Here is a 288,358-nt window from a genome sequence, read left to right as displayed (position 1 = left end):
GTCAGACCCCTCCCCAGCGATCAGTGGGTAGGGCTGCAGGGAAGGGAGGAAATGTCAGGAAGGTCCTCCGCCCACTTTCAGGCCACGTCCCTCCCAGTACAAGCTGCAGCTGGTTCCCCTCACACGGTTCTGATACACTCCCACACCCACTGGAGAAAACGTCTGCCAGCGGGGGACAGGCCCGGCCTCCACTCAAAACAGACATGCGAACATCCTCCAGGTAAAGGGATATATGCTTAATGCCATTTCTTGGTTTGGCTTTAGATAGTTTTTTAAAAGAAGATGTCAAGATAACAAGGGTATCAAGCACATAAATGTGACACAGAATTTCTTTGCCGCAGCATCTCCTTAGCACAGACAAACCCGAGTGGGGATGAAGCTTACTTCACACTCCCGGTCCCCGCTGCGTTTTTGTCCCGTGTCCTCACAGCACGACGTGTTCAACGATGTCATCCAGCATTCCAGATGCGTGCGCTCTCCGAGGGCAGACAGACAGACAGACAGTCTCCTATCCATCCCCGTGTCCTCCCTACACGGAGAAAACGCTGATAGCTGCAGGTGAAGAGAGACATGGCCTGCGGGGCAGCCCACACCTCGGCGAGCGGGCCTCCCCGTCTCCTGAGCCCTCACACACAGAAGCTGCCTCCAATCCCCTAACATTGTCCTGGACCAGATTATACCCACTTTGGCCACGTCCCACAGGGCCACCTGATCCACAGGCAGTCGGTCCACTACTGGACAGCAGCCTAGAATTTGAGAACTGTAGCTAAGATCAATAGTTCTAATGAATCAAACTGGTGAGGGTCTCTCTCTTGGGAAGTTGACTCCAATACACAGAAACGCCATCAGCTAGTAGTGATGGGCAAAATTAGAAAGGCACTGAGGAAAAGGCAAACAACAGGCCATGAGACAAAAGAGATCGTGGTGCGTTCTAGTAAACGCACATCGGGCAGAAGAAGAGAAGGTGAGAAGGTAAGTTCTTAGAGGTAGAAATAAGAATTCTTGCTTCTGGTGGATAAAAATATCAGGCATTCACTACAGCTTCCTTGGATAATGATTGGCCAAGAGTACATATTTCTTTAACGAAATAAGAACTCATGTTCCTACCATGTGACAAATACAACATGAGTTTTCGTGGTGAACAAGACGAATCTACTGCTCCCATGGATCTTTGAATCTAGCATAGAAGCTGAGACTGGCAATAGAAGACTGATATTGATTAGTAGAAACAACTGTGATAAGCATTACAGAGAAGTCATGCAGGCTCTCACAGAAACACAGAATGTCTGTTATATGTCCCATTGCTCTGTTTTTCCTAAGCTGCCTAATTATGTGGTCTTTCCTGAATTTTAAGAGGCTTAATTTACACCTGGATTCTTCTCATGCTTATTTTCATTTGTAACTGTACATGAAAAGGCTAGTTCCCAGGGCCCACAAAATCTTCAAAATACAAATTGGCTTCAAAACACAAAGAGAAAATTATAAAATATAAATCCATACATGTATTATCCACAAAATGCAGCAGCGCCAATTGTAATGCAGTTCAATGCAACCCTCACTCCCCCTACAAGGTAACACTTACGTGGTGTCTGTACTCTGCCAGACATTGTTCAAAGTGCTTTAGAAAAACCAACTCATATTAATCCTCACAGCAACTGTCTACCGTAAGATCTGGTATTACAATCCTCGTTTGACAGATGAGGTCACTGAGGCAGACAGCGATTATGTGACTTGGCCAAGGTCAACAGCCAGTGAGAGGCTGAACCAGGATTTGAACCCAAGCAGTCTAGTGGTAGAGCCTTTACGTTCTTCAGTCCAGGTTCAATTTTACTTAATATGCTGATGTAGGTAAGTTTTCTTTCAAAATATCATCCAACAAATATTTATTGAGCATCTATTCTATGTGGGTGCTGACCTAGGTGTTAGAGACACAACAGTTGAACAAGGCAGACCAAAACATCCCTTCCTCGTGGAGGGGATGCAGGGAACATACAAGAGAAAGAAGTAAATATGAAGTACATTAGATGGTATAGATGCTATGGAGAAAACGAAGCCCGGAAGACGGGTGTGGAGTGCTGGGTGAGATGGTGGGGACAATTCTAAATAGGGTGGTCAGGGAAATGACCTGGGTAGGTGACTCCTGAACCATGACCTGAAGGAAGTGACGGGAGGAGCCATACTAAGTATGTTTTATGCGCTACTGGGAAGAGAAGAGCCCTAGCTCCGTGCCTGGACCCGGGACAGTCTTTAAATGGCCCTGGGTTACACTAGTGAGCTTCTGGGGTTTGCAACATAAAGAGCTCAGCCTGCACAGCGAGCTTGATGCTGCTAGCTCAGGAAGCGCAGATGATACCACCGAATGAGCAGGAAAGACGCAAGCCTCCTCGTGTACCCTGAGCTGGGACTTGTGTAGGGTGATTTTATGAGGTGGCAGCGCTGAAAACTTAGGAACTTTATTCTTCCCAGTTTCTGAAGTCAATACGTCAACTGTTCTAGTCTGCCTAGGTCACCATCTGATGTGGTTCATTCTGCAGCTGTTGGGTGGATTGTTCCACAAGTCTCTTAGGTCTAATGGTTCCCAGTGCTGTGCAAATCCTCCATTTTCTTATCGATCTTCTGTCTAGCGCTTTTACCCACTACTGAAAGTCTACCTAACTTTCATTTGAAATATCGAAATGCTCAACAATTATTACAGGACTGTCTATTTCTCCCTTCGAGTCTGACCATATCTTCTTCTACATTTTGACTCAGCATTGGCTTGTCTGCTATAAACCTTTGTTTCCAGAGTTCTGACAAACTTGATTTGGATATTTTCTGCTTATTTCTCAGTATTTCTGGGGAGAGACAGGAGGCTGGGAGTTGCCTAGTCCACCATTTTGAACATGGGTCGCCCAAGGTGACTTTTTGACAGCTCTCACCAGTGCAGACAAAAAAAAAAAAAAAAAAGGAAAAAAAATCCTTTTTTTTTCTCTCTCTCATAGGGATATTTACAGATATGAACATAAAGGCTGAGCTTCTCCAGGAGGGCTGAAAGCCTCCTTCCAGCATCTATCTCTTCCATTCACGTTGGCCCCTGAGTTTCCCAAGGAATCATAGAGCTCCTTGAAATGTATCATAGATTGAAAACCAGTTTAGAAGTCATTATAATCCTGATACTTACATATCTTGCGCCTGTGCTCTCATGTCAGAAACAGTGACCTAGACTGTCTTGCCTTTCTAATTTACCTGTTTTCAAAAACTTTCTTCCCAACTTCTAATTAATGTATTTTCATTGAGAAAATTTGGAAAATGTGAAAAAGCACAAAGAATAAAATGATCGTGAACCCATCTCCTAGAGACGTCCACTCACCGTATGGCTAACGCACCAATTGCAAAAAGCTCACATTTAACTCGTCTCTGGCTCCTTCCTATGTCATGCTTTCTCCTTGGGGAGACAGTTATCTTCTGAAGATCAAAGCAGTGAAGCATTGTTCCCTTTTGTTTTTAATCCTTCCTTCTGCATCAGTTATTACCCTTTGCATCCAGTAATGGCCATCTATTGATGAGGCTGTTATTGGATTGACCATTTTCAAACTTTCTCTACTTTCTCTCTTAGCTCAAAACACACTGAAATTTTCTTGACATGGCGTCTGGCACGTTGACTTGCTTTGTAGCACAATTGTATGTAAATTGTCTCCCCATCAGAGTATTAAGTATTCCTTAGGAGGGAGATTATATTGTAACCATTTTTGCAGCCTCCACAGTACCTCAAACAGTACCTTGAATGAGGAAGAAATTATTTATTCCATAATATTCTGTGTATTATGTAACCACTAATACAATCCTGTTAAAAAAATACTTGTTGAATGACCTCTTTTGTGTTAATAACATAACAGTGTAACGATACCACTAAGCTGTCACTACTCATCTTTCTCTCTCAGTGGGGACAGTTCCTGAGGTGTCTTACAAGTGCAGTAATGGGTGCCCTAGTTGCTTCCCGCATTTTGGAGTCTTGACCTTTAATTCCAGTGAGTCATCTGTGAGTGTAGCAGGCCGGCGCGGCGCGGTGAGTGGAGGAGCCACAGGAGACGCAGTCACTCAGTTCATTGGCAGTGCTGGCCGAGGACACGTCCCAGAGCAAGCGGGTGTTCAGAGCCTGTCCCGGAGCCCTGAGGTTCGGCGGCATGGCCTGGGCGAGGGGAAGGCCAGGCCGGACTGGCTGTGAATAGCCTCCTGCCCTCTTCACCCTGCCGGCTCACACACGTGCACACTTCAACCATAAGCTCTCAGTCTTCTTTATTTCATGCTAGGGTTTCAGAAAAGGTTTTCTTTTAAAGTAAAGCAGCCATTCTGTTGCCTTTCAATGTTTAAAACAACTTCAATAGGGCAAAGTTTACTTAATTGGTAGGCACAGATGACAGGGATGTTGAAACTCATAACCTTGAAATATCATTATGCTAATAATCAACAGAGTGAACAGCCTGTTTTTGTTTTATTGAAAGGTGTTGGAGGCACAGTCATTTAGGGTGGAGAAGGAAGGGTTAGTCAATACGTGACATGTCCTCTCTCATAAAATTATATGATAGGCTTCCAAGAGTAGACACGACAGTGTCAGCACAGGCGTGAACTAGAGTAACAGTGTTAAGTAAATGGATGCCAAGGTGGAAACTGCTATATATAAAATATTAACCAGAATTTATCAGTGTGAGAAATGTCAACATGTTAACAGCAGTTATCTCTAGGAGATGGGTTCACCATCATTTTATTCTTTGTGCTTTTTCACAATTTCCAAATTTTCTCAATGAAAATACATTAATTAGAAGTTGGGAAGAAAGTTTTTGAAAACAGGTAAATTAGAAAAGCAAGACAGTCTAGGTCACTGTTTCTGACATGAGAGCACAGAAGCAAGATATGTAAGTATCAGGATGATAATGACTTCTAACCTGGTTTTCAATCTATGATACATTTCAAGGAGCTCTATGATTCCTCGGGAAACTCGGGGGCCAACATGAATGGAAGAGATAGATGCTGGAAGGAGGCTTTCAGCCCTTCTGGAGAAGCTCAGCCTTTATATTCATATCTGTCAATATCCCTGTGAGAGAGAAAAAAAAAAAAGGATTCTTTTCTTTTCTTTTTATTAATTATATTATACCGGGTCTTATATAAAACCGGGTCTTATATTAATTTTTGCTCCAAAAAACACACTAGAGCTCACTGTCTGGCTAGGTCTTATTTTCAGGGAAACACAGTATCACTATGCAAACATCGTATAGGTAAGAGTACAAAGGAAGCCCTTCAATCAGAAGTTAATAGTTAGGGCCGGCCCGGTGGCTCAGGCGGTTAGAGCTCCATGCTCCTAACTCCAAAGGCTGCCAGTTCGATTCCCACATGGGCCAGTGGGCTCTCAATCACAAGGTTGCCAGTTCAATTCCTCGACTCCCCATAAGGGATGGTGGGCAGCGCTCCCTGCAACTAAGATTGAACAGGGCACCTTGAGCTGAGCTGCCACTGAGCTTCCAAATGGCTCAGTTGGTTGGAGTGTGTCCTCTCAACCACAAGGTTGCCAGTTTGACTCCCGCAAGGGATGGTGGGGCTGTGCCCCTGCAACTAGCAATGGGCGACTGGACCTGGAGCTGAGCTGTGCCCTCCACAACTAAGACTGAAAGGACAACAACTTGACGTGGAAAAAAGGCCTGGAAGTACACACTGTTCCCCAATAAAGTCCTATTCCCCTTCCCCCAATAAAATCTTAAAAAAAATATTAAAAAAAAAAAAAGAAGTTAATAGTTAGCCTCTGTTGTACTCTATAATCCTCACCTGGACACACTGACATCACAAAAAGGAAGATACACACCCTTTGCTGAAGAATACTGCCTCTGTGTAAGTCTCTTGGGACAAATAGATGCCAATCTACCCCCTTTGAAGGACAAGATAAACACTCTTGATCAGATAAGAGGCTCAGCCATTCTACGGGACTGACCTATTCCCAGGAAGGGAGACTGATTTAATGGGAGGTGGGGAAACATGCTTAGATGGTTATTTTCTGTTTACTCATTGTGGGGACAGAGCCAGGAGTGCAGTTTCCAGGCTCTCGGCCTCACGTGGAAAGGTGCTGGCTCAGGTAGTAAATGGCCATCAACTGTGATTGGATGGCCATCAGCTGTGGCTAGTTGGCCGTCAGCTGTAACCAGTGAGCCATTGGCCACTAACATAACTGCTGTGGCTACAGTAGCAGAAAACGGGGGGCTAGCAAGAAGATGGCGGCTGAGCCTGTAAGCGGTGCAGTGAGGGTTGCGGACAGTGTGGCTCCTGCTCCCTGTGTCTCCAGCCCAGCCGCCAGCGAGAATGTAGTGGTGTGACTCCCCTACCTACGGCCCCGTGGGTGTTCCTTTTTGGCCTCACCATGTCGTGTGTTCTTATGTGGGGAGCGGGACCAGAGACCCCACCTGACACCCCGCATGACACTCATTCTCACCTCTACTCTTGTCTCCCTTTCCAGGTCTCTTGCCACTCGGCCACAACCCAACTCTCTCCACAGCCACAAATTCCATTTTTAAGTGAAATTTCTAGGGACGTTTCAGACAGGGGAAACGAAGCGAGCCCAGAGTATGTCACCGCAAAATACGCCACTTCGGCATGTTGATTATTTTGAATTAAATGCACGTGAGACGGCAGGTGAGCGAAGGGCACGCTGACCTTTCTGTTTCTTCCTGAAACAAGGAGAGAACACTCCCTGTGAAGGGCCCTTCCTGTACTAGGAGGAAGAGAAACATTCTTATCACAGAGATGGGGACTCCAGGTAGGAAATCCACACAAACCAAGCTCCTGGGACTAACCCTTATCTTTCTTGTCGCTTGTCCACAGTTTGCCACCCGAGTGTCACGCAGGCTGTCCGGTCCCGCTCTCCGCGGGAGAATGCAGGGTATGAACCCCCACGGAGGACCCAGGGCCTTGGGCGGGGTCACACCACGGTACTCCCGCTGGCAGCTGTTGGGGACACGGGAAGCGGCTCCACGCCGCGCACAGTGCGCGGCCCTCTCCGTGCCGACCCACCGAGCGCTGGCCGCCCCGGCACGTGCTAACCAGGCCTGCTCATCATGCCACGGGCAGCGCCACTTGCCAGCGCGGCCACAGCAGTGATGCGGGTGGCTAAGGGCCGGCCAGTGCCAGCCGACGGCCACGTGCCACCCGAGCCAGCACCTGTCCTCTTCCTCGTGAGGCCGAGCGCCGGAAACGGCTCTCTGGGCTCGGTCCGCGCTGCGGCGCGGTTCGTCGCCTAAAAGACGTCAAAGCTTTCCGCTCTGGCTGCTGCTTCAGGCCTCCGTGCTCTTCGGAGGTTGTCACGTGCGCGTACAAAACGAAGCCCGTCGCTTCGCGCCCGGTAACCCGTGTCCTCAGTTGCTCGTGGCACCGGGACGCCGCAGACGAGCGGAGACGGAGCTGGCGGAGGCGCCCGCCTCCCGCGCCACCGCCGCCGGCCGCTCGCTCCGTCGCAGGGCAGCCCCGGCCCCTCGGCGGGCCCTCGCCAGCCTGGGGGGCACAGGGACAGGAACGGCGCCCCGCGCAGTGCCAGGCGGACCGTCCTCCCACGCGAATGGGACGTGACGGGGCTTCCGGCCCCGCCAGGGCAGCTCCTCCAGCGGAACCTGAACGACCAGCTTTCCGCCGGGAGGCTGCAGGCGGAGCGGGCGGGGAGCGCCCTGCGGCTCGCGCCGCCTGACCGCACTCACGGAGGCCGCGGGCGGCGCCTGCGCGCGGGGAGGGCGGCTCGGCCCACTTCCGGGGCGGGGCCTGCGCGCAGGGAGGGCGGTTCGGCCCACTTCCGGGGCGGGGCCCGCGCCTGCCCGTGCGGCCGCGCCCCGCCCTGTTCCTGGCCGGGGAACGCGGAAGTGCGCGACGCGCGGGGCTTCCAGCTGCTCGCACGGCGCCGCGCGGCGGGTGCGCGATGGAGGGGGGCGCGCCGGCGGGAGACGGCGGGGACGGGCCCCGGGAGCGGCGAGGCGGGGGCGACGCGGCGAGGCCGGAGCAGAACCACCGTGTGCAGCCGCGGTCCGCGCCGGGCCGGTTCTCCAAACACTCCTACTGGCTGGACCTGTGGCTCTTCGTCCTCGTGGACCTGGCGTTGTTTCTGTTCGTGTACCTGTTGCCCTGGTGAGTCCTCTGAACGCGGAGGTGAAGTGCTGAGCGGCCTGGGGACCAGGTCCCCCCGGGGTGCGGGGCACCAGGAAAGCCCCGACGGAGGGCGGTGTCCGAGGTCGCACGGCCAGTGGTGGCGGCCGGGCGGGTGGCGTTGGACGAAGCCAGGTCCTTCCCGGCACCTCACCGGGGTCTGAAAGAGGCTGGCTTCCCGCGGGTGTTCTCTGACGGTTGGATGAAACCGCCTGGCTCTGCGGTTCACGGCCCTAAGGAAGTTCCTTAGCGCCCGGACGCCCTTGTCACGCCCCGCGTGGGCCGGTGCGCGGTGACCGGGCGCCGCTGGGTGCGGGGGGGACGCGCTGAGAGCCAAAGGGCTGCAGCCCCGCCCCGCCCCGCGCCAGGAGCAGGCCGCGCGGCGCCGGGACGCCCGACGCGGGACTCGGACTGCGCGCCACGCGCGCCCGTGTGTCGGGTCCCCACTTCGGTGAATGGGAGCTGTACCCACGCAGTAGTCCTGCCGGAGACCTGGCGCCTCTGTCACCCCCTCCCCGGCCCTTTCCACGCACACCAGCACATCCCCAAACAACGATAAGTCACAGACTTCCGTGCAGTCCACTTGCAAAATCCATCCTCCCCGTGTTCATTTCCATTTAACTCGGAAAAGACACTTCTGGCGGGGGATAAGGGACGGGAACACACAGAAGCAGAACAAGAGGGACCGGCCTGAGACGGTAAGGGACACGTGGAGGAGGGAGGCAGCGAGCCAGGGGGCGGTGGACGAAAAGCAGCCGGTCGCTGCCACCTAAGCAGCTTTTCAGACTTGGGCGGTGTTTGTGCACCATGTTAACCTCTCAGTCGTCACGCCTATGAATTTGCACCCCTTGCTCGGGAACTGGGTCTTCTTTCCCCACCTCCGAGGTCCGGCAGAGACTCGGGTGTAAGCTCATTGTATGTGAGGCCCCATGTGGCAAATTAGAAGACAGAGGGTTGAGGGGGGAGAATGGAATAGGTGAGCCATTTGCCAAGGCTCACCTGTTCTCCAGCTCCCCTCCTTTTCTGGTGGAGACTGATACCTCACTCAGTATAGTGACTTTCTTTTTAATGACCTGAATTTTCAGCTCTGGGTAGGAAATAGAATCCTTAGGAGGAATGGTCCTGACCGTTTCTTTCATTGCTCTTGTCAGTATGTAAATCATTTAGGAATAGGCAAGTAACTAAGTCAATTTCAGAAGTTAGCATAAAGTATTAAAATGGGAAGAAACAGTAAACATTCTTGACAAATACTCGGTTTTTACAGAATGGTTTGCCTGACACCTAAATTAAGAAGTTGGCTCCTGGATTGGATTGACGACGACTACAACTTCTTGAACAAGGAAGACAGGATTGTGTAACAGAAGAATTTCACACTCTAAGGGACCTTCCTTTTATACATTGTGACTCACTTGGGGACTATATTTTATGGGTAATAATCTCACCCATTCATGGCGAAATTCTCAAAATTAGACTCTGATTCAGGTTTAATGACTTTTTTCAAACATCTGATGGATTTACGGAAGCTGAACTAAAATATACAGGAAGCTTTAGTGTAGTCATTAAGAACGATAGTACCGTGTTTCCCTGAAAATAAGACCTAAGACCTAACCAGAAAATAAGCCCTAGCACGATTTTTCAGGATGACACCCCCTGAACATAAGTCCTAATGTGTCTTTTGGAGCAAACCTTAATATAAGACCTGGTCTTATTTTGGGGGAAACACGGTAATGTCTAACATTTTAAGGGTTGGATAGGATTTAGGATGATGCAAATAATATATAAAGTACCTAAAAAATAAATAAGTAAATTACTCAAAAGCAAAGGAAGGATATTGAGAAAAGGATTTAAAAGCTATACAGAAAATTCAAGTCCACATAATACTGGCTGTTTTAAGTGCCAGTTTAATTTTTAGACTAAGTGGGCCTGTTGTAGCGTACAGATTGATACGATCTTAAAAAGAATATGTAATACCCAGTGTTGGGAAGCTCTTACCCGTTGCTTCCCCTCTCTTTTAGGCCCTTGAACTCCCTAAAATAGGACTGTGTGTTTTCAAACCTGTTTTTATTATTGGGGTTACATTAAGAATGCTTGTGGCCAAGACATGTTTATTTTCATAATTTCTGTTACTTAAATACTTCAGCAGTCAGTATATTCACTCATTCAACAAATATTTGAGCACTTACTATGTACAGGTACCACAGTGAACATAACAACAATCGTTGCCCTCATGGAGCTTACCTTGCCCTTTTATCTAAGTAAGAAAAGAATTGACATTCCAGGAGTGCCCAGCTGGTGACCCTGCCAAAGCAGCCACTCGAAGCCCTCCGAAGTGATTCCTTTTATAGGGCAGATACTCCTTCTGCAACAGATGTCAGAGATAGCCCCTCCTCGCTGACATTGGTGGCATTTGATACATGTGAATTGCGTACTTATTTGGGGGATGTTCCCCTCTCAGAATCAGGGCATAGATCTGGTAAACTCTACATCCTCTGCCTTTTAGAATGGCACTTAGGGTTAGAGTGAAATCTGGGGTTGATTTTTGGAGGATTTTACCTGCCAGCTATAAGGTGAACGATGACGCCTTCAGGGCATTGCGGCATCTGTCTGAACATACTTTTATGCAAAGGGTTGAAGCATCCAGAGAAACACAGCACTGGGATTTCCTTGAGTATACCAAACATTGTATGCAGTGTTTTCGTGCTGCTTGTTAATTTGTCTAGTAAATGTTTATAGCCAAATGTGGTGTGATTTGCATTTGTTCTAACAGATTATTTGTTACTGAGGCTGTGCCAGTATTAACAGTTCTCATATAGCTTAATGTTAGCAGAACCGCAAAGATTTACAAGCTGTGCTACCTTTCTGGGCCTAAAATCAACCAACAACCACAACCATCGAACATTCTGAGAATTTCTAGTACAGGGAAGATGGAGGAATCTTACTGTTACATAGAGCATGGCTGTAAATGGTGCACAGAGATGGTGGCCGTGTGAGGGTGGACTCTTTCCTGTACATGATGAATGAGAGATTGTGCCTCGCACTGAACTGTGCCATCTCAAGTACTGTGACTGCTTAAGTCCCCACAGTAAAGGCCTTTAAGAAGTGGATAAAGGGGACACCAAGCAAAGCTGGCAAACTTGTCAAGACAAAAACAGACATCAAAAGAATAACATCAATGTGATTTTAATCTGGTAAAGTTCACAAACATGATTTCACATAATAGCCATTTGAAATGAACTGACTGATTAGCAAGTGTGAGGAAGTCTGTTAGGGGTCTGTTAACTGAAAAATTTTAGGACATCAACTGCTCCATGTACCTAGTCCCTAAATGTCATGGGAATACATTCAGAGACCACAGGATATTTAGGCTCAGTAAGGGCATTCAGTGTAGGTAATGCTCTAGGACAAGGGTCATCAAACTATGGCCAATGGGTCAAATCTGGCCCACTACCTCTTTGCAACACCTGTGAGCTAAGAATTATGTTTATGTCTTAATGGCTGAAAAAAAAGCTTTCATGATGTTAAATGATGTGAACTCCCAAATTTCACATCTGTGTAAATGACATTTATAGGTTGGTGCAAAAGTAATTGCAGTTTAAAAAAATTGCAAAAACCTCAGTTACTTTTGCACCAACCTAATACTTGTTTAGGGCTGTTTTCACCCGATACTGGCTGAGCTGGGTAGTTTGTTAACAGAGACTCCATGGGCCACAAAGCCTAGGATATTTACTGTCTGGCTCTTTAGAGACAGTCTGCCAACTCCTGGCGGAGCCCTGCTGCAGACCTCCCTGGAGTTGAACTCTTAGGAGCCCTCCTGTGATAACATTTTATGATCAGTGATACTCTCAAGTACCTCTGAACTTGAAACTGACTTACATTTTCCATAAAATACATAATCCACACGGGACAGAGGAAGCCATAGTTCACGACAAGAAATGCAAAGGAAAGCCCAATTATATCAACTTAAAACTCAGTTCATCTGAAAAACAAAACAAAACTAAACAAAAAACTGGAAAATGATTTCATGTGTAAATCGAACATTTGGAAGATAAGTATTCTGAACATTACAACAGCTGTTGGTCGCATGATATCAAGTTATAATAAGCTTATAACAAGAAGAAAATCCCTATAAAAGTAAATAGGCACTCTAGAAATAAAAGTACATGTGATGATTAGTTACTAAATATGCATTCAATCTACATTTGGAGTGCTGAATCAACATAAACACAAAGGGTCAGTTTCTAGTTTGTTAGTACAATTACATGATTCAAGAGGTTTCAACTGGACAGTTCTTAAAAAGAGCCAAACTTGAACATTTCTATTTGATGTTTGCAACTCAACTTTGAGTTGAAAATACAAATCTATGAGATTGTTGTTAAATATCAGAAATTAACTTTCAAATAACACATTTCTACTGGGCATCTTGACCAAATAGAAATTAAACAAAAAAAACAGTTTTTGAAAGTTACTAAAAATACTTGAAGCCCATTTTCTAATATTTTACAATATAATAAAAGCAATATTTAAATACACTGATATTTCAAATACAATTTTACAAAGTTTACAATATTTACAAATGCTCCATACTAAAAGTTATGTTAAAAATAAGCTTTCTTAAAAGATAAAATTTAATTTACTTGATATTCAAGTATTTCTAAATTAAGAGAATATAAGGTAATAATCACTTATAGGTAAAAAAGACTATTTAAAATTTCTCTGGATAGAAGATAAATTTGACCAAGATTTGGTAACTGGGTGAAGTCAGATTTTTACAAGCAATTATTTTCTATTTGTCTAGAAGTAGTTCCAATCATTTACATTTTGGAATGTTTTAACCATTTATGGAATTAATCAAAATGTTAAATTTACTAATTAGTTTATATAATTATCAAGTTATATTTATAAACTTGATAAACATAAGGAAACTTAATTCTATAATTCTCAGTTGTCTGCCGTGGACAATATAAAAAACGAAACCACAATTTACTAGCTTAGTACAAAATAAAGTGACAACTAGTGAAATAAGGCAATAAAAGTAACATTTTCATACTTGTAAGGTTATCATAACAATGGAAAATTATTTTATTTAAAAATAAAGCCCTCTCCATGAAAGTAGGGTAAAATGAGTTTGTTTAGAGTTAAAAAAAGGAGGGAAAGGAGGGATGCTCAAAATAATACACTTTATTAAAATTAAACCTGTATATGAAAGGCAGAAATTTAATCTGGAAGCCCAGAAGGTGTTTCAGATTCAAGAATCAGAAAAATCAAGACAGGCTGACAACTTATAAACAGGTAAGATTACAGCAGGGAGAATTTAGGCAGTCCCAGTGAGATTCCTAGTAAGAGGGCACCAGGTGAATTCCTAACACTGGTTATTAGCAGCCCGAAGTAAACTGAACCCAAATAAAACCCTTTCACATTTCATATAAAATTAGAAAAAATGTAACAGGATAAATAAATATGCTAAAGTATTTTAATTATGTTTAGCTTACCTGGCTGAAGTAATTGTTTATGCATATGTGTAACAAAGGCCTAACTCAGGTGTCCTGAAGATAAAAGCTCTAGGAGCAAAATTAAATTTCTTCTGTTCTGACCTTGAGAATTGACTTGAAAAACTTTATCATTACGGCTTTTTTTTTTTTAACACTTTCAATTTCAAGGGTCAATTATTTTCTGAGACACAGAGGTCACATGTAGCAGACTGTCACAGAAGTCAGAAACACGAGTGTTCTTTTGGTTCCCCATGAGAAAGTGCTTCATGAAAAAAATCCCGCTTTGATTACACAAACTGTCTCACCTGGCATTTTTTATGAGCATAGTTTACCATAGTTTACCATAGTTTAATGAGCATAGTTTACCAGTCTACATACATGAGGACTGGTTAGTACTTGTGGGTCTGCCAACCACAAAATGAAGGGACGGATTCCATTTGCATTCAACAGCAGCATATGGGAAATGACTCTGTGTACACCCTGATACTCTATTTTTCGAGGCATGCCAAGACTTTTCAAAGGGATTTCTAAATTTCCCAGTAAGTTGATTATCACAAAATAAAAAATATAGAGAAAGTTAGTGATTAATGACTTAATAAATGCCATGGTTTTAATTTTATTTTTCACTAGGATTGGTCAGTCGATTCCTCTTCTATTTTAATGGCCTCTGAGTATTAGCATGCCGGTTTCATAATTCATCGATTACAATGGATACTGGGGTTGTATCTTTGCTCAGAAGGGCAGTTTGAACCAAGACTATTATATGACACAGGTCCCAGCCCTCTTTCGCTCTGAGCTGTTGAATTCTCATTACAGAGGCCAGTGCTTTCTGGAAAAGAGAGCTTGGGCCTCTGATGGTATTTCAATCTGTACGTATCAGTCATGCAATTATCAACTGAGAAATAGGTAGTTAATGAAACTGTGTCACTTGGGCAGGTAGCACTGGAGTCTCTTTCTGGATGGCACCATTCATCGACAACTGCACCCATGTGTGCCTGGAAAGCATCAGCTGAAGAGCTGGCCGTGTAGTTCGGTGAGTTGCCCACTCGCTCTTTCACTTGAAATGTTTTCTTGAGTCTTCCATCACTCGTGTCTGTACTCTCTCCCGAACCTGGTTCTGAAGCTGCACTGAAACTGTGGTCCGGAAGACTAGAAGAGTTAGCTTTGGACAGCTCTGTAAGTCTGACATCAGGTGAACAATCACCTTTCTCTGGCTGTGGTACCCTGCTTATGGCGTATTGTTTTGGTGGTAAAGGGGGCGGTGCACTGCGGAGTTTTGGCATCTGACAACCATCCGACCTGCAGGCGGACTGAAGTCTACGTCCGCTAGTTGGAGAGCCGTCAGAATGACACTGCTCCATCCCAGTCTGTGGCTGGATGAGAGCAGCAGTGTCTGGCTTCAACCCAGCAGTTCTCACGTGTGAGGACCATGATGACGATGGCGAGACTATTTCATCACAGTTCATTCTCTTTCCAGAAGCAGAATTGTCATTGGTGTGAAGAAGTAAACCTGCTCTCTCAGAATTTTCTTTATCGAGCCGCTCAGAAAATTTGCATTCACTTGATTTTTCAAGTTTCTGTTCATCTGACTGGTGGATGTGCTCACTTGCTGTATGGTCCTTGAGTACCTGTGGACTGGACGAAGGCAATGACTTTCCATTGGTTTCACGTACATGAGGCCTGAAATATAAAAGCAGAAACAAAGCTAAAACACCACATGCAAACACTGACAACTGGAGGAAAAACAAACACTGGTCCTGTAATTGAACCTCCCAATAGGCTGTTATTTTTGTAACATAACAACAGAAAGGGGAAATATTTGCAAGCATTAACATTTTCTACTCTCTGAATCCAAAATCTTTATACCAGAATACATGAATGCTTACCGGAAACATCTGTCACGACTAAAACTAAAGCTCTCATAATTAGAAGTGTAATTTAAAAACAACTTACAAACACAGAACTGAAATTGCATTTATTTGTGACAAAATGTAGCATAGGCTGAAGGAAAATGCCATAAGCAAACACTTCAATTCCCTAAAACACTCCCCAACCAACATAAAGTTTACAGCAGTAGAGGTTCTTTAATTTTGATACATAATGCTATATTGATAGTGTATTGATTTAAAATAATTTAATCAAGACTACCTTTATTTGGGTATTACTTACCTCTATTTAGGTAATAATTAATTTCTAGGTGAGGATAAATGCCATCACGTTGCAAATTATTTATCGTCCTCTGATTACTTTTACTGTGTGAGCTCCACGGGAGTCAATGAGAGCAGAATGATGAAAAGAGGCTTCTCTGGGTAGACGAGAGCTACATTCAGCTCCATTGCTTTGGGCAAATGACTTAATCTAGGCCCCAAATTTTCTGCTTTGTAAATACCACCTACCTCCTAATGCTGTGAGGATTGAGACAACCGTGTAATACCTGGGGCTCCGCAGGCCCTAATCCTTAGGACTACATCCTTGAACAGTCCCCAATAAGACATGTGTCCTGATTTAGTGGACCCACTGCTTTCAGGGTAGTTAGTAAGCATGCCTTTCTGATAAAGTGTTCTTATAACACATGCACTCAATAAAAAAGATTTTAATATTTCCAAATATCTTTGATTACCTTTTTATCAAATGATTTTTTATTGGGAGATGTGATTCTGGATGGAACTCATGAGATTTACAGCCTACTTCCAAGTTTCCGAGGTCTTTTCTAACGCCTGAGGAGGGAGAAAAGCAAAATTATGTAAATGACCTTTAATAATTTACTCTATTTATAGTTCTCCATAATTTACATAGTTTTCTATAAACAGGTAATTCTCTTCCAATTAACAAACAAAAACTAACTCTTCAAGCTCAGTTCAAATAAATACCTCTTTTTTGAACCCTTTATACATAATGTTTTTTCTCTCAATTTATTACACTTGAAAGTATCATCAGTGCTTGAGTAGTGCTGTTTCCCCTGGATTGTGTGGAGCTGTGAGTCCCCTTCACAGGAGACGCACTGCTGACAAAGGGGCGGGGAAATCCTGCTTTGAGGACAGACGCCTTGGGTTGAAGTCTGGATTCACTACTGCTTGGCTGGTACCTTGAAGCCCCTTCACTCCTTACAATCTCAGCTTCCTCGTTTCTGTGATAAGATAATGGTATCTACTTGACATACCTCACAGGAATATTAGGAACACACCCGAAATAAAATGGGTGGGTATTATGATAACATGTAAAATGGTATACCACCACGAACTGGTTACCATTTGTTAACTCAAGTTGTAAAAAGTTGGTAATAGTTATTTCATCTTTAAAATTGAACACCATTTCTATTGAGAAGATGAAAAACTTTGTCACTTCAAACAACGACAACTGACAGTATTTATTGCCAATGAGGAAATTCAAACTTTTAGATGAGAATGAGAATTTTGGAAAACTAGTATGCACCACGAATTTTGTAGCTTCCCAATAATTATAGACTTTCTGCTAATATCTATGGTGATATTAACAGGTGTGGTTTTAAAGATGACATTACATAAAGAAATGTACCAGCATTTGGAAGACTTGCATAATTTATCAAACCAGTATTTCCCAAATGAGGATACATGGATGTTACAAAATCATGCTTACATAAAATAAATTATTCTTTCAATGAATAAAGTTTTCAGATGTAATGCCTAATACAATCACTTAATAGATATAACTATAGAAACAAAAGCTTTTTGAGGTCCCCGACATTTTTTAATAGTATAATGATATCATGAGGTCAACAAGTATGAAAACCACTGTTCTAGTTGATTTAAAATAGCTGCCGCTTTAAAAGCTCAGCCATAGCTTTTCTGTGAGCACCTTTTACACCCCAGGAAGTTAAGTGACCTACCCATGCTAACCAGCCCGTAAGGGGCAGCACTCACACCAGCCGAGGGTTACCTCCAACCCCAGCGCTCTCCCCACCACCAGAGGGCGCTCTGGTGCACCGGCCACCGGCCACAGAAACACAAGGTCACCATGCAGAATCTGATGAAACCAGGCCGTTGGTTTGAACATCAAATGACATGATACACTTTAATGTGCTGGTACCCACAGAAGATAACAAAATATGTGGCAGTAGCTTGAATTGTCAATCAATTGCCTATACTTCTGTACAATTCTACTAAGTTTTTCTGTCGTCTCATTTTTAGATGAACTTTTCATCGTTTTATCTAGTTTCTTCTCGTTCTCGTGCTTCTGTTTTGGGCACCAAATCTATGAATTGAAGACTGCAAAGTAAATTAAATCAAAGGTATTAAAGCAGCAACTTTATTTTGTAAACAATAACAGTGAATTCTATCTTAGACAACCTTTTTAATCCCTAAATCGATTTTCTCGGTTTGTTTTAAAAATACTACCCTGTCTCTCAAAATTCAGTTGGATTCTATAGTGGATCAAAACATCTAAATATTACCCTATGGAAAACGAAATCTATTATTTGATTTTGATCAGGCTCTGCAAGTTAAGTCTTGACACAATTTCCAAGAAAGAACTATGAAACACACATGAGGATGTAAGGCCCTAGCTGGACGGCCACACAGTAAACCACACTTCCCAGCAGCAGAGACTTCAGATAGGCCAGTGCTGGGAACTGCCAAGTCCGGCGTTCATTTGTTTCAGACTGAACTCTTACTTCCACCCCATCGCAGTAAGCTCCTTACTGCACTGAGGTGTGTCCCTGCCTGTCACTGGCTGCTCAGTGGCTAGCACAGTCTCTAGCACATAAAAGACATTCAGTGAAAGTCTGTAGAACGAATAAACAATTGCATGAAAACCATACTGGCTTTCTTCTTTCCCGTCACCACACCCGTCCACCCTGTTCCCAACTCAGTGATGCAGGACCAGACAAGCATAAAGAAGACCAATTCTTCTTACCTTCCCGGCCACCTATTTCAAGTCTCTCGAGTGCCATACGAACACAATCACAAAAATAAAAGACAGTGTAATTTACTCCAGTCCTACTGGCTCGTAAGCTTGACACACTGCCCGAGGCTCAAAACTGAAGCCCCTCTCTCGACAATTACTTTATGGTTTGAAAGCATAAGGTCAAACAAAACCTTGATATTTTTTTTCAATCTTTAAAGCCTGAAAAATTCATAAGCTGAAGTTACATTACATTTTCCACCCACTTTGATTTTCACTTTGGAATGTTTACTTTGCTTCTTAACTTATCCATAATTTCAAGTTTAATATTCAAAAACACAAGCAGCAGCAGTTAATCCTTAAGGAATTCTTTACTTTTGTCCAAGTATCCGTACAACGTACAACCGGCAGCAGGCGGCAGCAGAGGCTTTGTAAACACATTTGAAATTCTAATATCACTATGGCAGGCATTCAACCACATGGTCTGACTTCAGAATTCCGACTAACTTAAAAATAGATGTGTTATTTTTCTCTTCTGCTGACTTAGACATCCATGTGTCTTTACGGGGAATTTTGGCTCCAGGTTCTTTGCAAATCTAAAATAGCCCGATTTTAACACTTGGCACAGAAGATACCTCAATGTCAAGACAAGAAGCTTCAATTAATAATGCTGATTTTACATTGTATGTAAGAAATCCAAATATATACTTCATCTGAAAAGATGACCTAGGTTTAAAACAATTATGAAGCAATAAAATCAAACTGCCATTTGAGACAAAGTAATCTTTACTCCTGTTGTGTAGGGAGATTTCAGATTATAATAGTAGTACCACAATTACAAAGCCTAAACATTCAAGAGCAATAACCTAAGTAATGATCTCATTTACAATAAAAAACATTTTAATAAAATTTGAATACTTTAGGAAAATCACAAAACTTTAACTAAATAAATATTTCTGGCTAAATTGACCATGTACCAAAAGGAGAGAGATACTTTAATATAAATAATCTACCCTAAGAGATAACTAAATTTTGGGTGATACAAAATAAAAAGGCAGGGATCAGTAACTTCTTTTGTCACTGGAATTATAATTTAAAGAAAAAGCAAATAATGCTACTTTTGCTACAAATTAAATTTCAATACTGAAAGTTTATGGTTTTAAAAAATACATAGATAAATATTTGGTGGTGCTGGGCTGCAGCGACAGAAGAAATTTTGTGTCGATAAACACTGCCTCTCAACAGTCTGAAACGCTTAGAAAAAATAAATTTAGTAAGCACAGAAAAAAAACCAACTGTAAAAAGGACCTCTTTCTCTTGATACACTTCGTAATGTATTTAGTTTCAATGAACATACTCTGTAGTTTACAAAAAAAAAAAAAATCCCACAGGATCATCAAACTTATGCACATGAACAAACCCTTCCAATAAAACATTTCCATTTACTAATTCCAGGATTTACAGAGTTAAGGGTGATCTGTCTCCCTTGAGAGTGGAGGAACAGACTCTTTTATTAAGAAATTAAGGGCATTAACAGATTTTTTGACCACTGATTAACTTCTTTCACTGTAATTTCCAAGATCAGGATTCTCAGTTTGAACTAATCCTGACTTCTACAGTCAACTGAGATTAAGCCAAGTACCACAGACTCCAAAGCCAATGGCAACGTTTCTGAAAGACCTCATAATAATAATTCCTCTGAGATTTGTTAGGTGTAATCTGTAAATATCACAACGTATATTGATTTCAGTAGATAACCTGCCCTCAGAGAAGGGAGGCCGTGAGTGGGCACACTCAACTGTCCGTCTAGCAGTACACACCGCAGTACACACACCTCTCTCTCCCATTACAGAAAAGCTACGTTCCCTTCGCAGCGTGTCCCTCTCCCAGCCTTGTTTCACTCTCACTCTCCCTCCAGAGATGGCGCTCCATCCATCATTGTCCTGTTCTGTCCTGTTCACACGTCGCTCTCCCTGTGACACCCTGAGCCCCTCACCTGCTGTAACACAAAAGCACACCTAGGCTCCTGGCTTCATCCTGCCCTCCCTGCACTGCTTTGCTACTCGCAGCACAGTTTTGACAGACGTGCTAAATCCATTTCTTTACTTCTCATTTATTTACTTTCTATTCTACTGTAATCTTTTATTTTAACTTTTTACTTGGAAATAATTTCAAAAAGTTCTGAAAAGCTGAAAGATTAAAATGTGAACAAAGAATACCTGTGTATCATTTGCCCAGACTCACCTATTATTACCATTTTTGCCCATTTTGTTCCCTGAACCATGTGTGAGTTACGAACCACGTGGTGCTTCACTTGGAAACACTTAGTTCCACCTCAGCCTTGCTTCTAGTTCTAGTGCTCCTCTAAGATCACGTTTACTATATACCACTGATGACTAGCTGCCAAATCGAACTGGTACTTTTCAGTCCTTATTCTGCTTATTCTGTGACCACTTCTCTTCTGGAAGCTCCCCATCTTCCTGGTTTCCAGCTACTCCTTATACTTCCTCAAAGTGGCTGTCCTCCCCACCCTGGGCTAAGCTCTCTTCTTCAGCCAGCTCCTGGTTCCTTCCTTTGTCCATTTTTTGCCCTGAAATCTGCACTTTTCCTGAGTGATGCAGTCCATGTTTGTGGCATTCAATACCGATTTATGCGGATGTCACCAAATACATGTTTCCTGAGTTCTAGACGTATGCTCCTAACTGCCTAATAAATCTGTTTACCTAGACCTGGTGGGGGGAACACACCCAGATAGCGTCACACGTCAATGGGAACTCAGGCCAAGACCAGCTTCAAGAACTATGGCAGGCTCTGGAGTTTATTAAATAAAAGATAATTTTAACATCTGCAACTTACATAGTTAAATAAAGTGGGTTACACAAAACCACAATAAGATACCATTCCACACCCATTAGGATAGCAATGATCAAAAAGAACAGTGTTGGGAGGGTGTGAGAAGTCGGACCCGTGGTGCCGAGGGTAGGAGTGTAAAGGAGTGCAGCTGCCGTGGCGGTTCCTCAAAGCATTAAATGCAGGGGTACCAAAGGAGCCAGCAATCGCGCTTCTGAAGGACTGAAAACAGCGTTCGCAGACATTGTCCATCAAAATTCACAGCAGCATTATTCACAGTGGCCAAAAGGGGGAACCACCCAAATGTCCATCAGCAGATGACGGAGAAACACAATGTATTGCATCACACAATGGAACATTCTTCAGCCTTAAAAGGCTGAAGATTCCTGCTAGACATGGATGAGCTCTGAGGATGTTACGCTCAGTGAAAGAAGCCAGTCGCAAAAAGACAAATACTGTGTATGATTCCACTGATCTGAGATTCCTAGAGGAGTCACATTCAGAGAGGCAGAAGTAGATGGCGGGGGCCAGGGCTGGGGGGAGGGGCACTTGGGGAGTTAGTGTTTAAGGGGACAAAGCTTCAGTCTGAGAAGATGAAAGAGTTCTGGAGATGGATGGTGGTGACGGTTGCGTAACAGTGTGAATGTACTTAATGCCACTGAACTGTCACTTAAAAATGGTTAGAAGGGCAAATTTTGTTGTGTGTGTTTTACCACAATAAAAAATTTATTTGTGAGTGGGTTACATACTTACTCTTTCGTATTAAATGGGGAAACGTACTACAGTGCTCCCTAGCAATGCACTCTTGACCATCAAAATCTCTATGAGCTTGTGTTTTTATTACTTTCAGGAAGCAAGCATCCTTTCAGAAAGAGCACTGCATTGGCAGGTATTGTTCAATCTCAGCAACTTCTGCTGCTGGTTTCTGGCCAACCCTTCACTGTTTCCTGTAATGCTCGGCTGCCAGACTTTTATCAGATCTTTAAACAGGCGAGACATTTTATATGGGAAAGGAAGGTTATTTCCTTAATATAAGTGTTTCCTTCTGATATTATACCATTTGATGAAAACAAAATAATTTAGCACTTAATCATATCAATGTCTACAACCTGAAAAATAATTTCCACAAAAGCCTGAAGGACGAAAAAGATTAAAAACAAACTTCAAAATTTGTTTTTCATGGCTTTTTTTTAATTTTGAAAAAATTATATCCCTTCTAATCCTCTGAATTCTAAAATTTCAAAACATCTTTGAACCCCAGTAATCCCCTTGGGTATCATTTCCTCACCCCGCTCCCCTGCATCCTTCAGGTAGAGTCTCTCAATTGCACTCCCGAATTCTGCGTACGTCAAATACCTAATTTACTTTGCTTCTGGGCTGGTGTGTGCTGCTAACCAGTCACCTAGAGCAATGCCACACAGTTACATGTTCACTGGTTCCAGCTGGCTGGTCGCTTCTAATTGTCCATAATTCCTACGGTAGACATTCGGGCTGTTCACACAGATTTCCGCTCAGCTTCCAGGCACCCATAAAAGGGCACTCTTGCACCCTCTTTGAAATGAGACCCAACAGAAGGACTTGCCTTGGCCAACGAGATGTGAGTGGAGGTGGGTGTACCACTTCTGGGTGGAAGTTTTAAGAACTTACACGTGGTTCTCCTCACTGGGTCCTCCTAAAATCCCTTCTCCCCTGAATAATCCACTCATCAAATAAGCATCTTTGGAAAGGGAGTCCCATCGGCCTGGGGACCTGTGTGACTACCAGGAAGAGACAGCACGCTGACCTCCACTGGACATGTATCACGAACAAGAAAACAGACTTGTGCTACGACACTGAGATTATGAAGCTCTCACAGTCACTGCATAGCCTGGGACTTAGCCTCCCGAGAGACACCCCCCACTACTCACATCACGATATGGCTACTGCCATCCTTTACAAGGCTTCAAGCATGTACTCTCCCAGCTTCTGTCCTCATTACTCCTAAACGTATCAGTAATTGGACTGTTGTTAGCTTCTTTACTCGTTACCACAATTTATTCTTTATTGGTGCTATTACAATACATTTAAATAAAAATTTTACCTTCTAAGTGGTTTTTGCTCTGTTGAAAGGTACAATTCACACGTTCTATATTTAGGTTGCTTGTCTTAATCTGGTCACTAGAAAATAGAACAAAACACACCAGACACATCAGCTATCATGGATTATTATGTTAGTTTAAGAAAAAGAAAGGAAATAGCATTTGTTAAACAATTAGTATATGCCATGTGCTGTTCTAGGAGCTGAATGCACGTTATTTAATTTATATCTCACAATGACACTTAGTAGTTATCATGCCCATTTTAAAATAGGAGATGAGACTGTGAAAACCAAACGAATTTGCACAATAATTAAAATGCAAGCCTACCTGGTTACAAAGTCCTGATCTTTCTACTACCCTAAGCTATTCCTTTCCAAGAAGTATGATGAAAATACCCTGCCAAATAAAAAATTTCCCTGATTGTTTTAATAAAACATGAGATGGGATAATGAGCACTCAACAGACTGAAGAACTAAAGTCTGACTGCCTCTCGCTTATGACTGAGAGGCAATCAATTTAAATCTCTGCTTTACAACATGTAGTAAGTATATACTTTTGAATTTCCTAAAAATAAGCAGTGTGTGTTTTTTTAATCTGGAAATAACTACTAAAAATAGAAAATTTGAAATATCAAATAACCTACAATATCCCAGATTTCTTTACTCTGAGCTCAAGCTCTTTCCATGACACTTAACTGGCCCCAAACTGAAAATTAAGAAGAGAGAGTGGTGGGGGCGGAGTGAGGGTCACTCATTTAATTCGTGCATTACCTGAAGGACGCTGCCTCTTTAGCACCACCTAGCGCCATTACGGTACCGTTTCCATGGAGAACGGGGGAGTCCAAATTGGCAGATCCGTTGCTCACGTGATCACTGCTCTCGTATCCAGACTCAGTCCTTTGCATCTGCCAGTTGTCACCGTGAACTTTAGTCTCTCTGCCGCCTTTACTTTTCTCTGCTCCTTTCCCATCACATTCAAGGGAACTCCTGCTGCCTAGTTCCTGCTTCGTTTCGTCTTCATATATGGTCATTAAACATTTTTGCTTCGGATTCTCCTTTGGCCAGTTGTTAAAACCCTGGTCTTTGCTGCATTTAGCTTTGTTACTGATATGTGGTTTATGTCTTGGGCTGTGCTGTCCTCTGTCACTTTCATTAAAAATGCTATCAACATTTAGTGTTTCTCTCCTAGGTTTCCACCCTCGGCTCCGGCTTTTACTGCTGCCATTATAGCTGCTTCCTTTATCCCTTGAGTCTTGGCTGCTGTCTGTGTCGTATCCGGTGCCACTGTCACTCTTAACTTTGCCAATTATTTTCTCGGCTGGCACAAGAATCTGGGGTTTGCTTGAACTTGGTATCTGTGGAGAAGCTCGACTCTGGTGGGGACCTTGGTCATGCCTGGATGGCGCTCTTCCTTGACTGTGATATAGATGGGGACCGCCATGTTGTCTAAAGCCACTGGGGGCAGGAGGTGACCCAGACTTGGAATGTGGAAGGTCTTCATCAACCAGATCTTTAAAAATAAAGAGTCAATAGGGACACAAATGAACTACTCTTCAGAGCCACCTTTTAGTCACAAGCCGAATACCTGGCTTGAGAAGAAATGTTACTCAGTAATAGGTAAGTGATAAGTATTTAAATTATATCACACAGTGTTTTGTGATTGAAAAGTGCTTTTTCACTCCTATGCTTAATGAGAGGCATTTATAAAATAAATGGCTATAAACTGATTTTTAAAAATAATCTCTAAAGTCGATTATAAGATAATTAAAGCAGTTTAAAAAAACAGTATTCTATCTGACTTATAATTCATGAAAATCGTAAAAATAAAAATATTTTCCATCTCTTACATTGTAGAGATTTCAAAATGTGTTAAACCCACTGCTGCTGAGATATGAGTACACATGTCCAAAACCTGCTGGGGGGAGTGCAGACATGCTTAGTCTGTAGAAGGGCAACTGAGCCACATCTAGCAAATGAGGAATAAACACGCCCTAGCCCAGCAATTCCGAAAGCACCTGATACTACGGCTAGTCACGCAAAGTACACAAAAGGAAATGTGAAAGGATGGCACTGAAGCAAAAATCTTAGGTCAATTCTAAAGTCTAGCCATCTCGATTAAACTATGGTCTGTCCATAAAGAAAAGAGCATAAAACCACAAAGAGTAGGATGGCTCATGATGAATTGGAAGTTAATAATAGGACCAGACAGGTCAGGGGGTGCAGGAAAAGAAGCTTTTTCACTTAATTGTATAACTTTTCCTTATTAGTTGAATGCATCACATGGGTGAATTGAATTGATAATTAAAAGTTAAAACAGCAAAACAAGTATTCCAGGCTACAGTGAAATCAGAATGCGGAGAACTTTACATTTATAGATTTAATAGGTATATTAAAGATATATAATATATAAATACATATATTTTAAATTACATTAAATTACATGTAATTAAAATGTTTAGTTTTAAAATAAGATTTTAGTATCCCCTTTTCAAATGAATGCTGTAAGTTATTAACTCACCTCTGTGTTGACCCAAATCTCTTCTTTGTCCCCTCTCCAAATCTCTCCTTTGTGAGGAAAGTAAGTTTTTCTGTTCAATGGCTTTTTGAGCACATTCTCTGGAAATATCTTTGATTTTTTCCCTTTGATCATTGTGACTTAGCTTAACTGTAAAAGAAACCATTCTTATAATAATGATGCAGATCCTTTTTCTAATTGCTCAATAAAAGTACAAACTGAACTGTGTAAAACATTTAAGACGCTATATATTAAAAAGCAAATATAGATTAAAGTACACAATGAACCCATTTTTATGCTTATATAAAGCTCCTAAAACAAGTATAAAGGGAACAGAGACCTTCTATTGAAATGACAGCTAAAGGTCACTGAGTAGTCACTGTGTGCCAGGCATTATTGTGTCCTTTAACTCATTTCATTCTTGGAGGTGAGTATAATTAATGTGTCCATATTGGATCAGGAAACAGAAGTTAAAACGTGCCCAAGTTCACATAACTTGTAATGTAGAACCAGGATGACAGACCCAAGTTATCTGTTTCCAATATTTGTGTTCTTTAATACATACACAGTTTCTGGACTTAAAAATACGTTTCTTTTGAAAAGACAGATAATGGCTTTATCTAAGAGTGGCACTGACATCAGAGGGAAAAGATATAGTACTATTAAGAATTTTTTAAAGCATTTATTGCAGTTCTTAGTTGATCACTGTTAATTCTGAATCTCAGCACCCTTGATTATGGGTTATTTTTATTATTTTATTATTTCATTAATATATTTAAAAGTTATTTAAAAATCATCCGGTACATCCACCCAGTTAAGTTTTAAGTCACAGAACTTGGTTTGTCAAAATCAAAGTTGTAGGATGACAGTAACAAGAGAGAGTTGAATAAATACGAGGTTAAGAATAAACTACAATACTAACTTTGAACTACTGTTGCATTTACTAAAAGTAAATTTAATGTTAGCATATGGGCTCAATTATTAACTCATGCTTTTCCTCTCCAAGTTAATAAGAAAAAACTTGACGGAAAGGCCACATTACAGGTTGCTTTTTTAGTAATACTCCACATTTTGGTAATACTCCGGCAGCCTACTATGGCTCGGAGAGCATGGAGAAACTGAAACACAGGTCCAGTCAAACAGTTCAGATAAAACTACAGGTCTCAGAGAAATGCATACATCAAAGACAAAATTTCAGTATCTACTTGTTACTGTCCTGTGGCCAAGGAAAGCTAGTTATGCCCCCTCCTTCTGTATGGTCCTTACCTGGGACTACAGATTCAGTAAGTGAAGAAAGGGGGCAGCCTGACTACTCGGGACAATGTAAAAGTGACAATTTAAACACATACCTGGTCCTTTACCACCATTTGTTTGAATGTAGCTCCGACTAATTGATGAAATATTAGCTGTTTGAAATTTCTGATTTTCTCTCTGTTTTGCCTGATCGCCAAATCCATTTTCTTTTGCATTATCTGACTTATAAATTGAGGGCTTTTCACATCCTGAAAAAGACAAACAAAAATGTATCATCCTTATCCCCTCCCGCTAGAAGGAGAGACATTCGAAACATCTTTTCAGACATTTTTAATACTGTAAACAAAACTACTTAAAAAATCAGAGGTCTGACATCTTTTAAGGATTTCGACGTGTTCTATAATGCACCCAAGAATGGCCTCGCTGCTTTGGACTTTTGCATTGTACCAACTCACTTTAAATCTTGATGTTTACCGTGAGAAAGAGCTATTGGCCAGGTTCCCCCTCCTCTGCCTGTGAGCACAGTGGTGGGTGGCTCCTGCAGGGCTCGGGAGCCCACTGCAGAGGGACGGTGTTAGTATATAAAGACTGACTCAAAGTCCTGGAATTTTCCTGAACTCTGCCTTACTGCAACTACCTTTGAGATTAGCCTCAACATTCATTTCACATTCAGGATATTAGTATCCCTAGTGTGGCTGTGATCAGAGAAAAACACTAAAAGGAATTTTTAGAAAAAGAATTACCCATATTCTCTGCAACGGATTTATAATGTGACCAGTTGATGACCTGCCTGAGAGCATCTTCAGTAGAAACAGCCGTGCCATCGGGGTTTGCGTAGAACAGAAGCAGGGGCTGGAAGTGGCATCGGATGCACTTGGTCACCACGTCTTTCCATCTGGTTCCAACCTTTTAAAACAACCACAATGAATAAAAACAAAACAAGCCTGTAATCACTGTGTTACACGAAAGGGCAGACACTGGATTAATTGGCATATTAAAACATTTTAGACATTCAGATGCTAGCAGTGCAACTGTTCATATTATAGGATTAATTTCATTTTGTTTAGTAACTAGTCCAAATACAAATCTTTAAACATTTATCATTAAGAAAATTGGTGGGCAAAGTTATACCCTTTCTATACCAAGACTTAGATTATCAAATTTTAAAAAAGTTTTTCACATACATGGTTGACTGACTTTTGACAAACATTTCACGACAATTTAATGGGGAAATAAATGATACTGGAACAACTGGATGGCCATACGAAAAAATAAACTTTGACACAATTAGACATAAAGCACAAAAATTAACAGAATGAGTCATCATGCAAAATCCATAAAGTTTATAGAAAAAAAAAAACAAAAGAGAAAATCTTAATCTCAGGGAAGGTAAAATTTTCTTAGGACATCACACAAACCATAGAAGAAAAAAACTTATAAAATGGGTTTTATCAAAAGGAATTCATTTCTGCTCTTTGAACAATAGCATTAATGAAAACAAACAAACAAACATACCCAAGCCACACACATCTAATAAAAGACTGGTGTGCAGAATAAAGAATTCGTACAACTCATTAACAAGAAAATGGGCAAAATATCTGAACAGACACGTCCACCAAAAGATGTAAGAATGGCCAATAAGCACATGAAGAGATACTCAAAATATTACTAATTATAAAGAAAACAGTAAAACCACAGCGAGACATCGCATGTGTACTGGAACCAGGGCTAAAATTAAAAAGACTACCAACAGGTGGCGATGCTGAAAACGCGCTCGGGGCAGCGAACAGAACTCTGGAAAGGGCTGTTCTATTAGGAGCGAAAATTGGTGCAGTCACTTCGGAGATCAACTTGCCAGGTCCCCATCAAGTTTGACATACACTTATCATACAACCCAGATAATTCTACTTCTGGGTATTATTATTATCTAAGAGCAATGGACAAAAATATGTCCACACAAAGACTTCATACCTCAACAGGTAAACGGATAAATTGTTACATAGAGCCATACAGTGGAACACAATAAAAATGAAGCACTGATAAACTCAACAGGAATGATTCTTACACAATATCATGCTTAGCAAAGGAAGCCAGTCACAGAGAAATACACACTGTAAGAGGCCATTCACAGCAAGTTGCAGAATGAGCAAAACTAATCTATCGTGACCTCTGATGTCCTGGGCCCAAGGTGGGCTGGGGGAATGACAGTAAAGGGACATGACGGAAGTTTCTGAGGGATGAAAATGTTCTACACAATGATTGTGGGGGTTACATAGGTGTGTCTACAACTGTCGAAGCTCAAACTACATAAAATGCATGCATTGTAATGTTTGTAAATTATACTTCTATAAAGTTGATTTAAAAACTAAATAAACCCAGCCAAACAAAAACCAACGCATTCTAGAATCTTGGCTTTGCAGGGAACGAAGGCACCTTTTGAAAGTCCTGAGGAGCTTTATCAAACTACACATATTTCTCTGTTTACCCTCCTCACCTGAGATGCTGAGATATTTGAGAAACTAGAATAATTTGAAAGCAAAATAAACATAAAACTCATAGGATGACTATATACCTACTTCTTCTTTCAAATTTTGGCAATTTAAACTACGTGGACTCAAAGCAGGAGTTCCAAGATGTTGCTACATTCGGACTCAAGATGGAACTTCTTAACCAACTGCTGTAACAAAGCACTAAGTAATTCGAGCAAAGTGCTGATGTTAGACTATAAATCGCAGAATGTTTCACTGGCTTTACTGAGCATATTGACATGCAATAAAACCACCCAGTTATAGGGTGCAGGCCAATCAGTTCTGACAAATGTAATACTCACCCTAAAACTTCCATTCCCCCTTTTCAAGTGCCTGACAACCAACCATGCGATTTCTGTTACTTTGGTTTTTACTTTTCTAGAATTTTCTGTAAGGGGATCATAGTGTTTAGCTGTTTATGTCTCCCTTCTTTCCTTTAGCATAATGCTTCTGTTGCATTTATTGGCAGTTCACTCCTTTTTGTGGATGAGTACCCCATCCCATCGTGTGGTCATACCACAACTCCTTTATCCACCCCCGGTAGCCATTTGGGTTCCGGGTTTTGGTTACTGTGAATAAAACTACTGGGAACATTCAAGTGCAAATTTCATGTGGATACTGTCTTCAAAGGAGTGGGACTGCTAGATCGTCTGGTAAGTGCATGTTCAAACTGATAAGAAGCTGAACGACGTTTTCTAAAGTGACTGCTCAGCTTTGCATTTCCATCAGCCTGTGTCAGAGGTCCAGCTGCTTGACAGCTCTGCTGAGGTCAATCTTTTCTATTTTAGCCATTCTAACAGGTGTCATGGAATCTCACTGAATTGAAAGGGTATTTCTTTTGTGCCTAATCATGTATTCATCATTTCAAAGCGATTCATACATCTTCCTTGGTGAACTGTCCAAATCTTTTGCCCATTTTTAAATTGATTTATTTGTCTTTTTATTATTGAGTTGTAAGAGTTCTTTATGTATTGTGGGTAGAGCCTTTATGAGATACACGCTTGACAAATATTTTCTCCCAGTCCGTTCTCCGAACAGTGCCAAACTGAGGAGCGAGTTTTCAGAAGTCCAGTTGATCGGTTATTTCCATGGTCCATGTTCGTTGGCTGTTATCTAGTATCTGTCTAAACAGCAGCTTTCACATTCTTGTCTGGTTTTTCCATCTCTATCATTTTGTTTTTAAGTAATTTAGTATCAGAGCAGGCCTGGGTCTGACCTTGGAGGAGACTTCACTTTCGAGGTGCTGCCTGACGACGAAGCTCCTGCGAGAACAGAAAGTGTGCTCCATTTCCCTATCTTGCTTCTGCACCCTGAATACCACGAGACTGGAACAGACTGAGTGGTGGAGCGGGTCTGCTTTCATTAATACTCCTTCAGGGTGTGGGTCCAATAGTCCTGCTTCTTTGCGTACATGGTCATTTTATTTCGCATGCTACTTTATTGAAATCGTATTGAACTTTACATTTTGGGTGTAGAGTTTTGCTGTGTTCCTTTGAAAGTATCGGACTTCGCTTCTGATGTCAGGTCTGGCGTGTCTTCAGTCTAGGGATCATTCAGCCCCACTGTTCCAGTGACGTCTCTGAGGATTCCACTAGACGCCCCGTGTATCACAGCACAGCACCCTTCCACTCTTGCTGGGACCATGCCGACGACTGTCGCAGACCTGTGTGAGTTTGGGGAAGTGTCTGACTGACTGTTTCCCAGTGGTTCTGCCCACACCTTGGCAGATCTGCCTGCACATGGCAGATCACTATGCAGCAAAGATGAAAGGGGACTCCTCTGCCAATCTCTAGAAACTTCCCTTTCTGCAGCTTTCTTTCCGGTAGCCTGTCAGGCAGATCGAGCCACTCTGGTCTTGCTGAACTCCAATGTCGGTGTCCTCAAGTCAGTGAGACGGCTGGGCTTGGTCTGGGTTCCCCTCCATGCCCCACAACCGGGAAACTACCTCTGGGCAGCAAGTGGGGATAATTGTGGGGCTAATCTCGTTTGTTTCCCTTTTTTCTGTCAACTGCCTGTTGTCCAATGTTTGAAAAAGGTGTTTTATCTATTTGGCTTTCTGATTTTTAATATAGGAAGGGCTATTTCCATAGCAGTTAATCCTTCATGGGCAGAATCAGAAGTCCAATAAATACCAAATATTTGAAATTTTATTGACTTACTACTAAATAGTAGTGCTGATAAATGGCCTTTTGTTATATATTAAAATGAAAGTAAATGGAATTGTACATCATTTGCTTATAACATGAAACAATTTGTGTTTTTCAATCCACTTGCTGCTTAGTAATAGGATTCTCACAGCCAACGAGCCTGAGAACCGTATAAAGAAGATCGCAAGTGTTCGCCTGTGGCGAAGTCTGACTCACCTGTACAGCTTCAAAACAATTCAGACACCGGACCCTGTACCACCAGCCAATCGATAATTCAAGAGCCAGGGCAGGTAAGTTTTTTAAAAGGCTCCTAAGGTGACTGTGACATTTATTCTTTATTAAGAACCATGACTCACTAGTTTTCTACATGTTATTATAATGTTTGAGTAAATGACTTACCAAAAGATGTAACAGATATACCTAACTCCAAATACCACAAACACAATTTGAAGACAGTCATAATAAAAACAAAAAACGAGCAGATTTTCGTCACTGTTTATACAACGCAGTTGTAAATCATCCATAAAATAATAATACATATAGCAACCATGTATCAGACAGAAGGTCATACATATAGATACCTGACAGTCCCATATGTGTATAGTAATATTTATCAGTCGCCTTTATATTATTCAGAAATGGACTGGCTTAATCAAAAATAAACCAGATTTCAAGAACTAATAAAAGGAAGTATGAACTTAATGATGCTATTTTATATAAGTATTTATACATAATGATCATTTTATATCATTATATATTTATTTGGTCATTATTATATTACATGTAATTATGTCACTTATTCCTAAAAAGTGAAAATCACAACAGTCGTTCTAGTTCATGAAAGTGTCACTCACCTCTTTCACATTTGCATCATCAAAAAACACCCACTTGGCACTCTTGGTATGGAGCGCGAAGGCACAGTAATGGCGGCTGGTGTAGCAGATGAGACCGACAAGGTGAAGCTCACTATTTTTGGCATTTTCATCAGTAACCCTATAAAAAAGCTGTTTAAAAAATTAATGATGTACATTTAATACTGTAGCCTTTAAAAAATGAATAATTTGATTGTCGTGTATTTGGCTCTATAAAAAATATTTCTCATGCACACAACCCTGATCCAATATTATATTTTATGAAGACACCACTGACATTGCTTTGTTAACAGAATTACTACTTTTAACTAGTCTGTAAGCCACATTTACTCCAATAAAATGAACTGTGAGTTAGCTCAGTCATACAGTATTTGCAGTAACACAGAACTGACCTTGACATACATAAACTCAAAACGTGACACAAATCACATATTGTCTGATAATTCTTGATTGAATCACGTATTTGAACAAACATTAAACATATCTAAAAGTTTAATTGTAACATTAACCAATTCGCAATATATTCAGATGGTAATGAGCATATTAAGGTATCAGTGCTGTAGATGAATTTTAAATCTTAAACCTTTCCAAGTTAATAATTATATTTATATATCACACACACACACCCCATATCATCATCTTTCAAGAGTGACATGGGATACAGCATGAGAGTTTAGTTTATAACCGAAAGCCATTGCTAGTCTATGCAAGAAAGGCATTCCAGCCAGTCTGATTTGGTTAATTTTATCAGAGTACATCTGAATAGTATTTCCTTTAGAACGAAAATATAGTTCTGAAAAACAGAGTGTATTATAATAGACTGAGATGTTTCAGAAGAATTTACAAATAAAAGGGAAGAGAATGAAAACAGCTGAGATACCCCAGGGAGGTGAAGGTGTGTTGCTAGATTCCGAACAACGTCTTCGGTCAAGTCAGAATGCTCAGAATCCCAGACTAGACCGATTGTCACAATCTCGGGGCAATTCATTAAAACACGGCGGATTTTTATTTTTTGGCCACAGTTACTCTAAAGAAAAATACAAAAGGCACATTTTGAAATTGTTGAAACAGATGTCACAGGTAGTGCCTTACAGAGTTTGTATTGTGAAATAAGTCTTAAGATGTACTGGAAATTTATTTATTCAGCATACTAAAATGAACTTTGAACAAACTATTTGTCTTAATTATTGATTAAACACGAAGTTTATTTTAAGTCAGAGTACTTTTCTTTGGTATTTTTGTAAATCTGTTAAAACAAGAATTCAATCTGAAAAAATCAGAAATAGAATCTCTGAAGTCATTAATAGTATTTACATGACAAAAGAACGGTACCATTTGTAACGTTTACTTAAAGAAAAAACAACCAACTTAGTCTTTAGTCAAATGATAGATTTCAGAACTTTAAAAAAATTTATCAACTTAAGTTATCTTAAATTCTTCACAAAGTTTTTAAAGAAATGGTGATGAGATAAATAGCTCACATGGTATAGTTACCTAAAATAATATTGAAAAAATAAATTCTTAAAATTGATTCCATATCTAGTTAATATTTTCCATAATAATTTCTGGATGTCTATTTTCAAACTTACAAACACAGAACCATACTAATATCCTCCAAATTATACTTACAGGGCATTTCCTATAGTCATCAGTAGTATTTGCTGCTTGCAGCAATTCTGCAAACATTTCAGGCTTAAAACGTTCATGCCTTTCCATCATTCTTTCAACTTCATTGCTATAAAAGAAAAAAAGCAGTCCCAAGTCTGGCTTATGAGCTTCAAAAAGATCTGATAAATTATGCGTTAAAAATATTAAGTTATCAGTATAGGTATGATCGCTTTTTCTGTCTTAAAATATGTTTTTGTCTAAAAACGTAACCATAAATTTCCATAACGTGAAAAAGCATAGTATTTGGCAGGAAAAGACAGAGATTGGGTCAAGAAATAGAAGAAAATAACACAAAATTATAGCACTGTTTGGAAATACATGAACGAGATAAGCTGCTCCATGTGAAGTCAAGTATTTCTTTTACATTATTACTTAAATGATTACTAAGGGACTTGAGTTGAAACATGGGCCTGACAAGAACGACAAATCATAGGGAAAGCCTCCTTTCGGACCTGAAGCCTCGGAAACAAAGTTATCGTTTTCCGCTACGAGACGGGCCTGTGCACACCGAAGCAGGCGTCACCAGGGAAGCTGCGTCAGCCAGGCCATGCCTTCTGCTTCTGTCACAGACGCTAATCATTATGGCGTAGGAAGGCATCTGGGCCCCTTTTTATTCAACCTCCCCTCAAGTCAAATATTTACATATAGAGGTATCAGGTCTCTTTAAACAGCTATTAAACATTTCCAAAAAGAAAAGCAATGTAAACTCCGATACTGTTACTAGTTTCCGTTCTAGATGTTCTGGTTCTACGTAATATAACTAACTGTCCAAGAGCTGGATATTTTAACATTCAATGGTTTCAATGCCAGACAATACCCAACAACAACTGGAAGTGGCCATTCTTGTAAAGCACTTCGCAGGTATACTAGAAAGCACCGCAGCCGACAGGCTCATCCTAACTACTGCTGGCTGTGCAGAACTCACAGCATCCAAGCAGTGACTGGCCCGACAAACGGTGAATTAAAAATGAAACCAGACGCAAGTTTCAATCTTAGTTTGTCCGTTTACCAGATCGACCTTATTAACTATTTCTTCATCAATAAAATGGTTTTTGTTAAAAAGTGACAATTTACTTAAAGCCTAGAACATAGTAAAAGCACTCAATAATTGGTGTTCAATACTAAAAACCAATAAACTGAGAGATTGTTAGAATTCAAAGTGTGAGCTCCTGCAGTTTGTGGGAGCTCTGACAGAGCTCTGCTTCTCATTGCAGAGGAGACTGCCTCAGAGCACTGTCATTTTACCCAGGGTTTCAAGGAGACAGAGTTTTACAATTCTTTGTGCAATCTCTCCTTGTTCATCCTACTGTTCATACAAAGTAAAAAAAATGGGGCTACAATTAACTGCAGTTTAGGAAATGTTTTTCTTAACCAGTGTTCTCCAAATCTGCATATATAAGAAAGATACTAAACACACCCAAATAAGCAAATTGTTGTTATTCAATAATCTTTAAGAAATAATGTGCTATATCCAAAAATCTGGGAAGTTTAATAACAGAATGAAATGGATGAGCAGAGGATATTTACTTTGTACAATGATAAAAATATTGGTAGCATTTAGTAACTAACTGTTGTACTGACGTATTCAGAATGAGAATAATCGATCCAAGTTTTGCTTTTGTATTAAAACACCTGCAAACATTTATGATGTTATTCAATGTTTATCAAAATCAAATATTTATACTCTCCAATGCCTGTTAGAAAGTGTACAAATAATTCTAATTACGTCAAGTCTAGGGATCATTTTTGGATCCCTCACCAGCTGTTTCACAGGCAGTCAGGGAGGGAGCTGGCAGGAAAGCAAGGCAAATTTGTATTTCAGGTGACTGTTGAGGCCTTACCGGCAATAAACCTAACGGAAGGTTATTTTCACTTTTTCTGTCTTTTCTGCCTACCCTAGATACCATCAGCACGAAGGGACACAGTGGAGATGACAGGAAACGTGTTTACTACAAAGTGAAGGCCTTTGCAAAAATGAAGAAATCATGGGTAGTTCCTTTTACCATTGAGCTTGTCATTTTAAGCTCTCCTTCACAGTTCCAAAAGCATGCTATAAATATAAATGAATTGACTAATATTTTGTACATGTCATTTGGCTACCTCAGAAATCTCCAACTGAGACAAACACCACTTAGCACCTCTCGCGGTGGCGTATTTGTTAGTCCCAGACAGAGAGCAGACATTCACATGTGTTCTGGTTTATGAACGAAATGCTCAGTCCGTTAAGTATGCTCCTAAATCTGTGGTAAATGTGCTTTCACGAATTCTTACCATAGGGCTGTTGTCGAAATGTACCGCACAAATTCTGTAAAAGGCAGAGGGTCCGACGACGCGCCACAGCTGCGACACACGCTCTGCAGGAAAAGAGTGCGTTTAATGACCGGCTATAAACGTACACACAAGGTCTCCTAAGAGGGGAGCCGCCTCACCTGCTCGTACAAAGTCATAGCAAACTTCCGGTGAGTGACACAGGACTTAGATGTGCACATGTCTGCGTCTCTGCTCGGCACTATGTGAAAATGGATCCTCTCCAATATGTTTTCCTAGTTTCAAAAAGAAGACAGATGAGTTGTGAATCTGGCAGAGGACACTTCAAAGTACATTTTTTAACTTTACAAATTTTAAAACTTTTTAAAGATTTTCCACTGTGTTAAGCTTAGGAGGGCCATGCATATTGTCAGCTTTTCAGCTTTCCTCTTTAATCGACACTTCTAATGTTTAATTATTCACCTGTTGTAGTGTTAGCTTTTAAAAAATTTAATGAAAGAAACACCATAACATAACGTATGATCTTAATAAAGATTTTAAAAATTCTTTAAAAAAATCAACTCTTGATGGCTGACATCTAGAATTTAATATAAGAAAACATAGTGTCCTATGTTTTCAGCATTCTCACAATGAGAAAAAGCAGTTAATTGTTTTTTGAAAATCCTACGTGGATCATCTGGATAGTCTCTATAACCTGCATCAACATACCAGTGACAAGTACCAGTAACACCTGCACTGACACCTAAGGCAAGGGATCTGCTCTGAAACACATTTCACTGGAAAGCTCAGATTTCTAATACAGATCAATACGCGTACTTGTTTCTTTAACAAATAATCCTTTTTACCAAAGCTTAAAAAATGGATTCTTTTGATTAGCTAACTTCCTCCATCTCGGGGCATTTAAGCATTCACTAATTTAAGCCTAGGGATATAGATATTCCATGAATTATCATAGCATCTTTAGTACATTTCATTTAAGTGAAACTATAAAGATCAGTGTTCTGCCAAATATATTTATCTTTTAAGTAACGGATGGATGATTAACATGAGAAATGTGAAAAGCATGTTGCATGACTGTGTGCTGTTTTGACACATTTTAATCACAGCGACAAGTGTGCTAAACAGTGTACTAGTCAAGCTGTCCATCGAGGAAACCCTAAAGTGCTCAACAAAAAACAGTAACAACACACAAGAGCCCAATGGATTCTACAGAAATTCAGAGAACTGATTGGTGTGCTTTGATCACACCTTATCTCCTAGGAGTGACTTAGGTTGAACCTCAACAAATGACAGGTTAGAAATATTTTAAATATTTCAGGACCTTGAGCAAAGGCTGTAAAAACAGGATTTAAAAGACTTGTTTGAAGAACAAAATGCAATCATCTCACTAGGAGGGAAAATTCTGGAGGAAGCAAAGAGATAAGCTGGAGTTTAACTATAGGAGCCTCAAATGTCAGAAGAGAGTCTGGGTTTGAATCACAGAAATATCTGAAGACAAAGCACTAATCTTAAGAAAATTATATTAATCTGGTGGCCATTAAAAAACAGACCGTAAGGCTGAAAGGATGCTAGTAAGGAGACTTAAATAAGCTGAGCGTGGAGGCCTACGCCAGGAACAGTGCTGACAGGGAAATAACATGGCAAGGAAAACCTTAAAAGGGTTTCTGATGGAACTCCAGAATTTGCTGAGTAGACACAAGACTAAGAGAAGAAATGGTTACGTCTTAAACATGGGTGCTACCGTATCACTGAAACACTGAATAACCACATACACATTCTGGAAGGGGCCCGAGGCCCGTTACAGATCACAGGAATGCCCCACTCACGAATGTGGCGGTGACAGAGTTAGAACACCCACCGCAGGCAGTGAGCCATCGGGGGCGAGGGTGTCAGAAGTGCTGCCCTGAGGACCGCTCACCAAGGGCCTCTCGTCCCCAGTCACTCATCTCCCAGAAGCTACAGCTACCCTGACCAGGTGACACTGACTCCATGATGGAGTTTAACTCAATGAACCTGCTGCTCCGACAAATACATCTGAAAACACTCGTATTCCAGAAGCCTAACATTCAACAAAAATTAGAGCAGCACAGATGATCAAAACCAAAAGTCCACTAAACAGATGGCTTTCAACGGAGCCTTGAAGGAGGGACCCGAGACGGATCAGGTCGGATCCTTTTCCACGGCTCTAAATTTAGGTTTCGTCTGGCTCACAGTCTGGCCAGTGAGAGGTGCAGACCACTGTCCGGGCACAAGGGTCAGCCCAGCCAGGTCCTTACAAAGCACTCAGCGGCGTCGTCCATGAGGCCCAGCTGGAACCGCTGCTCGTCCCGGAAGCTCTCCGCCAGCGCGTGCCTGATGTTATCCGAGGGTAGGGCTTTCTCCCGACTGTGCTGAAACTGCGCAAATATTGTCTGGGAATCGACAAGAACATCCGAAAGTTTAATGCCAACAGCTACAAAATAATTTCTTTACAGCATGGTGAAACTCCAACCACTATGCCCGGGAACTAATACAAAACAGTCTCTTGCTCTAAAATTCCACTGAAAAGTAATTCTACGTTATCAGTCGTATGTAGAAATGGTTGCACCAGCCTCTACATCAAATGGCAGCATGTGTAAGAATGAAATGCAGAGTCCTCAGGTCCCATCCTCAGCACTTATTCTGACTGAGTGAGCCTTAAAGGGGTTGTGGGGAGGGGCATTTTTTAAACTGTTCCCCAGCTGATGCTGATATAGGTTTAAATAAGAGTTTTGAGATAAGGTGCTTTAATTCTAAAATTATACTCTAGGAATTAAAATTATGTTAACCAAAAATAAACATCTAATCACATAAAATCAGAAACTCACTAGTTTTATTTTAAAAAAAAAGCTAAAATAACCTAAATCAACTTGAAGAATTTTTTTCTTCTTAAGTAAACCTCAAAAAAATGACAAACTGTTTTAAAAACAAACTAAAATTAGACAACTTCAATGGAATGACAATTTCCCACTACTATTAAATTTGCTTTTAAAAATGAAACTGTGCATTTTATAAGAAGAATCAAAGGTTAATATTAATTTTTTTAAATGTTTGTTTTCAAGTTATCAGTTTTCCTCACTGAGAATTATCTCTATCGTAAGCCTAGGAAACAGTGGAAATATCATTCCAGGACATGTGATTCCAGGTGTTAATCTGTTTTTCCTGTTTCCCTTATGGAATTTCAGCAAGAAAAACTTTTAATAAGTTCCAGTTTTATGACAATCATCTTAAGTCAGGAAAAGTAGGGAAAAAGGTTTTCAGCGACAACTCACCAAACGGATTAGTCATATTAAGATCTGTATTCATTAGCTCAAGAGGTATGTCATTTCAAAAAACATTTTTTTAAGATCAATAGACAGCAGGCTATGAAAGTATTTCAAAAATCTGTTCCACTACTATAAAAAAATTATATTTACAAATAAATAAGAAATTTAAAAAGAGATGCCAAATGATATTAGCTATCCAGAACTAGACTTTTAAAGCTATAATTACAAATACTAAAAAATGAAAAATATTTTTAGTTGTCCTTATTAAGGCAACTAACTTTCGGAGGTAATGTTTCAGACAGTCATTGTACACAAGACTGTCGTTCATGCATTTGGCACCCATCCATTTTTGGATTGTCTAGTATGTGCGAGGCATCGTCCTACACCAGAAGGCCAAGACCACGCCCTCGTGGAGCATCCATTCTAACCGTAGTGCTGAGGAGAGGAGTCATTATATACATAGTATGTCAGAATGTGGTAATTCCAATAGAGAAAAATAAAGAAACATAAGAGAGAAACAAAAGAAGAGTAACAGGGATAGAGAAGCTGGGGATAGGAGAGGGAGGGAGCTTACCCTGGATCTAGTGCAGTCTGGGAAGGCCTCACTGATGGAAAAATAACATTTGAGGAGAGGTGTAAAAAGAAAAAAAATAAGGATGTTAACCATGAGGACATCTGGAAAAAAGCATTCTAGACAAAAGGAGTAACAATGAAACCACTCAGAAAAGGAAGCCAGCTCTGAGAAATTGCAAGGAGGCCAGTTTGACTAAAGTACAGAGAGAGAAAGGGAGAGAGGAAGAGAAAAAAGAGTGAGAAAAAGAAGAGGGAATGTGAGTGTATGTGAGTGTGTGTGAGTGTGTGTGTGTGTGTGTGTGTTTTGTGGAGTGGGGGAGGCAAGCAGGGGAAAGAGGCAGGTGATTTGTAAGGCTACAAAAGACTTGGGCTAGGAAATCTAACTATACGAGTTTCTATAATTAGAGAAAATATTTAAAATTTATTGCGGAGTAAATAAAATGTGATACTGTAACAATAACCCTATTTTGCCATGTTCTAAAAAAGAAAATCCATGATGATTTACTCAAACAGCCTTTTCAGGAACATAAATCAAAATAAAGCATGAAAATGGCTTTTTATTTTCCTATGTGTGTGTGTATGTGTCAAGAATATTCAAGAGTACCAAATGAAATGTTTATCTCTGAAAATGTATTGAAATCCTAAATGGTTGGACAAAGATTTCAATGACCTAAATGAGTTGCTAATTATACTGGACTCCCTGTTTCTGCCTTTGTCTCTTTTATTTATTCTCATCCAAGTAGCCAAAGAGATCTAGTCCCAACAGTACACCTCGTTAAAACAGATTAGATCAGTCCTCCACTCAAAACAATCCCACTTCCTACATCACTTACGAGAAAAAGCCAGGGTCATCACGAAGGCCCAAAAGGCCCTACAGAATCAGGACTCCTGTTCCACTTACTTATTACTCCATGACAGAGCACCCCAAAACTTAGCTACTAAAAACAACATTTCCTTTGATGACAGATCTGCAATTTGGGTGGAGGGCGCGATTCTGCTCCACGTGGTGTCCTTCGGGACAGTGGGCAGGCTGGGACCTTGAGTCATCTGAAGGTCGCTCACCACCGTCCGCAGCTGACGCTGGCTGCGACCCCTGCTGCAGCTGTGGCCAGCTCCCTGCCTCTCTTCCAGGAATGACCCCCGACAGACAGAGCCAGGTGGAGCTTGGTCGCGTTTGCTACCCTCACACATCCTCAGGAACTACAGCAGTGCCCAGAATTCAGCAGGAGCTCAAAAGCATTTGTTAAAATACAAAATTAATTCAAAGTAATGAAAAATGTAATGTTCCTAACATTTAGAATATTAATTTTAACTGTTCTTACATAAAAGTAGGAAATGAAAACATAAACCTCATTAACTCATACTTTTAAGAATTCATCTTCAAAACTAAATCACTTGACAATGAACTTTTATTACACAGAAGTGAGCCAAATATGTCCAATAAGCTAAACTAACTACCAAATACAATTCAATTTTTGGAGAGACAATTGACAGTAGTTCTTTAGAACTATTAATTAAAAGGTTACCTTCAACGCACAAAATATGCAGGCATCTCCCTGACAGACATGTCCAGTCAGAACCCGTAAGCTTCTTCGGAATATATCCAACTGCCATAACACCTAAGAAATAGGGAAATGTGAAGAAATAATACAGTAAGATTTTTCTCACCGTGATAAAAGAGATTTAAATGTTTTTAAAACTGCACAAGGCTAGTAACTCCTTTGAATCTCTTGTACATAATCAGACATATACAACCACTGAAAACAATAGCATGTATAAAACTGCTACACACATGTAGCGCATACACACAGGATGGATTCAGAAAAAATTCCTATTGGTTTGCATGTAAAAACCACGACAGGCACAGAGCAAGGAAAAACAAATTCCTCCCTCGATGAAAGACTTTATGGGAAGAGGAAACGGCACTGAATGGAGGACTTCGCAGGCACCTGCAAGAGGAAGTGATTATTGTAATACTTGGAACAAACCACAGTTTACAAAGGAAATATAATTGGAATTGAAAACCAGGGAATACCGAGTAGGGTCAGCATACAGTGGCAGAGGCCTGAGTGGTCACTGTATACTGAGAGAAAAGGCAGGCATCTGTGTGCTAATGGGGATGACACATTATGGTAAGAAGCAGCAGTGAAGAAGTAACCGGAATATTTTTGCTGTGATTATCCATTCATCATTTGCTACTAAAAGACAAAAACAAAATACACAAAAATAACTAATTGTTTAAGTAAACCAGTCCGGTACTTAAAATCATTCTGAACACTGAAACCTGCACAACGGGGACGAGTGTGGCTGCCTCGCAGAGTCCTCGTAAGGATTAAATAAGTAATACTGTGGAAAGTGTTTAGAGCAGTGCCCAGTACATAACGGGCAGGCAATGAATGCCAACTACTCGTTGTTGCTATAATTATTATGACGACTGACTATATGTGTAAGTGGAATCCCCCCAAAAGGGGAGAGAGAGAAAAATTTTAATAATGGTCATAGTTTCCAAATTTGATTTTAACTATAAACCCACAGATCCAAGATGCTCAATAAACCAAATACAAGAAACATGAAGAAAAATGTCAAATCACAACATAACCAAATTGCTTTAAACCAGTGAAAAAGAGAAAATCTAAAAGGCAGCCAAACGAAAAAGGACATATTACATACAGAGGAACAAACACAAAAAAGTGACAACAGTTTTCCATTAGAAATAATACAAGATAGAAGACAGAGGAGCAAAATCTTTAAGGTACTGAAAAACTGTCAACTTACACCTTTAAAAAACAAAATGAAATAGATTTTACCGCAGACACACAAAAGCTGGAAGAATTCATCACCCATAGGCTTGTACTACAAGAAATGTTAAAAGAGGTCTTCAAGCAAGGAAATACCAGTTGGGAAGCTGGATCTACATAAAGGAGTGACGAGCACAAGAAATGGTAGCTACGCAGATAAGTACACATAATCTTCACAGTAAACATCAGTGGAATGTACATTTTCTTAAAAATAATCCCATAGGAATACTTCTCCATTTTCTTTACCATGTAAGTGTCCTTACTCAGAATTTTCTCGTGTTATGTTTTCCATCTCTCTAAACTCTGTGCAGTATTTTGAGAGCCAAAGAAAAGAAACAAAGGGAAATGTAAAAAAAGAACTGGAAAGAGGTAACTGGAAAAGCCTTGAAATGACAGAGCCCTTTGTCTCAGCTTCAGTCAATCAAAAGGATTTCCCAGTCTTTCTGTGTATGACAATTCCTTGTATCTAGTGCCCCTCAGAAATGATTTTCCTGCATTTCTCTCAGCACTGAATGCCAGTGCGATCTTCCAGCCAGAACGAGGATGGTGACTGCCATGGGAGGGTCCCAAAGGGAATTAGAATTCATGCTTTCATAGTACAAAGTGCTCTGCCTTCACTGGGCGAGGTACAGAATTCTCAGGTTTGACATCTGTGCCAGACAGAGGGCAACTGAGAACACAAGTACGTCAGATTGACACTGGGTCTGACTGGCACATTCTAGATGTGTTCACTTATGAAATAAGTTGATTAACCAGTATTTCTCTTTCTATTCTCAGTTTTTAGGAGAAAAAATAAGCATTGGACAATATGTGAAAAATCATTTATTTTAAACAAATTCTTCTAAGGTATATTCTAAGGTCAAGAGAACATCCCAGGAGTCTAAATCTTTATTTTTAAACAACGGTCAAAAGGACACAGGATCCCACGAAATCTGGAACTGCTAAATAAATAATACATCAGACATAAGAAAGGACATTTATCTAAGAAAAGCAGGTTAATACATACTTGCTAATTTCAAGGAGAATTGAAGCAAAATGGATTAACCTTCAATTTAACTAAAACAGTGGAGTCCCCATGAGGATTCCACAGGGGTGATTTAAGGCTGAAGTGGGGGTGAACAAAGTTTGAGCACTGAGATTAAAAACTGCATTCTCATTTCAACCCAAACAGATTTTTTAATTTCAGTTTTTTTGTTTGTATGTTTGGGTTTGGTTTTTTCTAATGCTGTCTGTAGGGAATTCTACTGGACTTCTTTAAAAAAAAGAAAAGTGGGGAGAAGTAGATCAGCTGGTTCAAAAAATTATTTTACATATCTTAGAAACACATTCTTAATTTATTAAGAAATCATTTTAAATCAAAACATATTTTTATATCATAGTAACATATGATTCTGTTGAAAAAAACCATTTCCATTTGTCACAAAAACCAAAATGCCCAGCCAAAATACTTTTGCCACCATTAGAAGTGATATTAAAAAGTCATTCTAGTCAATAACTTTATTCTTAATTTACAAGTTACAGAAGCATTAGGCAAAAGAATTTGCTGAAAAGCACTTCTTAAAATGTAAAAGCAATGATGGTCTCACCTGTACAGCACTGTTCAGAAAGCAGCTGTTCTGCCCTGGCTCATTTAACAAGCCTTTGGTGGGTGCTAGGGACAACATACTCCCAGGCTGGTAGACTTTTCCAAGGTTGCCACCAGGCTTCCGTAAGAATTTCACCCAGGCCATTTTCAAGCAACTGTGTTTGCATGAAAGCTAAGAACTATACGCTCATGTGATATTTCTGATGATGAAATGATTGGGATCTTGAACTGTCCACTTGAATTCACTACAGTCTATTAGAATAACATAAGTTTCCAAGTCCATAGCGTTCCTGATTCTGTGAATTTTAAGGGCTTTGTCAAGTAAAAACAAGGTACGTGGTTCTAAAAGCTAAAAAACAAAAGCTATTTTAAACGAGGCCTTACAGATTTTCATATGTGTTAAATTTTATGAGAGTTGTATAGTTTAAGATGAAAACAATTTTCTTTTAAACTGCTGCAAATAATGTTGGTGAACAAATCATTGTCTTTAGTGCACAAGCCATTTGTCTTGATGGTTTAAAAAAGATGGAGAATTAGCATCTGGCATGATTCCTTTGGTCATTTCCTTTCCTTATGGTCTTTTAAGAAGAAAGAAGGCTCTTCTCTTTCCCTTCCCAGGTGAAGTTAACAAAGGTGACTCCACATTTCATATCCATGTGACCTCAAAGCAAACCTACAAGAAAGAAAAGAAATGTTTACATAAAGGTAAAGGCTAATCAAGAAAATCCCTAGTTTACCATTTAAACACAAATATTGAATATACATTTAAAATTGTGAATACATAATTGTAAAAGAATCTAATTCTTTTATGAAATGTTCTATGAAAGCTTGTCATTAAATTTTTAAAAAAAATATCAATGTGACATCAAACATTACAGAAAACAAACTGATGGGTTGCCTTTGGGAGAGGTGTGTAAAAAAGGTAAAGGGATTAAGAGGAACAAACTTCCAGACATAAATTAAGTCACAGGGAGATAATGTACAGCATAGGGAATGGTGGCAGATGGTTACGAGACTTACTGTGGAGATCACGTGTCAGGTACACGCATGTCGAAACACTACGTTGTAGAACTGATATTGTACAATAATGACATTGTATGTCAAGTATAATTTAAAATAAAATAGAAGTACACCATTTTTGCCACATTGAAAACAAGTCAGTGGGTGATAAAGATTATTTGGTTCCACTTGTTAAGAGATTAAAATCTGTACAATACTAAGTCTGGTTTAAAGCACTTCTAAGTTTCAAAAACATTTCTGCACGTGTTACCACGCTACATCATTTTAAAACTAATGAAATCTAGTATAAAATAAGAATTTTCAGCTTTTAACATAAACCAAAGACGTTAAACTTCCCAAACACTGTCGAATAAAGTTTAAACGTGAAAACAAAAAACAAACAAAAAATCACTACCTACTTTCAATAGTTATAGATGGAGTCATAAGGAAAATATTCTACAGAAAACTAGAATTAAATTAGTTTTCAGGTAGTATTTTGAAAAATACGAACTTTGCTGTCAACACTAAATTGCTTTGTTTATTAAAACAAATGCATATTCAGAGACTAGACTGCTATATATCTTACACAGAACCATATTATTTTCCTAAAAACAATCAGCAGATTTTATGTAAATTGATTTTATGTAAATTGATACACATTAAAACTCAGAAGGAACATTAAATTGATAAACAAATCTTAAAGTAAATTTCCATATTATTTACAAATACAGGCTCCTGGCTAAAAGGACTTTAAATGTTCAACTTCTTAATTAAAAACAATCAGGAACTACCAACAAAATTTTGTTTAAACAATTCAACTTCATCATGCATTCATTCATTCATTAGACAAAAATGTTGAGCCGTGTACTATGCCAGGCACTGGAACTACCATTATAATAAGGAAGGACAGACAATAATACAATGAATGAGAAACTGTAGTGTAGACCGTAAGAGTTATATGCTACCAGAAAAACAATGCAAGGAAAGGGCTTAAGAAGTGTACACAGTTGACGCAGAACTACTTGGGTTTGAATTGCATGGTCCACTCATGCGTGGATTTGTTTCAAAAAATTTAAGGTTGGCTCTCTGTATCCCTGGGTTTCGCATCCACCATTCAACCAAGCACAGGTCAAACAGTAAATTTAAGGTTGGGAATCTGTGGACGCATAGCGTCAACTGTATGTATTGTTCTACCCCGTTTTATGTAAGGGACTTGAGCATCGCGGATTTGGGTATCTGTGGGGGTCCTGAAACAATCCCCCATGGATACCAATGGACTGCAGTGAAGTTTTGGGGGAGTCAAAAGTTGTACATGGATTTTTAACCACAGGAAGGGGGTTGGCACCCCTAGCCTCTGCGTAGTTTAAGGGTCAACTGTACAATGTGAGATGGTTTGCCCTTTCGCATAGAAGTCACGTAAAGTCTAATTGAGAAAGTTACCCCTGCACAAAGATTTGAAGGAGGTAAAGGTGCCACCTTGGAGAAGGCCTTCCTAGCAGAGTGAACAGCTTGCTTGGCATGTTGGAAGAATAGTAAGAAGCCCGGTGTGGCAGGAGAAATGTGAACAGATAAGAGAGTAGATGAACAGGGAGGGTGGGAAAAAGAGATCGCACAGGGCCTCAACGCCCTTTGTAAAGACTCCGGGTAAAGTCACTGACTTTCATTTGCACAGCACAGAAAGATGAGCGATGGAATGGCTCAGGTCAGGTCAATACCTGACCGATCAAATACCCAGTAAGGCAGCAAAGCCTTGAGCAATAAAGAAGGAAAGCATCAGTCTCTCAAGAATTCAAGTCCAGAGACTTTTGTCTCCAGACCCACACATGAGGCCACCACTTACCAGCTGCTGGGTTTTAGACAAGTCCTTGTCTAAAGGATTCGCAGCTTCTTCATCTATAAAATGGGGTAAAACACTCGCCCTAATGACCATAGGTTAGAGGTTATAAAACACTATATTATGTTAGTTGTTTTCTTCTTTTTATTTTAACTCTACGGGTTGCAACCTCCTCTAAAGGGAACAAAATGATCCCCAAACTTTTCATACAAAGTAAGTTTTTAATAAATGTAGTCACGACTTTTAACATTAAAGGACCTCTGTATTGATGGTAAATGCCCATTTTTAACGAAAGAATCCTTTTGAAATAAATTATTTCACTAATCATGTGCTAGGCACCAAGTTTGTGCCATGAACTTGCTGAGGTCTGTGGAACCACCCTGCCCGGAAAGCCTCCTTGCTGAGGGCCACAGACACACAGACACACACAGACCATTTTGAAATATTGAGGCTTCCTTTCCTCTTCAAGATATCAAATTAGCGTGGGCTCCTGGCCCGCCTCCGACCCAACTCTGGAGATGGTACAAAGGCGACAGGTGGGCTAAGGAGAAACAGGGAAAACTTTAAGGACACTGAAAATAACTGGCTTCTCCGGTGGGAGGGGAACAATGGCCAAGACACAGAGACAGGGTACAGGGTTACAGACGGGCAAGTGCTTCCCAGTTGCGACCTCTTCCATTTCTCACGCCGCTCTGGACAGACTGTTCCCGTCCCAAACACCACAATGATCAAAAGTCAAAATTTAAAATGCAGTTTCTACTGAGTGTGTATCGCTTTCATACCATCGTAAAGTCGAAAAATCCCAAGTCAAGGAAAGCATCATTAGCCAGAGACTGTCTGTGCCATTGAAAAGAATAATAATAACCAAGTAGGGTTTATTCCAAGAATGCAAACGTGATTCTGTATTTATTCTTTCAAGAAATATGTGGGAGGCTGAGCAGAAAGGAGCTAACACAGCAACCTTCTTAACAGCTAAGCGGTGGGAATAGCCGGAGGGTTCATCAGTGATGAGTGGATAAGCAAAACGCGCGCGCACAGGTTATCGGATTCCGGCCACACAAAATGTCAGAACGGAGACGTGAACAGACGCTAGGAGACGAGCGGTTGCTCAGACTGGCGGAGTGGGGCTGGCAGAGAGCGGGGGTGGGGAGCCATGTAAAGGATATGAGGATTCTTCCTGAAGTGGTAAAATGTTCTAAAATTGTGGTGATTGATGTACATTTCTGTGACAATACTGAAAAGTACTGAAGTGGACACTTTAAATGAGTGAACTGTATGGTATATAAATTATATTTGAATAAGCTACTTTAAAAACAAAAAGAAAAGACAACACAGCAGGCCAGAAACGGCGATCCTCAGAAAAGCCTGCTTCCAGACCTGGGAGCTCTGGGAGGATCACAGGGACTGACTGGTCGGACTGGTCACTGCACCCAACTATGCAAACAATGTGGCCGGTCCCAAACACCTGCTTTCCTTCAGGAAGTCTGGAATTTCAATGCGTCCTAGGCAGAGGATGTCTATGTGACCACACCCAATAAAAACCGAAGGCACCAAGTCTTCAAGGAGCTTCCTGCTCCGCAGCACTTTGCCCGTCTTCACGGTTCATTGCTGGGGAAACGAGTGTGTCCCGTGGACCCCACTGGAAGAAAGCTGGTGCCTGGTTTCCACCAGGCTTTGCCCCATGACACCCCTCCCCCCATCAGCTGACCTTCTTGGTGTCCTCTCGCTGTAACAAAGCAGGGCAATGCCCACAACCACACGCTGAGTGCTCTGGGTCTCCTGAGAAACCCCCAGCCTGGCTGTGGAAGGATCTAGGGGCCACAGGGGCATTCCGCCAGTGCTCTGGGAGACCCTATTCCACCTAAAATAAAAACGACTCTCTTCCATACTCTCATACCACTTTTGAGACCATATGTGTGGGTTTTCCCCACAACAAGCAATTCTCCAGTTCTCAGTGGAGAATAAGATACACCGATGGGGTATCTTACAATTTAACGCGATTCTGACACGACCTACGTGGAGTGAGCGTCAGGTCCCACAGGTCAAGGGCCCAGTCCCACTGGACCGCCCTCCCACTTCAGAGACCAACCACAAGTCCCAATTTGTCACCTGTACTGATCGACCACTTATAAATCGGGGTTCTTGTGACCTCCTCCATCGGTTCGAGTAGTTTGCTAGCATGGCACAGAATTCAGGAACACAGCGTGCTGACTAGATTTCAGATTTATTATAAAGGGATACAACTCAGGAAAAGACGCATAGAGCATGGCAATATGGGGAGGAGCGTAGGGCGTCTGTGCCCCCTCCGGACATGTCACCCTCCCAGTACCTTCACTCGTTCACCAACCCCAAAGCTCTCCGAACGCCTCTGGTTAGGACTTTTTATGGAGGCTTCATTACGTAAGCACACGGTTAATTAAATCATTGGCCATTAGTGATTAACGCAACCTCCACTACTCTCCCCTCCCTGGAGGTGGAGGGGGGAGGCTGAAAGCTCCATTCCTCTAATCACATGGTTGGTTCCCCAGGCAACCAGCCCCCAAGCTGAAGCGATATTTCCAGGAGCCCCAGCCACCAGTCATCTCATCAGCACACAAAAAATATTGATCATTTCTGAATATTCCAAGGGTTTAAGAAGCTGTGAAAGGAAATGGGGCCAGAGACCAAATCTGTGTTGCTTATTAGGCCACACCTGCCCACCCCTCGCTCTAAAGGCGTCTCTAACCACTTTCTCTCCACTTTCTCCACTTGTGCTACATTGTTACTCCTGAGCCACATGCAAAAGCCGCTCTGAAGCCTGTGCCTGGAACGCACTTCCCCTCAGCGCCCGCATGGCGGCACCCACAGGGCGGCACCCACACGGCAGCACCCACAAGGCGTCGCCCGCACGGCTTTCCCCAGCTCCATTCATGAACACTTTGCTCAGAAATCACCTTCTAAATGAAGCCAATACTTACCTGCAATTGCGACCCACACCCTCTCCACATTCCCAACCCTGCTCTGCTTCCTGTTGTCCTTGGCATTCTTCGCCAGCTGGTACACCACGTAACTGACTAACCATGGTTACTATAGTGTCTTCTCCCAATCCTCTTGGATTGTAAAGCGGCTCCAAGCACCCAGAGCAGCACACAGGACAAGGCAGGTGTTCATTAATACTGACTGAACGAAGCTCAGTCAACAACCCCTCTGAAATCAGAGTTCTACCAAAGACGCCCGAAGCACTAAGAGCACAGGACAATTTCCCACCACCTGGCAGTGAGGTCGGCGCCAGCACGGCACTGACCCAGAGGGAGAGTGACCTCTCAGGCCCGCACAGCAGGACGACACGGGAGGAAACGCCTTCGCGGGTCCAAACTGCCTGTTCACCTACAAGTGGAGAGGGCCACCGTGAAAGAGGCAAGAGTTTATTATGCAGGCTGAGAAGTTTAGAAGAAGCCAAAGCCTAAAGTGTCTGGGGGACAAAGATGGGTTCCTGACACGGATGGAACCCGGGTTCTGATACCTCAGGATTCCCACAATTACTTATTCCACCTCGGGTTAAGTTTCTAGCAACACAGCGTACTACTCAACTACTCAATCAGTAAAATCTTAGCAGTTCCAACATCTATAACCACGATCTATATAAAAAGGTCCACAGAATTGTTCTAAGAATCATAAATCATGTATAAAATACCTGAAAAGTACCCCAAACATAGCAGGCACCTACTAAATGCAAGCTAATTATAATGACAGCAAAACAATATCTTTAATGTAAAATGATTTTAACAATATAAACAAATATTTGAATAAAAAGTAGATGCTGTACTACGTATTTTATATCCCATTTTGCTGTCTTTCTCCATTTCCTTAAACTGACGTATCAATCTTGACTATAACCTTAATCCAGATTAGTGGGGTCAGATAAACTGTACAATAAAGTATCAATTTCTAAATTTTAAGTCTGTTAATAAGTCATTCTTAGTAGAAAAACAATTTCATTTATAGAGCTATATACTTCTTTAAGAAAACGTGACATGTGACACGGTGTCAATTTTTAACAAATCTTTAACAAAAGAATGTACAAAATATAGTGGTAACACAGATAAAGTAACCTACACAGGCTCCTTTACTAGATAAGAGAATACATCCCAGGTATGGTGTGGTCACTGGGAAGGTGAAAAGAGAAGAGAAGCAGCATCTTACAAAGAGACAATTTATCTTTGGAAACTCAATGCAGGTGGGGGAGGATTGGGACTAGCCAGAGATGAGGTTAGAAAAGAACTAATATTTCTGACCACTTGAACGTTGTCTTATTAATTTTTGAATCTCTACTTCCTAGAATACAACTATAGGCCAATAACCGTTCATTAAATAAATTTGTTAGCTTGGAAAAGCACAAAAAACGTGAGTAAAAAACTTCCAAATTCCAAAGGAAAAGTGCTTCTTCAAACTGCTTTCTGCAGGTCAGTATTTGCAAAACAGAAGACTGATGGAATTATTTCCAAATTAATTTCAAAATACTGTGACAACTCAGATAACTGATTTTGTTCATTAAAACAGCTAAGATATTCAAACATGATTTATTTGCATAACATTTTATTTTCTGATAAATTACAAATATGAATATATGAAGCAACTTTTCTGAAATGGAAAACTAACATTCTTTTACCAGATGCAATAGTTCGTAGCATTTTTGTGTGTATCATATACACCTTTGGTAGCCTAATGCATTCCTCAGAATAATGTTTGTAAATACATAAAGTTAAATTCATAGGATTAAATAGAAAAAAAAGAAATCATAAGATCACAAATAAAACCAACTAAATTAAAATTCAGTTCTAACCACAGACCACAGTTCTAACCATGATTCTAACCAGTTTAAAAAGTCCTGATGGAAGATGTTTAACTTGGAAAAGCAAAGAACAGATACTTTTTGCCTAAATATTCTATCTATGGAATATTCCTATCAAAAATAAAACTCACAATAACTTGCCAAGATTAGGATTTTACATAAAGTTTAAATAACCTTCGAAAATTTTATCTGTGGTAGAACGTGTCACATCCCTTTCTTGCTCCTGTGATGTACAGATATTGTAATGAAAATGTTTCTAAAATCATTGCATCTGTACAAAATGAATAATATACTAACTCTACAATTGTATCATCAGTAATTTCTAACTCGCTCTCAAAAGATGACAAAAACTAGCACATTCCTCCCTTAATCCAAGAGGTCATAAGCAATACTAGTCTAGACTGACAATTTCTTGGGCCCTAGTATACCTAGCACATTCTGTGCTCAAAATACTTCCAGATGCAATATGTAAGCTACTATCTTGCTGTAGGTTGTCTTGGGGTCTATAATTAAGAAGCACCTTATAGTTAAAGCTGTCAATTAACAAGATCTGCTAAGTGTTTTAGTAAGTAAACATCTCTGTAGGATAGCTTAATCTACCACTTTACAAATTTCAAACATTTTTGGAAAATTGTAGAGTAAAAGCTATGTTATCTCTAAAATGGTAGGTGACTGAGTTCCAAACAGTTCCAGCAGGGAAAATAACTCTGGTTTTTGACTGTTAAATGTGTACATCACCTACAAATAGGTCAGAATTTTCATACGGTAACTCTTTGTCTTCCTAAACTAATTTTAAACCATACAATTCCAAAATTGTATGTTGATACTATACACTTTAAACATGTATTTGACAGTAAATAAAAAATATTATTAAATCATCATACATACTAAATTTATAAGAGTTTTGTGATTTCCTTATTTTAAGGAAAAGAATAATCTAGGTGAGAAAGGGTGCTCCTCCCCCATTAAAATAGCTATCTTTTTAAAAACTATTTTTTGTACGTTCTAGAGAAAATAATATTAATGGATTATGAGTATCAAATTCCATGAATAATTTATAATCTACAAACATTTACAAATTAGTTTTGTCAAAAATTCATAGGGAAAAAGAAAAGTCTGTTCTTGTTCACTTATTTTTTACACTGTAGGAAAAAATACACATAACTACCAGTAGTTTAATTTCAGAACCAATTTAAATAAATCATTTTTATGGTTTATCACAAGTAATCATGAACTTAGTCAAAATGTCCAAAGAGCTAATTTTAAAATCCTCTAAAACTCAAAACAAAAACAAAAACCTTGTTTTTCCAGGCTATAATTAACTCCTACCTACAGTTTGTCTGTTTGGCATTCTTACAACAATGGTAGATAAATTGTATACTACTTTTGCAAAATAAGTTTTGCTTCCTTTCTCCTTAACAGGACAAAGGATCTTTGCGTAGACCATCATCACGGAACTTAAAAAAAGAGAGAAAATAAAACTAACAAGTGTCAATTTAGTCAAAAGTTCATTTCAATCAGAATTTTTGTGTAAGCAGTTGCTACTCCTTTTAAACACTGAGAATTAGCAATGCTTTTCTTTAGAGACCAGAATCAAAAGCGAATCCGACTCTGCTCACAAAGAACTTCCTAAGTTTACTGCTAAACATCCCTCAAAAATAGCCTTGAAAATTCCTTGCAAAAAACGTGGTTTTTTTTCCTCCAGATAAAGAAACAGTTGGCAAACTCTGCTGTCTGACACATAAAGCCTTGCAGTACATTGTGCAAGCGTTAATCAGACTTCGCAGTGATAAAGAAAACTTTGTAGCGGGATAACAAAACCTCAGGACTTGCTCAGATTGCAGCTCTGGAAACCCTCCCTGTATCACCTGTGCAAGTACTTCCTGTTCTCCAACGACGTTTAAAATCCTTTAGTAAATGCCCCAGAAGCGACCGTTTAGCAGCTAAACATTAACTTAGTAAATCACTAGCACCCAGAAACCACCAGCCCAAAGGTTCCCACGGATCAGCCATCGCCCGTCTGCACGGAGGCCCCCAGAGCCCCGAGGACCCTTTAATCAGCGGCCGCTGGCGGGAGGCGGTGGCGGGCAGGCGAGGGGCCGGCGCCCGGGAGGCGCCCCCGTCCCGATCCCACGGCGCCGCGGGACCCCGTGGGACTCAGGGCCGCCCTGGCCGCCCGCAAACGCAGCAGCCTGACCCCCCACGACCCGGCCAGGGCGTCCTGGCGGAGCGAACACGCGGGCAGGAGGTGACCCGGGGGCTGCGTGACCGCGGGCGCGGGGGCCGGCCAGGAGCCCGGAGTCGGCCCCGGGATGGGGGCCGCGGGGTGGCGCGGCAGGAACAAAGGTCGCCCCGCGCGGCCCGTGGGGGTCGCGGGTCGTGGGCTCTCCGTCCAGGCACCAGTTCCGGAGACTTACCTGCGCTCTGCCCCGCGGCCCGAGCAGCGTGCGGTGCAGCCCCAGCACTCCGGGCCTCCGCCTCCCACGGCGCCACCTCCGCCGGCCCAGCGACGCCCACGCGGACACCAGGCTGCCACGCCGACCGCCGCCACCGTCCCCGACGCTCGCCGCGAACTGGCGCGCGGGCGGCCGGGCTCCTCCGCTCGGAGCGCGACCCTGCGCACGGAGCATGCGCACACGCCCGGCACCGGGGCCGGCCGGGCCGGTGACACCTGCGATCAACAGGTCCCGGCAGCCCCGCCCCCGGGCTGGCCCCGCCCCCGGCAGCCCCGCCCCCGGCAGCCCCGCCCCCGGCAGCCCCGCCCCGGGCTGGCCCCGCCCCGCGCGCGACTTCCCGGGTTCTGGACCTGCCGGCCTGTGTTCCCGCGGGGGTTCCGTGGGGCGCGCGAGCCGCTTGCCTCACTGCGCGGCGCGAGATCCCGCGAGAGCAGGAGCTCGAGTGTTTCCCCGGAGGCGGGCGCGGGCGCGAGGGTAGCTCGGAGCCAGGTGTCTGCAGGTGGGGCCGGTGCGGGCACGAGGCGGGAGGTGCCCTGGAGGCGGGCGTGCGGCGCTGTCGGTCGGGCGCGCGCTGTCGCCTACGTCGGGGCCACCGAGCACCGCGCTGGGGGGCCGGCGGTGGCTCCCGGGAGAAGACCGCCGACTGCCGTCTGCCGCCAAAGCCCCAGGCAGGTAACAGTTCCCTATAGCAGTTTCGGATTCACGACGGCGTTTGCAGCGAAACGGCTTCCACGGGCAGGACCGTGTGTCCCCCAGTTGGTTGTTTCGTGACTCAATGACATGGAACCCTAAAACACGGATTGACCCGGTTAATGGTTAACTGTGGTAAGAAAAATCTGGCTGCCTTCTGACCGTGCTTTCGAACAGGTTTTAAATTACATGCTACTGCTCGGGAATTGGGCTAAACGTAGTTTCGTAATAGTTTCTTGGAAACAGTAGTCAAAGAAAAACCCACTGTCATCTTTAGTATCAAAAATCCCTCGCGGTAAGTAGTAAATCAGGTTCTGGAACGCATTCCAAAGCTGGTCTACCTAGCACGTACAGGTTATAAAAATTCAGTAAACCCGTAGGTAACTCGGAAAGTTCATTTGAAGACATAAAATGAAGAAACATTCTAAGTTGATATGGGTGAATGGTGCTTGAAGGTGAATCAATGAGACTTTATTGAGCATTTACTATGTTCCCTTTACCCAATTAGGCACTGAAGGGAATGCAATGAAAATTAAGACATGGTTCCTGCCTTCAAGAAACGTAAAACTTTTGAAGGAGGAGGAAAGAAATCTCTTCATTTAAAAAATAGTAATCACACCATTAACTCTCCCCATGGTTTCTCCCATCTTAGTACTAAGCAGGCCCAACACTGCGCGTTCAGGGTGGTATGGCTGCAGACTTCCCATGGCTTCTCTAGTGCCACTTCCTTCTGGTTCTGCAACTGCCTTCCTGCTTCACTTTATTTTTCTTCGTCTCTGAGCCCGCTCTTTTCCCAGCTTCTCCATTTTTGTTGTTGTTTAACATTCCTCCTCTTTGCTCCTCGAGCAGTCTTTTCGCTGCCTCGGGTTACCTACCAGGCGTCCTGTGCACCAAGGGCTCCCAAATCTGTATCTTCAATCAGATCCTTTTAAGCAACAGCATAGCATCTTCATTTGGATTTCACACAGTTACCTTAAATATGTCCCAAATTGACACTGGCACGTTTACCTTTCCCTACTCGTCGCTGTGTCTCTGCGCCCCCGTATGTAACCTAGCCCGTTTTCATTCCCTATTTTAGAGAATAGCACTCATTGCCCAAGTCAAAAATCCATGCGTACCCCTATATTACATTTCTTTATTCCCTCTGTCCTAATACCAAATTCTATTGCCTCATCTTCTTAAGTACATCTCAAATCCACCCCTCTTTTAAATCTCCACTCTTACCGTCTTAATGCATCAGGTAATCATCACCTCTCCTGACTCATCTCCCTTGGACTGTTACCATACACTCTAGTTACTTCCCATTCCAGTCCGACCTCCATTCTCTTAATAATTTTTCTAACGTGAAAATACGATCTTGATATTCCTCTGCCAGGATTTTGTTGGGGGCTCCCAATGGAGCCCCTCATGATCTGGCCCCACACTGTGAACCTCACCTACCATTCTTGCCCACTTGCTCCACAGCCATCCTGAGCTCCTTGCTCTTCTGTGATGCACCTGGGTTCTCCCAAGATCCTTCAGGTCTCAGGTGATCACTTATCTCCTCCGTGGACCCTTTCATAACTTTCTAAGGCAGACTTGCCCTTCCTCCACCCTTTTGGGACTTACTTCTAGTCTGACAATTATGTTGTACTACAGTTCTTTCTTTGCAGGGCTAACAGAGCAACCTCCAGCTCCACTCTTGAAAAAATAATTTGAACTATGGATATTAAAAACTCATGCTATCTCCCTTCCTCGTTTAGAGATTACAGAAGAATGCCTATGCAGTTCACCCTGCTCAAGAATTTGACTGAAGGACCGGCCCAGTGGCTCAGGCGGTTGGAGCTCCGTGCTCCTAACTCAGAAGGCTGCCCGTTCGATTCCCACATGAGCCAGTGGACTCAACCACAGGATTGCTGGTTCAACTCCTCCAGTCCCGCAAGGAATGGTGGGCAGTGCCCCCTGCAACTAAGATTGAACACAGCACCTTGAGCTGAGCTGCCACTGAGCTCCGGGATGGCTCAGTTGGTTGGAGTGCATCCTCTCAACCACAAGGTTGCCGATTCTACTCCCGCAAGGGATGGTGGGGCTGTGCCCCCTGCAACTAGAAACGGCAACTGGACCTGGAACTGAGCTGCGCCCGCCACTACTAAGACTGAAAGGACAACAACTTGAAGCTGAACGGCACTGCCCCTCCACAACTAAGATTGAAAGGACAACAACTTGACTTGGAAAAAAGTCCTGGAAGTACACACTGTTCCCCTTCCCCAATAAAAAACTTTAAAAAAAAAAAGAATTTGACTGAAATCTGACTGTACACTTTCTGCCCGTTCCTGGCATATCTAAGTACCGAGTTTTAAATGGTAAACTTGTAATAGGTCACAAGATAAGTGTCATGAGGTCAGCCTGAAGGAAACAGATGTAAAAAAAGCAAAATTGGCATTGGATAGTAGGACAGGAGTTGGTCCCAGAAAACGTGGAAGTTCGCAATGTCAGAACATAGGTTTTAAATGTATTGCCTCTGAGAATTACTGTTTGTCTTTGAGGGCTATGTGTATGTGTGTTTGATTCAGTATTTGTTGGTGGACCCAAATTCATGAAGAATGATCTCTGCGCTTCACACTGACCTGAGATCATGAGAGGGACAGGCTTGGAGCACCAAATGCCGGCTTATCTTGATCAGTTGAGGCCTGGCCAGAGGTGAGTTACCCCACCCGCACTGCCACACTCACCCACCTCTTACCATTATTCTGGTGATTAGCACTCCATCCCTGGGAAACACTGCATTGTGGCTAGACCCACCCTCTCACTGAGGAGAGGTAGGTGTAACAGTGTTCTGTCCTGAGGATCTGTGGTCCAGTATTTCCGGGAGGTGATCAACAGCTAGAGGCAGGACAAACTGTGACTGAGCTGGGTGGGGCAAAGTGACATGAGGCGTAGAGAAGTAGTATGTGAACTGCTGACTCAGGATTACATACTAGACAAACTCCTGTTTCCCTAAATGTACTCAGGAAACTGAGGGCTGACAAGTTTGATTTCCTTACAAAAAATTGACCAAGTTTTACTTCCTTAGCCCCTAGTGAGCAGGGACCATGTTTTTCCATTGCTGTATTTCCAGAGCGTAGCCCAGTGCCTGCACAGACACTAATAAATTCATGTTCAGTGGACAGAGTGAAAATTGGAAGTTATATTGATTTTTTTTTTTTTTTAGAGAACAGAGACCTCTGTGCTGACCAGGATGGTTGGGGAAGGCTTCTGTGGAAGAGCGAGTATGAGCGTCAGCGTGGGGGGTTCATAGGTGGGCATATCTGAAGGCACTGATGAAGAGACATGGCTGTTTGAAGAGCAGAGTTTTAGAAACAGCCATCATTTAGCCAGTGCAGGGCTTTAATGGGAAGCCTTTCCATGTTCCTGAGCACAATGATTAGTTCAGAACTATACACAGAAGATCTGTGGGCGAAATTACAGTGAGGCAGGAAGATAAGCTAACCCAGCACAGTTGCAGAGACGTCTTCAGGCTGAGACTTGATGATGTCACCAGAACAAGATTGTCACCCGCCACTATATCCTCCTCAGCACTCACACCCCAGGTGTGACACCATGCCCTCCTGGCTCTGCTCCAGCCTCATTGGCTGCTCCTTTTCCATCTGCTTTCCTCTTACATTTTCAGTCTACTTTTATCTTCTCAGTGATAATGTGCCTCCGTGCCTGGCCCTAAGAACTCATTGTCCTGTCGATTTGAATCAATTTCCCACACAGGAGCCAAAGTAGTCTATGTAAAATGTAGACATGTTACTCCCCAACATGTTACTCCCCAACTTAAAATTATTCAAAGACTTACCATTCACATAAAATCCACATTCTTGCCGAAGCCCACAGATTCTGCATGAGCTGCCCTTCCCTCCCTAACAGAGTCTCACTCTATTCAAGCCTTCGGATTCTTTGTTCCCTATGCCTAGAACTGTGGTTCTCAACGGGGTGATTTTTGTCACTCAGGGGACATTTGGAAACGGCCACAGTCATTTCCGGTTGTCCCAGTTGGGGGTGGGGGGAGATGCTGCTGTTGATACCCAGTGGGTTGAGGCCAGGGGTGCTGCAGACATCCTCCTGGGCAAGACAGTTCCCACGACAGAACTGTACAGTCCAAAATGTCGGTAGTGCCAAGGCTCAGAAACCCTGCTCCCCAACACTCCTCCCGGGTCTCCAAGTGGCCGACTCCTTCTCATCCTCCACGCCTCAGTTTTAACTTCACCTTCGCAGAAAAGCCATCCAAGAACTCCTGGCTTATCTCTGTCAGTGTGCTGTTTATTCTCATATCATTCATCACAATCTGCCATTGTTTTGCTTATTTATTTGCTTACTTGCTTATTGTCTTTCTTAGTAAGAAGAAGATTCTGTGAAGGGCCTGTCCCTCTTGACTCACTCCATAAAGTCTGGTGCAGTGGAACAGCGTAGGCAGCAATAAGGAATTGTTCACAGCGTGACTTCTGTGTTTCCCGGAAATAAGACCTGGCCGGACAAGCAGCTCCAATGCGTCTTTTGGAGCAAAAATTAATATAAAACCCAGTCTTATTTTACTATAATATAAGACTAGGTCTTATAATGTAATGTAATAAAATGCAATATAATACAATACAATAAAATACCAGGTCTTATATTAATTTTCTCTCCAAAAGACGCATTAAAGCTGATTGTACTGCTTGGTCTTATTTCCAGGAAAACATGGTAGTGTCTGCAATAAGTCACTGAAAAGAAGCTTAACAATAAGACTTTCTTTTATTCTTTTTCCTTTTTTCTGTAAAATTAAAATACACAGTTTACCAAGAAAACAGAGTGAAGACACTTGGAAAGAAGCTGTCGTGATCAGTGCTTCCTGGAAGGCTGCAGGTTTGCTGTCAGAATTCAGACACGCTTCATGAACACCTTTTCGTCCTGAGTAGCTTCTCACCATCAGAACCAGAAGCAGAGTAATATCATGGCCAAATTACTCTCTGTGAGATGATAAAAATCAGTCGGGAAGGAAAGAAAGAAGGTAAGGGACAATAATACCAAAACATGAGAACAAATGATAGTATTTTTAATCATGTGATATCTTAGAATGTTAGAAAACCTAAATTTTCATTATGCATACAGCTGAAAAAAGCTGTTTCAAAATGTAGTTGGAAGTGTCTGGTTAACATACATTTCAGTTCTTTGAATTAAGGAAATTTCTATTGTGGACATATACTGTTTTTGTTAATAGATCATACCACGTAACCACAGGGTGGGATAATTCCAGGTGAGGTACTTCACCCTTTCTGGCTGAAAGGATTGGTATGGGGGAGATTCAGGCTAATTAGCATCCTTTCCCAGGGATTTTCAAATTAGGGCTTGCAGAAAAGATCCTTTTTTTTCTGATTGCAAAGCTATAGAGTTGTGAGCTCCAAGTGGCTTGTGGCTGCGTGCCTTTCTGTTGAGTGTAGCTGCTCTGAAAGAATAAGGCAGATAGGGGAAAAAGAGGGAGAGACAAAGATGGTCACTGAGGGTCCTCTCTCCTCTTATAAAATAGGGAATTCAGGACTCCTCCAAGCTCGGCAGCTGATATTTCGTTAAACATCAGGCGATCAGACTCAGTCAGCTCTTCTTTAGCCGGAACTTTGTTGACCATGCGTCCCGATCTTTCTAAGCCTCTGCTATACCAGAGCCACCATTTGCTAGTTAACCATAGTTAGTGGTTTTACCAGTGGACTCCTTAATTTTCGCTGACTTCCTGCCAGCATAGGCGATTTCATTACCCTTGTTTGTTGTTTCACTTTGAAACATCCTAATTCCTTATCTGTAAAATTGGGATGAGAAATAGTACTTATATATGATGTCTTTTGCTGATGCCCCAGATAAAAGCAAGTGCGAAGTCCCTGTGCTGTGTCATTACGGCCGTCAGTGCTGTTATTAGCATGGCCATCCTGGCGTCGTCGAGGCTAATGATGCTTTGAGAACCTACAGACTGTTTTCCTTGCTGTAGCATGTACTTTATTGCAATCGCAAAGATGCAGGAGGCTTCAGATGTCATCTGGTCCAGCTTCCCACTCACGGAAGAGTCGTCTTCGCCAGGGGTTGTCCAGCCTTTATTCAAATATGGTGACAGGGATAGAAGATCTAACGCTTTGGGGGCAGCCGATTCCTGTTAACACTTCCTTAACTGCTAAAGAAATTTTCATCACAGTGAGCTGAGTTCCACCTCTCAGTAATTTCCACACACTGGTCTTATTTCTGTCCTTTGTAGCCACAGGAATCTCTACTCTCTTTTCCATTGGACTGTTTAACTTTGAAAACATCTTTTGTGTTTTCCATCAAAAAATACCCAGTTCTCTCAATTTTTGAAGGCCAAGTCAATATTAAACTAATCTGTTCAACTTCACCTCATCCTATAAGCATCTTAAGTAAAATCTTTTTTAAAAAATGAAATAAAGTGAATTCTAGCATATAATGTAAAAAAGTGGTCAGATATAAATAAGAAACCAGAATCAGAGCTACAGAAAATTACAAGGAAAACATTAAGAATGAGAACAAAAGAACAGAAATATGCATGAGCCTGCAGCTTAACCCTGTTTGGCTCTAATCTGAATCAAAAGTGGATTTGAGATTTCAGTTATCAGTAACAGGAAAACATTTTTCTGTCATCACCTAAAGTGCTTTCCCCATGTGGGCCTTTATCTAAGGAGGAGTCTCTTGTTCTTGTTCTGTCCGTTCACTGAAAATGGACTCACGCAGGCCCCTGGGAAATGCAGCCACAGGCTTCATATACCATCCATGGAACTGGATGCATGAAGCTCTTTTGTTGTCCCCTTCTGAAAAAACGTGACACCCAAAAATAAAAACATATTTTTACAATTAGCCTGACTGTGGTTTGGGGAAATTCTATCCTCTCTTGGTCCAGACACTGATTTTTCTCAAGACAGTTTAAATAAGATTGCTTTAACTTATTCTGCAAGTATGTCACTTTGTTAGTCAATGTAAATTTATGTTTAAAATACTGATTTTTTTGTTTGATTATTTTGTTTTCATGAATTGATGTTAAGCCAGGTTTCCCACATCTTAATGCCGTTAGTTTTTTTAGTCACAGATGCTTATACTGCCTCGGAACACAGAAGCGGCTTCATCATGTTTCTTTCATTTCTTTAAAATTTCCTGTTAGGTTTTGAAGTTTTAATCCACATCTCATAAGATTCACTATTCCTAGATTTTTGTGCTGTCCAATTGATACCTTCTTTGTCTTCCACTAAATCATTGAGGAAATGTTGAAGAAGGCTGGATTCCTGATATTCAGCCCCAGCTGTGGCCAGAGTTAACCTGAATAGCAGCATTAAAACTATTTAGAAAGCCAAGAAGAGACCATGCGTAAGGGCAACATAGTATCATAAAAAAATGTGGCCATTAGACCTGGACCTAGGTTCAAACCCTGACTTTACCATTTAGTGTTTGCGTGTCCCAAGCAGCTGTTAACTTCTCTAAATCTCAGTGTCCTCATCTGTATGTAGCAGGGGACCCTAGCTGATCCCTAACTGGATCGCAATTAGCACAAATAGTAGGGATGCCAGCCAACCCCATGTGGGCATTTATTTGCACGTTTTTTTTTTCGGGGGGTGAGGGGGGTTGTGCTTTCTAATCTGAGAGAAAATGAAAGACAAAGACTGTGGAATTGCTGGTGTTCAGAAGCAGCCTGATATGAAAGAAAGAACCTTGCATGAAGAACTCTTTTCTTAACAAGTAGCTGTGTGGCTTCGTGCTGGTCAGTTCACCTCTTCATAACCATCTTTCCTAATCCATAAAGGAAAGGATTGGACCACCTGCTTCCAAATGCTAAAGATTTGAAATTAAGGGGTCTGTTTCCAGTCACTGTTTAATTCCAAAACAGGTGTCAGGAACTAAGTGCTTTATGCAGATTGTTTTACTTAACTTTCCCAACCACCCTAAAATATTAATATTAAGTATTATTAATATTCTTCTTTTAGAGACAATGAAAGTGAGGTATCTCACTCAGTGTCTGGCATGTAGAAGGCACTCAGTAAACATAAGCGGAATGACTAAAGAAAAGAACATGCCAGTTAAATGTGCTGTCCAGTTGCAGCCATGGAAATAAAGTAAGGAGAAATGAGGGAAGCCTTGCTATACTAATAGATCCAGGCTTAACGGCCAAAACGGAGATTCTGTCATTAAGCCATTCACTAGGATTTCTGTTCACAAATATCCATGTTTTATATATAATATTCGCTAGAATCTTAGCAATGGAAAGGCTCTCAGAGATTAGTTTGCTAAGATCCTTCACTGTACAGACAAGAAACAAACTCGGAGGTGAAGCTACCGAAGCTCATGACAGACACTCTGGAATCAGGACTGCACCCAGGACCTACACGCTCGGAATTGGCTTCCTGTGAAATATTGTCCCGGAAAGAGTCTGCAGTTTCATGAGCGACGGTACTCTTAGCGGGAAGCAGAGTTTCTTCTGTCTTCAGGCACTGGCACCTTGTTCATTTCTGAAAGCCAATGGAAAAGGAACATGAGGAGCAGGTTCAGAGCATTCTACAGGTGAAGATTTCCTCTTTCTGAATTGCGATGTCCCTGGCAGTCCATCCTCTGACTTGAGGGAAAAGCCTAAGGGTTTGGAAATTTACCAAGCGTATTTTCTCACCCCTCGGGAACCTGACAGATCTAAATCAATGTGACATGTACACACACACACACACACACACACACACACACACACACACCACTGTACATCTTGGACTGACTTGTGTTTAAAGTAGTTCTTTAAGGAATCCCATAGTAAATCACACCGGTCTTCTGCCCATACAGCGTATTGGCTGAGGCACTGATCCCAAAGGAAGTTGCCCTGGAGAGCACATTTCTTTGTAAAGATGACAAAAATATTCAGGGCACCAGTGTTTTCAAGTTGAACTTCCTTGTTGAAATTCACTTCAAAGTCAAAAGAAAGGCGGGAAATAAGACATTTTTGATAGAGTAATAAACGTGTTGGAAAATATTCAGTGATAGAAATACATCAAAGAATTATCGGTGTACATAAAGGCAGAAATTCTGGAGTACTGAGTTATTTCTACTTCTGAACTGTTAGTGCTCTTGAGTCTTTCATTCTCTTATCTATGCAACAAGCCCTGAAATTGTGCTGGAAAAAAACTTACTAACTCTTGGCCCACAATTGCACTGGGTATCAAAGCTTTTTTCTGCATTTTTAAATCAACGTTTTCTGCTTAAGTTGTTTTCTACAAGTTTTGTTCTGCTACTGTTTCAAATTCTTTTAATTCTGAAGAACTCTATCAAATTAGTTATAATAGTTTTAATGTGATGTAGAACAGCCACTTCAGTTACTAAAAGCAACGCTAACATTTCAATTTGAAACAGCAAGCAGCGTAGTGCACATTATGGTCCAGTTGACAGGTACGTATATAAAACAAAATCAAAAGTTCCTGAAATAGCATTATTACTGTGAGTGATCTACTCAGATATTATTTTACTTTATTTTATTTAAAAAGCTACTGATCACAACCAACTGAACTGATTTCCAGACTCCTTAGCAGAACACAGCTATAATTTGAAAGACATGAACCAGAGGTTTTTAGAGGAAGGAACAATATTTACTCCTTTCTTTAATACAGTATGGAAATTTACTCCCAGTTAGAAAAGAGTATTCATTTTAGTTTGATATTATCACCATTAACAATTTCTCACTAATAAAAATAAAACTTCTTAATGTTGTAAAAAAGGCTTTTACTTCTCTGGCACCACCTTTTACTAACATTCCCCCTTATTCGTATTCTCATTTCTTTATTGTTAATAAGTAGGGTATACCAATTATATAGGGCTATATCTGAGCAGATAGAGGTAAATATGGAATTGCTTACAGTAAGTCACCAGGAGATGTGTGGATTGTTTCCAGGTGGATGAGACAGGAGAGAGAATAAGATAATAGAAGGAGTGTTAGCTCACAAGCACAATTCTTGGCTCCTAACTTGAGACATGCAGTATGAGATTGGGCTACTTTCTTCTCTGATCTAAGTTTCCATTTTGGAAATGAGGGACTTGATTTAGAATACTTCAAAATAGCATCTAATTCTAAAGTTCTCTGATTCTAAGCAAATGGTTGTTTATTTAAATCAGAGTGTTTCATTGTGCTATTTGCACAACACTAAAGGGTCATTTTTGGCAAAATAATAATTTGTTCTTTGCTCATTCTTATTATTATATCCAAAATATTAATATCCTTTTGCTATGTTAACAAGGACACGTAACTAAATATCCGGGTATGGAATTGTACAAGAGGCATAGTTTAATATATTCTGATAATCATGATTAATAACTATAATTGACACATTTATACATATATGTATCTGAAAACTATGTGTCTTAGTCTGTTCGGGCTACTGTAACAGAATACCATCAACTGGGTCGCTTATAAACCACAGACATTTATTTCTCAAAGTTCTGGAAGCGGAGAAGCCCAAGATTAAGGCAACAACAGATTGAGTGTCTGGAGACAGCTTGCTGCCTGCTTCACAGAGGATGGTCGTCGCTGTGTCCTCATGTAGGGAAGAGGTGAGGGGGCTCTGTGGGGTCTCTTATAAGGGCACCAATCACATCCATGAGGCCCACACCCTCATGGCCTCCTCATCTCCCAAACGCCTCACGTCCTAATGCCATCACGTTGAAGTTAGGATTTCAACATATCAGTTTTAGGGAGAACACACACATTCAGCCTATAGCATTATAAACGTGTACATTTAATGTGTTTTTAATAGATTTTATGAGTTTGTGATGAAACTTACTGTAATTAATCACATACTATGTTCACATCTCTTTCTATGTGTCAGAAGTAAAGGATATGTTTCTCAAATAAATGTGGTCCATGTGGGTTTGCGTTCTGACATAGGTACTGAGCCTGGAGTGCTGTGTGGCCCCGGAGAGAGCCGTTCCAGGAGCCCTGGGACCTGAGGCACAGCAGCTATGTTTAAATCTTCATTAGCACCAGTTTCTCACAGAGGTAAACTGAAAGTAAATGGATGTTAGGAGTTTTAAAATTAAGCTTGAGAGTGGAGATTGGAAAATATCCCTGCCTGCTTTTTCAAGGTAAGGGAGAAAAGAAGAAAGGGTTATTTCAGGTTGCTTGCACTTGGGTGAATTTTCCATTATTTTATAGAAGAATTATCTTTCCCTGGTTATGACTTCCAGATGCATAATCTCTTTAGGCAGGATGGACTCCCCTCCTCCCCCACAAGAGAAAGGAACTTGGAGTGACTGTTTCTATTCATTACACTCCAGAGGTGATTGTGCCAACACATTGGAGTCCAAGTGTAGTATGTTTCTTGATTCGAAATATTACAAACAGGTATTTAAATGAAAAGCCATTTTAGTTTTTTTTAAAAATGCAGGGTTCTGTAGCTAGCAATTCCATGGGAATTCCCTTCTGATTGTGTAAAACATATTCTGAGGAGACAGGGTATACTGATGCAGGAACGTGTCCCCATATTGATTTTTTCTCAAGTGACAGAAAATACGTGAATGCTCACAAGAAAAAGTATTTTAGCAGGATTCTAAACAGGCTGCCTTTGTTGCAATTTTGAGTCTGGAGAGCGGAACTAATGCTAATGTTTATCCTAAAAAGTAGTCAGGCTTCTTTAGTGTTTCTGACTAGGTTATATTTAATATATTCATTGCTGCGACATCTATTAGTTCCAAATCAGGGCCAAACGTGTTTATCCCAAAGTAGTTCCAATGTAACCTTGAATCTATTTTAGTTCTAAATGCCTTTGCCTTCTTACAAATGTGTAATCTTGATAATTTTTTATTTTGATAATAACAATAGCTAACCTTTATCGAGCATTTACCTTTTATTGGACACTGTACTTTATAAGGCAGTATTTTTAAGATAGACACTAGTAGTATTTTCCCCATAATTGAGATACATTTATTTATGTAACAAATATTTATTCTTTATTATGTACCGGCTCAGAGGACACAACAGTTAAAAAAAAAAAAAAGAAGCAAAGTCCCCACGCTCAGAGGGCAAGATAAACAATCGAAAACAACACCCAATTATGTGTGGCAGCCAGGGCCCTCCCTCCAGCGACGTAATGAGCTGTTGTGTGGCACTATGGCCTTCATCCCGGAATCCTCTCCGAGGCTGCCTCACTGTGTGCTCCCAGCCAGTGACTGACAGGCCAGTGACACCAGGGCAGCCCTGTTCCTGGAAAATGCAGGACCCCTGCTGCAGGTGGCTTTGGCTCAGAGATCCCCGGACAGCCTTGAGAAGTCTCCCCCAAACTGCACAGCAGTCCAGGACACGTCCATGCACTCCCGCTGAGGTCTCCTGGCTCGCCCAGCCTTGGCTGACTCTCCCCCTTCACTCTCCTGTGGGCAGTTTTCCTAATGTTAGGGAGTACTGAGGGCTACAAAGAAAAATAAATGCACAGGAAGAGATTACAAGTGTGCTCTCCGCAATAAGGGTGGTCGGGGAAGGTCTCAGGCAGAGGTGGCCTTTGCGCCACATGAAGAGTGAAGTAAATTGTTGAGGTCACATTACTGCTTTAGGATAGATCAGCTGAGTCAGCACTTTAAATACACTACTTTCATGTGTCATTTGCAAGTGAGGGATGATAAAGAAAATGTAATGAGTGTACCTGGGTGACAAGTCGCATCTGATAATTGTGTATATGTAGAACAAAACTCCTTCGGAGGCGAATGGCTCCAGAAACCCATCAGATAACACAGCGTCCCTCAGCCCCGCTTACGTCTCCCCTCTGCTGGCTCCATTCTGGAGTTCCGTTTTTCCTGTTCTTTTATATTTGTTTTGCTGGTGCTGCAGCTTCTGTACTCATTCTTCAATCAGCAGTTTTAAAATAGGGCATGATACTGAATTTATCTTTTTTTCTTCTGACTTTTTCCAGCCCTGTTTCCTGAAACGTCTCTATCGCCTATACCGCCTAAGTTGTTATTGAAGTGTATTTCAGAATATTGCACAGTACTGGTGAGTGAGCCCATTCTTTCTGGATCGGAACTACACTATCATAGAAATAGCTTTTTCCCCCTCTCTGTCCTTATGTACCAACTCTTCCTATTGAAATCACATCATACTGAGAAGCCACGGCAAGTTCCTGTCCAGCATCAAAATCTAGCTCTTCTATTTAAGGACCTTAAATAGGAGCACACCCTTTTATTTATCTACTAATACTTCAGCTTAAGCCATTGAAGTACGTATACAATTTTACTTACTTTTTTCTTAGTTCTGAGAAGTTTCACCTTTTAAAGCATACTTTTCTAAAACTCAGTTAGTGATCAGTTAGTTTGAACAGATTACCCTTGCTTGCTCTTTTGGCAAAAGCCTGGCACTCTTCCACCTTTCATAGTAAGTGAGCTGTCCCTCCTTCTACAGGATTGTAGTGCATGTGGAGGTTGAAAGTATTTTTCAGAAGAAAAGGGGTATTCAAGGCAATACTTTCCTAAGCTTAATAAAAAGCAGTCATGGCTGAGAAACTGCAGTGATGTCAAGTAAGTTTCATCTTGCATAAGCGGCGGAGTGAGGAAATTCCAGAATTAATAAGTCTGCTGGTACAGCTGTGCCCTGAGTTGGAAAGTTCACGGTGTTCTTTTCATACTCACGACTGGACATTTTGCTCCACTTCAGCCTTTGTAAGAATAATTGGCTCCCTCCATTTCCAAGCTGCTAAAGCATTTATAAATGGGTCTATTTAGAAAATGTAAAATTTTAAGTGACTGTGGCAAATGGTCATTTTGACTAAAAATTATTTTCCATATTTGCAGTTGATTCTGTAATAACCAATAATTAGTTATTTTTAATTATCAAGTCCTTTCAGATACTGCTTTAAGAAGTGGAAAATGCTAGCTTTGAGAAGTAGTTGAAGGGAGTGGAGAGTTCCAAGCCAAGAATAATCTTTTTAAACATAGCTCTAGTTATTAATGGAGCTGTAGCTGTTATCTACAGAACAGTAGGCCAGCTGATCATCAAGAAATTGGCAAAATAAAACGGGAGGTACAATTTCATGACTTAGAAGTTTGTTGAACGGTATAATGGAAATTGAGAGTTTCCTTTCAAGTTTTGAAAGGAGAAAATATTTAAAGGAATGTTTGTGGTGTGTTATCACACTAGAGGATTTCTTTCAGCCTTATGGTTCTGCGTGCCATGCCTTTCTTTCCTCTTTGATTCTTCTCCTTTCCCCCTTCTTTGACCTTACAGGGGAAACAGAAGGAAAGTTACGCGGATCAGAAGGACTCATGGTGCTGTGCAGAGATGAGCAGGTTTGATCAGAGTACACTTTTGTGCTCCTCTGATTTTGTGCTTGAACATGCATTATGCTGGCTTTATTTAGTTCGCTTTCAACACAGTCTGAGAGTTCAGCATTGTATGATTAAGAGTGCGCGAACGACTTTGGAGAGTGACTCTAAAATACCGCAGTTTATAGCTGTGTTTGCCCAATTAAGGTCATAGAGGGTTTTTTTTTATTATTTTGTCTAGACGTAATAAAATAGTTGAAGGCTGGATTTTATTCTGAAAGAGAAGTAATGGACATGAGGTCTTAGAGCATGTATTGTTGAGCCAGGGTCACCAAGTTCTTCCCTTTTGAACTAGAATTAAGCTAATCATCTTTGTTCTCTGAGGCTCGATTTTCTTATAGGAAATGGAGCTTATTTACAATACCTTCCTCACAGGATAATTATGAAAATAAACTAGTATTTACAAAGTTATGTATATATATATATTAAATAGCCTTAATAAAGTGTGAGTGCAGTGCTTGGAGTTTAATTCTCCATCAACAAATATTTTCATCCCTTTACTTTTTCTTTCAACTGTCTTCTTTTTTCCATTTTTCATGTATAAACGTGGATGGGAAAAAGTGTCAGTCTTTCTGCTGTTCTAAATAAACTATCATATTTCTTCAGACTTTGAAAGATTTAGCTGCCCCTCATGTCAGTGGAAACCCCATTTAATAGTCCTTTTGAATTCTTAATTGTACAGCAACTGGAGTGTGAAATTTTGGCATTTCTAAAGGTGTCAGACAGATGAGCTAGAATTAATAGACACTTCTAAGAAAGGAAGAAATACAATAGTGAACAGAGGATTATTTCATCATTTTCTACCCAATCTTCAAGAAAAAGCGCTTAGGATTCTCCCTTTTTAAATACTGCTGTATGGTGTTGGGGAGTACTGCTCTGTAGCTAACACACGTAACTGCTGACTGCCTTTTGGTGGGTGACAGAATGGTGACATTGGGCATAGATTTTGTCTATTTAGAGATAGTGGAAACCACGCAATGACATTCCAATTTAATGAAAGATAGTAAATCATTTCAAACTGCTGATGTAAAAACTAAACCATTACAGCAAAATGCATAATAGAATATGACTAATTTTTATTTTAAAAAGATTAAAATGAACGAAAAAACTGGCATGATGAGAGCCTCATATCTAGAGTTTATCACAGATGCTGACATTGTTACTTCAAAACAGGTACACACCAAAACATAAATAAAGCTAAGGTATCTTAAAGATATACAGAGGGTGCCAAAAAATGTATACACATTTTAAGAAAGGAAAACATTGTATTAAAATTATAATACAATGAATGACACTGGCACTCATTTGATGAATGCCATCTTTTGAGCATACTACATGGTGTTACTGTAATTCAATTGAACTTCGAAAAGTAATACATAGATAACATCTCTTAAAATGTGTACATTTTTTTGGCACTCCTGGTATTTTAAATTATCTACAATGATAATATGTATAAATACAATACATTGATGTTACTTTCTAGGGATTGCATTTTTCATAAGAAAAAGATGAATTTCTCTACTTACAAGTTTAGGGGATGATTAAAACAAGCAGCAATCCCAACACTACGTACAGATTCCTTGTAAATATACAGTGTTGCTACTTAGCATTTTCCTTATGCTGTTATATATGCTCCTTTTTCCTAGCTCCTGAATTTAATCTTGTAGATAGTTTTCTCTGGATGGAATATTTTCTTTCCATTTAAACATCACAGAATTCTTCACTGAAATGAAATAGGAAGAACTGATATTTATTTCTTACCAGTTCTATATTATATACTCCCTCAGTCATATTTTAAGGTATATCTGTAACTTTATATTAGTTTGACTCTTTTATACCAGTATATTCACATATTCTATGAGAGAGGTGTGCTACATTATTTTCAGATATCTTTGTGCTCTTCTGTTTCTTGTTTCTGTTTGTTTTATAGCATGTACTCCCTAATACTTAAGGATTTGAGCAGAATTTAAAGATTCAGTGAAGACAGCTGCCAATTCAAAGTACTCTCTCTTCCTCTCTCATGTACTTATATTTGTTTATATGTATATTAGTGTGTATTTTATGTGTTATTAGTAGTGTTCTAAAAATGTATACATGAAATTGAACCGAATCAACACACAGCTTTGCAATATGTGGAGCTTCAATTCTGAGGATACCTTGGTCTTTAAAAGTGTAGTAGCATGACATTCCTTGAGTCATTGTACCAGTCTCCTTGACTTAATCCTAAACTAATGTAACACCCCCGCTGGACGCTGGAGAATGTCTGGAATGATTACCTAATGATTCAAACAATGCCAAAAAAGACAAAGCCCTTTAGAAACTGTAAAATGACTAATGACAAGACTTCATCCAGACATGTGGCTTTATCATGGGCTCCAGAAAGGAAGGACCCAACCCTTTTCTCCATCAATAAGGTTTGCACATGATCTTCAATTGCTTTCATCCCTTAAATAAAACTCTGAATGAGTCTAAATATCTTGACTATGTTTTGATTCCAGAGTCCATTTGAAAAACTTATTCAGGAATAACTCGTATGAAAGGAAACAAAGATGAGACCTTTTGTTGTCGGTTTTTCTTCTGGGCTTCCCCAGTGAGAAGGCTGGGTTGTTTAGACCAGGTGAAAACAAAATTATAAATAAAGACAAGTGAGCTAAAAGTTTTTAAAACAATGTTTTCAGTTGTTTATTATTTGTATTTGATCTGAGATTGAGATTGAGATTAAATGTCGTAAAAGGAAAATCGCTAGATTGCCATTAAGATATTGCTAGTAAAGGAGAGTGAGTGGCTTTGCCAGTGAGTAGGATGATAAAACAGCAACATGTATGTTCAGGGGTTTTGCGGCACATACAGCTTTCTTTTCATAGGTCTTCCGATTCTGGTACCGTGGGGTCCTCTGCAGGTTCAGTTGTTATCACCACAGGGATGTTGTCAGATATCCATCCCTTAGGAGCCCTATTAAAGGACCGTCTGCCACACAGAGGGTTGGTGAAGGCCATGAACCTGGAATCTGTTAGAAGTAGTAGCTCAAAATCTGGAACCTTGAATTTAACCATTTTTGATGCTTTTTCAAAACCTCCAAATGGGGTAGCAACTCTGTAGGGAAAGAAAAAGGAATAAATTCATTTTCAAATTTATTTGCTGGAAAATAGAAAGCAACTTAATTCATGATTTTCCAGGCATGTTGTTACACTCTATTCTTTGTACGCTTTCCAGTTTTTGACGTCTGAGACGAGCATTTCTATTTAAGGGCTGTGCCTTTCGGATAAAACATAGTTGGTAACAGTAGCGTTGTCATGTCCCTTTGTATGTGCTCTTAGTCTGGGATTAAACTAACCTATTGCCTGTACCCTGAGATCACCCCAAAGTGTCTTGCCTTTGAGCCTTTGCCGGCCCTGTGTCTTTCCCCTGCGAAGGGGTCTCCTCCCTGCCTTCACTCTGCCTGTAAGTCCTAACATCCTGCCCATCTGTTCCTTCCTTAGCCAAATTCCTGTAGCATTGATTGTCGTATGCAGTCATTCAGCGCTTAGGAGAGGGTACTTAAAGTGCCTGTAATCTCAGATATTAATCAAGGATGTCGATTACCACCCAGGTGCTTTATGAATTTTAAGCTGCAGAAAGCACAGTAATGGTGAAAGCAAGCAGTTATGGACTGCGTGCCATGCACCAGCCACGTTGTAAGAGCTTCTCACACTGAATTGGGACAGGATTCACCTTGGGCCCTTGTTGAAGTGCAGATGCTAATTTAGTCAATGTAGTGTGTGTGTCCTGAGATTCTGCATTTCTAACCAGTTCCGGGGTGAGGTCACAGCCGGTCTGTGGGGTGCACTGGAGTACAAGGCTTTCCTGATTGTCTCATTAACTCCTCAACAACAACTTTGTGAGTTGCTTCTATTAATATCCCTATGTAATAGATGAAACTGAGGCACAAATATGTTAAATGACTTGCCCACAATGGCCCACCTATTAAGTTGTAGAACCAGGATTGAAACCCAGGCCAATAGGCTCAATGGAGGCCTGCTCTTCTAGCCACTACCCTATTCCACACCACGACGAGATAATTCTTAAGGGGTATCGGGCCTGCTGACCTCACTTTCTAAGTAAAGCCGTGTGTTTAGGAATGTCAGCCCATGTGGACTGTGTCTAAATGTCAAGCCACAGTGCTGTCACATTCATGACGCAACTAGCTGATTCAATGTCCTACATTTTGTCATTTGATTTAGTGATTTAAAATGGACTCAAATTGGATACAGTCCATAAGTGAAACATTATTTTTGGATGTCCAAGATTTCCAAGACAATATTTTATCATTTTAGAAACTCACCATCATATATAGTTTATTCGTTTGTTGACTCATTCATGTATTTATGCGACAAATAAATTATTGCTTGTTATATCTAGATACTCTGTTATGTGTTAGGAATTCAAAGATAGACTGTAGTAAGTCTTAACTTCTGTGAGCTCACAGAGAAGCAAAGAGAGAAATGTGAGGAAAACAGTAGCACATCGTGGAGTAAGATAGTTACTCTAAGGGAAGAACATCCTGGATGCAGAGGAGCTTGGGGTAAAAAGCCCCAGTCTCCCTGGTCGGTCAGGAAACGCTTCTGAAACTCAGCTTGGGTTCAGCACCCGCTGTGTAATTTGTAGGGCCCCGTGCAAAATGAAAAGTCTGGGGCCCTTGTTAAAGATTGTTAAGAATTTCACAACAGAAACAGCAGAGCATTGAGCCAAGCATGGCCCTTCTAGGTGTGGGGCTGTGCAATTGCACAGGCCATCCACTCCCGGGAATTTAAGAATACATGGTTATCCACTGGATACAAGAGGCTGCACTTGAACATTTCTAGAATTAGGCTGAATTTGGTCAATGAATCTCGTGTTTTATGAATTCCAGAAATGAATTTTACTTAGTTTTGTTTTTTCTGAATTAAATCAAAGAAGAAATGTTCCTCTGCCACTGAAATCCACTGTTTGGGTTTGGCACTTAGCACACTCCTTCTTCCCTTTTCGTCCAGTTCTGTGCTGTGTTTCTTCCTCCCAATTTGCAGGTCAGTTTCTTCTCTTGTAAACGAAAACATTCCCTTCCGGTCCATCACCCATCTCCTACCTCCTACCACTGATCCAGCAAAAGGTTGCTGTTTGAAAAACAGAGTTTTCTTTTCTTTGGCACCATTGAGCCTATATCCTGTTTGTTTGAATTTTTATTGCGCTCTGCACACGAAGTAAAGGAAGTCCATTAAGAGATGTTAAGCATTCAAAGTGAGATATTTCAGACCTCTGAAAATAGGTTCAAGTTTTCGTCAAAGTTAGTGAAGCATAAATTTCCACTAAAAGATTTGGAATATTCTACTAAAAGATAACCGTGTATCCCTGTAACTCGCATAACACAAATTCTTCAAACGAAGGTCTGACTTAAAATGATTTTTACACGTTGTCTACGCTATCGTGAATGATAAGCCTGTTCCACTCAGATGAATAGTTAATAGATGATTTTTTGTTTGAGTTTTGACTGGTAATGGGATTGCATTTGTACAAATTAATAGTGCTGGACACACAATACACCCATAATAAGTACTGACTGTTCTATGAGGTAAAGAATAACATAAAATGATTGTATAGAACTTACTCTACTAACTACCCAATGTATGTAGCATATTTAAAGGTACTTTCATCTCATAATCATAGAATTTTACAGATGAGGAAATTCATACAAGGAGAGGATCAGTGACATAGTCTCATCGCTTTTTGAAGGAGAACTGGAAACCTTGCTTCTAGTTTAATTTCTTCCCTCATGTGTCGTGTGGGTTTACTATAGTATTATTTGAATATAGTGTAGTATTTACATATGCTCAAAAGGAGAACAGGAATACGAAGTTGTATTAACTGTGTGGGCCATTTTGAAATCATGGCTAGACTTGGGAGCCAGTTCTCATCCAGTCATTATCCCCGATGGATGCTACTTGACTGCATCTCACTCTGAACGCTTCAGTGACAGCATCTAGTTATTATGTGTAATGATGGGGCGCCACCAAGTAATATTATTTTACTCATTGCAAAGGACTATGGGAATATTTGGAAACTATTTCTTTCTCTTTCTCTGTTGCTGTCATTTGTTTTGCAAAAATCTGAAAAGAATAGATATATTAAAGTCTTAATATAATGTTGAATTATTTAAGAAAGAGAAGGAAAAATGATATTACATGGCATTTTAGAAATGTGTATATATAATAGTTGTTTGAGGAATTAAATTTCTGGTCAAATTATTTTCTCATAACCTTGAGTTGTTTGATAAAATAAAATCTTGTTTAAATAATCTACAGCAGATATTATTATTTAAAGGTACTTCAATCTTATAATCATAGAATTTTACAGATGAGGAAATTAATACAAGGAGAGGTTCAGTAACATAGTCACTGAAGATATTAACCCAATTGTACCTGGAAATTATTTTAACCTCTTTTTTTATTTTCTTTGAATTGCTGGAATATGTTCTGGACTGATTCAAAGAATGGTTTTTGTCACAATTTATAAAGACCCAGATACCGATTGAGATTATTTTGCCTAGTGATTATTTTTGAAATAAATTTATTGAAGTGTAAGATACATTTTAAAAAGTGTACAAATCATAAGGTAAAACTTGATGAATATTATTGATCTTCTAATTATTTGTTGCTGGTATATAAAAATATCATTAATTTGTATACTGACCTTGCACTTGGTGATCTTACTAAATTTTCTTACTAATTCTCATTACTAACCTGTAGCTTCCTGTGGACAGAATCGTGTCATTTGTAAATAAGGACAGTTTTATTTTTCTTTTCCTATACTGACACCTTTTGTTTATTATTTTTGTTTCATTATCTAGCAGAGGTCAACAAATATCATCTTTGTCTGAAAGTGTGCATTAAGTTTTTCACCTTTAAAGAACATTTTTACTGGATATAGAATTATAGACTGGTGGTTATTTATTTTGTCATTTTAAAGGTGTTGTTCCCTTGTCTCCTGTAATTCTAGTTGGGAAATCACCTGTCTTATTTTTGCTGTTTTAAGATATTGTGTCTTTTATTCCCGAGCATTAAGATGTTTTTACTGTCTTTGGTTTTCAGCAGCTTTACACTCGTGCCTCTGTGTGGCTGACATTGCATTAACCCTTTCTGGGTGGGGTAGTACTTCTGGAACTGAGGCTTGATGGCTTTTGCAATTTGGGAAAATTCTTGGCCATTAACTCTTCCGATATTGCTTTGCCTTATTCTATCTCTTATTCCTTGCTGAGACTAATCACACACATCAATTGGCATTTTGATTATTCTTCCAAGTGTGTCTTCAGCTCTTGTCCTGCAATTTTGAACCCTTTTTTATCCCCTATGCTCCAGTTTGAACACTGTCTGCATCAGTCCATAAATCCTCTCTTCAGCTGTGCTTCATCTGCCATGCAATCTATTTAATGTTTAAAAACATTTCTATTATTAAATATAATAAAAGTACAGAAAACCTCATAACAATGTACAATCGCTGTTCTAGAGTAAGCAACCCCGTAACCACTGCACATGCTGTTACCTCGGGAGCACGAAACGTGGCCCTATCCAGTTGTTAACAACGCTGCGCTGCCGGCACAGTCAGTCGCCAATATTTTGACCTCCACATTAATATAAACTTCTTATATCTAGATAGATAGATATCGATATCTATATCTATCTATCTATCACCTATATATACATATTAACTTCCTTTATATGTTAATAACCCAAGTGCATGTCTCTTCAACACTGGGGTTCGGTTCTGCCTGTCTGGTACCAAATGCTGCTTTTACACCTCTAAATTCCCCTTAAGTTCAGGATCGTGGCCCTTAAGTCCCTACGTCCTTGATCGTTTTTCAGTCATTTTTTAAAACAATTTTTATGGTAACATTTTTTAAAACAATTTTTATAATAACTAGCTTTTTCTAGTTATTTTCGTGAAGTTGTTCTGCTATGAACTAGCCTGTCATAGCTGGACATGGATTTTCTGTTTCCTACCCGTGTGACTCTACAGAGTCTCCTTCATTTAGCACGTAAGCCGGAGCTGTGATTACACCTCATTGTCGTGCAGCAGGCTTCTAGAATAACGCGTGCAACAGATGAGGCCTCAGGCTTTGTGCAGCCCAGGGCGCGTACGTAAGGGCAAAGGACCTGCAAGTTACCTGTCTGGGATTGTCAAAGGTCAAATCCTATTTGCTTCACCTGTTAATGTTGTTTACCAATAATGAAGAATCTAAGAATAGACTGTAATGTTGATTAACATGAAGCTCTTAAGTTTTTGTTTCTATATTGATGTATATATAAAAACATAAAATTTTGTCAAGTGAAGGAGAACAGTTAACAAGGTCTTTCTCTCTGTCTCTCTCTCTCTCTCACACACACACACACACACACACACACACTCACACGATGTGTATATATTACATCTCAGAAGCCTTGCTTTAGCACAGGGCAACATGTTCCCTAATTTCATGGTACTGCACTCACTGAGAAAGTGGTCATTTGGTCCCTGACTATCAGTAGGCGTCTCTTTATAACCAAGCAGATACACTGGGCTGTTTGTAGACCTGGACCCAAGCTTCTGGGCAGCCTAGGGGTAGTGCCACCCCAGGGCACAGTGGGGGTCCTATGACATCTCTAAAGCACTGCTCTCAAAGACAAACCTCAAGTAACCCATTATCTTCCATTTCCCCTGGTGTTCTACTTTCCAGAAATTTCTACACTCTCACTTCAGAAAAAACATATGCGTATATCATTGATCAGACTAGGCCTCCGGCCTCCTTTCTCTGCCACTGTTCAGTGCCTCCTTGAATCCCATGGCACATGTTGTTTGTGCAATGGAGGTGTGCAGGAAGAGATGCAGCACTAGTAGGTGTGGTACTTACTAGTAGGTGTATTACTAATGATAGATGTAATGCTATACTATTATTTTGATAGTGTGTGAAAACTAAAATTTTAATTAACCATAGTTAAAAAGTACGGAACACGATCACTATTTAAATGCACATTTTTTGGTATTCTTTTATAAACCAACAATTTATTTTTTATTAATTTTTACATGAATAGTCATCAAGCAGCCTAAACACTGGGTCTGCTTTTTTGTGGGTGTCAGACAGCATATTGGAGCTACTGTACTCTAAAATGAAAATCATTTAATTAAAGAATGGATCATGAGACTATTAAAAATATATCTAAACTCTCCATGGACATTATTAAAAATGGATAACAGGGAAAATAAATGTCGATTGAATAAATTAAAAAGCAGATATTTGGCATTATTTCTGGTAGCATAAGTTTTGGTTTATACATAGGCTGGAGTCTTGGGCCATAAATCCCTAAATTACCTTTAATCTAGCTTAAAAATATATAATTGGAACTGGAATTAAACTTACTCAACTTAATAGCACTAATTCTCATCATGCTATTATATGTGAATTAATTCTGAAATTCTTGAACAGCATTGTCGTTGGAGGCAACATGCAAACTAATTCAATCTTTGAACATTTTTTTAAATGTGGGAGGTAATCTTGATGTTATAATGGTAATTTCTGAACCATTTTCTTCATTTCTTATACAAAAAAAGACTGTTTGGTAAATTAGTAATATTGCAAAAAGTGAGCCTTTGCCTAAGCTTAGGGGTTATCCCATATTGATATTTTGAGTCTATTCTTAAAAGAAGACCAATCTTTTCTATCAGAGGACTTCGTTCTCCATACCATGATATAAAAGCTGTGGTTTTACATGCCAGCAGTGTCCCCCAGGATACCTGAATTACCTGTTAAAGCTTCTGTAATCGGGCAGTTCTGCCTTTCCTTCAGGCTTGAAAAGTTTAGGGTATAAAGCCTCTAAAAGCTGGGGATCACTGCCGATGGCCTGTTCCCAGGGTGACTGGTAGTACTTAGGGACAGCTGTGGTGTTGAATCTTTCAGGAGGAATTTCCTTCAGGGGCCCAGAATATCCTTTGGAAAAATATAGCAAGAATAAGTAAACATAGAGTGCCTGAGAATTAGGAAACTCCACCTAACATTTAACCATGTTTCATTTTAATGCAGGATAAATTTATGAAGAATGCATCATCCTTTTTATGATCTCTCAGAAAAGAGTAGTCTGAGAGTGGTAGACATTTTTAAGCCCTTTTCAAAAAGAAACCACTTTTCTTCCTGTTTAATTTTACCAAATCACACAGTTATTTCTTCCTGGACTATCTTAGTATGTATTTGTTCAATGAAACTATTCAAGTTTTAAAAATTGTACCCCTTCCATTAATTTACACTAGGCTTTAGATATCACAATTAATGCATTAATTTAAAAATATGTATTGAGTGTTGTACTGTGGTCTGGGCCCTCGGGAAACAGCAGTGAAGACAAACTGTTCTTCATCTTGGAGCTGATTTGTTCGAGATAATTGGGGTCTTGTCTGTCTTCAGAGCTGAGTGATCTGGAAACTGCTTAAGCTTCAAAATGGTGGAGAGTTTGTTTCCACCACTTCTTACTTACTGTTCAGTCCCGCCTTGAACCCCACGGCACATGTTGTTTGTGCAATGGACGTATTCATCCCGTGTTTACTTCATTCCTGAAGATTTCTTACCTAACTTTTCTGCTTCTGCTCTCAACTGCTCAATTTATTCTTCTCCAAAGAGCTAGAAATTTTCTAAGTGTCATTTAAAAATCACGCACATTCCTGGCATGAACTGGAAACCACTGTCACACGCATCGAGTGACTGCTCCGCCCTCTGCCTCACCACCACCTGATCATGTCTTTCCTGTAATTCTCTCCTCCACCGCGTCACACCCTTCGCCACACCGACATTTAGGTTCCCCGTGCTCTTTCTCATCTGGAAAATATTTTGTTTTCTTCTGTCAAACCATGTCTATCCTTTCTTTATACTGAAATGTTTATCTCCTTCAAAGTCTTACTAATCCACTTCTAGGCAGTTCTTTGTAGTCATTTATCTTCTGATTGTCTCTACTATCTAATAGGAGTCTGTCTCTTTTAATAGGTTTCTGTTCTCTGCTTGCCTTTCAAATGCTGCTGTCACTCAAAGCTCTTTCCTTATACTGTACATTCTGCCTAGAAAATTCCATTTCTATGCATGGCTTTAATTGTGACCTACATATTGATGGTTCCAAGTTTCGTTTTTTGATCTCCAGGCCCCTCTATTCTACCACTAACCATATTTGTCCCAGTGAATACTCTCCTGGCACACATTATAGCCCGTCCACAGCTATGTACGGCCATTTTCTAATACATCACGCTTCTCTTCCTGTATCGGTCATCTTAGCAAATCTTGTCACTCCACCCTCAGATGTTCAAGACAGAAGACTATCCTAAACTCTCCTCGTTCCCACAAGTATTACCAACTGTACTTTTTGCAGATTTCAAAAATACCCTAAGTATTTCAAAAGTACCTCTCAGACTTTGTTTCTGAATCACCCTGGGTACCTATTTAAATGGTTAATAATAGACTTTTCCTTCCGGAAATCTTGCTTCAGTAAGTCTCATGTATGGCTTACAAATCCTATACAAGTGATTTACAAAGAAAATATCGGGATGCCTTGCTCTGGAAAATTCCTTCTGTTCTCCTTATTTCCATTATAACTGCCATGTTTGGGGCCTCTTCTGTCTCTTGCCTGGGTTTTCACAACAACCTTCAAGCTAATCCTTTAGCTCTCACCTCCTCCTCGAGGCACCCTCTACACTGCTGCTGAGTGACCTTGCAGTTGGGAAACGTGCAGGTCCCTCACTTCCTTTACTCATTCGGTAGTGCTATGATGGCTCCCCAGGACAAAACTCTAAACTCCTCAGCATGAAACGCATGTCCCTACCAACCGGCCCAGCCTCACCTCCTGACATTCTCCTCTCACGTTTCATGCTTCAGAACTGTAGAGCTACTTGAGGTTGGTTGTGTCCCGTGCGCCTCCTACTCGTCCCATTGGTTTCCTGCAATCCTTGTCACCTGTCAATTCCTATTGCAAGCCTTAGCTTGAGGATACCTCTTCTGTGTAGCCCTTCCTGTCTCCTTCAGGAAAGTAGAGGAGCCTTTCCTGGGTGTAATCTGCATGACTCCATTGTCATCACTACCACGGCTTATTTCCTGTTGCTTTCCTAGAGTTGATCAGAGGTCAGCCATATAGAAACGAGAAATTTTTAAATTTTATACTTTTTAAAATTTCTTGAAATCCCACTACCCTAACACAGTTATTTTATTATTGTGTATTTTTTCCATTTGTCTTCACCTATAATGATCACATACCTGTAAATTTGGTACCAGACCTGGATTTAATTCTTGATCCGTCAATATTGACTTATAGCCATTTGTAACTTCAGCTTCTTAATTTGCAAAATGAGGATTGTAATAAATATGTCATGGACTTATTGTAAAATTAAGGAAGACAAAATATATAGTTTCATAAATCGTATAGCCCTATACAAACAGAATTTCAATATAATTGCAAAGGACTTAATTTTTAATATAACTGGTGATTGCCAACAAATACAATGGGCTGTCTGAAAGAATATAAGACCACTGTGAATGTTTTGCATGACTCCTGTATGTCTAAATTTTAACATTGATCTTGAACTTACCCATACAATAGATATACAGTGAGACAAGATATATCACTTAGATACCATTTACTGAAGGATCCAAATGACTTGAGTCATATATTTCAGTTCACAGCAATTTTAGTATTCTCTTTGTAAGGCGATGGCTTACCTGGTGCGATGTTTTCTGGATTTGGGGGACTCCGTGGATCCGGGGTGTTGGGAGGAGTAAACGGGGCTTGCTGTGAACCACCTTCCAAGTGGCTTCCGTCCATTTTCCCATTCTGCATGGCAAGGTTGTGCTGCATTTGATCAAAAGTACACTCTGTTGAAAACTCAAAAATATGAGACACACGAATAGGAACTATCATATGTGCAAGCCTGCATTTGCATATATAGATTTTAAATACAATGCTGTTTCGTTGTTTCATGCAGCCTCAGTAGTTTATGTGGTCGTTGGTTGTGCTATGGAACTTTTTCTAAGTTTCTGAAATGTGTCCGTGAAAGGAATTTCACTGAAACTTACAAATCATTCTTTCTACATTAATTTAGGAATTGCAATACTGGCCATCTATCTGTATAGACTTTTTCTTGGGAATTAATGATGAGCAGGAAGACCAATTCTTCCTAACCAGTAGTTAATTATCAAGAGCTACCTCCAGCATGAAATACACAAACAAAGCCTTATCATAGGATGAGCCTGAAACTGTCGAGTTCTATCATGTGTGATTCCCTTCAGGGAAAGTTGGAAAGACAAATGAAAATGTGTTTTGCTTTACGTCAGTTAAGTTGACCCTAAGTAAAATAAAACTAGACCAGGTTATATCTTACAGGTTATAAATATATAAATTGTAAACCCATGTACGATGCATTTTACATGCTTTCTGTTGACATAGCAATAGAAATAAGAGGGTTTTTTTAAAGTTCTAAAATTTGTGCCAAATACACAGTGAAACTTATTTTTTGAACAAAATAAATATATATTCAGAATACTAGTGTATTTAGTTTGGTCTTATTTCAGAATTACATTTTATAGTATACTTTCCCTTTTCTCAGTATTTAAAATTTCTATAGATTTCAAAATGCGCATAGTTACTAAATATATATGTAGTCTTAACTATAAATTGTGGATTATTTTGCTTACCATCCTTTTGTAGTGGTTAATAGAGGATTTTAATTATCATAAATCACTCTTCTGTTTTATTTTCCCTTGAATGCTTATTTTCTTCGTTTCTTTTTTTTCTTTTCATGTAAGAAGTTGAACTAGGCTTCAATACTGGCTGGTGTAGCAAGCAGTATAACTTCATTTCTTTTTAAGAATGTATATTTCCTGTTGTTATTGTTTATGTCAGAGCCAGTTTGTGTGGCTTAAAAATTGCCAGTTTCTGAGAAGTAAAGCAAGCCCAAAGCTGCGCTTGCTTTTTCTGTTTTTAAAATGATACTTAGTATTTGAGCAAACAGCATTGATTACCAGGGAGTTGGTTTATATTTTCATCTAATGATGTCCTACACATTGTTATAAAGTAAGAAATATATAAATATAAGTTAAATAATTATTTCAACACCGTCTATAGCTCAAGGGAAGCAGTAAAAGTAAAAGCTCTTTTCAGAAACTTTAGTCAATAAATTAGATTAATGTGATATAAATCATATAAAGATGATTCAAGAATGAGATTATAAGTAAATAGTTGTTCTCTTTTTAATGTTATTTTGTCTTCATCACTAGACAAAACCTGTATTTATTTATCTTTGAGTTTCCAGCATAGTATCTAGAACATAGTAGGCATTCACTGAATATTTGCCAAATGTGTAAATAAATGAATGGAAATAGACCTGAACCTAATATTATTTTTAAAATTCCTGTCATATTAACAATGCTTGCTCCAATTTGCAGTCTGGTACCTTGATAAAGCAAATGTATCATCATATAATATGGCTCAGTCTTTTCCTTTCTTAGAATTAAGACCAGAAAATATAGATCACTAAAGCCAGAAGGCACCTTAGAGAACACTTGAGCCCATTTGCCTATGTTATAAATGAGAAAACAGGTCCTGGAAGGCAAAGCAACTTATAAATTAACTTAAAACCACATGACTCGTGGGAGAGCAGGACCAAACCCTGGTCTCCTGTTTCCAGGCTGGTGTTTCCTTTAATTCCACTGTGATAGGTGTTCGTGTCAAACGCTCCAGAATGTTGAGAGCTGGGTGTCAGCCATCTTTATTATGGCGCGGCTCAAGTCAGGTCAGTAAGCTTCCCTGAATACTACTTTCCTTGTTTCTAAGGAAGAGAGAGACTTCAGGCTATGTTATATGATTTAAATACAGCTGGCTTCATGGCATCCATTGCTATTGTTTATTGCTCTGAGTTATTTATCGGCATTTGTTTATTTCAATATGCCTATATTGGCCTATTTTATTTGCTTACTGCCCAGTTTTTTAGGGATACTGAAAAATTATCAAGACATATTTTTATACATTGTATGTATAACCGAAACGTTTAACCACAGGTGTATAAGGTCACTGTCAATAATTTGAAATACTAGTGATGAGAGAATATATTGTGTTCATAAGGATATTTTTAACCTTGTTGTACCTTCCTCCAAGAACTATAGTTAAAGCAGTATTTTCAGAGATATAAATGTAAGCTATGAAAACTGGCATTATTCATTTATTCAGATGCCTCGACCTGTAGATGACTTTTCAAAGAATTCCCTTAAGCCATCTTTTTACTCTTTAAAGCTGTTGCTCTGTTGTCGTTATTGAAAGAATATGATTATGTAATCAGACTCGTCAGTTGAAACAGGGATTATTTTAGGCTCATGCTGTATTAGCTGCAGATTTTTTCTGATAGGAGGATACTGGGCATAATTGTAGGGTAACATAACATCACATTTATCCATGACTTCAAGTGAAAAATCATTTCTCATACATGTAAATTCTGTAGTTGAAAAAAAACTATTAAATTTAAGATGTCCTCTCAACATTTTCTATTAACTAGAAACATAACAAAGAAGATAGAAATTTGGGGAATTAATAAAACTTTAGTGTTTGTGTGTATGGAGGTTAGTTCTATAAGGTGGCTGATTATGGTAAAAGATCCCAGTGAAATCAGCCTCTTTGCTGTAGTGAGCTGTCCATTCAAAACAATTAGTGATGGCAGCTGATAAGTTTTTACGTTTAAATTCATAAGTAAACTTACAGACTTTTCATAGCTACAGGAAGAAGCTCTCAATAAATAAAATGTATTTGTTGTAGTCTCCACCATCACTTCAAATTCAGAATTAATGTGATATTCCTCTTTGATTCTTTTTATGCCTGGTATTTTAGTTTTAAAGCCATTTCACCAGAGCTAGTTTTCCTACTATGAATGTCTTCCTCTACAACCTCTCTAAATGACAGTTTAAATGAATATAGCATTAAAGTAATATACAAGATATAATTTAGTTAATTAATTGGTTTGTTTGGTTTATTAGCTTTCAGTTGAGGAAACCTTTTGTCCAAAGAGTTTTGTCCACATTGGTTTTGTGATTAACAGGTGGCAGACTTCCCTACACAACGAGGAATTTATGCTTTGAGAGGAGATCAGGTGTGTCTAGTTCCTAGGCACGTTTCAGTGGTAAGATGTGTTCAGCCAATAAAATGCTTATACTTACTTTGTGGAACGCTGTGTGCTTTGGAAGTGTTTCCATCCCAAACATTTAACTAGTGGTGATAAGACCATGTTAACTTTCCATACCACCAATCTCTCTCCCTCCTCTTAGCTGGACAGACCAGTTCTTCACGGCCAAATCTACAAGCTTACAATGTCCCTATTGAACTAAAAAGATACTCAGTCATACATAGTATTTACCCACCTAAACGATTCATTGTCATGAAAAAACATGTCTAACAGGATCAACAGAAAGAAAACACATAGCACGCTTGTTTGGAAATCTAGAAACACATACATTTAGAAATGCTGCCCATTTATTTGGATACCGCATGATCAAGTAATACCTACATTTATTTGTGCCCTCGATTCATACTGGAAATTTTCAAACGTGTATTTGTCAGATCTCCGCTGTCGCATCTTAAAGAGCCGGGCACCACGGTTACTGAGATGGGATAGCTCTTCCAACATGATATCTCTGGGGACGCTGACCTTTTTGCCCAGATCCATGCCATCTACATCTGGAAAAAGACATTCATGTACATGGGAACCCCAAGGTAAGCATTTTCATTGCTTTTCTAAATTGAATAATTTATTGCCTGCTACATGCTACGTGTGGGAACCGAGATGTAGCCTCCTTACACAGACTGCCTTGGGTTGAATCCTGGCTCCGCTACTTTCTGATCATAAGATATGATACTTATTTTTTCTAAATGTCAATGTCTTCATCTCTAACATGGGGCTTATAGTAATAATACCACCACATAGGGTTGATATGAGGATTAAATAAAATGCTTCATAGAAAGCATTTAGCAGGGTACTTGGCATGCTGAAAAAGCATGAGTAAAAAGGAAGCTGTTGTTACTAGTAGTAGAATTTAGTCTCTCTATACTTAGTGAGTTTTTAAACATCACTGCTTATAGTTCTTTTAATAAGCTCTGTTTTGCCCCCTGCATTTTTATGTACCACTCTGAGCTGTCTCTATTACTAAAATGCCTGCCCTTCCACCCCTGCCACCCCGTTTCCCTCCCTCTGTCAAAATGCTATTCATTCTGCATCCAGCATGAAGGAGCCTTGCGTGAATTAGGCAGGTGGCATGTTTCGAAGGAACAGATCCTTCCCGATCCAGAATCAGTGCCATTTCTCTGAATCCCTTCTCTCAAATCTCTATTCATAACTACCCATGCCTTCTCGGTATTCCCATTGCATTGAATCACAATTACTTGATTCTGTGTTACGTATTTTATGGTTTGAATTTTCTTTATAATTTAGCTTTTGTGTCCCCCCTGCCTTAAATATAGTGATATTTAGTAAAGAAACATTATTTTCTATTCTTAGTACTAAAGTACTTTTCTAAAATTCAAAAGAGATGAAACTCCTCCGCTTGCTCCTTTAACCAGGAATATATTTCTGTGTATGCCACCAAGTTCTTTTGCCACTGTGGACTACTGCTAAATGCATAGGAAGGGAAATTGGGGCACTAGTGAAATAATTATTCCGATTGATTGGAACATTATTTGACGATGTGATAAATTTACCCTAATAATTAGCCTTTTGGAAGTATTTAGGGATAAAACAACAGCATTACTTATTATTTATTCCCATTTTGCTTTGAAAAAAATCAATTTGTTTAATATTTTGATGTTACCTGGAGAGGAGATCCACTAATTATAAAAACTGTAGTATCAAGGCATCTGCTTCCAGGGAGATAGAGTAGATATACTTTTCCCTATACCTAAACTATGTACAACTAAAAATCAGGGACATTATGTATGAAACAAACATAAGAAGACTGAAAGAAAACTCAGCAAGATACAGACCTCAGGACCCAAGGAACAACATGGTGGTGAATTCTCTGAATTTTCTTTTAGCCTCATTTATACCAGACTTGGAGCTTAAGATGCTAGCAACAGGTATGGACAAAAACAAAAACAAAAACAAACTACAACCACAGACTGTGCTTTCCATCCAAAACACCAGGAAAGGAGCAGTCTAGCAAAACAGATAACTTTTACACAGTAAACATTCCACTTTAACCACGTACCACAGGAAAAAATTTGGCTCCACCCATGTCAACAAAGTCCCACCTTATATATGTATATAAAGAAATATTTAAGACAGTTCTGTTATAAACAGGAAGATAAAGGAACATGAGATAGGTAAGGTTTCTATACCTTGCTTGAACTGATAAAATAACATTACTGGACTTTGATAAGTTATGCATTCATATTGTAATACTTAGAGCAACTACTAACAGCTGTGCAAATACATTTGAAAACACTATAGATAAATAAAAATGGAATTCTAAAAAGCATTCAACTAATCCCATAGGAAGTAGGAAAAAGAAAACAAAGGGAAAACAGACAACAGACAGAAAACAAAAAATAAACTGATAGACTTAAGGTCTAATACATCAATAATTACGTTAAATATAAATGCTCTAAGTACAACAATTAAAGGACAGAAACTAGCAGATTGGATTAAAAAACATGAGCCAACTATATGCTGTCTATAAGAAACACACTTCAAATGTAACAATATAAGCAGGTTGAAAGTAACAGGATGGAAAAAGAAATATCAAGCAAATATTAATCAATGAAAAGCATAGTCGTATCTGATATTAATATCAGATAAATTGGACTCAAATAAAGGAAAATTACCAGCAATACAGAATGCCACTATATAATGATTAAAGTGTCAATCTGTGAAGTAGACCTAGAAATCCTAAATGTATGTTCCTAAAAACAGAGCTAAAAATGGAGCAAAAACTGTTAGAATGAACAGGAGAAATAGGCAAATCCACAGTTATAGTTGGAGACTTTAACATCCGTCTCTCAACAGTGATAGAACAACAGACAGAAAATCAGCAAGGATAGAGAATAACAATGCCATCAACCAGTACGATCTCATTTATAGAACATTTATAGAGTACTCTGCAACACAGAATGCACACTCTTTTCAAGTGTCCATGGAACACACACCAAGATAGACCATATCCTGGGCCATAAAATGTACCTCAATGGATTTTAAGAAGATTGAAATTATGCAGAGTATGGTCTCTAGTCACAGAGGATTCACACTAGAAGTCAGCAACAGAAAGATAACAGGAAAATCTCCAAACGTTTGGAAACTAAAACAGCACACTTCTAAATAATCCACAGGTCAAAGAAGTCTTAAGGGAAATAAAAAGGTCATTCATTGAGCTGAATGAAAATGAAAATAGAGCATATCAGAATTTATTGCACCCTGTTAACGCAGTGTGAGAGGAACACTCATAGCACTGAAAGCATATGTGAAAAAAGAGGAAGAGTCTGAAACCGATGATCAGCTTCTACCTCAAAAACCTAGAAAAAGAAGAGCCAAATAAACCCAAAGCAAGCAGAGTAAGGAAATAATAAAGATAAGAGCAGGAATTAATAACAGAAAAGCAATCGAGAAAATCAGTTAAATATGAAGTTGGTTTTTGAAAAGATCAATAAAATCGAGACCTCTCTAGCTACTCTGACAGAAAAAAATATAGAAAGAACCAATTACAAATTACCAACATCAGGAACAAAACAGAGGTTGTCACTGCAGACCCTGCAGAGAGCAAATGGATAACAGAACTCTACAAACAACTCTACACATAAATTTGAAAACTTAGAAAAAAATTGACCAATTCCTTCAAAAGCACAAAGTACCACTTGTTGCCCGATATGGCTAATTAATCCTATAACTATAAAGCAATTGAATCTGTAATTTTAAAAATGTCTCAAAAAAGAAATCTTTAGAGCTAGATAATTTCACTGGAGAATTTTGCCAAACATTTACGGTAGAATTAACACTGATGCTACATAATGTCTGCCTGAAAATAAAAGAAGAGGGAATACTTCCCAATCCATTACTAAGCTAATACTACCCTGATACCAGAACCAAACAAGGACAACACAAGAAAAGGAAGATACAGTCCAATATTCCCCATGCACATAGAAGCAAAAATCCTTAACAAAATATCCATAAGTAGAATTTGGCAATATAGAAGAAGAATTCTACACCATGAGCAAGTGGGGTTTATCCAGGATTACAAGGCTGGTTCAACATTCAAAAGTCAGTTGATGAAATCTACCATATTAAGAGGCTAAAGAAGAAAAACCACATGACCATTCCTTTGGGATTTTGCAAAATATTGTTAAATAAATCCAAAAGTTGACACCAAAAGCACAGTCCACTAAAGGAAAATCTGACACATTGGACTTCATCAAAATTAAAAAGCTTGGCTTTAAGAAAGACTCTGTTAAAAAGATAAAAAGAGAGGCTACAAACTGACAAACAGTATTTCCCAAACACATATTTGACAGTGGCCCAGAATATGTAAAGAATTCTCAAAACTCACTAGTCAAAAAAAACCCAAAAACCAGACAATCCAATTAGAGCATGGGCAAAAGACATGAAGAGACATTTCACCAAAGAAAATGGCAGATAAGCATATGAAAAGACATTCAAGATCATTCATAAGCAATGCAAGTTAAAACTGCAATGAGATACCACTATACACTTAGAAGAATGGCTAAGATGAGAAATCGTGACAGTACCGTATGTTGGGGAGGATGTGGAGAAACAGGATCACTCATCTATCGCTATTGGAATGTAAAATGGTCCAGTGTCTTTGGAAAATACTTTCGTAGGTTCTGTTAAAAGCTGAACATAGAACTACCAGCAATACTGGGCATTTCTCCCAGTGAAATGAAAACTCAGGTTCACACCTCTATGCAGATATTCATAGCAGCTTTATTCTTAGTAGCAATAAGAGAAAAACAGAAACAACCCAAATGTACTTCAGTAGATAAATGGTTAAAAACACTGGTGTGTCTGTACCCTGACACTCAGCAATAAAAAATTGAAACACGCAACACCTAGATACATCTGCAGAGAATGATACTGAGTGAAAAAAAGAGCTAATCCCCAAAGGTTATATATACTGTATGATTCCATTTATATAGCATTTTTGAAATAAAAAATATATATATATATATGTGTATATATATATGTGTATATATATATATATATATATATATATAGAGAGAGAGAGAGAGAGAGAGAGAGAGAGAGAGACATGGGGGTGAGGGGGCAGATTAGGGACTGGCAGGCGTCTCTTAACTGCCTCAGTAGGAGTGCTCTGGCTGGGATGTATTCTCGTTTTGCAAGACGTTATCATTGGGGGAAATGGGAGAAAGGGACATAGGATAGCTCTGCATTGTTTCTTACGATTGCGCGTGAAACTACAATGATCTGAAATCAAAAAGTTTAAATAAGAGCTGCCAAGCCATGAAAGGATAGGAATGATCTTTAAATGTATATTGATGAGTGAAAGAAGCCGGTCGGTAAAGGCTACGCACTCACAGGAGTTGGATGGTACGTTCTTAGGACTTCTGGGAACCAATAGTTAAAAATCAGTGAACACAACCATTACTAACATTAAATTAAATTAAATTAATAATTAGATAAGTTATATTAAAAACAAAAGAAATGCTCAAAAAATATCACTTTCTAAATTGGTACTACTTTTTGCTATTATCTGTGCTCTTTTTAAAATACCGTTATTTTTATCTAACGTATGTGTGGTGGAAACACTATATAATGTGTTACCGCGCATCTCTTCCCAACTGTGCATGCAACACCTCCTGGATGGTAGCTTGACACTGGCCGAGGCAGAAGTATTCATGCCACAGAAATTGGCAAACTTTACAAACTAAGACATTTCCCCCTCAAGAACCCGTAGTTAAATATTTACTAGCGTACTACTTAGACACAGGCATATGTGAAGTCATATTTTGCACAAACAACATAAGACATGGGCTAATTCTTCAAGGTTTTCTTCCCTTTCCTTCCAATAGTTAAATTTATGATGTAACCGGAGCAGGCGTTCCAGACCATGTGTGAGGTGAGGAATCTCATGTATGAAAACTCTCATTACTTAATCTTTCCGAGTGAAGAATGCTGTCAACTGGGCACGTGGAACCCAAGTTCAGCTGTTCCCTGCCCTTGTTGCAAACCTCTGTGCAGGGTCTTAACTGTGTGTTTCCTCTGGATGCCTGATAAGTGATACAACTTATTCAGGATAGGTGTCCTTGGCCTGTGGGTTAGAAGGTTGTCTTTGTGGTATTAGATCATCTATTGAAAATACTGGTGTTAGGCGTACTTTCCTATTGATGTCATTTATAGTGATCCATGATTTTCCATTTATTCTTTAAAGATTTTACGAAACTTCATCTATTTTGCTACTATTTCAAGGAAATCAATGCTTATCTTCAAATAAATATTTAATTATAAAAAGATTGCAACATACAACTTTAGGACCTTGACTATAATCAAATTAATTTCCACCAAAAAAACACAATTTTTAATCTACTAGAAGTATCAGGTAATTGTTACCAATATTTTTTCTCAGTAGTGTCCCAAATGCACAATACTTTGGTAGTTAAATTAAGATTTAAAATCTTACACTAAAAAGTTCAAATATTTTGATTTTTGAGTATACTTTTCTTCCAGTTTTCATACTGTGGAGCCATGTTGCTCACAGTACTAGAAACCAAATGGAAAATCAAATTTTATTGGAAGAACTTCAGGGATTGTTGAAAATGTGCCCAGTTCCTTTTTTAAACCTTATTTCAATGTGTGGTCTTATGAGCAGATACTGGGCTTAAATTGGTCCAAAAGGAAACATTTATTTTTGTTTGTTTGTTTGTTTTTAACGTTTATTTCATAGTTAACATTCTGATACTAAGTCGACAAAGATTTATGCATGCACAGGTAGTTCTGTATTTTTAGTTTGAAATTTTGATCCTGCTGAAGTTACATGTTTAGTTAGATCAGTGAATCCAATTCACAGTTTGTAAAAAGACCCACTTATAAATTACTGTAGTAAGACAGAGGATCTTTTAAAACTGTTTCTCCGTGATTTTCTGACAGCTGTGATTCTGGTGGAATGGGCAACAGTACTGCAGGGGGGTTCACTGAAACCGACTTGCTTTGGGTGGTCCTATGGGTTTGCTCAGGAGCCTGGGGAGTCGCCTGCCTGCACAGGCCTCTCTTGCCTGTCTCCGGACGGTTGGCCCACGTGGCTTGAATAATGGTCAGTAAAATACACGTTGTTGCATAATGCAACATATAATATAAAAGGCAACAGTCCACCCTGTGATTTTGAAGGATGCCTGGAAAGACTATAATTGATAAAAAAGTTTAATGATTTTCTGTACATTAGAAAGCTGATATAGAAACCCATGTGGGATGTTTTTATTTTCCTATCTCATACCTCTTTGCCTCGATTTGAGTTTTAAGACTATTTTATAAAGTTTCCAAAAATTTACTGTGAATTAAAATGTCATTTAAACTGTATAAATCTATAAACTTTTCAGAAATGAGATTACCAATGTATTGAATTTCACAAACAGAGTGATCTCGTAGTGTTTGCTGGGTGTTCGTCTGGAGCATATGAGAGAGAAAAAGATAACAAAAACACTAGTGATGGGATGGGGCGGCTGGAGTTAAACCCTGCACTTCCCACTTTGGTGTAAACTGAATTTAGCCTTGCTCTCTGCGGCTGCTTTTCTGGAGGGCCCCACTAAAGGTTTAGCAAGCTATGGCTTGCTCAGAAAACCTGTGAATTCACAAGATATTTCTAAACCCCAATTTCCAAAATAAAATGTGCCTTTTCTTAGGGTTATGAGACCGCTAATGTGAAATTTTAAACCAAAGCAAGCTAACAGACTTGTACACTAAAGCATAAGGTTAAGTTAGTTTTCTGTGGAACCTGAGGTCCCTAAGCCCTTCCTGGTGGCCTCATGGTGATATTGACGACTTGATTAATGCCAGTCGAAGATAAGCTTACGCAGGAAAAGTAGAAGGGGTCTTCACATAACCTATCATCTGGAATTGGAGGATTTGCGCTCTGCTTTTCAAAGAGCCCGTACAACTTAAGCCCGTGTGACCATTGCCTTTGTTATTGGTGCAGATCTCAGATACACAGATGTTTGACTTCAGCACATAGTGCAGGAAATTAGAATCTTGGAATTTGAGAATTAGGTGTATGAGCAAATCCAATCTCCTCCTTTTCAGATGAGGAATCTGGTGTCTGGTCTGGACCCCAGGGCTCCTGGTACCATATCAACAACAGCACCCCATTTAAATCTGGGCTTCCTGTTTTCACAAAGCTCAACTCTTCCTGGAATCACAAAAAACAATCTGCCCAGTCCTCCTCTGTGTGCTGGGTAAAGCTGGTCACCAGTCATGGGGAGGGAGGGGGAACCCACAAAAACAAAAACAAAACATACAAACAAAAAGCCCTCGCAAAGCCCAGGTGAGGAAACTGAAGGGTGACCCGAGCAGCCGGACGGCACTGTGGTCTTCCCTGTTCCTGGAGCTCCTGTAAGCTGTCAGCGTCACCTGTCCCTGAGATTAGGGACTTCATACTCCCAGGTCTTCTCAGGGGTGTTTGTCCCTTCCCCACTATTTCTGGACAGGTGCCACTTCTTCTAGAGTGTCTCTCATTCCATCCTAGTCGCCTTCTCTTTCTGTCACTGTATTCTCCCTATCTTTTTATCCTTCCCTGTCCCTCTCTCCTTCAGCATTCCTCTCTCAAATGAGTTACTAAGTGAGAGAGGAAGATGATTGACACTGGAGACATTACAGATTTGGGTAAACAGCACAGGGCCAGTGGGCACAGAACTATTGGAAGCCACCTTTCCTTGCTCCCACAGCTGATTCATGAACAAATAATGGTCAAATATTTTGGTGTTTTCGTCTGGCTTTTAGAATAGCGCTAGTTAGGTGGCTGTGATTCTTGTTTGTGAAGCACGAGACTTCGTATCATCGGTAACACAGGACACATACCACCATCAGCTCACTGCTTCTGATAGTGACGCTGACCATGGCGTAATGATAGGATGGCCGGTCTGAAAGAATGCAGCCCTCATGTTTGTTATTCATTCTTTTTGGGAGTGCACTGTAGTTGCTCCTGGCACATAACTGACACCAAGCATAATGGGTCCACACTGAGTAACAGCTTGGATGTAGTTAGTAGGGGCTGGGAGCTACCTACATTTTTTCTCATTCTATCCAGTTCTGTGCATTTTGGTCTATACGGGTAGGATTTTTCAGTGATTGTTTGAGGTTATTTCTTCTTCAGATGGGATGAGTGCTGTGATGTAAAACTCTCCTTTTCCGATTCTGATCTTTTCCTACGGATTGCTCTCAAAGGCTCCCCAAGCTATAGTCTCGCTCCACAATAAGAACTGGACTGAACTTCCGTCCCATGTTTAGAAGCTCATTTAGCAGTCTCATTGTCACAGTCCATTCTCCTCCAGGCTATATGTTTTTGAAAAGTGATCTAAAAGATAAATGACTTATCAAACCGCAAAAAAGAAAAATCCTGATGCCTGAGACGAGAAGGGGGTGGCAGAAAGGCTTTGAAAGCATTCTTCTCTGGTGCATTTTAATAAAGGATAATCCAGTCCAAATTTGCTAGATTGAGGCTTATAATTGAGCTTGAAAGAGTTGCATGCTTTATGTGAAATCACCCGGGTTGTGACTGCTCTGAAGTGCTGGCAAGTTTGAAGGATTATACCCCAGAAAGGCTACTCTGCAGTGCAGGTCTCATTTCTGCACCCTCAGAAAACATGTCTAACTGCAGGTCTCGACGCAGCACGTCCTAGCTGGGCAGTACAGGTCCCTCTGAGATGTCAGAGGGCATGCAAGATGGGAATCGTTTCCACTGGACCACAAAGTGCTGGAGCTGTTTTATCTGAGAGGAGTGAAAAAAGGGTCTGTGATGACCCTGGTTAGCTGGCATAGTGGAGCTGCTAACAAACACAGAGTGTGGGACGTCACTTACGGGGCTGCAAATCTACCCGGCACTTGGGAGGGCGGGAGGCCTTCAGGCAGACTCCATGTGGCCAGGACTTACTGGTGGTCAGGGAGGAGGGGTGAGGGCTCTCCCCTCATCTTGAGGTATGAGTGTATTTTTTTCTTTATATTTCATATACATAAAAGAAAGAAAAAGATATTCTTATCCTTGTAGGTCTCTGTCCGGACCAACAGAGTAGACTCCAACGCATGATTCAAAGTGGGAATTCATTAAATGGATCCATTGATTTATGATTAGGATGCAGTAACAAAATGATCACATCCCAAGTTTTAAGGTGAATAATTTAGTCTCAAACTCAAGGGATCATCGGGTTTTTACCAGTTAATCAGAGAAACTATAAAAACAATGTCAAGTAAACTATGAGAAGCAGGAAATACAAAGAAACCTAAACATTTTAAAGAAGCTTGTATTTTGAAACTTTGGATGTATTTCAGTTCTGGAATCTGATTCAAAATTATTCTGTCTTTATTCCAAGCTAGTTTGACATCATATCAAAACATGGGAACTAAGTTCAATGCAGCATGCTGATTTCATACTGCAGAAAATAGAAAACACAACTTAACAGCAGGACGCTTTAGATATGACTGCACTCATGGCAGCATTTAAAATAGTCTTCGATTTGTTCTATTCCGCTTTCTTTAGGGAAGGTGAAGTGTGAAAACCCTACGCCACCCTGTCCCCAGCTGCCTCCACCAGATCTCACACCTCTCAGTATGGTCTCAGCATTGTCACATGAGAGGTGACATTCCTTGTCAACGGAGGGCAAATATGGAGGCATCCTGAAAACACCACAGATGTATCTGGGATGGCTCAGATCAGCCCCTACGAGGATCTGATAGTCTACTCACTAGCTTTTAAAAGCGATGCTCATGAACAATGTCGAATTTCCCTTATAACAATCAAAATGCAATGTATAAAGCATTGCTTTGTAGAGTTATTTGCAAAAACTTAAAGAGAAGGAGAGAGTGAAATATCATCTTGCATTTAATTTATATTAAATTTGTTTTGAATCATATGCTTTGAGACTACAAGAACTTTATATTTTCCTAGAAATTATAAATAAAAGTAGATTTCTACACAAAAATACCTTGATAAATGAATCACCAAATACAAAAACTAATTTCAGAGTTAAAGAAATTCACAATGAATATGAATCCCAAATTAACAACTTTTGTAAAAATAAAAAAAGATAACAGAGCATACTTTGAATGACTTACGTTCTATAAAGTGAAGCAAATCAAGATATACCATGTGGGGTGAACAATGAGGACAAATATGAGGCCTATCCAAAAATAAAATAAATAAAAAAGAAGACTTGAGAGTGATACTAACTTCCAATGTGGAAGACAAGAGAAGCAGAATGTACATCAGCTGTCAGCCTGCTTCATTCCTTTAGAGCAGTTGTTCATCTGAAAATAGCTTCTAAATGAGAAAGGATGACTACAAAAGGATTGGTTACCATAGGCCTTGGTACACCCCCTGCAGCTCCCGGTTTGTTATGACAGAATAGCAAGAATGGAAAGGAAGTGAGCTATAGCATGATAAATGACATGGGAAGGGTGGGTGTTAGTGCCCAGCTGCATTAGTGCTCAGAGGGTTTTTATCGATACCATTTCCATGGATTTCCTTCATGATGGCTGATGCTTGCTCTTTTCTCTTCTTCACCATGGTATTATGTGATAGCATGGTTTTCTGTTCCCTGTAAGAAATAAACATTGAAGCAATGTGAAGAACTCATCTGGGATGTTTTACAATCGTGCTTATGAAAGACAGCATCTTTGCTCTTTATGAAGATTTTGTTATCGCTTTCTGCCGAAAGGCTTTTTTAATATGCATTCCTAGTGTGGTGACAGAGCCTGTTACTCACGGACAGGCAGTGTCACAGTGAGCAGAGTTCCGGGCCCAGTCTTATCTAGACACTAGTGCAGTGATCATCAGGCAGTGAGAAACAGTGACAGAGCTGGCCTCCTTCCCCTCCCCCGTCTTTGCCAGCTTGTTTTAATCTCACTGTTTCCTTACTGGCCTTCATTTGTACCAGCATCACAGTACATCAGTTCCAGCAAACTGTAAGAATGAAGAAAGGACAGCAGATTAAACCAGAACTCTTTCGTGGTGGCCTTTTAAAATTGGCATCAACAGCTTCCCTTTAAAGCAAAGAATGCCCATTTATGAGTCACAACTCTGAACCTCCTTGGACAACTGACTCCTAAAACATTTTAGGGAATAGTGTACTGACCTTGCTCTTAGACTGCTTTCCAGCACGATGGATCCCAGTTTGTGGAGGAAAGACTGGAGATGGAGTATGGGTGGCGCTTGGGCCCGATGGGTTTTATCCTTGGGCCTGGGACGGCATGGTCCCCAGCTCCGACTCCAACTGGGGACTGAGCCTTTCTGAAGAGACTGGCATCCAGCTGACATCAACTGACTATATATAGCACCAAATACTTCAGCTACTCATATCTTGCTGGCGAGAGAGAGGAGCAGAGAAAGATTAGGTTCTCCATTGTGTTTCTAGTTTGGGAGATGGTTGAATGAACACACAGAAAGTTTTTATCGAGTACCTCCTGTTTGAAGAGATAGGAGCCAGAAGGAATTTTAAAAACATTTTAAGACATAGCTGTTATGTTACATCTTCACTGAGGTGGCAAGAGACACACATGTGAATTAGAACAGAACAGTAGATCATTAACAATTAAAATGAACGTGTGGACAACAGTATCTATGGGATTTCAAGAAGAAAGAAAGTGTTGAGGGTGGACCAGTAGAGCCATCCCTGGAGCAGGGGTGAGAACTTACACTAGGCTCCGAAAAATAGATAATTTTCACACCGTGAAGAAGGGCAGTATTTTGAAATGTTTGAAATGAAGCTACCTGAGTAAAAGCTTAGACCCTTGCCTGGGTCACGCCTTTTGAAGCAGCTGACAGAGAACTGTGCCTACAAAGTTGACCCATCTCTGCCAGCTCTGGAGTCAGGGTTCCTGTCTGGGAGGACAGGAGAGGTTTGAGCAGTCAGCCATGTCGGCCTCCTCGCGGGTCCTGAGCACAGAAGCACGCTCCCATTTCTGGGCTTTTGCTTTCACGATTTCCCTCTTCTGGAAAGTGTTCTCACCCACCCACCTGGTGCTCTCTCATGTATGCAGAACTCCACTCAGCTGTTCCTCGTGGAGTCTTCCCCAATCATCCTGTCTAAAACATTGCATGGTGCCACTCTCTAGCTCCTTACTCTGCTTCACGTTTCTTTATGTTTTTATATTAAGATTAAAGTCAAATGGAAGTGACAGAAAAAAAAAACAAAACCAAAAACCCAAAAGAAAAACCCAGAAATTTCAAAAAGATGGAAATTAGTTTTTCTGCCACACAAACTTAGTCCAGAGGTAAATAATCTAGGATCGGTGTGATTGACATAAGACTCAGTCACCCTCTAACTTTTTGTTCCATTATTCCTAAAATGCAGACCCCTTGGGCCTGAATGGCTCCTCCTGCTCTGGTCAACATGTTCATATTTCAGTCAACAGGGAAAAAAAAATAGAATGAGAAAGACACACTGTCTCTCCTTCAGACCCTGTCTTAATATTGCTCAGACCTCTTTTGCTTATATCCCTTTGGCCAGAACTTGGTCAAATAGCCATACGTAGCTCAGGAGAGGTTGGAAAACGTCAGTTTTATACTGCGTGGCCATGTGCCCAACTAAAATTCAGAGACTAACTTACTGACAATGGAGATGAATAGTCACTGGGTGAGAGCTCTCAGTTTTAGCCACAAGAACATGTCAACATCATTTTATCTATCCATCCATCCTTCCACCCGGTATCGGTTTTTCCTACTAAAATATGAACTCCATAAGAGCTTGGGCTTTGTCTGTATCTTCAGCAGCAAGAATTGTGTCTAAGATATGTTGGCACTCAGTATTCATTGACTAAATGAGTAGATTGGAGATTAATTGTGAAATAAATGCATTAAAGGTTTGGCATGAGTTTGGAATTCTCTTCCTGTTTTGTCACATACTTGGGGAAAATAGGTTGTAATAAATGAACTTATAAGAAGATATTGGTCACTTATGAAAGAATTTGTTTTATATGAGATTGAAATAAGTTACATATTTTGGTGTCTGATTGTAGGATTGATGGTTCAAGATAGTAGATGGTAGGTTTAAGCTGACCTATTACAGTTGCTTCTAAGCAAATGTTTGCATTGAAAATACTAATTAGGTACCAATGAGAAACCATTTTGCGAAAGGCAAAAGATTTAAATACCCTCTCAAGATCCTTTGATGGCCATTATGCTCCTGGTTTTAGCATTTACTGTAGTATGCTATTAGTCAAGTCTCTTAAACTCTTAGTTTTCTCATCTAGAAAATGGAGATTAGAGTTTCTACCACATAGTGTTATGGACATTTTACATATAATTATTTTAGAAATTTCTTATATTTAGTAAAACTTTAACAAATGTTAACTTTACCTTTTACTATTATTATTCCTGCAATATGAAAGGATTTAGAATCTTAGAACAACAACTGTATTCGGCAAAAAAATGAAAATATATTCGGAAATCCCCAGTTTTCCTATTTGGTCCCCTTCATGTGTTTCCAATTTTATGTTATGTGCAGTGCTACTGGTTGAAAAGGTGTCCTCTGCAGACAGTAATTGTTATGTTATTTTTGGTTTCCATAATACAAGGAGGTATTTTAAGTGTTCTAAAAAACATAACTTACTTGTTTTATTTTGTTTTGTTTTCCAATTATACCAAACGTTGTTTTGCCTTATTTTTTAAGCTCATTTATACATATCTCTGGTAGCATTCTGGTTTCTGAGTTATTATTTGTTCTGGAAAAAAGAAGAAATGAATCACAGGTCTTGTAGCTTTCAGACAGTGTATGCCATCCTTGTGCTTCATGGCACAAAGGCTACATTTTAAGGAGAGCTATAATGGCCCTTATAAAGCATTTTCCGTTGGTTCATTCTGAAAGCCAGTGCATTTCAATCACAGTTGATATATTTCTATTCATCTGCACAGAGATCTAGATTAAACTCCCATCAACTTTGTCATATGGCCACCTCCTTTGTCGGCAGCCCCGCACCCCCAGCCCCGAGACCCAGGACTGCCCCCTGTACACACTGCACACTGGGAAAGGGCCTGCCTACCTACCCCAGGATCTTGGTGCCAACACTTGTCTTACTCCATTCCTCTCCTTGAAGCTTCCTGACCCCCATTGATGTCAGGGAGCACTTTATGTTCTCCTCAGGGCCCTGAGTCTTTTTAATTAATTGTTGCTAAAGATAACAGACAGAGTGTTTCCTCAGAGGCAGATGAATGGGATTCTACTGGAGAATGGGGTTCCTTGGGAGGCTACAGGGAAGAAGTTTTGGGCAGAGCTTTGCAACACTCCTGTATCCAACCTATTCCCATTGCTGGGGCTGCCACAGTTGCATTTGCAACCACTTGCTAAAAGAGAAATAAAGTTTCAATAAGGTGAATTTCACTGCCAGTCCACCACCTGACAAAAACCCACAGCGTGAAGTCCCATGAAAGGCAGCCTTCTCTGGCCAGCAGTAAATGGGAGCCCTTCAACCAAGTGGTAGACAAGGTCTGCCCTGAGCTTCCTGACAGAGCACTTGTTGTAATTCTGTCTCTCTTCATCGTTTTTCAGTCTGTATTGGGTGGCTGTGGGCAGTTAGAGATTAGGGCGGGATGGGGCGCAGGGCGGCCCAGGATGTGGGGACTGCATACTGGGCGGGCAGACAGCACATCCCCATTACCGAGGCTGCGTTCTAGACCAAGGCACACACGGCCCCAACAGGGCAGGTGCAGGGCTAGTGTGGCCTGACAGATCCGAGGGGACGATCAGCTCTTTACCAGCCTTTAGGTGCCAACCCTGGCAGGCAGGGGAGAAGATGAAAGGACGACAAAGTGTGACACCTCCCATCTGGGGAGGCTGCCTATGGAAGCGTGGGTTTCAGTCTGTGTGGAAAGTCCTATGCGTTCTCCTTGATGGCTGATTGGCCTGTCGTGTCTTCCGTGGTGGCTGTCTTCCTACACTGAGGAGGGTCCAGCTTACCAGGCCATCGAAAGGCAGCATAGTCATGAGTGGGGCTGTGGCGATCATGTTGTGAGCCCAGGCGTAAAGGTACACGACAGATGGATGAGTGTGCAATGAGCTTATTGTGGGAAAGACCCAACGGCACAGCAGGGGAAGGGTCTATGGCAGCCGCCATTTGGTGACTGCTGGCCAGGCATCGTCCTTGTCTTAGAGGTAAGGAAACTGAGGCTCTGAGAGATTAAATCTCCCCACCACTCATCATACTTGAAAGACACCGGGAAGGAATGAAAACCAGGTTCTGTCTGATCCATAGGCCTTTGTCTCTCTCGTTCTAATCTCAGAGTGTCTCGGTATGGAGCGCTTTGTGACTAAAATAAAGAAGCAGGGTTGACATGGTCGGAATAATCATTTCAGTGTGCTCCTCACTGACTCCCTTTAGAAGTTAGCATCCCGGCGCTAGGTTTACTTTGGCTGCGGTCCTTTTTACTTATAACATCTGTGGCTCTTTTCCAACTCATGTTTTTATGATTTGCAAACTTCTGGGGTTCCTCATGGTGTCTGTTCTCAGGGTGCTTTCCTTTCCTTCAGCTGTGCAAATACTGAAGTTATTATCATGCTGAACACAAACACATGGAAACATGTGCCATTTGCTGTGCAGGCCTCTCCTTTCCTGGCCTATACTCCACACAAACACACTTACCACCTTCAATGCCAAAAACAAGGATCAAGTCCAGCTCGATCAAAATAACCCATTTATAGGCAAGCCCACTGTTTTACATGTCTTCCTCTGCACATTTATTTATTTTGCTTAAGCGTTTCCTCCTAGGCTCTTAAATTAAGCCTTAAGGTAAACTGGGGAGAGAAAGAGAGGTAAACAGAGCCCAGTGACCAGCTTGTCAAGGACAGAAGCTAATGTAATAGGCTTGGGAACTTGGAAGGAAATGACGTTTCATATACAGGAATATTAAGAAGCAATCTGCCAAAGCAAACCCACAAATTCTTTTTTTCCTTGGCTTGCATAATCCCAGCATTTATCCAGAACTTTGTCACATTTCCTTTCATGATTCTAGCCAGGCTGTATTTTTCCTATAGTCTCCGGAAGCATTTTCTTTGACAGTTTTCTCCAAGACAATTAACCCTACCCTTATATACAATTTTAGCGCGATGTAATTAAATAAAAGTTCATTAAAGAAAACATGAAGTTTTTTTAAAGAATGCAGAGTCAAGAAATTTAGTGGCAGCATCTGGACTTACAGCCATGTGTCACATGTGAGTCCCGGCAGCATGGCTGTGGAGCACAGACAGTCACAGTGCCGTCAGGCTGTGACATTGCATAGAGCTTATTGCAATGCCTGGCACATAGGGAGTGTGTCATAACGGTCAGCCATTGTTATTATCGTTAAAAAGTTGAACTTGTGAAAGGGTGACAATCGAAATGTGTGAAGGCAACTTAAATAATAATGGTTCATTCCCCACTGCTGAGGAGATGAGAGGTTGTCACATGCCGAAGGGCAGACAGAGAAAAAGTAGAATGGCTCCTCAGCTGAGAAAAGTACAGCTATGACTAGCGCTGTGGCATTCATACACAGAAATATAGCATGTGTGGCTCAGAAGAGGGATAGCTAAGAAATAAAGCATCCAGAAATGAACAGCGAAGGATCTGGTGTCCGTGATAAGTGCATATTCTGTGTGGGTGAGACTGACCAGCATGTCAGAACCGAACGTCATTAACAGAATCAAATGAATAACCCTCCTCATCAGGCTCTGCTCCCCTTGTAAACTTCCAGTAATCTACTGCTTTCCCAGGTACTTTGCCTGAATCCAAACCCGCCTGCAGCCTCTTCTCTTTAAGCTATGACACATGTTAAGAGCCAAACATTCAGTAAATGTTTGTTCGATGAGTGAGTGAACGGAGGGATGAATAAGAAAAAGTTAAAGAAGTTGGAAAAGAACCAGGAGAGCAAAGTTCAAGAGAAAAGAGAATGTGAAGGCACTGTCAAGTTCTACACAGAGGTCACAGCATGACCTAGGAGAAAAGGGCATTGGATTTGGCAAGAAGTAGGTCACTGGCAGAATTTAGAGACCCCTTTTACTGTGCAGGGAACAGAACTCAAATAGAAGTGATTTAAGGCAAGAATGAGTGGATAGAAAGTGTAAGTTGCAGATGGAAACTCGATTTGAAAGGACTGGCTGTGAACTGAAGGAGAGAGAGTTCAGTTGCTAAAAAGAAAGCAAGTTGTGGGCGTGTGTGTGGCTTAGTTTCTCATGTGTTTTGTGATTTTTTTCTTTTATTGTGAACTTTAATTCACAATAAAACATGATCCTTGGACTTTTCTAATTCATTTCTCCAGAGAGGGTTCGTGTTTCTGCCCCGTGTGTGAGGACACTACAGACCTGGCTCCAGTTAAACGGGTCCGGAAAGTTTTCTGCTCAGGGTGTCCTTAGCGTGCAAACCGTGTAAACTTTTATTCTAAATCATGTCTGAATCTCCCAGTGGCTGCAGTTTCAGGAGCACATTTATTCCCCATAGTCGGGTTTCTTCTAGGCAGTTTTCTTGGCTGCTTGCCTCTGTGAAGGGTTTTTTATTCTCTTATTTCTAGTGAACTCTTCCTTGTGTGCCTGCGTGGCTTTTCCTGAGCGTGGCTCGGATGGGAAGACGCAGAATTCTAGACACCTGGGTATAAGGGTTCTCCCGAGGAGCTCTCCTACTTCAGTCTTCCCTACACTCCTGCTTAATCCCTGGCAGCCTCCTTTGTTCATGTGTAAAGTGTGTTTAGGATTTTATCTAGCACTTTTTCAGTGAACTAAGAGAATTATGAATGAATGTATTTCATTTTATCCAAGTAGCATGTAAATACAGTTGAAAAAGGGCACAGGTATTTGTGGGAGAGAGCGTCCAAATTGCTGTCCATCGCCAATGCTGGGTGCCTCAGGGACTTGGTGGACCCCTTGCAACGACTCCACCAGTGGTCAGAATCGAGGGCTTCCGAATGGCACACGGACTGGCACCGCTTTCCCAGGATTCCTGCAGGAGCCCTGTGCTCAGCCTCTGCTGAGTGACTTCGGGGAAACTGATTCTTCGCGTCTCTCCCATGCGCTGGCTTATCTCGTCTGTTTCCCCAAGCAGCACAGCTGCAGACGCTCGGGACGTGCTGATGTCCTGGGCCCCAGTGCTGCCTGGGCCGTGTGCGATAAACATCATTTTCCGTGTGCACTATGTTGTGAAAAGGGTTAGGAAGCGTGGTCTGGGAGGTCTAACAGCCCTGTCTCTAAAAGTCTTGATTCTAAAGACGAACATGACTGCACTTTTCCTTCTCCGGACATGTGCTCAGTGAATTGTGTCTAGAATGAGCGGGCTGTGCGCAGAATGGCTTTGACCTGAATTCGTCAGAAGGAGCTGCACGTCTTTGTGAATGAGGAGCGTCTCAAGAACGTTGTGCTGTGAGTTGTGTGAAGCCAGCGGTGGCGTTCTGGGAAAAACGCGCCTGAGGATTTGAGAGCCAAGGCCCTGGTTGTGGTTCCGCAGACAGATTGTGTTTGCTTGGAAGGGGTTTCCTGGCTCCGTCACCTCCTCACATTTTTCCACGAGTGCTGTCATAGAAGTAGCTTCTGTGACCTCCTGTCCCGTCTTTTTTCTGTGTGCTTAGAGTTCATAGTTGCAGGCCTTTGTTTTGCTTCACATGGTCAATGCCTCTACTTCCCTGGTATTTTGAACAGCTTGAAATAACAGAGCCCAGTTTTACATCTCTGTTGCTGGTTTACCCCTTCTGAAGAAAGAGCAGAATCACGGTGCTCTCAGAGGCCTCGGGAACATGCCTCTGGCTGGCACTTACACTGTGGAAACATTCGCTGCTCTTCATCCTCGAGCTGGGTTTGTCTCCAGTGAAGCAGGCCAGAAAATGAAGGCATGGCTGGTTAATGAAGTCACGTAAAGTCGGTCTAGGTTTTGCTGTCATTCAGCCAGAGCTCTTCCTGGTGTACTAGAATCAGCATGGCCTCACAGGGCATGAAGACCTGGGGCCTGAGTTTGGGACCACATTCATTCCTGTAGGTGCATGGTGGGTGTTGCACTCAGGGAAATATAAGGAGACAGTGGTTTTTAAATTGGTGCTCTGGTTCCCATATGTGCAATCACTCCGTAAGTTGCTTCTCTTTGTAGCATGAATGGGTGATCCCGTTTTTCAGTTCTCAGCGTGCTGTCTTCCTGAGTTCTTGTTCCATGGCTGTTTTTGGTATTGACCATACCTCCTGTACCAAAACTGTGACTGTTACAGGTAGGGAAAGAGAGGGACCGTAGCCGAAGGTGATGGGAAATCCACCCTCCTCCTGAGGTAGTGTCCTCAGGAGGGCCGCCTGGCCCATGGGCGTGTCTGTGTCAATGTCCTTGTGGAAAACTCCTCCTCCTGCCTCCCTGCCATCGTGTGTGATTCGTTGTCTGTGACCGCCATCTCCTGGGCTACCCCGCTGACCTCAGAGTGGCCACTTGACCTAAGCTGCACGGACAACATTAACCTTCGTGAGCTGGCTCATTGATGACTTTGGAATTGATACGTTCACATGAAGACAGCCTGGATGGTTAGACTATTTCCGTCCCCTTTTCTTTAACCTGGACGAGTACAGGGATGGAGGAAGGTGATGTGGCGTGAGTGTCCTCTTGTCTGGCTGGGAAGCTGGTCAGATGGGAGCCAGAAGAAGCCCCTGGAAGGCGTGGTGGGCACACTGAGATTGCTGGTCCCAGAGAAGGAAGCTGATCAGCGGACAGAGACAGAGATGAGAGAGAGGACCTGGCAGCATGCATGTCCCTGACGCAGCGCCCCTGATGACAGCTGTGTTTTCAGCCTTCTGCCCGTTTGGTTTCCTGAGCCAGTCAACGCCTACGTTAGTTCTAATTGGGTTTCTGCGATTTGCACCAGGAGTCCTGATGAGCACACCTGTGAACAGGCAGCATGGATTTCAAGTGGATTCTCCTCCTCCAGCTTCCACACTGCTGCCACCAAACCCCAATATTGGCACGTCCTTGGCTGTGGTCCTCGGCTCATGTCATTTACACTGACACTACGACACACGTTGTTCCAGAGCAGGTCTCTGGTTTTCTCTGTGGCTCTCCTGATTTATGTCACCTGATCATTCCAGTCTGGTACTTCTGGTTAAAGAAGAAACAAAGCTGAACACGCAGGTGGACTCAGGCTCAGCTGCTGGACTGAAGTTAGATTGTTGAGACCTTGCACATTTAGAAGTGGCTGGAGTTCTGCTGTCGTCTCAGATCCCGTTTTCTCCTCTTTGCATAATCAAAGCCAAAGAAGGGTGTTTTTCTAATATGAATTGTAACGGTCTTCCAGAAGCACTAATTTTGGAACTATAGCCAGCTCTTTTGGTTTAACTGCATCCTTTGCTCGTGTTACTCACTGGAATAAGATGGCCATCCTTCGTGAATGACAGAAAGTGCTTCTTTGCTCTTCTGAATTCACATATATGCTACCATGACATGTTCCAACAGCTCTTAAAATCTTTAATCCATTCCATTTGTTTTAAGGAAAATCCTGGTTATTGTGACATACAATCCTGACCCAAATCTTTGTTCCCAAATAACATTACTTAAAAGTTTATTTATACTGAAAAAATATTTGTGTATCTATATACATACAATGATATAGTATGTGTATAATTCATATAGACTTTATGTTTAATAAATTGCAAGATTTTCTGCATAGAAATATGACACTGAATTAAATGACTTTTTTCAAGCCCCATAATTCTGATTATATTCTTCATAATCGTTCACTATGATTGCAAAATCCTTTTTAGTTCTATTCATCTTAGAGGAGAAGAATTCATTAAAAAGGGCTACATGATGCACTCCACAGTCAGGTAAACACCCACAGGCTGTGTGATTCACGACAAGAAAACATCCCTGCACAGTCATTCTAGACCATTTAGATATCGTCATTGTCATTGAACTAATTGGAAAAACAGCACTAACAACAAATACCTATTTAATATACATATTCAGTGAGGGTCATTAAAGACAAAACCAACCTGGGATTCATCACTCAATTAAGAGAGTGACCAAAGGTACAGTGAAGATTTTTAAAAGGTCAAGTGAAATTCTGCTGGTGTCTTCAGTGGCCTGTGACGCTGTGTGACGGGATTTGGTGCCAAGTTTTTTAGCAATCTCTTGTCCTTACCACGCGTCCAGCTTCTGTTGCCATTGACAGAGGCCTACAAGGTAATAGAAGCAAAAGGTCAACCCAGTGCAAGGGCAGGGCCCTGCCTCATTGGTCCTGGCTTCTGGACTCTCCGTGAATGTGTGTTACTGATTTTTCTTGGCCAGGTCACCTGACTGCTCCAGGCCTGGCTCAGGAAAGGTGCCGGGCAGGGAGGCGTGCCTTTGGCTCACAAACTGTGTTTGTTACAAGTGCCCTTTGTTTTATTTTTACTGCACAAAGCACAAAGTGCCATGTAATTACAAGGCTCAATTCTTTATACTCTGAGGCTAAAGAAGGTAAGGATTCGTCCCTCTGGTTTTTGAGTCCTGTTTTCCCTATGGCATTCCTGCTTTGCTAAACTCTTAGATGCCAGTCTAACGATGTGGCAGAACAATGGTCTACATTTTGATGTCTGATGTACAAGTAACTTCTTCAGAATAACTGAACGTTTTTATATTGTGGGGATCTGAAATAAAACATAGAGGTTAGCTATAGGATTTGGTGTAGACATCACATATAGGCTACATATTTCCTCAAAGACAAGCCGATCGCTGGGTGTGATACTTGCTGTAAACTTGGTGGGGGATTGTGACAAATTTGAGAATTCGCTCAAAGAATTTGTTGAAAGCTCTGTGTAGCTGGAAAGTAAATGAATGAAATTACTCTAAACTGCGTTACACAGGCCCACCTTTTCCTCACTTGTAAAAACCAAGTTTAATTATGCGTCAGCCACTACTGCATCTGTATTTTATATGTAATTTTATACATGCATTTTTCTTGTTAAACCTTTCCAGCAATACACGCAGATGAGGCATCTCTACCCACATTTTACAAATGAGAAGCCTGAGACTTAGAGCGAGTCAGTAGCTTTCCCTCCACCTGCAGCTAGTGAACAGGTCTGTTGGATTCTAAGATCTAATACTTAACCCACGTTATATTCTTTCCTTACTTTGCTTTATTAAAAATACATATTATTGTTTTTTTACTCTACATTTTATATTGTGGAAAAGAAAGTTGCCTGAAGCCCTCACTCTTTCTAGTCACTAATTTGAATCCTAATAAGTGGGATCGTGCTTCTTAAAGCTACATACTTTTGTTATATTTGGTAAGAGATCTTTAATTCAACTAGCAGATTAGGACACATTCATGAACACATAGTATAAGAATTCCAAAACACACTGGGCACTTACTCGTACCTAGACAAAGAGCCATCGTTTGAAAACCAGTTTATGTGGAAAAAATTGAACCCTATTTCTTGAATTAACTATGCCAGTTTCTATGTTGAAATAGCTGAAAAAGAACATTTTTGGAGGAAGAAACCATGATACAGAATGAATAACTTTTGCTTTATGGATCTATCTTCCTCCCCCTCTTAGTCACCTATTCCTTTTAGCTGCTTATAATGATAAAGAAATTGTCTTGTCTTTGATTTTCAGGATTTCTTAACAATCAGGTCATTGTTACTAGATGGAAGGAAGTCAAATGCTTGGAACTTAAGTGACTGTACCCAAGATTATAACAGTGAGTCATTTGCTCAGCTGAAAAGACAGCGAGGAACTTCCTGGTCATAAGTGTTACAGCTGGCGACTCAATCTGCCTTTTCTCCATCGCTTCCCCCTCAAGCCCACAGGCTCTCCCTGAAGGGCCAGTGGGACCACCTCTGCTGCTTTCCAAGGTGACATCACCTTGAATTAGGATTTGTTTCTATGGTTCGCACTCAAACCTCACGGTTTTATTGTGAGATTAAGTCTAAAAGTGAAGATTCCTTGTCAGTTGCTAATTTCTTTGGACAAACTTTGCCTTAAGAGTCGATTGTTCTTGGAGAACAAAGGTTTTGAACTTCGGGCAATCTACAGTCAGGCTGTAAGCAGGCATAGGGATTGAGACAGTGTGACCCATTGCCCTCTTATTTTGAAATAGTTTACGCCCACGAGGTATCTGCCTGGTGTGATGTACTATTTCAGGAGAGGCACTGTTAGCTCTGACTCACACAGGTATCGGTGTTGTCTGGACATGAGTGATTTCTATAATTCATTTCTCATAAAATAAGATTTTGTCTGTGGATAAAGAAGATGTGGTATATATACACAATGGAATACTATTCTGCCATAGGAAAAAATGAAATAGTGCCATTTGCGACAACATGGATGGATCTTGAAATTATTATACTAAGCAAAATAAGTCAGACAGAAAAAGTAGAGAACCATATAATTTCACTGATATGTGGGATATAAAACTGAAAACAACAAAGGAACAAGACAAACAAATGAAGAAACAAAAACTCATCAACACAGATAATAGTTTAGTGGTTACCAGAAGGTAGGGGGAGAAAGGGATGGTAAATGAGGATAAAAGGGATCAAATATATGATGATGGAAGGAGAACTGACTCTGGGTGGTGAACACACAATGTGATATGTAGATGATGTGTTGCAGAATTGTACACCTGAAATCTATGTAACTTTACTATCAATTGTCACCCCAATAAACTTTAATTAAAAAAATGATTTGGCATTCTTTGGAGCTTAGCAATTGTTTCCACGTCTTAATTATCACGTTTATTTTTCTCTGTTATGTATGCTCCCAGCTCTCAACTATACGCCACGTCATTCCCTGTGTGGCAGCTCTCAATCACGCATTTTCTCCTAAGCTTTGATTACATAAACTTGGCCTCGTTGACTTGTACTTTAGTATCTTTCATGAGACGAGACAGCGATGACCCCGAGTGGACCAAACACCAGACCTCTTTGTCGGTGTCTCTGTACAGCAGATAATAACAGGAAGGTCCACCTTCCTGAATATTGCTTCTTACTTCCCCTTCACAGAACCCCGCGGGGCCCTCCTGGAGAGACAGTATTGCTGGTTAAATAAAATTTAAACTTGTAATAACGTTTTCTAAATTCTTCTGATCACTTCCTACCTTCCTTATGCAATAGCCGTCACAGCCCATCATCCCACAAACTCTCGGTCAGCAATGATTTTGATTCTGTGTCCAGGTGGTACAGTACCCCTGAGCTGTGACACCATCCACTAGTCCCTCCTCCCCCCCAATGACATCTCTTGCTTCCTTTAAAAATGCTACTCAGTTTCCTTCTGTAGGTTTCTTATCTACCCACAATTACTTATTGAATTTATTGTCTTCAGAGAGCACCGATTCGACACCAGGAGAAGAGAGTCAGTGTGGTCAGTGTCGCCCATCAGTGGTGGGGAAAAGACCCACGTTCTGCCCACTTACCTGCCTCCAGAATGTTATGTTCTGCCCTCTTCCCTATTAGAAGAGAGTATTGTCCAGACTCTTATTTGGAGTCAAGCTCTCCATTTGTGTGCTGGATCCCATCCTCTGTGACAGGCTCACCTCATTCAGGAGCTCTGCTTTTTTGTCATTAGAAAGATCTTGTGTAACCATCTAAAATGGCCGCCTCCCACACCGTTGCCTTCTGTCCCCTCAGCCTGTTTGACTTTTCTTCAAGGCACTTCATCATTACCTGAAGTAATATTACACATTTATTTGTCTCCTTCCTTGGAACCGAGGTTGGCAAACAGTGGCTTGAGGGCCAAATCTGCCATCTGTTTTAATAAAACTTTATTGAAACACAGCCATGGCCATTTGATTGTGCCTAAAGGACAGCTTTGGCACTTACAATGGCAGAGTTAAGTGGTCGTGACAGGGACTCTATGGAACACAAAACCTGAAACATTTTTTATCTGGCCCTTCCTAGAAAAAATTGGCCAACCTCTGCTCTAGAATATAAGCCCCACAAAGGAAAGTACTTTGTTTTGTTCCCACTGCATCCCTGGTGCCTAGAAGAGCATAGGGTACTTTAACAGAGCAAATAACAGTATTTGTTAAAGAAAGAGCAAAAGGAAGAACGGATGGATCACCTATGGCACCATCATGTTCTTCACTCTCTGTGATTCAGTCTTCTGTTCTTATCATTCTTACTCCATTTTCCATAAATTCGGTCCTCCAACTTCTTTCTTCCATTAACCTTTTCCCCCATGTTCATCAAATTTCCAACTGGAGGAAAAGTCCTAAAAATAGCTAAACAAATTTTGGAAATATGAAGGTGAAGTTAGAGAATTGGGGTAGGGAGCAATAGTATTAAATGTCTGTCTATTTTTTCTTTGTTAGCATCTGTATACAGTGTTCATTTTGGAACAAAAACTATCAGAAAGAAACAATATTTCTTTTAATAGTTACTGTTCAGAACTGCTTACCTAGCATACTGCTTCGTAGTCTGGGTTTGTTGTTGTTGTTTGCTAATAATGTTGGCATTTTTTTAACCTTATTTTGTTGTTGTGTTTTTAACTTCATAGTTTATGGAGTTTCATTTCTATGGAATAATTCCCTTTTATATTTTGTTGACTGAGCATTTTTTTATTAACATGTAATATGCTTACCCCACCTTCAATATTTGCTCATGAAATTTTATTTAAAAAGTGAACTCTCATGACACATGTGGTCCGTTTGATGTCTCTGTGCCAGAGATGTTTTTCGTACTAACCTGGAGGTCTTGCAGATAAATGAGCTTTCGACGGTCTCACTTAAAACAAAAGAAAACGAACAAAGCTCTGTGCTGGTTCTGATTGCTCCTAGGTGAGTAAACATCCTGTGAACCTGTGGAGCCTGGAATGTACTGGCAGTAGAGAGCCTGGATTATGGATTGGAATCTTAAAGTGTGTTTTCAAAATAGGAGGTGCAAGCTCTAATGTGTCCAAAAATAATCTCGAGTGTGAGTTATTGCTCCCTTAGAGGAAAATTTACAATTGCATAAAGTCGGATATGTGACTCTCAGTATAGTTATTCATGTCTTGTGAGTGAGTGGACGCGTCAAGTCTGATCCATCAGAGCTGTCCTGCCCTGGTCACTTCTGTCATTTGGTTTTAATACCCACGAGACCTTTGTGGTGTCTCAGCCAACGTGATTTGCTGCTACCTAATCATGAGTAGAAATGAGGGTGCTCAACTGTCTGCTCTGTCTCCAGCTCTGACCTCATTTATTGAATCCAGCGCGGAGGTCCCCTGCTGATAGGCCTCTGGGTCACAGTCAGCCTTACCTGGACCTCCATAGCTCCTTACAGTTTATTTGAGTCTGATAAGTAGTGATAATGGCAGAGAAGCCTGATGAAAGGTACTCAATTCTAAATACCTAAACACATTCCTTAGTTTATTTCAAATGTGAAATATGTAAATAATAGAAGTTTTATCTTTAATAATAATGGCATCCCCAAGTAACTTTGATGTAGCCAAGTTTTCTAATTGCCAAACTGTTCAAGATACTGGAAAATAAGATTAACCTACACCATGTAATGGACATTTATCTAACTGTTGTTTTGTTTTGTTTTGTTCTTTAGTTCCAATAGATTGTTTTTACTTGTTTTTCATAAACCTGTCATTGGGTACTCAAAAGAAACTTAAGTTTACAAAACATACCAAGCTTATATTAAACTCGTTTATCATTTTTTGATGAAACGGAGCCTGCGTATTACATGACAGCATGATATAGTTGAAAGAAATCAGTCCCCAGAAACCAGGAGACCTGGAACTGCTTGTATTGTGTGACGTTACCTAGGTCACATGACTTCCCTGGGATTTGGTTTCCTCATCAGTAAAGGGAGAGGGTTGAATTAGGTGATCTGTCTTCCCTTCCAGATTAATAGTCTCAGTCTCTATTTTAGGGCCTCTGGGAATGTGTGTTGTGGAAACAAATTCACAATCTGGAATCCTGGGATATAATTCTACTTCCATTTTTTTACTGCTTACTTTGAATAATTCCTTCAAAATAAGGATAAAATGAAATTTATTTAGTTTATTCATCTTTTGTTATTCCAAAGGCACACCCAACCATGGGGTCAGTGAGAAAATGTTCAAACATTTGTAAACAATCAGCTTTCTGAATGTGAGGCCAGCTCAGCAGAATCCCCAAAGGGTGAGGCGATGGAAACAGTGAGCCCTGGCGGGGACTCCTTCCTCTAAGGGGCCAGAGTTAGGGTTCTTGGTTAACTGTGTCTCCTGTATCTTTCTTTCTTCTGTGGCAGTGCTTTGCTGCTTAAGGCAGAAAGAGTGAAGAATGAGAATGCAGATGACTCACGGCAATGTCAATCTCAGAGCAATGATTTAAACACTGCCTTTGTGTGCGGCTGAGCCACAAGCAGGGTGACAAGGCACCTTGTCCCAGTGGCACAAACCAGGAAGGACAGCCTGCTGGACTTGGTGCCCAGACTGAGCCTGTTACTAAAAACAACTTAGAACATTAATGGAAAACTAAATAAATAAACCCCTCGATGGTACCCACAAGCTGGAATATTCAGGCCGTGAGTCAAATGAAGGTGGCAACCCAGAGAAGTAAGCAGAGCACGTCTTTTGAGGGTATTTCCTGACCTGGATGAACCAGAGGGTTAGTTTTATTTCTTTGCAGTTTTATGGGGATGGAAAACAAAGCCCAGAGCTGGCCTAGCATGGGAAGCTTACTAAGAGACACACCCTCCATAAACTGGAACACCAGAGGACTGAACTTATTGAAGGGTGAACCAGAAGTAAACCAAGCCAAGAGTTAGTTTCAAGTGTTCCTAAAATGGTAGTGCTAAGGCGCTTGACAGAAACAGGTGGAAACCTCTCTGGAGAAACCCACCTTTTCCCAGGCCTTAAAGAGTCCCGACTGATAAAGACCCAAGGAAGATGAGCAGTTTTTTGTGTGTGTTTGTGTGTGTGTGTGTGTGTACATACACACACACACACAATACACATAAGGAACCAAGATACCAAGTGTAAGAGACAAGAGACAGAAAAATCTCCTATTCTTACGTCTGCTGCTTGAGCAGCAGACACAACTGCCCAAGAGCTAGGCGTGCGTTGTGGGGCCAGCTCGCCACTCTCTGAGCCTGCAATCTCCATATGGAGCAGTGCACAAGACCTGGCAGTGGAATCACCACACCCATAAGTCAGGTGGGTCGGGAGGTGCCCGTTGGGCATGGGGACTTGCTCTTGTAAAGATGAGGAGAGAGCAGAACAGAGAGATTAAGAAACGTGCTCAAGGTCACAAAGCAGGGAAGTGACAGAACCAGGGATTCGAACCCAGACCAGCTGACTACAGAGTCAGGTTCTCAGCACTGTTCTAGATTGCCAGTCTGCCGCCGATGCAGGCTCCGTGGCCGCGGTCTGCTGGACAAGGAAGGGCATGTCTGTTCCGCTCAGCACCAGACACACAGCAGCTTTTAAATGGAGGCATTCAGTACATGGTTGTGGAGTGAGCAAAACCAGATGTGTCACTGCGTACCTAGGACGTCCTCTCTGATGCCGACCGGAAGCCTCTGCTCCGTGCTCGTCAGTAGCGTGGACACGCCAGAGCAGGAGAATTTTAAATTGTTGTTTGGAAGGATGAGAGAGCGTGATCTCTGAGGGACTCCTGAGGATTAAAGGGGTATGAAATGCCAACCTGACAGGTGAGCAGCCCTGCTTAGAGTGCTGAGGGCGTCTCCCAGGTCGCCATCAGCAGAGCTGGAATGGGACACGAGCACATATCAGGGACTGAGAAAGGACGTCAGCTCCACCAGCTTGTCCAAAATGTGGTTGTGATTTTCTAGGTTGTGTATCAGACAATCTGGAAAAACAGTTATCCTAATTTCAGCGTACGGGTAAGTCATGTGTCACTTACAATACTAAAGCATTGTTTGGATTGCATCCTGGGGGCAAAGCGGGCACCACCGTCTTTTCTGTGCTAGGGACCTCAGAAGCCCTGAATCCTCCCCAGGACAGAAGCAGGACTGGGCGCAGACCCCACGGCCCCACTCGCCTGCTCACTGCCAGTCCGTCCTGCTCCTCCCCGCTGTCACACAGCTGTCATGCCAGGGCCTGCAGGCTTGAGAAGCAGATGCAGTGGGCGGGCGGGGCAGAAGGAATGCCGCCTCACAGCCCCAGAGTCCTTTTTCAACGCTCAGGGAGGCCACAGATTACCAGGAAAAACTGCACGCATTAGTCATGTCCCGTGCCTTTGTCACATGTCCTCCCTTCCTTTGTCTCTTCTTCCAACTTCCGTCTTCCCTCACTTCCCTGTCACCACAAACACATTTTACCCTGAAGTTCAGTCACGTCACGGGAGCTATTGATGTGAGCCTGACGGCACTGAGTAAGCCCGAGTGACGTATTTCTGTTTGTAGCTCAGATCCCAGGTGTCCTGCTATCCTGAAGCACTGCTCGTCTTTCTTGTCTTCCCTGTCACCTGGCTCACTGCTCTTTGAGGGGTTGCGGGAGGCAGAGAAGGAGACCAGAGGACGCTCCTGGTCGGAGGCCGGCTCTCCTCCTCCTCTCCTCCAGGCGAGCACTGGGCGGTGGTCCAGCCACCCCCACTCCACAGGCCGTCAGCCAGCCCAGGAAGAAGCCGGGGCCACCACTGGCCATCCCTCCCAAATCACTATTGACTTTTCTTTAAGCTTTGTTTACAGAAGTTCTTGACCCCAGATAATGATCCAGGTCTTGGAACCAGATGTGAGTGCGGGTTTCATGGGGGCCTGAAATGCATACAATTTTCAGACCCTCCTTTAAGAAAAGAAAACCTAAAATTAAAAATCCCAAATTAGCACAGGACTTTAGAAGGGGCCTTGAAATCAGGCCCATTGCGCTACACTAAACTGGTTTACCCTGTGTGAGCTCCAGGGTGACTCCCTGGAGGGCTTTGGACTGTTGGACTGAAAGGTTTTATTTTGTGACCATAAACAAGTAACAGGGCAAAGCTTGTTTTATTTGCCTTTTCCACTTCCTCAACACTGAGTTGTCACACCTGCTCCTGGTGACAGTAAGTGTTGGTCTATGAATTGTGTCTGCGTCGAGGAGACAAGCAGATGGCAGGTAATGCCAGACCAGTGGGGCCACTGCAGCACAGTGTGTGGGGATGGTCTGCCCTGGCACAGTGGGGATGGACAGGAAGAGACGGTCATTCTACTTGGGGCAAAAAGCTTCAGAGACAGGTCCCTCTCTGAACTGAGACTCGAAAGATGAGTGAAGGTGTGAGGATGGTGCTGAAGGGTCTGACGCTGAGAGCAGTGGGAGGGGAGCCAAGGCATGGAGGGTGGAGCCACAGGTGTCTGCAGGTGTGAGCAGCTGGGACGGGCGAACTGTGACACGTGGGAGAGGGGATGTCAGGAGGAGAGCAGGCGAAGGCAGGGGCTTCATGGGACTTTGGGCTTTAGCCATGAACCAACCACTGGGAGCCATGGATGGCTTAAAGCAAGGGATTAACCAGTGCACATTTTTGTGTATTATTCCGGCACCTGCCAAACTGATGGAATGCTGTGACAATGGGTAGGGCCAGGCAGACAATGAGCCATGCCAAGGAGGCGAGCTCACAGGAGCTGACAGCGGATGTGCTGAGTAAGGGCTAGGGTGAGAGAGGAAACTAAGGCCTGCTTCCAGTCCCAGCTTAGGCAGCTGGATTGGGGCAGGGCAGGGGTACCAGGCACTGAGTTTGAATCTAGGAGAAGGAGCAGGCTGTGGGACAGAGAGTGATGTCTCTTCTGCAAGTATGAAATCCAAGGTGAAGTCTAGTGAGTAGACAGCTGAAGCAATCCTTGGAGTCAGCTTTGGACATGTATTATCTGTCACCACACGTAATGGTACTGATTTGGGCAGTTGTCGGTTGGATTACCCAGGGAGCCCCTGCAGAGACCGAAGCCTGCTGACGTGAAGAGCAGTCAAAGCCTGTCTCCATACTTGCTCCCTTTGGAAGGTTTAGGGACATGGTACCTGTGTCAAATGGCACAGACACTCCAGTGTCATTTCCAAAGAGCTCCATATGCTTCCTCTCTTCTCTGGTTGAGAAGTATTGAGCTGCCCGGTTTAATCCTACCCCCCTTTCAGGCCTCAGCTCGATGCCATTTCCCCCATGAGGGCTCGGTGCCCCTGTGTGTTCACGACACATGTTCAGCACATATTGGAGTTATGTTACTTGGTGCTTTTGTTTATTTGTTTTTTGTCTCCCTCTCTAGTCAGAAGCTCTGGAGGCAGAGAGTTGTAGTTCCACATTCCCTCCAGTGCCTGGCCCACTGGACACTCAGTAAATAGTTTCTGAAGTGATAACTGGATTTAAGTGGGTGAGAGCTAAATGGGCATTCGGACATTTCCCTGGCAGAAGTCACTGCTGATCAGTAATCACTCCTCGGCGCCCAGGACATGATGTGACTTCTGTAGTGGCATCATGATAAGAGAAGTTACTTTATTTCAGCCACAGAATTGTCATTTACTAAAATCAGTGTTTAATGAATCTGTCATGTAATGTGCGGAGAGCTGTGTTTGCTTCCTATTGGGTTTGCTTTTTTGTTTTTGTTTTATTTTTAGAAATAAGTAGGATTGAATTGCTTTCCTGGCACCAGGTCATCAGTTTTTATGACCCAGAGATTAAAAGGCTGAGCTCTGGAGTCAGACTGCCGGATTTGAGTCCTGAATCTGCCAGGTACCAACGTGAGATTTGGGGAAGGTAACTTGACCACTCTGTACCTTAACCATCGTCATCTGTAAAATGGGGATCATGAAAGTAACTTCCTTAGATTCTGGGGATTGTTTAACTTAACATGTAAACAAAGTCTGACACATGTTTGGTGACCTCAGTGGTCATTAGCTATTATTACCTGGTGTTTCTTTTTTTTTTTTATGAGCAGTTTTCCACAGTAAAGCTTCAAATGCCCATACTTAATATCAATTCAATACATCCAACATGGAACTTTTAATTTCCCTCCTAAGTTTGTTTCTCACTTCAGTCATCCTCATCTCAGTAAAATGTATGCTGTCCATCCAACAGTTCCAACCTTAAAAGCCAAAAATAACCTGTAGCGTCTCCTTCTCTTCTACTGCCTACGCCTAGTACATTCCCAAGGCCTGGGTGTCTGTGTCCCAAACGCAGTAGAAAGCCCCCTGCGTCCCTTCCATCTCTGGTAGCTCCACTTTTAGCACATTTGCCTGGATTTCCACAGAGCTTCATAATGGGTCTTCCTGCTTTACCCTCAGCCTTCAATCCATCTCCCCCATTTGTAAATGCACCGGTCAGATCAGCATACGCTCAGCTAGGAAAGCTTCTGCAGCTTCCCATAGCTTTTAGGAGAAAATTCAAACTCCTTATTGCAGCCTACAAAGCATGCAAGCATGGGATTGGCATACCTCCTGGCTGTTGTCACCACACGTTTCTCCCTCAATACTAGGGCTGTAGCCCCGGGGCCTCTTTTTCTCCTGGTCACAGACAGCAAGCCCGTCTTGTCCACAAGGCCTGCTGTCCTCAGCCCTTCACAAGGCTGCACACCGTAGACTTGAGGTCGTCATTACAGTACCAAGTGCTTGGAGACGGTTTTCCTGGCCCTTTCTAAGGTGACTTTCCTTGGTCACTTGCTCTTTTACCCGCTGTGGACTATTTCCCTGAACATTAGTATTTGTTTGTTATTTCTTGTTGTCTGTGTTTCTTGCTTGCCGTAGCGCCATGAGGCAGGAACCTTGTCTGCTGTTTCACCACCATCATTCTTCTTCCTAGCAGAGAACCTGGCACAAAGTAGAAATAGAATAAATATTTGTTGGAAGAACTAAAAGACGGAATGGAAGCTAAGGTGGCAAAAACGGATGTGAAGATCAAGAAACCGTGATCCTCTCGGTGTCTTCATTCATTCCACAGTGATGTACTGCAGACCTACTGTGAGTCATCCATGTACTTCATCCCCTGTTAGAATACAAGGCGAGCAAGTCATTGCCGCCATACCGAGTGTCCAGGAAGCATTATGGGCATGCAGAGTGGGATGACTGACAGTCTGGAGAATTAACGACTCTAATGAGAGGTCTCTGAGCTGCTTCTGGAAGAATGAACAGGTTCACAGGCCAGAAGGGAGAAGGCGTTTGGACAGAGGGAAGAGCCTACGGAAGCATGGGGAAGGGAACATAGACAGTGAGTGTGGAAACGCATAACTGACCATCACCAGTGGGCAGATGGTCAGTAAATGGTTGTTAGTGGTGGGGACTAGAGCTGGAAAGAGTAACAGGTGCTTGATGGGTAAGGCAGAGCGAGGCCCCGAGGAAAAGGAAGAGAGAAGCATTTTGAAGAGTTTGAGTCATTCATCATCACCATACTTGAGTTTTGGAAATATAATTATGATGAGTAAAAAGAATGAAGTAGACGCAGGGAGACACAGTGGCTGTTGTTGTGACAGTTCAGATAACAGGTGCGAGCACCTGGACCTGGGCGGCCGCATGGGGATAAGAAGAGCGCCTCGCACAGCCCTGGCCGCCTGGGCTTTGTATCCTCACTAGGTCTCCGTTTCCTTTCTGTGAAGTCGGAGTTTTCACTAGATCATCTCGGCGAACTTTTCGGCACAGAGACCCCAAATATGCCGTAGAACGTTCCTTTTCTTTCTAGTTTCCCACATGTGGAGAGGCCATGCCACCTACATCTTTTTTTTTTTTTTTAATCATGAACGTATAGGTACATGTGTGTAGGATGGACTAAGATTTAAATCCCAGAGCTGCCTCTTTCCAGGGGTACGACCCTGTCCGTTATTTGTGCACTTCCTGCCTCCATTTCTTCAGCAGTAAAATGGGGACACTAACAGGACCGCCTGCAAGAAGCTAAGAAGATTAAATGAAGCAGTAGAGCAGCGGTGCATGGTCCCAGGTTCGATCCCTGCCAGAGTGTGTGAGGAGTGCTCATCGTCATCGTCATCTTCCTACCTAGCAGAGTGCTTAGCACTGAAAAATACTTGGTACACTCTTGATGAGCGATTGGATGGATGCAGTAAGCGAGGAGAAGTCAGGTGAATGATGCCAAATAAATCTCTGCTTAAGTTTTTTCCTTGTTTATTTGAATAAGATTTTTATTAATTCTATGAAAATAGGCCACAGCTAAGTCCCCAGTGCACAGCTCCACCTTGTCACATTTAGGGAGCTTCATCTGAAGTGACATATGTGATACGGTCAGACTAGGTCAGAAACGGATGTGGCAGAATAGCCCGGTCTTTGTGACACTCTTTCCAGTTTTTTTTTCTTTTCTGTTTTTGCAAAATCCATGATAAACCTTTGAGAATTTCTGTTTGTCACAATTGTCCACATATCATCCTGTTGAAAGATGTCACATCATTCTTGAGCTTGCACTATTTGTGTGGGTATAATAGGCAATTTCCAGATTACAGAGCTGCTTTAGTTAGAATGAGTTTATATTGGAGTCGACTCGGGCTTTTTCTGCTTCACTTTTAGAAGAACACATCATTATACATCTTCCATTACTCTGTTCTCCTTCATTCCATGGTTCTCCATGTTGGGAGGATTTCGGAATGGAGATAATGACATGGTGCCACATAAAACCATCCTGTCAATTGCCAGTGACATCACCTCTGTCTGCAAACCAGGAAGGGAGGAGGGGTGTTAACACGGGCTGTGTCTGGAACAGCGTGACATCGGCTCAGGTCTATACACATCAAGCATCTTAGGAGCTTAAAATGGAACCGATAGTGCTGCAAAGTGACGTTTGAAAACAACATTGCACAGAAGGTAGGATAATGCTGCCATCTGAAATCTAGCAGACACCGGATTTCAAAAGCTCTGGAGTCAGTCCTTCCAAGAAAGAACACAATATTAATGGGAAAGAGAACCGGTGCTCATTTTGGCTTTTTAAATCCCTCCTGTATTTCACTGCATGGTCTCTATGTCCCCTTCTAATGTTAAGAGTCTGTGAGTTTTGAGAACCTACCAAAGATATTCCTATTTTAGTTCTTAATCTTTTAAAAATAATTTTTGGCACCAAAGCATTTTTGTGGCATACTTAATATTAAATACTTTGAAATCAATGTGATTTAGCAAAGCATAAAGTCTTTTATGCAGGAAAAAAGTGCATCATTTCGGTTTTCTGAGATGGCACCACTTCATTTGCCAAATACAAATTAAAGAAGAAAAAATAAAGTCTGTTACTCCTGTCACCTGGAAAATAAACATCCCAAAGATCATAACCACATCTGTGACAGGTCTGGGTGGCCTGGAGAAAGGGCGGGGAATCCTAAGGCTCACTCAGCCATGATCACCTTCCGGATACATAGGGAAGTGGGGTTTTGGGGCGCTTTCAGCACAGTCGCCTGTTCTCTGTTCTGTTGAAAGGATTCTTATGCGGAAGCCAGCTAGCAGCCATGGTGTGTGCTTGGGATGGTGGCAGGGAGATAAGGAAGTGGGTGCGATGGGAGGAGGAGGAGGGACAGCGACAGAAAGCAGTGAGCAGAAATGGGGCTGGCTGGGGACACTTGGGGATATTCTAGTGTTGACGGATTTATGACAGAGTGCTCCAGTTGGCAAACTGTGCCTGCCTGTCACATAGAGACTGGCAGCCCTCTGTGTCCGTCTTCCTCTGTCCTGCAAACCCAAACCTCCCTTCCCCGGTGCTGCCAGAACAAACTTCCTACCAAGAGGCCAGAATGCGCCCACTACTTATTTAAAACCCTTGCCTGGCGCCCTGTGGTGGGCCTACAGCAGGAATGGGCAAGCTGTGACCAACGGGCCACACGTGACCTAGCTAGCGCCTGTTTCTGTACAGTGAGTTACAAATAGCTTCCACATTTTTAAATGCTTGAAAAAAATTTTAAACAGTGTCTCTGACTTGTGAAAATTATATGAAATTGCAGTTGCAACATCCATGAATAACGTTTTGTTCAGCCACGCTCATTCATTTTCGTGTTAGCCATGGCTGCTTTGGCAGAGTTGAGTTGAAGCCAGGTGGTTCTCTCAGCCTGAAGCATTCATATCTGGCCATTTGCAGACAGAGTTGTCCCTTCCCTGTAGGAGAACCCACGGCCTTGTTAGCACACAACTGCATGGACCGGGCCAGCCCCACACCGGTCCTTCTGCCGGGAAGGGCCTCGCTCTTGGCTGTTCTCACCCCCACCAGGTACTTCTGCTCAGCCTCGAACACGCGCCTCTGCTGTAACTTCTTCCAGAAAGCCTCCATGAGGACCCTTCCACCCCCACGCACCCATCCTCCCCCACGGCAGGGGGGATTTTGTTGGCTGTTCTCCTAATGCTCTGTGGTCTGTAATCCCGTCGTTATTCTTGCCTCCTTACATTGTACCCTCCCTTAGAACCACCAGCACATCCCTGGCAGCCACACTGTACAGGCTGAGTAGGTGAATGCTAGCGGTTGCTGACTGCCTGACAAATGAGTGTGTCCACCTGGCCGACAGTAGTTCCTGGAGCTGTCAGGGACACCCACAGAGGGCTTTCTGTGCAGAGGAGTTACTAGGTGACCACCGACGGTGACATGCCACTCTCCCTCCTCGGGCGTTATTTAAAACTCTGCAGAGTGTGTGTCCATGGACTGTTGGAGCCATTGATACTAGCTTGTTGCTCGGGGAGAAGATGGGAGTTCGCTGTCACCTTAAACCTATTCTAGGTGTAGTCATTGTACCAAGAAAAAAATCTCGGGCAGGGACAGAAACACCATTCAGTGCCATTTTAAACCTGCCACCACCATGCATGTTGATAAAATTTAATGTTTTCCTCTGTCAGAGAAACTAACAATCAGCATGAGATTACCTGCTGACCTTAAGACTGGCGTCTTCACGAAAGCCCCCTGCCCCCGCCTTTCTTAGCTTGAAATCAAGTCTGGTCATTGATAACTTCAAATAATACTAACTTGGGAGAAAGCACTAAGTCAGGTAATTTAATGCTTGAAGGGAGATTTCTTACAGTGAATGCAAAGCACATGTTATATGGAACTATTTGTGCCATAAACATCAATGTGTTCAGGGTAGGAAAAATATTTGTTTTATGCTTATGGCTAAAATTCACCCCTGCCCTCCTTTTTTTTGATCTTGAAATAGCCCTCTTTCAATGTGCTTTGTTTTAAGGAGAATGTTATGGTAAGGTAATGGTGAAATAAAAATGTGTTACAAATTCTTTAACAACTTCCTCCGGCAAAATATCTATACAATTAGTTCATACCTCTGATTTTTGTCCTACATGATAGCATTTCAGACCTCGAACATTTAATTCTTATTTCTTTCTGTCTTCCTTTTTACAGAAAATGAGAAATTCAGATACTTTGCTTATTCAAGCATGTTGTAAAAGAATCAGTTGAGTCGAAGTTAGAAATATAGGATATTCAGACACCACACTGGAGAACACTGCAGGGCATAAAACCTCTGCTCCATTGTTGGTGATTTTCTTTATGAAGTTCATGCTGAATACACGGCTTAGCTGAACACTGAACTTTGACTGTTTTATCACAAAATCAGTGTTCTTTTTCCTCCGCCCAGCCCTCTATTAAATATCAACTTCAATAAATTATAGGCATTTTGTATTGCTAATAATCAGAGTTGTAGTTACTATAGAAACCAGAAAGATGGAATCTGAATTCAAGGACAGAGGCTTTTAATTGGCATTGAAGGCCCAAATAATAATACCACGTTGTGGAAAAAATACGTAACCTCCTCCCTTTTACAAATATTCTTCTTCTGTGTCGTATACACTGGTCTGGGAGAAAGTTGTGGTATGAACGACGGGTAGATCAACAGGAAAAACTACAAGCCGACCTCTTGACAGGTCAGGGGTGAGCGCGGAGCTGCCTGGGCTGCGTCCACGTGGGAGTTGGCAGGGCGCAATGTGTGCCCGCCCTCGTTCTCATCCGGGCCAGGGACACTGGCTGGGCTCCCAGCTTCTCTCCTGGCCTCAGGCTGTCACTGGGTCCATGTGGAGATAACACTACCTCCCTCTCCATGTGTTCTGAAATTCACAGTCCAACAAGCACTGGGAATTCCTCGAGAAAAGGGGCTTTTTCTATGGCCTGAGCATCAGCATAGAGCCCCTACCCCTTTTGTCATTTTAATCTTTAAAACAGTCCTCATTTTTGAAGTGTGTTTCCAAGTGCACTGGCCCTTTAAAAAACATTTTTTTTTCAGAATACCAAAAAACAGTCATTTTATTCAGATTTTACTCCCCCCTCCCCCCCCCAAAAAAGTGTCAAAATCCTCAGCTGCAAGATATCTATTGATCAGGGAGCTGACATCTCAGCTGATAGTTTTACTATTATTTAAGAAGCACCAAAACCATTTTTTCAGTTTTACTAAAATATCCTTTTTTATAATGAAGGCTTCTATTTACCAGAGGTCAGAGGCCAGCCCATAGAGGACAAGTGGTTGGAAGTCCTGGGATGACAAACCTGGTAGATTCTCTGAGTGAGTCTAGGGCTGTTTTAGAAATTCAACCAGCATGTTTTCTTCTACAATAGCTCCAGTATTTCATCCCGTCATGGGAATTAAGTACTCCGGAATGATATACGCAGACTTCTAGACACTGCAGAGCCTGATATGTCTTTGACACGAGGTCCCAATCAGAACTTCATCATGGCCTTCTTTCTTATTTTCTTCATTTCCCGATGATGGTTTATCAAATGCTTGTTTTAGGGAGGCAGATACTTCTAATTCCAAATTTGTCACTGGTTCATCTGGACGTGGCCTCTTTATTGCTTCTACTGGTTAGGGGCTTGAATGATGTGCTCCTGGAATTTGAGTTTCAATTCAGATAGTTCTTTCTTCTCAGTAATCTTGATGTCAGGCATGACTGTCCCGGGTGACTTTTCACTATTATGTCTACCTTTCATATAGCCTATTGTGCTTTAAAAATCAGAAGAATCAGTTCTTCCTCTCAGCAAGACCAAGCCTTTAATGCGTCATGAAAGACTGGCACAGCTGGGTGGTGTGTGAGAGCGTCATCGGAACTGGTCTCAGGCGCTGACTGCAACCCCATTTCCTTCTCCACCATTCCCAGTCAGGCCCAAACACTGGGAACCACAAAAGGGTGCATTTGCAACCACCGGTCTGAAGGCGGGAGCCCCTACTGGCTTCCGGAAACGGCCCGATCATATTTTCAGATAAGTTTTAAGTTTTTAAATGTTACAGTTAAAATGTTGCAGTGAGCATGAAATTCTTTTTGATGTGTCTGGAAGCTGATATTGTAAAAACTAAAATTTAAAAATATGTAGTAAAAATAAGATTAAATCTTTGGGGCGAAGACTAATTCAGAACAATTTTTCATAAGGAAAAATGAAAAGCCTCTTTCAGTTGATCTTCAAGTTACTTTTTATTACTAATATAATTTTTGAATTTCAGTATGTATCTTTTAAATACAGTCTTTTGGGATAAACACAGGTGGAAATGTCAATCTAATTAGCAGGAAAACAGTCTTTCACTAATGCACAAGTGTGGACAGTGTAAATACTTCTACTTTAGCTGGAAATCAAGTGTGAAAATCTACTTTCTCTTAAAAAACAAACATTTCTACAATGCCTCTCTAATTATAATAACTGAGCCTACTTGATATAATCATTTTTTAACCCAAAGTTTCAATTCAGTAATACATTTATGTGCTTGAGCCCCAATAGGCTGGCCCTTTCCAATGTGAGTTGTGGTGCCAAAGCATAAAAGAGACACAGTCAGAGATAAGTGGACTAGAATCTGTGCATTTATAAAACTCAAAATACTAGACACAATTTAAATCATTGTAATGACGAACACTCCACACACATGCAATCATAAGGTACTTAAACTCAAGAGGAAGGAAAGGTGCCAAGTTAGCGTCCCTATGGCTGGCATACTGTACTTTTAGAGAATGCTTTCAATCTATGGTAAAACAGGAAATCTTGCTACTAGCAGAAAGGTCTTAACAACAAATGTGGCATGCATTTACAAGCAACAGCTCTTCTCAGAAAGGGCTGTCTGTGTCTATCTGACAGTTACCTAGGTATGTCTTCTCACTCACAGGTAGGTACTAGAGCTCAGTGTGGCAGTGTCCTGTCTCAAACAACAGCTTGAATGTAAGCAATCCAACTTCACTCCTTTTCAGGTAAACTGGTGATAAATAACCACAATACGTTGTGTGATGATTTGACAGTGGCACTTTTGCTTTTCAAAATTATATCTGCAAAGCATGACTTCTTGAAACATCGATTTCTAATAATATGAGACCTTCATTTCTTTGTGCGTAAAACACACAACTTTCCTGCCATGGATTGTCTTTTTCTTGGAGTCTAGAATAAATTCAGATAACTTAATACAAATCACAATTTTGATCTAGTGCTTGCAAAGAGGAAGATAGCTGTGTTATAACAATAATATTTACGTTTAAAATGTCTGTCTCTCTGTATTTTAAGTGTAGTGAAAGTTTCAGTGAATAATAGTACAGCGTATATCAGCTTCTGGAATTGGGCTACATCAAATCCTAGGAGTAATGGAAATAATGTCCAACATTTATCAAAGAAAGCAACAGAATGTGGTCTTATTTCACCAGGCAAAGTCTTTCCCACTAAACCACCCACATCTTAAAACATTCCCATCTGGAATAATCCAACTACTAAAGTAAAGTTTGGCGTGAGTCAGTGTTTCGAGTGGGAGAGCGTCCGAGAAGTTGCTGAGAGATGAATCAATGTGCCTGGCATTACTTTTAAGATTCCATGGAAACTCTCAGGGGTCAATGAGTATGTCTGATAATTTGAGAGAATTAACACTATCTCAATGTCAGACAGTTTAACACTGTAACTTTGGAAAATGTTCATCTTTTCGCCTTAACTAAACAAATTAGTATCTGGTTAATTCTATCAGTAATAGAACTTGTGATTTCTTCAAATTTGTATTCTTTCACTTCCAAGGGAAGGGGTCACTTGTATCCAGGAAATTTTTTTTTTTAACTTTTGTTCTGTGAAAGACACCATCATAATGATAAGTTCAAGAGTTAAAAAGGAAAAGGAAAATAATCACTTTTAAAAACCTAAGAAAGGTTTGAATACTCAAATGTTTTTTTATTTTTATTTTTATTTTAAAATAGTCTCAATACTTGCTTATGATGTAATGTACGTTGAATTTCCTTGTGTTTGATACTCTGCAGGTATGGCAGTGAGGATGGTGCTTGACTGTCTCATGGTCACGCTGACGAGTACGGGGCCTGGGATGGACCACACAGCGGTCTGACTTCTGTTGAACATCCTGGTGATGACTTTATGTAAAGAAACACTGCTTGTTGCATAGACTCCTGGGACATGTTATTATGCCCGTCAGTTGCATAATAACAGACACATCCATCTACCTCTTCCTTCGATCCATCACGTTTTTTTATTCACATCAACCTCACTCCATGTAACACGTAGCACAAAACCTGCCGCCCAACAATTCCTTTAGACCTTTAATGATACTTAAGTGACACCAGTGACCTAATCCACTCATAAATTTAATCTGATATTTATACGATGAGCAACAAAAATGAATAATGCATCAATGAGAGTATCTCAGAGTATCAGAGCTGTTAAGGATACAAGAGATTAGATCATCTGATCTGCTCCTCTGGCCAATGAGGGTACTGGAACCCCGAGTCTATTCCTGTCTCAGGCTGCTAGCTTTAAATAGATTAAAAATACTTCCTATACCTAAGTCTTTCTACTCCCCACGCGTTACACCATTTACCTCAAAAGTCCTCTGAAATGTATAATCATCTTACTTACAGATTTCCCTTTCTTTCTGAGCATGCCTATATTTCAATTCTGAAACCCAAACCTGAATTTTAATACATTTTTAAGTGTTTCTGAGACATGCTTAAAGTAACACCAAGGACATGTTTTTTGTGGAATGACTGTTCCCTGGCACGCTCCCCCTGAAAAAGCCTCTGCAGTGTTACACACCTTGTTGTCACTGCTAATGACAATCACTGCATTTCATTAATTCCTTCCTGGAACAAGACTCATAGAAGAAAAGGCGGAATTTCATTTCATTTAACTTGGTTTGGTTGCCTAGATTCCCCCATGTTCATGGCATAAATGGAATTGGGATTATGAATTAGGTATAAGTGCCTGCACATCAGTGCAGGCAATGCATTTTTTCTTCAAAGAAATTCTCCGTGCACCAGCAGACAAAGAAATGACACTCTCACATGTGTACACGCATACACACACGCTCAGAGAGATGACTGAGAACAAGCTAAGACCGGCATGAGTGTAAATGTACCGGATAAGTGGAAAACCCTGTAAGGGAACGTGTAAAAGTCACTGTTGTCGGTGGCACACGACCAGTTCTGACTTTCATGTTTGGCGTCTCCACCCCCGTGGCTGTGGGTTATAGTTGCTGTCGGCTACGGAAAGACAGTGATCAGATGTGATTTCAGAATCATTTCTGGAAGGCTGCCTGTGGCTTGTGTATGGCGGCTGTTGGCCATACTGGGCGTTGGTCAGCATACCGTCGTTGGGGAGGGACACGGCACTGTGCTGTCGCCCAAAGGCGCCCACATTGGCCCTCGGGGCGTGGGGGACGCAGGACAGTGTCTCGTTCCAGCCCTCCGAGACCCCGGGAAGCACCTTCCTCCGGGCTGCTGAGACCACGTTTGCCACGATGGATTCCTGGATGCTTCTGGGTTTAAAGGCAGCATCCACTCGGCCAAGAGGAGACTGTGCTGCTGCTTCCCAAGGGGTCAGCCTCCTGCTGGCTTTCTCCAACCCCCCAGCTGGCTCGGTAGGGTAGCTCCAGGCCGGCTGATAGGCCCACGGCGATGTTGTAGGAAGGGCGGGTGGGACCGGTCTTCCAGGAAGAGACAGGGAGCGTTCCCTCTCCTAGAAACAAGGAGAGTGTCAGTATATCTTGTTCATTAGGGTGTGTGCTGACAGTTATTCCAGACTATTCTCGGCACCATGACCAAGTAGTGTAAAATCAAATCCCCACAGGGCCTGGTCGTAAAGCCAAGACGGGCTGCCTCTACCTGGAGCAGGAAGAGCTCTGGTCTGGGACTCAGCCTCACTTTGTCTCTGAGCCCATAGTTCTGATGCCACCATGTCTCAGGCATAACCAGCACGGCAGGGCCTGTCCTCACCGGAGCCCCTTTTTCTGTCTGTCCTTCAGTCACATCTGTGTGTAGGGCCCGCCCTCATTCGAGTCCTGTTGTCTTGGTACAAGATGAACAAAACCTATTTACAACCCTAGAAACAGGCTGTGACCTCCCGAGCTTTGTACTTCCTGCTCCCAAGCGCTTTGGAATCTGTTGTCTTACTTTAGTGCACCAAATTGTGCAAAACCAAGCAAAACCTACTTAGATGTATTTGGTGTCACCAGTGTGATGGAGTGGATGGCCTTTTTCCTCTCAAAATCTATTGATGTTGGTGAAGATCACGTGAGTCTTTATTTCCTAAGTGTGGCACATTGCGCATGCCGTGTCTGAAGGAAACACTTCACCACGGTTTCACATGTGTTTTTTTCCCTTTTATGTGTATTACATTCCTTATTTCTTTGACTTTGAGCCCCAGAAACATTCTGCTGTGGGAGCTAAATGCTTGGGCTGTCTCATATGCAGAGCTATAACTTCTTAAAAGCTCTTATGTTCTCCCCTTGGACCCTCCTGTGTTTCCTTACTCATCCCTCTCTGCATGAGATGCTTAGACAAACTCCTGGCAAAAGGAAAAGTGTGCACGGAGGGGAAATGAGTGAGCTCGCAAGCATCCTAAGGCTGTGTTTCTAGAATAAAAGCATTGCCATGCTGAAAAATGTCTTCAAATTCCCCAAACAGTTTCAACAGCTTTTCTTTCTTAATCAAGTTCTTAAATTTAAAGTAAATAGCAAACCAGGATTTGACAAAATACCTCTGATTCAAATGTTTTGCTTCTTTTTTTCCATTAGGCAAACACAAAAAGGTGGTCGGTTCATTCTTGGCTCACATATGAAAAATAAGGGGATCAGTATAATGGGTCTTACTTCTCTTTAATCATTAACATTTTCGTAACAATGGTTGAATCCTAGCAAAAGCTTGTTTTCATTAATCTCCTTATTGTCAAATAGATCTAATTAATAAATCCTCTTCACTTAGTCAGGGAGGGGGAAACGTCTGATTTTAGTGACCATTTATGGATTTATTTCACATGATTTATGCATTACCTTCATTCATTCATTTAACAAAAGTTTTATTGAACCCCTAATGTTTGCAGGCGTTCCACTGTGAGCCTGGAAAGACAAAGGAGATTCAGGGCAGCCTGGCTCTCGATGACACGCAGCACAGAGCTGTTGTAACTCTGCGCAGCCAAGTCAGTCAGTTCCAGAAGGTCAGCAGAGAGCAGAGTTTCCACCCATCTCCACAGGACCAATGGGGGGCTTTCTAAATGGTGAGAAGTATTAACACTCCGTATGATAAAGAGCCATTTAGCTCTCATCTCCTGTAGTGAGCGTCACGTGTCCCGTTTGTCCTCACCTATGGAGGACAGAACAGTGGTGATCTCGAGTCCCCAGGACGGTGTTCAAATCCCAGTGATCCTGCCTTACCTGGTCTTTCATGGGGTGGATAGAGCTCCCCAGGGATCTACTCTAGTCCGGTCTTTAAAACCATAGATTCTTGAAGAGGTGATAATACAGGGAGCCCAGACTCTACAGAAATCCAGGACAGGCTCCTGAATAGGCATGTAGGGAGCTAATAGTGCCAGCTAATAATGGGAAAAAGAAATAATCAGCAATATATTTGAAAGTCTTAAGTAGCCCGTAAGTGCATACACTTCAGTGATTGGCCATCTGTAAACACTGGATGAAAGAGAAAATCTTTATTTTGTGGTCTGTCTTTCTCCCACCTATTTAGTTTCAAAATCTTCAGAATGGAAACTTATCAGAAATTAGAAAGTTCAAAACATTGTTGAATGGTATCCTAATAACAAAGAGATCAAATATTTCTTTTCAGCTAAGGTATAAACATTCATCAGTTGAATGTGTGGAGGGAAAGTGGAACTTTGAAGTATGGCTTTGAAAGAGGAAGTCAAGGCTTTCTGACGACAACCTTAAAATAGCATTGAAGTTAAAAAAGCCAACACATCTCATGTAGAATGTACGCGTGCCCAGAAGCGCAGCAGGCCTGGTTGTGGAGGAAGAAGACACGGCGACCTCAGTGAGCAGAATGACTTCTGAATACTGACTGACCTATTCCTTCCAGTGTTAACAATAGAAGATAAAAGTACCGATGGTCGTAGGTTAGACATGCAACTGTAGTATGAATAAATAGGTCTTTAGGTATCAATACATCGTTGTCTCTGTGCCAAAAATATTGCCAGCCTCTCGTCTCTGCCTACACCCAAACTCCTAATTTGGATGTATTTCCCCAAAGCGATTTTCCTGTCTTGTTCTTGGGTGCTATTTCTTTCTGTCCATCTGTGTCCCAAGGCTCAAGTCATTCTCTGCTTGACTGGCTGAGATACCCAGTGTGATATACCCAGAACCAGAAATGACCAAAGGGACCTGAGGTGTTTCTTCTGTTTTGGAGTTTGTCTGATGGTAGGATCCTAGAATAACAGGGGTTGAGTCCTGGTTGTAGTTTCCACCATGGGTTGTATTACTATGAAAAGAATTTAAAGTTTCATATGAGATCCGTTAACTTGAACCAAAATGTCAAATCAGCATTATGTGAGCTGTGTCATCAAACTGCTCCTTTCTCTTTGCCTCCAATTACCCTTGAATTTGTTTAATGAAAGGACTTTCTCCGCTGCCAATGCTGGAGATTCGGCAGGTCCGGTGACATTCTCAGGAATGTCCTCCCACTTAGGAGTAGTTCTGTGGTCACCTAAGCTTACCCAACCCCGTGTATTTCAAACAGAATATCTGTTCCATCCTTGCACCTGCTACTTCCATGGGGCCCCCGTTCCACTAAGCTGAAAGCTCAGGGGCGCTGCAGCCCCTTTCAGCTTCACATAAACCACCTTTTCCTGTCAGCTAAATGTTGAATCACTTAGCTTGCCAATGAAGCAGCTTAGTTAGCTTCCTTGTTAAACTGTCTGGTAACCAATTTAACTGGCAGGAAACACCATTAAAAAAGGAAGTATAGTGTGAGGTTTACTTGGGGAAATGGGGTGAACTCTAAATTAATGCCAAAAGCCCCAGAAGCCAGAGAAATTTAATATAATACGTGTTTTGAAGTTCAGACTGTTTCATACCGTGAACCTCAAAAGCTGAAAACACTCTCCTGACTGAAATCCTGCTTACATATGCCTAGTAGAGAAAGGGATAAAGAAAGGGTAAAGGGATTCCACAGACAAATGTTATTTCAGCTCCTCCCACTCCTTTCTCTTAAACACCTCTCAGTAAATATTCAGCACAAACATATACTTTCTCAAAAACAGACTCCAATTAAAGCCAATGGAAATAAATGGCATTGTTTTTGCCTTTTTAATCACTAGAATTTCTAAACAGGAGAGCTCCGTGAAAAGGCACCTGAAGAGGAAAAAGAAGCCACAGGCTTTCCCCAGTTTCCCGTTTGCTCAGGCCCATCACTGGTGTCATGGTGGCTCCTGCCTCTTACCCTCTACAGCTGATCTGTCAGCACCGAGATACACCCCACAACCAACCACTTCTCACCTCCTCCCCTGGTACCATCCTTGGCTGAACCTTCACAGTCTCTTGCCTGGATTGTCTCCTATTTCCCTGGTGCCACCCTCACTCCTTTAGTCTATTCTCAATATGGCAGCCAATATTATCTTGTGAAAACCTAAATCAGATTGTATCACTTAATCCTCTGTTTAAAACCCTCCGGTGGCCTCTCATTTCCAAAAAGAAAAATCAAAGTCCTTTCACTGACCCACAGGCCCTCTGAAGTCTGCTGTCCCGCCCCTCTTTGCACCTCGGATTTCATCTCCTACTCTCTCCCCCCACCTGGCCTCTCTGCTCCTCTTTGAACATGGGAGATCTGTGGCATCCCTTTACCTAGATCTTTGGAATCCCTTTACCTAGAGGTCTTTAAATGTAGGGAAGATGCTCCCTTGAGAGGACGTAGGTACAGTCAAGCTTGAAGTCGGGGCTGGGGCTGCTGAGGAGACTTCTAAGGTCATTTTTGTATTTCATATTTCCTGGGACCTGCCTTCTTAAAGTGAATCTTAAATTTTCTTCTACCAAGTAGAGTTTTGGGATTTCTGTCGTAGTGCTCTCTTATTTGAAAAATGGAGGAGTGCCCATTTCTTTAGACAGAGATCACAGTATGATTCTGCTAGCCAAGAATAGTGCAGAATCCCAAGACTAATAAATCGTATTATGGGATGGAAGAGTAGCCAAGTAATCATGCATTGCTTAAATAGGTCTGTGACTGCAACAGACACACTTAGTCTTCAGAAAGAGAGATAGCTGTCTTGTAATAGAGCCTCTCACCTCGGCTCTGCCCCTAATTAATTCCTCTTAATTCATCTTAGGTTGACTTTAAATGTTTGGCTCCAAAATAATAGATTTTTACTTTATGTTTGCAGGAAACAAACGCCTCTGTGAGAAAAGGTGAGGGTTGTGGAAGCTGGTATGACGTATGAGGCATGTGAACCTGCCCAGGTCACACTGATCTGGGAGTCCTATCTTGGCCTCTTGTTACCCACGTGACTCAACCTCTCCCAGCCTTGCTTTTTTGGTTGTAAAATGGTAACAATGCTGGCTACCGTTTCCAGATTGTGCGGACAAGAGAGATTGCCTTTATAAATCGAACACCACATAGCACAACAAATGGTATTGTGATAAATGGTCTTCATGGTCTTATGAAGAGTCTGGAGGCCTTAAAAGGTGTCGGAGACCTGGCAGAACTTTCTGTTCAGGAGGCAAGTGCATGGGCAGGCTGCCGACCCAGGATAAAAATAGGAGGGAGCCTTGCCTTTGAAGTGGCACCAGCGCCACGCCCCTCAGATACGACGGCGGTGCCAGCCACTGCCTGCAGCTGGCCACCAGAAGTATCGCCGCTGACCTCATCTCCCTGCCAGACCTGGGGCCAACATGGAGTCTCCTTGACCTTCTTTAACCTTCTGTTCTAAAAGAATAGGAATACCCACATCCATTTAAGGTCAGGAAGACTGCTATGAAGGAGGAGTCTGCACACGGACGTCTGTCTGTGTGCCTTTCATCTTGGAAGCAATGGTAACAGTAACTAAAGGGGAGAGATTTTTACGACCTACCAGTCGCGGTTCTAACCACTTTGCTCTGCTAACTCATGTAACCCTCTCAACAACACTATAATCCCCACCTTGCAAATAAGGAAACTGAGGCATAGACATTAAGTAATTTACCCTAAGTCACACAGCTAGAATGTGTTTATATAGGGAAATTGAAGAATTAAAGCCATAGATTTTAAATTTTATCTCCATAATGTATTTTAAGGCATCAGATCTATTAGTGGAAAGAAATTACTACAGCAGTAATTTTTACCCAATCACCTCCTTTTATCCTCAAAAAGGAAGTACACAAACTATGGCCTATGAAAATACTCCTATTAATATAGACCATGTTCTAATTAGATAGGTGGAATTGCCATTATATTTTTTGTAATTCTTGGGGGAAAGCCTAAGTATATTTTTATAAAAGTCTACTTTCATTGGTCTGAACATAAAATCTTTTAATCACATTTCAAAATATTTTCTGAAGTTTTCTCCTCAAAAGTTTTAAGCAGTAAAAGTCATGTAGATTCCCACCATAGTAAAAAGAATGAATAACATATGTCAAAAGTTCAAATTTCATCAATTTTTGTAGAGGAAAAAAAGTAATTTCCACCGTGAACAAAGGGTGTTCATCCTGTATGAAGTAAATGAATCTTCGGCCTAGTGGTGGATTTTTGTAGAGAACAATGTCAGTGCCTGACGTGTGGTAAGCACTTAATAAAGGACAGATGGCTATCGGTATAAGATTAACACTTTTCCTATGTACCTAATTAGAATGACAGTTCTGCTCAATGATAAAACCCACTGAAATATCTCTAACTATGGGACTGCAGCGTTAGCTGTCCGTAATGTCCTCAGTATCTTTGCAAACACAAATCCAGGCAACCGTTTCCTCCTTCACCATCCTCAGAAAGAAGTCACCATGAATGTATGTGCATTTATCCTAGAGGACTAGTGGAGCTAAGAGAGGGTTTTCTTACAGATCATGTGGCTGCTACTTGCAGCACTGTGATAAACCGTAAGTTCCTAGCTGGGCAGGTCACAGGGGGGAGTTCCGCCCCGGGACCTGTAACTTCTTAAGTGAAAGGTGTTGAGCAGCCCTGCCTTTTGTTCCTCCTGTGCACCTAGGTTATCACACCTTTGAAACACCAGAAGCAATGCCCCTGGAAGGCGTGACCACCCTCACAGAGCCCATAATCTTGTTAACTATCCTGTAATCCAGTCCCCATCTTGCTTTCTCCTACCCTTCCTGTAATCTTCCTTACTTCCCTCCCTAATTTCAAAAGCATAAAAGCAGCTGCAAAACTGTCCTTCTCTGGAGAATTTGAGATCTGGCTCCCCAGTATATGTCATGAGTTTAGGTTCCAATAAACTCTTATAAAAATTATCCACAGGTTTGGACGTTTCTTATGTTCGTGTATTGGAAGAAGACCTAGTAGTCCTGAAACAAACTCATTTCTTAGGTAGGAAGGCTTTGCTCTCTCAGAGGAAATTTTTATCAGTTAAAATGTTAAGAACAAGAATACTTAAGAAACATGCACGTGTCATCTAACAGCCTGGATTGGGTCCTTTGCATGATACCATTCTCCAAATGGCTGAGCAGGCCTCTGTCACAAACTCTTAATTCGTTAAACTGACAAATCAAATCTGGTTAACAGTATGACAGAGACATGTCCACAACTATACAAAACGTGACATTACTTCACAAGGATACAGATACTACAGTATGAGGAAAACGACTTATTTGATCTTGGAAACTGTTTTTCTGTCCATTACATTTTTAAGCTAATTAAATAAATCCCTTGATTCATATCTTGAGCCCTGGGGAAAATGTTTAACCTGCTGTTCTTGAGAATTTTTTAAGATTTACTGCAAAATAATATTTATGTTTCCTTTGTCCGAAACATGGCCCCAGAGTGATGTTTAAAATTAGGAATAAAAACTATAATTCTGTCTGTGAAATCACCGCCAATTTGTTTTCTGAAACTCAGAGTAGGAAGAATTTTGCTAATTTCCTTACCACATCTCTGGTCCAAGTGGCAAATTTTATTTAATGACATATTTTTTGTTTGAGGGACTTTACACAATAATTTCATGTATGCTATTTCATTTTAGAGGCATAGGAACGCCAAAAAGTAAGTGAGGTTTTCAAGTGAATTATTGTTATTCTGGAATAGATGAAAGACGACAGAGGGGGGAATAAAGCAAAGATAGTCATGGGGTTTGCTTTTCAAATACGATTGAGAAACTGAAACATCTTCTATTAGCAGCTTCCAAGTACATTTCTTCAAAGTAGGAAGCATTTACATCACTTGAAAATACTACTCCCAGCCCATTAAAGGATCAAGGGGATGTTTCATGAGGTCTTATTATTCTTGTCTACTTATCGAACTGTTAAAATTAGAGACCAAATATTTCAGTTTGCCCTTGGCGCTAACTGTTATTACAGCTTTTCCTAGAGGCATAGCTTTCATAATGCACTCACAAAACAGCAATATGTAATTATCTAGACATGACATTGCATCACCATGGATGGCAGTTTTGTTGTGTGGGCCACAATTATTCAGAAGACCTCACTCCTTATTCCTCTGACGACTTCCCCACTCTCAAGTTCACCTTCATTTGGGTATGATGTCATTTGGTTATTGACTATCTAATTGCTAATAAACCTTTTTCACTTTCAGTATTGATCCATGCAAATGCAGACATGAATTAATAAAAGCTTTGTTGAATTAGCCACAAAAACTTTATCAGCCCTCTAAGACACTTTGCATGGATAGTCTTAGCCTGAGATAAAACATACCTTCTGGAGTACTAAAATGTCTAGGCCCTCATAAATACATGTTTGAGAAGAAAAGAGATCCTTCAGTAATACGTATGTCTGAACTTCTTAAGCAACTATCCATTAAAAAAAAAACACTGGGGAAGGGATGGAAAAAGAAATGTCTAGCGCTTATCTTCATGATCAGGGACCACCAGGAATCACACACTCATGACTTAGGTTAGAGTTTTTGTGTGCATTTTAGCCAGGATGAAAGTTTCCTCCCAATTCTTTCATTGGAAGGGCCTGAGGGAGAATCTCCTACAGTTTTATCACCTTGGGTCAGATATTCCCAGACGAAACGCAACTTTGATGTTATAACTAGTTGCTAAATTCAGGTCTGTCTAGATCAGTCCATTTTTTTGCAAAAACTGAAGTCTAGCTGAGACGAAGTCTGACGGCGCAGTGAGTGCATCCCTGCGGTACTTAAACGTTTTTGCCCACGCCCAAGACAGCGTTTTGACTTTGAGCATGGATGACGGTGCTAGGTAGAATATTATAGACGTTTAAACACAAAACAAAACAAAATGACAACAGAACAGGTTGAGTAATGAAAGCAAAGAAAATAATTACTAAATGGTTCTTGCAAAAAAATTGCTTTCTGTATGAATGCATGGTACATTTGACATGATTTTATGAAATGGAATGTGCCTTTAAGAGTGAAGTTTGGAGAGATCTAGTTATTCAAATGAAACAATAAGCAGAAGGTACTAGAAGCAGCAAAGATATCCTGTAGATATGAAGGAGGAATAAAGACCTTTCCAGACATACAGAAGCTGAGGGAATTTTCTAATACACGACCTGCACTACAAGAAATACTAAAGGAGGCTATTCGACCACCATCAACAGGGACAATTTGTGGCAACATAAAAAGGGGGAGAGTAAAGACCTGATCCGGAATATGGGAATGGAGAAAGTAAGTATGCTGAAGAAAATGGAATACTCTAAATATCAAACTTTCTTTTACATAAACTTAAGGGTAACCACTCAAAAAAAAAAAAAAAAACCCCAGAACTGAAATATATACTGTAATAAAAGAAGAAACAGAGGGAAACATCATAGAATACCACCACACAGAAATAATAGACAACAACAAAAAGGCAAAGAAACAATGGAGACACAGCCTTACCAGAAAATTAAAGATAGAATGACAGGAAATCCTCACGTATCAATAATCACCCTAAATGTAAATAGACTGAACTCACCAATAAAAAGGCACAGAGTAGCAGATTGGATCAAAAAACTAAACCCAACCATATGCTGTCTCCAAGAGACACATCTCAGCTACAAGAACAAGCATAGACTCAAAGTGAAAGGGTGGAAATTGACACTCCAAGCAAATGGTACCCAGAGAAAATCAGGTGTAGCCATAATAATATCAGATGAAACAGACTTCAGGGTGAAAAAGATAACAAGAGACAAAGATGGACATTTCATAATGGTAAAGGGGACTATACAAAAAGAAGACATAACAGTCATCAATATTTATGCCCCCAATCAGGGAGCACCGAAATATACCAAGCAACTACTAACAGAACTAAAGGGAGAAATTGACCAAAACACAATTATACTAGCGGACTTAAATACATCATTGACAGCTATTGATAGATTATCCAAACAGAAAATAAATAACAAAATAGCAGCCCTAAATGACAGGTTAGATGAAATGGACATAATTGACATACATAGAGCACTTCATCCTAAAACATCAGACTATACATTCTTTTCTAGTGTACATGGAACATTCTCAAGGATAGACCATATACTGGGACATAAAATCAGCCTGAGCAAATTTAAGAAGATTGAAATCATACCAAGCATATTCTCTGATCACAAGGCTTTGAAATTGGATATCAACTACAAAAAGAAAGCAGGAAAAAACACAAATACATGGAGATTAAACAACATACTTTTAAAGAATGACTGGGTCAAAGAAGAAATTAGAGGAGAGATCAAAAGATACATAGAAACAAATGACAATGAAAATACATCCTACCAAAATTTTTGGGATGCAGCAAAAGCAGTTTTAAGAGGGAAATTTATATCATTACAGGCCTATCTCAAGAAACAAGAAAAATCCCAAATAAATAACCTCATGTTACACCTTAAAGAACTAGAAAAAGAAGAACAAGTGAAACCCAAGGTCAGCAGAAGAAAGGAAATAACAAAAATCAGAGCAGAACTAAATGAAATAAAGAACAAAAAGACAATAGAAAAAATGTGACAAAGAGCTGGTTCTTTGAGAAGATTAACAAAATTGACAAACCTTTGGCTAGACTCACTAAGATAAAAAGAGAGAAGACACTAATTAACAAAATCAGAAATGAAAAAAAGGAAGTTATCACGGACACCACAGAAATACAAAGGATCATCCAAGAAGACTATGAAGGACTATATGCCACCAAATTCAATAACCTAGAAGAAATGGACAAGTTCTTAGAAACATATAGCCTTCCAAGGCTGAACCATGAAGAACTGGAAAATCTAAACAGGCTGATAACCAGTAACGAAATTTAATCAGTCATCCAAAACCTTCCCAAAAGCAAAAGTCCAGGACCAGATGGCTTCACCAGTGAATTCTACCAAACCTTCAAAGAGGATCTAATACCAATCCTGCTCAAACTCTTCCGAAAAATTGAAGAAGAGACAGTACTCCCTAACTCATTTTATGAGGCCAACATTACCCTGATACCAAAACCTGGTAAGGACAACACAAAAAAAGAAAACTACAGGCAAATATCTCTGATGAATACAGATGCAAAAATCCTAAACAAAATTCTAGCAAATCGAATACAACAATGCATTAAAAAGATTATTCATCACGACCAAGTGGGGTTCATCCCCGGGGCACAACGATGGTTCAACATCCGCAAATCCATCAATGTGATACATCACATAAACAAAATAAAGGACAAAAATCATATGATTCTATCAATTGATGCAGAAAAAGCATTTGACAAGATACAACATCCATTTATGATTAAAATACTTAATAAAATAGGTATAGAAGGAAAATACCTTAACATAATAAAGGCCATATATGACAAGCCCTCAGTTACTCTCATAATCAATGGTGAAAAACTGAAGCCCTTTGCTCTACATTCAGGAACACGACAGGGCTGTCCCCTATCACCTCTGCTTTTCAACATAGTGTTGGAAGTCCTTGCCAGAGCAATCAGGCAAGAGAAAGAAATAAAAGGCATCCAAATTGGGAATGAAGAAGTTAAATTATCACTCTTTGCAGATGACATGATGCTATATATAGAAAACCCTAAAGACTCCACCAAAAAGCTATTAGAAACAATCAACTAATACAATAAAGTTGCTGGCTATAAAATCAACATACAAAAGTCCATTGCATTCCTATATACTAACAATGAAATCTCAGAAAAAAAAATATAAAAAACAATTCCTTTTGCAATTGCAGCAAAAAGAATAAAATACCTAGGAATAAACTTAACCAAGGATGTGAAGGACCTATATGCTGAAAACTATAAGACATTTTTGAAGGAAATTGAAGAAGACAGAAAGAAATGGAAAGACATTCCGTGCTCATGGATTGGAAGAATCAACATAGTTAAAATGGCCATATCACCCAAAGCAATATACAGATTTAATGCAATCCCCATCAAAATCCCAATGGCATTTTTTAAAGAAATAGAAGAAAAAAATGATCAGATTTGTTTGGAACCACAAAAGACCCGAATAGCCAAAGCAATCTCAAGAAAAAAGAACAATACTGGAGGTATTGCACTCCCTGACTTTAGCTTGTACTACAAGGCTACAATAATCAAAACAGCATGGTATTGGCAGAAAAACAGACACATAGACCAATGGAATAGAATTGAGAACCCAGAAATAAAACCACGTAAATATGGACAGATAATTTTTGACAAAGAAGCTAAAAACATACAATGGAGGAAAGAGAGCCTCTTCAATAAATGGTGCTAGGAGATTTGAATAGCCACGTGCAAAAGAATGAAACTGGACTGTTATCTGTCACCATGTACCAAAATTCAAAATGGATCAAAGACTTAAGCTTAAGACCTGACACAATAAACTGCATACAAGAAAACATAGGTACTAAACTTATGGACCTTGGGTTCAAAGAGCATTTTATGAATTTGATTCCAAAGGCAGTGGAAGTAAAAGCTAAAATAAATGAATGGGACTATATGAAACTTAAAATCTTCTGCACAGCAAAAGAAACCATTGACAAAATAAAGAGGCAACCGACTGAATGGGAGAAGATTTTTGCAAACAGTGCCTCCGATAAGGGGCTAGTATCCAAAATATTCAAGGAACTCATGAAACTCAACAACAAAAAAACAAACAACCCAATTGAAAAATGGGCAGAGGACCTGAAGATACATTTCTCCAAAGAGGACATAGAAACGGCAAATAAACATGAAAAAAATGCTCAACATCGCTAATCATCAGAGAAATGCAAATAAAAACCACAATGAGATATCACCTCACCCCAGTCAGAATAGCTATCATCAACAAGACAAATAGTAACAAGTGTTGGAGAGGTTGTGGAGAAAAAGGAACCCTCATACACTGTTGGGTGAGAATGCAGACTGGTGTAGCTTTTATGGAAGGCAGTGTGGAGGTTCCTCAAAAAATTACGAATAGAATTACCGTATTACCCAGCAATCCCTCTCCTGGGTATCTACCCAAAAAATCTGAAAACATTTACACATAAAGACACGTGTGCTCCAATGTTTATGGCAGCTTTGTTTACGGTGGCCAAGACATGGAAACAACCAAAATGTCCTTCAATAGATGAATGGATAAAGAAGTTGTGGTATATATACACAATGGAATACTATTCAGAGGTAGGAAAAGATGATATAGGAATATTTGTGACAACATGGATGGCTCTTGAGAGTATAATGCTAAGCGAAATAAGTCAGACAGAAAAAGCAGAGAACCATATGATTTCACTGATATGTGGTATATAAACCAAAAGCAAGACAAACAAGTGAGAAACAAGAACTCATAGACACAGACAATAGTTTAGTGGTTACCAGAGGGTAAGGGGGGTGGGGGTGGGAGATGAGGGTAAGGGGATCAAATATATGGTGATGGAAGGAGAACTGACTCTGGGTGGTGAACACACAATGGGATTTATAGATGATGCAATACAGAATTGTACACCTGAAATCTATGTAATTTTACTAACAAATATCACCCCAATAAATTTTTAAAAAGCCCCCCCACCAAAAAAAACTTAGGGAAGGGATTTCGAGATCCTTCAAGCAAGCTTCCAGGAAGGGATTCCTTTGACAACACACCTGGTAGGCAGTGCAGTGGGAAAAGCGCAGGATTATGAGAACGGGGAAATCTGGGCCCAGCTGGTATGTCTGCGCCTCGCTGGCCGGATACCTTAACCTCACTGAGCTTCAGTTTCTAACTTAAGAAAACATGAGGACGATTTCTACCAAAGCAGGTTGTTGTGAGAATCAAATGAAGTACATGTAAATTAAGTAACTTAACACATTTTGTATGTCCAATATGTACGGTAGTTCCTCCATGGCTTTCTCACCGGTATTTGAAGTTTTCTTAAGTTAAACTGAAACTGACTGTCTTGTAATTTCCATTCAGTAGTCCTCACTTTTTTTCTTATTCACCAATAGAGACCTTTACTCTCATCCACGGTACAGTTCTCCAAATACCCTCTCGCCTGTCTCCTTTTGGTCTTTCCTCCACCCACTGGGAAGTGTGCAGACATAGCTCGTGTTACAGAGGCTCCAGACACCTTGCCCTCCTTTTTGTGTCAGAAATAAACTCGAGTGCGTCAAAGGTCTGAAAACAATACTGTAGTTGGGATCAAAGCTGCTACTCAGTGGCTGTCCCTGTCACTTTGTTCCACAATCTTCGGATACCTACACAGCCTCTGACTGGTTTTGTGTTTTGTCAATCCACCACGCCATTTGGTCATCTAAATGATAAGGTTAAACAAATATATTAGGATCTTTCCCTATGATCTGTAAAGTGTGTGAGCTTCTGTTCAATTTTGAAATTTTTACAATCATATTTGTTTTCATTTTAAAAACCTTATTAGCATTCAAAGTGCTTCAACAATCTCCTTTAGCCTAGATCCCAAAATTAGAATGTTTTCATTGGTTCTGGAGAGATTTAAGTTAGTTATTACTAAGAACAGTTTCGATGGGCGATAACAGAAGACTGCCCTCCAGCCAAGGGAAGTCACACAATCCCTTTCCCAGAGATAAGGACCTTGGTACAATCCCTTCTCCAGATGATAAAATTGTATCATTCTGTTCCTAGAAATATTTATCCTCGGCCTTGATCAGATACAATCACATCTCAAGGCCCTCTTTATTCTTCTGTTCTAGTTAGGAGATAAATAAGAAGGAATGTTCAAAGCAAATCGTGTGCAGTTTCAGAGGGAGAGCGGGAAGAGCGTTTTGCTGCCCTCTGCTGAACTTTCAGAGTAAAGTCGCCCGTGTGGGGCTCCCTGCGGGGCCTCCTCTCAGCCGGGCCTGGCGCGGTTGGAAGCGGGAGCAGTTTCCGAGTCTGGCTGGCCGGTGGCTGCGCTGGAAAACTACCTAGAGCTTCAGAGAATAAAGTGGACTCAAGTGCTTTGTGAGTTAGACAAGTGTTTTTCCAACTGTGGTTCACAGTCCATTAGCATCAGAATGACCTGGGGTGTTATATTACAGAACCAAATTCCTGGGCTCCACCCAAACCTTCTGAATCCTAATTTCTAAGGTGGGGCCGGGTGGGGGGTGGTCTCAATCTTTCCCGGGGACCCAAGTTGGCAAACTGTGTGTTAGAACACTGCAGGCAATAGAGTGCGAAAACCGAAGGATTGCCCAGAAATGAAACCTATTCGTTGGTGACTTGAAGTGCAAATCGAATGTTGTGAGGGATGTATTTTGCTTTGCTCTGTATTTCAACTGTGCCGCCCACAGTGAGTTGGGGCATTTTGCTGGATATTTCACAATGTAGAATTCAAAATCTCTTTAGCCCATGCTGGGTTTACGTGAAAGGTGATAGCTCTGTCTGATGGGCCCTGATAGGCAGTCAGTGGGCCAGGCCCTCGCCAAACTCTGTGATTAGGGAAATCCCCAATGTGGAAGGATGGCTGTAACGCTTCCCATTAGCCCTCGGTTTATATCACACCCGCCTGTTTCTCACTGGTTTTTAGCTTTAGAGGATGGTTGTGTGGACATTACAAAAAGAAAGAAATCAATCTGAGCTATGTTAAGAGAAAAAAGAACTAAGAGGTATGCAGTACAAGAAAGATAGCTAGTTGTTTTTTACTTGTTAAGAAAAAAAAAGCAGTTTAATGGCTAAAAGGAAATCTGAACGAAACCAATTTAATATCATTTGAAACAAAAGCAATTTTGGAATCAGGTAAGATTTTCAGAATGTCAACTGGTTTTGACTGTTTTCTCTTCAAGATCAGTTCTCACTGCTGCTTCTGCCTCAGAAGGACTCTAGAAGTACCAGAAAAGCCACAAACACTCCCTGGGTTGGCAAGGCAGCTTGGGTTTTAGGTTCCTCCCTCCATCAGCGTCTCCGTTTCCGAGAACTGCTTTTCATCACTCGCGGTGAGCTGGGCGTTCGCTCTGGTCAGACCCAGGCTTCCTTCTTTCTGCTCTGGGAAACCGATCATGCTTCTGGGGCGAGGGGATCGATTACTCTCCAAAGGCCAGCTTGCTGACCCTTTGTCCTGGGATGGTTTCGGGAGGAGGGATGGGAACAGCTGTCGGCTGCATTGCAGAGCCGGCCAAGCCGGGTCGGAGCCCCAACTGCCGCAGGCCTGCATTGGGGTGGCCTCGGGGACAGTGTGCCCCGCTCTCTGGGACCTATGTCCACCCGCTGACCTCGGCCCTCCGCCCGGGACCTTGCCCGGGTACCGCCTCTCCTGTTCTGAGGATACGCCGAGGAGCGTGTCCCCACCGGGGTTCCCGCCGCAGTGCCAAGTGCACCGCGGTCGTTCCCTTCAGTGTCGGTGCCGTGAGTTGGGCCCGTGCCTTTGTCGCATGCTCGCAGCCGATGCTTCTGTTTCAAACACACTGGAGCCGTCTTTGTGAATCCTGCCTGCCACCACGACGATGCCAGTTCAGCGGGTGAGGACCGCAGGCTGCACAGAGGGCCACAGGCCCGGGCAGGGCCAGAGGGGAGCAGACGTCGGGCACCCCCAGGAGGCCCCGCCGCCCCGCGGGGTCACGCAGACCCTGCTCCTGCTCTCCGCGGTTGTCAGGCCCTTAGCTGGGCGAGAGCACAGAGGGGCCCGTTCCCCGCCGTGCGTCTTCCTCCGGGGAGGTGCTGGGACGGCCGCTGCTGTTCCTACAGCCGCTGCCCTTGCCGTCGCGTCCACAGCGGCCCTGCGCCCAAGGCTCTCGGCGCGCAGCGCGGTCGCCGCGCCCGACACGTGGCTGCGCTTCACCCTCTCGGCCTGTGCGGGGCGCCCCTGTCCCCTCGCCGAGGGGCCGAGCGCCGGGCTGACCCTCCCGCGGAGAGCCGGGCGGGCTGCGATTCCGCGTCACGCGCCCCCACTGGGCGCTGCGCCCCGCGCCGTGTGACGGGCTCGTCATGCGTGGAGTGCAGTGGAGAAACGCTTACGCGCTGTTCCCCGAAACCAAATCGTGGCTTTCTTTTTGAATCTGAAAATTGGGGGGGGACGTTGCTAACACGCGAGGACCTTCTCCTGGGCACTCGTCTTTGTCCCCGATGTACCCGGCGTGACCAGCCCCGCCCCATAGCACTGATGCTGGGGGTGCCTGCGGCATTTGGCCCAGAGCGTCATCGTGTTTGTGGAGCCGGCACTGGCAAAACGGTAGGCATCGCCCCTCCGTGGACTGAGCCACAAGCCAACAGGCTGATGGAGGTGAGACACAGCTTTCCCCTCCCATCCGGCCTTGTGCGTAGATGTTTGTCACTTGGGGCTTCCAACGTCTAAGGTTTTGCAATATGTCTTACTTGGACTTAGGAGCCTTAGGTAACCGAGTTAGTTGGGCTCAGCTTATTGTCTGACGGGCAGTTCCCCTCTTCTGTGACCTTTGTCTTCCTGTGATAAGCCCTGTGGCCTGTGGTTAGAGAATGGCCCAGAAGCTGGAATGGCAGGTCTTGTCTTAGCCTCCACACTCCAGACACGTTCCCTGACTTCACCTCGACTTTCTCATCTGGAAAGTGGGATCATAAGAGTGCCTACTTCGTACTTTGGTCATTTTATGATGAATAAAAGTTAACATTTGTTAGGTATTTAGAATGGCATCTAGCACATAGTTAGCTCTCACAATTGTTACCCCCTCAGTGGCTCTCTGGTTTTAAATTAAGACAGTGGAGCTCTGCAAATACAATGGGAGTTTTTTTACAATGAACTTAGAAGCTCACGTCTCTCCTTGAAGTGAGTGCTGGAAATGTTCAGAACCCACGTTCACCATCCATTATACTAGGTCCTCGGGAGATGTTTTCAAATAACAATAGGGCATAGTTAAAGGGAAGAAGAAAAAAAACCTACTGGAAAGAAACAGTGTAAAACGTCCTTGCTGGCAAGGCTAACCGAGAGAACTGTGAAGGCTTCCATTGAGGACACTGAGGCACAGAAAGGAGCTGCCTCACGCATATCCAGGACGAGTGCTACCTCGGCTGGGAGGCCGCGAGCTGTAAGGGCCCAGTGACAACTGTCTTTTAGAGCGGGGTTGAAACACTGAAACCTCGTGACTTCCTGTTCTGTTTAGAGTTATTCTTGTTGAAATGTCTCAAGTGATTGTGGGTTTAGTAGCAAACTAAGCTTCACCCCTTACTAAGAAAGTTCCCTGAATTCCATTTTGTCACAATGGCATGAAGCCAAGCGGAACACTCCTTTTTAGGCAGAGTTTTGCTTTGCTTTATTTCTGTAAATGACATTCCTCCCCACTCCCAGCCCATGAATATCGTCTATTCATCCTGAAATAAGAAAATGAAAGAATTTGGGGAACTCAGACGAAAATCACTGTCCAATCCGTATTTTTTACTTAAAAAACAGATGCTTCTTTTTCAGGCTGGTTTTCTTTTCCAACATGCTCTCACAGCATCTGGGTGGGTGGGCAGTTTTCGGAAATAGTGGGGTCCTTTCAGGTGTCACTCGGTGAGCTCAAAGCCACCTGTAAAGTGTACACAGCAGTTCTTGGAGAAGCTGGGTGAGCAGAGCACAGGTCTCACATGGTAGGACTCAGGGTCCTAGGAGCCTGGGGACAGGCAGTGCTGTAGCAGAGCACAGACGTGGTGTCACATTTCAGGCGCCTATCCTAGCCCACTGCTTAGCGTCTCTGAGGCTCAGAGGCCTCATCTGTACAATAGGGATAATCAGTTTCCCTTTCAGGGTAACTGAGGGGAGAATGAACTCAGTGTCACTAGTCACGAGTGCCGGTCCACTCCTGCACACTGCGTGACCTTGGGTGAGTTCTTCGTGCCCCAGAACCCCATGTGTGACCTAGAAGCTGGGGACAATGATGGCACTTATCTCATAAGGACACGGATGAAAAGAGTTCGCCTATGGTGGTTGCCAGAGGCGGCGGGGGTGGGGGGAAATGAGTGAAGGGGGTCACGAGGTACAGACTTCCTATTATAAGGTAAATAAGTCCCGGGGTGTAATGTACACTGTGGTGCTATAGTTAACAATATGGTGTTGTGTATTTGAAAGTTGCTGAGAGAGTAGATGTTTTAAGTTCTTATCATAAGAAAAATAACTGTGAGGTGATGGATGTTAATAGGCCTGTGGTGATTTCACAATATAGTGTAGTTACCGATCCATCTGGGACACCGGAAATGGATGTAATATGTCAATTATACCTCAAAAAAGACACAATCTGTGAAAGACGCTCGGCACAATCCAGGGCCCTCAGTTTGTGCTCAGTTAATGCTAGCTATTGTCACTGCTGCCATAAATTAGTTACCAGCTCCCGGCATGTGGCACAAACGTGAGGCCAGAGCTCCCATCGCCCCCACGGCATCCTGACTTAGACCTTGACGCTGGCCGCAGGGCCCTGGAGTGGCCCGGAAAACAGGCCAGTCCACCAAATAAAGGATTCGGAGAGTCCCGACCTCTACAGTGTCTCCTGGAAAACAAAACACTGTTTGATATTTACTTTCTCAGTTTTTGCCTACAGTGTGCATTTCTTCATAAGTCAGAGCCAATTGTAATCCTTTGTTTTGTTTTTTTGTTTTGTTTTTCATGAACAAACCATTCATAGTTACCAAGGGGCTGGAGAGGTAGGGCTGTGAATGCAGGAGGCCTCCGATAACATTGGAATGCTATTGTTGTTCTGAGTATTAATATCAGGTAGAGGGAAGAAGAGAAGGAGGGAAGGAGGGGGGAGGGAGGGAAGCTTTTTATTAGGGATTCTGAATGTATATTTCACAGTGATAAAGCACACATAATTTAGATAAACATGGCAAGAATGAGGTAAACATGTGGAACCAAAACTAAAAATTTAAGAAATTCTATGTGTCAATCGTAGTGATTATTTAAACTGTGGGACCCTATAGATGCCTGATTTTCTGTCTTTATACTTGAGATATTAGCCGGCCAAGCCTTGATAAGGTCAGAAGTCTGAGAAATGTGTGACAGGATTTAATATTAAATTTTAAAATTAAATTTCTCTTCATTCAGTTGCCTCTCTGAGTAGTGAGATCTGTGATTTCCAAGTGTCGATGGTAAGTGTAGAGACACACATGCCAGGGAAAACTTAAGTTTTTAAAAAAACTTTAAGAAAATTGGCTGCAGCTGATAACATCAGGGACAAGTAGTTCTGATTTGGGGCTGGTTTTTATGGGCCTCATACTTCATAGGAAGGCCTGTAATTTTTGTACTTTATGTAAAAAAATTAAATCATTAAGGGAGGAAGCGGCTCTTGTGGCCATTTTGCCTGGTGTGTGGGCCCCGTGGGAATGGACGGCCCTCAGCCAGCCCTGGTGGGAAGTCGAGAGAAGAATTCCGTGCTGCTTTTTTCCCAGAACACTTGTTGACGACCTCCGCAGCACTTACATGTTACATGAGTCTCTGTGTCCCCCAGAGTCCAGTGATGAGGGCACACAGGACCAGCGATGGCCAGTGTTTCTGGGAAGAATGTACATCTTTCTCATGAACTTTTAACAATTTTAAAGCAAACTCAACAACTCTGATTTTAAGAGGGAACAAGTACACAGCCTATGGCTGCCCTCCGTGAAGCATTTTACGCATTTCGCTTTTCCGAAAACAGTTACTTCTTTCTGATGACTGTCAGTTCAGTTCCCTTCCTGCCCTGCCAGTGGTGACTCAGCAAACAGCTGAGGGTTTCTGGGACTTCCCCTTAGAACAGGGGTGCTGTCAGGTCCGCCAGTGTATAATTGGAGGAAATGATACACAGCACAGGGTTTCGCTGAAAGCATCCTGAGTCAGACCTACCAGCCACGTGCCTCGCGCCCTACAAGGCGGCACTCTAACAGCGCCAGAGTGTGTCCGAGCCACCTGTCCAGGCAGAGCCACGGCCAGGCGTCTGTAACCCAGTAACTGAACAGCACAGTGGTCCCACCCAGGCCGGCCCACCCCCCTCAACGATGACGGCGGCTTCTGACATCTCAGATGCTGCTTGCTTCTAGGCTAGACGTTAGGCTGCATGAGAAGCCAACCCACTTCTTGAAAAGGCTCTGTGTGCACTCTCTAGAATCGTTACAGAACCCTGGCTCACATACCTGAAGAACTGTTTGTAACTTGGATCAGCTTTTCTACGGATAAAGTGAGTTGCTTTTTGTGACAATTAAATGAGATACACATTATCATTAACAATCATACTAGATATATTTTAAAGTACAAACTTACATGCTCTAGAATGACAACCCAAATGTGTGTTAGAAAACATAGTCCTAAAAACGTGTGGTTTATCCTATCAATGGATAGTCAAAATGCAGAAACTGTGTTTTTCCCCCTTCTCAAAACAGTGTGTCAATTATTGAAATACTAGAATAAAACTGCAAGTGCTCTGAGATCACAGCGACAACACTCAGATTCCTGATCCTACCAGATTCCTGATCTTACTGTGATTCACGGCGACCCCAATACAACGAAACCGATCTAGCGTTGTGCAAACTTGCGATTTGAGACATCGTTACGGGGACACTCGTGGAAAGAAAATTGCCTAAGGTCCTGCAGTCAGTCACTGCCTGGGATTACACTTTATTTTGTACCCAGTGCTGGGAAACCATGCCGCGGATTCCTAGGGACAGAGCATGCAGGCACCCAACATAACCTCGGCACTCAGGTAATAATCGTTGCGACTGTGCTGACGATGTGGGTGCTCTGCCCAGGAATTCCACTAACAAAGCACAAGAGAAGAGGCAAGATGCTAAGCACTAAACAAAAACTGCCTCCCTAAACCCCAGGGCCAACCAACGCCCACAGCTGCCACCACAGCAAAGCCAGCCACAAAGGGTTGCAAAGGGTGCTCGGTGGGAGGGAAGCTGAGCTCATGTGTCCTGTCTCCCACCTGCCACGCTGACATCATTCCCACAGCTCCCACCTGAAAGGTGCCCCCTGCAGCTCGTTCCACACACAGGTTCCCAGGGGCTCCCGGTTGGGGAGAAAAGGCTCAGGGCAGCTCTCACTGCGGGAGCAGCTGCTCCTTGTGCCTCCCTTGGGGTGAGGTAACACTGTTGTGGACATAGTTCTGTGATGTGGAACTGTGATTCCAGATGCCACCCATGCTCCCAGGTCCCAGCTGAAGCTGAGGACGCTTTGCCTGCATGCCTGGCACGCTCCTTCGAAGCCCCACGACAGTCCCCGTCACGTTAGTCATGTCTACTCATCAACCCCAAAAAGTGGCTCTGCTAAGATCACCACCTGTCCAGCAGGAAACCACCAAGGGTCTGAAGTCCCATGCCTTCAGACCACGGGCCACCGGACAACTGGGGATCCCCCTGGGTCCTCACCATCACGGGCTCCTTCTGAACCGATGATCTCAGACTGATTACCTTGTGTGTTCCGAATCTTTCCTCTAACTCATGCCGTCCTCTGAATGCTACGTGAAGAATGCAAAGTTAGAACAAAAATGATCTCCTTTCCTGCGTCACCTTTTGTGGTGGATCTAATAGAAAAGAACGCAAAATGCACAGCATGCAACAGACTTCCTGTGTGCGGAAGGAGTCATACAAACGTAGGGTCACATAACGCAGAGGGTGCTTCTTTCCTTCTCCAGTGTTAATCGTCCTAATTGACTTCCCAAAAAGGCAAGTAAGACACCGAGCTACACCCTGTACTTCTCCCCTCCAGGTTGGCTGCCGCCAAAGGCAATGGAAGGTTTCCCAGAGAAAAAGCAGAAGCATCAGCCCACTGTGCGGCGGCGGGCTTCATTCTCCTCGGTGTGTGATGTCTGACAAAGACTTAGGCTTGCGGTTGTACAATATACGGAAAAGTGGATACGCTCACAAAAAGGAAACGCAGATGTGCTGGGAGCAGTGTAAGAGCGTTATCAGAGAAATGACAGGTCAGAGCAGCTCGTAGAGGCAGGAATTTAAAAAATACATTGAACAGATAAAGAAGAAAGTGATAGTTTAATAGGATAGTGAAAAATATAGCAGGTTGACAGTGACAGCAGAAAAAGAACAGGAATACAGACATTGTCAGAGGATTGCAGTGGTACCATGTATCCTGAAACCAGGCAAGTTTTTATAAGAGGTCTTTAAACGTCTCTCCTGTGTGGAGGAAACGGTATTCCCCTGACGTGGGGCTGCATGTCATTTTGAGCTGTCAAAAATGCTTCGTGTTCTCTACATTAACTCACGTTGAATATTTTCCGTGGTTGGTGAGACTCAGACTTAAAATAGATATGAGGACAGTCTTCGGGTTTACGCTCAGTAACACTAACTTCAGAGCCAGCTGGGTGATGGCATGCTGTGTGACCCGTCCACACTTACAAGGTAACCTTGCCTGAATCCTTCTGGTCCATCAGACATAAACAATAATGTCAAGGTCCGAGAACAGTGTTGCAAGGAACAGTGGGACAAGCAGTGGACAAAAGGCAAAAGAAACGCGAGCAAAACAAGTGTGTGCGGTCACTCAGAAAGGATGCTAATCATTGCGCTCTCCCGCTCCGGCCTCCACGCACGTGCTGCGTCCCTCGTGCTTCAGTCAGGCCCTGTGCTCCGTAACCCGCCGCGCTTCCAGGTGGCCCTCTACCTGCAGCCCCCCACCTTCCACACGCTGCTCCGCTGCTCCGTCGCTCTGTACCACCGCCTGCCTCAGCTGGGGAAACCACGTGCGCTTTCATGGGCCGCGGAGGTACTTACTCAGCTTCTCAAGTCACGGGAGGGCGTGGGCACCACTCTCTAGCGGGCGCTCTCCTCACCCGGCCCGTGGACTTGAAAGAAGTCTTCTGAAATGAGCTCTTATTTGTCAGCCACCTGGCAGGGAGCTGGACACATCCTACGTGCTCAGTAATCACCAATACCCTCTCTGTCACCCCCTCACTGACCTGCACGTGCCCCGATGCCCGGTGCCGCCCCTACGTGTCACATGGCTGGCTGAGGTTGACAGACCAGAGCCATCCCTGTCCTCGGTGAATGTCTTATCTCTCGACACTAGCAACAGAGATAAGGCGCTGCTTAAAAAGGCAATCTCAGTCAATTCACGACTTGGAGCCGTTCTGCACAGGAGCACACCTGTCCTGTTCCGGAGAGCTGTGTCCTGAGCTCGGCTTAAGCTGATCACTGTCTCTCTCTCGGGGCTAACGCATAAGCCCCAGGTATCCTGCTTACCTAACACAACAGCACATGTCTACTTGGGGTGCCCCCGGAGTTTTTAAGTGTGCAAAGAAGATAAATACGGTTTAAATGAATCTGCGTTAGATTTAGACTCATTAAGAGTGTTATGCTCCTTGGGCCCCACTGGCAGGTGACATGTGAAATAAGTAAGTGGAGGACTTGCTAGGCATTCTCGGGGACTCAAGTAACACTGCAAACAATTTCTTTCAAGCAAAGTGGACACCCGGCTTCCGCCACAAGATTACTCTTCCGCTATCGATGGTTTCCACACCTGAACTGCGACACCACTTTTCTTGGCTGAGAACTTCGGCCTTGGCGCCACGAAATAAGCTGCCGACGCGGACTCTTGCTTTGGCGAGCTGGGGATGCCCCCGGGCACTGGGCAGGCGCTGACCGGAGAGGTGGCCTCCGCGAAGAAGGCCGGCTGAGCGCTGTAGGCGGGCACGGAGTACACAGACGAGGCCCGCAGGCCGGTGGGCGAGCTGGCGTTCAGGGCCCGGGGAGGAAGAGCCTGCTGCTTCGCGGCCGGCGCAGAGCTGACCTTGGCGGGCGACTTTGGGGGGGGGCCAGCCTTTGCATCTGGAGGTTGGAAAGTGAACAAGGACGCGTTTAGCTGATAGGGCTGGTGCTTCATGACATCCAACGCATTGAGGGGCTTCTTGCCCTTTTTCTTGCTGGCCTTGGAGGCCGGCGGCGCTGCCGGCTGGGACTTGATGGCGGCCGGTGGGTAGGACGGGGAGTGGATCGGGTTGTAGGCCAGGGGGGGCGGTGCTCGGACGTTGGAGGAGTACTTCCACGCGGCCGGCAGCGACGGCGTGGGGGACTGAGCGCGAGCGGCGTGGGCCTGCACCGTGTCCGAGTCCACCACGTACTTCTCCATCCGCGACTGCCTCTTAGCAAAGAGCTGGGCCCCTTTCCCGCGCATCCCGGGCAGCTCGTGGGACGGCCCCGCCGCGGCAGCGTGCTCAGCGCCCACTGCTGGCGCGGGAGCCGTGGGCTTGGCTGCGGAGTTCAGACCGGCCAGTGCTGCTTGTGGGCCTCCGAAGGGACCGGCCAGGTGGAGGGCACCGGCGGGCCGGGCGGGAGCGGAGGAAGGCTGGGCTCCTTTGACGGACGAGACCACGGCGCCCTGCGATGCGCCGGGCGCGGGGAAGGCGGGAGGCTGGGCGGCGGCCCCTCCGGGCGCCCACACCGGAGACGCGGGCGCGAGCGGCTGCGAGGACGAGGACGAGGCCCTCACGGCCGGCTTGGGGGCCACGGGGGGCGGCGTCTTCTGTTTGGCGGAGGAGCCTTGCATGAAATTGCAGGCCTCTGCGCCCAGGCTCAGGTAGTCCTCCTCGGGGCCCGAGTCGCCGCCCGGCCCCGCGCCCCGTTTGCCCTCGGCGTTCTGGACGAGCGACAGGAGCTCGGGGTTGGGGCTCACCTTGGGCTCCTTGAAGGTGAACATGGGCTTCGCCGTGCTCCTCCGCTTGGCCTCCTGCAGGATGCCCGTTCTTTTGGCCGGCACGGCGATCCTCTCGTCTCGGGAGGCGAGGCGCTCCGGCGAGTCGTACAGGGCCTGCGGGGCCCACGGCGCGGGCTGCGGCCACGGCGGGGGCTGCGCGGGGCCGGCCGCGGGGCTGCAGGCCGCCCGGGCCAGGGCTTCCGCGGGCGGCGCCACCGCAGAGTAGGGCGGGGGCGCGGGGCAGTCGGCGACGGGGCTCGCCAGGCCGCGGGGCGGGGACAGGCGGCGCGCGGGCCCCGGGAACGGCGCGGCCGTCCTGTTGGCGGGCGGCACCCTGCTGGCCTCCGCCGCGTCGGGCGCCGCCCGGAAGCCGCCGTCCAGGGGGCGGCCGCCCGCCGCGCTCCGCGCCCGCTCGGCCGTCGGGGCGGCAGGGGCGGCGCCCAGGCCGTCGGCGTGCGCGGCGCCCGCGCGCCCCTCCTCCTGCGCGCGGATGAGCTCCATGCGCTCCCGCCTGCGCGCGAACAGCAGCGCCCCCTTGCCCGCCGTGGCCGGCAGCAGCTCCATCGCGGCGCCGCGGCCCCGCCTCCGCTCGACGCCCGCCAGGCCCGAGTCCCAGTCGAACGTCACGGCCTGCGCGCTGTCGTCCGCGTCCGACGGCGGCTCCTCGTCCGCGTCCGAGTCGCTGGCGCCGCGCAGAGCTTCCTCCCAGGCGTCGTCCCCCGCGCCGTCGCCGTCGCCGTCGCCGTCCCGCTCCTCCGCGTCGTCCTGCCGCCCGAGCTGGCCCGTCCCGTAGCTGACGAGCGTGAACCTCCGCGCCCGCCGCCGCCGCTTCTTAAACATCAACACCCCCTTGGAATGGGGGTTCGGGGCGTCGGTCAGGAGCAGGGCGATGCTTTTGCATTTAGACTTGGCTTCTTTCACCTGCTTCTCGGAGAGGCTTTCACTCCTGCGGAGCCCTGGGGAGAGGACAGAGGCACACTGAGATGATGAGTTCAGGGGACACTGCACAGCCACTCGGAAATCCCCTGGGGGGGGCGGGGGCGGGGGTACACGGGAAAACCGCGCTTACTGAGAACGGGGCACGGGATGCTGCAGCCACCCCACCCAGCTCTCCTCATTCTCCTTGAGACGCGTCCTCGTGCAGCGATAACCAGTGCCCTGCAACGCCGCACGGAACTCTAACGAGCGTGGCTTGGCTTGCTCATGCCAATCCATTTTTGTGTGTGCTGATGTGAATGTATGTTCCCTGTTTCTGTATGGATCCTTATACTTGAACAATAAACACTGGCTAGTGTATCTCAGTTAATAGAATGTAATCAAAACTAAAAGGGAACTGATTTAAGGACATAACATTTTCAGGAAAATCACCGTTAAGACATAGCTTGTACTTCCATAATTAAAAAGTACAATGGCAATATAAAACTATTTCCAAGGTTTTCAAAAAAGTGTGTGTTTGGGGGCGGGGGACAAGAACATGTTATTTAGCTCAATGTTTTAATGTAATGCCTTTAAATAGTCATGTTTTCTTCTTCGTCTTTATTTTTACTTTGACTTGCCCCCAAAGTCTATGCATTGACAGAAACTGAATTAATATAAATTCAAAAATGAAGTGAATAGTAATTGAAAGCACTGAATCAACAATTGATAATAATTCAGAATGCTAGGTCATTGTGAATGAAAGAAACTTCAGCTACAAAGTTCTCTAGATAAATCTGTAACGCATTGCTGTTCTGAAAACATCTGACTACTTCGGTTGCAGCAACAATAAGTGTCAATCTTGAGGAAATTTAAAAATTATATGATTAGTGACCCTTAAAACTGTGGGTAAAAGCAGATGCAGAAATTAAATCATCTAAAATGACAGTTTAAAAATTTGACAGTTTAAAATAACAAAAAAACTATACATTTAAATTTAAAATTTTATTGGTATAAAAATCAATTGATGGCAAATTAATTTATAGCATCAATTAATTATAATCATGTATTCAGTGATAATGAGCATGATTCACAAATAAGTTTTGACTCCTCAAAACAGTCAAATGAAAATTTCAGAAATTTTTTTGAATATTTTTATGATTGAAAATTAGCTCTTTTTGTACTAAAAATCAGACTTAAAATGGTTAATTTTTAAAAAATAAAATAGAATCATAGTAAGTAGTTTTATGATGGAGTTATATATTTTCACTGGAAATTAAATTTTATTTAGGGAAAAACAGCAAAAAGTGTGGTTATCTTGTTATAATTTAGTAATTACAAGAAATGTGACTTTCTTGACTAGCGTTGCACAACTTACTGTTAAACTGACAGTCACAGTTGAACACTTGCTGCTGACCTCACTACCAATGTGAAGTATGTGAACCCCGCCTTGATACACTCGTTTAAAATTCTATCAATGTGGAGAAGCCTACAGATGCGTAAAGTATATGGAACGACCAACAGCACTTGCCAAAAAAGCTACAGATGGTTATGCTAAAAATATGCTTCGAAGGGAATAACTGTAGGTTAGAAGACTTAATCTGCTCCTTTGAATAACCAAGTTCACGACTGTTGTGTATCACTCACACATCCAAATGCCTTTGCCACTCAGCTTCTACCTCCTCAAATGGAATTCCAAAAATTGTGTGTGAGGGGGGGAGAATGAAAGAAAATAGCAAAAAGCATAAAACCTAACTGCCATTCTTATCCTCATTCTTCTTTCTCTCATCACTCCTCTGGGTAAAACAGAACAAAACACTGTAAAAAGCCTTGCATTTAAGCAGGGACATTTAAATGCCTCCTGGTGGCCCTGGCGACTGGCTGCTGTGTCTAGAAGGTAGATGAAACGCTGGGCAATCTAGTGAAGACTGACAAGACGGATTGGATCATGTAACCGCTCGGTTTTCCACATGTCCTTGTCCATCAAGCCACTTCTGCAAGCATCATCAAGCTGCACAATGGTGTTTTTCAAAGTCAGGATCTGCTTTTAATGTCAGTGGCAGAGCCTGTATTTTACAGACGCCTGTGAGCAGCAGACTCAACAGTTTTTGACATTTAAACTCAGAGTCCACCTCGCTTCAAATGCTCCCAAATGCTGTTTGACATGAAATAATATTACAACGCTCTGAGACAAACCAAAAAGGCAACATGAAAGTAGTATTGTCTTTAACAGTTCCTGTGCCTTTGAGGACACAAGAAAGTGCATTAAAAACATTTAATTCTACTACCGAGTTCAAACATATTGCTTCCAACTCAGCAATTGGTAATCTCCACAGTCTCATGCTGTTTTGTGCATTAATAATTTTTAAAAAGCCAATGAAAGACATAAGGACAATCCTTTTAAAAGAAAACAGAAGAAAAGCCCACGCAGGCAGAGCAGCTCCAGACGCCCAGCCGGCGGCCCCCGCCAGCCCCCACAGGACTCACGTGCGTGGCGCGCTCTGTGCTTGTGCGGTCTGCTGGGATCCCTTTCCCAGCGTGGCTCTTCTCCCTGCTCGGTGCCTTCTGATGAGACGGCAAAGGAGACCAGAGAAGGAGGTGCTTCTGACGGCCCTCCTTCCCAGGGAGCATGCACACCCCCGCTTCCTGCCTGAAGCCTGCACCCTTCCGCCTTCTGAGTGTCAGAGCAGTCGAGGGTCACTTCCACTCGGGGCAGCCCCGCGTCCTCGGCCTCCCTGGCTTGGAGCACTCTCAGCTCGTGGCCACTGGAGATCTGAATTATCTTGCTGGACCGCAGAGAGGGGTCCCCTTTGTCCTCAATGGGGACTGAGTGTATGTGGACAGCCTTGCCCTGGTGTAAGTTAGGACCTGGGTCAGGAAACTTGAGTTGTTCTGCCCCCAGGAGAGCCACCACAGGGGCACTAGTGCCCTTGGGTCCCTCATGGGAAAGGGACAGCTGTAGCTCAAGCACAGGGCCTGGCTGGCCCACTGCTGCCTTCTCCCACAAGATAGCCTCCCCGGTCAAGTGTCCTCTTGGGGCATCAGGCATGTGAGGGACCACCTGGTAGCTCAGGACAGTTTCTTCTTTTTTGCTCCCAGAAAAACCAGGACCACTTCCTTGGTCCTCGGCGAGGGGGGCTCCACTCTTGATTGAGGTGATGCAGGACTCTCTGTACTGGCATTTTGTGGCGGGTCGGATCTGCAGGGTGGTGCTTTCCACGCACCCCTCCTGGGGGAGATGCTCGTGGTTTTTTATTTCAGTTCCAGAGATCAAAGTCTCATTTATTCCACTGGAAGGTCTGCACACAGAAAAATCATTCCAGACAGTTAACTCAGAGCGCCTTACACCTGCCAAAGAACTTCCTGACATTTTTATGATGCATTATACATGATACAGTCACAGTGTTTCCTCCTAAATATCAGCTGCCACATGTTTGAAAACAAAAACTGGCAACATGCTCAGATAATTATTTAAAGATCTCCCTAATAAATTTTCCTTTAAAGCAAAGTAAAAACACTTACAAATGATTATGAAACCTAAATCTAGCCTAGGTTCAGCTTTTATTTTTTCAAAGCACAGGTTACAGCTACATGATGCCCTTTATCTATAATCACGTGGCTGTTTTCCAAAAACTATGTTTCAATACGACAAAGCATTTCCATGACTAAGTTTAGGTCTGGACATTATAAAGTCACATAAACATGCTCAGCAGCTCCAGAGTAATATTAATATACAGATAATTCAAGTAACCCTTTTAGAGACTGTGCTTTCTTGAAAGGAATGAAATACAAGCTGTTTTCTAAGCTCCAGTGAGCATGTGTTTTGTAATAAGTGGACCCCAGCCCAGCACTCTTGTGTAAAGAGAGATCCTTTCCATGCCACAATGAATCATTGAGTCATGGAGTATTTATAATCCGAGATGTCTCCCCCTCTTCTGTTTGAACCTGTCCCTTTGAGCATTTTCCCTATAGGATCTCTAAGTCAAGCTGTTCCTCTGTCTCTCAGCTAAGGAGCCCAGGTCTCTACATCCCAATCCTTTGATTTTCACCGTAACTTTCCCAGTTGCTTTTGCACATTTGGATTTGCAAAAAGCAATGTCAATTTAACGGTTAAATGACTTCTTGCTAAAACTCTAATTTAAACTCTAACTGCTTTTAGAAGAGAAGCGTCATTCACAGAACAGCTGTAGGAGATGCCTTTGTTGTTTCTTACATTTGTAAGTTTTTTTCTTTCTTTCTTTTTTTTTTTTTTTAAGCAGCAATGGTGTCTGTCTGCCTCGCCCTCCCTCAAAATGCTCCCTGACTAAGGCAGGGTCGTCAGTTAGAAGGAGTGAGCCCCTCCTTCTATTCTCAAGGGCATTTACCTTAGAAGTTATGTGGTCATGGAATTTCAGACTAACATTCAAAATAATTACTCCTAAGTTTGCTGTTGACTGCATTTAGGAAAACAAAACTAAACAAACAAATGAAATGCAGCTTTCTCTAAGTATGTAATCTGTAAAGCTTCCCAGTGATTCAAACAAACAACGAACAAACATTATAATATAGTATTTTAAAAACATGATGACAGCAAATTAGATCTTTCTTATGTAGGAAATGATGAATACACTTAATACGACTGAATTGGAGGGTACAAAAAGGTCAGAGAGTTTTAATGTAGGAAGGCCTCGGCAGGGGAGTAGATTAAATCACTTTGAATTGTGTTAGCAGTCAGTTATAAAACAGAGACGAGAGTCGTCTGAATTCATTCCAGCCTTACACTGTAATACAGGCAAATGGGTCAGATAAATGTTAACATTTATTGGTAGCCGAAGTAAAATAGATGCACGTGGATAAAAATCATGAAAACACCGGGGATTAAAGCTTTATACCTTAAAATGCTCATTTCCATTCAGTCTACATAGGTGCTCAGGCCCTCAATTTACGCATCCTGTGTAGGAAAGCTAAATGTGACACCCCAAAATGGTATGTGGATTATTTTATTTTTAAGAAGCAAAAGACTCGGGAAGAAACTTTGGCCTTTCCCCTTAGTCCCTAAAAGAATTTAGACAGAGGACCTGTTCCCAAGACTCAGCCATCCGCAGAGATATCTACAACGAGCCTGGGTGGGCTGGGTGTGGTGGGCAGCCTGGAGTCCTTTTTGTCCCACTGTCGCTGCATGGCCCAGCAAACATTTGTGTGCCCAGCACATGCTCCTCCATCTCCACGGGAATGGCCCTCCTCTCCGGTGAAGTCCCAAACCACGACCTGGGCTCCTTAGCTCAAGGTGGCACCTACGCCTCAGCTGCCTACCTTGCCCTCGGGCCCCCGTACACACAGACAGAATTAAATTTGGTTATTTTCTCCTGTTAATCTGTCTCATGTCAATTTAATTTTCAGAGCAGTCAGAAGAACTTAGAAGGGTCGACAAAAATTGTGTGTCTTCCTCCCCAACACACAATTATATAATTTTTTAAAATTTAAGATAATAGAGGCTTAATGATAAAGGAGTCTCTTAAGATAGTCCGACCCAGCTTTCTCTGGGCAATAGTCCAGGAAAAGTAAACCATTTTCCTCTAGTGTAGAAGGCAGTTATATGAGTGAGAGAAGTATTTAATTCCAGGAAATAATGTTCAGATAGCCAGAGTGATGGTGATGATGGTGATGGTGACGATGATGATGGTGGTGGCCACGATGATGGCGAGATGGTTATGGTGATGATTGCCCGTGGGTTGATTTTGAGATTCCATTTTGAATCTCATCAATTAATTGTTTATTTTGTCAAAGTCAAAATACTTAAGAGAAAATAATAATAACCTCGATTCCAATTGTTCAAAGCAGCAGACAACTAGTCCACTTATTTCTGAAACTAAATATGTACCTAAAACTCAGCTTTAAACCGCCAAGGTCTTTCCCAATGAGACCCATCGTAGTCAAGACAAGAACTAGTAGGGACTTCCCAGACCACAATGTGTTCCAAAGGAACGGACCTCATTCACTCAGGAGAGACACTAAAAAGGGAATAAATTGGAAAAGTTCCCCGCCCACTTTTGGATGTGATTAAACCTTTACAAAGTTGGAAGTGTTCGAATTGCTCTGAGATTTATGCACACTCATGACAAGCCCTGTGACTGCTCCTGGCAATATTCCTGTTACGTTCCTTTTAAAAGCAAATGGCAGCTTTATAAATAAGTAGGATCCAGAGAGCTTAAACTCTGGCTTGATGGGTAAATGTTGAGGTGGGAGATTCTAGAGATAGCACAAGATTTCTTTTATTTTCACAAGATTTTGGCCATAGTGAGTTCATCTTGGCATAGAAATGGAATCTTAATGCTGTATATAGTGTTTCTGCAAAGTTAGGGCCAAACCAGGCGGGCTTTGAGATTCTGTAAGAGGTCCTGGGACATCTTGGAGCCCAGGAGCCCAGGGCTTTCCTTTCTGGACTCACTACCACGCGACGGTCCACTTCAGTTAGGATTGACTGGACTGTGAGTTGCACACAGTACAAATGTCGATGCTACAGTGTTTTGCAATTGTTCTTGTTGTTTTTTGGTTTTACGTTTAAAATTGACTTTTTAAGCAATTTATCAGGGAACGTGGATTTGGAGAAATCCAATTAACCAGTGACTGGCACTGACAGGCCGAAACCTTGATTCTCACCACAAGCTTTTGCCCGTACCCAAAAGCTGGTTTTACTGAAGGTCCTGGCAAGCAGAAATCTGGCTGCCCTTAAGGTGTTTCTATGGTGGTTGTTCTTTTCCTTCTCCTTGGCATTTTCTTTCTATAAAAAAATCCTTGTACAATGTAATGGTTTAACATTTAAAGGTTTTTTATTTGTCTGTGAATCTGTGAATTAAATTTAGTGATCCTGACCCACCACAAAATCTTGACCTAGAAAGATTAGATTATGTGCAACATACTGAGCTGTCCAAGGAACTCCTTTTAAATACCAAACTAAGATTCTCAACATAGTCCTTGAAACAAAGACTTTCAAGTTAATTCTCAATCAACCAGAAAATTCAGTGGATTAGAATCGCCACTTCTCCAACTCTGTGGTGTTTCTGTTTACCTCTACTGCCCTTCTACAGAGCACCCCAATTCCCCACAAATGACAAATTATATGCGTAACAGAAGCGCTAACCAGTCCCATCTTGCTCCAGGAGAAAGCACGTAATGTTTGTACCGTTTGATGAGCATTTGCAGAGAGTCCGTCACCCTCTCCATGAGCTCGATGACCTGGGGGTAGGTGAGATCTGCGCACGGGCTGCCATTGATGGAAATCACTTCATCGCCCTCACAGAGCCCAGACCCAGAGGCTTTGCTCTGGCTTCGGATCTGAGTGGAGGAAAAAGGAGGCAACAGTTAGCATCACGTAACTTGTAAAAACCATGCCACCGTCTCCAAGAAACTTGAACTTGGGTAAGCTAAATGGATCTGCAGACGGTAAAGTCAGCCCTGATTTTATATTCACCTGTTGACCTGGAAGACCCCCTCCCACACTTTCACCCCCTCACACGCACTGTGTATTATGTACCACAAAGTCAACTCCAAATTGACAGCGTTGTAAGGGAGCAGAAAAGGAGCGGGTTTCTATGATGGAGGAAAGAGAATATAAGATACAAAGAATTGAGAAGAATGGGGGGGAGTAGTGTGTTTAAATTGAATATACATTGAAAACAATTATGTCACACTGTGAAGTTTGACCCCAATCACAAAATGATTCTCATATTAAAACAAATTTTAAAATCCTTTCCCATTGCTAAGCTGGGTGGAACACTGAATGTGAGGAGGAGATGTAGGGCGGGAGAGCGGTACAGCTGAATGAACTCCAGAAAGCAATCCCAGCATAACAGGGAAATTAGGCAGCCAGTGTATTAAAATTATGTTAAAGGGAGAAATTCTTGTTTGAAATTAACTAGTCAAGATTTGGTACTAAGCAGCCTTTAGCAAAAAAGAAAGAAAAAGAGATTATTTTGCAAAATATCAAAACAGCCCTGCTCTAAGGACGCCTCATGTTCTAGCACAGATCGAGATAGAACAAGAACTAAATGAAAACCTGGAGGAGGACCCTCAGACCCTGGGAGAAGAGAACCACAGAGGAGCAGGCCCTCGAGTGAGTCCCACGCTCCTGAGTGACAAGTGGCTGGAGGTCTGTGTCCCTTTGAGTCATTCCAGGGTAACTGCTGGCTGGTCACCCCCCCCCCCCCCCACACACACACACACTCTCCTCAGCTCTGCTTCCTGCCAGCGCAGGAACCTGCCTTTGCACGCTGGCTCCTGGCGGGGTTTGGTCAACAGGAATCCCTCCACCCCGTAAGAGATCAGAGAAAGGACACCGTGTGGTGAGGCAGATACTGTCCCTGCTGCACCCCCTGGGCCAGGGGTTGGCAATGGCTGTGTCCCCCCATTAGACAGTCACAGCTCCTGCCTGGCTGCCCGCCTGAGGGCCTTAACTTTTGTCACATTCCAACACCCCCTGCCATCTCCCTGCATATTCAGGCCTCAGGGTAGTAACAGCTTCTGCCCTTAATCTCCCAGAGTCCTCCTCTTGGCTAGCTAAGGCTGCCCTTAGTCCCCGCACCATGTTGTCTTTAATTACTCCTTTGAACATGGCACCCACTTCCTGCTGGGACCCTGAGTGATACTAAGGGGTTTAGGTTTCATTTTATAATGTGAGTTTAATAGTTCTCAACGAACTGTTGTCATCTATTATGAACTATGTCGTGATCATAAAATCTCAAATTTAAGAACACCTCATGATCCCAGTCTAGATACTTTCTACAAGGTGATCCCTCCCTGATCACCTTAAAATGAAGGGTCGGAAGTCAAAACCAGGTAAGCAGCTCATTTTTGATTGGATATGAAACACATTTCAGTGTACCTCTAACAACTGCCCGCTAATGGTCTTAAATGATAATAATATGTTGACTGATACAGATTTAAGTTTGTATCTCCAAGGGCATTACATTTTAAATGAAACTCTTGAAAGCAAAAGAATACCTTTAAGTGCCAAAGCAATGATGCTATTGAAATTTGAAGTGATTCAGTTAATTTTGTTCTGGAAGGCTCCATCCTTTTATTGTCATAAATTATAATCTATAGAAGCCTTTCCTCTTTTCTGATAAATCAATCTCTTTTTTATTTTGGAAGAACACACTCATTTATTGCAAAAATTAAATGGACTCTGTATTTCCAAGGCTATCAGGAAGCAACAAAAGCACTGAGAAAGAGAGTATTCACCTAGTTTTGAAAAATACCTATTTAACTGTGAAGTATATTTGTTTTGTTTTGTCTTGCATGAAATTATTAAAATAAAGAATCGTGAGATAGTTGTTAATAAGTCGAGGATAAAACAGCATCCAACAATGGAAACATTTAAGTTAGGGTTAGAGTCATTTGTTCACATTTCTTTCGTTTAATTTTTTTTTTCTGAAATATGATTAGTGGATAATGAAGCTTATTTTTGAAGCATAAATCCATTCATTCAATGGAGTCAGATGTACTGGAATAGTGACAGAAAATTCATCCTTTGGGAGGCCAAAGAGGTTTTATGTGGATGAAACAGGTGTCACCAAGGCCCGACCTCCGTCGGGGCAGGGGTTTCCTTGTATCAGCAATAAGTTGTGTGGATTTTAAGCAGCTTCATGCATTTGCGGAGCACGAGGAAGATGTGGTCCTTGGAAAATAAAAACATCCCCAATCTAACAGCTGTCCATCATCCAAATGTGTGTGGGCTGACGACGGGAAGAGTGCAGTTGGGCATCATGCCTGTGAAGGAAGCTTGTGATGGCAGGACCAGGTAGGGCATCAGCCCTGCAGGAGTCAGCGCTCCTCGGTGACATTCTGAGGCCGACAGGCAGGACTGGCTGCCCTGTGGTCTTGCTGACGACCTTCTGCATCTGAGCAGCAGGAAACGTTTTTCCCTCAAGAATCATGTTAACCATGGTGATACTTTCGATGCCACAAAGGTTTTTCTGATGGACTCCTCTGTCTCCATTTTTATTAGGATTACTAAGACAGGGAGTGTATGACAGAGTCTATTACGTATAAGCATATCCCTCGCAATCACCAGCTTCACCAGTATGGTTCTGCTCATAGGTGTGGTAGGAAGAATAAACACTTATTAGTGTACAAAAGATCTTTACCTTACATCATATATAATTATGTATGCTTATAATTTGTATAATTTGTATAATTATGCAATATAAAAATTCTAACTCCTAAAAATATTCTTAATTGTGAAAGTGAGACACACTGCCAGTCATAAGAGTGAGTTTGGACGTAGAAATCATCTAGTATTGACTAGCCCAAGTCTCTCTCAGTGATTTTATCCACAGTCTTCTCTGTAGGCCATCAGTCCTATTTTCCTACACCACGTCATTGTCGGAAAGGACCTCAGCTCTGAAGGAAGCAGGTCTGGTGTGGCTCCAAAGCTGGCTCTCTGAATTTAGGTCAGTGACATGCTGCCCTTGAGATTTAGTTTCTAAAATGCGAAACAGAGCTCATAGATCTGACCTCTCTAGATGGATAATGGATTGGAGGGAACACGTGTTCAGTTCCATGGCACACATATGCTCACACAGGAAGGGACGCCGTCTGGGTGACAGTCTGTTGGCTTCCCACACACATGAAAGGAACGAGAAAAGATGTGAAATGTTGGTACTTTGTCTACAAGATGTTTGAAAATATCTGAATTTGTTGTCAGTTTTTAGCCAGGTAGTTGGCATTATTTCCTCCTAATCTAAGATAATGTTTTGTCTGTCTTTTCCTCAGTAAGTATGCGTTTCATAGCTGAAAGATAGAAGTCAGACTATTATGTTTCCCGGCAGAAATAATAATACAAATATTTAAACACTGGTGGCTTGTTTTTATTTAGCACCTACTATGCTAAGCCCTTTGCGTCCTTACATCATTTACCTCTAGCAAACCCAGTGAGAGGTGTAAATGCACTCCCACGTGTACATGTTCAGATGGACTGCCATCACCTTACTTTATAGATTATATAGATTAGGACCCTGAGACTCAGGAAAGTCAGGTACTTTGCCTAAAAGGACACAGCTAGGACCAGAATTTGAACCCAGAGATCTGAGTACAGAGCTTGGGTTTTGAACCACTACATGCATTCCTCCATAGTCAGCAGTCTCGATTATCTACCATGAAACCTGGAGTGAAGAGAGAGGAGCCTCGAGTGGCGATTGGCAGAGACGGTGAACTAAGTCAGGGAGGAAATGGAAGGGGCAAGCTGAGGTGACAAAAACGCGCCTGCTCTGTCCATAAACCAGGTTTTGTTTTATTGTGTTTTTCTTCTTCCTCCTCCTCTTTTATTATTTTAGGAGACATATGTTAAACATTCTTTAAAGATTGGAAAATAGTCAATATTATGACCCAATGCGTTACAAATTCAAAATCAAGTATGAGTATCTTTCGCCGACCATGTCTCCATACAACATACCTCTGTGGACGTGCCGTGCAATTCCTTCGCTTAGAGCACATTCCCCTAGAGGCCGCACTCCACAGCTCACAGGTCAGATAGACGAGTGAGACTCTACCCACACAGTACTCTCCTCCCTTTCCTCGTCTCTCAGTTTAATCAGGCCCCAGAACTAAGAGAGATACTGGTCCCATAAATATTCACCAAATACTGTGTTCCATTGCTTACAGCTTCTTGGTCCCTGACAGGGAAGATTTAGTTTACTGCAACCAAGTAAAAATGGAAAGTTAAGGCTTCTCTGGGAAATTTAACATTATTTTCATTTCATATTACAGAATAAATCTAAGAAGAGTGTCAGCTATGCTAAGTTAGTTTTATGAATAAACCATTTCCTGGCAAAATGAAAAAAAAAAGTTCCTTTTTCTATTCTCTTATTATCATTTCATTTCCAAATCATCGAGAACTGGATAGAAAGCAAGTATCAAATTTGTGTTTTCACAGAACCTTGTTCCATGTCAATATTGTCAGCTTTCTGTTGGTGAAACTACATCTTGTCTCATGGGCTGCATTTTCAGGTATAACTTGCTGGTGAGTCCTCTTGGAAGATGGCAGAGTAAGTGGTAGAACCAAGACACTTTCCTCCTTAAATTCCACTACTCTACCCATTCAAATATATGAAAAAGAAAATCAGCATAAATCTAGCCTACTGCGTGTCAGGCTACTCTTTAACCCATAGAAGGAAGTCTTGGGGCCCAGAGATAACTAAGAGAGGATGAGAAAGATGACCTCAGACAGCAAGTACGAGGTTTAGAGGTCAAGACATTTTGATGGAAGCAAAGCAGTCTGTGATCTAACAGCTCTTTCTGAAGCCCCGGCCCTTCCTCAGTTTCCCACTTCAGGCCTTTGGCAAAATTGCCCACAGACATCTGATACAGGATTTAATCAGCTCCCCTCTCCCCAGCTGGCTCAGACACTGAAGCCCCAGGTAGGTAGGTCTGTATTCCTCTGACCCAAGAGATGGTCAGGCACAGCACAGCAATGACGTTGGAAGCCACCGTGTGACAAATGAGTAAATATTCCCTTCGGATGGCTTGCTTCCAGATTCTGCCATCCAACCTCACTTCTTGATGGGGTTTCCCAGCACCAGAGCTGAGCCCACAAGTTGTGGGGAATTCATGTTTACAGTGACACAGTGTTTTGGGGAATCAATTGCAAATAGCTGTATAACAGTTTTAGGGGGACAGGACAAAAGCAAATGACAAGGACCAGAATCCGATGGAATAAGAAGAATAACCTTTAAAGGACAACCTTTAAAGTAGGTAGCAAAAGGCATCCCGCACTTGAGTGCAAAAATTCAAACACTAAACTGGAAAGAAAAGACGTGAGAGAATATCTAGAACATGGGATAAGAAGAAATGTGAAGAACAACTGAGGAAACCGACAGTCGGTGGCTGAGTGGACTGGGTTGCTCAGCTTCCGTTCCAGGCTCCCTCTGGTGTTGCAGGGGCCCTTGGTTGAGCCTCGGGGTAGGAGAGAGTTCCAGCACAGCAAGTGCAGCTGTGGGAGGCCTGTGTTTGGCACTGACTCACGTGGAGAGAGGCCTGCGCCCGTGGGGTGTCCACCTTGCTGGTGGGGGTGTGGGAGGCGATGTGACTCTGCACACAGCAGTACCCCCGGCAGCTCCCCCATCCCAGACCTGTAAGGTTGGAAACCTGAGAGCCAGCGCTGGCCTGTGGTCCTGATTTCCAGCTTCCTGTCCCCTGGGTAGCCAGGGGTTTGAAGTCATTCCTGGAGGCCCTGCCTCAAACCTGCCCTTCCGGATCTTTCAACAATTCTATAAGTACTTACTAAATCCCTTTCTGACCAAAATAACTTGAGAGGTTTCTATTTTCTGCAAATGAGCCCTGAACTTGTTCTGACTAATAGAAGTAAGGGCAAACGCAGAAGGTAAAGAGGAGGGGAAGCTATGTCTCAAGTACAGGAAAGAAGAAAAACAGGTGGATGCAGGTATTTCAGGACAGATTGGAGTGACAGAGCAGGAGCTCACACCAGGTAAATGGTATGAGGTCACCATCTCCAAGAACAAAGAAGGAAGGGCTGAGGGGCATGAAAAAGGAAGGAAGTTTGGAAAAGCCATTGTAGAGAACAAACGGGGAAACCAATGTGAGAGAAACAAAAGCTTTGTGAGGAACTTATAAGGAATAAGGTGAGATGTTTATCAACATGCACAGCTATCTTAGACAAATCCTTTAAAGGACAGTAGATACTTCTGGAAAGGACACCAGGCTTTTCCCCACTAAAGCACTGATGAGTGTGTGAAGAAGCAAATAAAGAATGCAATTATACACATTTTTTTGTCTGGAACATGAATATAACTCAAATGGTATATGCAAGTTGGATCACGGTGCAAATGCAGGTAGATTTTCTGAAGTAAGATTTTTCGGACAGTCTATCCTCAGTACCTCAGTTCAAGTTCAATAGGCTGTCCTCATGTTGAGTTTGGGGTCCAAGACGACGAACATTTCTGCCCTGGTCACTAGCACACATCGGATACTTGGCAAAACGTTTCCCTTTGGGATGACTGGCTTTATTCTTAGGAACTAAGTGGCCATAAAAGTAAAAAGCATTCCCGGTAGCCCGCTTGGAGAGATTCCCAGAGTAAATAACTGTCTCTGAGAGGAATGGGGCCGCATACTAAAGAATGCGCATAGCAATGTGATTCCATGGGTGGGAACTGTGACACCGGGTAACTGCTCAGAGCTGTTATAAAGCAGCCACTGTGAAGCTAGACACCCCAGTACAAATATGGAATGGTATTCTCTGCTCTCTCCCTCCTAAGAATGTAAACATCCCAGCTCTTTCAGAAAAGCTCTGATGGACCACAGCCGATGTGGGACGTGGCCCTGTCTGCTTTCTGTTGGATTAAATTGTGAAGGATTGCACAAAGGCTTGTGAACTACACGCAGATTCATTTTATAAACATTTATATGGACTACGAAAAAATACTTTAAAAGGACTCATTAAAAACACACGTAAAATCGAAAAGTTTGGATAAATAAGTAGTCGGTCTGACCAGGGCTACTCAGAAAAGAGAGAATTTGGGTTTCTCAAATCTCAGAGTGTTTATTAAGTGCACACACAACTATTAAACCACATCATTATTAGACTGCGATGCCTCACCTGAGAAGAATGTAGTTGTCCAAACAACCTGTAGGAAACTCAGCAGTCTTTTGAGTGGTCAAAATACGGTAAGAAATAAAGTTCACTGTAACTCCCATACATCACTGTAATTGTCTGGGACCCTTTCTCAGTCTATTTGCCCAATTTCACACAACTCTAATAAGCTTTTTGATTTGGGTTTACAGAAAATTAGAAATGGAGAGGCAAACATGCATCCTGTGTAAAGGAAGATGTTATAGTTAACACAATGCCAAAACAAGGGGGTAAAAGCCAAAAACTTAAAAACACATGAAAATCTTACAAAAAGAAAAAAAGGACTCAGACTACTGGAGTCATTTAATGAAAGTATAAGACACTCTCATATGCTCAATGGTACTTAATGCCTCTATTGCATTCAAGTAAGATAATGGGTATTCATCATAATTATGCCAAGTCATTTATAATGCTTCAGTCGTCTTTAGTAGACTGATTCGATGCAGGGAAACAGGTGACACCTTTCTGAAAGAAACCATCCCAAACAGGTACAACAGAAACGTGCTGTCTGGAGATGGCCCTGGATCCCAGGCAGCATTACCACATTAATAAAGAAAGGGGACCGGATTAGAATTCATCGTTTGAGGTCCTAAAGACTTTGCTTATATTGGTGGTTTTAGTGAAATTGTTTAGTGTCAGACACTGACAATGCCTCACATATCTAGAAAATGTATCTGCCTGAATGCCCTGTTTTCCACAGCTCTAGACATCAGAAGTTTTACTGCATTCGACTACACTGGATGAAGCACTTTTCTTTTCCAAGTTGTTCATCCTTAAAACTATAGGTAAAGAAGACAGACAGGAAGTGAAAATTTCCTCCAAATGAAAAGAGTACAGACTTTCAAAAAAAAATGTGTAAGTTCATTCTTTTGCTCTAAACTTGAAATTATGAGCAAACTGTAAATCTTATCTTACTCTGTACTACCTCATGTGACAAGGCATTTAGGTTGTCAGAAATCATTTTCCTTTTCAGGAGAATGAAGGAATTTCTTCTATTCCTAATTCTATGCTTTGTTAAACTGTAACACACACACACACACACACACACACACACACATATGATACATCCTGGTACTTCCATTTGGGAAAGAATTATATAAAAATTTTGTTGAGGTTTTAATTAAAGAAGTGTGAACAGTACAAATTTATAAATATTTTGCAAAGTTTTAATCCAAGAAAGTTAAGTTGACTGCACTGAACATTTACTGCATGTAGTAGGGCACTGGGGGAAGAGACAATGCCACTACCATCTTCACATAAAGGGTCAATTGCCACTCCCCCAGCCACAGGACATGTTGAAAGATCTGGTTACAAAGAGGAGTCAATTAGCTGGTACAGGGGCCAGGGAAAGTTAATCAAGGACCATGCCCTTTCCTTTCAGGGAAGGGCCAGTTTCAAGGATCACCTCCAAAGCTTTAGTTAACTGGAATTTCATTTCCGCCATCACCAGTATTTAAGAGTGTGTGACCTAAAGCGCAACTCTCAAATGTTTTGGTCTTCGGACCCATTTACACTCTTAAAAACGATTGAGAATTGTATACATATTTTGTTCTTGTGGATTCTTGCAATCAGGATTTACCCAGTTGGAAATAAAAAGTGAGACATTTAAAATTTTTCTTCATTAATTAAACTTAAAACAACTGGTATGTTAACATATACACTATATTTTATAGGAATAATAATCATGTTTTCTAAAACTAAGCTAATTTAGTGACAATAGTAGTGACATTGTTTTCCATTTTTGTGAATGTCTTTAATGTTTGAGTTTGAGAGAAGACAGCTGGATCCTCACATGTGATTTTGCCTTCACTCTGTTGTTACATTATTGATTGACGTGCATGGAGATCCAGCTTCGCAAAGATACACAGTTGGAAAAGGGGGGGGTGTAGCCTTTTCAGATAATTTTGGACATTTTCTTTGATACTAAATCAAACTCAACAAGTGGTAGTTTTTAACATTTTCATATGGAATCTGAAACCATAGTGATGGACTTTTCATACCTGGTTACATGAAAAGCCATTAGTCTGTTTTGCACTTGGAATGGATTTTCTATCCGTGCATGATTCTGCTACATCAAGCATTGGTCATTTGGGAAATGCTGATTCACTGAGTTACACAGATCTCCCAAATGCTGAAGTATTTCATTATACAAGGTACCAAGTCACACTCCTTTGTGTCGTCAATGACCTCATCAGAGAAGTCTTTAGTATTGGGAAGCTCTCAAAATTCAAGGTGGCAGATGAAACTTTCTCATTGTCCCTTGAAAGCTCAACCACTGTCAGTTGTTTTCCTTGATGTGACAGGCTTACTTTGCTCATTTACTAGAAAATGTCAGCTGAATACCCAAATATGAATGACTGCAGTTTATCTGTCAGTTATTCTTCGAAGTAAAAATGATGTTCCATGAAAAAATGGCTAGTTGAGCTTGTAATTCAAACAACTGTACAAATGCTGCCTCAACACAAACATCATACTTCATATTCAAAATGCTTTATGTGTATTTTCAATTTGTCACACAGACTATTAAAGAGACGTGTCCTTGAGGCTTAATAAAACATAAACTTTTATTGTTTCATGAAGGACATCCTTATGTGGAACCAGCACTTGCTTCCTCAACCAAATGGTGAGTGAGGAACACAATGAGGCCTCTAACCTGTGGGTGTCACTGCCTCCGTGCTAAGTACAAGTGGTTTCACCCACCTTGGCTTTCGCGCCATGACTGCAAATGTCCACCTGGTGAAAAAGACAATGTCTTTGTCTTATTATGAAAAACATTTTGACTTCATGGGCTGCCTCGAAAGTATCTCAGAGATCCCTCAAGGTCTGCAAACCACACTTTGAGAACTGCTCGTCTAGAGCTGAAGGATATGTGATAAGCATTGTGGGCATCTTGAGATCTGAGTTGGCGAAGAGGGAATTCCATGAAAGGTAATGCAGCGTTGAATGGAAGTGAAGTCCAGCCGAAAAGAAAGGCTGACAGAAGCCAGGAACAGTGTACTGGAAGAATGTGCCTGAACCAACTGTGAATTCAGACTAAAGGTCACTCTGGGGTGCTGTGGGAAGTGGAGGAGCAAATAGTTTCAGCCCAGCTCTGGAGGTTCAAAGCGTATCCTCTGTGGAGAGGACAGACAAAGGGAAGAAGAAAATCTTCCCTGGGCTAAAATGTCAAGGTTGCTTTGGAAATAGCTCCTTGAAACTTTGGTTTAGTCCCCAAACTTCTGGCTAGTTGAAATTCACTGAGAGCTGTGATGGCAACACAAAGCTTTTACAACCTAAGCATATATTGCATGTAGTAGGCATGCAATAAATATGTGCTAAATAAATGCCAATATGAGTAAATTGAATTTTACCTAAATGTCTGTCTCAAGTTTCCTCAGTACCTGGGCAGTTACTCCCAAACCTATTATATTCTATTTCTTCTTTCTTCATGGTCTCTTTCAGGTCTGAGATCACTACAAATGTCCTGTGTGATCAATAGGAAATCCCCAGGGTACTTGTGGACAGGAACTTGTCCTACTGAATGTGGAACATCAGAGAGAACTGAGTTCCCGGCCATGACTCGATGAGCAGCTCTGCGGCTGCTCCTGCCAATCACGGCATGTCACCACCACTCCTCTGGCCCCACGGGAGGTCAGGTCACGAGGCAGTGGGTAAAAGTGGAAAAGCTTTACTAAGCATGGACTTGGAGTTGATGGAGACGAGCACCTGCGTAGAAGCGGCGCGAGGTGCTCCCTCCCACAGGTGCTGTCCATAGGTCCACTGTCCATAGGTGCTGGATCAGCCTTGGCAGGGCCGTACGAGCTGAGCTGGGCTGCGGAGGGACTTCCAAATCCTGGCCTTCAAGAGGAGAAATCAGGTCCTGCCAAGTGCCCTCTGTGTCCGTGTAAGTGTTCTGTTGATGTGTTTTAAAGCCGGTCATGCTCCCTTTGGGGATTGACTAACACATCTCCTATTTATTTCTGATTGAGGAGAGCCTGCATGAATGTCATCATCTTGCCAACAAGTCTGGGGCCAGACCCAGCCAAGGAGAGCCTCGCAGAGGCAGGCGAGAACCCCCAGCTCTTCTCTCTGCTTACCTCGCCGGAGGTCTCGTTACATTTACGTAAGGAAATGGAGTTGGAGCCTGAGGCTTTGCTTTTGTTGCCTCGTGATTAATCAGTTAAGTGAGTAATAACACTACATATTTACTGATTACCTTCTCTGTGATGGCAGTGTTCGGAACTCTGAAGTACAATGATGAATGCTGCCCGCCAGAGCTTTATTCTAGATAGAGAAGTAAGTAGATAACAGAAACCCAATATGATGACCGCTGATTAGAGTTCACATGGGCTGCAGTGGGAGCACAGACTAGGGCCTTCCAGGCAAGGAGTCCTGGAGGAGGTGAGGTTTCCTACAGGACAAGTCAATGTTAGACACATGAGGAGGGGGCAGGGGGCGTCCGAGATGCAAAGGCCTGGGACCCGCACGCCATGGGTGCTCAGTCAGTGCTTGTTGGATGAGTACCTTTCCACAACACAATGCTGCCTCTCATTAATACTCCAGTATCTACAGAGAGACTCAGAATGAAGGCCTGCCCTCTAACCTACTAGAAAAATCCCATCTTTGCTATTCAAAGTGAGGTTCACAGGCCAGAAGCACTGAAATTACCTGGGGGGGCTCGTCAATTACATAATCCCACCCCTGGCCCCAGATGAATCTACATCTACATTGCAAGTCTCCGCCCCACTCCCCCCATGACTCGTTTAAACGTAGGGTTTAAGACTGTGTGTAGTGCAGTCCCATCAACTAGGAGTGAGTGGCCTTCTAGGTCAGCAGGCATAACCTTTGGTGAACTTCAGACTCTGGCAGGGCTTTCAAAATGCAGAAACCCAGCACTCTGTCCCATCCTCCACAGCGGGGGGTGGGGACCTGCCTATCTGCCTGTTTAACATGTCCCAGGGCACCCCGAGGCCTATTCTTTAACACAGCTCACTGTTATTTTCTACAGAATACTTAGGGAAATATGATTGGGCCAACCATCTCCGTGTGCGTGTGAGTGTGTGTGTCACACAAATAGGCAGATCTTTACTAGGGGACTTTCTTGCCAGCAACCATGTTATCAACTCTATTAAGCTGCAAATAACCATACTTTTCAAGGAGACCGGAAGATGAGTTAATGATCATTACTTAAGGTTTTTTGCATGTTCTTTTATTATAAATATATAACTTTTATTATGCTGAAAACAAAGATGTCCCCAAACCAAGACTTGCTGGATTAGGAGTGGCAAACATAGGTAAACTGTAGAGACCCCTTACAGGATAGAACTACAACCTACATTTTATCCCTACGCAGATCGTGCAGGCAAGTAACTAGCTCTAAACAATATTTTGTGTAGCCTCCAGCTATACAAAATGCTCCAAGTACCACCTAAGTGTATAGTGCAAATATAACGACACATCCAAATTCTGATTTAACTTCACTCTAATTCTCATTCTCTGGCTGGTTGCAAAATTAAAATGCTGAAGTCAAAGGATTTCCATTTGTTCTTGATTTTCATTTGAAACTAAATATGATGAAATTTCAATTTCCTCTCTGTTATTACATAAACCTGAAGCAAAGAACCGGAATTACCAAGTGCTTGTTTTATAAGAAAACTAATCTCCACATTAATTAAATTAGTTGTGCATAATATGACATCATCGAATACTTGAAGGAAATGGAATAGTCAAATGGCAGATAAACATAGTGAAGTATTTTAATGAGTTAAAGTTAGTATGTAAACATTTGATATAACTCAAGCAAATATGCAACAACCTATTTAAATTATGCTTTTAAAGAACCAAAAAAGCATATTGATTTCTTGAGACAAGGACTTTCCTAATTTCACAAATTGTTTGTAAAAGAAAATTTAAGCAACATTGAGACTCCTCTTCCTATAAAACAATTTGGCCACAGCAGAGTACCCCAGTGCTCTTAGCTGAAGGAAAAGCAGTTTCTACCTTTAGCTGTAGCTGCTATAAAAATAAAATATTACAAGTATCATAAAGAAAATAGAAAGTAAACAACCAGCGTGCTCCTTTGGGAAGCACCTAAATTTCAATCCATTATTTTATATACAGCTCTTAGTGACTCACTAAACTCTTTATTAGTTTCTCCTTTGTTACTGACATTTTTGATGGGATAAGTACTTCAAATTGTGAGTCTGTCATTTTTGCCCCCAAATGCATTCCCTTCTTTTCCTTCTAAGCACTCCGCATCACATGGTCTCCTTCAGGGAGCTGCAAGGCTTCCGCCAGCATTCCCGGTGCAGAGCCAAGAGGCAGGCCTGGGTTTCAGATGCTGACGCTTTCTTCACAGCCAGGAGTTTCTTTGATGTTTGGGTTGTTGAACACAGATTTACTGAACAATCCGTATTCTAGTAAAAGTCGTACACAGTGAGCACTCTGATTCCATCTTGAATAACTTTTTAATCGGAATCTCCCTTTGTCTTCATCTATTGCCAAGTATAAAAAAACGGCGACGGTTAGGATGCCAACTTTCACACCTTCATGTCAGTCTTACCTCCAACTTTCCTACTGTCTCCCGCTGACAGTGTCCGGTGGATGTGGCCTGAGCGTTGCTTCCCCCCCACCCCCAGCTCACAGCTTCCTCTCACTAAGGAAGTGACATCGTCACCTCCGGTGCCCCAGTGCCCTACACCAGCTGGCCTCTGTAGACACACAGAGACCAGGGCATCCTTTCTATCAATTTACTCTCTTCGTAGAATACAATGTAGTTGTTGAATGCTCCAATTGGATATAAGGGCTCCCAGACTAGGTTGGTAGTAATGTTATTTCAAAACGATTATTTAGTAGTTCTCAGCAATGCTGTCTGCACAAAGGTAGATATTAATTTGCCATTTTACAACTTTCCTTGCTCATAGAGAAAGGTAATTCTTAGCACTTCTCACAACAGGCAGACCTGGGAATGCTAACGCCTAAGCCAGGAATGGAGACAGCTAACTAGCAACACAGTCTACTCTGTAGCATTCCCTAAGGGCTCAGGAATTTATGGGAACAGTTCCCTCTGCAAGTAAGGATGAGGATAGTGTTAAAACAGGAAGACTAGTTGAAAGTGTATTTAGGGAGACATTAGAACCCTCAACACCATTTCCTGCTTCCCCAGCCAAGTGAATGTTCTTCACTCCATAGGACACCAGACACATCTGCGGTGGGTGAGCCACATGGAAAATAGGGTCCCCAGTGAAAGACGAACTACTGGACCTTGAGGCACACGCTCCGTCTGGGCCTCCAGAGTTCTGGCAGCAGGGCTTCTTCCCTTATGGAAGGAGACTGGAAGCGTCTGATGAGCCAGTCAATAAAAATAGTGGTATTATGGGGCGGCTGGATGGCTCAGTTGGTGAGAGCGTGAGCTCTAAATAACAGGGTTGCTGGTTCGATTCCCACGTGGGCCAGTGAGCTGCGCCCTCCACAACTAGATTGAAGACAACGAGCTGCCAGTGAGGCAGCCAGATGGCTCAGATGGTTAGAGCGCAAGTTCTTAACAACAAGGTTGCCAGTTCAATTCCTGCATGGGATGGGGGGCTGCGCCCCCTGCAACTACGATTGAAAACGATGACTGGACTTGGAGCTGAGCTGCGCCCTCCACAACTAGATTGAAGGACAATGACTTAACTTGAAGCTGCTGGGTCCTAGAGAAACACACTGTTCCCTAATATTCCCCAATTAAAAAAAATAAAGTTAAATAAAAACTAGTGATATTAGAGCTTCACCAAGAAATGGCTCCAATAGCCAAGGAAAGTGGTATTCTAATCTAAAGGAAAGCCTCTATTGCAAAATGCAGAGACCAAAAATGCAGAGACCAAAAAGTATTGCAAAAAGCAAACATAGAGACTATGCCAGGAGAAGATAACATAAAAAAACGAAAGTATCAACGAATATCTTCAGAGTGACATGTAGTTTGTGAAACAGAACCAGGACAGTGCAGAAAAGACTGAGAAAGACTCCTGGCAATTAAAAATACCTCAGCAGAAATGAATAGCTCAACAGCTATTCACAAGGAGATAACGTTGAGGAAATTTTTCTAGTTTTCTAGGACCTAACAGGTTTAAATAGCAAGACAAAGAAACAAGAATAGAAGAGAAAGACTAAGAAAATAGAGAATGCATACAAACTGCCTAGTGTCTGAATAATAGAAATTTCAGAATGAGAAAACAGAGAAAATGAGATAAATAAATCATTAATTATATAGTTCAAGATAATTTCCCATAATTGAAGGACAAGTGGTTTTGGATTCAAAGGGCTCACTCAATAGATGAAAATATACCCAAACCAAAGCACATCATCATATATTTCACAAAAAGGTCTTATAAGGGTCCAAGAGAAAAAGTTACATACAAAGTTTCAACGATCAGAATGGCTTTAGACTTCTCATTAACATGGAAGCTAAAATACAGACTAATACTTTCAAAATTCTGAGAAAACGTTTCCAGCCTAGAATGATATACCCAGATAAATTATCCATTAAGTGTGAGGGTAGAATAAAGATTCCATCAAATATATAGTAATCTCCCTTACCAGCAGTGGACACATTCCAAGACTCCCAGTGGACACCTGAAACTGCAGACAATAGTGACCCCTATATGTGCCGTGTTTTTCCTATACATACACACCTATGATAAAGTCTAATTTATAAATTTGGCACAGTAGGAGGTGAACTACAACTAATAAACAGAACAATTATAACAATATACTGCGATAAAAGTTATGTGAATGTGCTCTATCTCAAAATATCCTATTATCCTGTATGTACAGCATGGACGTGTTAGACAAAGGGATGGTCCATGTCCTGCGAGGGACAGAGCAGGACGGCTCATGACTTCATCACACTACTCAGAACGGCACACAATTTAAAACTTATGAGTTATTTATTTCTGAAATTTTCCATGTAATATTTTCGAATCGCAGTTGACTTTAGGTAACTGAACCTGTGGAAAGCCAAACCACAGCTAAGGGGAACTACTGTACTAGATTTCATCACCCTTTCTTAGGAAGCAACTGAGGAAGATTGCCATGAAAATGAGAAAGAAAACCAAGAAAAGGGAGACATGGGACCTAGGAAATAGGGGATCGACTCAAGAGAGAAGAAGGGGAATGAATTTCTTGGATGAATAAGAACGGAGATTCTGGGAACAGGTATGCTCCTGGCAAAGAACCACCAGTCCCAGTTAAAGCAGGTCAGAAGATCCCAGGAAAGATGTCCCCCAAAACGGATGATATTGACAGAGCTCATGATATGCTTTCAAATATCAGAAGAACTATTTAGACAGATGGAGAGAGTTTGGGGATAAAGTAATGACAAACACTTAGAAAACTAAAAAGGAAAAACTAAAAAGCTAATTTTAAGGAGAAAAAATTGTACAAGAAAGGACAAAGTACTCACAACATACTCTATGACTTAGCTTCATAATGTAAGCACTGAATATGATTCCATCAAGACCTGATCCAGTTATGCTGGGGGCATGGTGGGGGGCACAGGGAGCTATGGGAGATTGAGGTGGGGAGAACAGCCACAAACCCATCTTCCCTAGTGGGGAGCCAATGACTAATGTTTACAACTAGGAAAAAGAAAAAAACACAGAAATGGCACAATAAGTGTGTATTTTAGAAATGAGAAGGAAAATAGCCAATGGTTAAAAAGCTGCCTTTGGGAAACCCAGTATTGATGGTTTTTCATTAAAAGTTTTCTAGAGCAATTTGACTCTTTAAACTAGGTGCATATGACTTTCATAAAGATTAAAAACTAAATTTGAAAAAGCACCACAGCCTTTTCCCTCAATTTTTGTATTTTTAATAAACTAGTTCCCAGGTATATTGGACTTGAGTTACCTGTGAATCTAAACTTTGTGTAAATAAAAGCTATCTTGATTTACTCAAAAATCTCCTGTAGAATATTAACCTATCCGTGGGCTGTGGACATGAAACATCAGCCACTCCCCTAATTCTTCAGTGAACGCTGAGTATCTAGTTAAGGCAAACTTTATAGCATGTTCTGATTTCAGTATCTGTCCTTAGCCTACAAGCCAGTATCACACATGAGTACATACAAATACATACAGGCATCTGTGTCAATACGAAGAAGCGGTTTTCCTTTTTCTCTTCCTTTTTTTTCCCTAGTCAACTTATCCATTCTCCCTTTAACTAACTGGCAGGACCATGGGGCCAGGAAGCGGTGCCACTTCAAGAGACACCTATCACATCAGAAGCATGTTAATGACACCCCCTACTCCACCATGGGCCACAAAGTCAAAGATAAAACAAATGATGGAAAGAAATGGGAGTTATTTTTGACCTCTTGGGAGGAAAGTGTGAGGGCAGAAAGTAAACCGGTGAGAAATAAAAATTCTACAATGGACAGCGCAAGTGAAATTCCACTTCCTCCACATTCGAAACCCTAGACCTAAGAGACGTGTGCCCCAGTGAATGACTTCAGAGTTTTGGTGCTTAGAGATTTTCTAGACTTAGGCGTCAGCAGAAGTTGAGAGAGGAGGGGAGGAGAGGGGAAGGAGGGAGGGAACAAGAAGACAGGGACCCTCCCTGCGAACGATATAACTGAATTCTAAAACGCGGAGTTCATGTTCTAATTTGTCCAGCTTGCTGAGCTTGGCTTCCTTTACCCTGTCCACCTCCCTCCCACTTTCTCCTGGAATCCAGCCCTGGCGACTGAGATGGGGATGAGGTCATAGGCTCCAAAATATGGCCATGGTATGAAGGCAGCAGTACCAACTTTGAAAGAGCATTGCAGCCCCAGCGCAGTGCCGAGAAGGGAACCTTGTGTCATGTGAGCAGCTGCAAACTTGTGCTGTCTGATTAATCCAGGGTGGTGACCCCAGGCTTGCATTACGTGTGTGTGTGTGTGTGTGTGTGTGTGTGTGTGTGTTCTGCAGTCTCCTACCTCCATGGCAGTCATCAGCAAGCATTCCCTTCCCAGACGTGCCAAGGGAGCATGGAGATCACTCCTTCTCAGCCTCACTCTGGGGTTCTCACCTGTCAGCAATGTCTTTGACATTAAAAGCGAAGAAAGGTTGAAACGAGGACCTGCTCTGACATCCCTTCTTCTAGACTGCATGTGTCAGCTCCTTGCTCCTGTCACCTAGCTACCTGGCAGGAAGGACGAGGAGCGGGACGTCCTCCTGTCACGCTGCCAGTGCTGGTCTCCTGTTGCCCCTGGCCTAGGCGTCGCGCTCTAGAGCCCTGTGTGTGCAGCCGGCTGCTCTCCAGGGCACCCCACCACCCGTCACCAGCTCCTCTCTGGGGAGAAACAACGCCAGGGGCCGGACAGGGTGGCATTTAACAGCTCTGCCTCAGAGCCTTTAAAAACTACCCGGCAACAGTGTGAAACCTTGGAGATGGTAATAGACGAGGGAGGAAAAACCAAACTGGTGTCTGAGTTTCCTGATTGCCCGTCCTGCCTTCAGTCTGGTTTTTCCTTCAGAGCCCAGATCAGGGGCCCCTCCCTGCAGCCCTTCCCCCACCATCCCCCCTTCCCCTCAGGCAGAAATATTCACAGTGTAGGAACTCATTAAATATGCCTTTGAATGTCTCCTCTGGCTTGATAACTTACATTTTAATTGTTAGAAAACATATTATCTCCACTCCTAAATTGTATCTTCACAAAAACAGGAATGTTTTAGTCTCCTTACTATCCGATGTGGTAAAGTAGAATTAACAGTGAGCGCAGCTCCACCACGGGCTGCAGACCCTACAGCTAATCCCCACGGCATCACCGAGCGGCAAGGACTCCGAAATCCATTCTGCAGAAGGACACACTGAGTCTCACACGTGACATGTCCCCCAAGTTCACACTGTCAGGAAGTGGCTAGCATTTCACTGAGCCCGTCATTTCCGTCAGAATCCATCCTCTTACACTCTGCTACATGTTAGAAGGAAAGAGAGGAAGGAAAGAAGAGGGAAGGAATAAGGGAAGGAAGGAAGGGAGGAAGGAGGGAGAGGGAAGAAAAAGTCAGAAATCTCCGGCGTTTACCCATTTGTTGGAATAATACTTCACAGACTCTTAGAGCTGTAGTTGTGAGAGATTGAAGAACTTTAACACATCCTTTCCTCTACTTTTCACACACACAGAATAACTGAGACCAGAGAGGTCCTGATCCCTGTTCAAGGCTGCACAATCAGGGACAGAGCTCAAGGACCTGACTCCGATTCCAAAGCTGTAAGATGGAAATTTTGAACCAGGCACTAAGACGGCACTAAGACGGATTTAAATCAGGACAGTAACTAAATAGACATGTAAGCTTGTTAGTTTAAACTTTTGTTTTCTCAAGGCGTCTGGCTGCTAAAGCAAGAATCACAGTTTCTAAAATTTTCTCAAATAATTTTCTTAATCTGAAAACACATTTAGATAATATATAAAATATACAAGATAACATAATTGTCTTTTGTTGAGTCACCAAAAAGGAAATATTTTGCCTTTAAAATGTGCTTCACTGCTTAGCAGTTGTAAGGATACAGTGAATGCTTCATCCATGAGCACGCTGCCAAGTTCATACTTTCGAACAGAGCAAAGGCAGCAAAGTTTGGAGTATGACAAGCCAGTGAGGTGCGGGAATTAAAGTGTGTGTGTGTGTGTGTGTGTGTGTATGGCCAAGTTCAGGCTCTTGTAATTCTCCCCAATTAACTGATACCTATTTTCAGAAAAATGTGTTTAGCAAACACAGACAGTTAACCAAGTCCTAGATGACCCCCCAAATCTAAAAAGGGGAACCATGTGCTGTTCTAGCTCATGGTTCCAGCCGCACCCCACCTCCCCACACACTCGTCAGAATCCTAACCCTGCAGCAGGAAAGGGGCAGCTAAGATCACGGAACTCAGGAAAGGGGGTCACCTTTGAGCGGGACCTCAAAGGTCAACAGCAGGATGAGAACAGGAATTGTCAAAGGTACTTTAGATAAATGGACTGAGCACAGGCCAGAACAGCCTAATGGAAGGTATTACCACATCTAAAGAAAGGATATGTCTTTCTGAAGGGGTTGTCCAGAAATAGAAATTAGAAGAGGGGAGGAGACAAACGGTGCCCATAAACGTGCTGCCCAGAAGAGACGGCATGGCCCGAGGGCTTGATCGGCAGATTGGCAGGTAACAGGTGCTTCCCAGCGGTGCAGGTGAGCACAGCAGGTCCCCACAGCAGAATCCTTCTCCTCACATCCTTGTCTGTTCCACACACAAACCCAGCTTTCTACAGTCACTCGGTTCCTGAGGGAATATACGGCCCTGACAGAGACTGAGGACTGTCTTGTCCATGTGTTCTTACCTCTCTCTGAAGGAAGAAACCAGAAGCCTGGCTTACCCTCTTTGTCCCCGGGTAGTATGAGTTTCTGTCTCCAGACTGGGTCACTGCTTGAACAATGACAAGCCTGTTTTAGAACCTGCATAGCTGAGGGTCAGGCCCCAGACTGAGCAGAATTTACAAAGGCCAGGCTACTTTTGAGAGACCTGTTATCACCCAGTCTGTCAAACTTTCCCTCCCTCATCATATCTCCTTTCAAATTTCAGTCAAAATTAACTGACTCCTCTGCCCACAGGTATGCCCCTCTCTCAGGGCATAGCTTGTGCTTTGCGTTGTATTTATTTTTATTGTACAAAAGATTATCTTCCTGAGAGCAGGTACTGTTTAATTTTGTGCATCCTAACATTGCTTTTTGGTGTCAATACAGAAAGGCAGGAGCTTCTCAGTGCAGCCTAGCAGGGGTGACAGACAAAGAACAAGTCACACATGGGGTCCAGGCTGTAGTAAAGGCAGGTACAGAGACTTCAGGCATCAAGAAGAGGGGACAGGCCATGTTGGGGAGCTTCCTCGGGGCGTGAGGCCGAACTAGGTGTAGGAAAATAAATACAACTTCACCAAGAAGCTCCAGAAGTACTCAGGACAAGGGGGAAGTGGCATGAAATGGCCTGGGGCACAAAGCCCAGCTCAGCATTGTGAAAATGGGAAGTGCAAGGCGGAGCCGAGGAGAAGCAGGCTGGACAGGCAGGAGGGGACGTGCGTGCCCCATGGAGTGTGCACAGTGAGTTTATCTGGCACTCGCTGCATGTAGGGTGTGGGCGGCCTCACGCCAGTGGATGTCGTAATGCCAGCAGGAGACAGTGGAGGATGTTTTCATGCTCCCCGCATCCTTCCAAGTGCTGTGTGTATACGACGGACATATTTAACTCTCGAATCAACAATGGACATAGGTACTATTCCTACCCCCACTGCAGATGAGGAGACTGACACGCAGAGAAAGTATGTCATTGGCACAGGTCCCACTGTCACCAGCTATCGATCGGGAGAGCACAGATACAATCCCAGACGGGCTGACTCCTGACGCAAAGGGACAATGACACATTGTGCTGCCACTCCGAACACCGACTCCCCCTTCACTCACTCACTGTGGACTTTGAGCAACCTGCTGAAGCACTGAACTTCAGTTTTCTCATCTGTAAAATGGGAATAGTGTACGTAACCCATGGGGCTGCTGAGAGAAATGCCTGACATGCATACACAACGTTCATCACAGCAACAGGTATACAGCAAGCAGTAAATAGTGGCTGTTGTTACTACTACAGACATTGGGCTTGGAGCTCAGGTGCCGCTCCAGGCGGGTACATACTTCCCTTCAGACCCCTGTCATGGTACCTGGTCTGAGTTCTGTCTTTTGAAGAAATGACTTTGGTTCAAGACAAAGGCATATATTTAAAGCAGTTCACAGGTGAGAGTTGTAGGCTGGGGTCACCCTGCAGCAACAGCTGAAACCACCGCAGGCATTAGGACCAACAGACACCCTGCCAGGCGTCCCTGGCACTCAGACACCAAGAAGGATTGCATCAGAAGTAAAATCTCGCTCTTACCTTCAAGGAGTCTAAAAGCACAGACTGCGTATGTAATGAGAACACATTCTGTCCATGTGCACTTTTATTAGTTAGTGATAGCAAAATCAATAAAAATTATTATCAGACAGGGATCTGTGGCTGTTTGGTTAAAATCCAAGAACATTTAGCCACAGGGTGTAGATTTATCACAGCTCCCAGCAGATAATCTTATTCTACAGGCAGGCATTGGGATGAGGAAACAAAGGACAACATTACATAACCAGAGACCAGAAATGGAGGGCGCCCTGCCCTGGTCCCTGGCGTTGCGACTCGATGTCCAGCGTGGCCATGCTAATGACCAGCCATTTCCGGCCACGCTGATGGCCATGCGATCCGTCTGCCACGGAACTGCCCTCGCCTCCTACAGCTACGTACCGCTCCTCCTAGGTGATGAGATGCTGGCACAGAACCTTTCCAATAGTGACCCATCAGCACTGGAACTCATGACCCCCAGCGCATGTGGAACCAGGAAGCGCTCTTATGGACTCGCCAACCCAGCTGTCATTCCATCCCTCCGTTCTCAAAACTCCATGAGGGTGGGGAGTCTCCCACTTCAAATCACAGCTAAGCTAGTCACACACTCCAGGCTCTGGGTGCCAAGCTCCTCTGGGTGCCAAGCTCCTCTGGGTGCCAAGATCCTCTGCTTCTTCCCATCGCTTAAAAACCTCCTCAAGATGCTCACGTGGGCCCCACACCTGGCCTGCCCGACAGGCCCAGAGATGAGTGACAAGTGAGCTTATAGGTTTGCTGGTGCTCCAGCTGTCACTGATGTCAGTGTTTCCTGCTAAAATTGCTGTATTTTGGGCTATCTGTCTCATCCCCTGGGCAGTTCAAACATCACCGGCAGCGATCTGTGGCGACCACGCTTGAGAGGAAGCAGACTCTGCACAAAGAAGATTACTTGTCAGAGGTGCCTAATATGGTGGCAGGCCTCCCAGAGGCCTCCCAGAAGAACGAAACGTTCACCAAGCACAGAGGGGACATTCCGTAGCTCAGGGACAGCGCACAGGACAGGAGGTCAGCCAGCCAGGCTCCAGCCCCTGCCTCGCCCAGCTTGCTGGGCGTCGCTAAGTAAAGCATTCAACCTCTCCATGCTTCTATCACTGTAAGTCAGGGATGGAACTTGCTAATGGAGCGCATTTCAACCCATCAGGTATAAGAGAACCATCATTTGAGACTCCTTTACAATTTGGAAAGTTCACAAAAATATTTCAAATGCAAATATGTATGAAAATCTCTGTGTGGGAGGGGAAAGGCCTTGAAAGCAGTTAAACAGGTTCTCCAACAGACATCTAGAAACACCTCACTAGGCTGTACTGTAGGTTATGTCTGGGAAGCTGTGTCGCTAAAGGGTTTGTGCCTGAGGAGGAAACTGGAGGTGGGGGGGCTGCCCGCTTCCACAGGGCTCCAGCCAGTGGATAGACCCAAGAGTCAGCTGGTGAGTTGTGTGAAGACGCTGGAAATCCATGCAGACGGTTAATGAGCTGCGCCTGACAATTTCATCCAAGGGAATACGCTTGTCCTCTGAATTTTAGACCAAACAAAATGAAGGAGGCCTCACAAAATGAGCACATTTGTCTAAAGGGAAGGTTTCCAGGTAATTTTCCATTCAATACAATTATGTTTCTCTACAATGGTTAATCCTACACACTTGACTGTGTTTACTATTTTGTTTCCACCTCATAAAGGACTTTTTTCTTTTTAAAAGAGTGCACACACTCACACACACACAGACACACACACACTCACACACAGAGACACACACAGACACACACACACACATACGGCTTCCTGCCTTCAGTCTCCTCCTTCTTTAATTAATTCTGCCTATCAGTGTCAAACGGATTGATAAATATTTCTCTCATGTCACTGTATTCAAGGACTACACTGGCTCCCCGTTAACTCTCAGACCTGCTCTGCTGGGCTTGGGCAGTTTTCTTAAGAAGATGAACCAGCTTTGCCCAACCACCTGCCCAGGGTCCAGGCTGGAGGAAGCTCTGCACGGGCAGAGCCAGCGCTCCTCTCGCAGCAGAAGATGCCTCAGGTCTGAGCAACGGGAGACGCCAAAGTTGTGCGGAGGCTTAAGGATGCAAACAGTGGAGGCTGTTATTGCACAATGAGGGCTCGGGACAGGCTTAGCGGTTAGCAGGGCTTGCTGAGCCAGACCAGGGCTTCCAAACCCAAGACGCAACAGCAAGACCAAGTTCCAAAGCTCGCAGAGCAGGTGCATTCATGTGGTGTGGGTGGTGAGTGGGTCCTGGGGAGGCTCAGGGACCTGGAGAAGAATCCTAAGCGATTGCCCAGAACAGCCGGGCTCGGGGAGTTCAAGGCCCTCAGAGGCCGGGGCGGTCACGACTATTTCCCGGTGACAGTGAGGCACCCGTTGGCCCTTTCACGCTCAGCAGTGAACGGGGCTTTCCGGAGGTTACATGACATGCAGCGACACTGTGGCTCTGCTGCCTGAAGCGACGTGTGCCTCCCGGATGGAAATCTGCCTCGCTGCCGGCCTTGACTCTCCTGAGCCCTCACTCACGCCCGAGCTCGTCCTGTTCCCCCCACCTCGGAACTTGTCTCTTGAATCAGTCCTCCCACGGCCACCTCGTTCCGCCCTTCCTCAGACGTAGCTGCCTGCCTGCTGACCAGCTCCTCCTGTCTGTGTCTTCACCTGCATGCCTTCCCCATGCTGCCACACCCAGACCTGTGCAGAGCAGAGGCCTGCTTCCCAGCACCACCGAACCTAAACGTCTGCTCCCATCATACAGCGACACCCTCCAGTGTGACCCCAGCTACCTCCCTCGCTCCCTGCTTCCTCCAGCCGGGGTGCAGCCACGGGAACAAAGTGCTCCCGTGGCTGACGACACGCCGGGATCTCTGAACAGCTGTTCACTCTGCAGTGAACGCAGCCCGCGGCAGCCCCCACCGGCCACGTCCTCGTGTGTAAACATAAAATCACGCAGGGGCACCACTCGTTCCAGAGCTTCGGGTGCCTTTCCAGAGCCTAGTTCTGGCAAATTCAATGACTCTTATTCTGTGCAACCACTGTATTCATCTTTTTTCTAATCAAGGAAAGGCACTACAAAACCTGCTGCCAAGCATCAATACCACAGAGTATTCTAGAGAAGTTTTCATCAAAGCTGAATCTTCTGTCAAAGCCCTGAGACCCTCAAGACTGAAAGACTAGCCCTTAGGCTCCGTGCCTAAGACGTCCAGCACAGAGCCTAAGGCAGAGCCGTCCAGCCCGGTGTCCGGGCAAGGCCCAGCGGGGGCTCCTGTAGTCCTAACATCTGTGCTCACAGAGGAGGGGCTGGGGGTCTGCATCGGAACTCCCCATTATGGTGTAAACTGAATTCCTTCCTTCTCCCCAAATGAAACCTATGGTCACTTATTCATTTACAAACAAACGTCCCAATTCTTACAGACTTTCTTCAGAATAACTCATAGACTATCCTTGGAGCTCTTCTAAAGGAAATCCTGGATGCACTTTCCAAAACTTCAGTAAGAGAGAAGCCCGACGCAAATGCTCCACCATGTCGTTCCGAGCAGCCCTAATTTGGGAACATGGGGCCACCCTGCCTGCTCTCTGAGGCTGCGCCAGGAGCCTCTGCTCCAGGGAAGGTCCTGCGCTACCCGGGAGCAGGACTGCTTCATGTCACTTTTCCAGGCCTCTCCACTGTCTTCGTATCTGCTGGGGGAAAACGCTTCCTCTTAGTCCAAAGGTTTTCTTAAAAACCCCAAAGTGTATGATATGAAAACCAGAAAACCAATACAGAACAAACAATGACACACAGGTGCATGGGTACATAAGTTAATGTTAGAGATATTGACAGGTAAATACGCTTTATATGATATTTGCTCTAGCTGTTCAAATAAACAGGATCAAAACAACTTTCTGCTCAGGAAACGGAGTCTGAAATCTGAGGCAGTGTGAGTATAGCAGCAAAAGCCTTCTGTTGTATCTGAGCTTGAACTCAAATTCTCCCACTTAGCAGCTTGTGTGACCTTGGGAGAAAATGGTAATTGTAGCTAATATTTATTGAGAGAGTGTTACATGCCGAGCACTGAGCTATGACATCACATGTTCCATAAATTCCCAGAGTCTTTTCCTTTTCTGTAGAGTTGGGATCATGACGCATACTATATCTGTTCTTGTGAAGACATAGGAAAAGCAACTTAAACACCAGACATGGAATGACTACAAAAATGGGTATTTTGAAAACAGAAACGGAACACAGTAATAGCACTGCTAGTGTATTTAAACAGCAATCTGATTCTTCCTCTACTTGTACACATGTCAGTGTTAAGTGAGGAAAAGAGTCTAGAAGCGGCGATTTTGATGCGTGTTAGGTATTCCAGTAAGTGAATAAAGGAAAATTAAAAATAACTAAAGCAGCATTATCTTTGAATGAAAGTGAAATCCTAAAGAATGAAAAGCATATTGTTCATTTCTTCTTGATGTCATTTGGGTGGGACATTCTAGGTCCCGAGAGAAGATAAATGTTATTAGAGCCCGAGAAGAAGAGTTCTCCTCCGGCTATCGTTCTTCAGCTATTCTGCCTTTAACTTCTTCTGTGAACTTGAGCCAGCCAATCAACTTCTCCCTATGTCCACCTGGATACCTATAATTAAGTCACTTTATTTATTTGCAATTGCACCTAGAACGGTAAGGATTCAGAGCTACCTAAAGAAGACTCCGTCGGGCATAGCAATTTGGCAAAACCCAGGTGGTTTTCGGCTCGGCTCCACCCTGGCAGAGCACATGCGCAGACGGTGGGAATGTGCTGGAATGTTCTGGCCCAGAGACGCTGATGAGGAAGTTGTTGGAAGTTTTCGGGGCAATGTGAATAGTGCACCGAGTAACATCCTGTTTCCTGGCTCCTCTGATGCAGCCAGGGCATGTATTTAATGGCTGCGTGAGATGGAAAAAGGAAGAGCGTGTTGCACAGTCAGCCCTAAATAGGGTGTGGAACAATACGGAGGGACACTGCCGGCCAGAACCCGCTCAGGAAAGGTCTGAGCCCCGGGGATCCCCACGGAATCCAGCTGCTTCAGACTGGAGAGAGGGAGTGGCCACGTGTCCCCGCTGTCACCTCTGGAGCCTGGCAGAGCCCGTGGTGTTTCCCACGGATGTCCCTGCTTTTCAGGGCCCTGGTGACACAGCGGAATATGTGGTGACCTATAGGACACTTTGGCCCAGAAATTCCTGTTTGAGTTGCCATTTATAAACACATTGAACTAGCTTTTTGGTTCATAAAACACTAACGTGTTAGAAAAGAGTGACTGGGTTCTGCATTCATGTCATGGTTCCTGCTGCGAGTTGTAAGATAAATGAAAACACAAGTGTTGATAAATACAGCCTCTGGCATAAGGCCGCTCAGCCTGCCTGTGTGTCGGGAACGGGTGTAGGGTCAGGGGCCGCGGGGTGGGTGTCAGCAATAATCTTAACCGGTGAGAGGATTTCATGTGAAAACCAAGGCCACGCATGCTGAGGGTGGGGCTTTTGAGTGTCAGGCATTGGCAGGGGAGAAGAACGGGGTTTCCTTCGTGGAGTCACATACTTGTCTGCAGAATTTCTAATTAAAAGTCAGTGGAAGTCTGAGGAAAACCCACCCTTGTCAGAGGCGATGGCAAGCTAAGATTCCCAAACAGTTGGTCACACTGCAGGAGCTGGCCCATCCCTGTTCCTCCTAACCTCACTGCGGGCTGCCGAAATGCAGCTCAGAGAGCTGGCACGGCCACAGGGCGGCCACCTGTGGGTGGCATGGTCTAGGGTTAGATCCTAGATCAGGGATAATGTAAGGTCACTGACCCGAGTGTGACGGGGCCCAGCCCAGCCAGCAGATGTGAAATAAGGCCCTTCTGGGCACCTGATCGGCCTTCAGGACACACTTGCTGACTAACTGATTGACCAGCTGATGGACAAAATGGTCCGTGGGAATGCCAAGCTGGGTGACGGGGCTTTGACAGGAACTTGATTAGTATGTCGGAGGCTTAGGCAAGTCTCAACATTTGATCGTCACGTCTACAAGGCAGAGATAATCGTTGCCTGCAGCAGTTACAGAAAGGAGAGAAGGCTGAAAAGAGACGTGGTGACTGGTGAAGTCTCAGGCACCTTCTCCAGCCGGGGGGTGCCAGCGCCAGCTTCTTTAGGGACACGGCCAATGTTCTGAAAGGGGAGACAGGGCCGGGTGGCTCCAGGGGCAGGGGCAGGAGGCACAGCCAGGTCCCAGGGGCGGGCCGGGCAGTGGGACTAAAGGGCTGGCAGAAGCTGAGGAACGCTGGGCACAGAAGCAGGCGCAGGCTGGAGAAACCTCAGGGCGCTTCTGCCTCTCACACCTTCTCCCTAAACCCTGCGCCATCCTGAGAGCAGAGGCTCCCACACAGGTGACCACAGGCCCACTGGGGTGCCTGCCCTCATTACAGAGGCCAAAGCCTGACACCCAGCCAGCAGGTCTCGCTGGAGCCCAGGAATCCGCATGGCAGCAAGCACTCCAGGGGTTCCCGTAGCAGGTGGGCGAGAGCCGGACAAGCACTGACCTAAAGGGGCCCATCGAGCTTTGTACTTCGTAATGGCAGGGCCAGCGATGACACGGCGATGCCATTGGGCCTCGTACCCAAACAGGTCCAATTCCTCAGTGTCTCCAGGAACAATGTCACCCAGAAACCACTTACTGAGAAGCCATCCTGTGAAAAGCATTGAACTAAGGGTGCAAAACATCCAAAGATGAGAACAGTCACCTGCTCAATTACCTTGAGAACAGGCTGACTCTGATGGAACCATCTAGTGCCTAGCGCTGGACACCTATGGAGGGAACGGGGGATTCCAAGTGCAGCGATCTGGGAAAGCGCCGCGGCCTTGGGGGCTGGCAGTGAGGCGGCAGGGAAGGCAGGCCCGAATCGGTGTGAAGAAGGGCACATCGGGCAGATGGAATGGTTTACAGAAAGGCTGGAGCCTTGGCATCCAGAGTGCCGGCTTGCTGCCTGTGGAGTGTGTGGGGTGCAGACAGGAAGCCCCGTGGAAGCGAAGACGCGAAGGGTGGGCTGTGGCCACAGCTCAGGGAGCCTTCACCCACAGGATGAAGAAGTATGATTTCGTTCTGCAGGCAATGCACGCAGGATTTTGAGCAGAAAAGTAACTGAAAACCATGCTTTTTTTTTTAAATTTAATGGGTAGTACTTAATGTTTAACTTAAACATTATTTTTCATTCATAATATATTCATATGGCACAGAATTTTAAAGGAACAAGATGGTACCAATGTATATTTCCCCTCCCTTCTACTCTTGTCCCCCAACCATTTCTTTTTGGGAAGGGGAAGCAACTAATAATACAGTTCCTTTTGTATGGCGTGGACTGTTTGGGAAAAGAGCTAATGGCCGAACATTGATTGGGTTGGAGTGGGGAAGAGAGGGATTAATGACAGAGACGCCAGTTCGGTGATCATTTCAAAAGTCCAGGTGATGAAATGAAGGCTTTAAGTAAAGCAATGTCCCTGTGAATACAAGGACGATTCTGGAAAGACATTTCATAACCCTTTCTCATGATTTGGAATCAGTTTACAAATGGCACAGTAGGAGTCCAGGACTGAAATCTTGTCCTGAGACCCGAGGAGTGTCAGGATGGGACGTAGTTTGGGACAGGAGACAGGGAGGCTGTGCAGGAGTGATGAGTTCCACTTTGGAAAGTTTTGTTGGAGATACAGGACACAAAAGTGGACATGACAAATATTCCATCGGAAGGTCAGACACATAGATTGGAAGAGAAATACACACAGAGGAGTCGAGGGTGAAGAACTGGTAGTTAAAGCTGTAGGATTGAGAGAGCTCATTGAAGGAGGGCAGAGATGAAGGCTCTGGGGACCGAAAAGTCCCCAGATTGAAGGGGGATGAGAAGTGGGGCAGGAGGAGATGTGGTCAGAGGAAGTATGCGTGGTACTGAATCCAGGTAAAGAAAGACTTTCAAAGGGAGACAGGCGTGGGCGGGATTCTGGTCGGTGCCACCAGCATAGAAAGGGGGTCAGGATACAGCAGGGACAGGAGGTGAGGAGTCCTGGTGATGCAGAGATTACTGCTGAGCTCTGAAGGTCATTTCTGAAGAGTGGTGGGGGTGGGATGATGCAGGGAGACCGGGAGGGAGGCCAGGATGTGGAGAACCTGTGGAGACCTTCCTTTCAAGAAATCAACCACGCACAGGGGAGAAAGGAGAGGGCTGGAAAGGGAATAAGGCAGAGAACAAACTTCTTCCCCAGACGGAGGGGGAAAGACTGAAGAGAAAAGGGTGGAATTAGGGAGACATTGGTGAATGAGATCCTGGAAGAGACTGATGGGCATCCGGCATTCGCAATGAGGGGAGGAGGCCAAAGAGTTCCCGCCCACTCACCTGGGCCGTCTCAGCCCAGCACCTGAGGCCACCCTGTGCTCATGCTCAAGGGGGAATGCGTTTGTTTTTGGAAGTTTGCAAAAAAAAAAAAAAAATGCAGATAGGAACTTGATAGCTACCAACTTGTGATAAGACAAGGGCTTTCAAGAGGCACTGACGCTCCCTCGCTCCCTCGGGTTGGACTGAAGACGCTGTCATGTGTCCCCCTTCCATTCGCTCCCAGATCTCACCTCCAATTCTCTCCCACATCACAATCTCAAAAGAACTGTGCTGAAAGGAAGAGTTCAGCTTCTTGGGGTATCTGGGAAAGGTATTCAAGAACCACCCAGCTCTTTCTGTGGAGAAGCAGAGGGAGGAATGTAGAGTGCCTTCCAGGCAGGAGAGTCCATTACTGGCCTCTGCTGTGTAGTAGCCAATGCGGTGATATGTAGAGAGAGAACTTCAATGGCTCCATCACACTCGGCTGATCGACGCTGATGTTTATTAGCAAGACTCCCCAAAGGTGCTGACCGACAGTTTGTTGGGGAGGGTCAGAGATGAGCGGCGTCAGTACCCCCCTGGGATGTGGGCCAAAGCAGACATCGCCCGGAGCTCTCCCTCTCCCAGGACAGAGGGCAAGGCTCCCTCCTCTGTCCCCTCTCCTCCCAGCTCCGCCCTCACCTTCTCTCCTCATCCTGGATTCACTCCCAGGCTATGGCAGAAAGGCAGAGAGCCAGCTTTCCTTGCATGCCTCAAAGGACGTTATAATGGGGACACGTTTGTTGCGAAGAACTGTGTGTCTCCACGAGGAAGAGAAGGACCTGCAAACAGCCATGATTTTGTTCCCAGGTTCATTGTGGCATGTAGCTTAGATTAACTTCGTTTGTTTCTATACCGGACCTTCCCCCCCTCCCCATAGCACTGTGTTTTCAATCTCTCCTTACATGAATTGTTCATACTGTGCTTACCTCAAGCAATTGCTAGATAAGAAAACGACGTAAGTCCCTTTACAAGTAAACATTTATTCCTCCATCCTTAAACTCGAGATGACTCGCGGGGCATCTTGCCACCGCTTAGGGCTGGCTTCCTGAGTAAGTGAAGGGAAGCCCCCTGCAGCCTTAGGCCGCACGGTCAGCGGGTCCAGCGCCGCTCCTGAGGCTATGCTGCCCCCCAGCGGTCAGCCTGGAGAACACGCAGCTCTTTTTTTCTGGGTGGAAACAGGGCTTCCAACCTGACCTGTGGGACCTAAGTCATTAACTCTTGACCTAAAAAAGAAAAAAATCATTCTGTGCCACGTCTGAGGGGCATGAGGGAAAAAGGAAGCCTTTATTTCTCAATATTCCCTCAAAAGGTGTAGTAGTAAAAAGAACAACAGCAACATCACAGCTTGTTGGTGCTAATTTCAGAGTCATTGGCTGCGTGCATGTGGCCGGGGCTCGGCTGTGGGGTAAGAGCTGGACTGGCTCCTTTATGCCTTTGGGGCTGATCCTCAGCTGCCCAGAACTCATGACATCATGTTCTCCAACTGAGGCCATGCAGTGGTCTGAAAACAATGCATTCAGGGAAAGCATTCAACTCTTCCACTCGTGGCCAAGCCTCTCAAAGGAGTCGGGCACTGTGTGATGATGTTAGTCACAGGCTGGTGGGGACGCCCTGCGATGGCCGCTCTGTGGGGACACAGCTCTCACTGGCCACCATCAGGCCCTCTACCGCCTCCGGTTAACTTCCTGGGTTGGTGGTGAAGGGAGGAGGCCACCCGCCAAAGGGACAAGCAACGCTATCTGCTGGGCTGTTAGGCTACTCAGCCAAGAACCCACCCTGGAACAGGCAGGCGGGCACAAACACGCCATGCTGTGCCCTGTGGTTTTCTCGTTTCTGGTACTTCCCGTGGTTCCCGTTCATCGCAAATCCCCTTCAGTAGTAACAGATTTTCGGCAAGGACAGCATTATTAGTTCTCATGCACTGCTCCTGGTCTCAGACATGGACGGGGCCAGGCCAATGAGGGTACCTGGGGCCGTGCTTACAACCAGGGACCGAGAGTTAGCGCTGTACACACTGGCCGTGTGCCCACAAGTGAGTCCCGTAACCTCTTGGGCTCAGTAGCCTCGTCTGCACACTGCGACGCTGAGCTCAGCTGAGTGGTACACACACTGATACGTGCAGATACGGGTGTGCTCCTTTCTCCCCTCCTGTGAGCAAACCAGGCCTGCTTTGGTCCACTTTGTAAATCAGGATTTGAAAACCGTTAGATTAGATGGTCTGGACATCCTTCCTTTACACTGGGGGAGGAGCAGACACTCTAAGTGGTATCATGGTGACACGATGAAGTTCTTTTCTTTCTTAAGTGTAACTGAAGATGGCACTAAGGCCAACAACTTTCCCATAAAATGACACAGAATCCATAAACAGAGCAAGGTAATACAAATCGTCCTGGTAACTCGTAAGCCAACTGGTGACAAGGGTGATGTATAGACAGTTTCCCTACACATGCCATGCTTTCCTTGTCAAAAATGAGTATTAGACCTAACTGTTTTGTGTCTTACTTCCATTTTTATGACGTTAGTAAAAATGTCATTAAAAAAAATAGATCTATCTAGACAATTGAAGAAAACGACTACATCTAGAATCCAAAAATTACATGAAGGGGTAACAAAATGTGGTCATGGAATCAATTGATGACTGAAGGTTGAATGCTCACTGTGAATACAATTTTGGGGGAAAAGGTGGGGGGACCAAGAGAAAGAGAGACTCGGCTCATTCCGAGAGACACCTAAAATTTAGTTGGGCAAATCTGGCTAAAGAAGAGACAACTAAAAATCAATAAATTACAATACTGCTGGCCACTGACATTGTCAAGAAATTCACCAGAGCTTAGAAAACTTCCAGTCCTCAAATTCCACAACAGCACACGACTCCCCCATGAGATATTCATGCCACAGCACCTTGCTGTCATCTGCGCTGTGGACTATGGTGTCGGCCGATGTGTTGGGTTCACTCCCTCAGCTGCTGACTCACTTCCTCAAACCAGCTGCACAGAACTCCCGGGCGGAAGTGATATCTTCACAGCATTACAGCTGGCAACACCACAAACCTTGGGGATTACTCTAAAGAAATGAGAACTGGGATTGCTAATGCACATGGACAGGCACTCATTAGCAAGATGCCTGTACAAAAGAGGCTAGAAGAAGGAAGAACTCCCTAGAGAAGAGGTGATGCTTCACAGAAGGGGTGGGGCTGTGTTGAGAATGAGTAGAGTTTGCGATTGATGGAAGGAGGAAGGAGGAAGGAGGAGGAAAGAGGGAAGGGGCCGGGGCGGAGGGAGAGGCAGGCAGCCCCTGGAGGAGGCCGCCATGCCTGATTTCCTTTTCTTCTCTGCCATCTGTGGGATGGCTGGATCCCACCACAGGTTAGCACCGCCTTGGCCACTAAGGTCAGTCTCTTTGTTGGGCAGCAAAGATTCAAGAAGTTCTGGCAGGCAGCAGGGAACCTACACGTATTATCAAATGGCAGGCCTTTGATTTAAACAACATACCAAATCTATAGAATATTTATTATTTTCACCATTTCTGTATATGAAGAAATAAAGGCTCACACAAATTAAGGAACCGACACACCATCCCACAGACACACCATCCCACAGACACACCATCCCACAGCTGGTGGCAGGAGAATGAAAATCAAGTCTGAAGGCTTTCCCCACAGTAGGCTACCTCGCAGGCTCTGTGTTTCGGGGGGACAGGACAAGGTCAGTTGATGCTGGCCAGTTCTGACTGGGTGACCCAGTTTTGACAGTTACACTTCTGCCTCGTTCTCCAGAACCTGTCCTATAACTACGCTGCAGCCTGTCTTCTCTTTGTGACTCAGTCCTGGCCTTCCCAAGCGCCACGCAACCCAGCTCTGGTAGGATGAGAGAATTACGTGCCCTGTCCTGCCTCCTCCCCCTGCCCTTCCCCCACCCCCGGTGGAAGTCCTGCTTGTGGATTTCATCTGAATGCTTGGACGGTTCTACCCATTCATAGCCATCCCACGTGCTATTTGTCTGTACCCCAGATTTCTCAGAATGGCTGTCAGCCCTAGACTAGTCCATTTTGAAGTCTGGCTTTTTCTGACAGGAACTGTTTGCCCAGACTACCCCCACTTTCCTGACCTCATACTTGTCCCAAACTCTAGACTGCTTGTTAGGGTTGTCTTCCTTCTAGTGTGTGGGAATCTGTCTCCCAAATTCTTAATCATTCTATGTGCGGTGCCTGTCCGGTGTGGGTACCTGCCCGGTGTGGGTGCCTGTCCATGCAGATGCCTGTCCAGTGGCCACGTGTGTGGCCCATGACGTCAGTCTGGCAGAGGAGTCGGGGAACAGCCCAGCTTCCTGAGAAGTACAGAGCTGGGCCTAACCAGGGTGGGAGGGTGTGTGTAACAGCGCGTGGAAAGTAAGGTGGATTAGTGGGGGACCCACATTCAAAGCAGTTCTAAATGCCAAGACGAGACTGTGGATATAACCACTAGCAGTGAGAAACCGTTATTGGTTCTTAGGCAGCCTGGACATTCGTCGTCGGCGTGAAGAAAGGACTAGAGAAGACTGAAGACAGAGTAAGTAGGAAGCCGTTCGAGCTGTGCGGATGCGACGTGACGAGAGCCTGGATTGAGTTCATCAGGAGACAAGAGGCAATTTGAAGTAAAAACTACAGACTCAATGAGACACTGAATTCAGAGAGAAGCAGAGATCAGGGGTGACTGCAAATCATACTTAGGGTGGTGTCACTGGCAGGAGCAAAGGAATCCAGGGAAGGGAATTAAAATATTGGGGAGAGGACCCTAAAATGCCAGCTCTCTTTCTAAGATGTTTCTGTCACAACACCGATTATATGTGAGATCTATTTGCTAGCAAGGATTCAAGTGGAGGCATGTGCTGAATGCGCTTGAATTGTTCAGGTGAGACTAGAAGGTACATGCGACATCAGGCCCACCCGGATGAATAGGGATCAGTGCAAACGAGGGAACTGTAAGCGGGTTCCAGCCTAATCCGGCAAGAAGCACAGCGTTACCCAGTGTTCTGGGTCTCAGTGGCTAAGGATGGACAAGGAACTTACGGGTGGGCTAGATATCCATAAATAAGAAGACCGGTTATGTAACTTGGATTTAAAAAGGTTCACCCCTAGAACTGAGGGTGCTATGCCGCCTGTGTGAGTCTTTTCCAGCTCACCCCACTGCGGGAAGCCCCGACCACACTGCTATGGCTGAGTTCCTCTGGCTCTAGGGCCCCCCGAGACCCCCCGAGATGTGTTGCCAAAATGCCTCTTTTCTTAGCCAGAATGTGATCATGATCTGAACTCTCAGTTATGTTCAACTGTGATTCTCAATTCTCCTTTCCAAAAATGTACATCATGTGACCGAGATAAGCAAGTCTGTCCTCAGCTGTAAAGTGGGGACATTAATACCTGCCATTTTTTTCTGGGAGAAAGAGGAGTCTTAAAACAGGTCAATACAGAATTTACACTTTTTAAACCATGTTCTGAGTGATGGCACCTTGCTTATTTCCTGGTGATTCCTTTAGCCTGCATGTTCAGAGGACACCGATGGGTGTAGTCAGTGCTCATCTTCATGTAACTTCAGGACCACACGAGGTTTCTTAGTTCTGACCCTAATTAAAATTCAAAATTGTGGTTCAATAGATAAAAGGCAGGAAGACAAAAAATGTGGATATTTATGACGGGTTCTTCGGGGGGAGCTTTTTGGATATGAACTGGCACTTGCCAATAGTATTCTGGGTTCAGTAAATAAGTCAGCACATATGGATTACATATCCAAAGAAAAACATAAAACTTAAAAAGTAAGTGGAAAGTACTTGGCAGGACACGTGTTTACATTTGATGAAGGGAAATTTTTATGGTGGTTGGCCAAGCCTGACCGGTCCAGGGTTAACACATCCTAACTCATCACAGGAACAGAAATTGCCCCACACTGTGGCTTTCTCAAAGAAATACGCACCTCCCTGAAAGAAAGCTGACCTCTGCGTGAGCACGGTGGGTGTCGTGTGTGCACATGCACAGTGTTTGGTTACTCCTCCTGCACGTGGCTGAACCACTGAATAAACGAAGATCTCCTGTTATATAGAAACACTTTCTAAAATGCAGGAAGAAATCTGACTTTAGTGCTACTAAAATTCTCTTCTCTAAGATCTGACTCTGAATATAGGTCTCTCTTTCCACGGTGATGACATTTTCAGCGTAGTAAAAGAATGAGACCTTTTCGATGACGTACCCATGGCCGCACGGCTGACAAATGATACAACAGAAACTCACACCCACAATGGTTTCACTCAAACTTCCAATGTTTCCCTCTATACCTGCTGCCTGCAAAGAGAGGTGTGTGGGAGGGGATGGAAGCTAGGGGCTGGCGGGACAGCCAGCTTACAAAATATATATTTCTGATCCCATGAAAACTAATTCATTTCTAACGTTCAAAGGAAATGCATTCAAATTATTGAGCACTTCCTCTGCGATGAGAAACAAACTTGGCCTCAGAGAGATTTGACGGCCTTGCCCGAGGTCACAGAGCTAGTCGATGGGACAGCCTGGATTCAAACCCAAAGTGGTGTGACTGCAAATGTTAGGTACAGGGCGAAATGTTTTCACCCACGATATCTCTCAGACCTGACCACAGTCCTAGGAGAAGAATGCTGGAGGTGATGGAAAGAAACTCGAGTCAGCGCCTGAGACAGACGTGCTAGGTTTCCTCATGAGTTCCTTCCGGCAAATTGCTCCTGCCCCGCTGGAAGGGGAGGGGAGGAAAAATATATATCAAATGTCCTACTCTCCCAAATGGGAAACAGAAGGGGATCAGATTTTGCTCGCAGGCTCCGATTTCCTTTGGCATGTATGGTGAATATTTCCTGTCCCTTTCTTCTGCTCTGATGAGGGCTCCATCAGAAGTTCAGATGATTTCTGCAGAGATTAAATCGAGTTGCACAGTGGGGTTTGGGACCATCTGCAGAGCACCCTCTGAAGGTCACCAGGATGGCACGGTGAGGTCCGCCTCTGTAGAAAAACTTGGGGCTGAGGAGACCACTATTCCCCTTTGCATACTTTCTCAGAAGGGGAGATTCCATTCCTCTCACAGATGGGACAGGATGACACCTCTGGGTGTCTCTTGTCACTTCTCCCTGGCAAAGAGTCCCTTTGATTGGTGGAGAGCCTGAAAAGCATTGGGCCATGCTTCTCCCCCAAGGACTCCGGTTATTGTGTTGAAAATGGCCAGTCTTTTCTCTGACTGGCTCGGACTAGCTGCGCCCGATGGTGGGCTCGCTTGCGCTTCAGGACCCAGCCGGTGTCTGTGGGCCAGGCCAGTGTCCCCGTCTGTGGGCAGGCGGGTGGGTCAGGCTGGCCCTTTAACAGGGGCCACTAGCCTTCAGTTATTAAACGCTAATTCCTAAAAGACAATAAGTGCCATTTTAGCTTCAGGTCCACGTCGCCCTGTCCAGCCCACCCTTCCTGTGACTACAGGTGAGAACTGGGAGGTCAGACTGAAAAGGACAGTGGGGCGTGGACGCCGCCCAGCGGGGAGCACTGGGGGCCCCAGAGGTGCGCCAGTGCCTTGCTGTCCTGGAAACTTAACCAGCACGACTGCCTCCCTGTGCTTAAGAGCCATGGGTCGTTTTGCTTTTTCCTTCACTTTCTGCTTAAATGGAACATAATAAATATCTGTTGACTGACTAGAGTCAGTTACTAAACAGCAACTGGTGTTTAAATTAATCCTTCTTGAGCCAAAACAGCTGGCCTGAGGCATGGAGAGAATCTCAGAAATCAAATGCCTGCGTCTGCACGTCAGAGACTAACAAGTTGTGTTTTAAGATGAAGGGAGAGGAGGAAGAGGAGACGGCGCTGATGGCCCTCTGTCCCCATGCCAGGCAGCTTGCGGCCACCTCTGAGAGGGTCGTGCTGCAGTCCAGGGGGTCACCTGGTATCTGGACAAAGGAAAAGATTCCATGCACTCTGGAATTGACATCGCAGTTCCTCTGAGAGAAGCAGAAGTAACCTTCCTGACTGGCGGCTTCATTCATTCTCTCGCTGACAGGGATTCGTGCCGGACGAAGCTCTTTCAGGGTGAGGTTTTCTCCACACAGGTCAATGCTCCCCAGATGAAGGGGACCTGTGGAAAGCCTGATGTGGCCACAGACCAAAGCCTGCTGTCCACGCCAACGTTGCCGATCATAAAGCTCAGTTTTAATTTTTAGCTCCATGTCTAACTCTGGTTTAGTTCTTACTTGGTTCAGAAATTAAGAGAGGGATAAGGGGATGATTAATTACTGCCCCCTAAAATTTCACAACATGCTTATTGTATAACGAAAAGTTTTATGGAACGTTTTCTTAGAATATTCATAGTGTAGACAGGTTTCTATCGACCAAGTATTTGGTAAGTATTGGTGGACAGTCATCGGATGTCACACTCCCTGCTGAGTTCCTGTGACACAACTAGCTGGACAACCATATTGGCCTCAGCATGGAGGAGACAATGAAGCTGCCCGACTAAAGGCCACTCTGTTTCCAAATGAGGTGGCCGATAGAGACAGGTTGGGCACGGCTAAGATTCTCAAGAAGAAGTTGTAGGCTCATTTACGTGGATGGGCAACCAAGGTCCCCAGCTGCAAGCCACACAATATGACTTCACTGACATAACCCTAGAAAAAGCTCTGGAGTAACTGTCCCTAAATGCCACTTGACAATAACAAGATGAAAAACTGTCAGAGCATTTAACACTGAGCAACGACTTCCTGTGTATTCCTTACGGGGCACTGGGGACTTCAAGCAAAGCCCCTGTGTATTCCTTGTGTTTTCAAAACATGCCCTTGGTAACCACATAACTTGCTAAATAGGTTTATTGATTCCCAGCCAGTGAAATGTCAGAATCATCACCCAAACCCCCCACCTTGATGCTGTAGTTCTCTCTGTTGGCAGTGATGGGATAAAGCAGGACCAGTTTCCTATTACAATAAATCCAGATTTATATCAAGAAGAGGAGGTTATCTGCACTGGGAAGTATGATTACCTTTCTATTATTTACAAACACATGTGTGATTAGAGCGCAGTTGGACTGGTTGGTATAGGTGTCGGTCTTATCCGAGGTAAGTGTAAGTTATTAAAAGGTATGCAGTAAAAAACAGGGAGGGAGGCAAACCCCATTCTTGGTTTTCTGAGTGAGTCCTGAGGAGCCGTAAGGGACAGAATCGGTCACCAGAGACTGTTACAGATCCTAATGGAAACCATTGAAAGACGGGGCTCCTGACTGGCACAATCGGGCACAACCTTGGGCAATGTCTCACCGAGACACCTGTTTACCTACCTGCTGTCCCCAGTGAAGTGTCAGCACCAAGTGCGTCGGCTCACAGGAGGTGGTGCCTGGCTCATGGAGGCAGCTGACATCTCATTGTTAGCCGACGAAATCTGCTGCTCACTCATAACTCAGTACACTAGATATCGGGGACGCTGCTCCCAGGCAGACAATGAATTCAAATCATGAGCACATCCCCAGGGAGGCCCTGGGTGGCAGTTACCAACGGCTGCTGTCGTTATTAAACAGAAGATGGACGGAAACGGCACCTAACGTTATTAATGAAGAGTAGATGAAGACAGAATTTAAACTGTGAAGGGCCTCGATCTTTTCCTTACACGAAGCACCCAAAACTGAAATGCAAACAACAGGACATTCCCACAAGGCAATTCTATAAGGCTTCACCCCACGTTTAAAGACCCAAGGTTGTCATCCAAAATCAGTTTTGTTGCCGTTTCTACTAGTCTTTCATGTTTAAAAAAATAATAACTGATAGTTTGCAAAAAAGAAAAAAAAGAAAAGCAACTTGTAATCAACTTCTAACTCAATATCTATTTCCATATATCAGTGACCTTATAGAAAGAACCCCCGCGCCCTGCCCAAGACTCTAGGGAATCCTGACTCTTGAGAACACAGCGCTCGTTTGGTTTCAGGCCACGGGTGACTTCACGGCTGGGAATCTCCAGGCCAGACGTGTTACACTTGGAAGATGCCAGCGATAATAACAACCACCATGAATGAGGAGAGGGCCAAACCCATCGCCGCAAGCCCAGGCTTCCAAGTGCAGTGCTCCCTTCAGGCAGCAGAGGGCAGTGAAGGCACTGCTGTCTGATCCCATAAACTTTTTATTATAACCCAGAGGGAAACACTCTCTTTCCTTCCAACTGCATTTTCCATTTTAAACACCACATGTGTAACTGGTTTGAAAGACAATACATTTTTAGTCTCAGATGGATTTCTGGAGCCATATAAAATGTTTCGAAAGAGCAATGAAATGTCTATATTAGCATTGCAGGGACTTATATAGTTCAATGTACTATAACAGAAAATGTCCTAGAGGGTAATACTACAGTGACCCTGGTCTCAAATCTACTGTGTGTTGTAGGAGGTACTGACACAGTGGTGAGCTCTCAGAGACAGAGTGCTGTGTCTCAGTTAGCATGGAATTTAGGGGCTGCAAGGGGCCGCTGAGGTCACCTGTGACCAGCACCCCTCTTCCTAAGTGACCTAGAAAGGGCACTGGGTTCTCCCCACTGGGCAGCGGCCTCCTCACGCCCCTCGTTCCGCAGCATTTTATCGTCTACACCATATTGCACAATACTTAAATTAGATTTCTGACCGCTGATGTTTTCCTTGGGCTCAGAGGTCTAGGAATCCCCTTCGGGAAGTACAGTCATGTTCAAAGTGAGCCTGACCTCGCCTCTGCAAAAGTTCCTTTCTGGCTTTGAAAGGAAATGCCTCCACAGGCGAGGAGAAAATAAACCCAGTTAGGTTGTATATTTGACATTTTAAAGTGCTCTCCACCTATAGTGAATTGCTATCCGTTTCATATTTTTTAAAAGAGAGACCTCATCACTCCCCGACCAAGACCCCAAGACTAAGTAGAAGACAGTGGTCTTTTCATGACAACAAAACCACATGCGGCCTTTCCAGCACTGTATTGTGGCAAGACATTTTACCACACAGCACTGCTACCAGCTACCGATGCTTTCTTAGCTGGGGACTTCCAAGGCCTGGGCTTCAATCTGGAAAATCTGTCACTCACTTTCCCTACTGAGTTAGGAATGTCACTATCATGGAAAATAGTCCCCTGGCACATCGTAGGACAGTAACTTCTGTGAGAGAAGACACCTCGGTGAAGCCAGGGCAGGGCTCTCATGTTCCATTAAAACAGTTTCCCTCTGGACTTTGTTGCCTATCAGGAACTGGCCTGAGCAAGTTCAAGGGCCTCCGTGACAGTCTCCTGACCCCGCGGCCACTTCTTCCCGCTTTAAAGAACACACTAAGCCTGAGCGGGATCTTCCTTTCATTTTCACGACTTGGCCGCTGAGCCAGCTTGCTGTGCTCCAAGCCGGCAGCCTTCCGGGCCAGGCCCACGCTGAACTCCCACAGCAAGTCCTTTCAAGGCCAAACAAGGAAATGCTCCAGGCTTTGGAAACTAATAAGCAAGAACACTAAGTCATCTTCCTTGGAAGTTAATGCATTGCATGTTACATATTTCTCATCAAAATTAGACACTTGTGGATTAGCTCTGTATCTTCATTATCACAGTCTCTAACAAAGGTTAAAGGTGCGTGGATAGGTCCACGTTTTAAGTAGACGCTACTTATTTATTTATTTTTTATGATATAAGGATTTCTCTTTTTCAAAGCCAAGTCAAGGGAATACCTCCAAGAGTCTCTGGTGTTAAATGCTATGTATCTTATGATGCCGCGAGGAGATGGTTCATACCTCGTGGAACTATCCAGAGGTGTGCCAAAGCCATAGGGAAAATGTGGAACTTCTTTGTACAGAAACCACCAGGTACTCTTCTCAGTCCCTCCGTTCCTCAGTGGCAAGTGTTCTGTAGAAACGTGCAGGGAGGGGGCGTCCCCAGTGTGCCTTCCACTGGGCTGGCCGGAGAAGCCACAGAGCCTCAGCAAAGGCCAAGTTCAGCTTCACTGTCTTGTGTGTTGAGCTGTGTTGCCATCCAGCAAGGATGGGGCTCTGGGCCCCGCCTGCTGGGGGACCCTGAAGCCAGCACTGTTAGAATTAGGCTCTAGGCACAGCCCACACAACAAAGGGCAGCTGTCTGTCTGGAAAGCCCAGTCTCAGGGAGTGTCCAGCTAATGGTCAGCTGTAGAGTTATCGGGAAGCTCAATGGGTATTTACGTAGCTCCTCTGTAAGATTCTGTGCTGTACAAGGGAATCTGGGGCGTGGGGGGACACAGGAGAGAAAGGAAGGGGCAGGGAAAGAACAAGAGGCAGGCTGGATGAACAGAGTGGGAGTCAGGGGGCTCCAAGTTAAAGCCCATTCATGGAGTTCAACTACCCAAGGCTTTGTTTCCTGAATACAAGGAGAGTGAAAATACCCACCTCGCTTACAGGGCTGTTGTAAGAATTCACTGAGTTAATCTTTGTGAACGAGTTAGTGCCCGCCGGGAACTCGGAAAATGTGCTCAGTGGGCTTAACCGTTATGACTGGTTTAAGTGACTGGACAGGAAGGAGGGAAAGTGTGTCTGCTGTGAAGTTCCTTCTTAGCCGGTTAGTCGGGGCTTCGCGAGGGAGGACCGAACCTCATCAGTCCATTCAGCCTCCACTGACCCAATGGACGGAGCTGGGACGAGCTGGGTCCCCATCTGTTCAGGCCGCACCCTGCACAGGGCAACTGACGGGGGCCCCACTCCACGGCTTCGGGTCCTTCAACTAGCAGCGGCACGTAGTCCAATACCAAACCCCACAGCCTTTATGACCACGACCAAACCCCCAGCCATGCACTGACCCCCTCTCCAGGCAAGAGAAGCTCCCCCCTCCCGCCCACGCACACCCGGTAGGAGGAGCTGTGCTCCAGCGGCACAACCCAGGTAAGCCTCTCCTACCTGCTGACTCCACTCAGAAACCGAAAAGGGAGGGAGACTCGGCCTTTTCCTCCTCGTGGATGGCTTCTCCAGTACACCGCATTGCCTGTTTCTCCATCACTCAGGCAGCTCGAACGACTGGTGGACAACTGTCACTGAGTCCCTCTGCCGGAACTGTGCTCTGACCCCCCCCAGAGCTCCCCATCTGCTCAGACTTAACTCCCAGACCACAGTCCCTTCCCAGGAGGGGCAGGGCCTCTGGATTTCTCAGTGGCACCGTGCGTGTCCTTCCCTTGCTGTGCCTCCAGGAGGACAGCGCTGCTCGTCTGTAGGGTTTTATTCCCAGCACCACACACGGTACCGGGTACATAGTGACATCCAGCGAATATGGCTGAACGGATGTGAAGTGAATGAGCACATGGAAGGAAAGGAGGGAAAACCGTCCCAGAGACAGAGCGTGTGCCCCGTCCAGGACATGAAGGGCCTTGCCTGGGCACCGGGATAAGGTTAGGGAGGAACAAAGTGGGCCTGGATTGGAGTTTTGGGAAAAGAACAGAATTACTAACGTAGCAGAGAGCACGGACACCCCAGCACTGCAGCGTGGGGGAGAGGAGAGTGCCACGCAGGACGGTGGCATGAACAGGAAATGCTGGGGCAGGAGACGAGTCTGGGAGTCTGTGGGGTGAAGCCGACAGTGACAAAGCCCTGTGATGGAGGACCAAAGAGACCCACAGCGGGAATGTGCCCTATGCCATTTGAAGTTTATTGCTGAGCTCTCCCATGACCCAAACACTCTCAGTTCAACTTCTGAATCATAATCAGTCTGTTTTCATGATTGCTTCGTGTGGGAGGCAAAGGGGTGGGAGTGAGAGAGAATGGAAGAGAAGGAGCTGTACCCCAAGCTTGGGTTTATGAGAGAGAAGAACAGCTACGAGACGTGGAGTACAAGAGAAAACAGGAAGTCAGGGCAGAGCCGACTGCCGACGCAGGGGGTCAAGCGCTGGCCTCCAAAGGGACATGAACTAGGTGTCTGTGCTGCTAAGATTCGCCAGATCTCACGGGGCCAGGAGGACCCAGCCAACACTGGTCAAGTTTCTTATCTGTGACCCCTCTAGACTACAAGTTCCTCAAAAGCAGGGATTTTTCGTATTTGTAAAATCATCTGTATCTCTAGTGCAGAGCCTAACCGATAGCAGGAACTATTTATGGAGTGAATAAATGATTGGCTTTATCATAGATCTTCATTAAGAACTACCTAAGATTAATGAAAAAAATCAAATGGGAGGGAAGGAGGGAGGAAGGAGAGAGAGAGAGAGAGAGAGAGAGAGAGAGAGAGAGAGAGAGAGAGAGAGAGAGAAGGGAGGAAGGAGAGAATAAGAATTGAACCCTAATATATAGAACTGGAAGGTTTCCTCAGGCAAAGTTTTTCCCTAATCTCTGGTTTATCTCTTACCCTCCATAACTTCCTTTGGCACCTGCTCTGTATTCTAGAATTAGAATTAGGTTGAGTGGCGGTTTTCTGGGTGGCACCCCCTCTCACGAAGGCCACGCCCACCCTGCCAGGCTGCACCTCCATCTCAGGGACAGCCATGTGTTGCTGGCCAGTGTGTGATTACAAGACTCACATTTCAAAGACAGGATGAATCCAGGACAGAATGTGCCTGGCTTCTGCGCTGCTAGGAGTTTGCCCAGAGGCACTCAATGCTTCAAATGAGTAACAGCTTTCCCAGACCTTTCTGCAAAATCCTCAATGCGAGGATTGTGAGGTCAGATGACCTGGGCGTGCACCCCCACAATACAGGTTTTACAGATAATGACTAAACTGTAACGTTTAATAACACTGATTTTAAAAAGTGAGTCGATCCTCATTTCCTTGCGTGTCTGATCAACTGATAGAAGGAATAAGTAAAATCAGATGCTTAACAAAAGTTAAAGACGCAAAACTTAAAAACAAGTTTTGGAGAACTGAGAGTAGGGTGGAGAATGAGAGCATGAGAGGAGCGTCCCTGCGAACAGGCTGACGGTGCTAAGCACACGATGTGACATACACGTGATGGGTCACAGAATTGTGCCCTTGAAACATATGTAACTTTACTAACCGTTGTCACCCCAATACATTTTAATAAAAAAATACGTTTCGGGATCAGGAAAAGCCAAATGTCACACGTTTTCCTTATTACTGCACATCTATTAAGCATCGGAAGAGCAACGACTGAGAATACAGACCTGTAAGTCAGGCGACGTGGTTTCTTCGTCTGGTGGCCTGTACAACTACGCCGCGGAACTGAATTCACCCCCCTTGAAATCACAGGTGGGATGAAAGTTCAGATTTTCCTACATGGAAACAGGCTTCGGCAGGACAGAACTCCCGTGCACGTGCACATACACTGCCGCGAGCTCCAAGGGCAGGGGTCTGCCCAGAGCCTTGTGGGAAGTATCTGATGGCCAGATACTGGTTACTCTCACTGCAGGGGTCATAAGAGTGCTTCTCTCAGAATCAAAGGAATCACTGAGCCCATTTGCAGTCTGCTTCTCTCATTCTCTACCCTACTCTCGAAACTGTCCTCTCCCTGGCTTCTTTCTGGATAGGAGGGCACAGCATTCGCTACGGGCCAGCTCAGCCAGGAGTGGATGTGACGCGGTGAGGCCCCACGTGACGGCTGCACCCACAATCCCCCGTGCCCTCCGAGTCTGGACATTACAAACAGTGTGCATTCCTCACGCCAGGACCCTGGCTACGAGTGGCAGGAGAAAAGTGCCTGTCATCTCCAAAGATACGACCTGCCAACAGAATGTGGAGAAGCTCAAGAAACCATTTCCAAACATGGAAACGGGAGTGGATCGGTTTGGGGCACATGGGAGCTTTTGCCAGTTCTTCATTTTGCCAGTGTCCCTGGCTGATTTCTCAACCACTCAGCACAGGATGAAAGGTAACAAAAAGTTCTATTTCCAGTACTTTGGAGCTTTAGAAATGATCAAAGCTTTTCCTAAAAAGTAAAATAGGTATTAGAAAAATGAGAGCTTTGAGGATTATCCAAAAACGCTTTCAATTATGGACAATTACAGAAAGTAAGAACTGAATATTTGCATACCCTCTCTGTTTGCAGATACTTCTTTATAGTTATATTTATTTTTGTTTTGCCAGAAAATGCTTAGCTATTCACTGATTAATGGAAAGAGCATGTACCCCCAACCCGGGAGCACACATTTCTAAAAACGCATTAGCAGCGCTTCCTTTATGAAGAGGATATGTGCTGTCCCTCCATGACGTGGGCTTCAGTGCCTTTGTTCTGCTTTGTTTCTCCCTGGTGCTTTCCTAACCAACGGCGCTGTGTTCTCGGTGGCTCTTTGTCCCCTCCTCCTGAGAGCAGGTCCTCTCAGGGCAAACTCTCAGCCTTAGAAAGCAGTGTCTCAGGGGGTCGTCCTCCCAGGGGTCCGTCCATCGCTTCTGTGTGGAGGCTTCAAAACCTACAACCACACTGACAACGGGTCACCGGCCACTACGGCCTGAACGCTGGTCCTGCCTTCACAGCAGTAGATTCAAAGGTAAAATACATCTTTTCTACAAAGAATGCCCCGACTTTTCCTCTGTCAGTGGAGTGAATACTTGCAGGGAAGTAGACCCAGGAGCCACATCCTAGAAAGTGACAAGGGCTGGAAGTAAACCTGCCTCCCTGGTGAGTCACTCCTGGCACCAAACCCCTTAAGAGCAATTTAATCATCTTCTACTGCTTTTCATTCGTGTGCCACATACTCCCGTTGGAGCACTTCCTCTGCCAGGTACTGCTCTGGATGGAGACAGTGGGCAGTGAACAGAAAAGGCCGCAGAGGAGCTCACAAGTTCAGAGGGAGGAAGATAACAACAAACACTCCGCGGTGTGACCTAAAGTCGATACAAGCGATACAGGAGGTAGACGTGGGCTAGCGTGAGGGAGCAGCCGGGCGTTGCATGGCGCAGGCAGTGCTGGATGCAGAATGCCTCTCTGAGGTCATGTTTGACCTGACACCTGCATAAGGAAGATAGAGATACAAAGATCTAGGGAAAGCGTGTTCCAACCCAAAGGAGAGCATACTAAAGGCTCTGAGAGGTGAGCAAGCTTAGCATATTCCAGGAAGAGCAGAGGGAAGTGAGGCACCAGAACGCAGGTCTCAGCTGTGTGGGTTGTATGCCAGGGTTTCGCAGCCTGGGCACTGGTGACGCTTGGGGCCAGGCAATTCTTTGTTGCAGGGGCTGTTCTGTGCAGTGTAGGGAGTTTAGCAGCATTTCTGGGCTCTACCCACTAGATACCAGTAGGCTTCTTCTAGTAGTGACAACCAAACAAGGTCTCCAGAAATTGCCAAACGTCCTTGGCGGGTGGGGGCAAAATAGCATCCCACTGAGAACCACAGCTGCAGGCCAAGGTAAGAAGTATGGATATTACCCTAAGTGTAGGGGAAGCTATTAGAGGATTTCAGGCAGAGAGTGGTGAGATCTGAATTCCATTGTGGGAAGTCTGTGCTTTTGCACAGAGAGATGAGAGCAGAGGCAAAGAGGAAAGGAGAAGGCTACAGCCGAAGCCCACGCCAGAGACGAGGGACCATGTGGGAGCCTAGAGGCTCCGTCTAGGAATTACATGGTGGGCTGTGGAGGGGAGGGGAGGCAGGAATCAAGCGTGGTGCTCAGACTCTTTGCTGGAGCCATCATGTGGTGGGACCTGTGCCCCGAGCCTGAGATGGCAGTGCCATTCACCGACGGGGAAGACGTGAAAGCAGATTTGTGAGTACAGCGGCTGGAAAGCAAGAATTCTGTTAGCCATGTTAAGTCTGAGATGTCCATTGATTTCCAAGTAGAGACGTCAAGTTAGCAGTTAGATGTGTGAGTGCGGCACGCTGAGGAGAGGTGAGCAGTGGAGAGGTAAAGCTGCAGATGGGATTGGAAGGTGAGAGAGCGGGTTACCTCGTGCATCAGTGTCTTGTGATGCCGTAATAACGGACTACAAACTGCTGGCTTACTATGACAGAAATGTGTCCTCTCACGGTCTGGAGGCCAGAAATCCAAAAATCCAAGTGTCTGCGGGGCCGCACCCCCTCTGGAGACTCAGGGAGAACCGCTCCTCACTTCTGTCGGCTTTGGTGGCTGCAGCAATCCCTGGCTGGTAGCCTCGTGGTAACATCGCCTGAGCCCTATCTCCATCACATGCCTCCTCCTGTGTTTGTCAAATCTCTCCTGCTTTTCTCTCATGAGGACAGTTGTCACTGGATTTAGGGACCATCTGAATGCTCCAGGATCATCTCTTCGGCTCAAATTCCTTAACTTAATTACATCTGCAAAGACTCCTTTTCCCAAGTCCTGGGGATTAGGATGTGGACACTTCTCTTTGGGGTCACCATTCAACTCACCACACCTCGGGAGACAGTGAGGAGAAAGAAGACAAAAGGCTCCCCTCAGACTGACACTCCAAGGACAGAGTCCTAGAGACTCACATACAGAAGTGGGTGGAGAAGGAACAGCTGGGAACGAGGAGCTGGTGGCGCAGTGGTCACAGGTGACGAGAGAGAGAGAGAGAGAGAGAGAGAGAGAGAGAGAGAGAGAGAGAGAGAGAGAGAGAGAGAACAAGCGCCCTCTGGGTTCTTGTTTCTTCTGTATCTCCTGTTTCTTGGTGCCAGATTGGTCCCTGAGTAAGTTTAAAAGCTCCTCCTTGAATTAAAATGAAAGTTTATGGCGATCCTCTTCAAAGCACATTGCCCACGCTATTAAACTGCCTGGAGATTGTTGGAAAAGCTCAGGAGTAATCATGCACACATTTACTGCTTTAGGTGAGCACATTGGGGGGAGGGAGGGAGGGAGGGAGGGAGAGAGAGAGGGAGGGAGATTGTTTTATTTTGTGCCAACTTTTGACTATAATAATAACCATCACTGTTGTTTTAAATCTTCATCCCCAGCCCACAAAGGGCTAACATTTGAAACCTATTTAGCAAATTCTTTGGAACTTGCAGCAAACTTCCAAAGTTAAATTTAGGAGTCAATGCTCTGTGATTGGTTAGTGAAGTGAAAGGGACGGAGCGATGATTCAAGGCACGCGTTCCTGTGAGGCAATTGGTGACGGGAAATGTACCTTGGTGATGCAATTAACTCTCTGTTCCTGGGGACAATATACTCACTGTCTTTTCATAAAAATGATAGATCCAGTGTTACCAATAACTTTACATTTCACTTTACTTACTGGTGAACAAACATATCCTAAAATCCTTTGAATAGAAATATATCCTGCAGGGTCAAAGTGTCATCTGTCCTACAACATAAAAATTGATACCTTGGAGAAACACATTTTAAATCAAAGCAAAACTGAATCCCTGACCTGGGAATACAGGGACATGGGTGTTTTGTTTTGTTTTCAGGTGTGGCTCCCTCAGCGGCTGCTGAGGTGCTCTAGGGCCTAACCCTCAAAAACTCCAGGGGGAGCAGTTTGAGAGAAAATGTCACCTTTTCTTCTAATGAAGTCCTCTGGCTTCTAGAAGAGAAACGGTGAGTGAAGTATCTGTTTCCCGAGATGCTTCGGGCCTGTGAGAGGAGGTACGGGTTGTGTTACACAGCTTCCGCCCACTCACACACTGGGGCCAAACTGTCGGGCAGAGCTGTTGGGTTTCTCCTCCTCTCCTCACCTGACCTGGGTTAGAAATCGCAGTCTTGTCCTTCTGAGCCGTCTCCTCCATTCCCCAGCCCCACCCCTGCCTGCCACAGGTCCCGAGAGGTAAGTAGACAAAAGCTAAAGCCTGCTTGTGTGGGTCTTACGCCTCCCAAGCAAGCACAACAGTTACTAAATACAGTGGTACCTTGGTTTTCAAACGTAATCTGTTCTGGAAGACCTTTTGAGGTCTGAAACGTTGGAAAACGGCCGACAGCAAGGCCTCAGGATCTTGCACTCAGCGGAAGACACAGGACATGTTCGATTTCCAAGGCGTGTTCAAAAACGAAAACCGAAGCGTTTACCTCCGGGTTTACGGCCTTCGTAAACCACAATGTTCGCCAACGGAGACGTTTAGAAACCGAGATTCTACTGTAATCGACCAGTCAATGCATTAGCTCAGTGCACAAAGCTGAAGAAAAGCATACTTTATATCTAAAACCAGGGGACTTCAAGTCATAGGAAATGTCTGAACATCCTTGAGATTAAAGTCCACTTTCCTCATGTTAACCAATCCCCTGTCCCCGCCACCGCACACCACACAAATCCAAACCGGTCCTGACTCAAGTATTTGGAGGGGTAACGTGGACCAATAGAAACGTATTAAACTGCTTTTTTTTTTTTTGAGATGTGAAAGGATGAAAACAAGGCCTACTATTCAAGAATGCTGAAAGTAAATTGAAAAGTGCCCGGAAAAATAAAAGTGAAAGCAGAAGGACTATCAGGAAATGGCTGAGGCTGAGAAATGCTGCGCAGGTTGCCCAAAGTCGGAAGTTCAACGAGCAGCTCTTGGATGTGACTGGAGAAATCGCTCATCTCTTGTGGTGTCCACTACAGAACTACAGAGCTGGATGGTGTTTGGGCAAGAAAAGCGGCAGCAGATCCTTGGCTTTTCCCGTCATGCTCTGGTGGGCGTGGGCAGCCATGGGTTCCAGGTCAGGCTCTGTGGCCTTCTCGCAGTGTGACTGAATGGGTCCTTGTCCCTTGCGGAGGGCCTCCCTCTCCATCTGCACGGCAGAAGTGTGGCCCTGGCTCATCGCAGGTCTGCACCGGAGGGTGAAAGAGCTTTGAAAGGTGTGACAGTGAGAGTCACGTTCCCTGCAGTACAGCGCTCCGAGACTTTCTGGCCCCACTCCGGCCTCGTCATCACCTAGGAAAACCACCACTCTTGCCCCCGGACCTCGCTAAAGGACAATGAGAGGAGCTCCCACTTGTCCAGTGAGTCACGCGAACACAGAATTGACAATAATCTTTGCTGTTGGGCGAGCCCTTCCATCTCCACAGAGGACAAAGTGAAATCCAGGGGGATTGGATGGCTTTCCAAATCATGAATCTGATAAATGCAGGAGCTGGTTTGATTTCAGATCGGGTTCCCAAGCACACGCCCCCACAGAGTACAGACAGGCCAGAGAGATGTGGAACGCGGCCCCGGTGCGTGGGTAGGTGTGTTCCCAGGCCCCTACTTTTCTCCACTGATTCTCAAGAGCCTTTCCAGCTGGAAGCACCCAGTCGGTCCCTGCCACGGGAGGTCACCAAAGCTACATTTCATTTGGATCCCATTGTACCCTGTGCTACCCAGGCTTAAAACCTTTGAAATAATTTTTGATGTTTCCCCTTCGATTCCCATAACCATTGAGACAATTCCTACTGATATTTCCTTAGCAATATTTCTAAAATGTCTGTCTTCCTTTTTATTTATTTAACACATATCTATTGAATTTCAGGCCCTCGTCTTGAAAAATGTGCCGACTTCTGAGTCACGCACACCCTGCGCCCTTTCGCTCTCCCTTCCATTCGTCTCACATGTGGATGCCAGATTACTAACCCCCACGCTTGTTTCCACTTCCCACTCTTGCTCTTGACCTCTTATGCCGACTCTGCTTTATCTAGGAAATGATTCCAAATTCCTTGCCCGACAGTCACTTTGTCGTAGCATCTGGATTTAAGCAAGCTTTCTAAGTCAGCGCCTATTTTTCCTCTGCCGGAACCAGTTGCTCTGGGCAGACTGGTCTCCCTCCCACTCCCCTATGACTGTGCCTGGTGCAGGCTGAGTATCAGCTCAGCTTCTTCCTCCTGCCTGGGATGCCTTCTGTTCTCTGCTCCTGTCATCCGATTCTAGTACATTCAATTCGTGTCCCGCTAAGAGACTTCCCGGGTTACCTCCGTCCACAGGAGAACAGGCGGGGGAAACACACCGTCTTCATCTGCGGCCAGGACTGGCTCAGCGCCTTCGCGCCACCTAAGCGCACACCATGGTGGACGGTTCACACCCGTGAGGTCAGTTATCCTTTAACGCACCATGTGTGGACATTTCAGCCCCCCATTCTGCGGTCCCGTCTCCCAGCACAGAAGCCGTGTGGCCCGGTGGAGAGAGCAGGACGTCTAGAGCCACTGTCTGGGTTCTGAGTCATCACTTACACGGGTGCGATCTTGGGCCACACATTTCATTACACCTCAGTTTCCTCCTCTGCAAAAATGAAGGTAAAATCACACCCCTCATGGACTTGTCATGAGGACTAAGTGGTTACTGCGTGTGCGGTGCCTGGATCCTGCTGAGTACCGAGTACTGCGAAGTACTATGTGCGTGTGAGCTATGCCTCTTCCTCACACACTTCTCCGTGTACAGCGGCGCAGACATGATGAATACACATGGATGTGTATCTGGAAGGACAGTTGATCAGCTAACCAGTGAATGCGGGGAGTGTAGAATAACAGCAATTTCAGGAATACATGTGCCCTCCTCCTAGCTCAGTGTGAGCCTGGATTATGCCCTGGGTCACTCCAGCCTGCCGCTCCTCTCTTCCTGACTGCCTGCCAGTGGTCTGCTTGGTCACACACCCGAGAGACTCACTTATTTTCAGTGAAGACTCTGACCAGAATAGAAAGGCTCATTTTTAGCTGAAGGTCCCCTCCCATTTGAGACAGACACATTCCCTAGATGGCCATGAGTCCATATAAAAGTGCTTTCTGTTACAGTCTGTGTGCCGTTTGAAAGCAGGCTCTGGGACTTTCCCCAGGAATAATCTGCCTGAAGATAAAGAAGAAAAAAGAGAGAGGAAAAAAATGGGGGAAAAAACCCCCACTGATGAATAATGAAGACATTTAAGACACGTCTATGGGCAAATTGCCAGTTTTTAAAACATTTTTGTTGTTGCTTTAAAGGTATGTGCTAACTGAAAAATATGGTTACATGAAAATCCACCCATTTAAACATTTTTACAAACTGCAATAAAAAGTGGTTTTAGAATATAACACAGTACGACTGCAGGAGAAGAAGAACGCGGTGATTGATGCCGCTAAGTCGGGTGCAGAGTCTGAGGAGAGCAGCAGACACCTACAGACAGATGTGAGCTACATGTCGGGGGCAGAAAGGGACAAGGGCATCGCAGGAATGCTGGCCTCTGGGAGGGGACAGGCAGGAGTGACACCTTTTGCAGTCCTATCTATTCCTCAGCAAACCCAAATGGGCCACGTTCTGTTAGAGGAGAGCTCACCGGAGGGCCCCAGGGGTGGCAGAACCCCGACTCTCCATGCAGCCACCACACGCAAGGTCACGCTGGCTTGTGATCCTCAGTCTGGGGGCTCTTGGTAGTCAGTACTGACCCCTAAGAATCTGTGTAGGCATGGTGGTTTTGCAGTTATATGTGCAAATTACAAAAATACAATACTAGATACTCTGCATGGTACAAAGTGGTAAAAGCCTCAAGGTGCGAGAATTATGAGCACTTTTAATTGTCAGAGGAATGGCTGCAGTTGGAGGAAGGCTGGGCCCCGCCGTCCCTCCTTTTCTTTCCTGCAGGTGACGCCCTTTACCTCTTGTTTCTGAGAACCCAGCGCCCTAGGTCATTGGTTAGTACGCTCACATAGGCGGTCAGTATCTAATGAGCACTTACCCTGTCCCAGGTGACAAATCCTATGAAAGAAGGAACACAGGGTGTTACAGAACCTTAAAAATAGTAGTGTGCCCACTGAAAGCTTCAAATTGGAATCAACACAGGGAAACTTGTTTCATATTTCTCTAAACTCTCAACATAGTTGTAGTTTGGGTTAATCGACCAAATATTTTAGCTGAAAATGAATAAAGAAGGGTTGTCTTCCTATCCCTTGTTAGTCTTCTATGGACTGCAGTTCCAAGGTCACTTCTGTTTGTTATGCTCATGGAACTGCAGCCCCGTTTTCTTTCTTTTCCTGGAGGGATGCAGAAGGACTTATTTAAAGGAAAGCGGGTGGGTTGTGCAGGATTCTGGGTTAGAATCCTGACTTACTATTTTCAATCTGTATAACTTTGGGGAAACTACTCAACCTCTCTGAGATTCTCTTTGCTCCTCAGTGAAACTGGGATAATAACAATTCCTTCTGGGTGGTTACACCATTAGAAATAAAGCTTTATAAAGTGTCAGAACAGCACCTGACACATAAAGTACTTGATCAATAGCCCATTTTGGTGTCACTGCTGAGCAGTACCCAATTCCCACCTGTTGGCCTGTACATGACATAAAGAAGAATGTGCTAAATTGTTCTATCCAGGAAGATGAAATCCACAGCTGCCATCCACTGTGATCGACTAGTACCAACGACTGAACCCTAAGATTCAGTACTCATGCTAGCAAAAGGCTTCCCACCACTTCCGACGTCCTCGCCAATCTACAGTGGTACTGGAACGGGATTTGAGAATCGTATATAAAGTCAATTTGAGTTAATTCAGAATACATAATTACAAGTAACTTGGATTCAGTCAGACTTTCCCTTTTCTCATAAATTAAAAGGTTTAGTCTTGGATATTATATAAGCAAAAGTTAAAGATAACAAAAGAGCTATTTCACTACATTCCCCGATCAGGAGAAGGAACAATCCACACGTGGGAAATGAAGTCTTGATGAATTTATCTTTTTCAGTTGAAAATGCCCACTGTTCCAGCTAGGCATCTTGCAAAGCTTATCTGGCCTCTATCTTCATAATAATCCCCAAAGTGGCCAAGGGGGTTTCCAGTCCCCACGTGTAGTTTTCCAGACTGCGCTCCCCTCTTCCTCCAGCCCCCACTCAGTCTCTAGGAGGAGGGTCTGCCTGACTCTAGAGAGGAGGGACTGAGCGAGCCTAGCTCAGGTCGGCCCCCTCTGGGTCTCCTCCCCAGGGGACGCCTGTGCGGCAGCTGCCAGGTGGGCTCTCTCCACTTCGCCTAGGACTGGGGGGGAGGGCGGGGAGAGGTTTCCTTCCAGGGTGAATATTAAGAAGCTCATTATGGCTGCAAAGCTTGGCCACATCCGCAAATTCATCTTAATTTAGTTTCTAAAAAAAATTATATTTAAATCTCCATCTGTCTCCTATGTTTTGTTTCTCAACTGTTTCCCATCTCACTAATAGACATAATTTGCATTTTATGATGAGAAAACTCAAGTTTGGAGCAATAACACGTGCAGCCCAAGGTTACACAGCGCCAGCGGCTGAGTTAGAAGTTCCGCCTAGGCCCACTGTCCTGCACAGTCCAGTCCTTTTCAGGACCTGATGCTGCCTTCTTGGTGTTGAGCAGGAAGAATAACTGGAGCAATGATAACACTCCCGGTTAATGATAACACTATCGGAAGCTGAACATTTGCACCCTTGGGTCCCAACAAACGTGCCGTCTCTTGCTGTACCAGTGCTGCCTGGTAACTGAAAGTGCCTGCTCTGAACGTCGATTGTTACACATGGAGTCTGCACAAGCCAAGCACACAGAGAACTGAGACAGGAGACGGCACGAAGCAGGCCACGGTGTCAACCAAATCCTCCTCCACCTGCTCCCTCCCAGCACGTCTCGCTGTTTAGGGCAGTGATTTTCTTGGTTTGTGTGTACAATAACATGAAGACTTGCATTTATACTTGGTTAGAACTTTCTGCTGCTGTAGAAATGGACTGGACGTAACAGTGCCTGGTTATATTATTCACGACATTTGATCAGCTCTCTCCTTTTCCACAACCACACTAGTTTATTGCTCTGACTTTCTGGGACCAACCTTGTATTAACTGTGTTTAACTACACTCACTTCATTTTCTGTGTTCTCAGTGCTGTCGTGCGTCCCGGCCGCTCCTTTTACTCCTTAAGAAAATTCACATTTTATTCCTGCGGCTAACATATGTCCTGCGCTTGATCAGCTTGTGCTTAATCTGTTCCTATGAACCGAGACCTTAACAGCCTGGATCGTATTCGTGTCATCAGCTCACTTTAAAGGTTCCAGCTCATAAAGCACAGCTAAAACTACTGAATGAGAGAACTCTAAACCAACCACTTTGAGCCTCTCTTTAAACAAATTTTACAGGAGGAGGAGAGTTTTTTCATTTGCTTGGTTTTGGGTTTTGGGTTTTATGTTTGTTTTTTGCTTTTGCTTACAGAGTTAACTAGCCAAAAAAGTTTTCCTTTGGACTATTATGGACATTTAAAATTCTTTGTGTTTTCCTACAAATACCAAACAGATCCCCGAAAGTCGGGTGACACTGAACTGAAAGCAATTCAGACCGTGGCGCTCATGGTATCTGGTGTCTGCTTATTTGTCATGCCCATCCCGGAGCTACTGTCCTACAACTATGTACACACAAGGCTACGGAAACACTTCCTACTGAACCGCAAACAGGCCCCACGCATCAGAATTAAACTGTTGCATTTCCTTAACTTGTTTCATTTTCCCATATAGTTTATAACCATCTGTTAGCACAGGAATAGATCCTAAAGCAGAAGTGTGACGATTACGTCTTCCAAGCCAGGACTTATTAATACCAAACTGATTCCTCCCTTCCAGGAAGAGGAAGAAAGCTGAAGACGACAGAGGGTGAAGAGCAGAGTCTGAGGCAATAAACATCCTTCAGGTAGCTTTAATCTGACTTAAGAGGACTGAACTGAAGGTCATCCTCCTCCTCTACTTCAAGGGCATTCTGCTTTAAATACGGTCAGGGTGTTGGCGTGAATGTGCTAGAAACTAGCAGCGCACGGGAACCCAGACACACAAGCAAGGCGCTCTGCCCCATTGTGACGGAGCTCCAAGGGGAAGGCTGCAGCATATTATACATCTCCCTGCCCATAAAAGGGAATGGAACCCTGCTGGTGACCTTAGTGTTCAAATATACATTGTTCTTGATGTAAACCATCTTCCCATCTGGCTGTAAAAGAGATAATACAGAGATGACAGAGACGTTTATCACCAGACTCTGAAGTTTGTAGCATTTGGTCCGTTAGCTTAAAGATGAATTAAACTGACTTGAAGCCAAGGAAACATGCAATCTCTTGTAAAACCTAAAACGCCAGCAAAAAATTCATCTTGACAGAACAGAGAGTTTAAGAAGAGTATTTGATTAATAATTTTGGCTATAACTTCACAAAAGCAAGACCACTAATCAATTCAATGAAAAAGTGGTCAACTCAACGTACTTGACCCAGAATTCATAGCCTAAATGTACTTCTTTTAAGGATACTGATTTTGACAGGAAAATAGAAAGCCTTTTATTGATTTCATTCTTCAAGTCCTCATAGCATTCCCTTAGCACTTTATATAATTATAATTTTATAATGGATTGGAAATGTTAGAGTGAAATTATAAGAAGACTAACATACTTCAGTGTAACTTTCTAGGATTTTACTATCTTCAACAATATTAATGAAGACACAAAATGGATTGTACCAATTCTGATAAAGTTTAAAGAACATACAAGGAATAGCCAATAACTCCTTTAATTTTAGAGTTTGAACACAACACAGTGTGGGTGAGTGACGTTTGGGCTCACACAGGAAAGCAGAGGCTAACCCAGGGTGCGGAATCCTTTGAGAGCTCTACCCTTCTTTCTGGTTGGGAGACTCTAACACTGGGTCACAGAAAGAACGAGAAAGTCGGGGACCTGTCCTGAGCACCCGTCACTATATCCACAATGGCTGGGGCTCCACACACAGCACTTTCTGGGCCCTCATTTGGCAACAAAGGGCTGTTTTTACCTGATCTCCTACTTTGCTTTCTGAACCTTCACACAGAACACAAAACCATACACACTCTAGCAGAATACACAGTTTTCAGTGTGTGGCATTTGGACCTACTTTATGCAGGGAACTTTCTGGATGTCCCATTACCCCTTTCCTTTGCTTTCAATCTGCCTCTGGTTACCCTGCTAGATGACTACATGACCCCCACAAACCTTTCTCCACTATGGCATACAATGGACACATCATGATTTTTCCAGTTATTTTCCTAATAGTGTTTTTTAAAAGTTTTAAACCATTCGGCCAAATAGCTGCTTTCAGAATGGCTATAAGAGAAACTTTTGAGGGACAAATGTTGACTATGTTCATTCCATGTGTGTAGCATTATAGTTGTGAAGTCAGAACATTATGGAACTTTGAGCGAAGCGGGTCAAAGACACAAACTTCCAGTTAGAAGGTTAATAAGTTCTGGAGACGTAATGTACGAGGTGTGATCAAAAACTGTGGTGAATGTTTAAATAAAAAACATTATTACAGTAAAAGACACATTGCCATCAATCCCCCTCAAAACACTCCCCCTCACTTCGAACACACTCATCCCATCATCCTTACCACTCTCTGAAGCAGTTCTGGAAGTCCTCTTTCGTGAGGGTCTTTAGTTGCGCTGTCGTGGCTGCCTCGGTGTCCTGAATCAATTCAAAACATTTACCTTTCAAGGTCATTTTGACTTTGAGGAAGAGCCAGAAGTCTCAGGTGCCAGATCCAGTGAATAAGGTGGATGAGGACACACCATCGTTTTCATTTGACAGAAATTGCCGTACCAGAAGTGATGTGTGACACGGAGCCTTTCTGTTGTGATCAAATAATACGGTGACTGCTGCTGCCGAGTGCCATCCAATGGAAAGGCAGGGATCTTCAATATAGAAGCAGCACATGGAACCTTAGTAACAACAGTGTGTGACAAGTGTCAACTTGGTCAGTGCAGTCAGTTGGGTGTGAGCTACGGCTGAGAGCAGGTGTGTTTTAAAGTGTGCTGTAAATCATCCTCCATCATGACAAGGCTCCGTGTCACACATCGCTTCTGGTATCGCAGTTTCTGTCAAATAAAAGCATTTCAGTGTGTCCTCATCCACCTTGTTCACAGGAATCTGGCTCTTCCCCAAAGTCACAATGATTCAGGACATGGAGGCAGCCACGACAGCGCAACTACAGACACTCACGAAAGAGGACTTCCAGAACTGCTTCAGAAAGTGGCAGGAACGATGGGATAAGTGTGTTCAAGGTGAGGGGGAGCATTTTGAGGGGAGTTAATGGCAATGTGTCTTTTACTGTAATATTTTTTTTTTATTTAAACACTCACCATGTTGTTTGATCACACCTTGTATATCATAGTGATTACAGTTAATAATACATATTGTATATTTGAAAGTTGCTAAGGGAGTAAATCTTAAAAATTCTCACCACAAGAAAAAAATTATAACTATATGAGATTATAAATTTCCAGGCCAAGCACTAAATTTATTGTGCTAATTATTTGCAATATATACTTATATCAAATCATTATGTTGTACAACTTAAATGAATACAATGATATATGTCAATTGTATCTCAATAAAACTGGGGGGTATTAAAAATAATCTTTTACATATGAAAAGCACTATAAGACCTGTTTTGGACGTTCTCAGATTAACGAAATTTGCTTGTAATGAACTTGGTGTTCCTTCCACATATATTTGTGGCACCGAAAGCAATATGACTATCAAGTCATGTTTTGCTAACACTCAGCACCTCAATATGAGCTTTTCTCCTGAAAATACATCTCCTCGGAGGCTACACACTTACTCCAATGATGTGGACTTAGCCCAAAACATTTCTAAAACCCCTTTTGGAATTTTCTTTAAATCAGTCAGATTTATTTTATTTATAGCCTGTCCTCAATTTATATGAACATGGTATTAGGAGCATGAATGGTTTCCTTATTCACCGTACATAGGTCCAAAAAACTTGATTCCCCCTTCCCTGCCCCCAAAATCAAATTCTTTCCTTCCAGGGCAATGTTTGCAACCGCTGAAGTTATTCAAAAGAACATGACGCAAATCCCAAAGGCAGCTCCAAACAGGTGTGCCAGCTTCACTTTGATCAATGGTAGCATGATGGCTTAAGAAGACAGCTTCGATTTTAAAGAGAGCAATTTTGGGGTTACAAACCCGGTGTGACTGTTCCCTCCCACCACATCACTTATGTTCACTTGAAGTCATACCTTTTCACCGTCAGCTAAAAGGCCTAGAATTTCCGTGCTCATCTCAGGCCCAGACTTTAGTGTCGTCATGCTTTGCCTCAATCCACTTGGGTTTCCTTTCATGGTGTCTGTTCAAATACTGAACCCCTTGCTTGTAGCTGGCCATGTGTCCTCGTCTAAAAATGGCTTTTCCCCTAAGAGCTGCTGTCTTTACCGCTAAGATATCAGCTGGTTAGCTTGTAATTGCTTCATGGAGGAGTCGGGCCCAGTGTTGGTTGTGTGAGGCCTGTCGGGTTACCTTGTCAAACACATCATTCTTTAACAGAAGGTCTTTCGGCGTCAGCACTACTGGCTGTTCGACTGGATAATTGTTTGTCAAGGGCTCTGTCCTGTGTATTTCAGGATGCTTGGCAGCATCCCGGGCCTCTGCCCACTACATGCCAGTGTGACAACCAAAGTGTCTCCAGACATTGCTAAATGTTTCCTGTTGGGCAAAGCTGCCCCTGGTAACGAACCACTGGCTAACTCAAGGAACACACAGGCGTGTTGTTCTCTTTATAGAGTTTTACATCATACATATTATGCTGAGCCAGATGAAACTTTAGTTAGCTTGAAAAACAACCCCTCACATTTAAACCAAATAAAAATACATCTTATTTAATTCATTGATGTAACAAAATTTATATTTAGAAACAAAATGCTGTGCTTTCCAGGCCAAGCACTAAGCACGTGTGCCAGGTAGAAAGGTGTGCTTTCATTTTCTCATTCCACTAATATTTGCTGAGCCCCTCCCAAGTGACAGGCAGCACACTGGGCGATGGGGTGTCCATGGGGAACAAGACAGACCAGGCCCCACCCTCAGGCGGCCTGCAAGTAAGCCCGTCTGGGCGAGGTCAAGAACCTGGTGAGATCTGTGCCACACAGTGGGTGGTAGTGTCGTGTAATGAGAATGTGTCTTATTTTCTATACTTGGTGACGTTTTAGCATCTTTGGTGGGGTGGGGTGGGGTGGGGACTGCTGGCTGGGTAGACTGCCCCTCCCACAGCTAGTTAATTCCTCAAAGGATAAACGACACAGTGCTATGAGCAAACCAACCAATCCTGAGTCCATACTCCCCAGCGCCTTCTTTACCTAACTCTCCCCCACCGAGTCAATAAACCCCCTGCCCTAAGTCAACCCAAGTCCAGGAGCCGGACAGCTGGGTCGGGTCCTGTGCCCCACAGCCCTCAGGGTTACTCACACCAGCCGACTTCCCCTGTCCCGCTTTGCTTTCCCAGGAGAAACACATAAAGGCCGTGGCCTGTGCCCAACTCTCACTTTCGTCTCCATCCTGCCAGACTCTGGTGCTTCCCCATGTGGCCTCCTCTCTGGAGATGTGAGGAATACAAATCCTCTTTCAGTGGGATCAGCTTCTCCATGTCGTCACTCAGTCACCTCTAACCCTTTAAATCCCACAGTACAAACACTGACACGGCACACAGAACGGGGACCAGCAGAGCGTCCCTGAGAAAGGACCGCATTAGTCAGGTGAACACAGGGGAATGGATTTCATGCGGACAGAAAAGAATGTGGACATAGCCAGGCGTGCCCAAGTTGGGGCAGGAGAGTGGAAGGGCAGATTCATTTAGGGTGCATCTTAAAGGCAACTGGAAATCGTTAAGTATTTCAATCAGGTAAGTAACAGGATTTGATGTTTTATTAGTAAGATCCTTCGGCTGCATTGTGGGAAACAGGTTTTAGTGGGAAAGAACTGGATGGAGACCCGTTCACAGGTTTCGGAGGCAACATAGGAAAAGATCGCTAGCATTCTGGACGAAGGTGGTGACTCGACGAGCAGAAGCTGATAAATTAAAAAGCTATTCAAGGGGGAAGAACTGAGAAGAACTAGTGAACTGAAAGGGAGGAGCCAGGGTTTCTGACCTAAGAAACTAGTTAGATGTGTCTGTGTAGACACATCTTTCCCGGAAATGAAGACCCCAAGTGGAGAATCACGTGCGCGGAAGGCTGAACTTGGGATGTTGGTCAGAGGTTAAAATAGGTATGCCCACGTATGCAGATGATGGTCTGGAGCAGAGAAGACAGGTGCTCTAGAAACAGAATACTTAAAAAATCATGTCTAAACGAGTTAAAAAGCATTGTCAAGGAAGGGCAATGGCAGCCATGAGACAAGCCTGGAAAAGTGTGACAAGAGTCCAGGGCAGAACCCCGGGAACATCACCGAGAGTCACCAGGAAGAAGCAGTGCCCCCACAGGAGGATGAGCGGGAACGGGGGAGGCATTCCTCTGTCCCCACCTCACCCCAGCATTGCTCATCTTCCTCTGAAAAACTATTCTGTCAGGATTCTCTGTTGAAGACTCAGCTTCGAGCACTGCCTCTTTGGGGCGTGGGGGATGCTTTTCCTGAGTCCCCCCAGGTGTTCAGTTACAGCACAGCTCTCATCGGACACACGGACCATTCTTCTCAACAGCGTGTCCCCAACCGGATAACAAGCACCTAGGAGTCCATCTTATATTTGTTGAATAAATGAAAAAAAGGCAGTTCTCACGCTTGAGTCACAGGACAGTCCTTTGGGTCATCACTAGACGCCAACGGACTCTTCTTTTAGAAATAATCCCAGGACGTTTTCTAACCCACCGGTGACTAGAAAGAGACAATTAGAAGGGAGGGGACCCGGAGACCCAGATACACCGAGAGCGCTGAGGGCTAAGGCGGAAAAGCAGCCGCAGCTGGAGCGGCCTGGCGTCCTCCAGCACAGATGCCAACCCGGTCACAGACTCTAACATGCGATTCGGTAGAGGATTTTCATGTGGGGACACAGAGTCCCTGAGGAGGCGAAATTACAAGAGGAGCTAAAATTCTATGAAGTCAGTCAAGAGAGAATGTGTGAAGCGTGGACGGGTTTATAGTACAACGGCGACTATTTCGTTCATGGTTAAGCAAAGATTACATAAGTGTTGGAAGGACTCGATGTGTAACGTGCTTGTGCACTGAGCAGTTATCCAGACCCTGCACTTTTTCTCCATCACCGGGAGAGCCCTGTGGGGACCCACGACTCAGAATGACAATGGGAACTCTCGCTTTCTCATTTCTAATCCCACAAAGGTAGAGTTGCACACAGAAGCATGCCACACACGACACTCCCGAGCGGCCACCAGTCGTGGCCAGTGCCCTCTGTGCCAGGGCGTACACGACCTTGGGAAGGTTTCTGCACCGTGAGTCCCCACTCTGTCCTTCATGGAAGCGATGTGTGGCCTTTTGTGGTCAGCATGAGCTTGCTTCCTCGCCACCAACGCACGACTGTGTCTTGGACATTCAAATTGAGCTCTCCCAGAGATATTCCTAAATAGGGCACGATGGTTAAACTGGCGAGGCTATAAATACGACGGGGCCAGAGTATATTTTTGTCTTTTTACATGTCTCTATGCCGGACTCTATTAAACCAACTGTTGCTACACAAACGTCTTTGTTGTTGTTGTCAAGGAGAACGTGCGGCTTCTTTTGGGCTTTTTGCAGTTCTGTGCCTTGTTTCACATAAATATTTACCCAAAGGAAGGTGTCTGACAGTGAGAATCTGGCCACTGTCACAATCCTTCAAACAGAGCAGTGTTTTTACTGTATGGACCCTCAAGAAGGTATATAAAATCTCCCCTGTGGAAATCCCAATATGGAAAGAGAAAAAAAGGAAAAGTTAGCATTCTTCTCCAACATTTGAAATGTATAAAAACAGAATGTCTTTGTCAAGAGGCCCAACCAGTTTGCTTTGTGTTTGAAATATGCTCAACTCATCAATCTCAACAGAAAAAATAAAAAGTAATGGTGGGTTATTTTTCAAAGCACCTAAAAATAAGTGCTCATATATATATTCTACAAGTAAAAAAGAACTCAACACGTTTTAAGATAACGTCTGAATCAGAGATTAAATTCTGCATAGCACGGCTACATTGAAATATGTGCCAGCATAACGAAACACACTTAGGGAGAATAACAGTGAGGTTATCAGTTAAAAACACCGCTTTTTTAGTGCTGTTCTAACTTGTATAGCAACACTAGTATAGAGACTTTTGAGAATTATTTAAGAAATTGATAGGAATCCCTAGTGTGTTTTTCCTTCCATAAGTAAGCATATCCTAAAAGCAATAATAATGAACTAATAACTGACATACATTCAACACCTGTCGTGTGCCAGGCATTCTAGCACTTTGCATGGATTCTGTGATTTGATCTTTGCTACAATCCTGTCAAACAAGGTAATATGATTTTCTCCACTGGACAGGTGGAGACACTGAGGCTGCATTTTCAAGGCGCCAAAGCTGCTGCGTGAGGGCGCAAGGGTTCAACCCCGGCAGTCTGACCACAGCCTTGAGTCCAGGAGTGCGAACCAACCCGCTCCTGCCGTGTGTGCTCTGCTGGCCCTGGGGGGCTTCATACACTCAAGTACACACTCAGGTGCACTGAAAGAAACATAAAGGATGCCTTCGGAGAGTATAACAGGTCCGAAATCGAGCTGTCAGGGAAGGGAAGAGACTTCACGACCCTCAGGCTGAGGACCAGGGGTAGGTGTTAGCCAGACAAAGAGATGGGAGTGTTCCAAGCAGCACAGAGGGCGTATGCAAAGGCCCTGAGGCAGAAAAGAGCATATTCCAGTAACGGAACTGAGAGAAAACAAACCCATCTGGAATGTACTGAGTAACTGAGCCAACGAGGTGAGGGGACTTGGACAAGCAGGCCGGCCTTGCAGAGCAGGCAAGGGCTGTGCAGTGATCTTAGTGCGGTGAAAAGACCGGAGAGTTGGAGGAGTGGGATACATGATCCTCTGTCATCTGAAGGTCATCTGGCCGCTGTCTGGAACGTGGACTGGAGGATGGGAAGACGGGGGTGCCACGTGGCTGATGATGACAAGACTTGGAGTCGCGGTGGCGGCCAGACGTGCAAGTGCTGGAGGCCCACACACCCGGGCAGAGGCTTCCCTGAGTCCATGCCTGTCTCCCCATCACGTCTCCGGTCTGTTGGGGACCAGCCTGTCTCAGAGATACCCATGTGACTGCTTCGTGAAAAGGGGGACAGCAAGACCACGACCTTAGCAGTCCTGGGTTAGTGACCTGGGCCGTGAGTGTAATGAAATGTCCTCAATGTTTCTGGGTGATGATGATGGGCTAGGTGGGGGGATAGAGAGAGGGGTGGGAGAGGCCATCCACCCCCAAGGAACGGCTGTGAGGCCACGTCCGTCGGACGCTTCCAGTGGTGTGTCCTAGGAGGTCGTCACTCGTCTGGACAACACTCATGGCTAGGCAGGGACAAAGGCTTCAAGAGACAAAGATGTCTGACCAAGAATTCCGATGGAATGCTTTTGCTTCCATTTATATACGATAAAATAAAAAGAATTATCTTTAAAAACAAAAGTGTGTATATGTAAAATAAATTTTAACATCAATATATAGTAATAATATATATTATTAGGCACTTATTTATTAAAATACTAATAATTCATGACATTTTAAAATCAAATATCCAGCCTCCAACCGAAAAATAAGTAATTAAGCCCAATATTGATGGAAATCAGAGAGCTCACGTCCCACCACATACTTTTGCACACGTTCTGGCTGTGAGTACTTTAGTTCAGTAATCAGTTCTGAGGCTGGCATCTCCTACAGACGGCGGCTAAAGCTATTCTCCACAAGATTTAGCCTCCTTCTCCTCCGTACCTTTCTCCTCATATATACGGCAACGCAGCACGTCCCAGGGGCCACACTGGGGGTCTCTAGGTCAGTATGTGGAACTGTGCGTCTGAGTGTGGAATCGATCAGCCAGAACTCATCAGAGCAGAGAGGACAAAAGAGTGAGGGAGTTTTCAACCTTTCAACATCGATAACAGAGGAGCGAATGGGGTTGCTGACCCTGGAAAAGAGAGACTAAGGATGACTACCTTAAGTGTTTCACATACGCGAGGAAGGCTGTAATGTGGGAGAAGACCTGGATTCACGTTTGTGGACACGCAGGGCAGAACAGGCCCAGAGGACGAAAGACAAGGGGAGGCAAATTCATGCTCAAGGTCAAGGTGACCCTTCCCAACAGAACTGTCCCCAGTGGGACCAGCTGCGGTGGCTCCTGGTAACGGTGGCACCTGCAGAGGCTATGACTGTTCCACAATGACGTCTCGCAAAGACTGATCAGTGAGAAAGGCATTTGGCTAAAGATGCCACAGGCTCCTCCGATGTCTAAGATTCTCCGTGTAACTGGTTGTCTTCAGCATCTATTCTCACATTCTAAGTCACGCATCCACCCCATGTGATCATATGTGTAGCTCACTGGCATCCCGTTTTCCTGGCCACAGCGACGGGGTCAGGGTGAGCCTGTGACAGTCCGGAACGACGGTAACCAAGAAACCAAGCAAAGAGCAGAAGCAAGGACGACCTGGATCAGGCACGTCGCGGGCAGCAGCAGACGAAGCCAGGCCTGAAGCCAGCCCTCCCAGCGCGCGTCTCAGTTACGGGAGCCAGTGATGTGAAGTCCCTTTTGGGTTAAGCCGTGTCAGTGCGCTTTCTGTCCATGCCCACAAAGGGCTCCTAACTCTGATTCTTACCCAGATATGTGCAACCGAATCCATTCTCGGGAGGAAAGTGGAAGAGGCCAGTTGCACTGCATCCAGCAACCACCAGATTCATTGTGACCGATCTCTGAATCCCATACACTCAATCTGTGTCAAAATCTGGTTTCTGTAACCATAGTATCTTTTTCAGAACAAACCATGTTAACCAACATTTCAACTAAAAATGTACTAAGGGTTTAAAACAGGTCTGAAGCTGATTTACTGAAAACGTTTCATCCTATGTGCATAAACCTAATCCTTCCTCCTCACAGGGCTACTGTTAACGGAAAAATCAGTTACGGTCAATTGAGAAATCCTAAGGGTTAACGACCCTGCGCATTGACTATATTAAATACGTTAATAATTTCTTGATTTGCTTCAAGTTGGGTAACTTCTCAACACTACAACTACAAGCACGGTAGCTCATATAGCACTGCATGCTGTTTTCCAATCTTTCACATTCTGATTCTGTAGAACTTGGCTTTTGACCCACATCAGCTGGTCAGCCTCAACTAGGTTCAAATTCTACCATCCTTACCTATTTGTGCCTATTTGTAAACTTAAAAATGAAAACCGCAGACAGACATACACTGGAGCCAAATATCAGCACAGACCTTGTTTCCAGGAGCGCACCTTCCCAGCTGCTGGCTTGTGGCCTAGGGACCCCAGGTCAGTAGCCTCTGGCCAGGAGCAGCCGTGTCTGTTTACCCAAAGGAAACAGAAATATTTTTGTTTCCTATGCATGGCCTTGAAATAAAAAGTCCAGGGTGCACTACCCCGAATGACACCACTTAAAGGTACTACCTTGTTCCTCTTTGTTGAACTTGACAGATTCCAATTTTGGAAACCTACAATCAATATTATTTCACCAGCATACTAGTAAAGCTAAGTAGGGCTCTCCTTTGAGTTTGAATTAAATTTTCTTTTAAAAAAAGTCCCCAACTTATTTTCTTTCTCAGCATTGAGATAAAACGTTTTCACTTGTCTCTTTCCCTTGAAAATAATGTGGAGGTCCTTGTACTCAGGGTTCCTCTTAGGAAGATGGACTTCAGCAAGTTCTACTTTAAAAGTAAAGCTGTGGAGTTCCATAAAGGAGCATGCCACAGTACGTTTCCCCCCATCATCGCTCCACAGGGACAAGACTCTTGCAGCCAAACAGGACAAGTGGCTCAACAGGTCCTTGGAAAATCTGGAAGGAACACTCCAGAAAGATGGGTGCTTCTTCCCACTGGGTGACACCAATGAACCATCAAGTGCCTGCCTACGGCTTCCTTTAACAACAGTTATTTAACATTTTGGCTTTTAAATTGCAGAAAATATATTCTTACACAGGTCCTCTTACATTTCAACTTAACATTGACAGGGAAACACCAGCTAGGACATGACCGGCTGGGCGCAGGGCTGGCCCGGGGAATGTGGGTCCCACTGGTTTGCTCACAGTCTTCTCTGCCTCACTCACTCCAGCGATTTCTGATCTGTGCGGCAGAGCTGGATTTGTGTACAGTTCCGGTTACAGAGGAAAGGAGTGCTTTGGGTTCATTCTGTACATACATATATGTTCTTCCTTCTGAGGGGACTCAAGCTTCTTGAGATTACAGCACGCATATGTAACATTTTTCACAATGGAGCCTACCATTTTATAAGTAAATATTAAAAACAAGAAGAGCCTAATGATCCTGGCTACTGGCGGAATTCAGTGTTCTCATGACCTGAAATGTCAGCTATCTGACAGTTTCATATCATGGCAAGGACCCAGCTGGCCAATGCTCTCACCCCAGCCCTGCTGCCACTTAGAGCTCTGTGAATGCAGACAAGTCACAAAGTCTTCAGCGGTCCATTTCCTCACTTCTTAATTGCTAACTTCTCAGGTTTATCGTGAGAATCTGACAAACAATGTGCTTTTTAAATTGGACAATCCTATAAAGTATTACATCTATCCATTGGAGCACCTGCAGAAAATATGATGGTATTTTTTTATGTCTAAGTTAACACAACAGAATACATATAATTCAGTATTCTTTATAATAATACACACTTATTGAAGAGAGCACTCATTCGAACTCTTAATTCAACTCAGTAAATATCAACTTGAGCCATCACTGTGGGGAAAGAATTCACAAGTCAGATGCTTGGTCATAATCTAAGGAAGGTGATCAGTCCATATACCACCACCCATTTATTTGGGAAATATTGACTGAATTCCTACTGGGTAGGAGGCACTGCACTGGGCCCTTTCCCACAATATGGAAAACCCCTGTCCCTTGACTGCCAGGAGCCTGTGTTCTCATCAGAAAGACGGAGTGGTTTTTTTAAGCGACCAATGGCTCCTGTCCAGTAGTACGTATGTGCTCTGACAGAAGCACGCAGAGTTTGACAGTAGGGTGGGAGGGAGCCGTGGGAGACAGGAAGAGAGCACTAAAATATGATCCTAGAACACGACGAGAAGCTCAGGATCAGACTTATGCTACATTTCTGACCAACCTACTTCTTTCTTCTTAGTTTCTAGATGTGTAAAATGGGAACAAAATAATCTTTTCTTTCTCATAAGACTTTCATGTGGACTAAATTACGCAATGCAGATAAAGCTTTCACACTGCACCTGACACATGGTAAATGCATAATAAATGTTAAATTACTGTTAACACACCTGTGCCCCACCTGTGTTACCTCTGCTTAAGTGTCTAGAACAAGGTTATATACATAACACGGTCTCGGAAAAGTCTTAGTTACAACCCCACAGGGTCATTACTATAATGTTCATATAAAGAGTTATCATTATAAACATGTGACCCAACCACATAATAATGAACATGTAATTTTTGTTTACTAAATTAGCACTCTCTACTTGTTTCCTTAGTCTTTTGCCTTTTTCTTCTAAAAGCAGAATGTATAAATAAATAAATCAGAAACAAAGTATACACATCCATGATACATCAGTTGATTGAGAGTTTTAATTAATGGAATCTGACTTAATCCAGATGAGTCTATCTATGAATTACGATAATCAGTATTTGTTTTTATTTTTATAAGTGCACATGTACTTTTTGGTACTTTCCATCACAGTTAAGTTAGTAAAAAATTACTTCTATCTTGTAGACTCTTGCGAGATAATTGAAGGATTTCTATTTGTACAAATGAAAAAAAAATGAGGATTTAAAGAAATTACTTGGCTAAATTACTTGGGATTCACTTGAAGAAAAGATGAGGTATAAATTTGGGAAAATATAATGAAATATATTTTTTATTTTCCTCACATAATTAGCCAAAATGAGATTATAAATGTCTTGATTTTAAAACTTTGAGAGGTTATTTGATTTTCCTAAAGGACATTCTGAATTCTTTATGTTGATATCAATTTAGACATATAAATGATTCAGTTAGTTATGCAAACCATAAAACATACATCTAATTTTTAAAAGGGTCCAAAGAATTGGCCAGTTCCTTATTTTTATGGCAAGTAAAAACTAGGCACTCAATTTGGCTTTGTTCTCTGTATGCGTCTATTCTTCTTTTGTGTTGTGATATAATTGATATATACCACTGTTGTATTTTTAGGTGTGCAGTGTGATTTGATACATGTATGTGTTGCAAAAGGATGACAGCGATCAGTGAACATCAGTTACCTCACATAGTACCATTTCTTTTCTTGTGATGAGAACTTTTAAGATTACTCTCAGCAACTTTCAAATATCTGATACAGTATTGTGAGCTTTAGTCACCATGTAGCACATTCATGCTACATGAGTTTATTCAACTGGCTTTACTTTTTGCTTTAGTCTCTCTTCTTTCCCTCTTCCTTCCTCTGTCTTCCCCTTCTTCCCTCTTTTCTTTTTCTTTTTCTCTCTTTCTTTCTTTCTCTCTTTCTTTCTTTCTTTCTTTCTTTCTTTCTTTCTTTCTTTCTTTCTTTCTTTCTTTCTTTCTTTCTTTCTTTCTTTCTTTCTTTCTTCCTTCCTTCCCTCCCTCCCTCCCTCCCTCCCTCCCTCCCTCCCTCCTTCCTTCCTTCCTTTCTTCTTTCTTTCCTTCCTTCCTTCCTTCCTTCCTTCCTTCCTTCCTTCCTTCCTCCCTTTCCCTTTCCCTTTCCCTTTCCCTTTCCCTTTCCCTTTCCCTTTCCCTTTCCCTTTCCCTTTCCTTTCCTTTCCTTTCCTTTCTTTTTCTTTTTCTTTTTCTTTTTCTTTTTCTTTTTCTTTTTCTTTTTCTTTTTCTTTTTCTTTTTTCTTTACATGGCCAAGGACCAGGAACTTTCCTAAGTGCTGGCAAAGAAACAGTGAATGAAAGAGACACAGCTTGGACTCTTCCATGGAAAACTGTTAATTAAACCAGTGTGTGTATTATACCATTGTAAGTGCCATCATCGGGCAAGTGGAGGACACAAGTGCACTGCTGTGGAAAGGGCCTTAGTTCAGAATAAGAGAGAGCTCATCACCCAAGTCTTTCAAAGTTGCTTTACATTTTACTATGTATGGATTTATGAGTAAGTATATAAATGCGAAACACAACACAGTCAAACTTTGCCTCACAGGATCCCAGGGTAACTGGATTTAAGCATTTTGGTTCACTCCAATAAACAGGCTAACCCTCTTCACCGACATGTATACATAAGAAATCAGTAAAGAAAAACCATTTTTTCTACCTGTGTGGGAGCGTTTTGAGTGATGTCTAATTTTACTAAAGAAATGTCACTGCGAACATTTGGATGTTTTTGGAACGGGTCCGTATTTTCAAGTCTCAAAGTATCAGCTATGACCTAACAGGACCTAAGCCATCTGTTTTTTCTTGCTTGGAGAAGCTTTTTTAAGATGACTAGAGGACATATTTTAAATGTATTTCTTCCCACACAGACTTATGTGCAGGTTGGCAGGCTTTCTCAAAGATCAACACATCTGACTTCATAAGGGTTTTTTCCTGCAGTGTAATCACAGATGACTGTTTTCCAAATGCTTTTTAGAAGTTTTGATCCTGACCAATTAGCTAATAAATCCCTACATGGACTGATTAGTTCTGTACAAATAAACCTCTTGCCATAAAACCTCAACACTTCTTAAAGGGTAACACGTCAACTATTGCCACCCATTCCAATTTACTGCGCTGACTTGCCTTCTGGGAGAATGGCAGCCCGCCAGGCAGGAATACCTAAGTTTGTTTGAAAGCTCACTCTGGTTGCCTAGCAACTCCCTACCCTGGGAGCCAGGCAGCCTGGCCTCTGCAGACCCTGGGCACCCTGCATGCACCCTCCACCTGCCAGGATGAGAAGGTCCAAGAAGATTCACAAATGCTTTTCTAATAAGAGAATACTTTATTCATTTCTGCAATCAACGCATGTATTTACTACAGTGCCTTATAAAGGTAAAAATGGGAGAGAAGTTTAATACTTCTAGAACAGTATAGTGTCCTGACCAATTTCTATGTAACACCAGTACAGCCCATGCAAGCAGATTGCCTTTTTCCAAGATTTATAGCACAGCTAACTTTCCCCAAAATCCAAATTGTATCTATAGAACATACAATGTCTGACAATTAAGTTCGAGAACTTGTTGCTACAATGTTGTTAACTTTTTTTTATATCAGAGGGATTATTCATTATGAATTTGTACCAACTGGACAAACAGGTAACCGAGTTTACTACCTGGAAGTGCTGAAAAGGCTGCGTGAAAAAGTTAGACGACCTGAACTTTTCGCTAACAATTCATGGCTCTTGCATCACGACAAGGCACCAGCTCACACGGCACTGTCTATGAGGGAGTTTTTAGCCAGTAAACAAATAACTGTATTGGAACACCCTCCCTGCTCACCTGATCTGGCCCCCAATGACTTCTTTCTTTACCCGAAGAGAAAGGAAATACTGAAAGGAAGACATTTTGATGACATTCAGGACATCAAGTGTAATATGATGACAGCTCTGATGGCCATTCCAGAAAAAGAGTTCCAGAATTGCTTTGAAGGGTGAACTGGGCACTGGCGTCAGTGCATAGCTTCCCAAGGGGAGGACTTTGAAGGTGACTGTAGTGATATTCAGCAGTGAGGTGTGCAGCACTTTTCCTAGGATACGTTCACGCACTTCATTGTCAGGCCTCGTATGGACACAAGTAACTAATAGTCATTACGTATCAGTAGCAGCGAGAGCCTGTGCAAGCTCTCAGTCACCCATTACCTTCCACAATTCTGTTATGGTTGTAACTTGTCAGTGATTTTTAGGATGAAAACAAGCTCCACAATAACATCATTGGCTTTGCAGAACCCTGGCCACGTGGTCACGAGGACACAGGGCTGAGTCTCCTGCCCGGAGGCGGCACAGTCCTGGCCTGTGGGTCACTGGGTTGTGCCACTCCAAAGACATGAGAAATACTTTCATCGGACAACTCTTTTTTTCCAGCAAAGAGGGCTGGTGTTTTTAAACTTCTATCTCTGTCTCTGTCTTTCTTTCTCTCCCTCTCCCTCTCTCTCCCCAGGCCTGGAGGCAGCATGGTAACGATCATAACGGAAGAAATCCTTGTCTGAGAGGCAGGGCGCTTGACTCAGCTCAGATATCTCCTGGTTGTACAGCTTTGAACAATTCACTTTATTTTTACTCCTGGGCCCCGGTTTCCTCACCTGTAAAAGGATAGGATTCGTGAAGGCGATTATGGGCCTGTTCTGATTGCCACATCGCATGACTTCTCAGTAATAAAAATGGAAGAGAATCCAGCATCCACTTGACTTAGGGAAATGAGAGTAAATATCTGAATAATGTCGAATTTCAGATTTTTTGAAATGCAGAGAATATCTGTGGCAGGAGTTTGTTCTGGCTCGTCTGCCAGCCCCTGCTGGGTCCATGCAGCAAGGCTGCTCTGTGCACACCAGTGACACAGGACCGAGAGACGAGTGATACAGGACACAAAACCTTGGTGAAGGTTTTGGTTTCAAGGAGAAGGGAAGATGGAGGAGGCTCCACGAAGGCAGTGGAATGACAGAGGCCAGCTGGTGGCTGCGAGGCGGCCTCTAAGAACCAGCTCCGTGTCTGTGGAGGGGAGCCAGTGCCGTCAGCGTCCACAGCTAACACAGCCCCCAGGGAGGGGGGCATGCTCAATCCGGGGACCACCCACGCCCCGTGGGCTCCAGCTGACTCAGGAGAGGTGGAAGACGCATCCTGGCTCCTCCAGTGAAAAGCACATCTGACTAACAGTAGTAATCTACTTTTACTACATTTCATAACTTACAGTTTTATAATTTTTATTACACCTTTTAATAATGTGACTAGTAACTGACTGTGCTTCTCTGCCTTGGTTGCTAGAAAGGTTGGAGACCAAGCTGCAGCCCGGCTCCCTGGCTGGCTGCGTGCTGTTGAACGGGTCTGCACCGCACCACCCCAGGGGGCACTCTATTCCCTGTTGAGTAGGTGCCAGTGCCAGTCCATCGGGGCAGAGAAACACTCCTTTGAGCCCCCTTGTCATTCTTTCCTGCTTCCTACTGAGCATCTGAACCTTTCCCTGCATGGCCCAAACATTCCTGGCCATGACCCATCCTCAGCCCAACGCAGCTGTCACAACTCATGTCCTCACTGCATGCCACGGATGCAATAGCTTCTCTGCAGCTCCAGGCATGCATGAAAAAGCAGAAGGCTTTCTCCTCTGGGAGGCTCAAGAGTGATGTGAATGAGTGTCACTCTCACGGATGCTTTCGATAGCTCCTTAGCACAGGCTCGCAGGACAAAATGCAAGACCTGTTCCACAGCTTCTGAGCCCTTCCTGACCCACCTGCCTCTGCAGCTCACCCCGGTACCCCAGCTCTGCTCTCCACTCACACCCAGGGCCCCAGAGCCCCTCCCACACACCACAGCGCGCCCTGCCTCCTGCCACCGCAATGCGGTTCCATCTCTCCAGTTGTCCTTCTGCTCCTTGTCTGCCTGCTGAAAATCTACCTCCCTCTCCCCTGCGTGATGGTGCACATTTTGGAGGCAGGATCTCTGTCTAATTTAGCTTTGTTTTCCTGGCACCTGGCAAACATCTTGGCCCTTCTTAGATGTTTAAAAAATGTTTTGGAAGTTCCAAACAAAGTTGAGAACTTGTCCTATTGAACCGCCAGATCACTGCCTCCACATCGGGCTGTCTGTATTGGGACCCAAACCTGGATGTGCAGGGCTTTGTCCCCTCACACCCCACCCACGAGTTCATGGACAAAGGAGTACGTCTCTTCCTTATCCTTAAGACAGCTCGCATCTCCTTTTCTTTGGAACACAGTGGAGACAGATTCAAACTGACCCAGCGGTTCTGACAACACTTGAATACAGCTGCATTCACAAGCCCTCTTAGGGTTAGACTTTCATGAGCTGGAAAGTAACACCCGTTGCTCGTGGAAAGCTGTGGAGCTGATGGTATTTAGGAGTCCTCCCTGAACAGCCTTAAAGGACAAGAAAGAAGGATGCAGATCACAAACCCTGAGATGGAGGTGGTGACGATAAACTATGATGAACAAAAAATGCAATGACTGGAGTGGGACTGAGATAGAAAAGAATATCAAGGTAGCATTTCCAAGTAGGCGGGGCTTTCATAGCTGACAGCCACGTGCTGTGAGGATGACGTGCTACTGGCCGGGGCATCTAGAGAGCAAAGCCTGCTCAAGGCGTCGGACGCTAGCGAGTCCAGGTAATGAAACTAGCCCCGTGGGTTCTCTTGCTATGTCAGGAACATCCGAATGCACCTACTCACGTTTTCTGAGTTACTGAGGCACCGAAATGACCACACTCTTCAACCTTTGTGCCCTTCACAATGTTAATTAGATTATGGACAGAGATGCTAGCAAAGCACCGCATCTTGCCCCGGAGGAAGGGAACAGTCAGCCCGGGACACAGCCCATGTAAGTAGGAAAATCAGTTATTGGATCACTACAGCTGTGAAGCTTGTGTAATCCATGTCATTGCCTTGGACAGCAATCTGCAGCACAGTTTTCCAAAATCCAGTGATACTTTAGCTACTCAACTCCAATGCACACTATTTGGGCTTTTGCAACTGAGAGACTGACAGAAATAGGATTGGCGAGAAGCCGCTCCGTTGCCTGGAGAGGGGCCCAGAGGAAACCCTCCCTGTAAAACAGTGGAGACGTCAGCAGCACTGACCGCCCAGCTTCCAAGTACTGAGCGTTAGTTACTTGGTGGGAGGAGGCGTGACCAGAAATGAAGTGTCTCCATATCTTTCTGGAGATTCTCCGGCTCTTCAGCATGTCTGCACAGAGGTGGTGTGCCAGACATCTCAGGGTCACGGCTGACGCCCTGTCAAGTGCCCAAGACGGTGGGCATGGACCATGGACGGACAGGGGCGGGAGGGCCTGCCAGCAGGCTCGGCCCACCCAAGAACACTGACCAAGGTCCTGGCTGTTGCTGCCGCGAGTCCACTGTTGGCCATGCACAGTGTTGCCATGTGGCCAGCACGCAGGGTGCACGTTTAGGGATGTGTTTCCACCCTGTTTAGGGCCGGGGATTACAAAGGATGAACTCAGAATGCCATGGCTTTGTTCCATCCCTGTTGGTAACACCTAACAGGCATTGCCCGATGAAAAATTTCCATATTTCTCATTCGAGTCAGGCCACAAGCCCTGCTTCTGTCAGCTTTAGGCCCCCCGTCCAGGAAAAACGGACAAAGGTTTCCGGCAAACCTCGCAGTCCTGAGTGAGGTATACTTATAACAGCAGCGGCTGCCTGACACATGCGGCTCTGCACGGATCCGTGGGTCCCTAACCCCTGGAGCACACTGCGCAAAGCCCTGGGCGCTGCTTCCACATTCACATTTTTGATTTACTGACAGATGTGTAAAATGTGATGTACGGAGACAGCTCCTGTCAACTGCATGTGCACTGAAACCCAAATTACAGAGACGTGCAAATGCTTCCAGCTGAGATCAGCGTTAATTGAAACTTGGAATAACAATCCCCTCAAGACTCTCTGCAAAAACTTGTTGCCACATGAACTCAGGGTTTGGTTTTCTTGTTTTTGTTTTTTCTAGTGTACCCTGTTGAGATGTCTGTCCTGTCCTCACGCATAGCTGAGGTTCTAGAAGCTAAGGAGGGGTGCACGAAGATCACAGAGCTGTGAAGAGCCGGCACCTTCTCCCTGAGGTCTGCAGCCTGCACCTAACAGGTGGATCTGTATTCTAGAAGGGGTGACACTGTCAGTTATGGTCTCACTTGCATTTAAAGCTAGGAAGCAACCTCCAAGGTCAACATTGGGGCTCTTAGACTGTGTATTACATGTGACATTTGCTGAAAACACCAATATTCTGCTACCATGCTAAATGTAGGCAGAGAAACCTTTTTTGTTTCTTTTTCCAAAATACATGCAAGGAACCTGGATATTACAGTTCCTTTATTATACAGCCAGCAAATTTGTTGTTTTATTTAAAAGATTTACTTTGTGCTATTAGCACAGATGTATAATTAAAAATGCACAGGTCAGGCCAGCCAGTCCAAATGTGCTCAGACTATGCGATATGAATGAAACTTCTGGTAAAAACGCTCTTGTTACTTCTGGCAGGCTGAGCTTATTAGCTGTCTGAGATCCTTTATATCATGTACTTATTACAGGACACTTTTCCCTTGAGTTCAAACTGTAAGATAACATGATGTCTGTCTATTCTATTGTCATGGCAGCCTTACAGTTACAACTAACAGAAATCAAAAAATGCCTGGAGTTCATGGACCAGAAAAGGTTGTTAACCCTCTTTAGTTTCATAAATAAATACGCTATGTGTCTCTTTGTATGAATATGTAGGTGGACAGAGTTAAGAAAAAAACCCATCTGACTACCTTGCAGGCTAGAAAGCAAACCATTGGACCTTCGCTGGGGAATGCTTTTGAGGGGTAAAGTCAGGTGCCCCACAAGTGTAGCATGGTTTTCCTTCCAGAAAGGATTGTCCACCTGGACATCTGGAGCGGAAAGCCAACCTTTTTTTCTCTAAAACTGCACGACTTCTTGAGGGCACAGGACAGTCCTGTCTATGAGCAGACAGGTGTCGTCTACTTCAGCCAGCAGTATCTGATGAGGCTGTGACCATTAGGAACAAAAAGCATCTGATGGTAACAAATCTGCACATGGGAACCGGAAATGCTCAGTGCTCGAAACCTACATTGAAGTACAGACACCATTCCTGTGGGAGTTGGCCCGGGCCCTTCACTCCTCCCTCATTTGTTTCACTATCAGTAGCACATGCTGGACACTAAAGGACACGGTGATGATTAGGACAGTCCCCCAGCCACACACAGAGAATTGTGCAACGTGTTAAGTGACAAAGACATGGGTACAGTACTGTGAAAACATGGAGATGAGGCGATCACTCAGGGCCAAGACAGGCTGCCTGGGGACGTGAAGCCAGAAGCCAGCCCGGTGGAGAAGGGACAGAACTGCACACTGAGGGAGGAAGAAGAAAAGTGAGGACGAGATGGCCGTAAAAAGTATATATGAAAATAAATAAATGAACACACACATCACATGAACAGTAAATACAAGCAATTGATGTCACTGGAGTTTAAATCGCAAATAGTAAAAATAAAAGGTACGTAAATGTGGAGACTGAGACAGAGGATTCCTGATAGAAGATCTCCTTACCCAAGTTAAAGGGCTTTCTTTAGTCTGGAAGGGCAAGAGTTTTAGATACAGCAGCCCGGCAGCCGTGAGAGGACAGCCGTGCAGGTGAGAGATGGAGGCGTGGGCACCATAAACAGAATGAGGGGAGCAGGACCCCCAGAATGCAATCACCTGCCAGGGGCAGTGTGCACAGCGGGCTGCCCGTGAAACCTACCAACCGGAATGGCACCTGAAGACTAGGTGAGAACTTGGTGGAGCGTAACAACACCCTCCCTGGCCAGAGGACAGCGTCTGGATGTGGCCAGGGAGCCCACCTTCCGCCCAATTAGCCCATGATTGGATCGATGTCCAAAAAAGAAATGGTTTTCTATGTAAAAATGTTTATTTGAAGGTTTAAATTGTTCCAGTGTACACTTTCCATAAAGTTGGGTTATGAAAAACGTCTTTCTTTTTCTATCACACTAAAATACAAGTTTGGTTTTTTTAAAGTGTATTTTTAATTTAATTATTACTATTATTACTATTATTATTATTATTATTATTATTATTTAAGGAGGGCGCAGCTCACCGTGGCCCATGCGGGGATCGAACCAGCAACCTTGGCGTTATTAGCACCACGCTCTAATCGACAGAGATAATAGGCCACCCCATAAAAGACAAGGTTTTTGATGGTTATTATTACTTTGCAGTTTAGAAAGAGAGAAAGTCTATGGAAGCAGTTGACTGTCTTCGTTCCATCATGGGTTCTTCTGTTCTCAGAGCCCGTGGTCTAAGACGGAACAAGCACTCGGTCTGTGCCCTCAGCAGGCGCCACGTGTTGTCATCTCTGCTGCAACATGTGCGAAGCCAGATTGCTGAGACCAAGTTGTTTGCACGACATGGGTGATCTCAGCCACTCCGATGGCGTCACCCTCCAGCTGCACGCACATGTATCCTGAGCTCTTGCCTTGCTCCTGTGTGCGGTCCTTCCCCTCCACTGCCATGCAGGACTGTGGGGCCTTCATGAACCTCACGCTCCGAGCACACGGAAGCAAACTTGTTACCATTCCCTGTACGTGCTCCTTCTCCTACAATCACTGTCTTCAAGAATGACACAAAAATGTGCTCAATAACCCAAGTCATCTCAGATTCCCCTTTCTCCTTGTCCACCTCCCACATCCCTTCAACCAGCTTGTCGCACAGAATCTGATTATTTCGATCAAAGGCATCTGTCTCCTCCTTTCTACCCGTCATCCCCTGTTCCCTCTACAGGACAACACCCTGGTAACTGCTCTCCCAGCATGCCTTCTCTATCCAACCACGGCTGTCTCCATGGGTTGGTCATAATGATTGCTTCAATGTGTAAAATGTTTTACTGGCTCCCCACTGCCTGTATACAGTTCTGACTTCCTAGGGGCCATGACGTGGCTCTGCCTAAGTCCCCAAGGTATCTTGTGTCTGTTGCTCTGCACCCTCAGCCTCGCCCACACGGTTACACACCACACCCCCAGGCTCTGGCTGGAGCAAACTCCTGCTCCCAGAGGCTCCTCACAGGCCACGCTGGTTTACGCCTGACGCCATCCTCAGGCACATCCTGTGACCCTCTGCTCCATGCTGACAGATTCTGTCTTGTATTTCAGCTTCAGCTTATATGTTCCATCTTCTAGAAGAAGTTCTGACCGTCCCTGCCCATCCCTGATAGCGTCTTCTCCAGTGACATTACACAATCTCACTACACTGATCGCAGTTCATGTCTGACTCCCTCCACAACAATGCAAGTTTTTTGGAGAGATGAACCTTATTTAACATTCGACTCTGCATCCCTTCACCTTCGTTTGATTCATGACGAGCCCTTCCCTGATGTTTATTGACATCAAAACAGTTTAAAACTTGATATTCAGATGCATACATTTTTCTCTTTTCATTTAATTACTTCAGTATATAAAAGTAGCCAAAATATGAGGGGAAAAATGCCAAGTACAGTGATTGCAAAGAGATTCTGGCTCAAAGTCCAACTTTAATCAATTGCAAATGGCTGAGAGGGCACAAGCTTCAGGGCCCTGGAGGTCAAGTCAGGCTCTGCAGACGGAGAGGAAAGGTCCGCTGTCAGCATTCGTCATGCCCATGTTGGCACTGCTCTCCCTCCCTCAGTGTTACACATGCAATGTCTGAATGAGCATTCAGTAAACATTTTCAAAGTGTTCACCGTGGGCACATGAGCAGGCAGTGTCTGCATTTTCAAAGAATACCTTCCTTCGCACTGGGAACCCGGGCTCAGACTGGCAAATGGCACTTCTGCTTGATATCGCAGTTCAGTTCTTAATATGCACACTTAATTCTTCAATAGCCTTCCTTTTAGCCTGTGCAGTCTATACAATTATATTCTTTTACATCATTTGATGGACTTGGGAATCTCAAATAGTCATTGCATTACCTTTAAAATATCTAAATAAGAATTAAATGATCACCACCTAATATAACTACATTTGTCATGTCCTTTGGAAAATACAAAGAGTAGATATACTGAGTTAAAAAAGCAAATGCAAACTTTATTTCAATGTCTGGGTTGTATTTTGTTAAAACTTATTTTATCTACAAAGTCGATTTAAGAAAATGCAACCCCTAAAACGTCCTTTGAAAACTGCTTCTCTTGCTCCACAAGGGTAAGCAGGGTCTGAGGGTCTGCTGCGTTATAATCCTATCTGAACTCTATATGCTGTAGTGTGCTCTGCCGTGACTCAGAGGACAGCTATTCCCACTTTGTAGCCAGTTCTCCAGAGAAGCAAAGGAAAAAAGAAACAACTGCCTTTTAAGGAAATCAAACCTGTTTCTGGCGATAAACCTCTTTCCATTTCTATCTGAACATGCTCTCAGCAACGGAAGAAGAGAAAACTACAAAATACATGATCTGTTGGACACGCCACCCAGCCAAACACATCTGTAGGTTTGTTTAATGTTCCCCCTGTACTGTAATCTATGATATATAAACACATGACATAAACATATGCACCTGGGCACGAGGGAAATGGTAAAATAAAGGACATTCCTTTTTCTGCAAACAGTAAGACATCTGGTCGCAATTTGGAATTATATTTTGGCTACTTTGATAAAGAAATTTGTTTTTAAAAGTAAAAAACTAGAACTTGCAGTTTCTAGGGAACTTATAAAGACATGGGATTTGTATTGCAAAGAATTCATTTAAAAAGCTGAATGGGAAAGACTATTAAAAATAGGGTCAGCAGACACCATTCAATTAATTTCCTCTCTGCCTAACTCAACAACTTGATGGGAAAACTGTCACTTGTGTTTGCACTTCTTTGTAACTCTTCTCATTTTCTGAATTTGAAAAGTGATAGAATATAAAATTCTAATATATGGTGGCTGGATATTTAGCTATTTTTCTAAATGTTTTCAATTGTTTTATTCTTCCTATATTATACCAAAATATTTCTACCACTCATCTTCTTTGGCAGTGTCTTGGGATGAACAACAACAAAAAAAAGACTCCTGGCACAACGAAATTCTTCTTTCAAAAGTACAAGTGATTGATGTTTACCCAGTGACACAATCATTCTTACAGATTAAAAAATGTTATCAGTGTTGCTGTTTGGAAGTCATATCTACTAAGGGCCACCCATATACATATGCACACAGATCTACATATTGTAAAACCAAGTTCTGTTTTTGACTAAATTCTTTCCTATTTCTCTTATCTGAACAACAGAGCTACAGCTGAAGGACTGAAAGATGAAACACTCAATTTCTGTCTTGTAAGGCACACCATGCTGCTACCATTTTCAGTCAGGGAATTGTATTGGGTGAATTCTCTGAATCTGTGGGTTTTTTTGTTTTGTTTTTAATCAAATTACTTTTAACTTTCAAGATGATTAAAACAAAATTTTTGAAAGTAGCAGAAATGCTCTGGAATTTAAAAAACAGCATCATCTAAGAAAAAGGAAAAGGTTTACTGTAAGAAATATATCGGGTAAAACATCTTAGAGAAAAATTTTAAAAGAAAAACTCAAGATTTTATAGGAAATATAAGTGTATCTTAGACCTTCATACAGGTAAAAGATTTCTCTAACAAGAGCCAACATTAACTATAATTCAAAAGAAAAAAGTTGGTAAGTTTGACTATGTTCAAATTGTTCATCAATAGAAATCTTGAATAACACGAAAAGACAGGTTATAAAATTAGGAGAGCATTCACTATCCGTACAATTGACAAAGTTTAATGTGAAGAGTAAGTAAAGGACTTGTACTAACCACTGTGAAGAAGACAAATCAACTCATAGAAAAATATTCTAAAGATTGAAACGGGCAAATTTTGGAAGAGAAAACACATATGAAGCGACAGCTTACCTGGGGGTCAGGGAAATAGAAATCAGGACCACAAGGAGATATTACTAGCTGAACAGCCACAACTAAAAAGTCTAATCGTATCGAGTGCTGGACAGAGATGTGGCGCCACACGCGATGCCTCCTCACGCGTGGCTGGTGGAACTGGAAAACCGTGCATGGATCGGAACGGGTTTGGCATTTTCTCTTGAACCTGGCCCCCTGCAAAGCTTCGGCCCAGCAATCCCACGCCACCCGCATGAGTGGAAGAAGCTCCGCCCACGAGCAGCGGAGGGCAGGTCCCAGCCTCGCTGTTCACACCAGCACCCACCCGGAATAACCCACGTGCCCAGCGACAGGAAGATGGGGCGCAAACCACGGGACACTCACACGTGGAAAAGCCCACTCCAAACCAACCAGAGCTGCACCAGATGGATGTGTCCTAAGGAGCATGCCTCAGGTGGAAGAAACAGTCTCCGAGGACCTCTCAAAGCATGGCACGCTTTTTATCAACTTAGACACAACGGAAACACAAACGCCTGTTTCTGAACAATGCATAAATAGTCAACAAAACTCTACAGAAAGAAAGGCACGCGGTGAGGAATACAGAATTGAGGACGCTAGTTATTCAGGTCAGGAGGGGAAGGGTGACATATCGGGGTGCGGGGCCCCATGATGTCAGATGGAGGCTATTGTTTTAGTTTTTGTTTAGGGAGTGGGGTCACGTATGCTTATGAGGTTATTGAATATAACTCAGGAAATGTGCCATGAATAAAGGATTATAATTATTCCAATTCTGTCCCCTGTTGTCCAAAGTCAGAACACAAAAAACAACAGTCGGCGGTTGAGAGGCTTTAGAAGGCGTTCAGGTAATGATCTGATTTGTTTGGTTTTCCGTTCTTTTATAGGACTTATTAACATCTAAGTATTGACATATTGAACATTAAGTTCAAGGATTTAGTCCTGGCTGACTCCCCTGATTTCGCTGTACGAGTGACTGACTGCTTTGCTTCAGTCTCCCTCTGCCCTTCCAGCACTCTGAGAAACACTTCCCTGGACCATCTTTCCCTTCCCTGGACCGTCAGCAAGAGTGGGACGCCATCTCCACTCTTCCTGATGGCTGCCAGTCGCAGTCCCTGTGCTCGCCTTCCTTCACAGTCAAACCTTAAATAGAAGTGCCGCTGCGTATCCTGGGCTCTCCTCTAACCCCACTTCCCAGCCAATCTCTGGCTTCCCTCCTACCACTCCACTGAGGGAAGACCACCGAAAACCTACCAAATGTGTGCTCCTATCCTCCTCCTTGAATCCCGAAATACTGGTCACCGAGAACCCATTCCTTGAAACATTCTCCTCTCTTAACTTACATTCCAAACACTTAGGCTCTTGCTATCTCTCTAGGGACCTCCTTTAACTTCCTCCATCGGCTGCTCTTGCTGTCCTTTAACTTCCTCCATAGGCTGCTCTTACTTTCCATGCTGGTCTTCCCCAAGGGTCTGTGCTCTGGCCTGAGTCTTGCTTCCTGTATTTCAGCAGTTACCACCTGATAGCCTGAGCCCAGGCTCATCCTCTTGACTCTTCATTACGTAGCTTTCTCTATGTCCCATAGATAACTCAGATTCAATTTATTTAAAATTAAATTTGGTTTCTTCTCACTCTAACTGCTCCTCATAACTGTTCTTCTAATGCAATATTTCAGCAAATGCACATCCATCCTCCAAATTACTGTTCACTCTCCCTCTATTCTTGTCATCCACATCCTGTATCTCTCTCATTTGTCTCTTCTTTTTCAGCCCGAGTGGTATTAGCCTAGAGTCTCATGATTAGTCACTGGAGTATTATAATCTAATATCCTCCATCCTCCCAGTTCCACCTTTCAATCCACCTCCACACTGCCATCAGTCATCTCTCTAAGTATGCCCCAGATTATGCCACCCCCTCCTTGAAAATCTTTAAGGAAAATTTGAGAAAGTCTGTAACCAGTAAGACGATGAGTGTGAGAGGAAGAAGGTAGTGACGTTTAATCTCGGCTTTTTCTCAACTTCTGAGTGAATAACGAGCTTCTAAAACTTAGCACCTTCTAACTGTTTGCATGGCGGTGAGATGGCAAGGTCTTCATTATGGCCTCTCTCACAGAGTTTTCCTTTCAGTCTGACACAGAGACTTTATGCAAACTACAGAAAATGAGTATAGAGTTCCCAATGTTATCACAGAGACATGCCAACGAGCCTTTATTCTGCACAAAACAAGAAAAAAGTCTCAGGCATCAAAGAGGGCCGCGGTGAATCCTGTCTGATTGAAACTCCCTGACATTTACCCAATACCCATGAAAGAGACCCTATAGCACCAACTGAACAACTTCTCAGTAGTCTGGTGTCTGCCGATTGCTTGCTGTTCAGGGGATACACCTCACGCTGCAGGCCCGTGTCCCTCCTGAATGTACTTCCCCGACCCCCAGGCCTGCAATGGCTTTGTCCAATTCAGGTCCAGTTTGAATGATGATTCCTCTGTGTTGCTCCCTGATGCCACTAGGCAGCTTTGCTTATTCATGGTTTTTATTTTAAACACTATATCTGCTCCTCTCCTTAAAGCCTTGTCACCTTGTATAGTAGTTATGAATCTGCCTTTTCCCTGGAAATTTGTTTCTTAAGAGCGAGGACAATATCATTTTCACACTAGTATCCAGCATGGTTGTGGGAAGATCTGAAATAAACTTGATCTTTGCCTCTGGTACAGATCTGGCAGAACACTTCTAAGCCCTTGGAGTTTGCTAAGTGATCAGGTGTCTTCTGTTACTTCCAAGGAGCCTTTCTGACACAGCTGAGTTTCTGCTAATGAGGTGACTTAGGGTGGGCCACCTGAGGATGGGGCTGGTGAGCAGGGAGACTCCAGAGGGGGGACCTTTCAGCCCCACCCACTGACCTCTTGGCAAGGGAAGGGGAAGGGGGGCTGCAGATTACTCTCTATAAAAATTCTTGAACAATGAGATCCCAGGTCTGTACATGCACCCACAAAACTGGGAGGGTGGGACCCCAGTTCCATGGGGACAGAAGCGCCTGTGCTCAGGACCCTTCTTGAGTCATCCCATGTACCTCCTCATCTGGCTGCTCATCTGTACGCTTTATTATATCTTTTATGATGAACTGGTAAATGTAAGTAAATATTTCTGAGTTCTGTGACCACTCTAACAAACTAATGGAACTCAAGGAGGAGGTCTTAGAAACCTTCAATTTACAGCCAGTAGGTCAGAAGCACAGGTAACAATTTGGATTTGTGATTGGCATCTGGAAAGGGGACAATCTTATGGGATTGAGCCCTTACCCTGTGGGATCTGATGCCATCTCCAGGGAGATAGGATCAGCATTGAGCTAAATTATAAGCCTACTCAGTGTCTGCTGAGATTTGGAAAAAATGCTTAGTGGTGTTGGAAAAACCATCAGAGTAGTACTTTCCACAAAGTGAGTGGTGAATAAGCTTATCTAACTAAAATGAATATCAGAAGCCTATATGAAAAATTAGGTGGAATCCATAAATCTAGGAAGCATGGTTGATGTTTCCCTGAAATCGCTCCCCTAATGGCTATGGACCCAACTTGGAAAATTACATGGAAAAAAAAATTCTTAACAATGAAGTTGAAGCTATAAACATAAATAATAACCACGTGTTTAGCTAAACATTTTCCTCACTAATGATACCTGAGATTATTTTATAACTGCTGAGTCTTTGTTACTTAATAGTGAGCTCAGCCAACTTAAAACCCAAAAGTCTTATTTTTCTGAACTACTATCTAGCTGGTATCAGCCCATCACCTTATAAAACTGATTTTTTTTAATTAAATGCAGAACTTTGCATTTGATTTGCTGAGCCAGCTAGGGCTTCGAGGCAGATGTGCTTCACAGGAAGGAAGGATACGTTACAGGGCAAGAGTGACAGATGTCTCCAGGCTCTACCTGAACAGCTGTCGTAAGGAGTAGATTGTTCTATGTTTCACTGAAGGCAGAGTTTGAATCAATGGGCAGAAGTTACAAGTTAGAGGTCACCTAAATATCAAGACAATTTTACGGTGAAAAACAGTGACCAACAATGAATTCTGTAGATTTCATCAGGTCCCATGACCAGAACTACTTTTTTAAAAGGCTGGTTGTTTATCTATGAGTAATGCTGTAAAAGAAAGTCTATCCAGGGGAAAGTTGCATCAAATGAGATGCCTCTTTCAACTCGAAGGTTTTATGATCCTATAAATACTTTCGGGATTTTTCAGTTGCCATTCTGCAATCAATCTTAATTTTGCACCCAGACTTAATCCTGTCAATGGGTGTAACCTGTTAATTATGTTGTGCCTCTAGGGAAATTTCTCTTTATAAAACAAGTCTGTGTTCTCTCATTGTATACAGATCTATTATAAAGACAGAGAAAGAATATCTGGATGAAAATGGGACTAGTGAACAAACAAATTTTTAGTACTGTCTCATCCCAACACCTAGGATTAATGATTTAAAGAGCTTCTAAATGTTAGTATCTCAACTTTTCCACGATGGTGAGATGGCAAGACCTCTGCTATGACCTTTCCTTTGACTCTGACACAGAAAGTTCATGGAAACTATGGAGCAAGAATGTAGAGTCTTTAAAGTTGTCATAGGAACATGCCAAAAAATCTTTCATGCATTCACAAAGAAAAGAAAACAATAAATGAAAGCATGAAAGATCCGACATCAGAGAACATATTGGTATTTCCACTCCAGCCGCTTGAAAGGTAACGAAATTCAATAGAAAAACAAATGGTGGAGGGTGTAAAATAAAGACTGAATTAATCTCAGATGCGCATCTGGACTTTATAAGAGAGGAGCAGAGAAGTGTTGTGTGGCTGATCCACATTAATGGATAATCAAGAAGATTTGTGCAGGTATATAACACAGGCAATTTCTAATTAACCATGACAGGGAAACCAAGGAGAACGTAAAATGATTTGAAATCTCAGAAAATTCTAATTCCCACCCTCATAGCCATTGTATTTTGTTAAATCAAAATATTTCCGTATGTTTCCTTCATCCATTTGTAGTAAAGGTGAGATCGCGCAGTAAAAGGACTAAGGGCAGAGAGTGGATAGGAGAGTCCGGACTCTGTGTCTTGGATATTTATCGAGGGTGTTTCATGGGCATGAGACCATCGGATAAAAGAAATGTACAATATACTCCCTGCCTTTAAGGGGCTTAGCATTTTATTTGGTGGGGGGAGAAACCCACACGTTTGTGAAAATCAAATAAATGACCAGCATATGATCAAGCACCAAATGTGTGGACACAACAATACACTGCATCACAGTTTTAGAAAGCAAAGCGCTCAGATTTTGTTTGGGGAGGGATTTATGAAACTAACTGGACTGAACTAAACTCGAAAGGGAAAATAACTGCATGTGATAAAGATTTGTTCTGGTGCTGTGTTCCTTTAATGTAGCTTAAAATGAACTATTGGACTGGGTCCCCCCCCACACACACACACAGTGAGCTTTTAAAACACTTAGCTTTTTTATGAAATCAGTTAAAATCACTGAAAGCCATTAATCCCTAAAAGCACTGCTCTCTTCTTTTGGAGATAAGCACACCAGTTTTCCCTGTCTAGCCTATCAGTTAGCAGAAACTGGCAACACTTAAAAACGCCGTCTTTCCTGTAAGTACATATACATACACGAAATTAAACAAGCGATTTCTAAGCATCCGTGCTCATGAAGATTAAGGGATTTTGAATATTGTAAACATGAAACCCCCAGTGCGACGCTCCTCACGTGGATATAAGTGTAGGTACATTCTGCAAGGTGAAAGCAAATTGAGGGTCAGAGGGAAAAACAAAGGTCCCAGCACAGAAAAGGCAAATCCAAGCACAATGACCTTGTCTGCATTCTCCACCGACATTCTTTCTCTACACCACCTGCCATCCTGTCCTGTGGAGGACCTGGGGCAAAGGAAGCCTTCCAGCTACAAGTCAGGGCTTCTCCCTGCACTTGGAGCCACCTCGGAGCAAAAACAACAGTAAGAAACAGAATCTCAGATGAAAAGCAGCCACAGGAAGGGGACTGGTGAACCTTCAGTACTTTAGCAAGATTAATGTGGGGGTTTTATAGAACACAGATTCTGGGACTGGAAAACCAAAAAATGGGGGGGGGGATATGTTCATCTGTCTTCAACAAGTGGGGGAGACCAGGACCACATGTGACACATCAGTAAATGCTATTGAGCAACTGCTGTGTCATCCCACTGGTATTACTTTCAGTTACTTTTTATTTTTTTAGTTGGAATTGAAAGCAAGTGTGATATTAAGTTGGTGTGTGTGTGCAGAGAGAGGGGACTGAAAAGTTATTCACTGAAATATTAATGCTGTGTTATTTCTGGGTGGTATGGTTTTTCCTTTTTTTTAATCCTTTTCAGTAATGTTTGAATTTTCTTTTTACAACAACAATGTGTTATTTTTATAAGCCCAAATAAGAGCCATTTTCAATTCTATTTTAATTTTCTAAAAAAAAAAAAAAAAAAATGTGGACCTTAATTCATTTGTGGCATAAAGAACCAGGATTGGATTCAGGATACTTCAGTTGAGAGTGGAACTAATCAAGTACAAGTATACCGAGGACTGTCGTATACCCGAAGGGGAGGGGTTTAAGGACTGGATGAAAAACAGCAACACGCTCCCTCGTCTCCATCTGACCTGATGCTTCCTACAAGTGACAGTGACAGTGAGGACGGGAAGTGGTTTTACTCTGTGAGATGGCCTCCATCCCCTGTCTCTCGGGGGTCCTGAGTAGGGTCAAAACAAAACTCAAAAATTGTAAATCATGCTGGACCCAGAGTTTGAGTAAAGTCAGATTTATAAAAAATATCAATTGCTCTAAATCCATGAATTCTTAGTGATATAAATAAAAACATACACATATTGATTACATTTGCATATGCTAGGAAACTACCTTGGTACTTAGAAAACTAATAAGGAAAGGGAAACACTCAAGCTTTTTTAAAAAATGAAGATGCATTTAGGAAATGTTAAATTCTGTAGAAATTCACTACATTGCAATTTTAAGCATTCAAAAAGGAAAATCTAGTGAAAGAGCAGATTAAATTGATACCATTTTGTGTTTTTGCTGTATTTTGCTTTAAAAACAAAACAAAACAAAACAAAACAAATGTGTCCTTTAAATTATGAGCTGGAGAAATGCAAGTAAGATTCCTGTAAAATGCTGTATAAAGAATTGCCCTTTCCAGAAAATATTGCTTTATTTTTCAACAGAATATGACCACTTTTCAAATATGACCATTCAGGGACATTTTCTTTCAGCTATTATCTTCTTGGTTTAAAATAGACTAGCTGGAAGGAAGCTTAAAACCATGTATTCTAAATCTTTCAATGTGTAAGTAGAGAAATTGAGAGCCAGAGAGTTTTAGTGATGTCGTTAAGGTCACAGAGTAAAGTCGAGTTAGACCCCTGCCCAGAATTCAAGTCTCCTGACCCCCAGTTTACTCCATGGTCTTTTCACTCAACCTCCTGGATTGGTGTCTTGTTCTTACATAACACCAGAACAAAATATGAACACACACACATATATAAAGCACGTACTACAGTCTTCTAATTATCCTTTGAATAAATTGCTCATTAGAAAAAGCATCAAATAAAGCTTAGGTACAATCAGGCTTTGCACCAAAGAATAAAGGATGTAAATTCAGGCATTTATTTATTTATTCAACACTTATCGATAAGTATAAAATCAGATTTAAGTGCCTAGTTATACACATATGTGACACACATGCATCTCATCCACCTTGAGGAGCACATTATTTTAGGAAATTCTAGGACCTAGGGTGCTGCTTTCAAAGAGCAAGGTGACAACAGAAATATGGGGATGGCAAATCTTTTAACTAGGAATACCAATGAGACACAAGGCCCTATAGCACGACGTTGGCTATCGCCAAACAACAACATGTCAGTGAAAAATGGGAAGGCGTGCAAGTGGTCTGCCCTCAGCTCAACAGTGCACCTTGGCGCCAGGACCTGGCCTGGTGAGAGTGCCAGGCTGGGAGTGCTGTGAGTACCTGAAGCAGGGAGCCCTTGGCCCACGTGGGCCACAGGCCCGGGCCCTGCCACCCCATCCCTCTCCCTCACTCCACCCTTTTTCCATCCTGAAGCATCATGGTCTTCCAGCTCCTACTTACCTTTGAAAGTCATGAACTTCAAGTTAGGTTTTCATCCTCAAAGGCTCTGATGAAGTTGATAAACTTCCCCAAACAATGTGTACTTGTATTTGGGGAACTAATAATGCTCATTGCAAACCTCCTACATGCCTGAGAGAAATACATAGAGGGACTTTCCGTTTCAGAAACCATCCTGGGCAAAGTCACAGAGGCCTCGGGGAAGAACCCATGTGCCATTCTCAGGAGGAAATCAGAACAGCCTCACCGGAGGAAGCGAGCTGCTCAGACCAGAGACAGGGAAAGGAGGAAAAGGGCCTTAAAACCTTCCAAAGGAGACTGAATGAGTGAAGTGCTGGACTGATGAAGCACACTCCTGGAAAAGACTTTCGAGGGCAAAATTACTCTCCGTTCTAGTTCATCGCATCCCTGAGTCAATGCTTGCCTCTCTCTCTCTCTCTCTCTCTCTCTCTCTCTCTCTCTCTCTCTCTCTCTCTCTCTCTCTCTGTCTCTTTCAGACACACACACACACAAAGTCACTCCACTTTCTGCAGATAAAGCAACATCAGATCAGATGTTGTGATTTGCTTAGGAAGCTTTTGGGGTGGAGGGAAGAGAGGTATAAAAAGAACTAGATAAAGAAAGACTGAGAATTAAGAAAATGAGGCAGTGAAGACAGAGAAGAAGGAATTCTCCTTCTCAAACAAGCAGCAGAAGCAGAGAGTCAGAGTAGCTGGAGGAATAAAGAACGGAATGGAATAAATGTCATAATGGGATCCTTAATTGAATTTGTCCTCCACTCAGCCCTGTGCTGCTGCTGCTCAGGACTCCTAGTAATTCACTCAGCAGGAAGCTGCGTGGCCATGCTGGCATAAAGGACGCCTGCAGTGATGAGCATCCTTTCCTGACCGCTGCTCTACTCCAGGAAGAAGCTGTTCTGACCAGCATTTCCCCAGCTGGCAGGCAGGCAGCCAAAGGACAGAGGCCCTGAAAATGGATCACTGCGTTTTGACCCCTGCGGCAGCCAATAAATGTAATATAATATTTACACAATTCAATCTAATATCAGTCATGCTGAGTGCTAGCCAATGGAAAATGTTATGTTTCTTCATGAAAGAAACAAAAATAAAGGTGACTTCTATGGTAGAATCTGACTCCCAAGGCCTAAGCCTTTCGCAAATTTTGTTTTTCATTTTCGTTTGATCTGGACTGATGAAAATAACTCATCACTATTTGAAAAGCTAAAAACACCAAGAATTTAATGCATTATCATTTACTTAGGGAAAGCAGCCTTATATAGTAATAACTTCTTCTCATTCAGAAGACAAGATGTGGGGGTGGGGGTGGGGAGGGAATGACATGCTCATTAGCCCTCCCCACAGGCCCTGGCAGAGCTTTCCCGACTCTTCAGAGATCAGTGTCCTATATTTACTCACCAGGGACAATTTATTTTCTTTCATATTTTCAAAGCACTCTAAATGATTCCTTCTCTTTGTGATGATTTCCATATGCTGTTCCCAGTGAAAGGGTGGTGGCTTACTCAGTGAATATAAGGCCACAGTCTGAAACCATTAAATAGCATCGCCCGGGGAGGGGCCCCAGGACTGCAGGAGCCCTGCCACTGATCCTGAGATGGGATCTTAAAAGGCATTGCGGGAAGACAGCAGATATCCCTTCAATTTCATAGAAGCTGCTTAAGTACAATTAGAATAACCACAAATGTGATAAACAGTACTTTTTTTAAAGCCCTTAAGTGTTTCCGGTGTGTTAAGTAATTTACATGTGTAATTTCTAACCCTGAAAACAACCCTTGGAGATGGAGGTTAACACTGTCCCCACTTTAAAAATGAGGAAACTGAAATCACTAATGTGATTGAAAAAGTCAGGATCGACTTGCTGTAAATAAAGCTCAATATAATTAGACGCAATCAATTCTTCACAGTTGGAGGGATTTTCCTTAAAAATCTGTACTGTTTGTAAGTGGGACAACCATTTCATTTGGCTGTGTAAAATACATAACCTTAGGATCCATTGCCTCAAAATGATTAAACTACATAACAAAGAAATCTTGATGAGTAATTGTTACTGTATTTTGTGAAATGTCGCATTTTACCAAAAAATGAAAATTTACCCAGGATGAAAGAACTAACACAGATTGTTTATTTGGTTTTGGGCCCTTAATTTTCATCTGTATATTTGGAGTACAAGGAATTAGGTTATTGCTTTTCTTAATTTCTGAAGAAAACAAACTTTTGTAAAAGAGAGTTACTTCCTCCTCTAAGTAGAATATTAACGCTGACAGACTCCTTTTCTGCATGGTGACTACGTGTCAGGTGTTATCTTGGTACACAATCATTAGCAAGTAGAGCGACATACACTATTAACTGCTTCGTTGGGTCTCTGATTCCTCACTTGTAAAACTGGTGACATTTTTCATCTACAAAAAACAACAATTCCATTACATAGTACCCCATTTTACAGATGAGGGAACTGAGGCTCAGAAAAATGTGTTTAAAGCTACACAGTAAGTGATAGCCAGAATGAAAATGCTTCTGTCCTTTCAATGTGTCAGTAAGATCCTCTCTTTTGGGAAGGAGAAATTAAATTAAGGCACACTAGAAAACAGAATAACACTCTTCTTTCCTCTAGGTCTGACATCAAGGTCAAAATAAACAGAATCTATGTATCAAATCCTCCTTGACACTCCTTAAATTCTTCTCTCACTGCGAGAATCAATTTCAGAGGGTGAAGAAAGATTACTTTCATATAATTGTTAACCGAATTTCTACCTAAGAGGCAGCGGTAATTATTTACTTACGTATAGTGCTCTACAGACCGACCAGTAGGCTACCTCGTGAAAAGCTGAAAAGGATGAAGAGGACACAGAAAGACAACAGCTCAAAGTTGTTCTCCAAGAACCAGCACGACAATCATTTCACGATGGGAAAATAACCCCGTGGTCAGGGTTCCCAAAAGAGGGACTTTTTCATTTTTCTCACTGAATGACTGATTTCTTAGCACAGTGCCTCATGGAAGTGTGTGCCAGCTATACTGGTGTCTTCATGGTTCCTCAGACATGCTAGGTGTGCTCCTGCCCCAGGACCCTTCTGCACTGATGGTACCCACGCCTGGAAGGCTCCCCGCTGATTTGCTAAGCCAACTGGAACTCTACAGACTAAACAACAAGAAGGAAATGAGCACTAACTAGTACGATTTAATCTATGTCAGTATACAGACTGACACGGTACCCAGAGCCTGTCTGGTCCAGACAGTTATGAATTTCATCCTTGAGGTGACCACACTCAGCAGGGGACCTCCTGACACAGTGTTGCGATCTCTTACATTTTACGGTGCTTGATTAAGTGAATTTCCGTGTTATTATCTACTTTCAACCCTTACAAGATGATACAAGTTTTAAAACGTTCCTGAAACAAAGCTGTCAATGAAAGATAACACATTCCAAGCATAAGGGAAGAAGCATGTGGCAGAGCTGACCCTTCTCTACGTTCCTCCAGAAACTCTCCATCAGCCAGGTTGTGGGATATAAAACCATTACTGTGTCACCGTGTGTGACAGGCAGGTAAAATAGTCAAAGTTACCAAGAAGACCATTTGGAATATGGATTTACATCCACTGTTGTCAGCGAGGAAACATGCCATTATTGTCTAGAGGATGTTATCTAATGTCAGTGTGACGTGATCAGGACTAAGAAGGTATTTAATAACCAGGCATTCAGAACATGAAAATCTTCTGGATTTTCCTTTCAACAACGGTTGATGTCAGGCAATACTTGATTTAAAACTTTACAGAATTTAAAGCAAATGATAATGTTTAGAAAGCTCATCATAGATGCAATTAAAATGACTAAAAAAATACAATACAGTGACAGACCAAGATGTATTTTTTGTTTTGTCAGCAAATATTTTTGAGGATACAAAGAAAAAGGAAGCAGGAAATTGGTAGCAATAATATTGGAACAAACTACATGTTGGAGGAGGTTTGCTGTAAAAGTCAGATAAAAGAACATGTGTTTCTGGTATGTCGCAGCCTGTGGTGTTTTCTGGCTTCTATTTCCATACTGAAATCTATTTCCATACTGCTCAGGTGGAGGGCCAGCAGGGAAAGATACTGGAGATGAGCGCTCAAAAATAAATACATTCCTTAATTAATAAAAAACCAACGTTTTATGGGACAATGATGTCAAACCACAGATGAAGCATCTGCTTTTCTAGGGATTAGCAGGTGAAAATGCCAGGGTTAGGCCAGGAAGGTGCCTCACATAAACTCACCCAGTGCACATCTGCAGGTAAGTTCATGCGGCAAAATCAACTGAAGAAGCAAGTGGGAAAGCACAGCAGATGTCATCAATACGGTTAATTTTATAAAAACTCACATTTAAATATACTCGAGACTTGAAAGCATGTTGTGATGATACAGGGAGAGGCCAGGAGAAGTTTTCGTATCACACAGAGATTGGTGCCTCTAAGGCCCAATGGTACGCACCTATCGCTAATCCTCACAGAGCTGTACAACGGAAGCATGCTTCACACCGTATTACCATAAATGAACCTTACAGACGTGTTGGCCTTCTCCGGAATGACAAGTGCTCTCAGTCTTCGCCTACCTAGTGTATATTTTAGAATAAGAAATACAATGTGTCCCCTAACAATTCATTGCTTTGAAAGCAACATTTTAAAACAAATGAATGAAACAGAAGGAAGATTTTGAAGAACTGTTGAAAATTACTCTATTATGAGGTGATTTTTCTACTTGAAAATTATTTAAGTGTATTAGTCTTTAAAAATGTCCTAACTATACATTTAACTGGAAAAGAGTTTCTAACGAAGTTTCATATATTTCAAACAAAAAGTATCAATGAGACTTTAACACAAAAATATAAAAATGTAGCCTATTCCAATTAGTTTGTGAGCACAAAGGGTGGACATCAGAGAAGATGGAAATCTACCCATCAAATCACAACAAAAACCATATGTGTGTATGTGTGTGTGTATTCGTATACACACACTCGTATACACACACACACATACACACACCCTTATACAGATCCCTGCTTTCATGGAAGAAACAGACATGAGAGCACAAATGGCAGCCATAGGCAGTGGAGCCGGTGGGAGCAGGAGGTGACAGCGTGTGATAGTGTGGACACAGCAGAGCAAGTGCTGAGCTTGGACTGGGAAACTGAGTCCCACCTCCCAGAGCCCTCCAGAGGGGCTGAAACGCCTCCGGCACAGCCAGGCCATCCCCCCTGCAGCCTGTTGAGAGAACCGCAGTGTTTCCCAAGGCCTGGGTGCAGGTTTGGGAGGAGGCACTGAGGCTGGCCGGCGTGGCAGGGAGGAGACACAGAGGCGGTGAGGGCCCCGGGGGCTGCAGCGGGGCCGTTCAGAGCACGGCCTTTGGCACCAAGCTGGCTCCCGTCTGACCTGGCATTTACCAGCTGTATGACCCCCGTTATTTCCTTCCCTTACTCTAAGTATCAGTATCATCATCTATGATAGAGAGGATAGTCAGGCCACTACAGAGGGATAATTCAAAAGCTTCAGTGCCTGCAGAATAAGGTTTCTTAAACAACGGTGTGGTGATTTGGACAACTGTGATGGGGGAGAGGCTCCGAAGTATTTCAGCAGAGATGTAACACGTGCTTCAGAAAGCCTCTCTGGCAGCTCTCTGTAGCCGGAAGCTGAGGGGCTGCAACCTGATGCAGGGAGACAGTGAAAAGGCCACTGTTGTCACCTACCATACAAGCAGTGACAACAGGCCCACGGACAGGGACAGGGGCAGGGGAGCCTGAGGAGGAGGGAAGTCATACCCGGTCACCACACTCTAACATGCTCACCTTTAATGTCTTTAACTACATGACAAAATCCTCCAAAACGGTCCTACTGCTAGAAACTCAGAGATTCTAAGATAAAGTAGCATGTCATCTGCTTAAAGAAGACATGGGAAATCTTCCAAGAAGAAAATCCAAATAAAACTATCCTTCAGGAGACAGAATTACTAAAGTTGTTAGTCTGTTTCTACCTCACTTCCTAAATTATTTGTTCTGGAAATAAAAATTTCAAAGAAAATGACTTAAAAACTAATTTAAATTAGTGAAAATACATATAGTGTCTGGACAAGGAAAGTAGGTTTGGTTTACGGGAGCACAAAAATCTCTCCACCGTGGTCTGTTTCGGTCCTTCTCTCCCCCTTAACTAGCTGTTCAAACTACACTAGACCCCAAACTGCCATGTGTATGAGTTGTGTGCAAGTTTGTGTTTAGAACACAAACCCTGGAGCCCAACTCTCTAGGCATCTGACCCTGACGACCCATGTGACCTGGGGACACCCCTGACCCTCTCCATGCCTCTGTCATGGTATCTCACATAGGGATACTGTCACAGGGTTCTCTCATCATATTTAAAAGGTGATTAAAGAAGTGCCTGGCCCCCAGTAAACATTACATATGAGTTCCTTAAATAAAATTCTCTCCAGAAGGCACTGTTCCAGGCCCTGAGACGTGTGAGGAAAATGATACTCATTGACCGTTATTACAGATTTCTTAGGGGGAAAAAAATCACCTATGTCCTAAAAAGGTGCAATTCAAGCCTGGTGAGCTTGGATAATGGAGATGGGGGTGGAGGGGTGTGAAGGAAGGCGTAGGCCTAAACAGAATCAGAAGGAACGTAAACCATGCATTCTGTGCAGGAAAAGTCACCCAGAACAGTGCTTATCAAGCCAGTACCCACGCCTGCTTCCACACAGAAGTGGAAAAGCTACACATGGGTGAGGAGGATTATAAGAACCAAAGACCGATGGATAGAAAAGTGATGACTTTTTAAATCATCAAAAGACACAGCCTTTCACTGACAATGTTTCAAATGGGACATCCACCCCATTTTTTTAGCACGTTGATCTGAAACACACAGGATTTATATGCTCCTGAAGGAAAACAACGCCCAGTCCATCTGAACACCCAACCGTATCTGTGACCAGTGACCTGCCACCTGCCAAGCACTGCGGCAGTCTGGGCAGCGTCTGGTCATCGCTGCTTTTCAGGGAGAAGAAAAGAATGGTGGATGAATCCGAAAAAATGAAGCGTCTACGGAAACTCAAGACTATAGACATGTTCTCGTCCAGGTGGTCAAACAAAGAAATAGCCCCCCATGGAGCAATCCCATTGCAGTTCTCAGATGAGCTTTTTAACTTCAAGAAGGTGTTCACTCTTTAGGGGCATTTGAGGAAGCTGATGTGGGAATTCTCCATGTCCTTTTACAAAAACATCATGGCATTTGGTTTCATCATGGATTTGTCAGAAAAGACTCAGCACACACCCCTTGGGGTCCATTTATGTTGCAGGTTTATTTCCAAGTCAACTGCTTCCCTTTCCAGTCTTGTCTCCCATTGCTCATTAACTTGGACATGCATTTGCTGTCATCCTTTCCCTCAGGCCCATTCAAAGAGGAAATTGTTACAAGTGTTTTTAAGGCTTCGATTTGGTGAGATTTCATACCAAGTCTGTATGGAAATCGGGGCAATTTTCAGCATTACACACTGACAGCCTGTTCTCTCTATCAGGCTGACCTGGAGGCTGGCACGATAGCCCTGCGGGAGGGGAAAACTCATATTTGGACTGATTTATCTGATTTACATAGTTTTACAAATAGTTTACTTTTTCAGGATTGTTTTTAAATCTATGAACTGAGAGTAATAAAACTTTGTCTATGCAACTAGTGCCAAATGAAATAACATGCTAACAGACTTGGATGACTGCAAGATATATGCATGTAAAGTGTTTTTAGTTAAGTATATAAGTTAGCTTATATTCTTGAATACTTAATAACTAAAAAAGGGAGGTTAAATTATTTTGGAAGCTAATCTGCCTTTTAAAATTATTACCATGAAAAATACGCAAATGCTATCTAGTTACGTACAGTACCATATGTATGCCATGATGCTATTACATGCTGACTGAGAATCTGCAATACAACTGTCTTTAAAAACAACAATCGCATCAGTTCAAAGCCACTAACAGTGCGGAGTATTTACTTCTAACTTTTGAGTCTAGACTCTGGCTCTCTAGACTGACTGAAATCATGCATCTGCCGAATAAGCTGGGCATCCCAGTTATCAAAGTGTCGGTTCACATTCCTTCTTTCTTCAAAAGAAGAAGAAAAGGGAAAAGGAGTACTTTATATTTCTACTTGGAACTCAAAGTTCTAAGTAGATTTTCACTCTACCTGGAAACAATAGCTTCAACATGATCACCGATGGAATCACGTGGGTTGGTGACACATATTCAGAGGTAACATCTACATCAAGTCCATGCGATCATATGAACCTGGGTGATGTAACTGATTTTTCTGAGGAGTGTCAATCATTCAGTTATAAACACAGTTTTACTTCTCCTAGTAAGTGCTTTCAGTCATGATAAAGTCAAGTCCCTCCCTTAACCATACTTTGGTCAGACCCCAGGCATTTCTGGTGGCTCTTGGTTATTAAAACAGTTGAGTCTGATCACAGCTTCAATCTGCTGTCTGACTCTCAGCTCTCTCCTTGAGCACCGTGGCCAGGCTCGTGGCTCCTGGGCTTGGCATGGAGAGGAGAGTGTGGTCTGCTTCTGACCACCTCTAGCTCCTGCCAGGTTGAAGGCAGGAAAGGAGCCTGGAGAGGGAGCGGGAGGTAGATATATTCATTCATAAGTGAATGCGGCGGCATTTCTCTTTGTTGGGTGCTGTGCCATCCCTGTCCTCTCTGTGGCTGGTGTCCCGACACTGGCGCACTTGGGTGGGTCTTTTCCAGGAGCCCTGCAGGGCACGCCAATGCACAGCTCCCTACTATGGGAAACAGGGCTCCTACCCAACTCCTCTACTCCCCTCTCCAGGCCTGTAGAAGGTCCTCAAGTGCCAGCTTGCACCTGCCAGCCCTTTCTGAGGCTGAGAACTGGGCTTGTGGGGGGAGGGGGCTGGCACGATGGCTGAAGTCCAACCACTTTCGGAGGCAGTCCTTTATCCACACGAGGATCCTTGCCTTACCAAATGGGCAAGTCCCTATTCATTCTCTTTCTGTCTGTCTTTCTCCCCCTCCCCCTCACCTCTCTCCAGTTTTACTGTCACCCCTCCCACCCCCTAAGGCATCCTCATGTGGGCACTAGGTCTGTCAGCAGCTTCACTGATGAAGAAGACATCCTACTGGGGAACAGACTGCCAGGCTACTCCCTTGCGGGTACACAGTCTGTACAAGGACCAGTGCTGAGCTTCCTAGCGCCTCTTCTCTCCCCCCACCCACCTTGGCTGCAGAAAGGGAAAACCTCCCACCACTAGTTATGCGCTGCTCACTATGCCATGAGTGGGGGCAATTCCTGCCTCTTTCTGGTCCTTCTCTTACGTCACGAGTGCTGGAGGACGTATTGTGTCACCTTCACTAAGCCTGTGGGGACATATCGGCCTCAACTTTCTTTAGCAGTGGTTCAAATCTTGACCACACACCAGAGTTACCTTTGAATGCCTGCGGGCTCCCCTGACTGATTACATCAGAGTTGAATAAAGACGGGTATGTTTTATAAATTCCCTTTGGGGACCACCTAACCGCCCTTTTACCTCTGCCATGAAGTCCCACCAAGTTTGGCAGGCAACTTAGCATTTCTGTGCCTGGATTTCCTCAGCTCTAAAATGAGGATGTTTCTCATACTACTACCTAGGTTTGGGGGATCATTGGAAGATATAATGTCTGCAAGAACTTGGAACATTTACTGGCACATGAGAAGGGCTTGATAAATGGAACCTACACGTGTGCTGTGTCACACGCGCAGTCATTTTTTTATCTCATTGTCTCTCAACAAACAGCAATCTGTCTTCAAACACACAATTCCAAAATGAAGATTTTATATAACATCTGCTCAATAGATTTAGCTAACGTGCACTGACTTGTAAGCATACCTGTTTTTAGAATTTCTAGAAAGTAAGTCTTCAAAAATCAATAAAAAATGATCTCTCATACTTTCTAATAAAGATGTTACTAGCTTTCCACATGTAGTAAGAAGTCTTTATCCTCAAATATCGATATTCAAACACATTAAAAACTTTCCTTCCTCCTTTAGAAAATGTTTCTGGAATTATTTTATTTGAAACATTTTAGAAACTTCACTGAAGACACTAAAGGACAGTAATTACGTTATTTGAATTTGCTTTAAATAAAAACATGTTTTTATTTAAAGTTTTAAAGACAGCATATACAGTAATAGATAAGAATCATTAAATCTACTTCTGTCTCATAATATGGGTGATTGTAATTTGTCATCTCAATTTTAAGAAACAGTTCTTTGAATCTTTGAATTGCAATATAATAGGAAAATAAGAACCATGGTAGTCTATAACTTTTGAAGAAAGCTTACGTTTCTAAACATTAAAACACGTAAAGGATAAACAGTCTAAACATTTCTTTATTCATTATTTTCAAAATGTAAGTTATTTCTGAATTGTTCAGAAGATTTGTTTGTAAAACAAAAATTTCTCCCCAATTCTTTATATGAACATTTTCCAAAGACATTTGCCAAGCTCACGTCTAGCGACACAGCCATGTAAGTACATGTTCCAAAAAACAGTGTGTAAAGTAAAAGTGCTAACACATTATTTATAAGGAACACACACACACACACACACACACACACACACACACACACACTGGGGTTTTGTATTATAATTATGTCTGGATAAATTTATTTCTGCAGATGATCTCTTGGAAATACACATTATAGAATATTGTCATGGTTCTGTATTAGAAATATTTACTTCCTAGCACATGTATTTAGAACACAAATTAAAAGAGATATGAACATTTTTAAAATGGGGTAATGTTGCTGATTATTTGGGTCTTTTACAATTGAATTTATTTTTGAAAACAAAACAATTTTATAGCTTTGAGCTTCAGTCTCAATGACAAGTTTTGATTATTAAGATTTCTGTTAGTGATCTTTGAAAGCTGGGGTTTGCATACAGTTTAGTTAGCCAGCCTAGTAGTAAAAACATTTGAATATCTCTCAAAAGTAACTACACATGTCACTAGAAAGATATTTGAGAATTATAAAGCTATCCAATTTCTAATCATTTGTAATAACATTAGACTAGTTTTTCTTTTGCTAGATCAGCTTGTCAGATTTTCATTCTATACAGAATTATGGAAATCTAAACACTAGATATTTTATAAGCCAAAAATGTGTTGTTGTCTACAGAACTGCCCTGTAGCATTCCCGTTTTATGAGCATGATTAAAGCCCTGAAATTTTCTTTTCTTTGGAAATATATATTTTCTTCCATTTCCAAATTAATCCTTTGCATATTCCTCAAAACTTTATTTTACTTGCCAGCCCCTACCCAGCCTTCCTGGAAGTCTCGTGTCTCTACATTTTCCTACTCGGAGGTAACTTGGTCCTAGTAAGTTATCGCAGTCCTGGGAAGAGGAGACAGCATATGCCCCAGAAACCTTCATTTCACCTCACCTCAGTGAGAAACTACTAGTGGAATCAAGTTGACTCAATGTTTTAAGTGAAAAACAGTGATTCCAGGGAGGTCATGGCCTTGATAACACGGAAAATGACAGGATTCAGTCTGCTCCAAGGGTTTTCTATATGGAATGTTAGTATAAGAAATTAAGTAGGTAAGTTTAATTAAGGAAAAAAAACAGATCAACAAAAGTGGGCATTGCCATAGTAATTTAGAAATTATTTCTTCCTTGGAAGGCTCTCTAGTCGCTTTTTACATATGAAAAAAAAAAACTCACAATTAAATATAGACTTCTCTCTCTCTCTCTCTCTCTACACACACACACACACACACACACACACACACACAAAGGAATTAAGGCAACCATCCAGGTGCTTTAATAATGATCTTTTTTAAAACTATGAATGAAGGTTAGAAAAATGATTCAGGGGGAGAGCAGGACTGAATTTTCGACCCTCACACAGAGTAATAGCCTGTCTCAATCCTGCCATCAGCAGAGAAATGCCTGCACTAGCAACTTACTTCAGTTCTTAAAAATATCACACACAGTGGTCCACTTTGAAACAAACACATCAAGAACGCAGGAGAAACCCAGTACACACTCTGTTCTTAAGGTCTGGCTACGAAAGAGCCACCAGGAACGAACAGCTTCGAGCCACTTCTGTCCCCACATTTTAACTGGTGGGCAAGTGATTCTAAAATATATACTCTTATGCCTACAGGCTACTCGAGCAACATAGAACCTCACTGATGGTTCATAGAACCTCTTGTCTTTCCCACCGCACTCCGAATGTGTATCTCTCTCCCTCCACACCACACACACACACACACACACACACACACACACACACACCAGATGAGTCAGTAAGGGCAAGAGATTTGTCTCAGTCCCGGCTGCAAGTTAGGTCAGAGTTGGAATTAGACCCCAAATCTTAGTCACTGGACCCAGCCAACAGCTATTCTAGACCCAGAGCAAATCTGCTCTGGGCTCATCAATTCTATGATTGCTGAATTGGGTTTTAATTTGTCTGACGCTGCCTGCCATCGGCTCCTAGAGGAACACAAGGAAACCACCTTCCTGTACCCTTTAATCACTCTGCCAGTTCCACGCCGAAGGTCTGAGAAGTTACTTAACCTCTTTGGGTTCTTGCCTGATTGAAAATTAGCGAGTTGAACTGGAGATCTCAGAAATGTTCCAGTTCTAAAAATCCTACTTTTCATCTCCTGTTTTATGCTCCATCCCTATGTTTGAAATTCTCACTAGGTGGCAGGATTCCACCATCATACTACGGAAGGATTTTCTAATGGAAGTCTGGGAGCAGAAAATTTCAAAGGAACTCCTTTTTTCACAGTGAATATTAAAAAAGGGGGAAAAAGCCAAAGCTGAAGAATAACTACAAAGGCCAGTGGTCCATATATTTCATAAAGCTCTAGGTCCATTTTTAATATGAGCATAAAATAGGAAACTAATCAAACATATTCTTTCATACAATACCACAATTTGCTATTAAAATCAGAGAGGTCTGCTTATTTTCACGCATTTTAAAATTTATTTCAGCTGGCTCCCAACTGGATAATAAGCAGATCTCTTCAAGCAAACCGATAGCATATTAAGCTAAGAAACCAGCAATCTGATGGCAACAAAAACATCGAAAACATTGAAAAACCGCTATTAGATGCATTTCCAAGTTACCTCTAAGTTACTTACAATGTATTTTGAGCGTCTTTGAATTTATTTTGAGCATTTAGTGAGAGAAGTACACATGAATGGAATAGACTACTTGGACTTGGGGATCTGTCAAATCCCTAAATGAGTATTCTTTGAAACAGATTTTATGACATCTTCGTCATACTTTAAAAATTATTGCCCCAAATTGGCCTTTTCATGAATGCTGCATGACAAACGTCACTACCACCCCTTCCTAAGTCCACGAAATAGCCAAGCCAACTGGCTGTGCCAGGCTGAGTGGGTTTCCTCTGCCAGCGCGAGTGACATGAAACAATAACTCAACCGGAGTGTCTAAGGTTGCCTAGAAGACACTGCCCGGGAGGGAGTCCTGCTGCTTATCCGAGAAGCTGACGACGCTTTTCTTCAGCTTTCCTTGTTTTCCGACCAATTGCTGGTTCATTACACACATGCTACATATGGTTTTCTCCCAAGTTTCTTTGACACACACAAACCGAACATCCTTAAACAAAAACAACAGCGGAAAATCAAGATCGCACCAAAGTCGAACTAACGCGGTGGCTTGGGAATCAGAACGGGGGCCCGTCCGAGGGTGGCTTTCCCGCCCGCGCCGGGCCCTCGGGTCCTACCTTCGCCACCTGCAGGGGCTGCTGCTGCTCCTTGCCACCCTGCAGCCGGAAGCCCCAGGGCGCCCCTCCGGTCATGGAAATGCAGATGCAGTCCCCCGTGCCCATCTTCTCCTTCCACTCGGGCAGCACCAAGGGCTGTAAGGGGCGCGCGGAGCCTGGGGACGCGCTCCGCTTGGGCTCCCGCGGGGAGGCGGCCCCGCGCGTCCAGCCCCGGCCGCAGCCGCGCGAGTGGGACCCTGCCCCGGAGGCGGGACGCGCCTGCCGCGGGGCCACGGCCCACTCCTGCGTCACCGGCCTTCGCTCAGCCCCCTTCGGGGAGGGGGAAGAGGCTCCCACCAGGAGAAAGTCCCCATTTAGGGCAAGATGGGGCGGGGAGCAGCGGTTCTCTGGCCCGGAGGGTTGGATCCCTGCACAGAAAGAAAGAATGGCCGCAAAAACTCTCATTTCCTAATTCTCTACATAGTGGAGGGCACAGGAAGGTTTTAATGTCCAGGCCACGAGTGGCCTCCAAAAATTTGAGCTCTGAGAACTCAACTACCGGAGGATTAGGTTCTCTCAAGTAAGTGTCTTCAGAATTACGCACTGACGACTGAAACAGACAAAGGAAGTTCGAGTGGGTTTAACGATTATTTTTCTAAGCTTTTGCTGTCTGCAGCCTGCACAACTAATCCCGTAAGGACAGGAAATCAAAGAAAGCAAGACATGTTTTTTAAACCTCCTATCTGAAAAGTACTCTTCTGAACTAGTTATATACACATAAAGCAGGCGGAGGGAGGGTTTCCTCCTGGAAACCACGTTCTTATAACTATGCCCATGGTGTGGTTTGCAGTATTTTCAAACCAAGTGCTTCATTTTGTTCCTCCTTCAGGAGGAAAGCACCGTCTTAGACCTGAATGGGACAGTCAGTTGCCAGCTGCCTACAACCTCACCCACAAGTCTCTTACTTCAGCAGTCTCACCCTGGGGCAGTTCCGGATCTGGGTGACCCAGCATCAACGTCAATTTTATCAAGTGTGGTCCAAAATATTTTAATCTTTGAAATTTGAATACAGTCTACCAGAATTATAGAAATGGAGCACCCCCGCCCCCCATAATACTTTGATTTCCACATAAAAACCCACGAAAGCACCTGGGAAAGTTAGTAGGTGTTACATGTGGCACCAGACAGAAGTGACCATCAGACACTGCCTGTTTCAGGACCAGGACGCGCTTCACAAAGAACGTTTTCAGAGTCTGCTCCCCAGAAGCCTAACGTCCAGTGATTTGACTTACACGTTCTCCTCCCTGGAGTAAAGAGGAGAATGCAAGCAGACTGTCGGAGGAGACTGGAAGAGACCCTTTGAAAGTCATGAAGACCAAAAACTCTCAAGTTTGATTCTATTCAAAAAGACAAATTGACTTTACTAAATTCTTTAAAAAAATGTAAGTGACATCCTAAAAGATGAACTCTAAGAACAAAAGAAAAGAAAAAAGAACACTTGACATTTGTGCTTTCCACTTTCCACGTCTCTTCTGCTCCTTAACCCACTGCAGTCCAGCTTTTGTCCGCACACAAGACAAACTCCGGGCAAGTTCGCCCCTGACCGCCTTGCTCCTGCGTAGCACTGTATCCTAACCACCTGACCTCCTGAATCCCTTCCTCCTGCAGGCGTCTAGGACTCAGCCTGCTCCCAGCTGCCGCTCGGCTTGCCACTCCTCTCACGCCTCTGGCAGTTCCCGCCTCTACTCATCCCTTCGCCGTAGGTGTCCTGTGCAGGGCTGTGTAGGTATGTCCCATCCTCTTTTCTACTTTGCACCCTTTCTATGGGTTCTCCATTCACCCTGCAGAATTTAACTTCCCCACCCAATCCCAGATATCTTTCTTAACTCCAGGCCAATATAGCCAACTGCCTATTAAACCTGTTTTTATGTGACTGTCTCACAGAAATCTAAAGTCAATGTATATTCAAAATCAAGTTCATTATTTCCCCCCCTAATTCGGCTTCTCCACCTGTGTTCCCCATTTCAGGATAACTAACTAATCACCTTTTTCTTACGGCTGTTTCCCTTCGACCCTGATGTAAATTGACAGGTTGCGCTGGAGGCTGGAACTGGGGCAGGATCTGACCAGGAGGTGAAGCTGAAGATAACAGGGAAGAGGCTGGTCCTCATTGAATTAATGCCAACCAGCGGCCTGCCTCCAGTCTTCTGCTTGGGCAAGAAAAGTAGCCACTGCTTGTTTAAGCTGCTGTAGGTCCCTTTCGTTGTTCCTTGTAGCCAGCACACTCCTAACTCAGTGAACAGATTCTCCATCCAACCAGTTCCTCAAGACAGAGAACAGCGACTCAGAGATAACTATTACCTAATGAAGATGTACTGTGTCGGCAGCCTAACGTATGTTTTGTGTGTTTGTTTTATTTCTCCTCAGAGCAGCCATGCGAGGTAGTGGTTAGTGTCTCGCACTGCCTGGGAATTAACTCCGGTCCTAAGTGCCAGAGTCAAGACTTGACCTTCTGCGGCCTGAATTCCTAATACCTGTTCTTGCCATCGCCTTCCTGTCCCCAGCTCGGGTACTCCTTTGTGCTCACCTCAGGTACCCAATGACTCATTAAGATCTATAGATCCAACCCTAAATAGTAACCCATCAGAAACCCGCCCCTTCACTCCACCCTCACTGCTATGATCACCTCCACCTCTGGCCTGGATTTCAACAATCTCCTAACTCGTCTCTCGGTTCCAGCCTTGTTTCCGCCGTCAGTTCATCTTTGACTCTGTCTATAGGGGTGACATTTCTCAAATGCAATATTTATCCTGTTGTTCCTCTGTTTAAAGTCTTCCAGGGCTCCCGGAGTAATCAAAACACCTTTAGGAAGATAACACTTTCTGCATCCCACTCCTCAGTCTCCCCCATCTCTCCCCTTGAATGGTATGATCCAGACACAGAACTACCTTTAGTTTCTCGCTCTTGCTTCTTCATTCCCTCTGTGAAGGCTTTCTTCTAGGCCCTGCCTCCTCCTCCACACATGATCACTTGACAATTCCTCCTCATCCCTGTGGCCTCTGGTGGTCTCTTAATTGTCTGGAATATTAATGAACCCTGTGAGATTAGGAGTCACTGCTCATTTACTCAGAATTATAGCTCCAACTCTAATACAGTTCTTGATCCTTAACTGGCACTCGATTAATATAAGTAAAATAAAAGGGTAGGTAAAAGTTCCCAGAATTAAGGTATATAAAGAGAGCCAAAGAATTCTCATTTCTTTTCCTTTCTCCACTTCACTTGACTTGACAAAATCTGAAGTAGAGCAAGACTCCTCCTGAGCTGCACCCTTAGAGACCCTGTGAGACAGGCATGACTGCCTCCCAACCATCCTGCCCTCCTGTGTCAGGTGGTAGCTATTGGGGGAGGTCATGTGGTGAGTTGGCTATCTAAGGCAATGGGGTAGTCTTTCTTCCTTAAAGCAGAAACTGTGTTTCTCCGAAAATAAGACCTTACCAGAAAATAAGCCCTGACATGATTTTTCAGGATGACATCCCCTGACATAAGTCCTAATGTGTCTTTTGGAGCAAAAATTAATATAAGACCCTGTCTTATTTTCAGGGAAACATGGGATTAGTTCAGGAATGGGTACAAAACCTAGGACTAAATCAGGGACATTCTCCTAGACCCAGGGATTAATTCACATGTGGACCAAGCCCAGGGAAACTCAAGACTTTCCTGGCTAGCTGTCAGCGGCAATCCCTCCCCCATGGAAATTGATAGCAGCCAATGGGGAGAGCCAGTGTGATGATGAGACCAACATGAGGTCTATTGGGAGAGATAACCCTCCATGGGTCTCCAGTGCTTCTATATGTTTTTCTGGGTGTGGCCGAATTCAAGGTCCTAATGCTTATCGTCCTGAGCCATTTCTCAAGGTTATGTTTGCAGCAAACAACTTTGAGGGATGCAGTAGTATCTCAACCTGGGACAAAGAGCAAGTTTGCTAGCTGACTGTTAGCAAAAACAAAACAAAACGTAACAAAAGCAATGGCCTCATTAAGCCTGGTGCTCCTAACTGCTATGCAGTCCCACTGTGTGCAGCATCTTTGAGTCATATTGTGTCACCCCAGTGGAGTTTGAAGCAAGATGAGCTGATGGAAACACACTGACGGGCAGGCTCTTGCTGCACCCTGAGTAATAAAGTCCTCTGTCTCTGATCCAGGAGTCTCATGTCTTCTTTCAGCATCCACGAAACTGGAGCAGCTAATTGAGTAGCTTGCAAGGAGGGTAAAATCAAATCCCAGACCCAACAGGTAAAACTCAGACACTAGTAGAGCAGTGGACCCACAGTACTGGTCAAGCAGTACGTACACTTGTGCTTTATTTTGTTTGGAATTGAAGAATCAAGGCAAGAGCCAAAAATAAAAAGTTATTTTGTTAAGGAAAAACAAGTGACTTAAGTGGTTTTGAAAATGATCTTCTTAAAGTAACTCCACTTCTACACTATTTAAATGATTTAACAATGTATTCAATGCTTTGTTTTATATGAGCATTCATGCATTCATTCAGCCACTTGGTTAATTATTCATTCAGCAAAGAATACAGGTCTACCTTGGAGATATTTTGGGTTTGGGTCCAGATCACTGCAATAAAGCGAATATTGTACTAAAGCAAGCCATCATCTTTCCGCTGGTAGAGAATTTTGCCTGCCATTTGTAAAAACTCAACATCTGTGAAGCACAATAAAGCAAAACACGATAAAACAAGGTACGCCAATACCTGTACTATCTTCCCAATTTTGACAACACAGTGAAATTTCTGAGTCTGACATAAACTGGGAACGTACATTATGAAGCAAATATATTGTTTGGAATGACTTGTTCTATATTAATTTCATACTGGCCACTTATGCCTTGCTCGTGCCTCTTTTTATTTTTATAGTTGAATTTTTCACTTAAAAAAATCATTACTTTCTGTTTTGAGCTATCTGCGATCTCTTTCGAATTATTCAAAGACCTAGAAGTTATTATTCACTATGAATGACAGAGTAACATTTTTTTGGAGAAAAATAAACCATCACAGTAAAAGGAATAAATATTATTGTAAAATTATGTGAAATTTAGAATGACCAAAATTGGGATAATGCACCATGATTTCAACATCTAAACCAAACCTCCGTCTTCTTTCCTTTGGGGCCATCAAAGCTTGGTGATTATTACAAGGCATCCAAAAACTAGCAGGCATCTTACAACATTAGATAATATATTTACATGAGTTAAATTAGAATGAATCACCAAATGAAACCACATGGATTAAAGTCCCTGTGGGAGACACATTTATTAAAAAGTTTCTTTTTCAAAAAGCATACTTTATAAAAGTGGTGTAGCGTGTGTGTGTGTGTGTGTGTGTGTGTGTGTGTGTGTTTGTGTGTGTGTACATTTTAGGGCACTGAAGATGCAGTTAAATAAACAAGTTTTAAGCATCTGAGTTTTCTAAAAGACTGGAGGGCATTTGTCTGTAATGCAAAGGGAAGAAGTGACGTTATGACTCAAGATGTCTCCTGACTATGTTGTTTTGCTACTTTACGCTTTTACTAACGCATATTGCATTTTTTTTTTGCATTGCAGATAGTATTGGATTATCTGAAACATCAGCAAGAATAAAGATAATTTTCAAGGAAAAATGTAAGGTAATGTCAATGAATTATTGAAGATGAGGTTTAAATGGTAGCTTCTATATTTTTAAACAAACAAAACCACTTTTTTCTATGGATTACGACCATTATTTGGAATTGTCACTAAATTATATCCTCCAAAATCAATGTTAAAAATTGGAGCTTTGAAAAACTTACTGTTTTTTTTGTTATTGCTGTTTTTTTTTCCTTCAGCAAAAGGTGACTGATAACAATTAAACAAAATTACATAGATGAGGAGAAATTAATATCCCAGACAAAGACAACAAAATCTTTTCAAATGATTGTTCTTAAGCTCTGGAGGAAATCAACGCTGGTTGGTCTTAACAGCAGATAACAGAACTTGAAGTGTTAAAACACACACATGTAGATAATCAACACAAAGGATAAACCTCAGTGAACTCATATTTAGAAGTTCTACAACTCTCAGACTATTGGAGAACCATTCATTCACTATCTGCTGACCCCACGGTGCAGGCCTGATGCAATGCAAGTATTTGTGTTGTTTCCTGGAATGCAGGTCTGTGAGACGCCCTCTGAGCAGGTGCTCGGCACATTCCAGGGGAGGAGGGAAGCTTGGTGGGGAAGAAAACACACTCAGGCCTCCTGGAAGCCTCTCCCTTGCTGGTCTGCGTGCCCTCTCTTGCTCTGAGGCTGACGGTGGTTTGGGGAGGAATGGCCGCTGCTGTGACTGGTGTGACTTGACGTTCCATCAAGGAGGCCTGCACAGCTAGGGAGATGCTCGCAGAGGCAGAGGTGCCCCCTCGCTACCTCACAGCAGGAGGGAAGGTGTTATTAGCTGGCCTGTGTAAGGGAAGTACCACAGGCGGGTGCCCTAAGGAACAGACATTCACGTTCTCAGTCCTGGAAGCTGAAGTGTAGACCAAGGCATCAGCAGGTTTCTGAGGCCTGTCTCCTTGACCTGTAGATGGCTATCTTCTCCCTGGGTCTTCATGTAGTCTTCTCTCTGGACCTGTCTCCTAGCCTTCTCTTCTTAGAAGGATGCCTCATGTTAGCTTAATAATCTTTAAAGCCTCATTTCCAAATACAGTTGCATTCTGAGGTACTGGGCGGTAGGACTTCAACGTATAAATTTCGGGGGTATGACTCAGCCCCTAACAGCGAAGCATAGCCCACGGACAACCGAGCTGCCAGTTAGTTTCCTTTCCAATACACAAAAATGTATCAATGTACGTGACAGGATAATTTTTGAGAGTTTGATCATTTTGCTTGTTCTTCAGATTTCCCCTTTCTCCTATTCCAAGCAAATTGTCAGACCCTTCGGATTTCCTTGCCTCTGGGACTCTAGCTGAGCAGGGGTAGAAGGCAGCACCAGTGTTCCCAGTTCTGTAAGGCCCGAACTCCATGAAGTGGTTCTGTAAGCAGCCCCAAGGACTGGAGAGCAAGGAGAGCGCCCCTGAGAAAAGCAAGGGAGGGGTTTAGTCCTGACCGAGGGCACCTAGCGTCTGTGGACCCCTCACGTGGTGCAGACCAGCATGCTGCCCTCAGGGAAACGACAGGCCTCAGAGGAAAAGGCTGCAGGATCTTTACAGGGAAGCTGAACACGAGGAGCAAGGCGCCAGCCCGTCAGCATCTCCAGCCACACGCGCGTCATGGAAGCTGCAGCTAAGTGGCTGGCGGCCGGCTCACCCACGGACAGTTCAGTGAGCAGTGAGGGCAGATGACAGAGGACCCACTTCTCTGTTGAATCCCCAAACCTTTGCAAACCCTGGGGAAGAAAAGGTCCTAACCATATCTAAGACTGGTTTTTCTGCCAACCCAGAATACATTGACTAAAATGATCAAATGATACTCTTGAGCTAGTTAAACAGGTATTTACGCATGTTTGAGTTTATAGCTCATTCATTCATTCATTTGAAAATCATTTTGCAGCTCTCTAGATTCAGGTGGTACAGCTAGGAGCATCCCAGCCCAAATTCCTGCTCTCCTGGAGCCCACACTTTACCAGAGAAGCCAACAATAAATAAGTAAACCAAAGAGCTTCAGAGAGAAATGAGGGCTAAAGAGGGAAAAAGGGTGCTACAGCGGCAGGGAGTGGTGGGAGACACACATCAGGAGATAGGCCACGCCTTCTGGGGCTGAGACACAAGTGCTAAGGAGACAGTTGTTTGAAAAGCAGGAAGAGCAGAGGAAATGCAAACGTAGCTTTGCCAATACAGAGAACAGATGAGGTTAGTGGAGCTGGGAGTAGTGGACTCGCAGCCTTCCTGAGAAGCTAACAAGGGATAATGGAGCTGAGGCTCAGAACCCCCCCCCCCACCCCGCATCCCTTCCAAGCCCTCAACAACATGATCGCATGTTCATGGGCCTTGGGACAATTTGCCCAGGTGAAATACCTGAGCTGAATTTGGTTAATATTGTTATTGTTTTTCATGCCAGTGTCCCCTCCGAGTGGCCGTGGAGTACCCACATGCATTTTCAGAGTCCAGCTAAATGGAAGATGAGTTGGGGATTTGCTCACTGTAGCTTTAGCAGGAGATGTGTACGTGCTCGCAATCACCTCCAGGTGAAGTTATTGCCAGCTGCTCTTCCAGGTACATCCCCGCCACATGCAGTGCCAACCCACCTGTGTGGAAGCCTTACAGGGCAGGGCCGCAGGTCTTCTTGTGGAATCCAGCCAACGTGCTGACACTTTATTCAGGCAGGGCAGGAAAACAGGTCGGAATGGGCAGCGCCACAAACTAGTCTGTGCAAAACTTCCAGTCACCAAACATAAAGATTTCCAGTGAAAAATTCCTTTTTTACGGACACTTAGTCGAATGCAAAGCTCCCCTGCTTTGATGAGGATGCTAGCTAATGTAGCAGATTCAATTGTAAATACAGCATGTATGTTTACGGCTATCAAATTGACCCGAATTCCTACATTTGGGCACAAGCCTGCAGCCATGTTGCAGTGAGGATGTCTGTATGAGCAGACCTTGTGTGTGCAGCTCAGGTATCAATAATAAAAAACTAATAGTGATTAGCCACACTAGAGGTTCACACAAAAAAAAACGATATTATGGAATGCTGATGTGTAAAGACATCAAAGAGTGTTTAACCAGAGAATGTACAGGGAAAAGGTGTGTCAGACAGTTGCTAAAAATACTGTTATTTACTTGGATTTTGAGATGTTTGTGGTAGTGAGTGAACTTATGTGGCTTTTTTCATAGATAAAACTAACAGTTTTTAGAGTTTCATAATTTAGTTGCCCTTCTTCTGATCTCTTGATTTCGTCATCAATCTTTCCACCCTCTCTCTAACTTCATAGCTTCACATGATGAATGAAAATGCCTGCTTTGTCCGTGGGCTTCTGGAAGGTAATAATGTTAAAAATGGATACATTTACAATGTCAAAATGTCTAACATTGCAATAGTATTAATGAAGTTGTTGTGGATCCTGAGTGAAGGTTTAAATTGGAGCCAAATTTTAGATACAGGTGGTAGTTTAAGTTGAGGCTTTTAACCTATTAAAATATGATTCAAATTGCTGCATTTTTTTTGCACCAAAGTTCCGTTTTCCAGACTAAAGCACACCATGTTGTCCACCTGTCACCGGCTGGCTATCTACTCTGCCTTTAAACACCTGCTTTAACTCAGTCTTTCATTTAACCAACGTTTATTATTTATTTGAGGCACTATTCAGGCATGAGTGACATGGAAACTAACAAGTCAGGCTAGGCTCGTGCCCTAGAAGCTCATATTCCAGTAGACAGGACAGACAGCGAAGGCAAGTCAGCCTTTGTTTTGTCAGATGGTGGCCAGTGATGGCAAGAAAAACACGGCTGGGCACGGGCGGGATTGCTGCGTGCTTCTGGCAAAGCTTTCCGCTGTGAGGAGGGGACACGAGCACAGACCTACTCTGTGTTGTTGCTGTCGTGGTGGTTATTATTGATTTAAATCACAAAAACATTTTGACCAAACAACATATTGTAGGTTCTTTTCAGCGTCAGCACAGTCGGAGAGGAGAGGCAAAGATTGGTGTGGACCCCAGCCCTAGCTTGGCTGCTGTTTTCTGCATAGCGTCAGGTGTCGCATTTGTCTTTTCTGAACCCAGGTATTTGGCTCTTTTGAAGTTGCTCTGAGCCGTAAATAAGATGTTTTTAAACACCTGTTTTTAAAACAAGGGTCCGGCACACAGTAACCCTTCTGTTACCCCTCCCTTTGCTGTCGAAGATGGTCCTTTCTGGATGGAAACACAGATAGATGCCTTAACTGAGAGTTTTTGAAAGGAAACAGTTTTTCATTGCAGGTCAGTGTAACAAGCTTCCCAGAAAAGTAAGGAATTTCCTAGAAAATTGTCCCGACCCGCGGGACACTACACGAGGGACCCCGAAGCACCTAGAAGGGAGGAAAATGGGAGACACAAAGACCTGAGACAAGACAGGAGTTCTGATCAAGTCTCTCTTTATTGCAGCTCAATCAGGGGTTATATACATTCTTTTGCTGGGTGGAGGGGCATTAACATAAGAAGGGTTGCCGCAGGCTAGCATCTTAAGCCATCCAGACACCCCCTACAGAAATGTGGGTGTTATCTAAAGACCCAAGTAACTTCCTCTATCTCATGCTTCTCAGTTATGTGATGGTGCCTTATAGGCACCCGCCCCCTACAGAAAATTGCTACTTCTTTACAAGGCAGCCAGCTATCATCAAGCAGAATAAAGTGGCCATCAGTGAGTTTGAAGAGCAGGTGGTCAGCTGATTGGATTCCATGACCCCTTGAACTGTGGAATGAGAAGGGCCTGGGTTTGTGTCCTGGCTCTGCCCCCCACCAGCTGGTTTCTGGGGCTTCCTATCCTCAGTTTCCCCATGTGTGGAAACAAGAGGCTGGCCGTGTGAAGAACGGATGAGGTTACGCTTTGCACTGTGCTGGGATTCTACAGGCACTGGTTTGTTTTCACTGTTATTGTGGTTAGTAGTGATTTATCACTTTTTTTACTCAGGACACTTTCCCATTCACTATCTTAGAGGTTTTTCACAAGACCATGAGGTAGTAAAAATATCATCATTCCCTTTAACAGACCTGTGAGATGAAAGGCAGCTGGTTTCTCCACGTTTCATCCACGCCTGGGACTCCATTTCAGTTCTCTCATTTTCCCAGCCTCTAGAATAGTATATGGAATCCCCTAAGAGCTCAGAAATACAGTGTTTTCCCCAAACAGTTAGCCAGACTATCAGCTCTAATGTGTCTTTTGGAGCAAAAATTAATATAAGACCCAGTCGTATTTTACTATAATTTTACTATATAATTTTACTATATAATATAACACTGGGTCTTATAATAATTTTTGCTCCAAAAGACGCATTAGAGCTGATGGTCTGGCTAGGTCTTATTTTCATGGAAACTGTATGAACTGTCTCCCCGTTTTTGCACTGTGCTTCATATCCAGATTTAAGGGAATTGCTGAACCAGAGAGGGACTTGGGAGATGCTTTTCTGCCCTGTGTGTAGGGGAACCCCTGGGCCTTCCAACATGGCCAGTGAACTAGTGTCTGTGGGCCCAGGTTTTGAGTTTTCTGAAAGAAATAGTAGCTCTTCAGTAAATACACTTGGAATGAAATTGCATAGAAGAGAATGGAATTAAATGGAAACACAATGAACGCAAACTTAAACTAACATTTTAAACCTGGTTTGGACATTATTTCCATATTTCAACTTTTGTTGACTACCAAGTAGACTGACAAGCAATACTTTTTCCACCTTTGATATCTTCACCTTTGAAATCCTGAAATGAGTACAAATGTTAAACCTCACCAAGTAAGTGGCATTGTCTAAACTCTCTGGCGAAGGGAGAACTGGCGGCAGGTGAAGCAAACTGAGGTCACGGTGGAATCAGTGAGCATGGGAACCAGACGCCAGGGCCCTGTCACCACCTCAATGCACACAGAAAACAGGTACATGCAGGTCACTGAGGCCACTTTCCTGACAACACAGTCAGGGAGTTTTCAGCATTTTGTTTTCCAGGATTTTTCCAAATATCTCTAGTGATAGCATTTTCTCCTGTTTTCCTTCTTTCCAACCTAGGTAATTATGCCACCATCCAAGAGCCCTGACTGCCAAGAGAAGTCTATCTGTCTATTATTTAAAGTATAGCGTTCAGGTCTCTCTTCATATTTCTACTTCTAGTCTTCTTTTTTTTCTTTATTTTTCTTCCTTTTCAGTGTGATACTAGTAATTATTAGCATTATTGGGAAGAGGGCCATCACATATGAAAAATTCCTTCTCTGTAATAATTTTAAATGTCTATGGAAAACTCTTCCCATCTTTAACTAAAAGGTAGGATATTCCATTTTTTAAATCAAAACATTGAAGTAATGTTTGCGAAAGTCATCTGTTCTACCAGATATCTATAGAATTTCAAGAAAATGTAAGAAAACATTTTTGAAAGGCATACATAAACATGCACAGAAATTTGCACCAACTGGCAATTTTAAAATGTAATGTTATGTTATCATTATAGACAAATTTAATGCACACATGAAATATATTGTTTCTGATGTATCTCATTTATTAGTGCATTTTTAAAATCCAAGAATCTCCCAAATTTTGATAATCAATTTAAAAAGCTATAAAATCTAGAGTAAGCGTATTGTGTTTTTGTTGGAGTAAATTTTTAACATGTGCAGGCAATTAAAAAAATATATATGTGAAATCCAACAGAGCCATTGCATAGAAATTTCAAGTAAGATTATGTCTCTTACTTGTTTTGTTTTTGTTTTTTTTTAAGTCAGAGGGAGAAGAGGAGTGGATTAGGTCACTCTTTTATTCCTATGAAGTACACACTCAAAGTTAAACATGACAAAGCCTGACTTGAAGGGAAATTTTCAGTCCAAAAAAGAATCAGATAATGATAATTAAAACTGACTTCACTTCATTCTTTCCAAATCCAACTTAACCATCCTTAGCAATAAATGAAATCCTGATGTTGGAATGATGTGAGATACTTTGCTTTCAGCCCGACAAAGCCGAGGCATGCTTTCAATTGAACAACCATTCAATTGAAAAACAAGCCCTCTGGTTTCTTTACAAAATTGTTCTAGTTAAGGAAACCCTGAGATGTAAATCATTAAAAATTACCAATAGCCCTCAAGAGACAAGTAAATAGATAACAGATAGTACCCAGGTACAACTCAAAATCATAAAATGACAGTTCCAGACTTTTAAGTAACTTTTTCCAAAGATTGATAAGATTTATAGGTATGCATGCTTTTGTCACAATTAATGGAACAACACATATGCAGACATTAATATTCAGGATGCAAAATGAGTTCAGCGTAACAGCCGACTGACGATGTCCATCATTAAAGATTAGAACAAGTCATGAATAAGATCCTGAAGTGTAAGGATCCAGGTGACCACTGGTGTTGATAGACAAGGTGCATAGATATTACTTTAGTTCAAGGACAACTAAATCTCAACAAACTTGAGCTAGCAAATAATTTCCTGTCTCTGGTTTAGGAGTCCATTTGTGCTATGTGATTATACCAATTACCTCTACCTCACGTGTGCCTGTGAAAGTGAGAGAAAAAGGTCACTGCTTCAAGGAAGATCTGCTTTTGAAGGAAACTACATAGAATTCCTGTCAGACAATACATTACCAACTATGCCAAATATAAATTATTATATTCTTTAGAAGAATTCCAAAGAGAATATGTCTATGTGGAATGCAAAAAAAAAAAGATTCTGTGGAACGGTTTCATTAATAGAAAGATGAAGTAAATAACCTCCTTTAATAAATACACTGTTGTTGTTCACCCACCCCTTTCTTTTGCCTCCCCCGCCCCTCCCACACTGCGGTCCAAGCCATTGATTCTCAGTCATTGATTCTAAAGTTGTGTAGGAGAAAGCCGGCCACTCACGCTGGCTGCTCATGGCAGCACACCTCAGCATTAGGAGCACCGCGCTCCAACCACCTGAGCCACCGGGCCAGCCCTTTTTTTAAAAAAAAAAACTTTAGGAATGATTGATTTGTACTGATGCATTTATTCACTTTGTCCTAGTTTCCTGGCAAAAAATAATACATTATTTTGCAACATAGGTAGTGAAAAGGGCCATCATGAATGAACAAAACAAAACCAACAGGTGAAGTCAAGAATTAGTCTATACTCTTAAAATTATACTCTTTGGGATTATTTTTTTAACCAGCCATGCCATTTGATTTAACACATAATAATGCAGACAAATACAGTAACACCTATACAGAAACATTTAGCCATTTCAAAGAAAATAACTGAGTTTAATTCATATTTTCAGATAAAGTTAAGAAAATTTAAACATGCCGTACTAGACACTAGAGATACACACTCTTGGTTCCTACCTTCCAGGTGTTCTGTAACGAGAGCAGAGCTGGTAACTGTGGCCTGAGAGCTTTCGAGCTCTGTGACAACCACTCCGTCGCCTTAGAAAACGTGTACATGATGGTGTGGCTGCGTAGTCATAAAACTTGCTTTCTAAAACAGGCCACAGCTGGATGTGGCCCATGGGCCAAAGCTTGAGGATCACAGGTAGAATGAAGGGAAAATAGAACTCAATCAATGACTCAAAACAACAACAAAAGGTGCTTCTTTGGAATTCTGTTCCTGGTATTTGGGGATACCTCTGAGCAGACCGAAACTCCCTGAGAACAACCAGAAAACCCTAATTATTATTATTTTTAATCTGTTTAAAGACATCAGAAATGCTGAACCAGCTAGGATGAGAGGGTGTCAAGATTCCAGAGGACAAGTGAACACATGGGCACTGCCTGGAGAGGACTGCTGCTGGGGACCAGGGAATCACAGAGCCTTTGTTGATTCCATGGAGCTAGAGCAGTGATCCTCAATGGGGGTTAATTTGGCTTCCAAGGGGCATTTGACAATGTCCAGGGACATTTGTGATTGTCATGATTGTGGGAGGGGATGGCTTGCTACTGGCAGCTAGTGAGTAGAGGCCAGGATGTAGCTAAACATCCTACAGTGCACAGAATAGCACCCATCCCCAGTGAAAAATGATCTGGTCCAAAGAACTGACCCTGAGTACTTATTGGCCAGGGAGCCCTGTAGTTTTCAATTATGAAAAAAAGTATAAACTGTAAAGAATGCAAGAGAAACATCAGCTAAACAAGAAATGGCCACTGCTTCTTGATTCTTATTGCATCACTGTTTCTCCCCAAATTATTTTTTAAGTCAAGGTAGCCGAAATCTCCCTCAAAACAGCCATTCACTTTCCTTATAATACAACTACTCTAAGTGTATTTTAGTTACAATATAATGATCAATGTTATTCACATAAATGGTTTTAGAAAAGTCTGTATGACTATTCTACTAAACTGGAAATAAAATACAAGCTAAAACTTTACACTGAAATTCAGAGATTTCCTTTTAATTGATTTTCATGTTATGTTGACCTGTGAAGAAATTTAAAATCTTAGTAATTTCACAGATTATTTAAAATGTTTGATTAAAACAATTCTATCCTGTTTCAATGCACCATGTGCTCTGTGTAGCTCTTTACTGGCAGGTCCAGAAATTTTTCCATCAAAGGCTTTCTCCTGTCAATTACAATCCAGTCTATTAACTCGACCATGTCTTGGCTGGCCTTTGGCGTTGCCATTTACTTATTTATTATACAGTGTACACACCTATCACAATTTGTCCTGCCCTCAGTTTAATATGGTTAATGTTTCCCGAGGAAACGGGTTAATCTGTGTGGCTGTTACTTTGCACTACTACACATCATTCCTCGAAATGAAGAATTTTCTCACCGTTAGTATTTTCTCTGCACTGCTTTCTTAAATTACCTTTAATGCAGAAACTCAAAGATGAAATGATTGTTTCTATTCTGTTCCTTTAATCTTTGAAAATGAATGGGATGATGGATTTGACAAAGATAGCCCCAAGTTTAATATACTATGACCATATAAATATGATACGGTTGTAGTATATGACAGTTACTTGATGATACAGTTACTAAAGAATTATTTTGAAGCCAGAGTTTTCTGTTCAATTATAAAAATGAGACCCTATATTAAAATTGATTTCCTGATGTGAAATAAAAGACATAAAATGTAAACACATTTATAAAATTATTTCATTACTAATATTTATATATGTCTATGATTATATCAGAACTGGTTAAATAACCCATTCAATGAATTATTTCAAACTAAAGTAAAACAGTTCTTTCATCTTTTAAGTACTTTTTCTCTATTTTGAATCATAGCCTAAATCTTTATTCAAGCCAAGATGTTTGCATTTAATTTCACCTTGAAACACCCTTCAAATAATGAAACATTCAATCAGCTAAATACTAATTTAAATATTAGTAGTAAAACTTAAACGAGCATACTTGACGCTAAAAGTCAAGAAGTCAAAAAAGCAACGGACGGCCAGCAAAGCAAAGCTGACCTGTTGCCGGGTGCGTCCTCGAAAAGGGCTCCCACTGGGAACTGTGTGGGTCCCACTGCGGACGGAACGAATGTTCGGAGGACAGGGGAGCCGGGGGAGCCTCTGACGGTGGGGCCAGCTCCAGGGTCAGCGGGGTCAGCTCACCTCCCTGGCTTCCTCCCACGTGTTGTAAGGACACACGTGCGATTCTCCCACGCCTGTGATTACCAAACGTGGGGACAGAGCCAGAGGGCCGTTTCAGGCTCTGGCCTCCGGGGAGGGGTGCTGGCCCAGGTGGCGGAGGCCGCCAGCTGTGACTGGTGAGCCGTGGGCCCCTGGTACAACCGCGGTGGCTGCACCAGCAGCCCGATTGCAGAGGACGCGGTAGCTGGTGTGGTTAGCAGCCAGCGAGCCGGCGGGTTGGCGGAGGAGCAGACGGCAGGCTGCGCGTGGTGTGGCTCCTGCTTCCTGTGCCTCCAGCGGCCGCCATGGAGAACATGGGGGTGTAAGCCCGTCCATGGCTCCGTGGGCGCCCCTTCTTGGACCTGCCACGTCCTGCGTTCACGTGTGGGGAGCGGACCAGAGAGCCCGCGTGACGCCAAACAGCTGCACTTGCAAAAATGACGCACGTTTTATAGGAAGAGCGGCTGCCAGCTCACTGAACCCCCCTCACGTGACCCGGCGCTGGCGGAGGCCCCTGAGGGTGGCGCAGTACACGTGCGCCTGAGCTTGGCGCTGGGGTCCGGCCGCCCCGCTTGTCCTCCGTGGCCTCTCCACTCACCTGCTCTGGGCTCGTGGGTGTGGGAATGGGACTCAGAAGTGCTGGGAGGTGGCAGGGGACACGGGCTCCAACACGGGACCTGGGGGTGGCCAGGAGCTGCTTTCTGGGCCTCTCCCGGCTGGCATAGCTGCAGACTGCTCTGCGCCTTATGCCTGGGCTCAACTCTTGGATCTACAGGGAAGGCAGCAGGGAAACCTCTGCTTTCTCAGCCCAAACGTCACCTTCGCTCTTGGCCAAGGACGCCCTCTCCACTTTGACAATAAGAACATCAGTTCCCTTCAAAAACAAGCTCCAGCCTTACCCATCGAGGTATGTTTTTAATGCTAGGCCCCATTACAATAGTAGAATCACCAAATTGCCAACACATTTGCTGCTGTGTGGTCAATTCAGTCTTACCCACCCTCCCTATGTTATTCTAGTACGTACACTAATCAGTGTGTGGGAAGTTTACTCCGACTAGTTAAATTTACAAATAGCTTAATTTCATTTTTTAAATATACTAATTTTAAAATCTGATTATTTTAAGAGGTCCCTCCCCCACCCCAAATCAGTGGCTCAGAACCACACAGGGTTTATTTTTCTCTTGTGTAACAGCTCAGAGGTAGAGGGGTTCAAGGTGAGGAGGTGGTTCTGGCTCATGCACAAATCCGGCGACTGGAGCTCCTCTCATTTCATGTTTTGCCTTCAATCCCAGAGGACTGTCCTCATCTAGATGATAATTGTGGCTTCACCACCACGTCTACATTCCAGCGTGCAGGAAACTGAGGGAATCAGGATGAAAAACGTAAAGAGGAAATGAAGTTCCACCAATAATGTTCACTCTAGTAGGGGAGGCTGGGGCTGTAGCGTCCAGCTAAAAATCAGAAGAATGGCTTTTCCGAAAAATAAGCTGTCTCTGCCACAAATGTAATATTCCAAAACCTTAACTTCTGATATTTTATTTAGGACAACAATATAGGATTGTATTGTTTTTCTAGTTAATCATGTAAGTGGATTTAAGGAAAGAATCAAAGGAAAATCCTTTATTCTTGTTAATGATCATATATTCAAGCAAAGACTTCAATTAGATTGTTACTACCATTCCTTCATCATCTCACCATTACTTTAGTGAGTTCTCAGGTACTTTTTATTTCTCAATTTAATCCTAATAGCAAAAAGGGAAATATTTGTGATAGAATATCACATAATAAGCTTTCAATATTATGAGGGTGAGAGTACTTTCCTTATAAGCAGTTTGTTACGTAAAAATTGGGTTTCATTCACCTCTTAAGTGCACGCTTTCTTGTCTCCTTTCCTTACATCAAGAAAATTGGTGCCCTGAAAAATTGAGTCACATCTCATCCATTGGAAAATCTCCCAAGTCACCAGGAATAAAGTGTGAGTAAGGGGTGAGTTACGCATGCAGTCACGACTCAATTTTCTACCTGCTTTTATAGTCGGTTATAAAACGGCAGTTGCTGTTCCTCCTCAAATCCTAGCCGTGACCAAGAAAGTCTATGTGAAATCAAATGAATGAACGATAAATTCCTGAGGTCTAAAATCTCATGGAGACTTTGTAAAATAAATATTCTCTGAACACCATATTCTTTATGAAGAGATGCTGCCTCCTATGTAAGTAAACAAATATACTGAAAAGTCAGAGCATCTTGTTCCTCAGCACAAAACCTGAAACGACTCCTTTTAATTCAGACCAAATATTTTACAATGGCCTAAAGGACCCAACCCCTTTACCTTTTCCCCTCCTCTCCTACAACTTTCCCTCATTCCTTCTGCTTTGGCCTTGTTGGCCTCCTGCTCCTGAAACATGTCAGAAACCCTCTTTTCTGACATGGGGGCTTTTAGGGGCCCTCCCTTCTGTCTGGAATGCTTTGTCCCCAGGTGATCGGCGGGGCTGACTCTATTACGTCCTTCAAGGCTTTGTTCAAGTCTCACCTCTTGAAGCTGTGTTAGTTTAGGTCCCTTGACAGGCAGATAGCAACATGGAATTTGACATACAAGAGAGTTATCGGGAGACCCACCTGTGCAGAATAGAAAAGAGAGGGAAGAGGAGCGGGAAAGAAAGGTTTCAGGTGCCGTGCAGAGCCAGCACCTCGAAACAGGTGCAGGAGGTGGGAGAGCTGTCTGGGCCGAGCCTCAGATTGCAGTGCTGCTCTGAGGAGTCTCACCAGAGGTGTCCCAAGTTGGGGGGAAATAGTCTGACTTTAGTCCGCCCACCATGCCCCCTCATTGGCGTGGAACTGCTGAGTGCTGCTTCGGGACGAAGGGACGAAAGCTGTCGCAAACCCAAAGGACAGCAGCTGAAGCCGCTGGCCATTTATGGTCCTTGCAGCAGTCTGTCTTGAAGGAAGATCTGAGTGGAGCATCTGGGGCCCGCAGAGCCTGACCCCCAGCAACCCAGGTAACTACCCACCGCCACTCGGTCCTCCATACCTGGGCTAATTTGACTTTGTTCCACAGCATTTTATCGTTTGTCATTGAATGATCATGATCACAATGAGATAGACAGTTATTCTACTGGGAATGAAACTGCTGGGTGATGTGGTGACTTTCGTATTTCTTCTTGAATCAGCTTTGCTGAGTTGAATTTTTTGCCCTTTGAATTTGGCAATTTTATTGAAGGTTTTAAAGTTTATTGGCATAAAGTCATTCAGAATTTTCTCCTGCCTTTTTGCTGTCTTAGCATCTGTAATGAAGTCAGATTTTCTCCCTCCCCCCCATTCTAAACCCACACCCCTGTTTCTCAGTCTAGTTGTGTAGGACACAGCTCCCTGGCCCATGCTGGTGTTATGAGCCTTGCACTCCCCCAGGCTGAGGGAATTGATCCCTTGCAGCCGCTGCAGGATAGCCACCTAGCCCAGGGCAACACAGCAGCTCAGGCCTTCCTCCCGCAGCTCCAGGCAGAGCTGTTGTTCACGATCTTAGCTGTAGAGGGCGCAGCTCACTGGCCCATGTGGGAATCAAACCCGTGACCTCAGCGTTAGGAGCACAGCGCTCCAACCACCTGAGCCACAGGGCTAGCCTAGGTTTTCTCATTCTTAATGTCCTTATTGTGCCTTTTTTTCTTGATCATTTTCACCAGAGATTTCTATTTTAATTTTTATTGTCTCTTTTGGAATGGGGAGATGACATTGCATATTTTACTTTAAAAATACAATCTCTGAGTGGCAATGTTGCATAGTTTCTAAGAGCATAGATTTTGGAACCAGACAGTCTGGGCTTTGTTTTTTATTTGTTTGTTTTTTTTGAAAGTGCATTGTTTATTTAAAGTTCCCAAGAGAAATGAAAACACA

At 43.3% G+C, this 288,358-nt stretch overlaps 4 protein-coding genes and 1 long non-coding RNA gene across 7 annotated transcripts; 2 read left to right on the top strand and 3 right to left on the bottom strand.

Moving 5' to 3' along the window:
• Positions 1–13,306: 13,306 nt before the first annotated feature.
• Positions 13,307–55,296, bottom strand: USP53 (ubiquitin specific peptidase 53). Of its 2 annotated transcripts, none has more exons than XM_081076915.1 (16): positions 55,016–55,296; positions 44,936–45,607; positions 42,078–42,170; positions 38,971–39,105; positions 36,856–36,969; positions 36,698–36,780; positions 34,388–34,493; positions 33,639–33,785; positions 32,741–32,890; positions 27,955–28,117; positions 27,307–27,459; positions 25,961–26,107; positions 24,214–24,952; positions 23,446–23,522; positions 16,258–16,354; positions 13,307–15,317 (listed from the first exon to the last, which is right to left on the bottom strand). In XM_081076915.1, exons 2-16 carry the CDS (start codon positions 45,077–45,079, stop codon positions 14,333–14,335), a joined length of 3,333 nt encoding a protein of 1,110 aa, XP_080933041.1. In that variant the 5' UTR covers positions 45,080–45,607; positions 55,016–55,296; the 3' UTR covers positions 13,307–14,332. The 2 variants fall into 2 exon arrangements, with proteins under 2 accessions (XP_080933041.1, XP_080933042.1); XM_081076916.1 differs by having other exon boundaries at positions 13,307–15,272.
• On the top strand, positions 54,911–58,005 carry LOC308508974 (uncharacterized protein; the record flags this gene model as incomplete). Its single annotated transcript, XM_081076480.1, has 2 exons — positions 54,911–55,722; positions 57,487–58,005. 2 exons carry the CDS (start codon positions 54,911–54,913, stop codon positions 57,713–57,715), a joined length of 1,041 nt encoding a protein of 346 aa, XP_080932606.1. The 3' UTR covers positions 57,716–58,005.
• An 11,932-nt stretch (positions 58,006–69,937) lies between these two features.
• On the top strand, positions 69,938–128,376 carry LOC308509110. Its single transcript, XR_013995128.1, has 3 exons — positions 69,938–70,027; positions 86,671–86,823; positions 128,288–128,376. It is a non-coding gene; the product is annotated as an uncharacterized lncRNA (long non-coding RNA).
• Positions 71,117–98,692, bottom strand: MYOZ2 (myozenin 2). 2 transcript variants are annotated; one of them, XM_081076788.1, is made up of 7 exons: positions 98,404–98,539; positions 98,191–98,231; positions 97,778–97,866; positions 86,618–86,787; positions 82,791–82,920; positions 79,850–80,033; positions 72,716–73,156 (listed from the first exon to the last, which is right to left on the bottom strand). In XM_081076788.1, the coding sequence occupies exons 3-7, from the start codon at positions 97,851–97,853 to the stop codon at positions 72,922–72,924; spliced, it is 795 nt and encodes a 264-aa protein (XP_080932914.1). In that variant the 5' UTR covers positions 97,854–97,866; positions 98,191–98,231; positions 98,404–98,539; the 3' UTR covers positions 72,716–72,921. The 2 variants fall into 2 exon arrangements, with proteins under 2 accessions (XP_080932915.1, XP_080932914.1); XM_081076789.1 differs by lacking the exon at positions 98,191–98,231 and having other exon boundaries at positions 71,117–73,156; positions 98,404–98,692.
• Positions 126,473–268,445, bottom strand: SYNPO2 (synaptopodin 2). The gene is made up of 5 exons (XM_081076787.1): positions 268,274–268,445; positions 163,398–163,549; positions 158,723–159,534; positions 154,148–156,276; positions 126,473–129,995 (listed from the first exon to the last, which is right to left on the bottom strand). The coding sequence occupies exons 1-5, from the start codon at positions 268,376–268,378 to the stop codon at positions 129,471–129,473; spliced, it is 3,723 nt and encodes a 1,240-aa protein (XP_080932913.1). The 5' UTR covers positions 268,379–268,445; the 3' UTR covers positions 126,473–129,470.
• Between the last annotated feature and the right edge of the window lie 19,913 nt (positions 268,446–288,358).

Source organism: Rhinolophus hipposideros, assembly GCF_964194185.1.
Source record: "Rhinolophus hipposideros genome assembly, chromosome: 16".
Taxonomy (NCBI): Eukaryota; Metazoa; Chordata; class Mammalia; order Chiroptera; family Rhinolophidae; genus Rhinolophus; species Rhinolophus hipposideros.
Note: the sequence above shows the minus strand (reverse complement) of the source record. Positions and strands in the feature narration are given on the sequence as shown.

Bases quoted from the DNA above. Each gene is read 5' to 3' on its own strand.
- USP53 (XM_081076915.1), bottom strand. From the start codon at position 45,079: ATGGCCTGGGTGAAATTCTTACGGAAGCCTGGTGGCAACCTTGGAAAA. The intron at 39,106-42,077 runs GTAACCTTTTAA...GTCGATTCCCAG, and splicing joins GCATATTTTGTGCGTTGAAG to ACAATATTTGCGCAGTTTCA. The intron at 36,781-36,855 runs GTGAGGCGGCTC...CTTTTCCTGCAG, and splicing joins CTATGACTTTGTACGAGCAG to AGCGTGTGTCGCAGCTGTGG.
- MYOZ2 (XM_081076789.1), bottom strand. From the start codon at position 98,585: ATGTCAGCTGGATGCCAGTCTCTTCAGAAAGGCTCAGTCCCCAGTTGG. The intron at 86,788-97,777 runs GTATCGATAAAA...GTCTTTTTCCAG, and splicing joins GAAGGAAATCCATGGAAATG to ATGTAGATGGCATGGATCTG. The intron at 82,921-86,617 runs GTAGGTATTACT...GATCAAATGCAG, and splicing joins AATCGAGGGCACAAATAAAT to CACAACCTTGCCATGCAGAA.
- SYNPO2 (XM_081076787.1), bottom strand. From the start codon at position 268,378: ATGGGCACGGGGGACTGCATCTGCATTTCCATGACCGGAGGGGCGCCC. The intron at 163,550-268,273 runs GTAGGACCCGAG...TCCTCCACTCAG, and splicing joins AGCCCCTGCAGGTGGCGAAG to ATCCGAAGCCAGAGCAAAGC. The intron at 156,277-158,722 runs GTGAGTCCTGTG...TCCTCTCCCCAG, and splicing joins GCACAGAGCGCGCCACGCAC to GGCTCCGCAGGAGTGAAAGC.